This window comes from Calonectris borealis, chromosome 3 (assembly GCF_964195595.1).
Source record: "Calonectris borealis chromosome 3, bCalBor7.hap1.2, whole genome shotgun sequence".
In the NCBI taxonomy this organism is placed as follows: domain Eukaryota; kingdom Metazoa; phylum Chordata; class Aves; order Procellariiformes; family Procellariidae; genus Calonectris; species Calonectris borealis.
Window position 1 is genome coordinate 122285017 of NC_134314.1, and position 267904 is coordinate 122552920.

Sequence of the window (267904 nt, forward strand, 5' to 3'; positions counted from 1 at the left end):
TACGAACTGGAGTTGCCCACACATCCCCTTCCTGAAGATGAGGAGCCAGGACTCCAAGCATCCTTCCCCCACTCCCAACTACTAATCCGTCTAGCTGTGCCACTGCAGGCACTTTACCATGGTAAAAAAACCTAGCAGTATCTTTCTATTTTACAGCCTTAAGAGCCAAGGGAAAGGAGGGAGGGATTTTTGTCTCAGCAGCATGTCTGTGAGTCACGCTGCCTCCCAGGGCTGCTCCTTGGGTGGTACAGTTTACACACCATCCCTTGCTCAGAGGATGTGCCTAAAGTCACTATCAAGCCCTTTGTGAAGGGAACAAACAAAAATTTTTACATACGCTTGGTCATATGGTCTATGTGATGTTATCCAACATGTAATTAACAAGAGCAAATTTTCAAAAGCTCAGACTGTTTGCTTCCAAAATAATCCCAGGGGAAAGCATTTCTACTTCCACATTTCCCCATTTTGAATATCCTTTTTTTTTTTTTCCCCGCTTTGGTTTTCCAGGTCCTCTTATAATTTATACCACCTACTCAGCAAGTTTCAATGCAGTCAATACTGACTGACCACATCCATACAGCAACTCAATGCTCGTTCCAATTATTTTCAACAATATATGGATTAGATTACACACATGCTGCCAGAAAAAACGATCTACCTCAGATTTAAATCATTAAGAATGACCCTCTAGAGACAATAATCTCTCCTAAATGTGAAAACTAAAGACAAATGTCAGAATGCTGTCTGGCCCAGGAATGTTTCCTCATAACAAGGCTGGTTTGTGCAATCAATGAGGCTGACAAAATCTCCAATACGCTCTCAGGGCCTGATCCAAGGCACAGTGAAGTTTATGGTAACACTCCCATTGACTAGAGCTGTGTGGGAAACATGTTTTTCTAACCCATGAGAATTTTTGAGATTTTGAAAGCTTTCCCCCTCCCATCCTGAACAGGAAAGAAAAATTGAAATCTCAAATTTTTGCAACCTGAAAATCTACTTGCATCACTCCCATAAAAGAGACAAGATTTAAAAAAAAAAAATCAACCTGATTAAAATAATTTGTTTAAAAGTGAAGAGAAAAAACTAAGTTTTGAAATTAAAGCTCACATTTTCAAATTCAAAGCCTTTGTATAAAGAAATCGGCGTTTTCCACAAAAATGTGACATCAAAAACTTGTTGAACAATTCCAACATTCTATCCTGAACTGTAGAGCAGGCCTTTCCTGCATGAGTGAGTTCATATGGGCTATTTTGCTCTTTCAAAAAATCCATCGTATACAGGCACTCTATTCATCTTCATAACAAGCATAATTTATGTTCCAGCCACTGAAGAGGGATGGTCTCTCGTTGCACACCAAGAGGTAGAAGCCATTTGATACAAGCAGTATGAAAAAAGTAGAGTAATTCCTCACAACTAATTGCAAAATGTAAACACCATCTTTCATTTTTAAATTAATTACACTTTCTTCTGCAAGGTGATAACTGTCAAGTCATGTGTCTTAAAGTAGTATTTTTCAGCCCTGAAGGTCTTAAACCCCTGTGAGCCAAGCCCTGCACTCATATTATAGCAGAAGCCACTGGATGGAGCTGTTATAAACAGTCTCACAAGCTGTGAGAGTGAGTCATGTTTAGTCTTTAAGAAATCTGCATTGTCATTATTTTTAAGACATTTCCAATGGGAAAGCTGTTGCAAGCAGCAAGGAAGGTTTCTCTCTATTTACAATATTTACACAGAGTTCTTGCCCAGTAGGTAGCAGAGATCTGCCAGTTTTGCAGAAGCAGGGACTCTCTACAAAGGCCCTGAGATATGACTGGTGTACTTTGTGGAATAAGAGCAAGTGGCACTAAGAATACATACCTACCATCCCCATACCAGTTTCTTTTCTTTTGAGGAGAAACCACCTTGAAAGATCCTCAATATAGATTATCATTCAAAAAGGTAAGCAGAACAAAACAACCTCCATTCCATGTAGAGTGGAGAGAGGAAATGGAGGAATAGACATCTATTGACTTACTGTAGTCACAAAAGGAAACATACACAAAAGCTGGAATTTGAACTAAAAAATCCTGATAGCAAATGCTAAGGCAGTCTCCTATGCATTAAGCAGTTCCTGCCAAAATTTGAGTCATCACAATCCATAATTCTTAAGAACAGTAGTTTCCCAGACAAAACATCACTGTAGTTAATAGTAATATAGAGATGAGGAATTCGTTATTCTTTCTATATATGTGTGTGTATGTACATATAGCTAGGGAATAATACTGAAAATCCAAGAACTAATAATAAACAGGGTGACAGCACCTGTAAATAAATGGGTCCTCCATGAGAACTTCGAATTGACATTTTCCATCCATAACCAAATTCATCTGTCTCCGAGGGCCATGCAAACTGTCTCACCTACAGAACATAGAGCACACTTTTCCACATGACAGAGAGAACAGACAGCATCCAAGACCTCAGCTGAGTGTTAAAAGAGCAGCAGGCCACGTTCAGAAACACCCCGCAGCAGCGCACACACTGTGCTCGATGACACCACCATCCGCTGTGGAATGTGCCACTCCAGGAGCACTGTGCAGTAAATCCTCATGCTCCTCCTGCGCCTGTGACTTTGACAACCAGCACAGTAAGTTAAGCTTCATATTTTTCATAATAACTTCAAAATAAGCGCATGTGTCAGCTTAGCCAGCAATCTACCTAGATATCTCCACCTCATATCTCTGGCTTTCGATGAGCTGTCAGGAAATTCAGGATAGCAGTCAGTTCCCTCATTTCTAGCGAGAGCCTAAGGCCAGTTTTGCAGACACTCATTTAACCTCCCACTTTAAACCTCTTGCTGAGTGTGCCATGTTTTATATCATCAGCCACCTTTCCATAGCTATCATCTCAGCTCCCACAGCAAGCAAATTCAGCAGCTTTCCCAGCACAGGAGCCCTCTTACAATGCTTCCTGGACAAAGAAGTACTAGAGGCCCACGACTCCCCCAGCCCCTTATTCTCATGTCCTTGGACCTATTCACGCTTTCATACGCATCAGGCCAATTCACTGCCTTCTTTCCAAACCACCATCCAAATGCAAAGTCTCATCTGTTGCCTGAAAGGTTTTCAGATTACGTAGCAGATGGAAAAAATGCTTAATTTGTCTCCAGTTTGTTGTATTAATGTTACGCATTGCATGTGCTGTTAAAAAAGAAACTGGGGAGTCAAAACGTGATTACATCTTGCTCCTTCATGGGTTGTGGGTCAGGTGGGGTCCTCCAGGGCAAAGGAAAGGTTGCATCTCTCCTGAGAATAACTGAATAAAGTAAGCTTGACGTTTCTAGAGGGCAGGATGGGTCCAGCTAACATTGTGGGACAGCAGGCAAAGAGCACAAAGGGAAGCTGGCACACACCTAAGAGGAGCAGGGACTTGACTACAGCAAATACCTTAAAAAAAAAAAACACCACTTCAACATTTGTAGAAAGATGCAGAATATTCAAAGGCTCCATAGGCACTGCATGGAATTAGCTGCAACATCAACAGTCACCAGTAACTATTAGACACAAAGCAAGACCGAAGGATATAAAGCTCACTGCAAGAATGTAGTCAGAATAAATGAATTCCACTGGTCTCACTCAGAAGTTGTGAGCTTTCCACACCATGCGGTTATGCACAGAGTTTTTCCTTGCCATTTTTTAACAAAAGCACAGCCTAAGAAACTGTGACCTTTTTGGCATCTTCTGGCACATTTGTTTAAAAAATAAGTGGCATAGTTCTACCTCAAGACTAATGCATCATCCCATTACAGATGGGCTCAAAAGATTTTTTTTTTTTATATATATGAAGACTACAATAAAAGAGTGTCAAAAAGCCATCAAGAGGTCTGTTCTGCAAGGGACAGAGAGAGCAAGAGAAGTTAATATATGTACATTACTCAGCAAGTGATCTGATGTTCAAAATACTCCTGAAAGATACACTTTCATTAATTGATAATCGCTTTGGATCTCCATCCCTAGTCTTAGTTTCCATCTGTAGATTGAATGGGTTTCTAAACAAAAATGACATGGTTTTATTCCCAACCTGCATATTCACATGCATGGAAGATGATTGATTGGGAAGGCAATGGATAATAATTCTATCTGTCCACAGAATTATCTTTTAATTAAATTTGGAAATTAGATGCCCATTTCCTCTTTGGTGTTTCTGCTTTTTTTAAGCAAAGCAAGCTGAAATAACTGTATTGTTCTAATGCGGAGAGAATTTCCACATTGCTATCATAGCTTTATGAATATGTATATACATACAGCTGTTCATGCCAGAGAGAGCATGGAAAAACTTTACATCCAACTTCAAGAAAACTTTTTTCACAAAATTTTCAATTTTTGAAAGGCCCTTTTGGTTTTATTCTTTCTGTCTCCATGTTGTGACTAAGTAGAAAAGGATGAAGAGTAACAGGAATAAAAGTAAAAAAAGAAAAGAAAAAAAAAAATCAGGATGGGAACAAAGCTTGCAAACTTGAAATCAAAACTCAAAAGTTCTACTGGTAATTTTTCCAAGCATAAAAATTCCTTCTCCAAACTTCTCTAAGAAGGAAAAGCACTTTGATTTCTCTTAATTTTGAAAAGTGTTTTTTATGTCTGAATCTGCACTATTAGTAATATTATTATTGCGCTGGTTACAACAATGCTAGTCATCACCAAGGACTCCACAACTCCAAGTAAAATACACACACATGCATATATATACTAAAAAGACAGCATCTTTTTAGTATAAAAGGGCACATGATCTGTAAGCATTATATCATTTATACCTACTAACGCGTGTTCTTGTCATTTACTGATTTTGAAAACGCAAGAGAACAGGAAGATTCTACACAAAACACACCAGTTTTGTGCAAAAAATAAAAGTCAGTCACAGCATTCTTCATCCCCGAGATAAAAGGGCAACTTACTTCCTCTGCTCTTTACTCGTACATATCATTTGCACTCTAGAGGACTGAACAATGCAACGAATTTTGAAATTAGAGACACCAGTACCTCTAATGCTTTTTAAACCTAAGCTCACTTTTTTGGCAGGAATATAAGATAGCCCCATTCCTGATGATTAATGATCAAAAGACAGTTAGCTAGAGAAAGAATGTTGTTTTAAGTGCAAAGTCTAAACTTCATGGACTTACAGAATAACTTTTCCTGTCATTCTGGCAAAGAAAGGAAGTAAACCCAAGCCACTGAACTCTCTGGATTGCACAGGCCTGCAACGATGACCAGAATCTATCTCTTCAAATGTACACCACAATCATGATGAAATAACATATTCAACACTGAATTTTTTGAAAGGACACTCTCTAGGTTAAGGCCAAAACTCATGGGTATCACAGATAAACAGCATTAAGAGAAAAAAAAAAATGCTCTATTTCGTCTATAAAACTGTTCCTTCAATATCCAACAACAGTCAGGCATAGATGTATGCACTTGCTCCTTTTATGCTGTTGGGATTTTTGCCAGCATGTAGGATTAAACCATATTTCCATATCGTACCCAGATGTGCAATCAAGAGAACATCCTAGAGCACTACCTCCACAGCCTGCCCCAGGAATCAAAGCCATTCTTTATCCCACCCACCATTAACATCTCTTCATAATCCATCAACTATTGAAAAAGGACAGCCCTTATACTGAAATACTGCACAAACTTATAGTCCTGACTTATTTAATTTAATGGGTATTGTGACTACAAGACCTGCCTCTAATTTACCATATTGTAAACTAACTGCTCGGAAGCAGCATGTGTTTTCCCAGGCTTCAGCTACACTATTTGAGGCAATCCATTCCCCGTAGTAACTTCCACTGAGAAAAGGGAGGCGAAGGGATGCAGCTGTGAGGTGTCTGCCCATATCTGACCCTGGGTCAGCAGCGGGCCGTGCGGACGGCAGCAATAGCCCAGGAGGTGCTGGAATCCTTCTTGGCCTTCTGAAGGATTTTCACAGCACCGCATTTTTGCGGTGCGACTCTTCTCCCCCGCCCCTGCCAGCCCCATCCCTAGCATAGCTTGAGAACAATACACAAATGTGACTTCAATTAGGTCAATAACAAATTCATGAAGGTTCAACCCTCACCATCTGTCCAAAGGGAGCAAGGGTCTGTTTGGCTTGGGGCTTGGGCTTTCCCCCCCCCCCCCCATCCTCCTTTCTTATGAATGCTATTTGACAAAGCCATCTACATAACAGAGAGATTTAATGGGTTTTATGGCAAAAAAAACCAAAAGAGCAAATTAAGGCAGTTCCACTATTAATTCCCACCACATTGGAGCATTACATAATTTATCACTTAACATGTACATAATTTAGCATGATTCAACATTCAAACACATTAAACAAAGACAGAAAGACAATAGTGAAAGCCTATTAATAACTACTAATTCTTTCTTTACAGAGGAGTTTGTCTGAAATAGCAGTCCTACTAAATCTTCAGCTTCAAAATAACTAAACAGGAGGAATTTTATAGTCTGTTACATGACTGTCTCAATCTTTATTTCCTGTACACATACATATAGTCAGTAAATTTAGATATTAAAAGTAATTTAAATCTTGATATATCCTGTCAGATACTTACCTTGTGCTGCGAAGTGCTTTCCAGAGGAAAAGGTCATGCATAGGTCTACACAGACAACTAGTGCCTCACCCTATGGATATTTTACATGTGGTAACTTCCACAACACTACGTTTCTGAATTAACTTGGATGGTTTGTGGCCCTGGGCTTTCACCCAGAAAGTTTCATGTCTAGACCTCATTTCTATTCCATGAAGGGAAGAAGAAAAAAAAAAATAAAGTGCCATAAACCTGAACACAGCAAGAAGTCTCAGTGCACAGTTTGAGATATGAATGTACATCCAAGGTAAGTCCAAACACCGGGCACCAGGTGTGTTTTAGGATGCTTTGCAAAGCCTAGGCCATTACAGCAACTGCATCAAAAACACAGGGGCGAGAAGGGGGAGGGTGGGGAAGAAGATAGGAGGAAGAAGATCTTTCTTCTAACACACTGAAACAATTTATTGGAGCGGATTTAATCGTTTCGCTCATGTTGAAGGGAGTAAATTCATGCTAAACTTGCCACACTGAAGATAATGGAACAAGTCATGGGAAGGAAGAAGTTACTGAGTTAAAGAGCAACAAGGGAGAAAGCAGCAAAATTATTTGCTTTGTTTTAAGATACTCTGTAAGGTTATGTCATCACACTGAGATGTAGGGATGAGTAATTTATTCAGATCATGGATTTTCCACCCAGGATTTTTCTAGCTTTGCTTCAGTCGATACAAACAAACTTAACAGTTCAACATCACAATTTTCAAAAATATGGTGATTTTCTATATTAAGAAACTGCTTAACTTTTGTACTCTAAAACCTAATATTTTTCTACATGTTAGCAAAACCAAATTGTTTATTTCCCCTTCATTGCTCAACATCTGAAGCCTGAAAGGAATCTTCGCAGACTGACAAAGCTATCTAGAAAGTGGGAATATACCAGGCAGTAGAACTCTTCTACATTATCTGCCATCTGGGGAAAAGTAAATTGGCATCACCTTTGCCCCTTCATCCCCTAAAACAATGGTTGCACATAATCACAAATGGAGACAGATTAAGAAGATGAGGAAGCAGAAATCAATTCTTCCACTTACAAATAATTAAGGCACAGAAGGATTAACCCCAAGTTGTAGTTATACCACTCAATGCAAACGTAAGTGACAAAAATTAAAGATCGAAACAGAATTAGAAAAGATTGAATATATAGAAGTAATCAGCATTGGCTGAAACAAGTATAAGGGAGCTTTAGTATGGGCTTCAACTGAGTCATGACTGGGTGCAAACTGGTTTTGAAAACCTGTTTCTAGACCTGTATTTCAGCAATTTAGTAAGAGTCAGGGACATCCACTCAAAGTCTGCTCCAAAATCCATCTCCCTGACAATCCAGCACTGGTGAGTCATCCTGTTTTGGATGACTGTGGGCCTGAGCACCAGAAGAGCTGCAGCTCTGTGTTTTAATAACGTATTCATGGATTGACCATTCCTGGCATTGGTGGAAGGAAAAGAACAAAGGATGCAACCATAGCCTGTCCCTCTAGTCACAGGCAGATCACTGAAATCTTACCCAGACCTACCCAGGAAGAGGAAGATGGTACCTCAAAGTTAACTTAATCCTTCCTTTGTGGGAATGGGAAACTCACCTCAGATATCTTTCACCAATGCACTCTCGCTCTCCTTGATGACTACTGAAGATAACTTTGAACCTTTGGACAAGCCTGCAGCCATAGCAATGCAAAAAGATGTTCCTAGAAACCAAATTCAGAGTTTTACCTTTAAGCTTTTCTAATTGAATAGTTCTCCCTCTGCACTCTTCACATACTGATTATTAACCAAGGGGGGATTGGTTTGAAAGGAGAGAATTTTTTTTAATTTTTAATAACTCTGTGTACTCAAGTCAACGGAAGTTTTACCTCCAAATTAAAGAAAGCAGAACTTGGTGTTCGTACTATGTCTTTAGATATCTTAAGCTCAGAATTCAATGATATTTCATGTTCTGGCTACTGACAACCTTTATCAGACATTTCTTGTCATTCATTGCTTCTACAGTCTGCAGATATCTTTTGTAATGAATAAACCTGTTTACATAAAGTTGAAGATGCTTCAGTCCATGGCACCACTCGAGTGACAGATATTTATGACACCTAAGGAATGATCTGGTTTACTACATTTTTTTTTGTCAAATAATGAGATCCTTGTGCACAAAAAAAGCAAAAGTAATTCAACATCATATTTGTTGGAAGGCGCAAAAGTCTGAACAACACTTGGAGCACTCTTAGATAGAGCAAGGCTAAGAGGAGAGGTCAAGTCTGATGCTTGTGGACAAGGTCAACAGTATATCTTTCCAAAATATTATTTGAATATCGTATCGACGAAGTCAGCAGGGCTCAAACAGGCAGTCTGTGGGATCAACATCCAATTTCACTAAGGGAATTTTGGAAGCTTCATAAATCCTTATCCAAAATATTTAAGTCTACTGAGCTTAAAACTAATGGTATTTGGATTGCATGATACATCTTCCTTCTGATGAGGCCAGAAAGTTAAATTCTTCACCAAAACCTTTTTTACACCATTTTTAACAAAACAAGAGGGCGCACAGATATATGAAAGCATGAAACAGAGCTGCTTTCTCCTCAGATTTTCTTCAAATTATTCAGAGTTCAGCTAAGTTCATTGCAAGAAATGAGTGAGGTTTTAGTATAATTCCCCTTTTCTTCAAGGCTAATTATACCATTGCCATCCTCCACTTAACAATACCGTTTAAAACAAATAAAATTGCCTACAAATGTATGGAATTTGCTTATGTGGAAACATATTTCAAATGACACTCAAAGACTGGTTTTTAAGAGTGCCTGGCACCCAGAAGCTTCTGGCATGAAATTGAACGTAAGTTTTTCAAAGGAAGATTAGCACTCAATACTCAGTTTCTGAAAAACAAGCCATATTTGAGCCTTTCTGAAAGTCTGTCCTTGATTACGGAAACTCAGTAAGATCAGTTCTGAGAAGGGAGACTCACCACCACTCACAAAACACTTTCTGCCCTACCGTATCAGGATTTGGCAAGAACAGCCTATATTCTTCACTGTCAGTTTCAATCAGGACTAAATTGAGCCAAGACTTTCAGTTAAGGTAAATGTTGAATTTTTAATATTTAATAAAAACACCCCATTCCTATGAACCCCTTATCTAATAAAAAACAGCTCTGCCTTCAGAGTAAGAAGATAAAGAAGAGGAGTTTAAACTTTAAAGGGAATAATGCAGTAAATTATTACATTCAGGGATTATATCCTTAACTGGTGTAAACTGGCACAACTTCAACAGAGACCTGTTGATTAACATCAGTACATGATCTTGTCTAACCTGTTTAGCACTGATGTATGCATGCACTCTTGTTGTACTAGCCTCAGAATATCTAACATTTGCTTTCAGCTGTCAGCAGGTACTAGTCAAAGAAAGAGATAATTCATTTTAAGTTTTCCTTCCCCATTTTGTACAAATTCCGAAGTCTATTTTCTTTTATTGTACTTTTGTTATTTTTGCTCATGGAGGCTTTGGGACAGCAGCAGTGGAAACTGAAGCTGTCTGGTTAATCTGAGGTCAAATTTTGTGTAGGCAGCTGCAATCCAAACTTCCCCACCCTGCCCTACTGCTAACCCGAACTCTGACCTGCTGGGACCACCCCCTCACTCCTGCAACAACTCGGTCCACATTTCTGAGAGAACACAGACAGTTAGCTAAAATGCCAAAATATCTGTGTGAAAATATATACACACACTGTCAGGTCTCTGTGACTTTTTCTGTTGGACTATAACCAAGACCACCAAATGCCTTTAGCAGTCTGGAATCTACTGATGAATCAAGTCACTTAGTACACATGCTTTGTCCTTGTGAACAAGTTACATTTTGAACTGAAGCAGTGGTTTAAGGGAAAAAGAAAACACACACACAGAGCCACCACCACCCCGCAACCTCATGCATCTACAGCAAGGCTCCTAAGTCCATGTCTAAATCTGCGACAACTGTGAAAATATTGAGTCCCCCAAAATTCACATCTACCGTATTCACGGCAAACTGCTGGGTGTTCAGCACTTCTGAAGTCAAGCCACAGATTTAGGGACCTGAATATGGATTTAAAATTTGAATTTCCTAGGGTATATAAGTGATCAACCTGATTAGTCTCCCTGATACATGGATACGGTCTTCAGGAACTTTGAAAATCCCACCCTAGAAACCTACAGTAAATTCCAGCTTCTGAACATTTATGTTAAATGCATTATTCTAATTCTTCAGCTCAAGACCAAGGTCAACCTCATTGATTTCAGTGCTGTAGCACTGTACAGAGAGCATCGGCTGTGGAGACCTGACCATCTGAATGGTTAAGCCAGAGGAAGGGTGAGAGGAAGTTTTATCACCCTCATTTCACAGGTGGGAGACTGAAGCACAAGGATGGAAAGGAGGGGCAGGAAAGAAGGGAAAGATGCAAGTGATATATTCAAGGCCACCCAGGAAGACTGTTGCAGAGTGAGAAAATGAATCCACATTTCTCACTCCACTCCCTTTCCCTCCTTTCTGCATACAAGGTCTCCACTCTCAAAGCTACGTGAGAGTTTATGTGGGTCAATGCTATTGTGTATGGTGGTTACCAAAAGGAGCCCACGTCTTCACAGGTGCAGAAGGGTAGAACTCAATTTGCAGCTCTTGAATCAGTCCAGCAGAGAAAGGAACAGTGTATAAGCAAGCACATGCATCCTGCTCCCCCTGTTCAAGAAAGGAGACGGAGCTGGTAACTGAATCCTCAGTAAGGACCACAGTGAAAAAATCACAGGGAAGCATGGTAGATGAGCACTACCATCAGGGACTTTGAGCAACCTAATCTAGTTGAAGATGCCCCTGCTCACTGCAGGGGGTTCGGACTAGATGACCTTTAAATGTCCCTTCCAATCCAAACTATTTTATAATTCTACCTGATCAATGCTGACCACTGAAGAAGTAGGAGAAAAGGAGGTAGCTTAAATAAGCACTTTAAAAGGCCAGTTCTGCTGATTTTAGAGAAAGCAGAATAACATAGGCCAACATGGAGCTAAGAGCCAGAAAGTGCAGGATCTAAGTCTAACTGGGCTGATGACTCGCTGCATTACTTTTGTGCAAGTCACTCCAACCCTTCTCCTTCACTAGTTTCAAACTAAAATTCCCTTGGGGCAAGGACTGTGACCTCATCTGTCTTCATTTCGCACTGACCTGTGGACAGTCACCACACTTGAGTTTGAACCCTCTTACTACTCAGACATAAAGTTAGTAATGAAAATCTGAAAGCTTTTTAAGCCCATAATAGCTTATGTAGCTAGAGGTTCAGTTTATTGCCTAAGCATTGCTTTCAAATAGGTTAAAAAAATCAACCACAAGAACAGGCAGGATGGGAGGGGGAAGAGTCACTGAAGTACTTGGCATCCTCCATTTCTTAAATCCTTTCCAAATGAGAAAGAAGTTCTCCCCTGGTTGACAGAAAAAATAGCCCAAGCATAGGATGTCCCCAGCCACACACAGGCAGAGGCAGACACAGAAAACAGCAACAGAGGTAGGGCTCTGCTGTGGAATCACTCGCTACTGGCACAAATGGACCTGAGTGTTCGTTGTATAGGTTCCTTGTACAGGCAAGACACACCTTGTGGGTCTGCACAATGAAGCTCCAGCAATTGTGGCTTTTAGGAATTATTATTATGGGATTTTAAAACCCACAGGAAAAGAGCTGGCTTGATTGTCTCCCAGCTAACCGGAAACATGGCCCAGCGTGCGGAATCGAAGACATCCCATCAAGCTTTAGGTAACATCTATAGTGCCATTGATAGCCCAGTTGACTGACAGAGTTCCCCGTCTCTGACAAGCAAGGATGGATGGATTTCCTTTTAGATTTTTATAGGAAGTATTTGATACACACAGGCCACTAAAACCAAGGAGATTATTAGTAAGCTATAGTCTGGTTTCCAAAATATACAGAACATTATATCCACCACTAGGCTCTCATCTACATACCATAGACTGCATTTGTGAGAACCAAACATTGCGTGCATTTCAGCATATGTGTTCAGAGCAACAGTGCAATTTTTAAGCAAATCCACCAACTGTCCCCACTGATCACATCCGGGCTTGCTTTAGTGTAGTTTAGTGTGGCATGCACGCTAAGCACCTTCTCTCAAAAGTTTTGGACCACAGGCATGGGGATATATTCAGTCCCATATATTTAGCCCAGGAGAAGGGAGAGTTTGGCATCCTGTTGCCCAGACATCCCTGATTTCATTGAATACTGTAAACACAGTCATCATAAACATCTCTATTTCAAAACTTGCCGGGTAGAGTACATATATGCGGTAGGACACAATAGCACTCTTGAGGCTTTCAGTCCAAGATGTTTACGGGCTGTAATGAAAACCAAAAGTTTCTTCCATTGCCCAAATCAATACACATTCCTTTAACCCACTGGCAAATAGGGGACTGAGGAGACATTCACAGTTACCCGTCAATTTTTTTCCTGAGGGCTTAATGGGATTCTAGGAGTGCCATATTAGCCAGAATACCAATACAGCTTTTCTTTCTGCCTTTTCACCAGTGAGAAGTTTGCATAGGCTTGGGGTTAAAACAGATACACAAGCAATTCTAATGCTACCAAACAGAAACATACCTCTGCATTTTTAGGCTGAATGGGAGTTTCAGACCAGAAAAGAAACAGCAAACATTAGAACACCATCAACTTGATCTGAGATAATATAACTGCCATGACATTATACTGCTTTCTTAGGAAGGGGAGTTATTTCTCTCGGGTTGCATTAACCTTCTTAAAAAGCCCAGTCTAGAGGTGATGAAGAACAAAACTAGTAACACTCAGCTATATGAAGCACAACACCCAGCCGAAATGTGCTTGCTTAGAGACAGATGGCAAATACAGCCAATGCTCTGAGACTACAGCTGCATGCCTGAGATCTCAGATCTATGTGTGTGATCATTAAAGACTTTCAAATTATCTAATAGAGCAGTCTCCTGGAGATTTGGGTTTCCAGACTTTTGTTTTCTTTACAGAGGACCACATTAAACTTACCCAGAACAAAGTCAAAAGAAAACAGTTCTCAAGCTTTTCTATTTAAAAGCGTTCTGCACACACAAGCACTCTGAGTGGGCTTAATTTTCTCCTATGAGTGCAATCTGCTCACATTCTGTATCAGCAGGAACAGTTGGGGACAGATTACGGCAGGAAGGCTGAAGCGCTCTCACTACACCTTTCCAGTCTGGACACCTGCCAGATGTGCATTACTCTCTTCCTTCTCCATTTGCTCCAGAGGACAGCTTCAGCTTTCCTTGGTACCCAGGGACTCAGCACACAAACACCTACATGCCCGCACGTTTGGAGAGCTCCATACAGAGTCCATGACCACGTACCCAGTCCGTTGCATATACACATATTGCTAGTCAGGTAGCTATTTAGCTCAGTGCAGATACCAACATATTGTGTACAAGTGCAGAAAGTATACACTGGCAGGGCTCACACATAATAGTAACTGCACCGAGATTGAGAAAGCATTTATCTTGTGCTTGTTCAGTGGTAGAGGGGGATCTCTCTCACGCTCTTTCCTAAATATCATTTATTCCTCTCTTTTGACATCTTTTTTTTTAGATAGCTGTCCCTCTCCCAATATAGGGGCTTATTCCGGGTCCTATCAGCAATACTGCACGCTGTTCAGACTAGAGTGAGGAAGTCACCCAGTGACACACACTGCGTGCCTTCCATCGCTACTTCTCCCCAATACATGTGATCTCCTCAGTCCTAAAAGACTGGCCAGCATTCAGTTTCCAAGGCTGGAAAATACCACCATAGTTCATTATTACAATCAAGTTGGTGAGAACCTGACAATATACCAGGCTAAGACTGAACATTTGCTATTAACACTCATCAAATATCTTGGCAAGAAATTTCTCTCCAGGAAAAAGCTTTACTCTTTTGGGGTGTGAGGTATCTGTTTTGACAATGTTTAATATCAAAAAGTCCAAATTTCTTATTTCAGTAGTATCCTCCTGACTTCTTATTTCAAGATATTTTTCCAATAAATCAAAGCAAACTTTAGTTTGCCTGTTAGTTGCACTAAAAGCAAAATTACTTTATCCAAATAAAAAATTTCAGTACTTCTGAATCAATATTTTTACTGAAGCATGTTTGGCAAGAGTTAAAAAAAGTATTAATTTGGAAGGAGAATTTTTTTTTTTTTAATTTTTAGAGTTCATATTACCCATAGTATGGAAATCCCATTTCCTGTTTAGCTAAGTGTGCTTCCATTTCTTATTACTGGATACATGTCTGAGGGGTTTTTTTTGTTTCTTTGCCTTTAAGTGCATAAAATCCTCATGAAGGCTGTTGGAGGTATGTTTTTAAAATGGCTTGAGACCCTAACTCCCCCCAAAAAAACACCACCAAAAACTTGCCTTAAAACATATTCCATATAAAATACTACAAACAAATGCAAATATGGAGGGAGGTTCTCTTGTTACCTGATTTGTGACCATGATTAATTCTCTTAAGTCACAGGTATTCAGACTGTAAGCCAAATTTTCCAGGTAGAAGCAGATCTGAAAACAAACAATACAAAAAAAGTAGTTCAGTTTGATATCTGGACAACTGACTTGTCAGCCTGAAAAATCAAAGAAGAATTCTTTTTCAAAGGACAATGACATTTAGCTGTGTGAAGTCCATTATAAACCTGCCATCTTCTAGACTGACAACCAAATAAACTGAGAGATATGTATATATACATGACCACAAACTAAAAAGGTGCTGAGTCAGTGAGTACCACACAATGAAAGTCTTAAGCAAGGAGTCCCTAGGAAGAGGTGTGTTTACTTCACAGACAGAGAACGAGTAGGCTAGATTGCAAAGCAGCTTTTCTTTCTGGCTATGATTGATAAAACTCATATGCATGCAAATGGAGGGAAAACAACAACAACAGAAAAAACCTTTGCCAAGCTGCATTAACCTGTTTATTTAGAAAGCCAGTCTCTAGATTCAGAGCAACACTTCATTAGATAGCTTTGTTCTACAGAATTTCTTGGCCATGTAAACTACCGACACCCTATCATAGTGGCTTGCAAAGAAAATCACTTGTATGTAAAGTTTATGCAAACAAGAAAACCAGAACAATCCATCTCATTATTTTCTTCAACCAATTATGTCAAATACAAACAAACAAAGATATCACTTATGTGCAGAGAACGCAGACTGATGCTGGTTTCACAGAGGAGTGACCGACTCCAGTAAATTAAATGCCCAGGGCCTCAGAGGCTTCATCTGGTCCTAATTTTCAATCGGCAGTAAAATGATATGTTTTTTTCACTTTCATTGTAGCTTGTTTTCATCTAGTTTATGTTCCAAGACATCCTGTTTTTCAAGCTCTGATCTGTCACATTAAAAAAATGGACTTGAAAAAATGTACAATAGCCGACGTAGTGGCACCGCTAAGGCAGCTGAGCTCCTGCACTCTCAGCTGGCTGCAGAATCTCTCTTCCTTAAGCCAATAAAAGTTGGGAGCAGAGGGAGGTATATGAGTTACACATAATGGACTCAGCATAGGTGGAAAGCACCGAACTGCTTTAACTTCCAGAACGAGGGTGAAAGCACCACCTCCTCCTCCGATTCTCTGCAGAACCCAATTGCCTGAAGGACTGGACTCTCCTGCACTGCATTTTGGCCTCCCTGAGGTATGCCTAACATTTATGAACTGCAAAGTGTCTTTAGATCTATTCCAATACACTGCACTCTACCAACAGAGCAGGAAAGGAAGAGAGAAGAATGAAGTTGTCATCACCACCAAGCCTTCCCTCTCAACCACAGTGCATCATCCCTCACGTTCCCTAGTACCAGCAGCCTACAGGAATCAATTCACTAAAAGCTTGTGGAGATGAGTCCATAATAGCAATTAACAACATACAGTTGCAGTACCTCTAATGCCATGTACAACATAAATTACGGTAATTTGCATAAGGACTGTTAGTCCTCTCATATAACTAAGAATGACAAGCCTTAGCCCACTTCCCAGACAAAACATTAATAGACAATATCACTATATGTGCTCAGAATACAACTGTGGCACATGCTGATCTACAGCTGCAAAATGGAGCTTGATGTCAACTGCAAAACCTTCCCAAGAAGAAGGATAAATATATGGTGATTAGGCTGTGCTGAGCTCCATGCTGCTTCAGGAACATTGTCATCAGTGCCAGAGGGAGATAGAGTTACACACTCACAGCACCATGTTTGACTGCAGCAGAGAAGTATTCCAAGGATCAATTTGTTACCCATAAAATGAAACCACAGTTTTACTGGTCCCATCCAGATTAAATTAGAACATTTCTAAAAGTTAATTTTGCAGATGTTTCTAAAGTACCCTATCTCTGTACAACAGGCATGAGGACACTCATTTGGAAGATAGTATACCAACAATTCCCAAGAGATCTAAACAATCTCTCCCGAACACCTGATTAATTGAATGGTCTTCATTGGAATAGACGTACACAAACCACATGCACATATATTTCATATGAAAGATTCCACTAAATCACATAAACACAATTCTCCTTCAGCTTTCCCACCTCCCCCTTGAAATAAGAGAGTCTTAACTTCACATCCTCTGGTCTGAAAAAATAAATAATTAAGAAAGCAGCTTGCAGCCCCTCAGTCAGACAGATTTCCCAGGGTAGGATTGCTCCGCCTCAGCACTCCCATTGCAGCTTTGCCTCCCACCCTGTTTCTGACTTTAAATCCTGCTGCCAAACTATCTCTCACTGTCCCTCCATATATTCCTAGTTTTCTTTTTTCACTTGCAGGATCATATATCTGCAGCTCTCTCAAGACCCTGCAGGACCTTTCTTGGCTGGTGTAAATCAGAAGGAACTTTTCTTATCCAAGTAACAGCAATTCCAGCCTACAACAGCAGAGAATTTGGCCTCTCCCTCAGCCCCTCTATCCCCATGTTAATTTCATGAGCCCATGCCTCTTTTCCCTCTAGGAATTCAGTATCAGGACTCAGGTTTTCCTCATGCACCATAGATTTGACCCCAAACACACCGAAATTAACTGTGAAGTTTGCATCAAACTCAGTTTCCAAGAATCATGTTTTGGTTCATTTACTCTGGCTACCTTTACACTCCTCATCACCAGACTATGATGGACAAGGTAAGCTCCACAGGAAGATGCTGGCACAACTGCCCTTCCTTGTAACTATCTATTAACAGGCACAATGAGACTGAAAAGAAAATAAAAGCCATGACACCTGGCACTGAGAGTCTTTCTACTGACTCTAAAGTCATGTTTTAAGAAAGTTCTCTTTCTCATCTAAAGATATGTCCTTTCCTTTATCTATCTCTATAGGGATTTTCATGGGCACAACTTCATTTGAGGGAGCTGGGCATTTACCAAGATCCCTTTAAAATACCAATGGTTGCTACAGATTCACTTAATCCTATTTTATCTCAGCTCCCACCGCTAAGACTTTGCTGTTCATTTTAATAGTAGCTAAAGAGGCAAATCAGAAAGGCTTTTACATCCCTGGTTTTGAATACTGCATGTAGAAGAGAGGAGAAAAAAAATAATCAGAGCAATGTTACTTGAATTTTCCTAAGAATTCACAACATAAAACTGTAAGAAAGAGTTGCCTCATCTCTAACAGTGCTATGCTTTAGTCATTTAGAAATACGTGGCTTAATTATTTTTTTTTGCAAGGACTACCCTGTACATTGACAGGTACATCTACTTAAAGGTGTTAAGTTTTGTCTTTTAAAAAAGAATGGAAGAACAGCAGCTTCATTTGTACCATATTCTTCCTCTCTTGCATACAATCAGATGGGTGAAAGAGACAGGGGATGGGGAAGAATTCCACGACATAATCATTTGGCAACTTATATTATTTTCTTTCAAAGGGCATTACAATACACTTCTCTCACTTGGGGAACTTCAAGAGAAGATAATTATTCTTGTCTGCCTTGTAATATATATTAAAAATGTTCAAATGTGGCTTTCCAGGGAATTCTGCCAAATATTTTTAGGCACCAGACCCAGCTTTACTTAATTTTATATTGCCTTCTTAGTCTATTATAAAATACCCTTCCATGCAGTTTGAATTTGGTAAAAAAGCTGAAGCATACTCATTTATATTAGAAACATAAAAATGCTTCTTTCCTTGAAATAGAGATCTTTAACTCCTAATGTGACAGCCATTCAGATGTACAGTAATTAAAGTGTCTCTACAGAGCTTAACACACATCAGTGAGCTTTTACTGCCACAAAAACCAAGCAGAAACAGAGAGGTGGTTTTTTTTTTTTAGGAGACAACATACCAAGAACAGAAAGTAGCTTTAAACATTTTTGTTTTATAAGCACTTTATTAGCAGTATAACAGTAGCACCTTGAGACTCCGAAGAAGACTACAGCCCGGCTGCATAAGGCATTATAAAAGCTTCAGAGATGCAAATCCGAAACCTTTAAGTGCTGTCATCAACTACAGTAAAGTATGGGATTACACTATAGTTTTGGGTTTTGGGGGGGGGGTTTGTTTTGGGTTTTTTTGTTGTTTTTTTTTAAAAAAAAAAAAAAAGCTATTTGAGGTAACCATCATCCCTTATTACTAGCAACAAAGTTTATTACAAACGATAAGGTAAAACAAAGGCAGTGGGGAAAACCAATCTGCTCCAAACAGTTTACAGTCTAAGCAAACAAGAATGGCAAGGCTGGACACACAGACAGAGCTCATTATACAAAAGTAGAATATGTAGAGTTAGAAAAAGATAAGCTAAGTAACAGAGAAGAAGGGATAAAACAAATGTGGAGTGAATTTGAAGAGTCAATACCCACAGACAGCAAGGCAAATAAATAGTACAGAGCTGGCAGCCTCAAGACAAAGGGCAAGCGGGAAACAGAGGCACAGAGACTTGCTCTAAATCACACAGCAGAGCAACTAGCACTGAGAAGCCTGACAACCAGATCCTCACTTTAGCATCCACCCAGTGACTTCTGGTCTTTCATTTTTTAAAAATCCAAGTCTACCCTAAAATAGCCCGGTGAGAAAGGCCAGGCAACCCTCATCCTGAACTTGTAAAGAGTCAGACATGATTTACACAGCAAGATCAGGATCAGGATAAAGCCCACAGTATTCCCATCAGTATGCTTTCTGGATATTTCACTGTCTTCCCCCCACCCTTTCAAAAGCCAGCACCAGAAACTGTAGATAATTAGCACAAAAGTCCATGTGAAATGTTGTATTTGTTTAAGTGTTTATTTTGGCTTCCTAAAACAGGCTGGAATCCAGCTCTTGTGCTCAGCCCCACCTTAGTTATATTTGTCCTGTTATGCACAACAAACTTGGAGCCATATTTAAATATGAAACACTTTGAAACTATATTAATGCTATCTCTTTATCATTAATACACACATTAACTCCCTTCACAACTGACCCATAGATAGATTGGTTGACCTAGCCTGTTTCACAGAGTAGCAACACTGTTTTACTTTTCTTAGCTTTCCCTGATAATCTAAAGGAAGCCAGCCCAGACTGCATGTTGAAAACTGAAACAGCTGAGTGGACTCCTCCTACCTCCTCTCTTGTGTTCTCTCCTCTTTTATGGTGGCAGGCTAGTCTGTGCCAGACAAACTAAGATTTCTTATATTCTTCAGTCGCTTGGCTGTTCTTTCCCATAGATATTCCAACAGCAGATTAACGTCAAGGCATGCTGAGCCAAACACATGAATCTCTGAAGATTTCAGTCGAGCAGGAATGCTGCTGGATAGTCTTTTTTGCTGTTAAACCAAGAGATTGCAACGGAACCTGGTCTCGCATGTGTAAGTAAAGAGTAACTCTCACCAGTGTCAACTAACAAGGGTGTATGGGAGGTCAAAATCGGGTCCCTTAAATAGTGTCTGAAGAAACACAGTTGCATAGGGAAGTGAAGTGTTCCCTCTTTAGTGTACAGCTGCATATGCCATCCACACAATTTCAAAGCGCTGGACTTCACAGATACAAGGAAACAAACAACTGTTCCACTCCCAGCACGAACCCCAGGTACCGTGACTTTTCCCCACTATAAGCACGCCCAACAACTCAGTATGCAGCTCATGTACTCAGAGAATGGACACAGGGCACAAACGAAACACCCAAACTCACAAGCCAGTGAAAAGCCTGCAGCACCCTCATTCAGGGCCTTGCATTGACAAGGTACCACACCTAGTCAATTGATTGGGACAGGCCTGCAAGACCCATGAAGCTTTGCATCCCTTAGGGCAGGATCAGCAGCCTGTGATACAAGGGCCCAAGCAGATATCACTATTTTGGACAGCCGACCCAGGGATATCGGAGAGGAATTAGTGGTTCAGGAGAACGCTCCCACTCCCACCAGCTCCAAATTCAGCAGGACCTGCTGCCTCTTGCAGAAATAACACGTTAGCATGTTCTTACCTCTGAGAGGTGCAGCAGCTCCCACTGGGTTTCTACCCTCATGCTTATTCTCCACTAGGGGAAGGATTTCTGAGTTCCACCCCACTTAAAGCAATGATAACCCCTTGTTCAAACACCTCTGTAAGTCCTTCACAGACACAGATGAGGGAACAGAGGGGAATCTTCCCTCCTCAAGACAGCTACATAGGAATAACACAAAGGGAGGATAGCTAAAAAGAAGTGAAGATAGGCAAGTTAAATAAACACAGCACAGCAGCATACTCCACTTAACCCAGTTTCTTTCCTGGAGCACATAGGAATTAAGCACTCATTGAGCACCTGTTGCACCCTTTTGTAACAAGACCCCAACATCTCCTTTAAAATAAGCAAAAAGCCTGTTAGCATTTAAGCATTCTTATCAAGGTTATTTACCTAGAGTCATCTTGCACACTGCACTAACACAACCATGTAGCAATACTTTGACCTCACCAGCCTATACGTAGGGTCTTTGCAGATCCGCTCATGATGCCCACAGAGTCCCTCTCAGGAGAATATAGGTCCCATTAAGAAGTCAGGGACACAAGGAGTCCCTGACTCCAAAAGGTCAGGTCAAGCCCAGCATCTGTACTGCGAGCGACCCAAGCTTTGGAGAAGGTACAGAAGACCAACTCTTTGCAGTTAGAGACCAAGCTGATCTCAGCCACTGCTCCAGGTCTACCCTAGTCTGCCTCTTTGCAACTCAGCCCTCCAGCCAGCACATAACCCATAACCCTACAATTTCTAGGTATCAACTCAAGTGCAAACCACACAAGGAAAAAAAACCCAAACAACACACAAACCCACAAAATAATTAATCCCCAACAACTCCAGACACAATACATACATGCTTTCAATTTCTCTCCCCTACAGGTCAGTGAAACTACAAGATGTTTTCCATGTACACCAGCCATGGAAACTGTAGCCTCGCACAAATGCATCTTAAAACAACTTGGTTCTTCAATAAAATATCAAGCTGAAGACTACTAACCTAGAACAGGCCTCTTTTCTGCACCAGACTTGTTCCTAAAACACAGCCCAAACCTTCTCTTAGAGGAGCAGCTCTGAAGACGCTTCTCCAGGAAAGAAAAGCTAGCTTCTCTACAGGTGTGCCAATTTAAACTCTTAGCTGCTCCAGGTGTTGCCACTCTCCACTGACTGAGCCCTTCTGCCCCTCCCCAGTGGCTCCTGACAACTCTTTGTTTGCCAGTTTAAGGTTTAATTCAGCTCAGTACATCTCTTGAACATGGTGAACCAAAACTCCACGCATGGAGAAGTTCATGTGTACCCAAGTTAGGCCTGTGTGCAAATCTAGATTGCCCCTTGGATTCCATACAACTAGTAGTCCTTGTCACCTCTGCTGCTGTGGTGACAAAAACTGGTAGGTTTTTGTGCTGCCTGCAGAAAACAGGTGTCAGCACCTCCAAAAGGATCACTGTGAGATGATAGACTAAACTTTTTGATCATTACTTGAACAGACAGACTTTAGCCTTCAGCAGTATACATCTGTCTGCCATACTATTTCAGGAAAACAGAATAACCATTTGAGGGGAAATCACATGTACAATCATGACTATATAAATCTACAACCCTAAATAAGAATAAATTCTAATTTTCTTCAGGAAAAAAGGTCAGTCTACCATTGAGGTAAAGGATATAGCCCTGTCAGCTAATAGGCAACTGATGGAAGAGATAAACATTTTTTTTTCCCAGTAGGAGACACTAGAATCCATTAGTAGCTAAACATGATTGTTATTGACAGAAAGATATGAATTATTTGTATGATCAGGAAGGGGGAAAAGAACCTCCAAGCTGATACAGCTCCAAGCTGATATAGCTCGAACTATGAAATACGAGTGCTTGAGTAGGTCTGTAATCAGCCCACAAAAACTCATGAAAGAGTAAAATATATAAATTCATTTCTATGCAGTTGTGCAGGGGGTCTGCAAGATGGATCAGAGGTTGACAGTGGTTTGCTCTCCAAAATGTTTGGAATCCAGGGCTCCAAACAATACAGCTTATGCTCTTCATCTATCAGCAGCTTATGTTTCTGAAAAAAAAATCCAAAAATTTAAATGCCAAACTACAAGCTTCTCAGAAGACATTTTTAAATAGCTAAAGGAGAATTGGATACCAATGTTTTGCAGTTAAAAGTGCTGGCACTTTATAAAGAGAAGCCTTTTGTTAGAGACAGGAAGTTTAGTTTATTGCCCGGTGTATACAGTTCGCCCACCACATTATTTTGGGCTATTTTCATTCCTCACACAGTAAAGAGGAAATTCTAAGAACGTTTCATTGCTTTTCTTTGTTTGATGAACAGCAAAGGTTTGCAGTTTACCGACCACTGCATTGCTTTGCTACTTCTGACATACAATTTCACTTCACATAGATCCTCTGGAGGATAAAACATTTGTTCTTTATAAAAATGAATTGTTTCTGCCCCATTCATTTTAAGTCCATCTCTCACCCTCATCTTTCATTACTTCACAGAAATAATTCCTAAATACAAAACTTCAAAAAAACCCCAATCAGTTGACACCCTTTTTTTTTCATGAGCAAAATTTCAGGCTCAGAAACTACCACACTATGACAACTTTTTTCCCCTTTGCAGTTTCCCCAGATCTTTTTCAGTAGGACACAATCTGAAGCACAGTAGTAACATCACAGCTATGGTACAGCACTATTACTGAATAGTACAATTGCATTTCTGAAGGGCATTCATTTTCATCAGAACAGATACTGCATCTTATGTACTGACTGTTATGATTCTGTTGTCTGCACAACAGGGTTCTATGTAGTTGAAATTACAAAGCAAAGAGGTAGAATACATGCCCGTCCATTCACGCTTCTACTTTTCAACAATTCACAAGATTATCCCAAATGTTTTTATACCATTCTTGCCTGACAGAAAAAAAGGATTCCTCATAAAAGGCTCGGTTTCTAAAAAATGCTAAGCATTTAAACATTTATTAGAAACAGTTTTAGTTCCTCATTAATCTGAAGATGAAGTATTATTGATTTACAATGAGCAATTCATCCGATATCCATCAGCAGCATATAAAAACAGAGTCTGAGAATTAAAAAATGGGTGATGCCTTTTTGGCAGCAGTTTGCTATGTCCTGCCAATGGCATAACCTGTCCAACTGGATGGGAAACAGCCCTGCTCTTTCTGTGTGTTCTGCATGCTTGACTGTATATGTCCCACAGATCATACGCTAACCTACATTTATTTTTATATTACAGGATCAGCAAGTATATATTAGATCAAGGCTTTGGGGACTTTACATATTGCTTAACCTCAGTCACCCAGGCTCTTAGTCACTCCAGCGATGAGCATGGTAAAAATAGATAAATTACACTGATAGATTAACAGAGAGACATATACGCATCTGCGCACATAGACATCTATATCCCTAGGGCCTGATGGAACAACTCCAGTTGAGCACAGTGAGCTTTGGATCAGCCCCAACATTAGTATATGATACAGACTAACTGCCTCTGATCTTTGAAACCAGTTTTAAAAGGCTAATACAGGGGGTGAGCCTCCGTTCTGTGACCCTGGTTTTCCACCAGTGTAACTCTGTTGCCTTTAGTGGCATGTAAAACCAATGTAATGAAGTGGAGAATTATGCTCACATTATGTTTTTTAAGTAGCTTATTAGCCTGCATATTACACCCTTTTTAGTGAGTTGGCAGCTGTGCAAAGGACTCTAAGGACCTAATTCACTGAAGCTGATATGACTCTTCCCACTGGCTTTGGGTCAGGGCCCTAAATTATTCTGAAAATTCTGGGGAGAGGATATTATAAAGTGGTACAGTAAAGGTAAAAGGGTGTTAATGAAGGAGGTCATGGCTTTCATTAGTTTAGAGGAGCTTTCCACAAGTAAAAAAAGTTAAAAAAAAACATTTTAAAGTGTGCCAAATGTTCCTGAACATGACTTTTTCTGCCTTGTTACCACTAAAAAAAAGAACCAAACCCAACTAAATTTCAGAGTGGAAAAAAAAAGATATATTTTCCAGACTAAACAGCTTTGTTTACACCTTGTAACACACAGTAAGTGTATGGGGTGGGGGTGGAAGGCAGGGGGCAAAGAGATAAGAGAAAGAAACATGTCTGTGCCACCCCCATCGCCTTTGCTGCGTGCTTGGCCCTTGGGGTGAATTGCCTGCCAATATTGCTTGATATTAACTCTCCTCTCTCACTCCTTTCAAGGTTGCCTCCCTCTCAGGTGTGCCAGAGTCACATCTCTGAGCCTTTAGGGCTGCACCTGCTTTTCCCCTCTCTGCTGCCATTGGCCATGCATGTCTCTTCTGGCGGCCTCCTGTCACACCCAGCCATACTGCCCGCCCCAGCTTCCCACACACACGCACTTAATGAGCAGGTAGAGTAATTGCTTTCATAACGTTTTTCCCACATGACATTTCTTAGTTTGCTCAGGCAGGATTTAGGGTTATTGTGCCGGTTCCTCGAGTCCTGTGTCAGTCCCAGTTCCCTCAACACCATTACTAACAAAACGGGTGCTTTGTCCAACAAAGGACTACTGGACCCACAGCTATAAAGGCCTGGGAACTACAGAGCTACCAAAGATTGAGTACAAAATCCAGTTCCTCCTCAATCTCCTGCCACCTCTTTGTCCCTCAGCTTTTGCAGAACGGAAATTAACAACAGACATTTACCCTGCAGAAGAATTATGAGAGCAAATGCATCAAAGAAAGGGCGATGACCAATTCTCAGGTCTACACAAGCACCTGAAACACAGCTAAAATGCAAAAGAGCATAACTAACAACTTTCTGAAATTATGCCAGTCCTTGGCCAGGACTTAGAACTGAATCCTTCAAAAGAAGATAGGCCAAGTTCCATTCATCTGATATGTCATTATAAATGTGGAGGCCAAGGGGAAACTACGGATTTCAAACAGGATATATCCAGAGCCTGTAAAGCATAAAATGCTGTTGTTATCGTCCAGACTTGTTTGCAATGGACTGTGAAGATTCAATGATATTGATTTGACTCTTCCCTTTTGGCATTGGGTCAGGGCCCTGAGTTACCATGAGAAGGCTATGAAGGACTGCTGAAGTATGACAAAAGAGTAATAATGAAGGTTTTTATTATTATTGAAATGACAGTAGCTCTTGGAAACCCCAAAAGATGTCACATCCAAAAGAGGAGGCACCCACAGAGTAGGCAGATGCAAGTAGTTCTTGATCAAACTTGGAGAAGAAGAATGCAGGTGGGCTGAAGTTTATACAACACATGAGGGTGAGAAAGTTAAAAATAAACCCCAAGTCTCATGTATTACAGTGCCACATCCATTGTAATGCACTGCTTATCAGTGTGTTCACTGATATTTCTTATGGTTATGTTTCTCTGATTTTCGTTCAGCAGTACCCAAACAACAACTTTTTCTTTGACCATGGGTTTGCTGCACAAGGAGGTGACAGGCAACATTCAGAGGCATACCTTGCCTGGACATTTTATGAGCTAATAGCAGCTAATCAGCAGCGCAAGCATCTGTAATTCTCAGTAATACTTGGAATAATGTAACCTAGAGCAGCAGGCAAGCAAAAGTCCAGCTTGGACTCTGCCCCTCACTGCTCTTCATATCTGAAATTAAAGCTAGGTCAAATGACTACACTTGTTAAAATTTTCCTCCTGAAAGCTCGTTAAGTTTTCACTGAAAATCTTTTTTCTCAAACACTTTTAATTTTCCATTATTTTTTTCAATTTAATTTTTCCTAATACTTTTTTTTATGATCTTAAGTCCTGCATTAAAAAATGATATGCCAATAGACACACATTATTTTTCTTACAAAGGATTACGAGTATTAATCTACTACTCAATTATCATATCTCAGTGACTCACAATAATTGGCAAATGTTTAAAATTTGAACCTTATGATTTTGAATGGAGATGAATAGAAGGAATAACTATCCACAATTTTTTTTTTCCCCAGAATATTTATCAGATTCACCAGAGGAAAATATTTTCAAAATTACAAGATCCAGTCCAGAAATGCCAAAATATTTCACTTAGCCATACTAATGAAAAAATGAAGTAATGAAATTTCAATGTATTTTCATTTCAAAACACTACCTTTTGTTTCAAAATATCCTTAGAATAAAAAGAAAGTGCGGGGTAAAGTCATAGTGTAATCCAAAATATATATTCCATTTCATGCCAAAATATGGATGTGAGTTGGAAGGTTCACATTTTCTTGAAAGACACAGAAAGTGTCTGCTTCAGTTCCTGCTCAATCAAATTATTTTCTAATAGTTTGGTTCGGTTAGCAAAATACAAAGACGAAAAGCATCCATTCCTCCAATTCTACAAAAAACATTTCTTGTGACACATCATGACTACAAGATGTCATATCCCCAGAAAGCGACGATATGAAAGCAACAACCTTATGATTTCAAGAGCTAAAGAGGGACTTACGGAGGTTCCACCCTGTATAATGTAGCAAAGGGAAGCAAATCCACCCAAATTTTACAGAAAAGGGGTAGGCAGCTTTGCTGAGGAGAAGCTATGTGGGATTCTACCTCTTTGCACAATCCTTAACATCTTTTCTTTGCAAGACTACATCGTCACCATATGCATGGATCTTTTTCTGTGGAAATCTCCTCAGAAAGGAAACCAAATAACAGAAGTCTCATGCACAGAATCATGCATGACACGGTCTTCTCAGCTACTTAGGGACGCATTTTATTGATAGCTGTGGACCTTCTGCGGGTACAGAGAGCGAATTGCACACAATAGACATGTTCTGAAAGCACACACTTACAGGGTATTCTTTCTTATGTGGAGGTGATAAAACTAAATTACTAGTTGTTTCTATCAATAACAGTCAATGCTTGTTTTATATCAGCAATACCATGTAAATCATTGACCCATTTGTTAAATGAAAATACACTTATAGATGGAGAATTTTCTCTCTTTCTGTTATTTTATTGGACTGAAAAAAAGAAATTCCATTTAGTATCAAAATACTTAACAAAACCCTCCACATTTCTCAAAATGATGTGCTAAAAATCAGATTTTTTTTTGCATCAGAATGCAAAACCCTCAATTGTTGTATTTTAAAGTTTTCTTGAAGAATCTTCAGGAGTGCAAAACTCGTGAGGGTTTTCATTAGGAAAAGAAAAATAAAATGTCCAAGAAATATTTCTTCATAACCACTCAGGTTTGCAATTTCAGAATTCTCTGCAATAATTTTAGGTGAAATTTATCTTAATGAAGAAGTTCCTACACAAGCTTTTATACATCAACATTTGAGGCTTCCTCCTTCCAGATATATGTCACTCTTGACATGATAAAGAGCAAGCAATAACCGTGCTTAGCTGTACAGGTATTGTATGAAGCAATTGGTGAATGAAAACCTTGTACTTCTGCTTTTGTATTATTTTGAATCAAATGCTGCTATTACTCGCTCACCTAATAATAACATTGCATCAGAGGCTTAGTGAAGACAAGAGGAAGGAATTTATCATTGAAAAGGTGAGTCTGAAACTCTTCCAGTCCTCACAGAATTTTCTTGACTTAATGCTATACATACCATAACATGTCTCAACCATGCCACAGACAACTTTCCCTGTAACACAAACATCTAATCAGCGTCACCGGATTCTGTGACTTACGTCAATGTGACTACTTGTATGAATGCAGATTACTCATATGAATAAGGGATTCAGACTTCAGTCAGCACAGTGTCTGGAGACCCTGTTGATGCAAGACACAATATGGAAGTGAAGCCATTAAAAAGTCAGCAGTGGGCTACAATTAGCACACTGGTATTTAAAATATTATCGGGATGGGGGGGCGAAATCTTCTAGTTAGGGTGGGAAGGAAACACATTGTCTCTAATACAGCTGTGTTTCAAGTATGAAAACGCTGGGGTTTCTTGAAAATGACCCCTGGACTGTGCTGCTGCAACAGGGTGAAGTTTAATGCACTGCAAAATTTTAACTGGCCATGATAATTACAGAGCAGGCCCAGAGGTCAGTTAGGCTATTTTCACAAAAAAAGGATTATGCATTTCTCTAGTGGATCCAAGGCTTGGCATCAGATTATTGTTATTAAAATTATTATTAAGCTTGAACCTACAAGCCAAACCCAAGACCCATTGTATTTATTTCTGCCTGTGGGAATCCCTAGCATTTCTACAAGAGTTTTCAAACGAAATCAAAATGAAAAACTGGCTGAAAGAAACCTGTTGCAGAGCTATATACTGCATCTTTCAGTTCAGGACTGATGGAATGCTTCATTTTCATCTATTGAATCAGCCCAGATTTTTGTTTCCAGATGCATTTCCCAGTGGTACTGCATTGCTTCACAGGTATGTGATTTAGGGAGTCTAATGCTCTCTTTGCTTCTAAATAATGCACTATGCTATTCTTAGCCCTCCTGAGAACCCCTTTCCCATTAGGCAGTAAGTTCCGTAGGTAAAAGCATACTTTTTTTTGTGTTAGTGTCCTACTAACTCCATCTTCCATCCTAATAAGTAGAAAGGGATTCTGCAACAAACGCATCCTAAGACAAACAGAAAAAAGACTCTAGTTATCATAAAATTAAATCCTTAAATCCTGCTTAATCCTCATCCACAGAAATATAATCCGAAAAGAAAATGGAAATTATTTACATATTGACCAGTACTGAAGCAAAATAATATCCTCTACTATTCTGTTTTTATTTTGAATGGAGTAACCTGGAGACATGCTAGTTCTTTTGCGACAGTATCAGAAGTGTATTGGGCACTGTGTAACATAAGAATATACATTCCCCACTGCTAGTCTTATCTAGCGTCCACTTTGTTTCTGTTAGCTCATTCGTTTCTCACAGGGATCACCAAAGAAGTGGTACTTGAGCAGGATTCAGCAGCTGTGGGCTCTAGACTTGGGCACATGTTCATGTTCACCGCCAATTATATTTTAAATTGAGACCCTGAGTGACCCAGTTCAATGTTCTCAGTGGGCCTGCCAGAATATTTCTACTCTCCCACATTCATCTGAAATTCCCAAATGGCTCTCAAATTTTGAGGCACTGGCAGCAGTCGATCCCTGACTGTCCACCCTGAGGGACAGGGCAGGCAGTAGCAGTGCAAGCCCTCTGCCCTATGCAATCTTTTCTCCTCTCCACACTGAGAGACTCCAGCTCTCTCAGCCAATGTTACGCGCGTGCCAGTGGGCCAGAACGTGGGCAGTGAAGTGCCCTAGGTTATTCTCCATGAAGACCAAGGGTCTGCTCCCCCTCAGCACATTTCTAATTTTTTTGTTCTTATTAAAAATGAACAGTTCCAGGCCTGAAAGCCAAGCAGTTTACTCACTATACCATGTAATTCTAATATAATCCATAAGGGCTACAATTTGTTAATTTTGCACTTAGTCAACCTTTTTTCCTTCTTTAGATTTATGTTGCAGACATCATAAATTTTACATAACAAACAGTGACAGGACCTTTGCTTTACTTCAGATATTCTGGATAAAAGTGTATGTCTCAGCAAGGCAATTTTCTCCTAATATTAAGAACTTGAGAAACTTTTCTTTTCTTTCTGCAACATTAACCAATTACTTTAAAAATGGAACAGACTAACCAGCTTCCTGTTTGGTGGTGACTATCCTTTTCATGATCTATAGTATTTTACATCATCTATTCTTCCTGCCTGCTGAAAACTCCCTTTGCTTAGAAGACTGTGCATATGCAGGCAAGAATGGTAAGTTTTGCCCATATGGTGCTTTTTCTGTCTTAAACTAGCTGCTTGCCCATCAGGCGATTAAGGTAAACAGTACATATTTGCAGCTTTGAACAAGCATCTGGGGAGTAGTCATAACAACTGTCTAAATTACCTCAAATTGATTGGCAATCAATTAACTTGAGGGAAAATTATCTAGCATAGAGTAGCCGAGGAGGAAGAGCTGAACTCCCTAATGGCCCGAAGTGGTATAGTAGTCAACAATCCTAACCACTCAGGAAAACAATGGGAATTAGACCTGCTCAATCTGTTGAAGCCTATTCAGCACTCAACCTCTTATAGAACTGGGCCTTTAACTTTAGAATCCCTGTGATGATTTCAGATATTCTGATACAGACATTTTTTTAAAAGATGAGTCAGTTCTTCTGTTGAGAGAGTTGCTAATAACATAAAGACCACAGGTTTCTGAGTCATGCATATGCATATGCAATAATGTTCTTTACCGGAAACATAGCATTGATGTATGTGGATAAAGCTAGATACAGCTGCAGACAAATGATGGCATGTGATGGTATAAAGGCTTCATTGGCAAAGGTTTGAGAAAGCTGAATTGCTCACACTTAGAGAATTATGCAAAATGTCCTCAAGGAGTGATGATGCTACATATTTCAGAAAAATTGTTATACACTTACTTCAGACCTCTACTTTTTTCTTAACCTCTGCCTTTTAAGCCAAGTGCATACTTGACAGATAAGCAATGAATTCAAACTCTTCCCACCATAATCTCAGGGCTTGTTCCTGAACAATCACAATTCCTGAAAACTCCTCAAGCGACATCAGCAGATTGCTTATTTTTTAAAAATTAAAAGTAAATTTTGGAAATACTGGTACAATTTGATGGCCAAAATAAGAAGAGATAATTCCATGAACAGTAAGCGCTCTTTGTATGAAAAGGAATTGAAGAGCACAGAATTCTCCCTGAAGTCAGTTGATGGAAAACCTAGTGTGCTCAGTGCTACTGAAAATCTCACAAACTAATTTTCAAGACTGAAAAATCAAACACTTGCCAGAATTCTTTTTATACACTTGCAGAGGATTAAGAATAATCACAGCTGTATTGTTAAGAGGGCTCCAATTAAATGCAATCAATTTGATTAGTTTATGTCTTAACCTCACCATCATTTTACCATCAGTTTTTACGTCCTGCAGATTCTAGATGCTGATAGGTCGTCTCAGTTCCCTATTTTTTCCATTACCAAGGTTTCATTATGCACGTTAAGCATGTTTCCATTTGCCTGAGGTACACCAGGGGCAGGGAAGCATTTTTCAAAGATAACTCATTTAATATTAAATGTCAAAATATTACTCACTTCTTTAGCAAGATCATGCAGCTGCAACCTGGAGAATTAATTTGGGATGGTGTCTCTGTGGAGTTCAGGGTGTTGGTCTAAGCATACCTTTTGCTAAACAAAAAATCATTGACTTACCCAGAATTTAAAACATTGTATGGAACTAACTAAAGGGCAATAATGAACAGCTCAACATATAAAGGAAGTGTTTTTTAAGCCAGAAACACTGTGATTAATTATGGATAAAACAAGCAGGGGAACTTCTCATTACATAAAGTAATGAAATAAGTCTATTAGCATGATAACAAAAAAAGTGGAAATGACTGTAGGCTTTGTTTTGAAGATTATCACCATAGCATTTCCTTTCTGCACAAGCAATCAAGAACCCGTTGAAGAAAAGAATCATAAATACCCCCCACTTAACAGACAGAAAATTGATGTAGGAGAAAAAAAGCAGGCTGACTGTTTATACAACACTTGCTTCCTGTGTTTCATTGGAGGTAATTCCTGGTTTACATTCAGCCCTTAAATGACATGACCAAGGATCTGTGTCAACAGAGTGAACTGTCACCTGATCCTCTCCATCTCAGCTCTGAGAATTTGTAACAAAGCCTTCCTCTTCATGGGAAGACCGAAATTATACTCCGGCTTCCAAGAAGAGGTGTTTCCCACTGCCGGCACAGATAATTGTTTCAGGAGTAACTGACATTGTCCATCACTGAACTATGCATTTGTCAAAAGAACGCAATACAAGATGATAACTGATCAGTCCTCATGTGGACTTCATTGTTTATGTTGCTCTTTGGGGGATAAGGCTTGAGTGTTGTGCGGTTTATTTCTAAGTTTTTCATTATGGATTTAGCCAATTCCTTTCTTCTATACAGTATCAAACTAGGAAATAAATCTTTTGGGGTTTTTTTTTTTTTTGGACTCACACCCTTTTAGAGACCTTCTACACATAAAAGCTATTCCAGAGAAAAGGCAGAGTGTGAATTTAAAATAAAATAGCCATATTGGTGAACAAAACCATATGCAGTTACTTTGATTTTTATTAAGAATGTCCAAACAGGTTGTCAGTTGGAAACTAATTCTGCTTCCAACTTACATCCTTTCTTATCTTGAAAACTTTCATGAGTCTTTAAACCCAGACTGACCAAGCTCTCCACAATGCAGTATGTTAATACACATTTTGCAGAAGGCAAAACGCAGTCACCTTTACTGATTCGCTCCAGCTCATTCATTACAGAAGCATATGAAACTTGTTTTGCTAAAAAAGCAAATGAAGAGGAGAGAAATTGAGTTATCCCACGTTTCTTAAAAATGGCATTTGAACGTGATAACGGCCACCTTTTTGCTTATAAAACAAGACAAGGCCAAAGTACTTTTTAAAATGATATGCCAATTAATAAGCCTGAGAACCATTTTAGTCCCTCTATTTAGTTCTGTTATTTAGCAAAACATTTAAAGTCAGCTAGGCTTATTCACAGGACCTAAAGTTTCTTCCTGAAATCCAAGACTCGCAATGCTCTTCTCTTAAGTCTTCCCTTTCTGTTCCCTGCAAGTGTCTTCTACCAGATCATCTTTCTGCTTGGGTTAGAGAGCCCTTTCTTTAACCCCATGATTTCCTCTCAGGACCTATATTTTGAAAATTGCTGCCTTTGAGCCATCAGGTAATTTTTGGTGCCCCAAACCAGACTTCAACATGTTCCTTTGGGTTCCCATGTATTTTTTTCTTTGACCCTCTGCCGGCAAAGGAAAATAAACACCTCAAGAATGCTCTTGAGGTTTGCTCTACAGCTCCCCTCTAGCGTTGGCTACAAGCCAGACTTCTAGGTGGGGCCTTATAACCCCAGGATGAACTAAGATAAATCTGTAGCACTAGCAAGAAGAAGTAGGGAATGTAATACTTGCTTCCGTTCCAGAAAATGGCAAGCAAAAATAAAAATGGCTTTCTTATGGCTATATGCAAATCAAAGACCTGAAGCTATACCTAATAACTGCCTAGTACCAGTTGGTATAACTGGCACAGTCTTACATGCTAAGGTACTGAGACAGCACAGTGATGGATACAATACAAACACATTGCTTTTCCTATAAAAATTATAAGCTTTGGGGTGCACTTCATGGACATCATACGTGTCGGCACAGCCACTAGCATACAAGAAATGAGTTTCTTGCTTCTGACAGCTCTTTGTTTTGTCCTTCACTGTGATTCGGCTCTCACAAACATTGCCATTAGATGCTCCAAGCCATAAAAACTTTTTAGCAAAAATGTTCAATTTCCAGAGAATCCTTTTCCCTAGTACACAATAATGATGAAATACAGAGACTCCTCTAGTTCCTATGTAAAGACTAGGAAAGGAAAGTGAGCAGGGAAGAACTGCCCTTAACCAAGTAGAAATATTTCCACACTCTCCTTTCCTCTGTCCAAGTGGCAATGTTTTCATCTATGTCCAATCCACACAGATGCTTCTATAGGAACTATAGGGTAAAGTCCCTTAAATTGAGACATATCTTTTTAACTTTAGTAATAAAATTAATATAGTTTGGGGGCTCTCAAAGACAGGCACATAGAGACAATGTTTGGTCTGAAGGGCTGGCTACAGAGCTGTGGGTATATGATCAGCCCAGCTTTCCAGAAAAAAAGCTACATTTCCCAAAAGCAAACACAATCAAAACAGATTCTCACTCTGAACTGGTTCAGTACTTCTCTATACTGATCTTTCACACAGTTTTGCAGGTCATACAAGGAGTCGGGCAAATGCAACTCTTTGCTAGTTCCAACACTGCTAGGTGGCTGCTCATGCTGGCACTGCTCTTCTAGCTGACAAGGAATATCACCACACCCTATAAAATGCATTACACAGTACAATGATTATGCATGTTAAAGAAAGAATCATTACTGCAGGAAAAAATAAGCCTTAATTATAGGTGAGCAAATAAATTCATAATAGTGTATCTCCATTTAAACTTTCACATTTTATTTATTTCAAATTTTTAATGTATCTTTCTCATTAGGATTTTGAAATTTCTAAGTTTCTCTGACAAACACTTATTTACAGTACTTCACCTTCAACATTCACTGGCTGGGAATGACCAAAATTATAATAATTGAATTATAATAACTGAATAATTTAAGAACAGTTCAGCTGCCCCATAGGATTTGACCCAATCTGCTTGGCATCATATGCTGTCTCTTAGAGTGATCAGCATCAGATCTTCCTGAGGAATTATTAAGGTCTCAGTTGCTGCAACATGCAGTAATTTAATTCCCACACAGGACTCATTGTTGTCTTTACACTCGGGTATTGCCTTAAGCTTGGAACCTCAGTATTCCCTCTCTAATGTTGTCATGATCAATTCTAATTCTAGAGATGCTTTTTGTCCATATAAATAAGCAATCTGCATTTAAGCTGAAAACTCTAAATGTGGAATATTAAAATCAAATGCGCGTACTGGTTGGATTTCTGTTCAAATTTTTGCATTTAACATTTGCTCTTGATAAATATTTTCCATGGTAAACCCTGGGCACTAAATATTGTCATAAACCAAACATAAATGAATGGTGGATACCACTCAACTGAAACTCAGTTTTGCACATGTAGACTAGCTTTTAAAGAATTTCTTTCTTTCTTTTTTTTATGGATTGTCTAATAACACCATGTTTTTATTGTATTTATTTGGCTTTGTGATTGATAGGTTTCATTGTTTGACACTTCATGGCAAATCAGACTATGATATTTTGACAAGGTGGCTCTAAATTTAGACTTTAAACAATAGGATTTTATTCCAGCCACCATTTTATTAAATCAAGAATTAACATGACTCTTCAGCTTTCACCAATTCATTGCTGTACACACCTTCATAAAGACTTTTGTTTGATTAATGAATACGTGGTTTGGCTTGAAGTACTGTGATACTCTGATGGTGTTTTTTGACATGCCTTTATTTTTCTGTCATGTGTTACACAAGCCTCTTCCAATATAATGACTATTGCAGTCACAAATATGGATAATTTAAGATGATAAAACAATTACTGGGATAAAAGTACCAGCTTTACATTTTGTGTATCTTAATAAAACTTCAGCATTCAAAGTACAAAATTAGACTGCAAAAGCTAAACACTCCTTGAAATTCCATTATACAAATCACAGTTGCTTATTGCCCCACAAAAGCGTAGTGGAGGAGTGAGGTTTTTTTGTAAAAGATTTAAGAAAATTCTGACACTTCCAATCCTTTTAATGAAAACTCTACTTTTATGACTCATTTATGTCACTTTAAAATGTAGACATATATCAAGCTAGGTTGTGGGTGTGTGCTGATACTATGACTTACTCTCAATTGCTGGCCAGACTTATCAGTTAAAACAATTTAAAACACATGGGATTTTTTTTTCTCAACCCCAAACTAACAGGCAAAACCGAAATGGATTTAACCCCTCCAGTTTGAGAGCTGCGTGGGATTTAGCCACACAGCTCTCATTAAAGTCAACAGAAGTTCAAATTCATGGGTGTGGTATGGCACCCTTCCACGTAAGTCTCATGAAGTTGGATGCTTTGTGTGTTTGTAGGGGTACGACAGTAGGCAAAAATACCTTATCTAGTGGGAGTCACTGCCATTATGCTGATCTGAATGGAGAATCTGACCTGATACCTCCGCTAGCTACAACCCAGCAGGTAGACAGATTTGTAGGCCAATATCCAAATGGTGATTTCCCCCTAAAAGTATGGAGCAAGCAGAGCTTATACCACTTCGGAGTAATCCACTTCTTGTAGCTATTCTCAAAAACAGGCCACCTGTGACACGATGTGCCAGCTATAATTTGTGGGTGATCTTAAAGGGCACTCTCACGTTGGGCTCACTGCTGTGATCAATCTGCTGGTCACAAAGGCACAGACTGTAAGCCAAGCAGTCAATGCCACCCCTTTACAGCAGCAGCAATCGAAGATTCAGATGAACCTCCTAACTCTTAAGGTCATTAACATAATGCAAGCAACACTCATGAATTGCTGAGACCATTTAGTTTGTCAGGTTGGCTGTAACAGCTGTTATGATTATGCTCTACAAAAGATCTGCTCCTTCTTTACATTTGAATGCAACTCAAGGTGTTGGTTGTTACTCTTTAAAAGTCACGGATGGAATCCTGGGCCCATGGAAGAATATGGGAACGTTGCCATGAAAGACTTCACCCCACGTGTGGTTCTGGAGATATATACCTTCCTAAAACAAACTTTCCTAGAGGGCAAAGACATTTTGAACTTTTTAAAAGGCTTGCAGCAATGTTTCAACTTGTCCCAAGATCTATCGCCTTTTGCATATTTTCTCAGTTTTGAAGAGAGCTTGGGAAAGACTTCCAGGAACTGATATGTAAAAACAGGCTCTGACTCTTGCATTTCAGCATCTCCAGCAGCTCCTGCTGAGTTATCTGAACACAGTTCTGGGCTCTGCCTCAAATCCTCTCTGTGACCTGGGGTAAAGTTGCTTACTCTTTCTCTTCCTCAGTTTGCCAATCTTAAAACACAGCTGATAATGCTTCCTTTCTTCTGTGTCATGTCCTGTCTACAGAGACCATCAGCTTCAAGAGAGGGTCTCTGCTACAAGGCAGTATTTGTTCTGTGCCTACAACAGAGGGCTGAGATCCCACTAAAAGCTCTAGGGGTACTGGGCTCTAGGCCAAGATTCGGATAAGCTTGGCTTTTGGTTCAAACAAAGGTTCTCTCTCCTCACAGGCCATCACATTCATTTATTTTGCCCTGTGGTGAAGTTAATGCTACATCTGTGATGTCACAGTTGTTTCCATGACAACAGGTTTATGACTTCAATGTAAAGTCAAATGGAAGGAGAAGCTCAGGGACATGAAGGAAAGCTCTTATTCAAATCAGAAACATCTGACACAATAACAGAGAAGAGAAATGGCCAAGAAGGTACATTTCTTTTATTGTTATACATGTTTGTGGTTTCTTCTTAAGTTTTCAACAACGTGTACTTCTTCCATCACATGTTTAATAGCCACTCTTCCACTTACATTTCTTTAGTTAAAGCTGTTTTCTTTCTTCTTTGAAATAAAAAAAATAAATTTAATACCACTTGTTTAACTAGTTAATGAATGCCTTTGCCTTTTTTCAATTAGGTTTAATTTAATAGGAGTAAATTTGGACTTCAGTATAGTCTTCCTTCTGATGCCAAATATGAATGATACTATTTCTGAACAAACAGGGGAACTGTTAAAACTGTGGCTTTCCATACTTAGCAGAATAGGCTTTCAAAGAAGAAAATAAAAAAAAACCACATCAAAGTTTTTTGACACACGGATTTAAAAAAAAAAGATGTAAGAAGGCAAAGCTATTATGGAATAGAAATAAATATTGGGCAGGGTAATGTAAAGACTCAGAAGCTTTTCATTCCATGTTTTTTCCTTTGTTTGCTATTTGTTTTTTCCTTGAACAGCAACCTCCTCAAACACAGACGTCTCTCCATGGATTAAGGTGCCACCAAAGTACAGACTGCAAAGTGGCGCTGATATGGCTCAGTGTTTGTCCAACGTGGGAACCTTCGCAGGAGCTATCCCTTCTGTAGTCTCAATAAGGAATTCCCAGGAGCATCTAAAGGTGGAGATGATGCCTAAAGGAAGCCTGTGAAGTTTACCATCCATCCTTGTTAGCAAGTCTAAACACATAAAGTAGTCAATGCAAAGACCCTGAGAGCCACACTAAAAATTAGGATGGATAGCAATGCTTATGTTACATGTTGCAGTCTGATTCGCTGAAAGTACTTGATAATGGTTGCCAATAATAAAGCCATTAAAGTTTCAGTTGAAAAGTTTTCAGGTAGCTACTGTGCAACCAAAACTGACTAGGTTTAGCATGTTATGTCTCTACTACACTGCTTGGTTCACAGATAGTTGATTGAATTAGTTAATTAAGATAAATAGTTAATTAAGGCTGGAATTTTCAAAGAAGCCACAGGAATTAAGTAACCAAATTCAATGAGATTTGGGTACTTAACTCCCTTAGACTCCTTTGAAAAGGCCAGCTATAAATGCTCACCTCTTTAGTTGCAATTATCTGCACTCACAGGATTATGAGTGCAGCTGTTTATAAATGCAGAAGCATGGCTGCAAAAGCAGACGTGGCATGAGAACAGATCTGTCCATGCATAGCATAGTACATAAATGTATACAAGCACTGGCCATACATTTAAACTATCCTTAAAGTAAAAATACCAGTAGAGTTAGTAATATCTCTGAAGCCAGTAAGAGCTTCTTAAGTTTACCTAATTAAAATAAATTAGATATACATACTCAAATATACATGTGCACAAACTTATAATATATATATAACTATATATACATATGCATATATAAAAGTATATGCACGTATATAAAGAGCCATATGTGAACATGGGTGCAGACAGTTGTTTGGTTTTGTATGCATTTTTTCTTTGCAAAACAGTAAATTGTAATAGTATTTGCTACTGGGAAAGGGGGTGGCTAAGCTGCCGTGGTAATGTCCATGATGTTATCAAAGTGTATGAGGAAATGCCTTTCTTAACAGGTATATAATACAGGCAGTATGGAGGTAACTCTTATTTAAGCAATATAGAAGGAAGCACTGTAGCAAAAGTGTCATCTAGAACAGTAACCATCTGATGGATTAAGAAGTAAAAATAACAACCTACAAATACTATAAAAAACCAACCCTCCAATCAACAAAACCTGACACCTTGTCTTTGTACCTGACTGGAAGGCAAAAGGACAAAAACAACAGGTCTGTTTGGTAAAGGCTCTGGGTGTTAATAACAAAAATATGGCACAGCCATCCAATTCATCTTGGTGCTGGCTCCCACTAGAACCTTTGGAGTTACTCAGGGGCACTCTGACATGAGCAGTTAAACCTTGACCCTACTGAAGTGAATGACAAAATGTGGGACCTATGATTGCCTTCCCTGAACACAGCGCAGAGCTTTCATTGGCACGACTGCAGCCTCCTTTGAAGTCCACTGTCTTTACAATTACTGCAAACGATAAAGTCTGTTTTACCTAAATGAGACAAGTATTAGCTTCTTATCCAGCAAAACACTTTCAGACGTGAGTAACCTTAGACCTACAAATGCTGTTGGGACTACTCACATGCTCAGAGATATACATGGGCTTAGGCACTTTGTTATGAAGGGAATCTCAAAAAGGAGGATGTATCCCAAGGCCAAAGAAGTGGGAATGAAGAGCATCCAGCCAAATCCTGTTCATGGGCAACATTTTTTTCTATTAAAAATTGCCAGGACTTTAATTCCATGTGTTCACAGCAAGAGTACTGGCCCATAAACAAATCCAAAATATACAGAATATCAATTTCTTCTAATAAGGAAGGTCGGTGACTTTCCATTTGAGTGAGTCACTGAGTTCTCCAAACCCTTAAGGTGTAGTAGAGCAAATGAAAATGAGGTTAGCTGAGGAATGCAAACAGATATACGGCACATATAGACCTTTAGCTTCACTCCAACATTCATATGTGGCCATAAACTATAGCTTCTTAAATGTAAAATGTATGGATTTCCCTCTGCAACAAAGGCATAAAATACCTCACTCCCAAACAAGTATTTGAGCATACGAACATGATCTTTCACTTCATCTAGGACTACCCACCCAGTAAACCAAGCTGTATTCTTTCTGGGTGGCTCAGAGAATAGCATATTGCAGTGGAAACACCCATTTATTTCATTTACTGCCATTTATAATATTTTCCACTATTTGCAGATAATGAATTCATCCACTTTTTGCCAAGATTATGCAGCCTGTTTTATAGCCAAAATTATCCAGAATCCTTCTAAAAATGTGTTACCCTTCATTTTCCATGATTGCTTAGTGGTTCTCTTGGAGCAGGACCAAGATCAACCATATTAACAATGCACAGCAATAACTGAACTGTCATGCTCGTACTCTCCTAGCAGCAGGAAGAGTGCCATCGAGCTGGTCCCTGAAGTATGCACAATTCAAGAGCATAACTGTTCAGGTTAATTAAAGCCATCAGATGAGAAATGAGGAATTACTTTTGGAGTTCTTTCCTCTAAACGTTCTACAATGGTCTTCTCATAAAGGTAGATACATTTCAGATTATCTGATGTTTTCTTGGCGCCACTGACTCTCCAGTTGTCCAGAATAAATTGTATTTGTAGAATATAACACAATGAAGACCTACAATGTGTGACATGCCTGAACAGACCTAGATCCTGACCCTGTAAAGACTGACACACATCTAACATTACATACCATGAGTAGCCCTTCCAGATTCGACAGGGCCACAGACAGCAGGTAATACAGGCACTCTGCGACTCAACCCACACATAGGGCAGTGCGTAGCTGCACCAAGCCACAAGCAAGGCAAGCAGAAAACAGTGGAAAGGACAAATCCTTTGTGGGATGGTGTGTATTGGGTTACTGCTGATTTCTTAGTAGACAGCATCCCGCTCCCTTCACTGGCTCGGCTGTGCTGGCATGCTATGGAGGGTGGAGCTGCAGCACCATTCACTCCCTGCTCCGTATGAGGGAAGAGGAGAAACAGGCCGGTCACATCTGCTCTCCCCTTGTGCAGGATCTGGCAGTCTGAAAATCCCATGCAGGGGAGAAAGAGGGCTCCTTGCCATCACCAGGCTCAACAGCTGGGCCCAGCATGTAAAATGAAGCACATGCAAATCTTTGCAGGAATTCCTTAGTGTTCAGCCTGAGGGTTTGATCTTGGAGTCAAGGAAATCTAGCTCAGGACCCTAAATGCAAGAAACAATTCCTGCCCAGAGGTCCCAGTGGTCAATATTAGCAGTGATAACAGAAGTAATCACACCAATAATTATAAGCAAAGGCTAAACAAAACAGATTCACTTTCATTTTTTAAAATCTTACACAAAAAGAAAAAGAGTGCAACAAATATCCTAACAGCCAAGTCTTTGTTTCTTAACATTATCACTATTTTCTTTGGCACTACTGGGAATCTCTTAGCGGGAGCTAAGAGGAAGGAGAAATTCTGGCTCAGCAAGAGGCCCTGTAGCAGCCAAAATCTGCTCTTCACCCAAATCACCATTGATTTGCAAGACTGAAGCCGAGCAGCTGGTACTGAACAAGTTAAGCAGCCATCGTGTGTGACTTGAGAACCGGGGGAGGCAGGGGAGCCACGCAGCAGGTTGAGTTATGGCCACTGGAACAAAAACAGGTTGTCATGATATAACTGAAGATTTCTTAGCACTGACAACTGACAGCACTGCAGTAAATATTAATACTCCAAACTCCTACTTGGATTCCCATAAATACTCCAGACTTTGCCAGGAACTCCGTTCCCTGTGGCCACTCCATTATCCAGTTTTACCATACGTAGCTGGTTGGGGCTTTTATAACTTCTCCCTCCCTCTATATGCAACACCACGGCACCACCACTTTACCTCTTCCTATACAGCAGGCTCCACTGATATCACCCAATCTGGCCTGGCTTAGACTTTTCCAGCCAACCCAAAACACACAGATTTTCTCTTTTTTGGATCCCTTCCAGTAATATCTTGAGGCTCTACTACTCATCCAGTCGATCTCAATGGAGCCGGATCCCAGCTGATTAGTTTTATTCAGACGGGTTTGTTTAATCTTAATCTCTCTCTTTCTCTCGCCTTTTTTTTTTTTTTTTTTTTTTGTCAGGCTCTTTGATTCCCTTTCTGGTTCTTCTCAGGGTCTCCAAGTTTCAGGCACTTCTCTAAACACCCTCTAATGTTTTGACTTTTGATGGTTAAATTTAAACAAAACTTAAAAGCTTTTCCAACTATTTTTACTCATTCTCAGAGTCATTTGTCAATCCCATAGAGAGCCTGGATTCCCCCTATATAAATTGATCACCCTCTTCATGTGTTGCTAATGCGTAACCTCCTTTATCCCACAAAGACAAGATTCTGGCCCCTTCCTTCTGGGTAAAGCAACAAGAAGCCACTGAACCTTTCCTGCTCAAAACATAACCAGTTCTAGAGTATGTCCTGCAGACCCACCACTAAGGTCACAACCAGTCCAACTCCGGGCCTTGAAGGCAGTTAGGGTGCCCTCAGGATGCTGCAACATATTCTGGCTGTAAAGGTAATCAGTTTATTTGCCCTGGCCCAAAAAGCCCTGTGTGGTTGACACTCTAGTCTGGACAGCTGTATACCAACTCTGCCCATGTCAAAGGTCCATCTCCTTTCAAAGCCCAGCTCCAGGCTATGTGAGCTATATGCATGCTGCTCCTCTCGTCTGTCCAGTTCCCCGGGCAAAAATTCTGACTTGCACTTCTTGCACTTACTGGAATTGCAGAGAAGCATATGAGAAGGAAATGTGTGGCCTCTCAAATCCTCTAAACATTGTCCAGCTGCCACTAAAAAGGTGCCCTGAGTTGAATTCTTTTTATTATTTTATTTTTTAACAGACAACTACTCCGTGCTTTTGTACAAAGCCATAGGAATCTTGGACCAGTAGATAACCACAGCACATCTCTCCCAAGTTTCCAACCCCACAACCATTTTTCTTAATTTTGAAACTTTAAAGGAAGAATGCTGCTTTGGCTTCAGAATTTTACACAACTTGTTAGAACCACGGGAGAATGTTACAATACCAAGCCACATGAAATGGAAACATTTGAACAGACCTTTGGGCTGGATCCCCTGCTTCCACCAAGCTGCACTCATCCCATGACTGAAGAGTGTCTGGCTTGGGTAAAAGACAGTTTTTTGTGACCTCAAGTCCTGGTGGCCAGCAAGAGTGGTTTGACCTCCCTGTGCAATTAAGAACTGCCTCAAATCTACTCAGAATTGTGTCCCTGACTCAGGACCTCCCGGGGACCTTCTGACAGCTATTGATAACTGAAGCCTTACACGCTGTGCTGTACTCGGGGACCTGGAAGTTACCCCAGCTCGCTGACATGAACAGCTCTTTTCTAACACCTTTGGCAAGAGGCTCCTGAAGCTGGCTCTGCGGGTTTCACTGCCAACATAGCAGTGTGAGGAGACCAGAACAGTTCCAAGGAACCGTTTCCCCTAAGAGGAAATGAAAAGAGAGATTGAAGCCACTGGCAAGCCATACATTAGACATTTTGGTTAAAAGCAGCTAGACTGCACTTTGGAATAACTACTTTTTGCAGAATGCTTTGTTCTTCTTCTGCAAGCATTGTACCCCCATAACTCATTGCTTCAGCTATAGACAATGCTTTTAGTTTAGTCCTCCAAAATTGTACTTTTTTATCACAAATTTCCACATCACAACAGGACTTAAAATACAACAGAGGTATTTAAGTGATGTTCTGCTCCTGTAGACTAGCTGGCTCAGTCACTGCATTTCAGAGGGACACAGCCCAGTTATAAGAACAATATAGGAATGTGCATGGAGAAAAGCATGGTTAGCAGGAATCAAAAACAGAGATTCAAGGGAGATGGACTTCCATGTGACAGGTCTGTACTGGGGTCTAAATAACTCAGATACTCTTACAGTGGAGTTGCTTTTGTGAGCACAGTACTTAGCTACCTGAGGTATCCCATCCCAGGTTGATCATTCCTTAGGCTGGGCTGCTCTGCTTCCCAGAGTGGGGCTAGCTATTCCCTGGTCCCTCTTGCTTTCAGAGGACTAGACAGCCACAACCCAGTATTTGTTAGGTCAGGAGTGCATGCCATTGCGCTAGGCACTAGTAAAACACATATATCATAGTATCTGCCCCAACAATGGGAAAAACTGCACATTTCATGTAGGTAAAGTTTTAGTAGGTAATACTACTGTATTACTTCTCTTGTATACAGCGAGTGAAGCACACTGCAATTCTGTGGCCTGCCCAGGGTTACGGACCATCTTGAAGTGGGGTATTACACCCAGACCTATTAACAGCTAGCCCACTGCCTTCTGCAGAAGGTCATTCTGCCTCCTGTTCAGAACACAGTTCAATGCAAGTTGAGCTCATCCTACAACATTACTTAAAACAAAGCAAAATCCCCCAATCCTGCATTTGAAAATGCTTTACAACACAAATGCTATAAATACGGAGAGAAGCAAGAGCAGAAGCAGAATGAACTTATGAAACAAAGGCAAGGAAAGAGAGATATGATTTCAGCTGAGATGGAGAGCTGATGAAGAGATGAAGGAAAGTCTTTTCAGATAGCTGGAGCTGTAAGAAGCCTCTTGCTCTGAAGCTGGCCATACTGGATGAAGAGAGAAAAGGTTAGGAGTGATAACTGGCTTTCACTAAGGTCCTAACTGGCTTTCACTAAGGTCCTCCTCTTTGCAGCAGGTCAGAGATTCCTCCCACAGAGAGGCAGACTGCTGGTGAGCCCTCAGATGATGTTGAAAGTGAGAAAGACCCTGCCTGTAAACACAGGCTGCACAAAGAGAGCCAATGCAATCCGGCAGAATCGCTGCAGCTCTTCTGGGGATAGCCCAATAAAGTACTGACAGCCACGTAAAGGCAGTAGCAGCCCAAACCTCACCACAGGATGAATGTCTGAGCACTTAGCCATCCCAGGTGCATTTTGCAGTCTGAATCTGTGTGGCTTCTGCTTTGTGTGATCAGTACCCCACTCTGACCAGTCTAAAGTGACCTCAGAAGTGTCCCTATGGTTGCAGTCACATCTATAAATCACAGCACACATGTATTCAGTGATTTTGCAAAATCCTCCCAAAAGTTACTTTGTCTTCCTTAGCTTTGCATGCTTGGAAATGGCTGAGAAGAACCTACAGGTTCATATCTTTTGAAATGGCTTTTAAGGGCTCTTTTTTGTCAGATTCCTCACCTGCTCTGTCAGGATGTTCTTTTAATGCCTTTCGTATTTCCCATGAAAGACCATAAGCTCCCAAAGCCCCAGCATATCTGCCATCTCAGCGCTATCAGGAAAGAGCTGATGAGAATATGATTGTCAGTGATGATTACAAGTATTTTACAAACACAGGAAAGCATGTTCTGCATTAATTGCTAATCTATTTCAGCCAATTTGGCACCATGACAAATGCAACTGGTTGTATCTAACAAGCCGGGGGATCGGGAATGATTCTGTTTCAGTACAGTATGTCCATAGAGAAGAATCAACCATTAATCCCAGGTGACTAGTTTCTTTATAAATATATTAGCAACATAATGGAGGGTTTTTTAATGGGATTATAACCACACAAGCAAACCCCAAGCAGCTGCTCTGCTTGTCAAAGGGAACATGGCTGACAATAAGATTTAAGAAACTGAATGAGGAGAAAATGGCAAACCTTTGGCATGGCACACTTAAATGACCTTACTGCTTAAAAAGAATTGGATCATGTTGCACACATAAAAAGAAAATCAAATATGCTTAAAGCAATCTCTTTGGGCATGCTCATCACTACTTTCTCCCACTGATCCTCTGTTAAAAGCGGAGAAAATGGCCAAATCAAGGAGAACTCATCTTTTCATATACTAGGGATAGATTTTAAACCAAAAAGATTTCACTCATACACTGAGTAACTAAGGAGTCATTGTCAAGGATCGCAGAGCCTATATATTGTCACACAACCTTTGTGTTCCTCCCTCTGCAGAGCTGAAACAATTTTTCATTCTGAGTACAATTTAACAGTTCAATGCCGTAAATATATAAGCGTGCAAGCATGTCTTTGAGAGTGTGTGTGTGTATATGGGTTGGACTAGTTGATCTTTAAAGGTCCCTTCCAACCCAACTCATTCTATGATTCTATATATGAGTATATATAAATGTGCATACAGAAAAGGAGAGACAGCCATGAGGCAGCCACTGGGAATAACCTTGCAATGGCACAAGCAAGAGAAGAAACAATTCTCATCCAGAAATCCCTCTCGATACATTTTACAGGACCGTTAAAATCACAGGCCTAGATTCTGTCCATGGTAATACCTGGGTTCCCTTTCTTACCATTACTTTAACTGAGAGGTATGAAGACGGTATTGTAACTTACTAAAGAAATTTCTTTTTTTAAAGTTGATGGAAGTAATGAAAGACAACTATGTCTGTATAAATGGCACGTACACCTCAAAAGACAATACTTATATATTTTTTGAGTCACCACTTGTTTGTAGTTCGGTGGCTTGAAGCTGAGGCTGGGATTTGGCTCTGTGGCTTTGAAAGGAATACAGTATGGTATAATGCATGTAACTGTTATGGAATACAAGCACTGCAGTATGCAGCTGGTCTAGCAAGGACTATTTAGGCAGCTTAACCTTAACATAATGAAAATCATTTCTGGAATTCTGTTACCAGAGGCCCTTGGTTCAGGGTGGAAGAACAACTCGCAAGAGTATTTAAGCACTCATTTAACACTAAACTACACCTTACATCACTCTGAAATGCTTTTGTTAGAATCAGCTATCAGCTGAAACGAAGGACACTGACTCACCTAGCCTGACCAACCCACACTGCCTGTCTGCAATCCACTGATACTAACAAAATATCCCTAGTGATTTCAATGGCTTGGGATCAGACCCACTTGTTATTCTTGAACACCTCTTAAATTTTCAGAGTTTGACCTCAGGACTCCCTGACACCACTCCAGGTGACACTGTGCTTCCTTTCAAACACTTGCATGGAGCACTGAGCTTGATCTCCTGTTCACCAAACACTGCTGAGCCCCTCATGGTGGCACAGGAAGTGTTTGAGATACATATTTATATACACATACATGCATTAGCAGGGATACCAAGACGTGTAAAAGTTTAACTGGTCCCAGTTTTCATGGTTGTGATGGCAAGCTAACAAGCTTCAATAACTCTTTCTATCACACTCTGATGGATTCTGCATGCATCACCAAAAGTTGGCAAGTACCTAACAGTGTCCTCCAAAACAATTTCCAACTGTGTAAGTGCATCACCCTCCAGCCAAGTAATCTGAGTGTCTTCCTGCCTTTTCTGTATGACGTTAATCACTGTTATGAAAGCTCCCCATCTTAAGTCTAGTTGGTGACATGTAGTGCACACAACAGTGGATGTAATATGACACATTTACATTTTAGTAATGATAAGCACTGGCTGTGATGCACTAAAAATACTGTGACTGTGGGGAGAATTAAGAGTATCTCTAGTGCCTGGTTCAGGAGAGCAGTTAATGCTGTGATTAAATCCATGGCTAGTCAGGACAAGACAGCTTATGTTTAAAGAGAGCTAAATATGTCCGGTAGTACCATCCTGAACAACACCAACCTCCAAAGCTGGGACTGTACCAAGACTGTGGAAGGATATCCCTAAGGAGCTAAAAGCCACTACCATAACTGTCTGGTACTCAAAGGATAAGATGTGCTTTTTTGAACTGGCTTTATCATAAAATGTAGCAACCTGTGTAATTTTAAACCTATGCAATTTTTAAAAATCTGAAACAGAAGACTACACTGCACACATTTCTCCTACTAAAGAAAGAATGAAAACGTCTGCATGGGATAGCTATTAGGCACATTGAATAACACACCGCTGGCAGGGCAATTAGAGAGTAGTTATAGGTGCCTATCAGAATCCATACAAAACTGACTAACAAATGCTGGAATTAAAAATGAAAACTTGCAGGGAGACAGGGGCTTTGAGCAGCACAGTATTGCAGATCATCTTACTGAAAGCTTCAAAATATCACCGGCTTTCAGTCTGAAATGCGTCAGCAATCGTTTCATTTTTATCAAAACACAATTAGGCTGTGGTGAATGACAGCATAAATCTTAAATAGGAAAGATACAGGATGAAAGACCACCAGGGTGGAACATAACTGTAAACCTCTCCATAAAACTACATTTGAGTTCTGATCATATACACAGGAACTCCTTTAAATGATCTAGCAAGAATCTTAACTCACTGACTTCCAAAGAAAGTGTTACCAATTAAGTGGGAGAAACTTTAACAGTCAATTTTAATTACGCTAAGAGATTCACCAATCAATTCCCAGCTCAAGCTGAAGTTTTTACTAGAGACAACTGGAACCAATTTACATGCTTTTATGTTGCGTCTAGACTTTAATAAATGGTCTAAGCACAGAGCAATTCTATGCCAGTATCGAACTAGTTTTCATGTATACTGAGAAATGCACCAGCTTCTCTAAAATTCTCCAGTCTTTGTGTCTTGAAACACTCCCCTGAGAAATGATTGCGAAGGTTACCGAGTATATTACATAAGCCCCACTGTGGGGATTGCTTACAGTACGTACCACGACAGTGATGCCACAGATTGTCCTCCAGCTCATTGCTTTAGCGTGAAATGGAATAGCTTTTCTGATTACAAGACATCATTCCTACTGAGTATTAACCCGAGTCCATTAGACCAAAAAATATCTAAACATTATGGAATCACCCAGGACAGCTACAAATATTTAACTGATGGCCCAAAAAGGTAAATATAAGGCAATCTTTTGAACACCTAAAAGCCTTATCTTTCTGTTCAGTCACTCCTTCTCTGTACCTCTTATGGTCCTGATTAAGCTATGGGCTACTGTGCTAAAGGACCTGAGCATCCAGCCAGTCCAGCAGCACTGATACAGAGAAAACGAAGCACCTGGTTGCTAGATTGTTTAAACATTGCAGAGCCTGCCGCAGCACACTCAGTAGTACTCTAGTTATACGAGACTCACTACTACAGCATCACTTTGATCATTGCTGTAGGTCATGGAATCACTCTGAAACCAAAACAGTCTTGTTAAAAAATTAAGTTGAATTACCATTTAGGGAGCTCTGTTGCATTTTTTTTCTTCCCTCTCTTTCTTCTTTTTAAACATGCCTGTCGGGAGTGTGAAATTGTATGCATTTATCACTACCCTGCTGAGCAAAGCTTGTTAAATTAAGAAAGACATATTTAATTAAATGGATTGATAAACATTCCTATACTTGTATTCAGAGAGCACTGTATATAATTTTAATTTTTAAAAAAGAGGTTGCTTTGGTGATTCAGAGCCTCTTAAGATGTTTCCCACAGGATGATGTCAGACTAATAAACCTCCAGGGAGTTCTGCATGCCAGAGGTCTGACAAAGTTGGGCCTCCTTGTTCTGGAAGCAACACAAGGATTTACCTGCTACCGTATTTTAGGAAAAGGCAGCAAACAACTTTGGAAGTGCTGCACCAGCTTGGGTGCCACCAGAGATAACAGCCATGAAACCCAGAAAGGGTCGTTTTCCATTTTGCAGTAGCACGTAGCCCTTTGGTGCAGCAACGAGCAGAGGATGCTCCATCTCACACCTCCCTCCTCTCACCAGCCTGCTGTGCAAAGAGATCCAGGCTGTGGGGCCACATGCTAACCTACACAGCATGCACCTGCACACAGGGACGTGCATACTCTGTAGGCTATTGGTTTGGGCAGCACATCTTGAGGATTGTCTTTGGAGCTATTCTAAACCTGCAACATAGAGAAGGACTCTTCTGTTAAGTACAGTACAAATATACAAAAAAGAAGTCTGCTTCAGGGACAGGACAGTGTGGGCAAACAGGACAAAAGGAAGGAAGGAAAAGGAAGCAACTAATGAATGAGGTTACATGTCTAAGATCAGCTGACAGACCAGTAACAGGGCTCGGACCAGCACCTGCCAGCCCGGTTCCCTGTTCTGTTCACAGGAGTGGTTTATCCAAGGCATTACTCACAATTGCTGCCAGAATGAGCAAAGCAGATTTGTACTCAGGCAGCTGGCGTCTTGACTTGAGAAAGTATCCCTTGCTCTCAAGGATTAATTTTGCTGAATGGCAATAATAGCTTGTAAAAATCAAATAAAAACCAAATGCACCGCATGTTTCAGGATGCTGGGGTTGTATGGGGTGCTGTAAGCAATGCTTTTTGCAAAGACAGGGAATGTTATTCATCATAGTTGTCTGTGGTTGGCAATTTGGTCGTTTTTCAGGGGATTCACTCCACCATAGGATTCCTGCCAACATAAAGAAGAACTGGTCAAAGCATTGTGCTTTTCAAAGTTGAAGGATTTTTTTTCCTTCTGTCTCCTTCAGAAAACGTATCAAACTTTGGGAAGTCACAATGATCTCTGTTGCTGAAAATAAATTACTAGCAATTAAAAATCTTCTATTTCTTGCACACTTTCATTACACAGAATAATATACAATGTACAGATTCACAGCCTTTTGAGGAAGCATCATGGACCTGACCTTCTGAATAACATAGGCCAAAGCACTTCACTTAGTGGTTGCTGCCTCAAGCCCAGATCTTGTGGCTGAACTGTAGCAAGTCATTCAGAATGACATTCATCTTGATTTATGGGTACCAGTCTTCATGTGAGAATGCCACACAAAGCAGTTCCTGTCTTGAGCTTCATGCAATAAATTGCAAAGTTAAGCTGGTTCATGGGTTTGAAATGCCTGTAATCCAGAAAGATTGTCTCTCCAATTCCAGGCGGAAATAGTGTGTAGGTGGCTTATAAAACTTCCTTTCTACAGTGACCCCAAATCCAAGCAAAAGGTCAGAATCATTTGTGTTGCTTCAAAGGCTCAATTGTTACTCAGGCCAACAAGTTAGCCATGAAAAAAACTATATTCAATTCTTCAATTTATGACGTAGCTAAGATAAACATGGTGAAGGATTGTTATTGTTTACTCCAATTCTTTCTCTACTGAGAGAAACTGTAATACCATTTTTCAGTACATTAATTGCTTATGGTTCTCATGCCACAGTTTTTAAATCCTAGGTGCTAATAACTACATTTTGCTCCCAGATACATACATGGGTAAGAGCCTTTCTTTATAGAAATTCCAAAACAGGTGGATGAAATCCTGGTCCCAGTAAAGTTAAAAGGAGTTTGCCAGAGTCTGTAACCAGCAGGGCAGTCAAGCCCCTGTGGGAACAGTACCAATTCCAGTACCAATTGAGGTACCAATGCCAGCACCGACGGAGGTGAGGAAATGACTCCTCTTACTTGCCTAAGGAAGTTTTCTGTTACGTGACTGTAACTCCCTGGCAAATGCAATCTTGGAAATGTGTCTAGTTTTATGTAGGATGCATAAGACTGCATCTGAATACAGCCCAAGGACCTGGCTGTTGCTGTGTATGTGCATGTGCCTGTGTCCAGTAACACAACTATTCACACTGCTATTTGTTGTTGTTACAATGTAATACAAGATATAAAATACATATGTTACACTGCATAAAACAGACTACTACTACAATGACATTAACTGCTCATATTTTAGTGCCATCAACTGACACGGGTACCTCACAATATAAGCATTTGACTGACAAGTGCTTAATGGACAGTACTCCATAAGACTTAAAACCAAACTAGACAAGGCAGGGAAACAAATAGTGGAAGACTGAGAAAGAGGAATTGATTTACTGATGGTCACACAGCAGATAGCTGCAAAAATCAGGAACTGGACAAGACAGATCAGAGAATTAACTTAACCATCTACTATTTCCCAACAAATATTAATCATTAAATGCCAGAATGTCATTTATTAAGTTACAAGGCCCTTCAACTTCAGTCAATAGCTATTCCATTTCAACCTGGAGTGTACCTACCAAACAAACACCTATAAGCCCCATGGAAGTGTTCTTTAAAATGCAAAGCCTTGGCTGAAGCTTCATGTTTACCCTTTCAAGTCATGTAAACCTGAGAATAAATCCACCTGTCGCCCTATCTTCAATGAGGTCACTGAAAAAAACCTCCCTTCTATTTGCAAACAGCTTAGTGGCTACCAAAGAGCAGTCACCAATAAACTTATTCCAAACAAAGATTAATTCCTGATTTATCACTGAGAAGGGTTAAATCAGCATTAAGGAAAATGCCAGCCACTGAAAAGTGAGAATTTTCTGTAGTAATTTATTGCAACCTTCCATGCTGAGGTTAACTAGAATTGGGCAAAAGAAGGTTTAAAAAATTGTGAAAAGAAAAGTGAAAGGCCATAAAAATTGAGAAACTAAATAATACAGAACAACAAGATAGACAGGGAATCAGGAAAGATAACAATAACGACATGACCAAAAGAAGTGTACATTTAGGTAATAACCTGGTAATGAGAAGAAAGGAATAAAATTCAGATCTATGAAAAGCCAGCTCTGAATAAGTCATTTGAAAAGAGTGGAACACTGTCCTGTTTTTTTAATTAACAGTATATCAAACTTAAAGTAAAACAGATTTATTATCAACGATAAGACCATAATACCTTTAACAACCCATTTATTTTTCCTCAAAATGTCCTACACAATTTTCCTATGATTTTCAAATCCGTACACTCAAATAAACAGTTGCTAAGTGTTCCTTACTGTAAGTTCTGCCTGTAAACAGTCTCAGAATGGAGATGGCAACAATTTTCTAGCTGTATAGCACACTGGCTTCCCTGAAGGTACTTCTGACATGTGCCTGTGAGGGCAACCCAAGACGAGCACTATATAATGAGCCCTCTGCCATGTACACTGTCATAAATAACCAACAAGTTGGAGTGAGGCTGGTAGAAGGCCAAATCCTCCTTCTTGTGCCTCAAGAGACAGGGGAGCAGGAAGATGAGCTCTGCACCACAGCTTCGCTCTGGAGACAGGAGAGCAGCACAGGCTGACCCACAGTGCCACAGAGGCAGGTTGAGTAAGAAGGATCCTCAGCAGACGGCTGAGTTGCTGCATTATGGAGAACGGAGGATGGAGTCCAACTGGAGATGGGAGGGCACACAGCTTTCTCCAGGTGAAAATCTTCTGATTTGAGGGAGTGAAAATGTATCCAAGGAAGCGGATGTTGAAAGAAGAAAGGCTTCCTTCCCAAATTCTCATGGGAAAGGCCAACTTCTCGTTAGGTAACAGCCTGGAGGGAAACTTTTTGACCTGGCCTAGCCATAACCAGAGCTGAATATGAAGTTCTTTTCTCTCCCCACCCGAACTTGAGAAATGCCAACTTTAATAAACCATAAGGAATATAAACCAGCACAGATTTTAATGAAAAACAAAAACAACTGTTGCCCTAGTCCAACAGCCTTGAGCTAAATATTTTACTTAAGTAACTCAATAGAAATATGTTTCTTGATCTTATTATTTAAGCAGAATCAAACTAATCAAACTTTTTTAGAGTTTAAAAAAAAAAAAAAAAAGAGCAAGTGCAAACTATATAAAAAGGGAAAGGGCAATTCAAAGCATTGTGGGAGATGACCCAACACAAGAGTGTGATCCCCGTGTTGATCAAGCACCATGAGCTGAGCTCTGGGCCCTTTTGGTAAAAGCAGCTCCATGAGCAACCTTAGAGCCCTCCTGTTGTGCTGCACCACTGTAAATTGAATTATTGGGTAACTACATAATATAATGCGGTGTTTGCAAAGCCACTGAGACCTAGCTTTACTCCACTCCTGTTCACATCAGCAAGAGTTTGACAATTAAATTCAATGGAAGAAAAGGTAAACTACAGAGTCCAGGGTTTTTTCCAGCATGCTCTCCTAAATAAGACTTGCTAACCCTGTATAGACATTTATGGGATGTTGTTTGCTGGAGCAGCTACAGTGACATGCTTGTATTCTTTGCTATGAATTGACCATAATGATAAACACATCTGTCTTAGGCAAGGAATGTTATTTAAGGATTGGGGAATGATGCCTTTTGCTTGAAGCATTTGCTCAAACGGTGTGTTTTTCACTGACTTTTTCTTTCTATTTTTAATAAGACCAGGAAGGGGACAGAGGGGGAGAGAGAGAGAAGAGGAGGGAGAGGAAGAAAGAAATAGAGGACAAAAGAGAAAGCAAGAAAGTGCTGAAGACAAAAAGAAAGACAAAAGAAAAGGAAAGAAAGAAAAAAAGAAAGAAAGAAAGAAAGAAAGAAAAAGGAAAGAAGGCAAGCAAAGCAAGCAGCTGGTGCTGAAAGTGAGCAAGACTCTTTCTTTCTCATTTTCTTCTGTCTTTTAATAAATCATTGTAGCAGCTTGTGACAGGTCTCTGTTATCCATAATGCCCAAGCAAACAGCTTTTCTTTCAGCTTCTATTCAGTTGGCTGCCAGGGAAGCAGGACTGCACGCAGGAAACTTCAGTGGCTCAGCCTGCTCCCCTGTAATTCAATTAGAAAAGCAAGCATGAAGTCAATATTCATTGCGCCAGGCCAGAACTGCACAGCACAATGAAATGATAATGAGAAAGTTCACAAAGGAGACGGGCTTAATGATAAGTTTTTAAAGAGGTGCTGCAGCGGGTGACTGGCAAACACACACGGGCATATGGGTCTTTACCCTCAGGGATTTACGCTCATCCCTTACCATCTGTATCCAGGGCAGACGGCCGATTGTGAATCCAAGGGAATCTCATGATATACTGTCTTAGGTCACCCTATTCAGCTATTTTGCATCTCTGAAGGGAAAGAAGACATGTTTCTTAAACACCCAGGCCCCAAGGGAACACATACAATTTGCTAGATCACAGGCAATGCAGTTTCAAGTGGCATGGAGCTGTGACTCCCAAGCCCAGCAGGGAGGTTGGGCCTGTGGGGTACAGACCAAGGAAATCATGAGAGAGAACTGCCAACACTTTGTGGAAGTGCAGAAGAAGAAGAACTGCACCCTTGTGCTTTCAGAGCAAGGCAGCACTTGGTCCCTACAACCGTGAGAACTTAAAGCATTTGCTTTAAGTACTGGGTAAATGCTGGACCTAATTCTGCAGCTCCCTCTCGAAGAGATCTCCCACTGGAGAAGGGCTCTACATAATTTCCTTTATTCTCCTTTTAGCACTTTGCTGGTGACAAGAAAATATGTAGTTATTTATTTTGTAAACATCATTGTATTTAGTTTTAAAAATAATGAATGATTGAAGTAGTAATTAAAAAAACAGCATTGTGTGTACAAGCCCAGAGTTGCCTTGTTCTAATTTTGCTTTGGGATTCAACATTCCAGATATGACAGAATTTGTTCTTTTTAAAATTATTTCTATGGTAAAGCCCTGGGCCCCTCATAAAGAGACTTGGGCCTCATTCTTTTCGGTGCAGTACAGAAAGAACGAGTGGCTCTGGCTCTAAGCAGGCAAACATGAGAAACAGAAAGTTTTTCTTTTCTTCTTTAACAAAAGGGAAACAGGGCACACGGAGCTTATATAAGTTCCCTGAGGTCACACAGGGTGTCAGTGACAGAGTCACAAATTGAATTCAGATTCTCAGGCTCTCGGTCCCAGTTCGTGTCATATTGTAGTGCAGGGCAGTCCAAAGCTTTAACATAATTTTCAGAAATATGTTGTTATTTCCCTAAATTAATCTCTCAGACTAATGTATATTAACATTCCACATATCCCCATTGTCAGTAATGGCTGCTTAATATGCTGGTAAATAATTAATACAAGTCAACAGCTGTATATTTTCTCAAAATCAGGAGGTATTTTTCAACATTGCTCATGACAACAGCCCATTTTTTACTTCAGAGCCCCACAAAAAGGAAGTCAATTTTGCCATTCTTCCTGATTCAAAAAGCCTTCAACTGCTAATAATAGAAGTGGATGGTGAATTGCTTCATCTGCAGTAGGAAGCTCTTCATGTCCTATTGGGCCAGTTCTTCAGCTGCTATAAACCCACACAGCTTCACTGAAGGCAATTCAGCTTTGTCAATTCACACAAGCCAAGGGCAGATGTATTTGTGTTTCACTGCCTACTGAATCTCTTAAGACTGACCCAATCTCTGCATTTCAAAGGGAGAATGAAGCACTGCCCACAACTGGAGCTATACCCAGGGATGTAACAGGTAGAACAGGCTGGCTGGACGCCTCTTACAGCTGTCACTCTTCTCCAGAAATCCTCCGTGGGGAAAAGCAGAGGTAAACACCAGAAATGGCAAGCCTGTCCCAACAAGCTATGCCGATGTCCTGGACTCAATGCCCACTCCTCTGGAACATAACACAGGATAACAGCAAAGCATCTCAGAATGAGCTGCTTTCTTCTGACACTGACCAAGAGGCATTATGTGAAAAAAGGGAAGAGTTTTATCTCTAAAGATGCACATACTTGTGGCTGCTTCTGCAGTTCAGAGTTTTCAACAATTTTCTTGCCCTAACTGCAATTTGTTGGTTTTTGCCAGTATTTTGAAGGGTTACAGACCCTTGGTGGACATAAAACCCTTCTTCTCCTAGCAGAAGGAATCAGATGCTGAACTGATGTACATTCATATCTATATTGAATTATGCCAGCAAAGGGCCAGATCCCAGGATTTTTCCTTTTGGTTAATTAATCTCCAGTGCAACTCCCTAAGAGACTAGAGAAAAAGGGGTAGGATAGCCACATCTCCTGTACGTATTTGTGTTCATTCTTACTATTATATAAAAGGCCAGGTAAGATAAAAGGTTCTAGTCACTTTAGTTGCCAATACAGAACATAATTGAACTTTCTCCATCTTTTCACAGGTATATAAACCCCAATTTTCACAACTAAATGCAAATTTTAGGTAGTCTCCAAAGGTTCGACATGTAAAACGGAGTCCTTGCTGCTCAAAACAACTAGAGGTCAAATGTGCCTGTGTAACTCCTGCATGTAGCTGTCAGAAGTGATCACAATAACTTCCCCTTTCTTATTTTAGAGGCAGCACTCTCACTCTTATGTAACGAAGGCAAAATCTGTCGAGGTCAGGGATTCAGAGACACCAGCTTCATCCACTAAACAGCTTTTGCTTCTCGGTGACAGGCCCTGGGAAGTTCACAAGACACTGCAGGTATCTATCTCCCTTTAGTTATCACTTGTTCATGTCAGACCCTGCTATCCTGCTTTATGCTCTGTGCTTTGATGGGAGATGTTGTCTGCACAATATCCTCAGCTGAGAATTGGTTTTTCCTGGAGACATTAATGCATATAATTGGCGCATGCTTTTCTGGAGTATTTCTATCACCTTTCAAAGATAGAGACAATCAAATCTCTCCTCCACTCATCAAGGAAATGCTTAAAGCATCAAGTGGGGAATTCTAGGCTAGCTTATGGCTGGTACTTACTTTACATTTTCTCAAGCAGCAAGGTAACATGGGACAAGGACTGTCACAGTGTTTATTCTGAGTTCCCTGGTGAGAAAAACATTTGACACTTATCCTGCATGGTTGAAACCTTCCTCCCCTCCTGGGGAAGTCAGGCTATCTCTGCCGTTCCTTCTGCTATATACAGCTGCTGTTACTTGACTTCACGCATCCCCTCTAAACACACACCACTGAAGCCTAGGTCAGGCTCTAACAACCTTCACAAGGGTAATGTAAAATAGAGCTCTCTTCTCTAGCTGGGTCATAGTGCTCAGTAGAGATGAGCTCAAAACTCATAAGCTCACTCTGAAGAAAAGTACTAGGAAAAGACCAAAATGCTTCTCAAAGTTCTGCATCTCTCTAGTTCCTGCCATGCTGTTTTCAGTCCTGAAGTAGGCCATTTCAAAATGGAAGAATCAAGAAAAATACACTCAAAAGGGAAAAGGTGGTCCTGTAAGTAAGTGATTAGCCTGATCAGGGTTTAATTTCAAACACTGACATAAAACTGCTTTATATCAATAGGCAGATGGAGATATGGGTTCTCTTCACCATGCTATTTTAAGAATAAATGAGAGTTGGTAACACTTTTCTCCCATTCTTTGTTTTGATTGTCAGTGTTTAAAGGCAGATATTTTTTATTTGATCAGAAAGTAGCTTGCACAACAGCCCTCTCACCTTCTGAGAGATCACTGTGTTGTGATACACCTTTTATTTGTGCACTACAGAACACGCCCAGATGACAAGGAACGCAATGCACCTTTATGCTCCATGTATCCTTTCAGCAAAAATGAGTGAATTTGGAGGTGGAGACACAGATGATCTAGGTACAGGTTATAGCCAAAGACCTATAAAATTGCATGCTGAATTCAATCCAGCAGAGAAATTACAGAAACACAGAACGGAGAGTCTATTTACATTATTAATAATAAAGGTACTGCAAGCAGTGAGTCCAGAGCTATGCAATTACAAGGAGACATGCAGTGTACACAATCAGGAATCCTTATCAGATTGTTTGGTCTATCTTTTCCATTTAAAAGTGATGTTTAAACTATGTTTATAGACAAAAGAATTGATCAATGAACCTGCCATTTGGTCATGAGTAATATGGAAAAAATTAATCAGGTGATGAAAATATTGCCATTTCTCCATTTGGGGAATAAATTGAAGATATTTCAAAAAGATCTTGTCAAAACTTTGGGGACACGTGCATCAGCAAAGTCAAATGTTACATCTTTGAAAATTTCCCACAAGCAAACATCTGTAAAGATATTCGGAAATTAGATTTTCCAAAGGTAAAATAGCTGGAAAAAAACAAAACCAGAGATTTACTATTGTTTAAGCTTTTCAGCTGCTCCCTAAGAAAATAAACTTGGAGTTAAACAAAAACTTTACTGTTTTCCTACAAAATAAATAACAGTAACATTATACCCACTAAACAGGAATCAGCTGTGTAAACAGTTTACCTGCCTCTGACAGCATCAACTATAGAGCGAATTTCTGGGCAACTATATTCAAAGAAGGAATAACCCAAGTTATGGTAACCATTGTAACCCAATGCATAATAAATATGAAGTAGGAAGTAGGAGGGAAAAACACCTAAAGCTTCATCATCTTGACTAAGCATCTTCAAATTTTATGCTTGAAAAAGGTGACAATCACCACACTCTTCTCCTGCTTGTCACTTTAAGCTTGTCCAATAGTTGCCACTATAAGTCATTGATTCAAAATTTAACTGTCTTTAACCAGCTAATCTCAGTTCAGTCATTTCTGAAACTTGGGTGTCTGATTTTCCACATTCATTCCCTTCACACACAGATAGACAGGCAGACATTGTATGCAATTTGAAAGTATTTTGCAGCTCGGAAACAAATCCCTATTTTTCTGTCATGTAGTCCCCCTTTGATTAACTTCAATGAACTAAATCTGAAGAGCTTACAGGCCTCACATGGCCCAAGCAAGGGAAGAAGAGAAAAAAAAATCAATCATTTTCACAGTATCGTTCTCTGCAAACTTGAACTATAACAACTCAGTGATCAAACGATTTGCAGTTGTGAACACTAAGAAATGGGTGCCTTTGAAATATATCAGCATGGCAGAAACATCTCTCCCCCCGATCTCATCCTTCCCACCAGCTCAGCATATGTAAACTTTTAGGTACTGCATGTTCAAGTTGTTCCCACAATATATAACAGAAAAACGTATGCTGTTGCGGAACAGAGGCATGTGTAATAAATATTATGTGTGCTCAAGAGCCTAGAAATAGATTGTAGGCTGCATGTGCATTACAGACTAGTGTCAACATAGCTAGATCCATCAGGTGCATGAAGAGAAATGATCCTGATGGACACAGCTGGATTTCAGAAGCTGCTTTACAGCCTTATTTATAGCAGCAAAACTGTCCGTGTTGTAGTTCAGCTCTTGACAAAAGGCTATATAATAAAGCTTTGCTAACGGGATTGCATCTACAGTAGGAGCACATCAGCTGTAGAACACATGATATTTGCAACTGATACAAATCACCCAGTACAAATCTGGCGTGAGATCTAGGGATAGAAGTTGGATGTGGAGGGATTACATCCAGCACTTTCTAAGGCAGTGCTCTCTGAAGAATGAAAAGGGCTTGACTCTACCTTGCCCCAAATTTTGTGCTGTCATCCTCATCAAAGCAACCAAGATGAAAAACCTTCTCTATTCAATCTTAGATACTAGTACGTTTCACAGTACATTGTGAACAGCTTTGTTTAATAACCAAGTGCCTTGAAATAACAAACCTGAATCCTCTCATACAATTTCAGCTTTATCACGCCTGTAGTCACTTTTCTTTTAGAGGATTTGCAATAAGAACTGAATGCTGAATTCCTCTTTGTGCTTCTTTGGACCAGATCCTCAGCTAGAACAAACTAACTTAACACTCACAGATGTCACAAAATCTTCCCATATTTATACCAGCTGAAGATCCAGCCTTTATTTGCCAATGAGGGTGTTGCTCTACAGTAATACTGTTTCTGGTCCAAGTAATTCCTAACATTATTGTTAGGAATTTTGTGCCTACCAGGCACAAAAGGGAAAGAGTAACCACCAGGAACAAATCTTCTTTCCTGATTCTCTAGAATATGTGCACACAGCTAATATATGGTCAGCAGAAAAAATATAGGGATATGGCCATAAAAACATCCTATAATTATCTTAACCTGCTGCTTTGGGACAGACTTCGTTGTTCACTTCCCTCAGATGCTCTCCTGCCCTCTTCCTCACACCCTGAGCGCTGTCAGTTTGCTGTCAGCTTTACAGTATCAAGCGTGTGATCTCTCCGTTGGTACCCTGTTCAGTGTCATTTAAGCTGGCCAGTCTGCAAGGCCACCAAGGTCAAGGAACTATCAGGAGTAAGGTTTCTTAAGTGCAACGTGTGAGACACCATCTGACACTGTTTATAGATAGAGTTAGCCTCTTATTGGCCACAGGATAGAAGTTAAAAGCATTGCTTTGGGAGTTCAAATGTGTTAACCTCTGAAGTGATGTTTGAATTAGGGTTATAAAGGGCCTAAAGTTTTGATCAGAGGCTTGGAGAATAAAAAGGATTTGGAAAAATTTTAGAGCAGGATCAGAGTAGCTACACTGAGTGTGCCAACTGCTATATTATTGTTGATTTAATTGAGTCCATCTATCAGGTCTGTGCATTATGTGATCCAGTTCCAAAGATGTTTCCCTGCTGCAGCTGACAAAATACAGACTATACACTTCAAATGCAGTTGTCGGTCTTTAAAACAGGCAGTTACAAAACATGTTGGCTGCTCTAGCAATCAATAATGGGAAGGGCAGTGTACATTGGACTGACTCCCAAACAATTAAATACTTGCCAGTGTAAAGTAAAAAACGACGCGAGACCACGCCAAAAGCTTGTTCACTGTTTGGCAACCTACAGTATTACAAACACTGATGGTTTAATAATCAGGCAAAATTAACAAAACTGGAACAGCAAAAACATCTTCTGAGAAGTTTTCTGATAAATACACTGAAGAGGTAACAAATACATCTTCCCTTGAATTGTATCCACATGACACCTGGAATTCCTGATGCAGTTTTCCTGGAAGTTGGCTCACATAGGAGGAAGTCAGATACCTGTCATGAATTGCATACACAAACTATGAAGACACCACACCACCTTCAGCGAAAGAAGCAATGTCTCTTACCCAGAAAGGAGGCACCTAACGGCTTAAATGTTTTGGAACACTGGACCTGCACTCTACAGACTGAGAATGAACAATTCAGCCCAGCCCTGAGAACAAGGCAAGGAAAGTGCCATGTCAGGGCGCAGCAAGGGCCAGTTATTCCTTAAGGGACCAGGAGCTGAGCATGATGACACAGCCAGGGGACAGGCCAGCGAGGTGAGCAGGGCAGGTCTAGGGTGACAGCCCAGGGGGAGCCCAGAGCCCGGACCACCAGCCAGGTTCATGGAGAGCTGAGGCCAGGCCAGGACATTAGATGGCAGGTTGGGCCTGGCGCATCAGGGCCCATGGCCAGGCAGGGAAGGGCTGTGACAGAGCTGGAGAGCAGCATCCTACAGAGTCACTGGGGCAGCAAGTGATGGCCCCAGCTGGGCCAAACTGGAGCCCTGAGCCATGCGCAGGAATATGAGTGGAAGCCCCAGGAGAGGCAGGCAGGGCCAATAAGGCCTATTAGTGCCATTTTTTCCTCAAGAATGTCACTGTTTTTCAACATTAAATTACCTCTCTTCCCATGCCTTGGTTTCGCCAGAACAAAGTATTAAATATGTTGACACTTTGAGCACTGTTATTAATTTTTCCACATTTGTGATCTCTTATCAATACAGAAAAGAGACAGAAAGAGCACCAAAACTGCAGAGAAAGAATGGTAGAAAGGTCCATGCTATATGCTATTCCAATGGCTATGCTTAAAAAGTACAGACTTTTACTGCTCCACAGTCTTGCAATAAATATGTTACCTCTCTGCACCAAAATAATAAGGCTCGGGCAACCATACTTTGATTTATGGCTGGAAGGAAGGAGTCACTTAGGGGCTTAGAAACAACCTCCCCTTTGTTATTAATGCCAGCTAATGCAGTATGTTTACTTGTTATCATGTAACGTGCAGGTATGGCTGTTTCCCTCAATCTCTCCATTCTGACAAGGGCTGGGCATAGCCCTCCTCTATTCCAGGAAGAACTGAGAGGGGTCTGCAGCCAAACTGGATAGATGATGCTTCAGAGATGTTGTAGTATCAGTCAATGGTTATTGCTCATGTGGCCAGAAACAGAGACCCTAACTGGCATTACAGAATAGTCCTGAGTAGAAACAGGGACTGTGGGCCGTTTTTTTTCTGGACTTGTGCTAACAGCTACAGCCCTGTTGCAAATCTCCTTAGTCTTTCAAAGTGTGGAAAATATGGTAGATTTTGGTATTATTCCTCTGAAACATAACAGGAAATGCTACGTACTCAGCTATTCTTGCTGCTTGCTACTGTGGTGTACCCTGTCTACACTGATGTTATAGGATATAAGATCCATACTCATCTTTTCTATCTCCATCAATTAACTGGGATAATAATCTCGTCATACTTTATAATCTCTTCACTGCATAGCTGAGGAAATGACAAAGTATAGGTAGCTATTAACCTTGCGTTAAAGGTCATTTAGAATGACCTCTTACACACTCACAAACCTCTGAGCTGGACTTATCTTCAAAGACATTTCTCATTCAGAAGATGGTGCATGTGTCTGCGACAACAAGCATCACTAGAAAGCAAATATTCTGGTGCCTAAATTAACACAAAACAGGTCGGTTTCTCTACCTCTCCACCCCTCTCCCCCACGACCCTTTCTCACGTTCTCTTTTTTTCCCTTTATCTCTTTCTGTCTTCCTTTCTTGCTTTCTTAACTGTGGTACATGAAACTAACATGGGAGTGACTGAATATAGAAACACATATCTATTAGCTTTTACGCTTCTGGTAGAACATGGTACCGTGTGAATTTCTACACGGTACAGAGAAAGATGAAAACAAAGCAAAATTACCTAGCAAGTGTCAGTCTTAATACCCCAAACTATCATTTTAGAGTGCTGCAGAATATAGTTCCTTTTCTTTAAGCCTGCAATAAAATCTGTGTCAAATCTCTGTAGACCCAAATAGTCCAAGTCCAAGGCTGTGCAACCCTTGCATCTGCCACTCGGCTATCAGTAAAAGAACTGTCCCAGACAGGATGTGTAAACAAATTGTCAAAATACAGTAATCTGTAGCACCAAAGTCTCAATGTAGACAACAATGTCTGATTAATGAAGGAAAAAACTGATGTCAGCCAAATCAAGAAGTTCTAGACCTGGAGAAATCCTAGACCTGGAGGTGACACCATAGGTGTATCACAAAAAAATTCCCAGCCAACAATAAAGAAGGAAGGTAGTGACAGAGTGGTAAGTGCTGTTTAGTTCAGAAGTGTCAAGAGCTGGATTCTTAGGCATAGTCCTACAGCTGTTCAGGTGAGACGTGCTTGGAGCATGGGCTACCAAAGAAACTTTGACAATCTCACTGGAATACGAACCCAGCGTTACTTAGGCATCTTCCTTTTTTCACCTTTAATTTTTACTCTGAGGAAAAGGAAATGCTGTTAGAAAATGAATTCTGTTAGAACATATTAGTTTGTAGCAGAAGATACAAAATTTTACTCACTGCTTTATAAGGAAATGCACTGAATTGCAATGCAGTCTAACTCAAATTGCCTGCTGGCAAACAGTTCAACTGAAACCCTGGGAAAACCAGATCAACACTATGTGCCCTGTAATAGAAAACCAAAATATAATTCTAGAGGCTAATTTTGACCCCAAAAGCTTTTTTGAGCTCTCTCGTAATGCTAATAACTTTTTTCCTAAGTCAGGATCATTTTATATGGAGGTACAATCTGATCTGCAATTTGCAGTTATTCAGAGGACTTGCAATACCTCACTGACATTAAAATTGATACTTGGCTGAGTATTCCATCCTTGCAGGAATCAGCAAATATTTAGAAGAGAAACCTGAGATCCTGACCAATTTTGCAGAATTTGCAGAAATTATGTAAAAAAATCAGAAAGAAAAATTTGGTCTTGAAAATTCATAAAAATGCAAGCTTGACTTTCCATATTTTAAGAGCAGACTAAAACATAAGTTGGTTGACTTAAGGTAATATTTTAACCAGAAAGCACAAGAAAAGAAACATCCTAATTGACTGAAAATCCAGCTGTGGACTTAAAATAGAATTTTAAAAAGTCGCATTTTTCATGTTACTAAGTTCAGCACTGTCTAGGCTTTGAAGAAATGGATTGGCTCGACAGAGCTAGCTGGAGCACTCAGCATTCACACGGGAACTCTCTCCTGCTGTCAACTGGCCCAAAAGCATGGCTGTGAGACTTACCATATCCTGGCTGCTAGCTATTAAACATATCTGCTAGGGCCACCTTTGTGCTTGAAGGAGAGTTTTAGAGATGGAACTTTTTAAGCTTTTTGTGAATGCTTTGTTCTGTTTAAAAACATCTTTGCCTTTACCGGAGAGATTTTCAAAGCTGAGGAAAGAATCTGTGGGCTGGATCCGTTCCATGTTAGTAGTAATTAAACTCTCTATTCCTAAAGGCCCAGTCTAAGTCTTAATGAAATAAACAGCATAGCTCCCATTGCGTTCTAGAGAGGCAGGATCCAGTTCCATCTACTTAGGGTTCTTCATATGAATGCTTCCTAACTGTGATCAAAACAGCAGCAGATAGAAATCAAAGTAGAGCAAAGTGTTTGAAATTATTATCTCTAGCACAATGACTAATCCGTGCCACATTTTCCACTATCAGTCCCTTAACGGAAATTCCAAAAACCATATCCACTGTCTGTTATATTAGCATTCTGTACTTAAACCAACCACTTCATTCGTTGATTTCCATGTAACACCCACCTTGTAACCATATACATTAAAATCCTGCAGTGCCAAGTGTTTCAGGGATCCTGAAATGAGTCCCTGCTAGTACTAACTTTTCCATCTTCAAGGCCTTTACCCTACCCACTGAACTCTCCCCCTATTTCCTTGCTGCCTCATGACTCACCACTGAACCATGCTGTCTGCGCAATGCAACCAAGCGATCTCTAGCCGCCGAGCCCCAAAACCCTCCTCACTCAAAAGCAGTACAGTAGCAGCATTCTAAAATTCAGCTGAACTCGCGGGGCTTCTGACTTCTCTTAGAACCGATGCTGGTTGGAAAAAATGCTGATTTGGTGAAATCAAGACATTCCACAGAATCATTTTTACTTCTTTTTTTTTTATGAAGGAAAAAAATCAAGAAACATTTCAACCTGAAACCTCTTTAGTTTCCTGACAGCTCATCTATCCAGCACATTGACAGCTCATCAGGTGGAGAGGCATCCAGCATCTGCAGTTTATTACCCAGATGGAGCCAGGGGACCTCAGGCTTCCAACTGATCACTGGAAAGCTCTGTAGTAAGACATAGTATTTATCTCAATTTATAAGCTTCAGGAACAAGGTTCTTCAGAGAGTGAAAAATCAATGCAGATGAACGGAAATTAGCAAATGCCAGGGCATTTGCTGGAGCTGGGGATTTGGCCCTTGTTTTGTAATATTTGATTAAAACAGACTTCCACATCCCGAATGCTACACTGCCAAAGTTGAACATCAACTGCATCAGCAGCTATGTGGCAGGATGTGGAAAACTACTTTGTGTTAATGATTCTATGCTCTGATCAATATTCTACAGTCTCCCGATGAACAAGTTAGTGTTTCACAGAAGATAACACAGTGGAAGCAGCAAGTGTCAAATCACTAGGGCACTGCCAGATTTCATACTACTACAATCCCATACTGTAAGCATTTGAAAGGCTGCCTGAAGTGAAATAATAGTAATTGCACAAAACACATAGAATCATAGAATTATAGAATGGTTTGGGTTGGAAGGGACCTTAAAGATCATCTTCTGCCAGCCCCCCTGCCATGGGCAGGGACACCTTCCACTAGACCAGGTTGCTCAGAGCCCCATCCAACCTGGCCTTGAACACTTTCCAGGGATGGGGCATCCACAACTTCTCTGGGCAAGCTGTTCCAGTGCCTCACCACCTCATAGTGAAGAATTTCTTCCTTATATCTAATCTAAACCTACCTTCTTTCAGTTTAAAGCCATTACTCCTTGCCCTATCACTACACGCCCTTGTAAAATGTCCCTCTCCAGCTTTCTTGTAGGCCCCCTTCAGGTACTGGAAGGCTGCTAGAAGGTCTCCCTGGAGCCTTCTCTTCTCCAGGCTGAACAACCCCAACTCTCAGCTTGTCTTCATAGGAGAGATGCTCCAGCCCTTTGATCATCTTTGTGGCCCTCCTCTGGACTCTCTCCAAGAGGTCCATGTCCTTCTTACATTGGAGGCTCCAGAGCTGAACACAGTACTCCAGGTGGGGTCTCACAAGAGTGAAGTAGAGGGGGAGTAGAGAATCACCTCCCTCAACCTGCTGGCTATGCTTCTTTCGATGCAGCCCAGGTTACGGTTGGCTTTCTGGGCTTCAAGCGCACATTGCCTGGTCATTTTGAGCTTCCCATCAACCAACACCCCCAAGTCCTTCTTCTCAGGGCTGCTCTCATCCATTCTCTGCCCAGCTTGTGTTTGTGCTTGGGATTGCCCCGACCCATGTGCAGGACCTCACTGTTCGATGAAATGTAGCATTTAATCACATGGGTTCTTGCTGTTTGGAGGGTAAGAGAGGCAAAGAACTCCAATGAATACTCTTCAATAGGAAGTCAATCAGCTTATGGCTGTTTATATCACATAAGGACTTGATCATATGTCTGACTCTCATTTGGTATTTTTTAAAGAATTAATGGTGTATAAATCACATGATTAAAGCCATTGCAGGGTGTTTTATAACTGTAGGCTCTCTTTATAAACCATAAGCTTACTATGTGACCTAAACCTGGCTCTGTTTTATAATTTTTTTTATTCAGTTGCCAAGAAAATCAACTGGCCATGCTTCCCTAATTGTCTGCATATACAGCTAGAAGGTTTTCAAGGATTCCTTTTATTCATCTCTTTCTACCTGCCTTCATTAAAATTCTGTGCAGCTCTGCTGATTAGCCAGAGACACCTCCACCTTGAACAGCCTGTCCCATCTGTGATTACAAACCTGTGTTGCTCTCTCCACTGGGACTTCACCAAGGCACCCATTCACGGGGTGAAAGTGCCAAATCTGAGCCTACAGTGACCACAGTTCTATACAGACACCCTCCACTTGCTCACCAATCACACGTGATTTTTCCTATTCATGATTTTTTCCAAAGCCTGTTCTGGGTGTCTGATCAGTTAGTCTTTACCTTCTTATTTTAATAGAGTGAAGAATGTTGTAACATGAGCCATAGTCCACCAATATGAGTGTGGAAAAGATCTCTGGCACTGTCAAAACCACCTGTTAAAATGAATATATTTAACAAAACCTTATCTCTCTTGATGGCATGAAAAGCCAAGCACTTTATCCCAAAGGTTTTCTCTGCTCTCATTTTTTTTTTCCCAGATCGATTTCCAATTCTTGTATTTAAAGATGGCTTCAAATTGTTTCTGTCTGTAAAGTACCACGTAATTTATTAGACTGAAGACAGGAAGTATTCCGCTCTAGAAATCTCTTCTGCTTGTGTGCTGTTGGAAAGGGGAAAGGGTTAAATATCTGGGCAGTGGGGATTGTCCAACATAAGCCCAACAAGTCATCAAAGCCCAGTCTTTTTTTTTTCACACAGGCAATACAGGAAGAGACTGATAATTAGAAGAATAACAATGAAGTTACTCTCATAGCCTAGGAATAGAGAAGCCTATGAAGGCAATCATGAATTAAAAGTTCAGAGCCCAAGTTCTTCATTCTGAAACTAGAAGACAGTTGAGGGAGAAGGGAAATCTGCTCCCAGAACAAAAGGACAAGAGGGACAGGATGGGGGGAGCTCAGCTTGTTGCAGCCCCCCCTGAGCTGCGACGTAAGTTTGTTTTAGCCTGATAAGATTTTAGCTCTCTTTGGAAGATGCATGCATTTGACACTGTGCTTGTTCTACTTATTGTCACTACTAAACCCTTTTTACTCCTCTGCAGGGAAGGCTCAGTCACTGGATCTGTCTACTGCTTCTCCCATCTTCTCCCGTCTCTTCCCCTCCCCTCCCCTCTGACCCTCAAAGCCAAGACATGAAGTTACATTTCTCTATTTCTTCCATCAGCTATTGTGGTATGAGACTTCCACTAAGACATGGGCGCGTTCCAAAAATAACATGCGAATAAGGACTTCTGTGTTTTTAAGACCTGACCCAAAATATTTATTTATCCAGAAGTTGAAATTCTCACGAGCAATGGGTGAAATTCTGAGGAGAGGAGATCTGCAGCAGGCTTGGACATAACACTGAATCTCAGGGCAACAAGTGCGATAATATAGGCAATGAAGGATAAGCCATAAACCAAGCGTCAGCAGAAATCTATATATTATCATTTCATAACTCGCATCAGTCACTTTTATATTAGAAAGGAGTGAGAATGAAAGCATAGGTACACTTAAATAATAATAGGGATTCCTACAAATCCTGGAATGATTTACTACTGACAGTGCAGTAATGGATTGCTTATGGCAAACAGGAGATTCACAGTTTCCCAGGAGGCTTATTCCCTCACTGCAGGATACAAATAATTCCCATTGCACTTCAGAGCCTTTCCTGCCGTGAAGGACTAGGAATTTATTGGCTTCAGTGGGAGTTACGAATACCTTGCATGAGGAAAATGAAACCCTAAAGAAACAAATTAAAAATTACTCTGTCTACTTCTTAAATCTATTTCAAATATTTCTCTCTATGTCAGCTGGAAAAAAACCACACTCAGCTCAAACTTACCTATCTATAGAAACTAAAAATTCTAGCAACATCTAGAAACAAATGTATACGGTCAGTGTAGAGCAGAAGTAGCACCAAAAGCATAAGCTGAAAGATTTCTCATGGAAGAAATTCTCTGTAAAGTATTTGTCTCCTGGGCAGATTTCACCAGCTAACAGCCAAGACGCCTTTCCCCTGCAGATGCACACAGGATTCCCTCACTAACACTGTGTAGTCACCTCGCTGTAATTATGCACTTCGTTTCATTTACCAGTGAAGAGCAATTACATTAAAAAATCAACCCAAATTAATAGGTTCTACTTTTTGACATTGTGTGCTTAAATTCCCATCCTGCCCATCTGTACCACTTGTCTGATAGTATATCTGGTGCAGAAGAAGAGGTGGAAGAAACGACCTTCTTTGAGAACCATATTTGGAGAAAATTTGTTGCTTTAAAGGAGACATAAGGGCTAATATTTAATCTGGTAGACCAGCAGATGGACAATCACACAGGTGTATCACATCTCCACAACAGGAAAGAGTTCTCAAGAAACCAGTGAAATGTGCATGTTTGGCAGCTAAGTGGGTGAGCAGGGGACTGCTGTAGATTTCTTACCGCCTCCTTGCAGACATGTAGCTGGGACAACTCCTAATGACAGGAAACTCGGCCAAGAGGATCTGCTCCAGTGTAGCAACTTGCATGGAAGGAGACCCTACTGCAATCTCCACTGGAATGGCAGCACTGAAGGAATCACTCCTGGAAAGAGGAATTAATAAATTACTCTCAGACATCCTAGGATGTCAGTGAGACTGTGGGCATAGGTGAGGGAACAAACCTGAAAAGGCAGGGCTTTTCAACAAGAGGAAAATACATATAGTACTCTTTGTGTCTAAATCAGTAATTGTATATATGATACAGTATTTGGTTTCAGCTGAGCTTTTCCAAGCTAATGGAGACTCACAAAACTGAGCAAACTATGGAAATTCATCCTTGTAAATGTCACCTTTATGTAGCAGATAGGGATCATGCAACATGTTTGTTATTTTCAACTTCCCATTTAAAAATAAAAATTCTTTTGCTTTGACAAACTCTACTGCCCTTGTGACATCCCCAAAAGACATCACTGTCAGGTGTCTCAGACTGCACTAGAAATGTCAGATGATTTCTAATCATATAGCCCTCAGTAAATTGAGGGGAGGATTGTATTATGGTAAAGTGGTTCAATAATACCATAGAAAATCTTCATCCAGCTGGAAAGGAAATAGCATCTCCAAAGTATTCAGTACCATATATGCTGGCAAGACAGTTTGGGGGCATAGGAATTGCTCCATATACTTATTTTCCTTTTAAGCAGAAACTAGGCCCTGAAAAAGCTAACAGTTAGTATGTACACAAGATTATAAGCAATGTATTTGCTAGAATTGGTTTGCCTTTGCTGTTGAAGAAAGTGTGGACAGTCTGTATGACTAAGTAATACAGGTTCTGCTGGAAGGGGATGAAGTAAAGATGCAGTTTTGTAAAGGATTCAAAAGGAAGCAGGGAAAAAAGGGAGGCTTCATTCTCTATTTACTATTTTTTAAAACACCTGCCATTCAGTCAGTTCCTAAAGCTCAAAAAGAAAGTATCCTTCCAGAGTATTTTCATGGGCCCTGGCGCCAGGCAGTTGCTAATCTGGATGAGTCAAGAGCAACCACTACAGAGGAAACAACAGCAGGAAGCATGGAAATCGTCTCAGACTTCCCTTGGCTTTACTGACTTAATAGGGAGACCCCACCTACACATGTAATAGGGTCAGAGCCATAACCCGAGGCTATAGGGTATACAGATTCTTGATCATTCTGTTACAGTAAGGATGTATATTTCTAGTTAAATTCACAAACAACGCTGAATAGCTACCCAGAAGATTAACAAGACCTCCCACTTCATGGAAACAGTGACTGTTTACATAATATGTAATGACAGTAAATCATAACAAATCCTAGGAGAAAACTCCAGTGAGAGATAAAATAACATGACCTTCTGATTTTTCTTCTTTTCTCAGTTTTACAATCTATGTCTTCAGTCCCCCATTTCGGCATATGCTTAACCTCCAGCACATCAGTAGTCCCACAGGTTTCAATTACTCTAATTAGGTGCAAAAAAAAAAGTGCATGCATACAAGAATTTCTTTTTTCCCTTTGCTTATGCAGTGCCTAATGTGGTAGGACCCCTCTCCATAGCTTGAGCTCCCTACCACTGTGATATAAACAATACAATACGTTCCACTTCACAAGGTTAAACGATTAGCATTCTAAATACAGAGCTGGTATAAAGTAGCACCACTATTGATCTCCATTACTGTGCTGAGCTAGACCAGCTGAGGATCAGATCCTGCCTAAGGTGGTGAGGAGTTTGCAATATGCAAAGGAACTAAACAAACATCCTTCTGTGGGGAAAAGATTTGCAACTGGACAACTGGTTTCTGAAACTCATCTGTCAGTTGAAATTAATTACTGAAGAATGTCCTGCATGAGAAATTCTCGTTCTATCATTTGCTATATTATAATACAACATAGCTTTCGCAAGACAAACAGACTTCATTACTTTTCCCCTGGGAACTCCTCCATTCTCTTTTTGTGCATGTGCATGTGAGCAGACCCGTAATTACACAACCAGAACTCAGATTTGCTTAAAATGAACCATTCTAGTGCTTATTCCCTGACAGGACACTCCTGTGAAAAAATACCTATTCCCTGCTAAGACAACGGACTCAAGGCAAGAAAAAAAGAAAATTTGTTTCTTTTCACATCTGGCATTTACTTGCACCTGCATCAAGAAGCTAACGTGTCAGGCCTGAAAGCCAGTATGCTAGGTGCTATACCAACATGTGAAAAAAACAGTCTACTCCTGAAGCCTTCCATCAGAGGCGTGTCTGCATTATATTACAATGTGTGACTTTTAAGGGAAGGGATTGCCTGTAGCAGATGTGCAAGGCTTGGTGCAAAAGGTCTGCATGCCTGCCAGGGGCTGCAGGAATGCAAATCCTTCACATCAGTGCTAGCAGGAGGAGATGCACATCCTGAGAGCAGTGCCTGCAGCCTTCTGCCAGCCCTCATGATGTGGCCAGGGTGTCCGACACAGACAGCTTGGAAAGTACTCCTGCAGAATCTCCCCACATGGTCAGCAGTGGGAGAGGGTTCTGGCTGCCCTTTTAATATTATTAGTGATTTAATCATCCAACAAAGAAACAAAATTCAAAACAAGGACCCTCATAGGTGAATTCACTACACTTAAGCACTTGCCCAGCTCCCATTCATATGGCACCTAAAAGATCTAGTGGAAAAGAACAGACTTTAATGACCATGCGTCCTTGTGCTCTGGAGTGTGGGCTACAGCAACTAATAATAGATGAAGGTTTACATGTTTTTCTTGTGTTTCTGCTGCTGCTGCTGTGTCATTAATTCAGCTTGTGCCTGGCTACTTATGTTAAACATTCCCTTTGTGGCTTTCTCTAAATCTTAAATTTTGCATGTGACCACATGTAAATGTAAATGTGTATTTTTATGGTCCTGTAATCTCAGTGCTTTTAAATCTCAATTGCCTGAAGGCATACAGGGAGCTGAAGCAGAAAAACTTGGTCAGTTTGTGATCATTTAGAGCTAGTTTATTTGCTCTTTCTGAGTGGATTCAGTTCCTGTAGAGGTTTTTGCCTTTTGTGTAATAAGAGTAAAGATAAGATCTAGGAACCTAATTAACCCTGCAGGGCCTGTGAACAAGGCTCATTAGAAAACAGTCAAACACATTTATATTTAAATACCTTATTTATAGGAATTCATATCATATTTCTGAGCAGCAGATATACATGCCACACACTCATACCTTTAAACACGGTAAACCATTTCCTTAAATAAAGCTGAAAAATGCACCAAGTTTGAGCTCAAAGTCATCTGGATTATACTTGTAAATAGCCTATGGTTTGAAAGACTACCCAGTAATAAATGAAAGTCCTGTCTGCAGGACACTGTAACCTATAGTGTCCTTTCACCTGCACCCAAAAAAAAGTGCCCATGTTCCACAAAAGCAGTGTTATTGCAGCCCACATCCTGACCAGTAAACACCACTCTGAAGCAATTTCTCTGGGGACTTTCCCATCTGCCCAAGGCAGTGACAATAACATATATGTGATCATAGACATCTCTGAGGACTTCTGTAAAGACTTCATAAGGAGTCAGAATAAGGTTATTAAAAACCTCATTCTGATGTTACTTCCTATCTCTGTAAATATTCTGGGTCAGACAGTAGCAAAGCACGGTTCTAGTACTTGGTGCCTATGTATATATATATATGTACTTGTCATATAGCTTCCAGTTATTTGAGAACAAAAGTATCCTCAGCAATTCAGAATTCTTCGTCTTTCCTAATCTTTCATTCCTTCCACCCCCACCCCTCATCACTGAGAGACCAGAAAAGCCAAGCGAAGAGAGATCTTTGGAAATATCTGACTTACTTTTCTACACTGAAGAAAGGTATGGGAAAAGAAATGATTACTTGTGGGCACAATTGGTAGTTCAAATCCACATCCTCAAAGTGCCAGCACTTCACAGATCCTGTTGACTGAGGACTTCAGGAGCCAACAGCCTGATGCTGGTGATTAGCCCCTGCCTCATATGTTGGTGCATTACCGGGTGCAGCTCTACGTATGTACCATGTGCGTGGCGGCTTAAAAGCCAGAAGAATTAGTCTTGCTTCTCGTGACACCTTGAAGGGCAGCCTGGATTCAGAATTAGGTCTGGTCAGTACTTTACTTTGTTGTAAGTGACTGCCTGACCAGTGAGTGGGATAAATGATACCACTGGGACTGAAATGTACCTTAAAATTAATCATTTGCTTAATGGTTTTCCTGGAGAAGGATGGGTTTAAATACAAATTTAAGGGCATTTCTGCTGCAAGGCTTGTGGGAGTGAAGATCCCCTCACAGAGAGATACTAAGCAAGACAGACCTACGTTGTGTCATGGATATTTTAAAATCAAAGACATTATAAATTTAATTTATTTTAAATTCTATATCCAGACACAATTGGTACAAGCAACCAAATCTTTACACTGTAAGTTCTTCAGGAAAGGAATGAGTTTTGTTTGGGATTTATATGGCATTTAATACAACAGGAACCAGTCTAGGACTGGGGCAACTGCACTGTAATGCTATACAAATGAATATAATTGTGGTTTTTTAAAAACCCTTCCCTTAAAATTCTGCTTCAAAGGCCTGAAATTAATATTTTATTAGCCATTTTAAAAGCGTGCTGTGTGAAAAAAGACAAAACCTTGACTACTTCTATAAGTAGATCCGTGATTTATATAGTGAATCACTTCGGCAAGAGCAGGAAAATCCCAAATCAAGTTACTCTTCAACCTGCACTAATAAATCCTGTGTTGACATGAATTCTTTTTTCAGTGCTTCATTTTCAAGGAGTCATGTGGTTTTTTAATAATCAGTCTTGTTGTTTCCTCTTCATCCTATTCAACAAAGCAGCGATAACTGCAAAAGCATCTTAGGCAACACACAGCAACTTAAATGCAGCACTGAGAAATATCTCTGTGAAATCAAGTTTAATGAGATATCAAAATGTTACATCTGCAAGTCTTGGCTGCTGGACAGTACTTTGGAAAGCAAAGCCAGTTTCCCTAGTCCAGATTAGTCAACATCAGGTTCACTGGTCTAACGTTTCACAAAATATTTTCCCACATTTGTCCAACTGCAGTTTGAAGGGTGTAGCTGACAACATAAATGTACCCTTAGGTGAAAATCCCTAAACATTTCCCTCGGCGATCTTTGCCGAGGACATTTGTCTGGACATTACCAATGCAGATGTCTGTAATCAAGAGATCTCTGCGGACCTGCTAATTATTCCCTAGGCTTTTCTACTGGCAATAAAAATCCCATTTGTCGCAGCTTGTTTGCAGAACTGCTTCCATTTCCACAGTGGTGGCATTAATTAGCAAAAACCTGTGAAAATTGTTGGAGTTTATAGGTTCAAAAAAACCCACTAAGCATTGCTCCTAAATATTCCTATAAATTCAGCCATGGCAACGACTCCTGAAAGTCCAACTTTCTCAGTTGGAACAATTTTTCATGCTTGTAGCAATAAGTGGGAAATAATGGGGGTCTCAGATTCACATTAGGAAAGTTGCTTCTGTGACCTCTCCATGCAGATGGATGGTGAATTTCTCAGATAATAAATCAAAGTTTCCTGATGGTACAGTGGCATCTCTTGCTGAGGCCTGTAGAGCTGCTGGCTGCCCTCTATTCAAAGGCAGCAGGCCTCTACCCTGCAGGATGCTTTCTCTACAAATCCTCAGTCACGATCAGGAGATATTAGGGCCTCTATAAACTGCCAAGGCATTTTGGGGAACAGCCAGCATCCTGCTGGGAAATGGACACTTTTCAACTTCATTGACATCTGTCACACATACAAAGAATAGAAAGCGATCAGGAAAAAAGCCACATTATGACTTTCCCATCAGCAGGGCCAGTTAAGTCTTTGTTCTTAAAAGATATTTAAAAGGTTCATCAGAGCTACCTTGCTTAATAGTGTCTTTACTAAGAGAATCTTACCTTTGGGTTTTAATGACCATAGAATGTTTCTCTGTTTCTTGATGCTTTTTGCATTCGGCTGACTTTTCTGTAGGAATTTCAAACAAAAAAAAATAGCTGTGATGCTAGTTTTTCCATGAAGTTTTTATTAACTTTCTTCCGAATAAGTCCCTGCAAGGAAAATTACACCAATTTTTATTATCAGAAATATATTTATTAAGGGACAATCTAACTCCCAGAATAGCGATATATTCATTTTTTTGGAGTTAAAGCTTTTTCCCAAATGACCCTAAAATAAGCATGGGAAAGCAGTATTGTAAATACAGTAATGAACTTCAAGTGAATATACTTTTTTCCCTCAATATATTGCCTATATTAAACACTGTTTGGGGGATAGGGCTGTCAATTATTGTGCTTATATAACAGAAGGATAAAACTTAAGGTGATGCACTCTTGCTATTTACAATCATTTTTGAGTGTCTTAAACGCAGATGACAAAACTTCAGTAGGAATTTCCCCCCCCCCCCCCGAGTGTGATGTATATACACAACTCCTTTTTCAGTTCCTTCTTTATGCAAGTATTTTCTTCAAAAAGCAATAGAATCCAGTAGATAAAGGCACCTGGTAGGGAAACAAGAATTTTCAGCTGTAGCTCTGACACACTATGGGACCATGGGCATACTTCTGGGATTCAGTTTCTTCAAAAGCTGATGATGCATAATGTAAGTTCTTTTATATGGCATTGTGATACCTAATGGTAAAAAGAATTTTTAATTTCTTTTGCACTTATCACAGAAGTCAATATAATCTATTCATTCTGGGGTTTCTCTATTGGCTTCAGTAGAGTCAGTGTAGTTTACGTAATGGTAACTGAAAACAGGATTTGGCCAGTGGATTTCAGTCTTTTTACTAGTTCCACCCAAGTCAACTAAATTCAATAGTGAGGTGAACGAAGCAAGAAGAACTGGACCATGTTTTATACAAAGACAATGTTGAGCTTGATCCGGCAGAAGTATGGGAGACAATGTACTTACCCAAATAAAAACTGGGGGAAAAATCTCAACTTGCCTGCTCAGCTACAATATCAAAGCACTGGTACTGCATAGGCGCCTGGGGAAAGGGATTTAGCTGCTGGTGGCTGGACAAAGAGGAGCAGTGACAGGCTGGGATCATCAGTTACTGAATGCTGACCATGGTATAATATTTGCAATTTAAGATTAGATGTAAGATTAGATGAGTAAAGGAGAAGGTGAGCTTAGAAATGGGTCCTGGTGAGGGTTATAGCAGACCACTAAGCCCACAGCCAGCTGGTGCACTGGTTTCCCAAAGCAGCATGAGAGCCAAAGAGTCATACAAATGAGTCACACCTGCTTAAAGCCATCACAACAGAGCACGATGAAGGGCAACCTGGTAATGGAAAGCAGTCTGGATCCCTCCACTGGGTGACAGATTTTTAATAACCTCTCCCCCCCTTCTAGTTAGAAGACTTTTTTCTAAAGGCTGAGCCTGACTGAGCAAACTTAGCAGCAATGTCAAATTCAGCAGTCTTCAAAATTTTAATGGAAAACACTATCAAATTCTGTTGGGCAGAAAATGTGCTTTTCATGAAGAAAACCTCTTTGTTAAAAATTAACATACTGAAAGCATTAACATAGCGTTTAAAAGACTAGGCTCATTCCGAACACCTTAAAACAAAAGTAACTACAACATTCCAGAAATAGGTTTTCATTCAGTCAGGAGTTTAACAGTTAAATACCTTTAAAGGTCCAAAGTTTAATGATTCAGACCCTGGAATGACTTTTTAAAACTGCCTAATTCTGCTAAAGCATGTAATTTTTTATAGCGAATGTGCTTTTCTGAAAAAAAGCTGCAACTTCCATCTTTCTTATTATGATTCCATGGACTGCCCACAGAATGTAATTCACTGCAAACTTCAGTTCTGGGTGTATGTGATTTCATGGACTGCCCACAGAATGTAGTTCCCTGCACACTTGAGTTCTGGGTGTATGTGAACACGGCACAAGGCTGATGGAGCTCAGTTTATCACCGTCACAAGGCTGATGGAGCTCAGTTTATCACCATCAGTTCTACCTGTGCTCAGAGCTCAGGTTTGGAGCACAGGACAACTCAATGAAGTATTTAAGCATACACTTCATATTCTGGGATACAAACAGTGAAACCAAAGTCAAAGAGTCTGTTCGAATGCTTAAAACTACTCACAACCTCAAGCGTTTCGCTAGATGAGCCTAAAGTACTCCCTGTCTTGCTGGATCAAAATCTGATGTAAGGGCAAAGAGGCGTAAAATTGCAACACAGCCAAATCAAGCCAAAGGCAGCACTGAAGTAAGTCAGTGGTCTTCCCAGTTCATGCTAAAGCTAGTCCATACAAAACATTTAAAATGTGAATGCTTTAATCATGTATTGACTCTGCTTTCAAAAAGGGAAATTATTCAAAGTAATTTGAAAAGGATCTTCCTATTTTTGAACACAGTTTAAATATTGCAAAACTGAGATTTTCAAAGTGTTGTTTTGTTTTCTGTTTATTTTCTGGAAACTATTTTCAAATAAACTAAATATTTTCAAATTTTCAAATAAACTATTGTCCTTCTACTCCTTCTATCAGGCTGTAACTTTTTCTGAACGATTGCATCTTTTAAACTCTATATAGAGGGCATTTCATCACCAAGATTTAAAACAATCTAGATATTGTGGAATATAAATATTCTAGAAGTCTCCTTAACAATCTGCAAATATCTACATGTACTAAAGAAGCACATTTAATACTGACAATCAGTGCACAACTGAAGTCTTAAGGCAAACAGCACAAATTCTGAAACACAGGCATTTATGGTTTTTAATTTTATATCATCAGGTTCTCTTTCTAGCATTATAATACATCTTCAGAAATAATCTGACACTATTTTTCCCATGTGCCCTGTATATAAGAAACTGCCATCCTTCTTTTACCTATTGTCTTATTCCATGGAGGGACTTCTGGGTTCTTGTTTTGTTTAGGAAAATCCTACAGAATGCTGAACAGGCTTTACTGTCATTCAAGCACATTTAAAAGCTAAAGCTTCTCTCCCTGGATCACATAATTTCCCCCGTGTAAACATGTTTAACATTTTAAAACTCCTTTTACACATGAAAAAATCTGGCAATCTTTTCCCCAGGATTTCCTGAAGAAAACGTGAATACTTCATACTCCTGTGCTGTAAAGGGGAAAATTCATTCATCCTCTGACATTCATCCTTTGCAGTTACTGCAGAAGATAAGCTAATGACCCAAGATTTGCCAGGGGACTGCCCCATGCTGCGACTTCCAGCTTTGTAAAGGCCACACGGAAGGTTTCATTTGTCTCATTAACTTTCCCACTGTACCAACCAGAAGCTTATTATACAGTACTTTTCTCTTTCAACTTTTACAGTTCATATACCTCGGCAGGAGCCTGGACACAATGACCCAGGACGCCCCTTCCAGTCCTAGGTTCCTATGAGATGCATGAAAACAAATCACAAAGGTCCAAAGCAGTATTTCTAGAAACTTTAGATTAGATGAAGCACAACAATGGGACATATAATTCCAACAACAACTTTCAGTGTAATACGACAGACACAAACCATATTGTGTTGTATATAAACGATACAAATATTTCCATTTGATTTCCTAAGGAAATGAGGCTTATGCAGTCATGCCGTCTGTTTGTATGTTTGTTTCCCCCTAAAAACTTTCAAACCCACTGGCACATGTCAATGCAAGTTGTCAGGAGAGAAGCAAAAGACTTGCAGATAATTATGTTCCTACAGGTCTTGTCATTGCACAGAGGAAAGAGACCTAAATTAGCGCCCCCACCTGAGGAAAATCTCTTTAAAGGTGTAGGATCAATGGTTACTTGTCCAATCAGTACAAATCAGCTTATTTGTAGCCTTCGAATCAGTACATGCGTCGCTCCATAGCAGATGCAGCAGAAGCTGCCTTTTGCCCTTCTGGTCATGGGTGTTCTGGGAAGGATCTGAGTGTCTCATGAAGGTCCCTCAAAGGTGCATGGGAGACAGAGCATATGGTTCCATAGGAAACTGAGCTTCTGCTGCTCCTGGAACAGCTCCTTATATTTTTTCACAAAATGAACAGGATAGTTTCTGATTTTAATTCCTTGGCTGGCCTATTTCTGCTCTGTCCAGTTCTCCCATTGGCCTCAAATGACTAGGAATCCAGTACACCATCATACAAGAATGCTTGGTCATACTACTGGCTGCATTTTTCATTTGACATCGAGAAATTTATTACTAGGCTCAGGATTCCCTTAGACCTTTCAGGGCCTCTTCTAGAGAGGGCATGTCCCATTCTCCTAACCTTCCAGTAATTTATTAAACCATAAGAGTCCTTGCTGACATGCAAGGTTTGCTCTTTCTCACAGTAAAGTTAAATCTACCTAATTTTATTCTTTATATCCAGCCACCCTTTGCTGGAGGGTATCCTTTGGAACCAGTTCATTTTCCAACTCCCAGTTACCTTCCTTTCCTCCCCTCTCCTGCCTTCTCTTTTTATTCCCAGATCACATAGGCTAATACTGCCATATTCAGAGGTGTTCTGAGACACCTGTTAAACTCATGCTAAGTGGAAAGCAAAATGAGAAGACACTCCTTGAAGCTGGGCTGCTGACATGCATCATATGGAAAAGTTTTGTGAAAGTGGCTGACTTCAGCATCCTGTGGAGCATTCTAAATCCTGTCGCTGCACTTGAAAAAAAATTTTAAATTAATATGTCTGGATGCAAGAAAAATCACCCTGAAAAAAGAACTAACGCTCTGAAAAACATCTGACACGGTTTCCAAGCTGCTAAGAAAGTCAAATAGAGCAGGTAGTGCAGCAACTTGAGAACTGAGCAGAAGAAAAGAAAGCTTCAATCCAAACGTACCTTGAAGTACAGTACTTATGGATCCAGCAAGGCCTGTCCTCTTAAGTTAACAGCTATTAAGTACTTACACACAGGAAAGAAGGACAGATTCATTGCATGTGAGGTACACAGAATACTGATGCCAAGTTGGGGAGTCTTTTAAAAGTCAGATCAATTCAGTCAATAAATTAAAGACTGCAATGCTTTGCACACTTGGGATGGAAAGCTTCCTCCTTTTCCAAGTTATCTGACCCTTCTTTGGAGGAATTAAATTACATATAAGGATTTCTAGAGATTGTGATTTTGAAAAAGGTTTACACTTGCATTCTTTGCCGAAAGCGAGTTACTTGCTGGCGATATAGTCATATTTTTAAAGGATTCACCAGCAGACCTTATTTTTAGTAACTGTTTAACCATTCTGCCAACAGAGCATTACTCTTAAGAATTAATGAATGGATAATGTTGTTAAAATAGTGTTTTTCAGGAAGGACCAAGCAAAAATGAAACTGCAATCAGGGCATCTGAACAAACAACATACCATCCTCCAAACTCAATGTTATAACTCAGTTGGGCACTGTTGCTGAAGTCAGTCTGTTATTTGCATGGATATGAATTGTGAGAATTGGGCTTTTTTCTTTTTAATGAGTTATTGATTCTAGAAAATCACTCAAGGCAGAAAATCCATACATTAGCAGGCTGGCTTCACTCGCCAAGATGTGTTATTTTATAGCACTACTGAGAAAATTCAATGCATAAAGTCCTTTCAGCTACTCTAGACAAGACAGATCGATGTGCTGCTTAGACAGAGATGAACACTTTACAGTACTGATCAATAAGGAAATACCTGAGAGAATCCTCCCTCAGAGGGATTAAGATGTTTACACTTTTTCAGTATGACAAAGACCTGAGATACAGAATTAGGGGGTGAAGTAGATATCCTATTCATTGTACAGAGAGCTCTTATAGATTTCCAGCAGATTTCTTTGTATAAGAAATTCCAGGTCGTGAAAACTAAGAGCTTGTGAGAATGTAAAGGAATATACTTTTAAACTCAACAGGATGTTAAAGCAGATGTGTTTTTGAAGGGAAAAAAGAAGAAAATCAGCAAGGTGCCAGAAAACAGAACTCCCTTAAAATTGTTGAAGCACACAAGCTACATCTCCAGTTCAGGAAAGCATCCCTGTTCAGAAAACCTGTTTATGCCCACAATTACATGTTGTCCATAAGAAAGATGAATTTCAGTATGTGTTTAAGTGTTGTCAGAGTCTGGATTGGCAGCCTTCTATCAAATAAATGTGTTCAAATACATTTAGAGAATATTCCTAAACTTAGGAAATGCAACGGTAACAAAGCTCACAAGGACATTTGGAGAGGATTTTTTGTCTGTGCTCACTTGTTTTTTAAATAGACCCCCCCCAAAAAAAAAAGTATAAATTAAGTATAAATTAAATTCCTACTTCAACTATCCTAGGTGTTAAAGGTACTCACTTCCTTGTGACTTGTTAACTGACAAATATTTCCAAGTTAAACATTGATTTTCCTTTGCCTCCTTTCATTCCTGTCTTGAGCAATGTCTCTGATTGTGGGATTGCAAAAGGAGTACATACATATACCACCCATTTCAGGTTTCATGGACTTCGGAATCATTAGGTCTTTATACAGTAAACCTACAACAGCCAAGTCAGACTACATTCTTTGGAGAGTGCTATTTCTTTGAAACCAAAGTAGTTAAAGTTAGCAGAGGTACGATCTGGCCCACTATCTGGCAGGAAATAGTTTTGCAGAGATAACTGAGTGGAATTCTATGGCATTCAAAATACATATGGTCACATTAGATAGTCTTGAGTTTCCTTCTCATCTAAAATCCATTAATTTAGTTATGTTTCCTTGGTAAATGAAAGAGTAACTTTTGACGAGATGCAGATATATTTGCGTCTTCACTAAATTTCTGCTGTATGTCTTGAACTCAATATTGTCCCAACTTTGGACTAACTTCACTGTGATTTTACTGCTTTCTGTTTAAGAAAGTACTCACAAAAATGAATTAAATAAGCACAACATCCTATGAAAAACATTTAAAAAGTAAAATGTCAGTGGAGTAGACAAAGCCCAGAACAAAAATCTTCTGAATTTGGGTCTGCTTTGCTACTTGCTCCCAAGAGCCGAGTTACTTGCTTCATTTTTCTGCCTCATTTTTTTCTTAGAAGTATGAGAAAAGCTGCCTCCTTGCTTTTCTCTCAAGCATATTGTAAAAATTAATTGATTTTTGTGCTTGCTTGGTTTATTTAGTTTACTCAAATTTAATAAGGCCCTCATCCAGCAAAGTTCCTAAGCATATACTCCATAAACAATTGTAGAGCCTTCTGTAGGAACAGAACACCTTGAACTTGACCTTCACAACTGTGATTTTTCATCTTGCTTTCTGTGCACTCGCTGAAGCTTACCAGTGTTTGGGGGTTCTTGTTAAAATGGATTTCCCCTTCCACACATGCAATGAGACTATCTCTAAAAGCAAACCTGCCATGCAGCTTGGCTTCTCTGGACACAGTGGAGACTGCACTGAGGAATGCAGAGAAGAGAAAAGCTTGTTGGAGAGAGACGTAAGGGAGATGAATGGGGCATTATCTTTCTTCTGCAATGAAGAGAGTAATGATATAGAAGGACAGAAGAAAAGATGAGAGAGACTACTTCTTCAGGTTTAGGCAGGGGTCACCTACTCTGGTTGCTAAGGAAAAAAGCAAAAAGGAGCCCAGTGGCCATACACCATAAGGGGTAGGCATACCGCAGAGTTTAAGTCCCTATATGGCACATTTAAGGCTCATGGAAACTGTACCTTCAAGAGGCTCTGACATCTGTCAGTCAGACTCTCATTAGCAAATCAGGCACCAGTGTTAAGTGATGTTGCTATTAGGAGTGAAGAAGGCTGTTGGTTAGGCAGAGTACTGTCTCCCTTTGGAGCAGCTTCCGAGAACTGTAAAATAATAGGAATAAAGTGAACAAAGAGAATATTCTGTGTGTAAGAAAGAAGAATTTAAAAATCCCACCAAAGTCAAAGCCCTTCAGAAAGACAGAGTAGAGATAAGAGAAGCTAAGCAGTAACTTTCCTTCCTAGCCAACAGGAATATTGTCTCCTTTCAGATAATGGCTGATTCTGAAGCCATAGATGATTTATGTAGTTTAGTTAACTCAGGCAGGGGAGGCAGACTATTAAATATACAGGACTGCTACACTGAAACAATACAGGAAAAAAAGATGGAAATATTCTGTTACTAATGGATAGCTGAAAACACAAGCTGGTATGAGGGTCAAGCTGATATTATAGTGAAGGAGGAAAAAAAAAGAGAGGGAATTATTGTTAAAAGATTTAGGAATAACCTAGTTAGAACTTGCCAAGAAAAGGAAGCCGCTCTACTCAAACTGAAACTTAGGGAGCAGGGACAGTTCTGACAGATATGAGAGACTACATACAGAAAAAGAGACTTGGGGCAAAAATACCAGAGTCCGGTCCGCAGAAACAAGACATAGTTTCTGAATAAAAGAAGCCAAGACAACATCTGATATTTGGAAAAAGATACCAGAACTGCAATGGCTCACATCATTTTGGCATTTGCAAACTCTTGAAAGGAGGTACTGGAGAAAGTCCAGTAAAAAGTCAATGGCCACTGCATGACTAGCTCAGAAAAGGTTGTAGGACATTAGATAATGCTGCAGAGAATCAACGGACTGCTAAGAAAATCCATTGTTTCATTCAAGTTGGACACAAATGTGCAAGACAGTTTGATCCCAGAAAAAGCAGTATTTGTGCTACCTTGTCAATATTAGTGCTACCTTGTCAATGTTAGTGATGACCATAGGAAACAGCCAAGAAAAAAGCAAAACTCTTCTCTGTACTAAGGACACGTAAACTAAGCATTGAGGTAGATAAACTAGATAGATAGACTGTGTAGCAGTACCAAGAGAAAGTATCTGCTGTGGTAAAAACATGTTCCTAGGTCTTCTTAAGAGGGTACACTCACTGCAAGGTTATGGGACAGAAACAAATGAAGACTTTGATGTAAACTTTTAGAGGCAAGCAACTTCTCTGAGTACATAAAACTCAGAGAGCCCAAGCACATGATATTTTACACTCCTGGGAAAGTGTCCCTGGAAGCTACTAGAATATTTGAGTAAAATTATTGTTTGAGAATAAGCAGAAGAGCCAAGAGTCAGTTCCATCATCAGTTCAGATTAAGGGAAAAAACTGAGTTCTTCAGCTGTGTATTGGCACCTCCATTGTCCCCCAACAAAAAAAAACCCCGAACCTTCAAATGTGCTCACTCAAGCAGTCGAAGAGATTGGATAGAGAGATTCATTGGGAGAGTAGTGTGCGATATGAAGATAATGCTCAGTCTAACCATCCAATACTGATCTGAGAGGACAATGGCAGGGAACAGATCCAAGGGCAAATCACAGTAAAAACCAGGAAAAAATGAAGGAACAAGTTAGAGGTGCCAAACTCAAGGTGTGACTGCAAACTTAAATCTCAATTCCCTTGGGAACTTCCAAGGTGGGTACCAGCACAGCCTTGACAGCTGGGATGCTGAGGTTTCTGAAGACTTACAGCTTGCTGTAGTGGCACAGAGCATCCTGAACACTGATTGAATATTACTAATTAGTTAACAGATATTTAGACCACATAAAATGCTGTATTAAGTTAATGTTTTGTGGGAAAATATCTTTAACATAACTTATTTTGAACAAGTTGGAATTTCATATGTTACACAGTCTCATATTAAGTAAAGCTGGGACTGTCGGACACCTTGGCTCCAAGCAATTTCTGCATGGCAATTTCTGCATTCAGAGGACTGGATGCTACTCTTGCTTTTTACAGGTTTCTCGGTGATAATAGTCCTCTGCCAAAACTTGCAAGGTTGTACCTATATCAAGATCATGGTGAATGAGGTAAGGCTCTGCTCACTCTGATGTAATCTAAAATAAATGGGATGGACAAGTGATCAGATTAAAGAAGTGGGTCAGACCTGCCGCTGGCGCCGCTCCACTGACGTCAATGGAACTAAGCTGATTTACACCAGCTGAGTATCTGGCCTAGAGGTTTCAATGTATTTAGACAAAATAAATGAAAATGCACATAAAAAGCTCCCCTTGGAAGATCCCAAGTCCAAACACCTCATTCCTAAATAGAGTAAATAAATTACAAGAAAGCAGTTACTGTAGACATCACTTGTTAAAAGTCAACAATGAACAGAATAAAGGTCAGGCCACCCTAAATATTTAATTGTCCCTTACACTCCTGAGTGAGAAAGAAACTGATAATTCAGCACAAAATCACCTTAACTCTGACCCAAAACAAATATCTTGGCAGTAACCGTTCCTGGAACGAACAGGTGCTGTCCTTTGCCTCATGAAACATTAACTTCAATCCACATCAGGCAATTGAGGCTACAAAATAAAGTTTAGCTTCTGCCCAGAGCTGGGTCATACCTTTACTGCTGAAGAAAAGCAGTGTTTATGATCTATATACAGGAACGCAAACACTTTCTGAAAACAAATCTACATGCATAGATAAACTTTCAGGTGTTCCTCAGACTTAAGTTCATAGCCTCACATCCTTATCCTAACTCTAATACAATTCCTTTGGAAAATGTCTTTATAATTGCTGTTCTTCTAAATAATACTTTGAAAATATTACAATCAGACAATATGTGTGCATTGGAATACTTCATAATTTCGTTCCTGATAAGGAAATATTTAGCTGTTGATAGTGTAAAACAACCATAACAAATGGAAAATCAAGCTTATTATAACAAAATTATAAATCATACACATTTCTTTGCATCTAGGAAAAATAGGCCATATCCTCAAATTGTTGGAAATCAGCATTGCCCTGCAGAAATTACACAGCTTTGCCACTCACACCAAGCCAGTGTTTGCTTTGATGCATTTATCATACCAAAAAATAAAACATACCCTCAGTTATTTAAGGATTGTGATCTAGAGAGGCAGCATTTTAGACAAGTTTAGATATACTTATTTTCACGAATGACACCAAGCTGCATATATTCCCTACAAAAGCACTCTAATCTATGTTTCCGATTTACTTCAACCTTAGCAATTCCTGGGTGCTTCTGTTCACACTGTGTTGACTCAAAGCACAGATGTTTCTGCTGAGGCCTAGCTGGAGACTTTTATCATGTCTTAAAAGTCCATCAGAAATCATACATTCAAGAAGCAGCCAAATTGTCTTGCTGGACATACAAACTTAGTCTGGCATCTCCCAAGTTTCTGCTGCTTGTGTTTGCCACAATAAACTTAGGTGTGTTTTACATATACAAACTCCCCCCAGAATATTTGCAAAGTAAATAGATTTGTTTATGTTCATATTTATATTGTTGATTTTTTTTCCTCATAGAAAAATAACTATTTTTTTTGTTATGAGGTCTCACTGACTCCAGCTTTTTGCTGTCTTTGGGACTCAATCTACACCTGCTTTGTGCTACAGAGAGCATAAGTAAGGATGCAAACCTGGGGAGGCTGACTTGTTAGTCTAATATTTTGTCCTCTACGTGCAATTATCAAAGCCTTCTTTCCTGGTGTGTGTTTGTGCACTAGAAACCCTCCTCTCCAAACATCTACCCTGGGTAGTTGTATGCAGAATGAGTCTTGTGTTGAACTTATGCTGCCAGCATTCCTAAAATGCTACAGCTAAGCACAGAATTTGACCTATAGCACAGTGGAGGAAAAGTTCAAACACAAAATGAGATATCCATTCCACAATCTGAATTCCAATAAGCAATTTCCTTTTCCCAGTGTACCACAGATTCTCATCTGATAGGAAATCACAGATAGAAACCTTGCCAGTTTTTATTTTATTTTTTTATAACCCATAAAATATCTTCAAGCAATTGTACAGATTTCAGGCTTCCCTTTGATCGGTCTTTGCAACAATGACTCCGGGCCTTTGCCTAGGTATGATTCCTCAATCCCAACACATACAATGGAAGTGCCCTAGCCCACAGAAAGCCTTCTCATTAAAGCTCTAATCTGTTCCACTACATTCTTGCAAGACAGAATTATCCAGCTTTAAAGCATGCCTCAATAGTGAGCCGTAGTAAGACTGATAGAAACAGCTTAAGTAATTGGATTGCTATATGGTATTGAATGTCTGACAACAAAAGATATCAATCTCTATTCTACTATTGAATCTTTGTTCCAGCAATGTATTCATTTAGTAATGCACTTGGAGGCTTGCAGTCCCTGCAGGAGAAATAACAGACTGCAGACACAAAAGCAGGGCCATCTGATGAGCACAGAGAAAGCGACTGTGCCATTCCAAGAAGTTAATTACAGTGAACAAAAGCACAAGACTATGACTTGTTGACCATTACCATAATCACATTACTATAGTCTTCTTTTATTCCCAGCAGCAGAGGGTCTATTCTTTCCTTCCATTTGGCACTGTGCATCATATTTGTGTTTTGTCACCTGAAATGTATTGTAGAACAGACCTCCCTCTAAAGATAGCTGAAAACGTCACACTTCTGCTTTGGTGCTGTTTCTTTCACAATTTATTCTTTCAAGGCTGATTTACAAATACTCTAAGTCAATAAATTACTTTTTTTTAACTTTGAACAAAGACCACGGCTCCCAAGATTTTCTGCGAATAAAAATTTGTAAGAATGATTGCCTATGAAAGCTTGTGCTTATAACACATGATACTTCTATGATTTATGTATATTATTGTAACTCAGACACTATAGACTGATTCATGACGTACTGTTTACACCCACAGCACTTTTGGAGCTAAAGATATCCCACACTTGCATATAAACTAAAAGAGGAGAGTTTAGACTAGATACAAGGAAGAAATTTTTTATGATGAGGGTGGTGAAACACTGGAACAGGTTGCCCAGAGAGGTGGTAGATGCCTCACCCCTGGAAACATTCAAGGTCAGGCTGGACAGGGCTCTGAGCAATCTGATCTGGTTGAAGATGTCAGGTGTTGTACTAGATGACCTTTAATGGTCCCTTCCAACCCAACTATTCTATGATTCTATGATTCTATGATTCTATGATATTTAACAATGTTTTAAATCATTCTGGTTACTCCTGATTTACTCCACAGTAAGGTCCCTTCTAATAACCTGTGACAAATAGTTTGCTTCAGACAAAAGTAAGTTCTAAGGCATTTAAAATGGATGACTTGATGGAAATAGCACTGGGACCCAATGTTTTCATATCTATTAGACATAGTAACGTATAGGATACCTAGAATCGAGGGAGCTGGGTGGCATCTGTGTCTGAGAAAACCCTCAGCTTTTGATTCCATATGCCAGAGGACAAATTTTTTAACTGGTGTACATCAGCCTAGCACAAAGTTAATATATCTGGTTCCAATAACTCCACACATTTCATACAAAATACAACCAAAATAAAATGTAGCTAGATCTCTTCTTCTTCAAAGTAGCTTAAATGGCACAGTGAATTAATTTCTAACCACTTAGAATTACTGAAATGGTGCTGTGCCAAAAGCTGTATGAATTTATTTTTTAACACTACAATCAGCTTCAGTAGAGCAGTAAGTACTTCCCAGTTTGGAGGGCAGGGAGAAATGGGACTGTTTACAGTGGAAAAGACCAGTGCAGTGTCCATTCCTCCCAGAAAGCTCCAGAAACAAGATCCCCAAGTGCTCTCCAAGAAAAGGGAGAAATGAACAAAGAAATGGGAGAATATCAAGATCATCAACTTTCTCTGGTGTTTAACCAGTGGCCAGAAAGAAAATGGGTAAGTAGCAGGAACCTGCTTGCAATCCATCATGGATTCATAGTTTCTGTACAAAGGGCCCAGTATTTCTGCTATATAACTTAACATAAGGATTATAAATTAGCAGAACACCACCTTTTAACTGACCAGCCAGAGTATCAAGAGTGCTGTCATAGGAGCAACTGAATTGCCAAGTGCTAATTGAACAATCAAGCCTCAAAGGAAACTCTAGTCTATCCAAACCCTGCCTCACCCGTGGTTGGTCACAGAACACCTTAGCTAGTCATTACAGCCCACATCCTGCCTCCGTAGTGAACCACCTCTGTCACAGTGCAGCTCCCAAATGAAGGACAGGGAGGTTTAGTGAAGCATGATTCTCCAGACCTCAGCTGACCAGTGTAATTTCTACTTTGCTGGAACGCATCTCACCCAAACCGATCCTTTTCACACCCCAAAAAAATCCCTTGTGGACCAGCCAAACCCTGAAAAATTTCAACCGAAGCAGGACTTGCTACCGAACAAGAAACTCCCCAACAGAGCCCTGGGGAGCCCACTGGATGACCACAGGGCAGTCTGATAAATATCACCTACCATTGACTGGAATCGCTCTCTGTGGTACAGTCTGACACACCACAGCACATTTCCTGTCATACGCAACCCATATTCCAGCAACAGCCCATCAACATCAAAAAACAAAAATACCCATCTCTCTTGAAGCATTTCTCCCCTCCAGAATGGTATTGTGCTACAGAGCGCTGGCCACAGAACCCAGGGTTCAGACGTGGAAACTGAGGCACCAAATGGCAGTGTGGCTTACTGGAGAGGACTGTGGGGTCTCTGATCACTGGGCCTCTCCTCTTTCAGCTGTGAATTCAGGAATCTCCCAAAAAGTTTGAATTGTGACAGCTTCTAAATCCAGGCCTGACTTTTTAATAGCAGCATTGCTGGTTTGGAAACACTAAGCAGTATAGACACTTCCCTATGTAGAATAATGATTAAAATCAGCAGTGCTGTAGGCTCTTGAAACTTGCTGAAGATTTATTCTTTAAACAAGAGAATGATTTATTTCAACAATTATCTTCAGGCGGATTAAATTATGTGCTTTCAGGGCTCTTATTCACCACAAAATTAAGAACACTGGGTGCCAGCCATGGAAGCCCCATGATCCTTTGAGACTCGGCACTGACGGAGACTCATCCTGACCCAGGAGAAAGAGCTGTCTCTTTCCCATGGCCACAAAATGCCATCCCTGACCTTCTGCTTGGCTCCACCATTTGCACAAATCCTTTGGCTTCCCCCTACTTGACCTCCTGCAAGTTGCAATGGACATATAAGGCACATGGTTCCCCAGGACCACACTAGGCATGCTCTGGGTCGGTGTCATGACAGAAGAGTTAGGCTCTGAAAGGACTGACTGATTACAAGCCAGATGCCCCAAACAATAGCATTTCCTAAGAGTATCTGTTTTAAAATGCTCTAAAAGACCAAAGATTTTTCAAGGAAGCAGTAGCTTTCAATGAGTGGGAAGTCTCCACCAGGAACACTAAAAGCATTTTCTTTTTAAGAATAAAATTTAAGAAAGCTTTTCCTGCATCTTATAAGGGAGGACCCTAGCTTCAGCTAGCAGTCTAAGAGTATATTTATCATCACGCAAGGTTTCTTTTTGGCTTTGATGAATCAGGCTGAAAGTTGAGAGGGAGAGAAGGCGTTGGTGAATTCTTTCTGATAAATAATCTCTTCACCTCCAAGAACCTCAAATCCAAACTTAAATAAAGGGGTTCTTGCATCAAAGAAAGTTTTGGAAGAATGACTCAGGCCTTTCCCCCATTGCCAGAACCCAGATCTCCATTTCATACAGAAGAACCCTCAAATGTTGATTCTCCTTTTCCCTTCCCACTCCGTTATTTCTATTTCCCTTGATTTCAGCTTTTGCTCCCTTCATGGTTTTACTACAGCTTTGACTCAGTAAACAAAAGTCAGTTGTTCTGTGTGTACTGGACTTGTTCCTGTTCTTCTCACCACAGACCAAGACCACTTGAAATGAGCCATTCACGCTGCCTAATGCTCAGTGTCAGCAGCAAGACACTCTGAAATATGGAGAGTGCAAGCCTTCCTAAAACACCTACTCCAGAATTAAAGATACCCAAATGTACAGGAAACATTAAAATTGTAATGTGATCATCCTGTAGGAGACCACAGGCCCTGAACCAACAGATTTTCAGTACCACCATGCTATGAGTTACTATCAATTTACCTCCAGCAGCAGTATGAAAGATCATGCTCAGGCTGAAAAGTCATGCTCAGTGCTGTAGCTCTCCTGTAATTTAAATACCTTTATTTTCACTCAGCTGTAATTATTAAGTAGTAGCAGCACAGCATGCCTACCTGGCTCAGCCAAGCCATTGTTTTTTTAGCAGCAGAATTCATAATACTTCTACTTTGATAGTCTAAAACCTAAGAGCCTTGGATGAGATAAGTGTTGTAAAATCTTGTCTAGACGGTTGTTTATAATATATGGGCATTTAGTATAAATTTTATTACTTTCCTGTTACAATAGTGTCGCTACGTAAGTTCCTTGTCTGAAATACTGAATCCACAGGAAGGAAAGAAGAGAGCAGAAACAAAAGGGGTCCAGAGATGGGCAAGTGGAGTGCCTAGAAGCTTAAAGAAGTATCTGGAAAAACAGGCTGAAAACATTAGGATTATCATTGTTAAATGAAAATGAGATAAGAGCTACATAACAGATCAAACATACAGAAAGTGAGCCATGTCCTCTTCAGCCTCTCTCATAACAAAAGAAAAAAGTTCTGCCAGTGAAGTAGAAAGATAATATTTTAAAATGATTTAAGAAAATTCTTAGTATGAGTAACTGATTTGTGGAACTCTCTGCCAGAAGAACAACTGGGAAACCAAAAATGCTGCATTTCAAAATGAGTTAGTGTTATTTATGACAAGATACAACTAAATGGTTATAAAGCCCTGTGATTCTGATCCAAACTACTAACTAAAGGCTCAGGATATTTTTTTCCTTTAGGCAAATAATTAATTGCTTTCTAATTTCTTTGCCCCTTTTATTGACCAATACCGATAAATGTTACCGCACTGGATATCTTATCTGGTATGACAGTGTTCTGCTTCTCTATTGCGTTCCTTCTTACGTAACTGACTTCTCTATAATACAGTGATATCAATAGCATTTTCCTTTTTTAAAAACAGTCCCTTTCAAGCTCAGAGTTATTAGAAATCTCTCGAATGCAGGACTTTCATTGTGAAAGTGTTGCTTATAGAAAACTATTCTGATTATAGCTTTTTGTTGACAAAAAGCCAATGACTATTTTGAGTGCAAATACAATTCTTGTGCTAACATACGTAAGCGTAACAGATACTGTGAAGGAGCCACACTATAATAAAAGCAATAGCTATATTAACGGTTATGTAAAAGCAGCTGTTTCTAATGTTTAAGGATCTTCTTTACTGGCTTTTGAGCTTCTGGAAGTTTGGGGGCTATTGTTCATTTATTTTTTAAAAACCTTGAATTATAGACTACTCAGTTTTAATTGTGGTCAAAGTTATCAAATATTTAATCATGCTTTAGAAAGCTGTGTCCTGATGAAAAACGTGTAAAATAAAAACCTCACAGGTCCTTTTAGATCAGTTTTCAAGCTATGTTTATCAACGCTGGTCTGAGTCATGAGAATGAAAGACTAGCCTTGTAGTCAATCTATGGGGCACACAGCAAGGTATTTCAGCAAAAGAACCTCAGACAATTGATGTCTTCAGTTTCATGTTAAAGTATATATTTCATTCCCTGCCTGGGTTGGTTTTGTGTAAGGTCTGGGCTAAGTGCTTATTCCTAAGCAGGCTTGCTTACATGCTTTAATCCATTTTATGTCTCTATGCCATTTTTCTGTCCCAACTATTTAAACTCAGTTTTGTACACTAGGGATTGTCTCCTGATTAATATAATCGGTCTCTGATACCAGTTATCGGTACTAAGCACAACCATCACAATCATACTGGAAGCTGTCTCACAGCTTCTCACGGAATCAGCCTTTCAATTCTTCATCTCTCTACAAGGCCAAGCGATTTGTTGTCCTTAAAAAAATTCCAATTCCAATATGACTTTCCATATATCTGAGGCCAGCTAAACACAGTGGGACAGTTCAAAAACTCCTGGACTCAATGAGAGATTTTCTAGCAACTTTGAAATGCTCTGTATAAAATTACTTGGAAGTTGTGCAGCCTGCTTTAGGGCTGGTCTACTCCATGCCTTTCATCAAGGTCTCTTCAACTTTTCTCCCATCAATGAACTTCCTCCCAAAACTCTGCAAGTCCAGAATCTTCCCCTCTGGTGACCAGGATCACCCAGTTAGCCACTGGATGCAGAGTGCTGACTGAATTTCAGATCTGCTGCCCATATATCTACCAAGAACAAAGGAGGTCACAAATGTAAAATTCTTGGAAGGCGTCACCTTGGGAATAAATTTTGCAAAAATCCTCCTTGAGTAGCAAGTTTCCTTTAGCAAAGCTAGCTTGAGCTTGGGGATAATCCTCTTTCAACAAAAAAACCCAAATTTTTTGTAACCTGAATTCACAAAAATAAAGACCACATTTGAGTAGAAAAACAGAAGACACTGTATGGACATATTCTTTTTAGAACACCAGCTTTATTTTGCTGGTTCAGGTCTGACAGCTTTGCATTTCGTCACTTGATGTGGATAGGTTGAAACAACCTAAAATCGAGCCATGCACAAACTCGTGTAGAGTGACGAATCTTCCCAATCACTTGCCATCAATGACTGCAGTGCACTCACACTGCCTACAGAGCACCATAAGCACTCTTTCTAAGGGAAGCATAATGCTTATAATCGCAGCATAGTGAACTGTCAAGTCTTATTTCCCTTCTTTAATGGATTAGCAAATGGACTGATACTTTCTTTACAAGCATCTAACTTGTGAATTGATAATGTTTACTCTTGGCTATTATTTTTAAGGGAGCCTACTCTGGCCACAGTACAAACATCCCTTTTGCTGCAGGCTGCCCCTTTGTCTAACAAGCTGATACATGGAGCCTATTGACTGGTCCACTGCTTACACAGAGATGAGCTTCCCCAGATACAGAGCTCAAACTTTCACTAGTCTCCATTCAGGCTAAAAGTGGCCATGTTAAAAAAAGTTCAAAAAACTGGCAAACAGATCCAGAGTCCTAGAGAAATCAAAAATTGCTAGAGGAAATTTTCGTCTGGTGCAAACAAGCCTCTACTGGTACAGTGGGAAAGCATTGTCTTCCAGCATAGCTATCCCAGTGAGAGTCTTTAGAAGAGTAGCATTTCTACAGTAAACTGCCCTTCACACAATGAGCAAGCATCTTTTTGTGCACAGCCAAGGGGAAGATGGGAAGGTGCGACGTATATCCTATGACCTATACAGGATGGGTGCAGTGGGGCCTGCCCTTCCTGATGGCGGGCTGCTCTGGAAAGCAGAGAGAAAATGAGCTGCTCTATTTGAAAAGAAAAAAAAAAAAGAAGGAATAGAATCTTTCCAACTACCAGGAGAATGTCAATCCAGCTTGCGTCCTGGCCTCACATCTATAGAGCGCTGGGGAACCTGCTCTGCTCCAGCCTTAGGCAATATGGACCAGGCTGCTTTCAAAAGGTATGTGGCTGCAGAAGTAAGAAATGGGGGGTGAGAGCTAAGAGACACATTCAGTTCTATGTAAAGAAATGTGGCTTGTAAAGAAATGTGGCTCATAAAGAAGTGTTGCCTTCTCACTTGTTGGCCTAGATGAAATAAATTACCTTCTGCACAAAAAAAGACTTGTTTCCTACCAAAGGTGAGGTAGGTGCCACACACACAGCTTCTTCACACACAGCTGGAGAGGCACATGGAAGGAGCTAGCAGGACAAAAGAGACAGGGAGAGGTCTGCAGCACCCACAGGAGGGAACACAGCTATCCCAGAAATCCCAGCCTCTTCATGGCTGTTGGACAAAGGACCCTTCTCCCTTCTGCAAGGTGCTTCCTCTTTGCATCGAGAATTCTGTGAAACAAAACCCTGAGGAGTTCAGGAATTATATGCCCATCCCTTCATGAAGATGCCCATCCCTTCATGAAGAAAGGACTGGACAAGCCATTAAGCTAAAGAGCAACGTCACTGCAACAATTGCCAAATCCCTATCAATTCAATTTTTACAAGCGTTGATCATTGCAGCAGCGTATTTACTTAAACATAAGTAAAACAATGAGTTTAAAAATATTTAGCAATAACTTTCTCTTTATATTTTCTATTAAAAAAAGTTCTGAGGTAGATTTTTACTCTCATATATAACACATTGAACAAATGCATTCCAGTTTAACCAGCTAATACATATATACATTCAGAATCGTTCTGTTCTGAAAGTATGAAAGTTAAACTACCTAAATATTGAAAGCTTAGTTATGGAAGATGACTTGATGATGTGCATTATAGGCAAGCAGTAAAATAAACGTGTTTTGCCACAGCCTTAGGCACAGGGAGGCTCAGGGAAGCTAGCAAGAGAAGGAAAGTAAGAGATAAGATGGAGTGGTGAAAGGCAAAAGTTGGTATCAGTGAGATCTGGTGTTGAGTATGTCCCTTATATGTTACTTTGCAAATACAATGGACATGCAAAAACAGGCTGGAAAAAAATCCTCTGAGGGGAAAAATCTATAGCCTTATATGCCCCTCTCAAGTATCTTCTTTAGCAATCTTGCATTTGGTTTCAGTGTAATATGAACAGACCTATCTACTTACAAAAGCTCCCCTCTTCCCACCAGCCTTGTTTGTTATTTTATGTGTTTCTGCATCATTTGCAGAGTTTGCTTTGATCTACATTCCTCCTGGATGTGCGGTTTCCTTTTCGGCTACCAAAAGGAAAACTGTTTGGTTTGAGAATTTGCTTATTTTGAAGCTCCGCTGGCCCAAAATATCTATTTTTAATCCAAATGAGCACAGCTCAGTGCTTTCAGCTCTTCAGTGCTGGTTGCCTTCCTTTCAGGAAAAACCTCTTTGAAACAATAAGAAACCTCTTCATACTCTAATAAAATTGCCAAACTGTAATCCTAGCTGGCATGAATGAGAGCATTCTGTTTGCTACAGCTGAGTTTGAATATTTACACTCAGGTATAATTTGATCCTTGAATTGCTTTTATTTTAGCACCATCCTGAAATGGTCAATATTTTGTTCCACATCTAACACCCAACAACATATACCATGCTGCTCTAAAATACAATCAGAACAGATAATTATGAATTTCTCTCAATATTTCTCTATTACAGACTCAATCTGTCTTCCACTGATGGCAGAATTCTTGCTGCCTCCAAGGATTGGCTGGGCTTTGGTGCATTTGTAATATGACTGTAAATCCTTCTGCATACAATATGTGATGTTGAATGTAAAGTCTGAGCCATTTTAATCCTTCCTCCTTCTCTAATAAACATCACAATGCCACCACACTAGGAATAGTCCATAGACAAAACACAGTTCATAAATAACAGGTAAACAATCTTCAAATGAGAAGAGAAGACAGGATACATCCTTGGAATGACTCTTTGACTGGGAAACAGGAAATATTCTTCAAGGACCTTGCAGGAATAGTCCCTTAGGACAATTAGAGATTAGATCTTCTCTTCTATGGGGTTAGGCTACAGGAGTTAACTTGGGAAACAATTCAGATAAACAAAGCGCTAGCAAGAGGAAGGGCACTGTTAGATTCTGCTTCTATGTCTTTACTAGACATGGGCCTTCATGCCAAACTCCACATTAAGAACTTAGTTTCAAATGGTAACAGAGCATTAACTGACATCACCAGTATTGGATAGGAGCCCTATGATTCTGGAGACTAATTAACTATTGTGAGAGTATTCTTAATGAGACAGCCTAGAATTAGAGTATCCTGATCCACTGACTGGAAGTAAGGGCAAATGTGCTTAGTATCCCTCAGCAAATACACAACTCCTTCTACAAGAGCAAGTGCAGAAGCTTGGAGATTTATGCTCTTTTCACCTGCAGCCTAGTGTACTATATGCAGTCAAAGGCAGACATGCTCTCTATGAATAATTTTTGTTTTAAGAAAAAATTGATGAGGGAAATTTGTATTCAAGTGCACGTGCGCACACAGACACCGCTACATGTAGAGCTGCATAAGTGGTGGGGGAAACAGTGTTTCTACTTTGCAAGAAGAAAAACATTCCTCATAAAAACACAGCTATGCCCACTTTACCAGAGTAAATATTAAGAAAACGGTTATCAAGGATGAGTAACTGAAATGTCTAAGAATAGCTCCCCTTTTTCATACAGATAGATATGAGGAGAAAAAAAGCAAATACATGGAGCAATGTATATGCCCACACTTGTAAGCCTATATGAATTATGAAGAAGCTTTGCTGGAAGAGGAGACACATATATAGAAGATCCGAACATCTAAGCTGCTCTGTATCCAATCTAAAATTAAGAAAATGGAAGTTGTTTCCTGCTAAGTGTATCTGGATCAGGCTATTGCAGATTCTAATGTAAAACATAGTGGTTTTCTGTACGCGCTCTTTTGAAACACATTTCTCTGTATGTATATAAGACTTTAATAATAAGGATACATTAGAACATAGTGATGGCACTCTGTGTGGTTCGTTCAGTGAAGCCAGGTTCCCCATCTCAGAAAGTGAGATTAAAATATTACAGAAGAGAATTAGTACTTGAGGCACCCAAATAGTAAAGCCAGTGGATGATCCAGGGAAACACCTGGTTTCTTTTTTCTAGATTTAAATTTTCTAGAAACATATAGAAATTGTAAATCTCAGATAAATAAGCTAAAAGCAGGAAACACTACACGTCCCAGCTGGCAATGCATTACAAAAGCAGCACACCAGGGTTACCCCAAAGCAGACCCCTAAGAGCAGTGTCTGTCCTGCTGCCTGCACCGCAGTGCCTCAGCTGCGCTGCCTGCCATCTTCTGCATTGTCAGTACCACAGCTTGCATCGTTAAGACTTGAAACTGATCCACTTCAGTGATTAGGCTGATCCAAGGACACGGACAGAAGAGCAGGATTTAATGGGCAGGCGGGCAGGAAAAGTCTTTTAACACTTTAGAAAACATTGACTTGGTGGAAGGAATTGGCTAGCTCAAGGGATTAGTAATGAGATACTGAGCCCCTTAGCTCTAGGTCACCACGCTGAATCTGGTCCAGGTCAGTAGAAATCAAAAGCTGTTGCTATTCGGTGGCCTTCAGGAAGTCAGTTGGTGGTCCTACCCCAGCTACTACTGGCAAAATATCTGTACTGTCATTACCGACAACAGTTGGCAGCACTTACAGGAAAGGTTTTGGACTGGCACGGTACAGGAAAGCCTGAGCAGCCAGCAAACGCACTAGGCTGGAACTCAAGAAAAACGAGAAAAAAAAGCTCCCTGATCATCTACAGACTTCCAGTGTGACTTGGGGCACAAGATGGAGGACCCTGTTCAAGAAAACTTTGTTTCCTCACTGCTATGGACTTCACAAGGCATTTGTGGCCTAAATGTCTCTGCAGGGCACAGCAATTGCTGAATTTCAGATCCCCACCTTTAAAAAGGGAGTAGCTAGCTCACAGGGTTGCTGCTGGGAGATCCACAGTAAAGGGGTGATTAGATACAAAAGCTAAACAAGGAACCAAGATGGGTGAGCAAAATCTTTTGACCTAAAATCAGGTCCCCTAACTTCAAAGCAAGGCATTTGCTGAGTATGCACAAGGTTCCCATTTGCAAAGCTCTGTGTTTAATGTGCTTAAAAAGAACAAATTCCCCTTATAGCAAAAAGTACCCCAAAAAAACCCCACATTTCCACTGTTGCCCAGCAGAGCAGCATCAAAGAATCCAGCTGCTCCCAGCTTTTATCTCACCTAGGGTGAAATTCTAATGTCTGTGTTGTGCAGGAGGTCAAATAGATTATCATAATAGTCCTTTCTGGCCTTAAAAACTATGAAATTGGAGAGTGAATCACAAGATATCAGTCACTATTGAAAGCAGGATGGTAGGCGGCATAGCTCAGTGATAGGGTGTGATATGGCAGAGTAAATCCGACGTTCTTAGGTCGTGTGAAGCTGGGAAACTAACATTTTGCCTTCTTTGTTGCCCCTTTGGGACACTGAGAGAGATGCAGGTTATTATAATAATAAGCCCAGTCCACTCTCCATGCAGCCTAAGAATATTGCCTCTTACGGGAGTGAGTGCGTGAAGGATTGAGAAACAGTAGTTATTTTCAAACTGGATTAAGTCTTTCAAAAGCTAATAGGTTTCCAATGAGCTGTGGTGTTGCTGCTGCAGCTGCTCTAATTTGAGAATAAAAGAATGCAGGCTTTGTGCCTAGGGACCTGTTATTGATCTGAGCAAGGAGGATGGGAAGGAAGGGGGTAGAAGAGGGTTATCCTCCTTTCAGCTGGGGTGGGGGCGTTCTTTTCAAAGTCACATTATCTGCTAGTAACAACAAAGCCTAACCCCATGACATGCTGCTCTATACAGGATTGCACTTGTTGAGAACTAAAAGCATTAGAGAAAAAAACCTCCTCTGGCAACCTTGCGCAGCTAACTTCATTGAAGGCCCACGAGACTCAACAGATGGGTCTCGGGACTCCCTCATTAGGAAACGCGCCTGTCCCTTTGCATCTGGTGCCCCGCTCTGCTCTGTGCCACGCACTCATTAGCATTGCAGGCTTACAGATTCCTTAGCACGTGCTTCCAATAAATATTGGAAAGAAAGGAGGGGAGAGAAGCCACTGCTTGGAGCAGCAAGATGAGGGGTCACCCACTAGGCTGGGAAATCCTTCTACACACACACACACACTGCCCTGCAGCCCCAGAGGAGGGAGGACAATAAAAGGCAGCCAACCACAAATGTGCATTTAAAGGGACAGGTGTGGAATTGCTTCTATTCAAGTTGTGGCAGATCCTCATTCGTTCCCCTCTGCCACAGTAAATAAAAATCATCATTATATATATAAAACCCCCAACAATTCAGGGCAACACACAGATTGTGGATCTGCGAGAGTCTGTCACCCTTTTCAGACATAAAGCGGATGCACGCTGAGTAATGCCATTACCTTCAAAGAAATTAATTGGTTTTAAGGGTCCAGTTCTACAGCCAGGCTCTTTTTCTTTCAGGTCTTCACCAAGCATGTCTTACTGCCACAGTGCCACAAATTGGGGATGTCCTTCATCACACTTGGAGTGGTCCATGACTCAGGGCCGAGATCAGGAGCAGGTGAAAGGAAAATCATCTCCCATGTATTTGAAAACGTGAGACAGAACAGCTGACAGGGAGGCAGGAATGTAAAACCTTCCAGGTACTGTGGAAAGAGCAAAGAAAAACCTTTAATCAGAGAGGCAGGGTGACAGGGCAATGTATCTTGCTCATACTCCCAAGAATAAAGCCTTTGATTTGCCATCTCTCCATGATGTCCCTAGCCTATTCTTATTCCACTCCTTCTCATTCACTCGTTTCCACTATCCTGCTAGTAGTTGCAGGCACTTTGATCACAGCTAACTCCGGAGTGGGACTGGGAGAAGCTCAAGTGATTAACTGCTGAAATTGATATGGACCTTGTTCGAAATGCAGTGTTTCAACACCAAAATTCCCAAATCAGACTCTTCCGAATGCTGCTGGCTCTAAGATACAGTCCTGTCATATCTCTTACTGCATGATCAGTGACAGAAAAACCCTCAACGCACATACAGGTAACATCTGCATGCCAGTGGTACTGTTGTAACATGCAGAATGGTCAAGGGTTTTTTTTAATTCCTGTGTAAAGGATGGATACAGAGAAAGCCATTTTTAGCCCCTTTGCCTAGGATCTTCTCTTTATCTGTACCACCAAGGATGCTAGCCACCCTCTGGGGCCTGTGCTTTATCTAAAAGTATTTAGCTGATACCAAAAGGTTCCTTCTGCCAGGGAGCAGGCAGTGCCAAGGGACCAGATAAACACAGGCCATTGTGCCACTCTACCTAGTCCTAACTCCCTGGAGAAACGTTTCCCCTGTAGATTAGCAGGGTCACTCCCACCCACCCAACTTTGAGGCTCAACTCACCGGCCATTCCAGCAAGTTACTTAAGCGCATTCCTAACTTTAAGTTTTGCGTTCCTTGATTTAGGCACATTTATATTTTGGGCTGAATCTGGATTTTAGTAATCCTAACTCCTCTAAATGCTTCTTCTTCATGCCAAATGAAGCAACTCGCCTTATATCCCCCATGCAGGACTAAGTAAACTCAAGGCCCAGAATATTAAATCAGCCATGGAATAATGGCAGGCAATGGCAAGAAGTCATATACACCCAAATTTGAATTTGCTAATTGCAGCCCTCTTCTTTTTAGTCATTTCCTTAGCTAAATGACACCCCTGTATTCTTCAGTCTTGCATCCTTAGGATCATTTGTGATTGAGAACGTATTGAACACATACTATCATATGCATTTAATAATGAAGAGAAAACAATCTACATGAAAAGAAAACTTCAGACATTTTGATGCATTCATAACAAGAAAATGAAACTTGATCTAAGCACTTACTCAATAAAATTGGCTAAAAGAAGCAGAAAACTAGTAACTTAAAAGCATCCGTTGTTTATTGGAGAGAGGGCTCAGCCTACGTTTCAGTGCAGCCTTTTCTATGACTGACAAGAATAGCTGAGGTTACTGCTTATCAAATGAAAGTGTCATCTTGTCCATGACAGACGTGCCAGCACTGCTCAGTGTCATAGTCTTTGCACCTACTGGAAGCTACTCTAGCTTGATAAGCTGTACCCCTACTCAGACCTAAAACTGTAGTCTCAGCTCTCCCCCGTTTTTAGAAAGCAGGGATTTGAGATCAAATCACTGGTGCACAGGAATCCCACCACTGGGAAGATAACTGAAGGACAAAGCAATTGGGTTCACAGGTTAACGTGGAGGCATCCGATTCTTGAAGGGTTAGCAGAGAAACAACCAGAAAGCAGGTTTTATATGCATATTGATAAAGAAAACTGAAGGAGAAACAGTACTATTCTCTGTAATGGAGCAAGGTCTCAATTTTCAGCTGTGACAGAAAGCAATAATGTTATGGATTCAGTTAATTATAGCTGGATAAAACTTAAAAGCTCTACAATAGACTTCTTTTTTGGCTCTACAACTTTTAACTCATTCAGAGACTTTACTGGTTCTCCCTAAAGTCATTTCTGAGTACCCCACAGTCTTTATTTTTTATTGTTTCCAGTGTATCCCCTGAATTAGATTTAGTGTCTCATTTTAATTCCAGGGAGCTAAGGTACAGAAAAACTGACGTGGGAATTTCAAAGTCACAAAACACACACGCACAATATACACATCGGGGCTTTGAAATTTTAATTCTCTTAAGCAACACGCTCCAGGGAAAGAGGAAAGTAAGTGCTTGTAGCAGCAAACTGGATTTGGGTCTCTGGTCACTAGAGCATCTTCTTCGCCAAAATCTTTTGTCACATTTGGAAAGCTTGCCTAGACATACAGCTTTAAGAAATTGCCTGACTCTGAAGAACCGAAACTTTTATGGAAGTAGGCATGCACTGCTCAGTGTTTGGTAAACTGTGCTCCTTTCTCCTCTGCCACTTGCTCAACTTTCTCATCGGAGGTATTTTTCTCTCCTGATCCATTTGTGAAATAGTCTAACATGGGGTGTGGCCTCCCCACAAAACGCTTTCTAATTAGTTTCTAAACATTAAATGATTATGGAAGTGCAATTCCCATTCCACTCAGGTGATGAAAAGCTTTACAGGAGTTCAGTCTCACTTTGTAATTAGAGAAATTAGCTTTCTAAGTTTAGATCACTCAACTGTGCAAATGGGTTCATCTGCTGGAATGTGTTGCTCTGAAATGTGTGTCAGCCAAGCAGCACGGCACAGTCCCTATCTCTGCCTCCGCGACACTCACCCAAGTGGGGAGGTCAGTTCCAGCACAGCAAGAGGAAAATAAAGTGTTATGGGTGTATTATAGGAAAGGCCTTATCTAAAAGCTCACTCATCCGTGATTGACTGTAGTGATATGTTCTTCTCCGTGCAATAGGGAAGCTTAACTCCTAGATAAAGGATTATCCAAGTGGTTGAAATTTTCACTCTCACTCAGTTTGCCCAGAATTATATCTAAAACTGCAGCAAATGAATTTCAGAGGGTGGCTAATTTAGAGAAGCAAAACTACTTTTATAAAAATCTACAGGGAAACAAAGGGCTCCTCTAGCCTCTTCATTTGCTGTGAAATGAGGCCATCAAGCTTTATCAATTCTCTATGACTACAGATTCCACATTTCAACCGATCCTTTTCCGGTAGCCCTTTCTACCGGTTTATTGAAGGCTGATGTAGGATGAGGCCCCCACGATTATGAAACCGTCTTGATCTGCATGACAGTAGTAAACAGAAGTTTAGTCACTGACTTGAAAATGAGATGGATCGGGTCCCTGAACGAAGAATTTTTCCAGGGGCGCCATTCCAAGCTTACCTTCAGGTATCACAAATCTAAGGAAATCCTGTGGGATTGTTCACAGCCATGATTCAATGAGTCACTGAGCTTTAAAAGGAAATTACAACTTTCCTAACACAAAGAATTGGCTTCACGACACCTGACCCTCATAAGTCAGACGCGCTCTCTAAAGGCTGTGATCCTCGTCCCACCAAAGTCCTGGGCATTCTCCCAGTGGCTTCAACAAAGATCTAACTCTATATTAGGGAACTGATTCAGGCCTGAAGCAAAGTACTGTCTGTAACACTGGACCTTGGCACATTAGATGTTTATAACGGCTTCTAATGTGGATGTAATCTAATTATGTCAGAATAGGAAGATTAGCAGGAAGTAACTTTACGCAGTGTAAAAAGCTGAGTGCCAGACATTGAAAAGTTCTTCACTGGCCTCAAAGACAGACATATCAGCTCTGCACCTCATGAGACAGGGACATTGCAGCAGGAATTTTACATGCACCAGTCTCGGACTACTCAAAGCAACTACAATTCAGGCCCCCTGTACAGACGCAGCAATTTGTACATTGCTGTATATGCAGTGAAATGGACATCTTAAAAACATCCCCAAGCTGCATAATGCACCATGCTCAATTGGTTTTCAGTGCTGCTGTGCGGTGGTTAAAGTTCTGGCCTTGAGAGCTCAGTGAAGAAAAGCAGGAGATAGGACTTTAAGGGTGAAATTCTGGCCTTAATAAGTTAAGGGCATTTTGCTACTGACTTCCGTGAGGTCAAAATTTCTTTCAGGGCTGCGAGGGAGAGGGTTTGCAATGCGCTTCTGCACATGACTCGGACTCTGCCTTGGTTTACCTATCAGTAATACTTTGCGTCTCAAGACATTGGGAGGCTTAATCCATTAGTGCTTGCAAAGCATTTTAAGTTGTTGGACAAGTAATTCTGTTTAAAGGCAGCTACACTGCTGAGTCACAAGCAGTGTGGGAACCAGGACTCTGAATTTCCTAAGCACTGGAGTCAAACAGGTGGAGTAACCTTTTGCAGAAAGGCCAACTCCAGACCTGCCCTAAAGGTACGGAGCGTACCAGCAGGCATCAGGGTATTTAAAGGCCCAGAGGAGCACATGTGTGGCACTTGTGAATGAGTAACATTTAAATAGGCTGCGGAAGCTAACCAACACCCACTGAAAAAAAGAAGAGAGGCACTGGTTCTCATATCACCAAACTGCAGCCGCTTTGTGGATAAAACACAATGAAGGTTTACCAGCCTAAGAAAAGTTAATGACTCCAAGTAAGGAACAACCGATACTGTTAGGACTTCTGGGTTGAACGAGGCTGGAAGGAGTATTCGGCAACTGTGTACCTCACAGGAGTGCCAAAATTGCTGGTATGTAATCGAAGTTTTGAACTCACAAATGGGAAGCAATCTGCAGGAGTCTGATGAAAGTATGAGCATGGTTCTAGTGTTAGGAGCACAAGTACTGTCAGCTTCACAGCCTTAGACACTCTGTAACAGGATGGACCTTACCACAGCCAAGAACAAGCATGCAGTTTGATTTTGCCATAGGAAATGAAAACAAAGGAGATAAAATTAGGTCAGAAATCTTGTTTTCCTCTATATCACTGACTCTGGTGTATAAAATAGACATTCACACATCTACTGTGTTAGATCAGGGTGGAATAGGAGATAGGAACATAAGAATAGCCGTTCTGGGTCAGACCAAATGTCATGTAGGCCAGGTTCCTGTCTCCAGCGCCTCAGGAAGAAAGGGACAGTGATGCAGTGACAGTTCCCAGCACGCTTGCCCAACTTCCAGATCAGCGGCTCAGAGACTTCCCAAACCAGACAGAAAGTTAGTGATTTTTTTTTTTTTCATTCAATGCCCTTTGATTCATGGCTTTTTCTCTGGGAGCTTGTCTGAACACTTTTTGCTACTGTGCAAACTGTTGGGCTTCTCAGTGTCCTGTGGCAAGGAGTCCCACAGGTAACCACCTGGCTACGTGCCTCCGGACCCTGCCCCTGAAAGGATGTGTCTGACAAACCCCAGCACTCACTTGGAAGTTGGGCAGCCGGGACGTGCGTCTCCAGCACCGGGAGCAGGTGAGCCTGACGGAGCCTCTGCACCCAGGCAGCGCTGTCTTCCCTGGACTAATCAGCCTGGAGCTGTAGCTGAGGGATGCACCCCACTTCCAGCTCTTTCCCTCTGGAACCACGGGAGATCCTTCGCGGTGCGGCCTCGCGTTAAGAAGGGGACAACTTGGTGACTACCTCCTCCGCTTCCCCTCAGGAGAGCCGCTGGCCAGAGCAGCGGCCACTACCTCAAAGACCGGGCCGCCCGTCCTTCCTTTCACCTCAGAGAGCGAAAACCCGCTCCTGGGGAGCGCCGTCACCTCAGCAGCCCCGCCGCCCCCTCAACGGTCCCTCAACGGTCCCTCAACGGTCGCGCCACGAGCGCGCGCGCGCCCCCCGCCCCGTAACGGCTGCGCTGCCTCAGGTAACGCGAGGCGGGAAGGCGGGCGGCTGCCGCCGGCCGAGGGCAGGGGAAGTTTTCACTGCAAAAGCGACCCCAAAGGCTTCATTTTTCCTTCAACCAGCCCCGAGGAGGCGAGGAGGAAAGGGCTGCGACTCCCGCTCCGCTCCCGGGCAGGGAGGAGCCGCACGTCCCCTCAGCGAGCGGCGGGCGGGAAAAGCCCTCTCCTCCGCGCGGCGCTGCCTCAGCCGCGGGCGCCGCCGAGGGAACGCGCCCGCCCGCCGTTCCCAGGCCGCCTCAGCGAGGCCGCAGCAGGGTGCTGCTCCAGGTAGCCCGGGAGGCACCTGCGGAGCGGGACTTCCCGGGGGAGGCGGGGCGGCGCAGAAGGTTGCGACCCTCGGGGCGGCCTGGGGCCGGGGCCCGCCACCTCCCTCAGGAGGAGCAGCCGCCGCCCGCGGTTCGCTCCCGCCCGCGGCCAGCTAGCCCTCCTCTCTGCGCCCTCCTCTCTGCACCCTCTTCTCCGCCTCCTCCTCCTCTCCTCCCAGTACCTGCCTTCCCCTACTCCTACCATTTCTCTCCTTCCCCCCTTCTCCTCCTTCCCCCGCCTCCTTCCTCCCTCATGCATATGGATGGACGCATGCGCGGGCGGGCGGCCTCCCCGCCTGCTGCCGTGGGCTAGATGAAGCCGAGCGGCGGCGGGGCTCCCAGACGGGCGGCCGGCTCCCGGGCGGTGTGTGTGCTGCATGTGCGTGTGTGTGCGCGTGTGTGTGTGTGTGCGCGTGTGTGTCTCGGGGGGGCGGGGGGCTCGCCGCGCCTCCACCGCGCGGTGGCCGGCGACCTGAAAGAAATAAAAGGATCGGGATAATAATCGCAATAATAAAAAAAAAAAAAAGAGAGAAAAGAAAAGGGAAAGAAAAGAGGGAGGCGAGAGAATAAGGAGAATAAAAGGAGGCTGGGCTGCTTTGCATTGAAGACCGGGGCGCTATTGAAAGCGCTTGAAAAGCGGCGTTGTTCGGCGCGGGTGCGCGCCGCGGCCGGCGCGGTATATTAGAGCGGGGCGGCGGCGGCGGCGGGCAGCAGCGGCGGCGCCTCCTCCTCCCCTCCTGGCCCTCCCCGTCCCGTCCCGGAGCGAGCGGCGGCGGCGGCCTGCAGGCGGGCGGGCGGGCAGCGCGGCGGCGGCGGCGGCGGCGGCATGCGTGCGCCCCGGCGGGCAGCCGCGGCGGCGTGCTCCCTCGTCCTCCTCCTGGTCCTGCTGGGGCTGCGGGCAAAGGTACGTACCTGGGCACCGCGCGTCCTCGCGGGCTGCAGCCCTTCGCGGGAGGGGAGGGAGGGAGGGAGAGGGGAAACTTCAGGGAGCTGGAATTGGTCTCTCGAGTCCGCCGCGCAGAGCGGATTGCAGTAATTTTGCCGCTTTTCTGCGAAACGCGGCTCCCGCAGTGATTGCGGTAGATGGCTTTTAAAAAACCCAAACCTTTAGTGGTGCACAAGGCGCTTTTGCAAAGCTCCTCCAGCGAGAATGGTGTTGCTGCTAACTTTTCTGCGGAGATGGCAAACGCAGAAGTCCTCCTTGCAGCAAGACTTAATTCTCCGGGAATAAAAAATGCAATTATATAAACCGCTGCTTTTTTTTTTTTTGAAATTACTTTTTTTTTCCTTTTTTCTTTTTTTTCTTTTTTTTTTTTTTTTTTTAAACCAGGGCTAATTGCAGTACTCTTGGGGTGACTAATGAGCAAGGTCTGAATCTCAGCTGGGCAGCCTTGAGCGGGGAGGCTATTTTCCTCGTCTAAGTTGCACCTCGGAGAAGGCAGATGGATTGCTTTTCCAGGGTGCTTTAGCTATATCATTTTGTTGGGTTTGCCCTTGCCTGTGCGGTCTTGGTTTGGTCTAGTTTTATTTCCTAACGATGTAGAAGCCTTCCTCACGCACACAGTGTTTTTTGGAGTTGGCACTTAACGTTCTTTTTTAGCATTAATGGCACTGTTTGGTTGGGGTGATTTATGAGCCTTTCTCATGGATGTCTGATAGAGAAAAGCTTGGAGGGGTTGCTTTTCTTTTTTCTTTTAATATTATGCTTGTGCTTCTTGAAAGCACACTTAAAATTACTTTCTCCTGTCTGCAGAGTTGTTGTAGATTGCATTTGGGAAAAAAGTGAGGTAACTGTCTGTTTCTTGTTTCTTGTTTTTTTTTTTTTTGTTTTCTCCTCCGGTTCTTTCTTGGGATTAACAGGTGACTTTAGCGTCAGGACAGTTTGAGTTGGAGATCTTATCCATGCAAAATGTGAATGGTGAACTGCAAAATGGAAATTGCTGTGATGGCACCCGAAACCCAGGAGATAGAAAATGCACCAGAGACGAGTGTGATACCTATTTTAAAGTTTGCCTGAAGGAGTATCAATCGCGGGTCACTGCTGGCGGTCCTTGCAGCTTTGGATCCAAATCCACTCCCGTCATCGGAGGAAATACCTTCAATTTAAAGTACAGCCGGAATAATGAGAAGAACCGGATTGTTATCCCTTTCAGCTTCGCCTGGCCGGTGAGTGCGTGGCCTGCTCTGGCTCTGCCTCTGTTGGACAGTCCTGTTTGAGATGGCCATAGTGAGCTGAGCTTTAACTTGTCGCACAGGGGGAGAAGGACCAGGATTGGGGAGGGAGCAGGCATCTTGGCAAGAGCGTCGGCAATCCGCAGCACAGAAATGAGTAAAATGTGGTGGTGTTTTTGTTTTTGTTCCCTGGGGCTCACAATGCACAGCCTGTTAAATTTGAAAGTCAGATGTGCAGTGAGGGGGATCTAAATGGGTCAGGGAAGCAAACCCAGTATCTCTGCACTTTACAGCATGAATAAGTCTCTTGAGACTTAGAAGGTCAGAAGTTCATTTTTTTTCTTTTTTTTTTTCTTTTTTTTTTTTTTTTCTCCCCAACTAGTGAAGTCTTGGGTTTAAGCCAAAAGAGCAGTGGGTTAGGGGCTGTAGAGGGATCCCGTGTGAAAAGTGTGTGTCATAGCTGGCCTCCTTCCCTGGAGCGTGTTTGGGAAGGCTTCCTGCTTCTCCCAAGGGGAAGTCTCACTGCACTGCTTGGTGTTGATGGGAGCTGCTGTTGCTGCTCTCGGTGAACTAGTTGCCAGCTTCCCTGGGAAGCTTGCTATGTTTTGAGGTACTTGTGGACTCTAAAAGCTAAAATCTGACAAAAACCTGGCCTTAGCTTTTGGTCCATTTCACCCACTCTTCCCCACAGCACACCTTTTCCTGGCTGCTTGCCTCTGCGGTCCATAGATTCTGGCTTCCCTCTAGTTGTGCGCAAAACTCGATGGCTCAAGGAGGTGGGGCTTTCCCAGCGTTACCCACTCTAGCAAATACTGGTCAGCCTTGTAGAGCAGTGAGATGGAGGATGGGTGACACCTTCATTAGCTAAAGCATGCTTTGTTGTTGTCATGTCAAGAACACTCGCTTAGACTTCAGTGCTGCTTGTTTCTTCTGGGGTACTCAAGAGGGTTGAAGCTTTGATATGGGCAGCTCTGCAGAGGAGTCCTCTACTTGCTGCACAGAAACTGAGGACCATCTTTCCAAAACAGCCATCACCCAGGACAGACCCACAGATGCAGGCTCCAGGGCCATAGGATTTCTGGACATAGAAGACTGCCATGGCCTTGGATGGCAGGTGGTACTTTGTTTTGTGCCCAGCAGCGCGGCAGGCAGGCAAGCAAAAACTGAGGGTGACTGATCTGGGGGGCTCTTATGCACACACAACAGTCTGTCTTTCGAGGTGGCTCTCTGGGATGCTATGGTATGAAAGCTGAAAACTCCCGAATTTATGCTCCTAAAACTTGTATTTAGAGATCACCTAGGAAACAAAACTGTTTTTCCCCCCTCCCCTTCCCAAAGGCGCTGAGCAGACAATTTCCCACCGACTGCCTTGGGATATGTTGATGCTCAGCAGTTTTGAAAATCCAGTCAACCTAACCTAGATGCCTAAGGTCATTTTTGTGAGAGGAGGAGGACTCTTACGTGCACGCAGGGGAGGGGTGAGTCTTGTTTCCTATCCTCTGTCACTATCACTGCTGGCGAGGTGGAAGCATGCGTAGACTTTCCGCTCCCTCCAAAGCTTGGCCCTTCCTAGTCAGATAAGGACTGGTTGCTGGGAGGGCCTGGACTTTTTTGGGGGAAAGCCCGCCCCAAAAGCATTCCTTCTTCTGTGGTAGTGTAGACACCCACTTTGTAGTCGTACGGCCAAGTGCTGCAGGCGGCCATGTGTTCTTGAAATGTCCTGTGCTGCCTCCTACCTGCCTCCTCTGTCAGTTGTGACTTCTGGAGTATTGAGGGCTGGAGAGGCACAAGGGTGAAATCAAGTCTGCATTTTTAAGGAGATAGTATTACAAAGTACAATAGCAGAGTAAACAAAAGTATTTTCTGTTGGAAGTACAAGTCCTTCCTTTCTTTCTTACTCTTTTCTTTCTTTTTCTTTCTAACATGAAATGAGATAAAACTGTTATCAAATATGCCATCAAAGGGATAAAGGGCTCTGTAAAACTCTGAGGTATTTGAAGCTCTGCCAATGGCTGCAGCGCTTGTGTTGCAGATTTTGACTTTTTTCAGAAAAGTCAGGTTCATCAAGGATTTTTTTTTTAACTAGCCCCTTACCCTGCTCCCAGTAATTTGAGTGCCTTGAATCTGAACATACATAAAAATGATGTGAAAACTGAACATGTTCCTTTTAACAACCCCTCTCTTCATAGAGTTGGGAAGGGAAATCTGTGTGTAGAGGGTGGGTTTGCGGGGGTGGGGACCCTGGGAGAAGTTTCTTAAGCTTGCCTATATCTTAGTAAAAGAAATGCTTCTATTGTCCTGCTGAATCTAATTGAGTACCGGAATCCTAGAGCAGCAGCAGCAAAGCTCCACTGCAGCCTTAGAAATGTGTAAAACTCGACAACTTCAGACACTCTGGTTCCTAAGACTGGAATTTTTGGAATAAACTCTTGCGTATTCCCATACAGAAATGCACTTTTTGAGATTGTGGTGATAGTCTGTTTGCAATTATCAAGGCTGCCTCCCAGCTTTAACTTCATAGGACACAGCTTTTATGCTAGCCATTGTGACTTTCAAATGGCATTTGAACAAAAGAATATCTAATGTGGCAAAGCTCTTATTTGTACTAAAATTGTGTACACAAATCATTTTAGGCATTTTGAAAGTTCTACAGATAAAGTAGTAAACTTAATTAGTCAATTCAAATCTGATGTCGAAATTTCAGAACTTAAAAAAAAATCTCTTTAGATGGGTGAATACTGTTGGCTTTTGTAAAAGCTTGAGACTAGCATTCCATTTACCAATATGGCTAATCATGAGAGTTGTCTTTGAATACATCCACCTGAAAATTACAGTAAAGGTAATAGGAGCTAGACTGAAATGTTAATCATATTGCACTTGAAAATTCATACTCATCTCTGAATATGTATTGTTTGTGTTCTACTGTCTGAGGGAGGCTTTTCTTGGATGTTCCAGCTTGAGTCAGTAACATTAAGAAGTCGTGTTGCCTTGATTACTTTTAAAACAAAATTTAAAAAAAAAAGTATCTTCCCATGTCAAGCTGCCCCCTTATGCCATATGTGAAAAATAGTTATATTCCATTAGAGGTGTTTATCCATCATGCAAGAGAGGAAGAAAAGAGAATGGGGTGCTTTAAATGTATTGTTAGATTTGACTTGTAGTCGTAATGTAGATTTGAAGTGTCAGAGTCTTATTAATAACTTATGCGGTTTGCTCTTGTCAGTTTTGATATGCACCCCTGTGAGTAATGGGTGTGGAGATGGTGGGCTGTAAATTAATTTAAGTGATGGGAGGTTTGAGTAAGTTGCTAGGAAACAGGGCAGCAGACCAGCATAAAGGAACTAGAGTGCATCAGAAAGCTGCCCCTGCAGTAGCTAGCAATTCTTCAGTAAATTGAAACAATAATAATAATAATGATGATGATTAAAAAAAAATACACGTAGTCTTGCTTCTTGTATTCATTTTGAGATGAGTGACTTTCTTGACAGGCAAACTTGGCTTATGAAGCCATATAGAAAAGTATGGAACAAAAGAATTTCCATGTCCCACTTGTCAAAGTCTGTCTCAACAAGTTTTGTTTCATGGTAGACACATGCTCTTCACGGACATAAATCAAATCTCTTGCCTTTCTTAAAGAATCCAGAGTGTGATGTGTGGTATACCTTAAGGGAGCTGTGCATGAATTAACTAAGCAAAGCTTAGCACTAAAGTTTGCTTTTATGTAAAGAAAGATCTTTTGGGGGTTTGGCGAGACTGTGAGTAAGAAGGAGGTCAAACTTGGCAATTCCTTTGGTATGCATAGCTCCAATTTCAAACGGCTTGTTTATCCTGAAATTATGATCCTTGTAATTATTTAATATTGGGGCCAATTGCACCAACACACCAGGAAACTACTGAGGTGGAAAAAAACCCTCCAGCATCTAAATGAATTTAGCATAAAATACAATTAAAGAGAGTTTTGAACATCTTATATCAACCTTACTCTAAAAAATAGAATAGTCAGCCTTTCCTTTTTTTAATGACAAATCTTACTGCTACTGGTTCCTGAAGACATAAAATACGTTTTCTGGGTAGGTATTGTTTTTTCTGGCTAGAATGAGATAATGAAAGAGCTTTAGTGTTTTTTAAGCTTCGTGAACTTTTTCCCCTGGTCTTGACACAGAGAGGCTTCCAAAACACTGATCTGCAGCTGGTATTAAAGTAACAGTCTTTTGAATCCAAGAGAAAAAAATCACTTCATTCAAGTGCCTTTTTTTTTTTTAAAAAAAAATCAAAACAAAACAGTAGGTCACAGTCATAAAACTAAAGCTTGTTTTTTGATTTTGTTTTCCCTCCCTCTAGTTAACTTTTTGAAAACTTGTAGAAGCAAATGATAGATATTGTTCAAGCCTTTTTTAAAGAATGTGTGATAAGTCATCTTGGAGCATGGGCTGATGAGAAGAAATTTTTATAACAACAAAATGCGTATTAATCAAATCCACACTGTGTCATTTATTGTTGACTAATAATTTAAGAACAAATCTTCAGCACTCAAAGTGGAATGTTTTGCCTAGGATTACTATCCAAAACGGAGCTGAGAGTATTAAGTGACATCTGAAGCATAATTAGCATCCACAAGGCTGTTTTTTCCCAGGACTGCAGAGAAGTGATGCATCTGTTTGGAGGTTTTGGGCTTCTTACATGTTCTTAAGAGTTATTTATGTTCCAGTCAGTTCAGAACTTCATCTTCCTGGTAAATCCATTTGACTATATTACCATAATATGTCTAAAAATAAATCCTCATCCTGCCTGCTCCCAGAATTTTTGTTCTTGTTATATTAAAGGCCTGCTCCAGTTTAACTTCAGTGGCAGCTGGATTGGGCCTGGCGTTGAAGCTTATTCCTAAACTTTCTCAGACTACATACATCTAGCACTGTCAGCTTGTTTATGCAGCTGGAAGTCTGCATGTCTGAAAATGAATTGCATAAAATTGATGCTTTATGCTTAAAATTCTAGTTAACTCAAGGAAACTTAGGGCTTCATTGCGGACTGAAGGATGGAATAGAAGTAAACTAGTTCTGAAGCTAGAAAAGTTGGGCCTTAGCTAATTAAGTGAGAAGATATGCCATACAAGAGGCTTGCACTCTCATACATGGCACTTATTCCAACTTCAGTTCTTAAGTCTGATGCCCTGTGGTACATGCGAAAACCCTAAACTACAGTTCTTAAAAGTATTTCTTTGTGGATAATACTAACGACAGATTGATTTTGAGAATTCAAACTAAACTTGACTTTGCATTTCTGCTGGTGAATAGAAGTTTTATATGTTAATTGACACAGTTTAGCTGGTAACCCATATGCCTTAACATGGGGAAAGATGTCAAAACTAGAAGGTGTTGCGTTCATTTCTTGTTGGTCTGTGGAGCTCATAGTTCTGTGGTCACTATTCTGCAGCATAAATTACACTCATTATTCTTGTAGTATTCAGAAGAAACTGTAAAATGTGGATAGAAGTGGTTAAAGTGGTTTGTAAATAGTCAAACATCCAGAGTCCTTTACCAGCTCAACCCAGTTCTTATGCACTTAGGTAAATAAGTAGAAAGGCTTCTTGTTCAGGCTTGCTCTATGTGAACCTGACTGTTTTGCTTGGCTGGCTACTAGGTATTCTCTCTATTAACCTTGCCACCCTTTTGTAACTGGTGCATTTAATTATCAGTGGGATGCTTTAAACAGGTAGGGGGACTGATAAGAGCAGGTAATCTGCTTGTTGGGGAAGGTTGAAAGCAACCATTGACATCTTGGCCTACCTGCTAGTCTTTGACAAGTGGGGCTCTGTGAGAAAATAACTCTGTAACGAGATAAGGTGCTAATTAAAATGCTGTTGTCATACGATTCACTCTGGTGGCTGAGATCACTTAAAATCCTTAGGTTAAAAAGAAAGAAAAAAGAAAAAAAGAGATGCTATACTTTTTTCTTTTCTTTTTTTTAAAGGAGGGGAGGAGTGAGGACCCCAAGTCTCCCCGCTCTATCCCAGTACATTGTTCAGTTAATGCATGCTAGTTTTCTGATTGGAATACATTGTTGTCCGGCCACCCAGACAGAGGCATTGACTGCTAATATTAACCAAGAACAATAGTGTGGCCATACTGACTGCAGTGAGGATTACAGAACATAATGGGGCCTATCCAAAAATAATGCTAATACAGGACAAGCAACAGGAAGCAGCAGTAGACTCAGCATTGCTCGGCTCCCAGACAAACCATGGACTTACTTCACACAATGGCAACTTCAGCACATTATGTATTCACAGGATACTCATTATTCCAGCAGGCTTGCCAGATCAGAGATCAGCCTGGTTTGCTGGACGCTTGAGCGTATGCATAGTTGGGATAGTGGTACTTCTGTGTCCTTCATCGTTTGGCAGGAGGGTGGCAGCTGTATCGCAGAGGTCTTGACTTCAGTTACTGGCTTGGCTTGTGCCAAGGCAGAATGGGGGGGAAAGTCTCTCCTGGAAGCTGCTAATATAGTTAAATTTGTTTTCATGTCTTCTCCTTTATGTGGCAATGAAGTGTTTACCGGCACTAACAGCTGTGAAGGAACTACTCAAAATGAAGACTAAAGGAACAGCGTGCTCTGTTTTCATGTGGGCATATTCTGATGAGGCTCTTGGCTGGGCTGCCTGCTTGAGGTTCAACCTAGCTCTTGGCCATGGACTCTGAGGCATGAGATCGTTACAGCTTAGACTTTGTTTATATACGCAGGGTTGAGAGAGTAACAGCTTTACAGGGTGTTGCCTTATTCTTATGTAGGCTGGCCCAAAGAAGAGCTTCCTGATGGTGTTGCATTCGACACAGGGTTAAGAGGGTTAGGTTGTTTCCCTCCTTTTCCCAAATACATCCATATCTCCTCTGGATGAGGAACCAGTTGTCTTCAGCTCCTTTGAAGGAATATTCTGTTGTCAAAGTTGACTGGCTGACCATGGCATGACGTTGTGACGCATCTGTATAGCATCATCGTGACTTGTCATGTGGAAAGGGGTACCCAAGTGAGAGTCCTGCTGACGTTTAGAGGAAGTGGTTTTGTGACTAGCCTTAACTCTGCTCAGAGATGCCCTCCTCCCTGGCCCTTGCGCGCTTTGAAATAGTGCCTCAGTTTCCCTCTTCCCTATCTCACCCTCTTCCAGCTGAAGGGAGGAGGGATTGCCAGAGCTCTTGGCAATTTGCTGTGGCCTGCTGTGACAGCGTGCCAGTCTCCTAGCCTTCTACCCCAGGATGCAGGCAGGGTGCGAGCACCATTCTCAAACTGGTCTTCGCAGCTGTGCGTGGCTGGCAGAGTGCGAGGAGAACATTGCTGGGCTTAACCTGCTCTCCTTGTTTGGCAGAGGAGGAGCAGGCACAGCATTCAGAATGCAAACTTCCCACTGCATTTGTCTAGTCATGGTTTCACATGCTCAGCAAAGCTCTTGCATGGTTTAACCACAAGGATAGGAGGGAAAGAAGTTTGACTAGTTGCAACCTCCTTCAAAAAGGAGGCAGTCCTTTCACTAATGAGCCTGATGTTTTAATCTTGCTCTGTCCCACTGACTCACAGAATGCCTTTAGAAGCCAAAGTACAAAAACATCTCTTTTGGGTGGATGTCTGGATGAAGGGAGGGAAGAAGGTAATCAAGCTAAGAGCTTTAAACACCTTCTGCTTACCTGGAGCTGCTAGTATTTTATTTAAATAATCAGAAAAGAGGTTGCATTGCCCTTTCAGACCCTTAAAACGGACAGTTTCTGACGGATTTCAGGGTCTTCAAAGTCTTTCTTGAGTTGTATTATCAATGGATCAAGACTAAATCGTGGTGTCTTGTCATTGAGGAAAATAGCCCTTGCACATTGGTGCTTTCTTTGTTTATTGGAGTGTGAACTTAACTGTTTCCATGCTCTGATAGCAAAACTCCTGTGAGTTAAGCTTAAGTTTGACCATGCTGCCTTTCAGTCTTCTGGGCTGATCAGACTGTGGATGTTCTGCAAAGTGTGCCGGCTTGCTGTTCCTTTCAAGCTGCCTTTCCTCTCAAGCCAGAATCCCTGCCTTCTGGTCAAGCTCAGGTTTACAGTGGCTAATTGGGTGTGACTCTGGAAAGTTCACTGCTGCCTTGTTGCCTAGGACATTGCTTTGATGGAATAAGGTGCATGATGGTGGAATTCTTGTGTCTGGATATATATATTTATTCAAAGATGGGCAGAGGTCACCTATGGGCATGGGAAAACTTAAACCTCCACGCTGTAAGTAGTCATTCCTGAGATATCTGAGTTGTTGATCTATAGAGTGGGGATGATATGCACTTTTAAAAAATCTCAACAGTGCAGTCTTTGCACAGAACTGCTTTTTTTTGGGGGGGAAAGGGCGGGAATTGGCTAGAGGTATGCAATAGTTGGATTGTTGAGGGGGGCTTGCTACTGTTGTTGTGGGGCTGTGGGTGTCTGTGTGTCTTTTGTTTAGAAGTGTCCCATCTTGAACGCTAAGTCTTGTCCTTTCATTGCCCCGTGCTGAGAGGGACAGAGCCAAGAGATTAAACTGCCATTCTTTGTATCATCCCTTTTCAGGACAGGGATTCTTCATTTAAAATATTCAGATGAGGTGAGAGGGGGCACATAGAAACAAGGGAATTGCTAGGGTAGGTCTATTCCCCCCGTATTTTGTTTCCATCCAGTTAAGAAGAAGCGTCTCCTCTCTTTAAACAAACTCCTGTGTGTGGTGTTGGAAAGTGGTCACGCAAGTATCTAGCAACAGTAGCACTTAAAGCTAGGATTCAGCCTTTCCTTTCCTTAAGGGCTAGGTGTGTTGGTAAACAGTCCTGAGAACCAACCGGGAACTGTTGCTATGAGTTTAGACAAAATATCTTCCAAAACAATTATGCAAGGCCGAAAGGAAAACATCCTTAACTTTATTGGAAGTAGTGCTAGTTGCCATAATTCGTTCTCTATATCATAATATTTTTTTTCAAGCTTGCAGTAACATGTTGTGCTTGTGCTTCTCAATGTTGGTAATTAAACCAGTGAGGAAGCACCCAAGATAGTGCAATCTGTATCTGTAATATGGCTTGGGAGTTCTATTCTGGTTTTGTTTGGTTTGGTGGGTTTTTTTTGTTTTGTTTTTTTTTTTTTTTAACCTCTGTCTTGTGTAAGGACTTCTTAAATCTGCTTTAAACAGTGTTAAATGATCATGTTGTGTTTTACTTTATTTTCAGGGTTTCTTTCAAGTTGACGGACTTTGTCTAGAATAGTAACAAATAACATGTAACTTTCATGAAATATTAACCAAAAATGGTTTGGGCCAATGGAACCTCTGCATAGAAGTTTGGGTGCATGTCTCGGCTTGCCCAGCTTTGCTTACTTTTGGAAGCATTTTCCCACAGTTATCAGTGAACGAAATGGAATCCTAGTCTGCTTTGAATATGAAACATATTTAGGCTATATTCCAAGCCGGTGTCCATCACAAACTAGGTTTTCATTCAGAGGCTGCATGCTGTGTCCAGTCGTGAGAAAGCAATCTGCTTCAACTCTTTTTTTTTTTTTTTTTTTTTCCTGCTGCTTTTTTTTTCCCTCTCCTCTTAAGGAATTTGAGGTCTGCCTTACACTTGCACCTTGTAGCAGTATACTCTCAGAACTGTATTTTGGTTTCTATTAAAGAAAAGGTGTTAAGCGCTGCAGACCACAAATGAGCAGATTGTGACTGAGCTCAGATACAATTAAGAAGAAATAAACCTTACGATACACAGCTTCTATGGCAAAGCATCAAAACCCTTCATGGAGAGTTTTTATTTGTTCTATTATTGTTCTACTTACCAGAAAGATGTTACATTTATTATCTCATAGTTATTACTATACTTTTTACTTTTAATATTTTTTTCTTATTTTTCCTCAGCTTTTTTTTTGGGGGGGGAGGGGCGGGGTGTTTTGTTTTGCCTTTGAATCATTCTGTGAGTTTGGATGTGGCTGGCTAAATGGCAATTTTGAAAGATACAGCCTGGATAATAATATCTCGGAGTAGAGCTGGGGGAGGAGAAGATGTTTTAATGGCTCTTGTTCTCAAGTTAGGATTGAAGATAAAGGTGGCTTAGATGTAATAGCTGGCATCTTTCCAACCCATGGAGTTACTTCAGTTAGTTTATGCTTATGATTATTATTACTGGAGTGCTAGAGAGCTCATTGGCAGATTAGTGCGTCTGTAAATGTGACACAGGGTGGATAGTCCGTCTTCCCTTTCCCTGCTCTTCCAAATAGTCTGGTCTTAGCCTTTGTTTTACAATGCTTCTCTCTCACCCCACCCCCTTCCCATATCCATCAGTTCTTCCCTCAGTTACCTGATACTTGTGGGAGCTGCGATGGCCCTCATGCAGACAAAGCTTTCAAAGGGGGTGCTGAAAAGCAAAGTCCCTAGAGATTGCGCTGTCAAGGCAGAGCACAGTAATCTTAGCAACACTTCTTGCTTTCAGGATGGTTGGGGGAAGGGACACCAAGCCTACTTTTCTGTAACGAAAATTCTTTTGAAGCAGTTTTTGAGGGTGGGGATTTGGTTTTGGTTTTTTGGTTTTTTGATGCTGCTATGCTAGCCTGGTGTTTTCTGTCTTCCATGTGTAATTCTTCCCCATATGCTTTATTGTGGCTACAGCATAGTGTCAAAGGCTGTACTTCCTGGTTAAGTACATAAGATGCATTAAGGATGACAAAGATGAGCTATCCAAGGTGAAAGGTCTTCTAAGTCAGACTGGATAAGGTAGCTTATGGGGTTTCAAGAAGATCATGTTTGTCTCAAGTATAATCTATTACCTATTTACGTTTTCAAGTATTCCATTTTAGGGCAGAGACCAGGAGTTTTCTTTTTAATTAAAATTGTGTATTTTTTTTTCTTACAGTCATGTGTGGCTTTGAAACTAACTCTTATTTCTCTTTTGCAGAGATCCTACACATTGCTTGTTGAGGCATGGGATTACAATGATAACTCTACTAGTAAGTATTCATTCCTCTGGTTTACTTAGTTGACACACCTTGATTTCCTGTCTATTGAAAGGCCTTTGGTAGTCTAACCAGCCCACTGAGCAGGGCATGAGGAGAGGGAAAAGCTCTCCCCCAGACGATTCCGAGCAACTGCTCCTGGCTCTGCAGCACTCCGTCTCCCTCATATTGCCTTTAGAGCGTGAGTAGCTTGCTCACCTAGGCACCAACAGTTTGATGCCTAAAAATAGATGCTGTTAATTCCCTCTTTCTCCTTAGGAGGATAAAAGCCAAGCGGTTTCTTCAGGTTTTTTTGTTTGGATTTTTTTTTTTTTTAGGAGTGATATTGAGAAGCCTGAATCTTGTTGACTTGGGACCTCTCTATAAACTATGTAAAACTGAACATGCTGCTTTAAAAAAAAAAAAAATCTCTGTAAGACTTGGTACAGATACCCATCTAATGACTGTAGATGAGAAACAGGAGTGACTACCAGCTCTTCCTTGGGAGTTGGATGTCTAGGGATTTATATTCAGGGGCTGAAAAATATTTACCAGACACCACCTGGTAGAGCTGGCTGGAAATCAAGGGTGGGAATCTTTTGCCTGGAATGTCTTTGGTTGGGTTCAGAAACTTTCTGCTAAGCTTTTCCTGTTGGCTAGAGGAAGCTGTATAGAGTCTCTTGGCATATGAGCTGTTCCACGTATTGCCTACTGTTACTGAAGTAGGTGGGCAAAATTAGCTCTATTTTCAATCTAAGGCTTTAACAGTGTGTGGTAAAAGCCACAGGAGAAAGTATGAATCTGAACTCATAAACCTTTTGTTGACACAACAAGACTTTTCCTTTAACAAGGAAGCAACAGCGCTGTGGCCCATCTTACACAAATCTTGTAACAGCTTCTTGTAGTCCGCTTTGGAATGCCAGGTGACAGCCGCACGGTAATGAAATGGACTTCATGCTTCATGAAAGAAAGGCCTTGTAGAAATGCGCAAGGTGCTGTGGTTTTATGTTTTAATTGGTGAAGAGTACACTGCTTGGGAATGGCCTTTGAGTCTGGGAACCTTTCTGCACAGATCGGCTCTTTAATTTTTTTTTTTTAAATATACATGGGATGTCCTACTAGTTCTTAGTTCCAGAAAAGAAGTTGTCCATTGCAGATGATTCATGTGACCTGTCAGTGATAACCACGGTTTGCTTTACAACGGGCCACATTCAATGCTGTTGCAGGACCTGTGATTTCAGGCCCTACCCCAACACAGTCATGGAGCGGTGGCTGGGAGACTTCTAGGTTCTTGACTATGGAGTGTTTTATGGAGGAGCAGAAAACAGATTGCTGCAGCAGCAGAGTTGTGTTAAAAATGGAATATGCCTGAATTCAAAACGAAGGTCTTGTTTACAGTAGGATCTGAGAGTTTTTTCAGACTGGGTCTCTGCCACTTTTACTATTATTAGAGCTCATCTTTTTTAATGAAACAACTGCATTTCCAAAGCTACACAATGAACCCTTTCTTTGCTTTCATGTTCTGGAAGTACAATTGTCTTCAGACAAAATTGCCTCATTTCTCAGCAGTGCATTTGACCAAGTGCAGACATGTTCTTACATATGTTCCTGATTTGCATTCCTGCTCTAGCTTTGCTGTCACATATCCATCTGTAGGTCACTTCAGTCACTGTACTGCACACAGCTTTTCCTTTGTACTGCATCGCTTTACTTACAGTCAGCTTTCCCATAGCTGAAGAATAAGTCTTGAAGAACTAGTTAAGGAAATCATTAGAACTAAAAGAATTGTCATCATATAAAGTGATGAGTATTTTTTTGATGTCCAGGATTTTCTTGTACCCTAATTACCACTGAATTGTAAAGACTCTATGAGAGCTCTCTCAAAAAAAAAAAAAAAAAAAAAAGTGGGTTTAGTAGGCTTTGTAACTTTTCAATAGCTCTAGCATCTTCTGATCAATGCAGTTGTTAGGAGATCCTAGAGTGGATGCTTCCTTCCCCCCTGTACATTCCACTCCTCCTACGTTCCCTTTACCACATACTTTCTCTTGTCTCACTTCCAAGAGTGGCTTGCAGTTAAATTCTGGCCCTGTTGAAGTTGATGAGAATCGTGCTTTGTTGGAGCCAAGAGTCAACTTTAAATGGTTTTCTTACTCTGGTTCTTGTCTAGATGCCATCTTGCTACTGTCGCTTCATACATAAAGCTAATGGGGCTGACGTTGCATCTCAAACTATGTCAAAGAGCTATTGTAAATTACTGGTATCAGTTGCATATGAATTCCAGTCGGGCATAAGAGACTTTAGCACAATGTAAACCAAGCCATAGCTGGAAGTTGTCTGAAACAAAGATTTTCAAAAATAACTGTGGTGTCCTTGGCCACCCAAACTGCTTAGAGGAGTTTGGGCTTTTTTTGTTGTTGTTTGCTTCCTGATTGGAGCACTGAAAAGCAAAGGTGGGCAGTCAAAATAGCTAATTTCCCTGTGCCTAAAACCTTTGATACAGTTGCTCACTGAACAAAAAGACAGATTAATAGCTTTGAAGTGTAGCCACAGAAAGTGAATGAGACCAAAAAACTCTGACGGTGAAGTGGAAGAGTGAAGAGGAAGCAGAGTGGAAGCTAAAGATGGACAGAAAGCCTCTCTCTTCATCAGTTTCTAATTGGTTCATGTTTCCTCTAACCTTTCTATCAAAGCCTGGGATTCTGAGTCAGATGATGTCAGGGGAGTTAGGAAGATAGCTTTCTCTCAAGCCTGGCTGACTGCTTCTTTTTATTTACTTAACATAGATGTGGGTTGGGGGCTTAGTGCCAATGAATAATAAAAACTGCTTGGGGATTGCTTACTACAAAACTTAAAACACTGTTGGTGCGGGCTAAGAATGGAAGAGTTGTTGCAATGCCTTCCCTGAAGTCTGGGTTAGCACACTTGTGTAAGTGCGTACTGACAGGTGGGAATAGGGAAGGGTGGAGAAATTTTTGTACAAGAAGGAACACGCCAATACTTCATTGTGAAAACTGGGTGATGGCTAATGGAAAGGGATCTTAAGTCTGTGAGACCTTACTTGAATTTAAATGTATGGTGGTAGCTTTATAATGTGTATCAAATGAAAGGCATTTTAGCCATGATCCAAAGTGAAATCGCAGCTGGTTTTCATCTGGGACCTTAAAAAAATGAAGTCCAGTGGACTAATAAGGATGTTTCCATTTGAGTTCAGCCTGTGGTTAAGGGCTCAAAAGAGCCGGTGGCTGGAGTGAGATGTCATAGACGTACAGCAAGGACATGCTTCCTAATGAGCTGGCAGATAGGGGAAGAATGATAGAGCAGAGGCAAGAGGAAAGATCTCTTTTCCAAGGCAATTGTTTTTCTGGTGCCAAGGACTGAAATAGCTGTCAGTGGTATGTTCCCAACGGGGAACAGGAAAAGGCTGGAAAAGCAAGAGAGTGTGTGTGTGTGTGTGTGTGTGTGTGTGTGTGTGGAGGCGGGGGGGCGGTTTGCAAAACTAAATTGAGTGTCATTCCCCTTTTCTTCTGCCACTTACAGGAGAAAAGGATAGAGTTGTTTTACACACAAGAAACAGGATGTCTTTATGCACAGACTCGGTATTTGGGGAAATGCATTTGCTTTCCAACTGTGCTGTAGATCGGGGTGTAATCTTGGCAAGTGCAGCAAAGCCATCTCCAGCACGCATGAGTGGAACTATAATCGCTTGACTAGCCCCATTCAAGGCGAATAGATATGCATCTGCTTAAGTACCTCTTAGAATTAGTCAGTAATCTTGTTGATGAGATCTAAGAGCCTTACACCTGCACAGTACAGGACATGATATTGCTCTGGATATACCAGTATGGAAAAGTCCTTAGGCATCTACATTACTTCTGAATGGGATTCAAATTAATAAAGGCCTGCATGCATTTGAAAGTCTTACACATAGATGTGGGGTTGGGGGCTTAGTGCCAATGAATAATAAAAACTGATTTAAATGGAAAATATTATAGAACCAGAAATACCAGAAGGTGCATAAGAAGTTGTTGCCCTTAATTTCACACTGTAAACACTTAATGAATGCTGTAGTCTCAAGCCAAAAATACCCCCAAAAATAGGTAAATGCTTACAATGTCTGTGTATTGACACTCTTCTGTGGTTGTGCAGCAAGTGCTTTGACTTAACTTTATTCAAACTTGCAGACAAGCAGGCAGGATCTAGTGGTGAATTGATAATGGATATCTGAGGCTTGAGAAGCCTGCTTGGAAGTTCTTTTTGAAAGCTACAAATCAAAGGTCCTTAGCAATACATTTAAAATTATTTTAGATGGAAAAACTGCCCATGTGTCATCGTAAGCTTTATGTAGCAACTTCATTAGTCTTCAACTCTACTTTATGTAAAATCCCCAAACTTTCTTTTGTAATTGTTGGAAGAACAAGCTGAACATAAGTACATTTTAATTCCTAACACTCAAATGTGCCAGTACTTCACACGCTGCTTTCTAACACATCATTGGCAAACTGCCCTTCTACCTAAAATTCTTCTGTCGCTGGATTATGCTCCTATACACAGAACAGTGTAGCCTGGTACTTATTTTTGTTTTTGTACTATGTCTGCAAGGATATTTTGGCTGTTTTATGATAAACTTTCACTCGGCAGTCAAGTGCTTGCTAGCAGCAGGTCGTAAGGCAGTGTCAGATCATTTAAGTCACGAGACCTGGACTACAAAGTGAAATACCACAGATATATACAATGTTCCAAGCTAATGTGAAATATTATTATTTCAAGCCATAATTTAGACAGTTGTAGGGCTCTAAAGCCAGAAGACTTTTGCTGGAACTAAATGTCAAGTACAAAGTCTAAACTTTGAAATGCTGTGTAGAGAGAAGGGGGATCTATAGCACACATATGCAGTAATTTGAGTTCTCTGCGTCAGGCTCTGGTAGTCTTGAATTTTTAGCGTCAGCTAACATCTGAAGAGAGAACTTCCACGGTATTTCTCAGCCAAAACCTGGTGAGATCACTGATGTCGTCTGAATGCCAGAGTTGCTAGTTTTCAGTTTAGTGTTTACACCAGTGTCCCAGAAGGCTGCAAACCTTTTGTGGTGCTTATGTTCAGTTTGTAGACATTGCTTTATTAGGCTATTGTAGTATGATGTTTTCATAAATATTCCAGTTAAAAACAAAACGGGAGAAGCCTGAAAAACCACATTATGTACCAATCTATTGGAGCTAGAAGTAAAAGCAGCTGAATTTTCTTTAATCACTAACTGTATGATTCTTATTGGATGTCCGTACAGTGCAAAAGAGATAAGTGATTGGCAGTAACCTAACAGTCCCTTTTGATTTCAAGCTTTGTTCAGTTCGATAATGCTGCATGTGTGTTTCAGTTAATGGTTTGTAGCTCCAGGGCAGCCTTATCTTACCCTCTAAAACAGAAAATTAATAAAACCAACTGGCTGCCTCAGAGAGTCTTGCCTGCAAAGCTAGAGAGCTGTGATGTGGGAGGTAATGATACCTAAAGTGATACCTAAATGAAGCTTTAACTCTGACATCTCTTCTGACTTCTAGATCCCGATCGCATTATTGAGAAGGCATCCCACTCTGGCATGATCAATCCAAGCCGTCAGTGGCAAACTTTGAAACATAATGCAGGAGTTGCCCACTTTGAGTATCAAATCCGTGTGACTTGTGCAGAACATTACTACGGCTTTGGCTGCAACAAGTTTTGTCGACCAAGAGATGACTTCTTCACTCACCATACCTGTGACCAGAACGGCAACAAAACCTGCTTGGAAGGCTGGATGGGACCAGAATGCAACAAAGGTTTGTGACGAATGCTCCACCCCCAAATGAGCAGCAGGCTTGGATAGGATTTGAGCGCTTTGTATCCAGGTTGCAATTCAGTGGTCAGTTTGTGCAGACAACAGGGCTAAGGACTGATGGGACAGCGACTAACTCTTTACGCAGAGAACTAGGGGCAGGAGAGGACTAGTTTCTGCCTTGTTTTAAAATCTTGGAGAGGTCTGACGAGTACTGGGCACTTAGCAGATGTGTTCTTTCTCTGATTATCCACATCTTTGCCCTTGGGAAGAAACCCAGCCCATTGACTTCAATGGGAGTTCTGTTGCTGACTTCAAAAAGGATTTCCCCTTTGGTGCAGAACTTCAAGACAAGCAGGAAGGAGAGACTTGTTTTAGAGCTGACCTGGCAAGTGTAAAGCTTTGGTGTTTGAAAAGTCCCAGGCTGTTTGTTCTACCTGAGATGATGTTTAACATGTTTATTAGGGAATGGTAACTTCCTAGGTAATTTCAGAAGGAGAAAGCAGGACTCTGAATAGGAACAGACTATCAGCAATGTCTTGCTGACTGAGTTTACCTGCCATTTGAATCGACACTCATCTTAATACCCTGTCTGTTCAGAGATATGGCTCAAAAGTAAATCCAGAGTAGTTAAAAGTTGCTTTGAATTAGATGTAAAGCCAGGGAGAGTGGGCCAGTTCACCTGCAAAAGACAGAAAGGAAACCTGTAGACTCAAGGTGACTTGGGCTCTCCAAGGCGAGACGGTTTCTCTTGCATAGAAACAACTTTTTGAACAGCATTAGGTACGATTCCTCTGCAAAGCTACTGATAGATTTCCTATCACAGGGAGCCACCTACCTTGGTTTTCCTTCCAGTAGACTTGACATGAGAGACTTGTTAAAACCTTGGATTTAGTAGGATTACAATGCTGGTTAGAGATTAAAACATTCCCACGAGTGTGAAGATGCAGGAAGCGGGCAGCATGCTGATACTCTTCTTTTTTGTTTTAACAGCTATTTGTCGTCAGGGATGTAGCCCCAAGCATGGTTCTTGCACAATTCCAGGAGAGTGCAGGTAAATGCTCCCTCTCCCTCCTTGTTTCCCCCCCCCCCCCCAAATAATTAAACAAGTGATGCTAAACACAATAGGATTGGGGAGGGAGGGTGTTTTTGGAGTCATGTTTTTGACGAAGGCACATTATTCATGCTGACTTGCCCAGAATAAGGGGGGAGCAGGCTTTTAATGCACTGATAATTTTAAGAAGCTTTTGGTTTGTGAAATGGTGGCACTGGGGGAGAGGGGGGTATGGGATAAATCGTGTGAATGCTGCCTAATGAGCACTAACTAATTGTTTCTGCATAAATAGTGCGAATGTTTTGTGGGTATGTTTTTTTTTTTCAACAGCCTGATTAATAGGCTTTTTCAACTACAAGCTTGAAGTACAGCGTGGCTTTTCTCTCCTCTTCTCCCTTTCACTGTTTCCCCCTTCCTCCCTCCCACCCCCTGGTTTCTTCCATCAGTAGGCAAAAGTCAAGCATTCTTTAGAATGGGATTAGTTAAATCTCTCGGTTCCTTTACCATTGTGAGCCGGCTCCAAGTGCTGAGAGGTTAATGGCTGGGATGAAGTCTTGTCAGTAGGCTCCGATGAATGCAGAATTTTGCTCCCGTGCTTTGAAGTCCGTTCTGTCCTGGCAAGGAGATAATGAAAAGCAGAGTTTATCCATAACCCAACAATTAAATATTTGGAATGCCTCAAAATATACAGCATATATTTGTAGCGCAGGGAAGTCTCCTCCCTTACTAATAGAGGGTTAATGAATATTAAATGTGGACATTCTTTATCAACAGGCTGGTGGTAAGTTGCTTCGTGTAACCCTTTATCATATCTGTTTACATGCGATAGGGAACTGAGGGCTTCTGAGGTTACAAAATGTTGGTATTGATCCTGTGTAGGAAGGGTTAAAACTGAAGCTTGGGTATTCACAAATAAAACTTAGAAGGCTGAAGGAACAGAAAATAATTTTTCTGCCTCACAAACATATTGGTGGATTGCTTATTGTTGGAAACTTTTGCATGAAGTGGACTGCTTTTCTTTCTAGATTAGCTGTAGTTTGAACAAGAACTAAATCTGGGGTGTCTGACAGACTATATTATATAAGAAGTCAGCCTAAATAGTCACAGTGGTTCATTCTTTCTCTCTGTCCCTGTAATCTATGCTTCAAAAACAAAACAAAACAACTCATCAAGGAACATTCTGAAAGTAAAGTAGGAAGTAACTTCTCATCCTCCAGAAGAGACATGGCAAAGTGAAAGTCAAGCTGCAGGATGGACTGTCGTAGGTTGTTCAGTGATTTTAACGTTTAGCAGCACTGATATAAGCTGGTTAACCCCTAGAACACCAAATCTAAATCTTTTTTTAATTAAAAAAAGAAAAAAGCCTAGCAAGTAGTAGGAAGTATCGGGGGGCCAGATGGCGAGAGGAGTGTATCAGTCAAGGCTACCAGTGATTTGTGCTTCTGTCATCAGAATAAACATGCCTTGTAAGGGTTGCTGTCTCCTAGTCAGAACAACAGGCTTTGTTTCCAGATTTTTTTCTTTCTTTTCTCTTTCTAAGTCTCTTACCTCCCACTCACTGCCCAGACATGCACTAGTGCTCTTATTTACTTAAGGTGCAACTTTCCCACACTTGATTTGCATAGTCTTGAAACAATGCTGTCCTTCTGGTGCTTTCAGATAACTTCTGCTTGCCAAGTTAGACCAATATCTTTAAAGTGAACACAGAAACAAGATTCTATTTTCTTTTAAGTTTTGATGAGTCATATAGCCTGTATGTTATAAATGCAACAGAGTTTAAAAATAACATCCCAGCAGAAACTGCTCTGCATTCTGGTACAATAGACAACTTGCAAACATTCTTAAAATATCCTTTTCCCTTTTAGTGCAAGTCACTTTCTTTAATGCAGGCCAGCCAACAGAACCATATTTACTCATGAATCCCTATTCAAGGAAAGTTAACTTTAAATTTCTCATGAGAAACTGCTGCATATATATTATTAAACAAGAATTATTACCATGAATCCTTTCCTGGAATTGATATGTAACTTTTTTTTTTTAAATGCCCATAGCCGTATCCAATTTTGTTACACTTTGAAGCTGATGTTTGAAGAAAGTCGTATCTTTGGCTCTAACGCTCATGGCTTTTTTTCTGTGTGTTATTTTAATTACTTGTTTCTCTTTACACTTGCCTTAAAGAAAACAAAAAAATCCCACCCCTTAGATTTGGCAGAAAGGAGTGAAATTCTCAATTTGGATACCTGTTTTTGCAGGTGAGGTCCCTTGGTTTTGCTTGTGTGCAAGCTCACAGGCAAGTTGCTTTGAGTGCAATACCAATTAAAAGGGCATGTTCCTAAATTTTGATCTTTCTACATTCTTAGTATATTCCCTATACAGAAGGATTTTCCGAGAGCTACTTGGCAGAGGTTGTTTTGCCTGATCTCGTTTTCTTTCATGTTCTTTGCACACAAAGACACATAAGTTGGGCTAGCTTTTTTTTTTAAACGCACAAACTAATAAGAATTTCCCATTGACTTTGAATAGGCTGCTATTGAAATAGGTATTAAAAAAAAAAGTTAATTAGGATGCAGTTTGTCACCTGAGATTTTTAGAAGGGAAGTCGGACTTACCACTAGCTGTGTGTGATTACCCAATGGATAGATCCTTCTAGCTTTTTTCCCATGAGAAGAAATTGCCAGTAGAAGAATGGTGGGGGGTTTTACAAATAGAAAGCTTAGCTGAATTCTGTACAGATGAGATTTGTTTTCATAATTTAGTGACAGCTTAGTGCATAATTGCTGCTGATCAATTACTCTTAGGACCTGTTAATGAAATACAGTACCTCAACAAAGCCTTGTTTTTCATTTTCAACTTGTTTTCCTTGTTTCTATCTGTAGATCAACTTTAATTTGAAGAATCCTTGGTCTGCCTTGCTAGTGAGAACTAAATGAAAGCCAAAATGAGCTTTCCCTTAAGGGGGCTTTACTTTAAAAGAACATCTTCCTTTTAAGTGAAGAATTCAGGTAGCTCATTAATAGTGGCAATAAATAATTTAAATAATAATAAATTCTTCTCCAGACATGAAATTAAAGTTTCTCAGAATTGGATGTGTTTTAGTTATTCCCTGAAAAGAGGTTAGCATAAATCAAACTGTGAGATACACTGACAACTGATCTTCTTTGAACACATGTAAAATCCTGATGTGTGCTGTTTTCTTTAATCTCTTACTGTGGCCCAATCCAAGCTTTCTGTGTATGTCTTTTAGTTCAGAATAAGGTTAGCTTCCGACAGAGCAGAGAACTCCTAATGCTTTGCTACTATCTTGCCGAGGGCTCAGAGTTGGTGTTTATGGTTTTGTTTGTCTTCCTGCAAACGCAGCGTGGCTGAAATGCCTGGAACCTCGTATTCATGAGGATCTCTGGATAACTGTTGTTTCCACTGACTTTTTCTCCCCCCCTCAATTTATAAAGCACCCTGTCAAAGTCCAGAGATTGATTTGTAGTGCACACCCACCCTCTCTGCCACATTTGTATGAGGCTCCAAAAGAGTATTATTGTGCTGAATGGCCTCATGCTGGTTCTCTCAGAACAGTTATTCTTTTGTCAGGAGGTTGGCTACAGAGACCTTGGCAAAACCACTAAAATGTTTGTTTACAAGAAACCATCAAACAAACCTTGAATAGCTTCTCCCCTCCCCTCGTACTGCCCTTCTCCCCCACCACCCCAGTCTTTCTCCAAGCTTTGGAGTTCTACGCTCACATCTACACAGAGCAATTCGAACGGGTTCTTGGTTTGTTTCCCTGTTCTGATTTTTTTTTTCTTTTTTTTTTTTTTAAACGAAGGTGTCAGTATGGATGGCAAGGCCAGTACTGTGATAAGTGCATTCCACACCCAGGATGTGTCCATGGCACTTGCATTGAACCATGGCAATGCCTCTGTGAAACCAACTGGGGTGGTCAGCTCTGTGACAAAGGTATGCTAATCTTACGGATAGCCAAGTGTAACGCTTGAATTTTAACACTGGCAGACTTAGCAAGGAGAGAGCACACGCGAGACTGAGTGAGCGAGCCTCCTGAAACACGGTGGGAGTTTTCTGTCCATCAGCTACTTAGCGTTGTATCCTCTGCTGTTCTGGCGTTGTTAGCATAGGTGCTTAACTTTTCCCCGTCCTGTCTTACTCTTGTGTGCAGATGTATTCTGTAAAGGCTCTAGAATAATGGAACAAAGCATGCATGTGGTGATGTTTCTATTCTTTTTCAACCATGGCTTTAATGCTCCTCACCTCTTGCAGATCTGAACTACTGTGGAACCCACCCACCCTGTTTGAACGGTGGTACCTGCAGCAACACTGGCCCTGATAAATACCAATGTTCCTGCCCTGAGGGCTACTCAGGACAGAACTGTGAAATTGGTAAGTGTTTGATGCAGCCGCTGAGCTGCCACTTGGCAGTTAGTTCTTGCCAGCTTTTAGTGGCTGGTTTTGGATATCTTTTATGAGGTTGGGGAAAAGTCAATTTCTAATATTAATTATGATGTCAAGGTTGGCTACAAAGATCCAGACTTGCTTGTTCATGCTTCATCATGAACAGTTGGTATCTCTGAACATCAGCCTTCTGCTCACCGGAGAGATCACTACAAGTTACCTTGTCTGGCTCTGACTCAAACAGGTGCAAGTCAGTGTGTTGATGAGTTCAGCAGAGAAGATGACTTCCTGCTGGCTAGTAGCTTTTTGATTCACAGTTCTCACAGGAGTGCAATACATCAGGAGTCATGATGGGGTGTCCAGAGTAGAAGCGTGGGGAGGGAGCAGGGGTGATATTGCTATAGTCTCTACAGTGATGTACTTCTTTCCCGGTGCAGCGGAGCACGCCTGCCTCTCTGATCCTTGTCACAATGGAGGAAGCTGCTTAGAGACGTCTACAGGATTTGAATGTGTGTGCGCGCCTGGCTGGGCTGGACCAACTTGCACTGATAGTAAGTCCTTTCAAAATTGAATTAAAAATGTGCTCGTTTGCTGTTTTAGATCAGTCTTTCTAATCCCTGATAGACTTACAGGGCAGCCTACTTAACCTTTCCCAGCTTTAGCGTTGGTTCTTGGCAGCCATTTATACCACTGTGCACTCTCTTCTCCTTTGCTTGTACCAAGGTTTTTGTTAAATGCCAGGGGAAGGAATGGCCAATGGCTTCCTGAAAGAAGCAGAACACTGAATTTCTGTAGCATGCTGGCAAGTTGTTTAAAATACTGTTCGGAGAGACTTGCTGGATAAAAATCTGACTTCCATTTGCCAAAAGGCCACAGGTGTAAACTTCTTCCCCTGTGCTTTGAACCCCCTTTCACACTACTATTATTTTTAAAGGAGGCTTTTGCTGAAATCAGAGTAGGTCTAGAAATTCCAAGTAGAAGTCCTGTTGTCTTTCTGTTCCTTGGGGCAAATCCTAGTAGCAGCAACCATTTATCAAATTTGTCAGTTACTGACATTGCCTGTTTGGTAACAGAGCTAAGCCTCTCCTTACTCCGCATTACAGATATTGATGATTGTTCTCCAAATCCCTGTGGCCATGGAGGAACTTGCCAAGATCTAGTTGATGGATTTAAGTGTATTTGCCCACCTCAGTGGACTGGCAAAACATGCCAGCTAGGTGAGAACTGCTTTTCTCTTCATCCAGTATTGCTCTGGAGTGGGAGGGGGAGATAAATGCAAAAGGGATCATAGTTCAGCAGGCAAGGGCAGTCGTGCCCTTTGCATTAGGCACGTTTACGGTTCCGAAGCCTATGGACATATTCTGGCACGTTGAGACTATTAAATGTCAGTGTTTGCAGGACTGGAGTCTAGGACAGTCTCAAAGTGTAGAGTGGCTTCCTTCTGTCGTTGTTTTGCTGCTGCATGCTAGCGGTTGAAGGAAATAGTTAACTAAGCCGAAGAGACATACTTTAAACCGTAAATGAACTGAAGTGGGGAGGGTGCATGTGTATGCCTTCCAGTCGCGCCCCCACATGTATTTCTTCCTTTAGCCTGTGAGAAAGTTGTTGTATCTCTTCAGCCATGTCAACTCCTCCAGACCAAGGAGTTCACAGCTGGGTTCCAAAATGTGGATGACCTCACGAAGAATGAGCTGTCTGCATTCTTTACACAGCACACTAATCCCAATGACCAGGCTGCAGCACTCCTCCTTCAAAATGCTTGGTTGAGATGTAGGGGGGGGGGGGGGGGGAAGTTGCTCTTAATGAGTGGCTGGGTAATTATCAAATAATTAGCGTAGCCTGTATGTTCTAATTGCAGAGAAATTGAAAGAGACTTCAGAGACTGATGTATGATTGACTTTTGTTCGTTCAAGTCACGCTAATCCATGCTGTATATTACAAGTTCCTCTTAGATCTGAATAAACTGCTGATGATTGCTGTGAAAACCGGCTATAGGCTTTTTTTTCCCCTTCTCCTCCCTGACCTACAAGCCCTGCATTTGGCCATTCACATTGTTTTTTTCAGATGCGAATGAATGTGAGGGCAAACCCTGTGTCAATGCCAACTCCTGCAGGAACCTGATTGGCAGCTACTATTGTGACTGCATTACTGGCTGGTCTGGCCACAACTGTGATATAAGTAAGTGTCTTTTCTTTTTTTTTTTTTGTGTATGTCTGTGTGTGTGTGTGTGCACACGCACACGCCATTGAGTTCTAAACCCAGATTTAAACATCGGGCAGAGTCCCAGCAGTTGATGTTTTTAGAAAGGGAGTAGTTGGTGTGGAATGAAAATACAGTATTTTATCAAACTCATTAGTCCATAACATAGCTATATTCTGATAAAGTGACTAAAACAATGATGTGAAGTTTCGTTGCCTCTAGTAGAAGAATCGCGAAAAGTTCCCACCCATTATAATAACCTTATCTCAAGGAAGGCATGCAGGAAACTTGACAAAAGGTTTATCTAGCTGCAGTTTTAGAGAGACTTGAACTCTGTATCTAGTGTAAATATATTTTTGCCTTCTAACCACGCTAATTTTATTACAGATATTAACGACTGTCGTGGACAATGTCAGAATGGAGGATCCTGTCGGGTGAGCCATTCTTGTTTTATTTTGGTTTCCTTGAGACTTGCAACAGTAACTAAAACATTTGAGTCTAAACACAAATAGTGTGGAAAATAGCAATTAGCTGGTACAAATTGTCATTTCTTTGAGTTGGGGGGAGGGCCTATGTCATGCTACAGCATGTCGGGGTATGTGTGTAGAACAGCAAGGGCAAAAAATATAACTGCAATAAATGACTCATTTTCACTGCCAGCGTGACCAGTGAATGGGCTGGTGGTTGTGCAAACTACCTACCGTAAATGTGGATTAAGGTATCCTGCCTGGAAATTAAGAATGTAAGCCTGTACTGGTGTGTTTGTATGTTTATTTATTTCCCCCCCCCTAAATAGTCTTGCTTTGTTTGGACATAGTAAAAGGATATTTTTTTTTGACTGTGTCTTCTTTTTTTGGGGGGGTTTTTTTTTTTGGTTGGTTGGTTGGGGTTTTTTTGTTTGTTTAGGTTTTTGGGGGAGGTTGTTTTTTTTTTTTTTTTTAATAAGAATCTATCAAGAGGGAGGAAAAAACCCTTAACTCTAAACTTTCTTGTTCCTTCCCAGGACTTGGTTAATGGTTATCGGTGTATCTGTTCACCTGGCTATGCAGGAGATCACTGTGAGAAAGACATCAATGAATGTGCAAGTAACCCTTGCATGAATGGGGGTCATTGCCAGGATGAAATCAATGGATTCCAATGTCTGTGTCCCGCTGGTTTCTCAGGAAACCTCTGTCAGGTAAGAAGCATGGGTGAAAGGCAGGCCCTCAGCCAGTGGTGTTTCTACCGGCGCTCGGGATCTGTACACTGAATGCCTCGCATCCAGTGAACCATAGTATAAAGTTGTACTTGATATTGCTGTCAGTCTGCCAAGAAACTGCTTGATTAATGTATATTGAGGGGAAAAAAGAAACCAACAAAAAACTCTGACGGGCTGCTGAGGATTCTTTTTGTTAAACAGACTGCAAGTGTTTGCGTGTCAGGTTTTGTTGCACGCTAACAACTTTCAGTGGCTGTTTAATATCAAGAGTGCTGTCTGCTGAAATAGTTGCAAGTCTAACTAAACTCTGTGCATTATGAACAATTCATTGAGGCAGCAGATAAAAAGGTCAGATTCCACAACGTCTGCCTGTCGTAGTGAGGGAAAGCTATGATAAAACTTCTGTTTCACTCAGCCTTCCCCACTCCCCCCCCCTTTTTTTTTTTTCCCCTCCTTATTTCCCTTTCCTCTCTCTGCACTACTTACAGCTGGACATAGATTATTGTGAGCCAAATCCTTGCCAGAACGGTGCCCAGTGCTTCAATCTTGCTATGGACTATTTCTGTAACTGCCCTGAAGATTACGAAGGGAAGAACTGCTCCCACCTGAAAGATCACTGCCGCACAACTCCTTGTGAAGGTTTGTGTTACCTTGCAGGTGAATGGGAACGACTGACAGTAGTTTCTGTCCCTCTTCCGGCTGAAGCCATCATGCAGCTCCAAGGGTGTCGTCAGTGAAGTAGCCTTTGTATAAGGAGGCTGAATTTTGCCCTGTGTCTTATGCCTCTATTTGTGTGAGAAGATGAGTACTATTTGTAAATATCAGCTATTTGAAAGACAGTGTTAATGTCAACGTGGACAGAAAACACATGTAGCAAATAGCCTGCTTTGCTGAATTTATTCCCGGCCATGGACGTGGTCCAGCAATCTTCAGATAAGATGCTGTGGTTATTTTATGTACAAACACTTGGTATAGTCCTTTTATTTTAAAGCAGCAAGCATATTTGGCACTGTTAGGTTTACGGTTGGACTTGATGATCTTAAAGATCTTTTCCAACCTAAACGATTCTATGATATGTATGTCTTTTAAACATCCATCACTGGAAATTAAAATGTTGCTCTTAGCTTAAGAAATCAGATAGAATGGGTAATCCTCATGCAGGTCTCTGCTTTTTCTACAGTAATAGACAGCTGTACCGTGGCAGTAGCTTCTAACAGCACACCGGAAGGGGTTCGTTACATTTCTTCAAATGTCTGTGGTCCTCACGGAAAATGCAAGAGCCAAGCAGGTGGAAAATTCACCTGTGAATGCAACAAAGGATTCACTGGCACCTACTGTCACGAGAGTAAGAGCTAAAAAGATAACACGTTTTACTGTCCCCTACTCTTTCTGGAAAAAGTCTCCATCCTTTCTTCCCAGACTGCTTTAAGGTTTCTTTCTTGTAACATAGTGAACCTTGGAACTGCTTTAAGTTTTCATATCCCGCTTGGGCGAGGCAGATTGGAATTTGCTAGGCCTTGGGGAAAGTTCACAGTAATGAACCTTCTGGCCTTGAATTGTATGTTTTTAAAAACCTTATGTATACAAGGTCTGAGGTAGTTAATAGTGGGGTTTTACAGGGATCTTAAGGACTCCTGATTTTTTTTTGTTTTTAATAGTAATTGTTGAGTGACAGGCTCATCACTTTGTGCACTGTTTTTCAGCTATGTCTCATCTTGCTTATAACCCTTCCTCTCAAAGGGGCTTAGAAATGGAAGTAGCACCAAATAGTCTGCAATAAGATGATGACTGCTAGTAGCTGTACTTCCAGTTTGATTTTTCAACTTCTTTTTCTTTCCCCTTCCCCTCTCTTCCAAACTGTTGCAGATATTAATGACTGCGAGAGCAACCCCTGTAAAAATGGTGGCACTTGTATCGATGGCATCAACTCCTACAAATGTATTTGTAGTGATGGATGGGAAGGAACATATTGTGAAACAAGTAAGTTAACCATTCTTCAGCACGCAGAAAGATCTCTCGGAAAAACATCAGGAAGGAATGGCTGGTGCTGTCTTTAAGACGATAGTGACTAATGCCAATTCAACATAAAGTCTGCTTCAAAGGCCGCAGGAGGACAAGGGGTCCTCTTTTTTCCGCTGAGTCCCAGCCTTTTGTATTGGAACTAAGGCCCAAGTTACGAAGCTGGAATGGGAGTAGAACCTGGCTCTCCTACAGTTCAATTTTCTGCTCTACCCTTTGGATAACTTTCTGTAAGAAACCCTTAGCATTAGTACACACCATTTTAGGAATGGCATATCTGCATATCACACTTGTGTTTTGTCAGTCTCAGGAAAAGAAGAGTAAGCACTTTGGCTCCCATCCTCTGATAGGATAGTTTATGTAATAGGCTGTTTCACTTCTTGTTTACTGAAACAAGAAGACAAACAAAATGAAAACAAACTGGAGGAATGTGGTGGAATATTCTTCATCTCTGTGACAGCGCTTAAAGCTTTAAAATACTGTCTTAAGCGTTTAATCCATGATTGAAACACAGGCCAAAACTAGGGATGGGACATGCACCTTTCAAGCATTAAGTGTTTGTCAATTCTGTAAACATTGCTTAGCTTGTTTTCTCTCCTTAACATATCTAGATATTAACGACTGCAGTAAAAACCCTTGCCACAATGGAGGAACTTGCCGAGACTTGGTCAATGACTTCTTCTGTGAATGTAAAAACGGGTGGAAAGGAAAAACTTGCCACTCCCGTAAGTTCAGCGTTTCCAAAACATAACAGGCGTGCTCTGTTAGGCTGCCTAAACTTCTTGCATTGCGTTAAGAAAGCACTGGTATTAAGGATAGTTTGGGTTCTTCACAGGGGACAGCCAGTGCGATGAGGCAACATGCAACAATGGAGGAACGTGTTATGACGAGGGGGACACTTTCAAGTGCATGTGTCCTGCAGGATGGGAAGGAGCCACTTGTAATATTGGTAAATACCCTGCATAATCACCAGGAAGCAGATGCAGCACTGAATCTGTGACCTCAGTTTTTCCTCTTGGCTCAGTTTTGACGGCTTTCTAACAACTTAGCGGCAAATCTTGTTTCTGTTACAGCGAGGAACAGCAGCTGCCTGCCAAACCCCTGTCATAACGGTGGTACCTGTGTAGTCAGCGGGGATTCTTTTACTTGCGTCTGCAAGGAGGGCTGGGAAGGACCCACGTGTACTCAGAGTAAGTCGTCTCTGCTTGAACTTTTCCAGAGTGTTGCATGATGAGAACATTAGCTCATCCTGTCGCCCTTGGAGTCAAGATTGAAACCAGAAGGGAAAGCTTGTTTGATGTAGGCTTTAGCATCACCTGAATCTTTGTTTTTAATGACTTTATGTGATAGAGCCTTGACCTGGGCATGAGAAAGTTGCAAATGAGCTAAGTGGAGACAGATGTTGTCTTGTTTTCTCCGCATTCTTTTTCTACGAGCAGATCTGTCTGCTTCCACGTGTTTTTTTTTTCCCTGTTAGATTCTTTACAACGATCTCTTCCTGTGTACATGTGTTCCACAATGTACTTAACAAATTTTGTGGTAGAAGCCTGGAATCAATTTAGTAGAGAATTTCAGCGTATTTTTGTTAAAGTTGAGCTAAGTGTAAGTTGGGCATTAGGGGAAGTTTGATCATTCTTTACTGACAGTAGAGTTGTGTTAGCCAAAGTCTGCATATTTAATGTTGTCTGTCTTTGCTTTGCAGACACAAATGACTGCAGTCCTCATCCTTGGTAAGTTTAATATGTTTATCTTTCATCCTTTGCTTTTTTGGTTGCTTTAGAATTCTAGATTCTTTTTATCTGTAGCAGTTTTTTAATGCGTATAATGACTTTTCTTTATAGTTATAATAGCGGCACTTGTGTGGATGGAGACAACTGGTACCGCTGTGAATGTGCTCCAGGCTTCGCAGGTCCTGACTGCAGGATCAGTAAGTGTTTCAGTGGCACTCTACCTTGATTTTTGTCTCGCTTGAATCTTGTTGCGAGACAATCATCTTAATTGAGTTAAGCAGTAGATCAGATTAACGATAGATGTCCTGTGTCTTCTGTATCCGTACCCAGATCTGTAGCAGATGTGGGGAGGGCAGGAATTGCGCTGAAAACTGAAAGAAATCTTGAAGTCCATTCAGCTAAAGCTGAAACCTCTTGGTTCAGCTGAGTGGGCAAAATGCCCTTCAGGACAGTCTTCCCAGTTAGAACGTGTTTGTGTGGCAGAGGTTTCTGCCTGAGATGAAAGCATGCCAGCCAAAAACCTTGTCAATTAATAATCCACCTACAAGCCCCGAGGTGATGTATGCACTTCCCTGTAATTTAATAATAATTACAGGTAGGAGGACACTAACACTTTTTTTTTTTTTTTTAATAACAGCCATGGAAATAGAAGTTTCATAGTAGCAATACAACTGGAAAGGGGTTTAACATTGTCATCGGTTGAAGAATCTAGTAGGGGGACAACACTGGAGTGTGTCAAAGGAGAGGAAGTGTGTTTGTGTGAGAAGGAATGTGTCCTTGCCCTTGAAAAGCTTAAGTAGCCATAGGGGTCAGGTTTTGATCTTTGTTAGTGCCACACAGCAGAAACTTCAAAGAACTTGCTCTGAGACTATACCGGTGCTGCTAATAAGAATCCATCTCCGAGCAGACACTAGAAAATGAACATAAAGCATCTGGCAAATTTCTGATATGTGTTTTCTGACAAAATAAAAGGATACTATCGAGAAACTCTCTTATTTCCTCTCCTTCCCATCCTAGATATCAACGAATGCCAGTCTTCACCCTGTGCCTTTGGAGCTACGTGTGTAGACGAAATTAACGGGTACCGTTGCATTTGTCCACCGGGTCGTAGTGGTCCAGGATGCCAAGAAGGTATTCCAGATGTCATAGCTGGTCATAGTACTTGTAGCAAGATCTGTATAATTGCATGTTAACAGGTTTGTGGTTGTATGGGGTTTTTGGGGGGGTGTTATTTGTTGTTGTTTTAAAACAAGTGTCTGTCTGTATTGAAGAAGCAAACTTACCACTAAGTTTAGATGAACTTAGGGAAGGGGGTTTTTTCCACTTTTTTTTTCCTATTTTAAGTTTATAATTCTGTCCAATCTCTCTTCAGTTACAGGAAGGCCTTGCATTACCAGTGTTCGAGTAATGCCAGATGGGGCTAAGTGGGATGACGACTGTAATACCTGTCAATGTTTGAATGGAAAAGTCACCTGTTCTAAGGTACAGCTGTGCTGTCGTTTGGGTGACACTTTTGGGTCTCCTGTCCTGTAACCAGTGGTTACTTATCGGTTTTTATTCTCTTCCAGGTTTGGTGTGGTCCTCGACCTTGTGTCATACATGCCAAAGGTCATAACGAATGCCCAGCTGGACATGCCTGTGTTCCTGTTAAAGAAGACCACTGTTTCACTCACCCCTGTGCTGCAGTGGGTGAATGTTGGCCTTCGAATCAACAGCCTGTGAAGACCAAATGCAATTCTGATTCTTACTACCAAGACAACTGTGCCAACATCACCTTTACCTTTAATAAAGAAATGATGGCACCAGTAAGTAGCAGAACATAGCTCACGGCAAGCTGCGGCACACACGTGCTTGCTTCCCAGAGCATGAAACAATTTTTTTGACTGGTAAAAGTACAGTAAAAGCCGACGCCCCCTTATTATCAAAGAAAACAGAAGGTATAGAAGGATTAATACAGACTTCTTCTCTAACTGCTTTTGTGTCCAGAGAAGAACAAAAGCTGATTTGGAGGGAATTCCACCTCCTCTTCCCTTGAGAACTCTTTTATTTCAGGGCAAAAAAAAAAAATTCTTATATCTGTGTGTTCGTGTGCATATATATTTAAAAAGGAAAAAAAACCAACACCTTTTTTGTATCCTCCAGGGACTTACCACAGAGCACATTTGCAGTGAATTGAGGAATCTGAATATTCTGAAGAATGTTTCTGTTGAATATTCCATCTATATTACCTGTGAGCCTTCACACTTGGCAAATAATGAAATACATGTTGCTATTGTAAGTATTCCTGCAGTATTTTTAAATGTCTTAGTAGTTAATTGCTTGGATGTGTGTGCAACATGTGGATTTCATAGAAATCTTAATTCCTGGCTTTGTCAGCACTTCTCGTGGTTTAGTTTCCATCCCAGTTCCCTTTAAGAACAGGGAAGAAATCCTGGTTACATGAGCGTACCTGAAAGCGACCATCTGGTAGCAACTGTAACAGGGCAGTAAAACATTTTTCTGTCATACTGTCTCGAGCACCGCTTTTGGGGTTGTTTGGGTTTTTTTGTCGTCTTTTTAAAGAGGGGGACAGAAATTCTGCATTATTAGTTTCTGCCCATAGCTGGGCTTTTTGCTTGTTTCTGTTTTGTTTTTTAAGTATTATAAAAGTACCGAGAGCCTTAACTGATTGTGAAAGTTTATAAATAGCAGATTACCCACGCATCTGATCTGGCATTTGGCATTAATTGCGTGACTTCTCTTGCAGTCTGCAGAAGATATAGGGGAAGATGAAAACCCAATCAAAGACATCACAGATAAGATTATTGACCTTGTCAGTAAGCGCGATGGTAACAACACACTAATTGCTGCAGTCGCGGAAGTCAGAGTACAACGGCGACCGGTTAAAAACAAAACAGGTAAGCTTTTCCTTGTCTCCAAAAACACGTACGCTTGCCGTGACTAGAAAAGCCTTTCAAAGCGGGTGAAGCTTTTCTCACTTGAGATTTGTAGAAAGTCTGAGAACCTCTGCCTCTTGGCCCTTTTGACTAGGAACAATAAGGAGGCTTTGCACCAGGATCTTATTACTTTTTTTTAAAAAAAAAAAAGTTCTGAAAAATGCTCTAAAATAGTGGCCTAACCTGTTAAAAGGGCTGCTACGCTTCAGCCCTCTTCATGGAGAAATAAGAAAAAAGAAAGCTGGAGAGGTCACGCTCCCGCGTATTTACCTGGCGATGCCACTGTCCAAATGCGATGAATTAAAGCCAGAAGTGTCCGTGAGCCGTCCACACAGCGCCAGGCGCACGCTGGCATCCTGCTGACGGCCAGCAGCGGGGGGAGAAGTGACTGCAGTGGGTACGGAGCCGGTTGCCCTCAGGCCAGGAGATGTTCCCTCTGAGCTGGGAGCCGCGGCAGGGCAGTGTAATGAAGCCTCCGTTACTGTTGCCTGTGGTGACTTGGCTCTGTGCATAAGAGGAAGACGTTCGAGTCCTAAACTCGCTTTAAACGCCCTGTATTCTGAACGAGCCAGGATTATGTTACTGACTGGACCCCAGTGAAAAAATGAGGTTTAAGAACTGAGATTTGCTTTCTTTGTAGAAAGCCTTGACTGGAACACTTGGTTTGCAGCAGGGTTAACTGGTCTCGTATCTCTTCCAGATTTCTTGGTGCCATTACTGAGCTCGGTCCTAACAGTGGCCTGGATCTGTTGCCTGGTAACTGTTTTTTATTGGTGCATTCGAAAGCGCAGAAAGCAGAGCAGCCATACTCACACGGCGTCTGATGACAACACTACCAACAACGTAAGGGAGCAGCTGAATCAGATAAAAAACCCCATTGAGAAACATGGCGCAAATACTGTCCCCATTAAAGACTACGAAAACAAAAACTCTAAAATCGCCAAAATAAGGACGCACAATTCAGAGGTGGAGGAAGACGACATGGACAAACACCAGCAGAAGGCCCGATTTGCCAAGCAGCCAGCATACACTTTGGTAGACAGAGATGAAAAGCCCCCCAACAGCACACCTACAAAACACCCGAACTGGACAAATAAACAAGACAACAGAGACTTGGAAAGTGCACAAAGCCTAAATAGAATGGAGTACATTGTATAGCAGACAGCGGGGTGCTGCCATGCAGGGCCTTTAAGTATCATTATAAAGGCACTCGAGAGCTTGTAGTTCTTAAACTGTTGTGTAATATTTGAGTCTAAGGCTATTATTTACTTAGAATCCCTGTGTTAATTTAAGTTTTGACAAGCTGGCTTACACTGGCAATGATAGTTGCTGTGGTTGGCTGGAATACCAAGTGCTGCATTTCACATCTATGCAAAACTAGTCAAAAGTGCCCTCGTGTAAATTCAGCTGTAGCTGATACATCATGGAAATGTTTCATAAGGTATTACATAGCCTTATTACTCTTCCGGAGTGTTAATTTTTTTTTTTTTCCTGCCAGATGTCCCGATTTATACAGTTTCTTTAGAATAATACATTTTATTTATATTTATTGAATTTGAGTTTTTTGTATATTGGTTTTATGGTGACGTACAACTAGTTCTGTATTTGAAAGTGCCTTTGCAGCTCGGAACCACAGCAACTATCAAAAATAAGTTTATTATTTATTTTTTTATTGTATTTTTGTTGGGGGCGGGTGGGGGGAACTTGTCAGCAGTTGCTGGTAAATGAAGAATTTAAAGAGGAAAATGTGTCAAAAATAGAAGTTTGTATAGATATGTAAATAATTCTTTTTTTATTAATCACTGTGTATATTTGATTTATTAACTTAATAATCAAGAGCCTTAAAATATCATTCCTTTTTATTTATATGTATGTGTTTAGAGTTGAAGGTTTTTGATAGCATTGTAAGCTTGTGGCTTCTCTATTTTGAATTTATTTTCTTGTTACATGTTGCCTATATGCCAAAACTAAGGTGTTCTAAAATAGTTTATTTTTAATAGGATAGGCTTTCATGCCTTGATGCTGGTTTTTGTACAATGTCAAACGTTTGAAACACCTTCCATAGTATCACTTTAAGACTATTTGTAAGTACTGACTGAGGCAGTTTAGATAATTAGACTAGAAAATTTTTTTTGCTGCTTTAGACTTGAAAAACGAGTGACAGGCAGATAATCTGCTAAGAAGCAGTTTAAGGGAACAAAACTGAGCTATTACTTTATGTAGATGAAATGTGAGTGGTTGCATGTAATTAAAATATCAAATTAGTGTGTGAAGTTGGAAACACAGCAATCTTATTTTGTAAATCCTGATTATTTTTTTTTCTCACCATGAATATGTAATACTGAACCACTTGTAGATTTGACTTTTTTTGTAATCTACTGCATTTAGGGAGTATTCTAATAAGCTAGTTGTTGAATACTTGAACAGTAGAATGTCCAGTAAGATCACTGTGTAGGTTTGCCGTAGATTACACTGCCCGCCTTAAGAAGTGAGGAAATCAAAGTGCTATTACGACGTTTAAGATCAAAAGGCTTATAAACATAGCAATCTCGGTGGTTAACCATTGAGATCATGAAGATACCTTGTATTGTGATATTAGTGTTATATGAAAATGCATCTTTGATGTGTTGTTCCTGGCAATAAATCTTGAAAAGTAATATTTATTAAATTTTTTGTATGAAAACATAAAAGAGCGTGGAGATTATTGAGCGTGGAGGCACTCCCGACTAGTTAGCTGTTCAAAAACAGGGGCAGGTGCCGGTTTACGTTTCCAGGACCTGCCACTGATTTCGGCGGAGTCAGTTTTTTGTTAGGTGAGTACACGTTCCCCTCTGGCTCTGAATCAAATGGAAGGGGTTTGGAAGCAGCGTGTCCCTTGTTCCCAGTGTCTTTCGGCTAACGTACCTCCCTGTACTGCTGAGAGGATGACGATGTGACTGGCATTGTGCAACGAGTTTACTCCGCGTGAGCCAATGAGCTACCGCCAGATAGTAACCATATCTAAGGAGCTAGGCAAGATACAAACTGCTGACCTGGACGGGAAAGGATCCATAGATTATACTGATTTCTAATGGGCAAAACGTGCTTTGTAAAGCATAAAATAAACTCTTAAAATATTCAACACAACGGCTTTTAATGTGTAACTAATGCAGCCCCTCCCACCTACAAGGGGCTGTTAGCTCTCTGACAGTCTTATTTTAGCACACTTTCCTGGTGAAGCTGCAAACTTGTTTTGGTAAGGTGTGAGTACAGAGCTGAAGGAACAATTAACAGTGTGTAACTAACTGAAAAATAATATAAAATAGGGTCAGGCCGCTTCTTGCACTTCAGCTTAAACCAACCCGCTGCAAGGTTAGGCCGCCTCATCCATGTTTTGTTTGCAGTAAATACAGATACTTTATATAAAGATTGCTGTGGTATGAATACAATGAACACTTAAAAAAATCTGATGGCAAGACATACTCTGTTCTGTACCTTCTTTACAGCTATCTAAAAAAAAATTGATAAAATCTATTTAGTGTTACTTTTTATTTCAAACTCGCTGTAAAAGGAGATTTCTAACTTGTCGCTACGCTACGGTGACAGGGGGACTGCTCTTACTCTTCACAGTCACATGCCACATAATTTACGTACCGGAGAATCATCAGTTTACTGCCTCCTGAATGGGAAGCCAACAAGATTAGCTTCATCTGACCACTCCAATAATTCCTCGTCAAACAAATCCCAGGAGTATTTATTTCCCTTTGTTCCCTGACTTCTACAATCTGCAATAAAGCAAACACGTCATGTCTAAAGAAGCCACTTAAAGATAATAGAATCTTCCACCTGCCCAGAAGCACAAAGGGAGGCTATTAACTGAATGCTTTTCCGTACTTTCAATGTGGAATTAACCATCTTCCTCAAGTCTACTGCTCACGTAGGTCTCAAATTCAATGATGCAGAAACCAGCTACTGCTTTCTAAATGACTGAAACATTTCTACCTGAATTTGTAGGAATAAATCTGAGCCTGCCTTCCATTAAGCAAAAAAAAAAAAAAAAATAGGGCTTTTGCTAGTCCTGGGAACATGTATTTGACAGGCTACTTTGAAACCTACTGAGGCAAAATCTAATTGCAGACTTAATCATTTAACACAGTGACAAAGCTGTTTCGATCTTTGAAGACTCATTGTAGAGCAAAACCTGGGTTCCTCAAGCTTCAAAACTTGTCAAAGCCTCGAGCGCAGTATTCGTTTCTTTCTTTCCAGCCTTTGCTGTGCTGCAAAGTACTGGATTGACCATGCGGAGGTTCTGCTACTGCAGAGCTTCTCCATACGCAACTTATTTTTCCCATATAACTCATTTCATCACTACCTCATAGTGGTATAAAATTAGAGCTGCCCAAGTTGTACAGGGGGAACGAAGAGAATTCTGTGAAATTGCCATAATGGTATTTTTAAATTACATCCTCGTATCTCAGTGGTAGCTTCAAAATTTACACAGGTGAATTTAAAACAAAACCACCACCAAGCTGGGGGCTCCAATATGGAGTGGTTTTCGTTGTCATGAAAATAAATAGAAACGTGAAGTTTAAGGCTTTCCCATTAGAATACCAAGGCACATTTATTTTTGTGGAAATTATACTTTGCTAGTACATAGTTTACTACTCTGGGAAGATACAGCCTGTTTAGTCAGGAAAAGTTTCCCGCTGCTAGTGTGTGTTTGTTCTATGGATCCTTCCTCATCGAAGAACTGAAAAATGTGTGCTTCCTGAGTTGCCATTTAAACGTAAAAGCTTTAAAAAAATATATAAATTACTCCCCCTAGCACCCTCAGCTTTGCTGTGCCTACAGCTGATTGAACCTGTCGAATCTGGGTTTGGTTCAACTCGAGCTGAACATAGCCACATCAAAGCCGCTGCACCTCCGCATGGAAAGGGCCCATCTTGCGCAGAGGTAACGAGCGAAAAGGCGCTGATCGTGCATGTTACATCAGCCTTAACGCCAATATATTCATGTCATGGGGGAAAGACAGCCTTGGGAACAGCTATTGCTGCATCGCTAATAGGAGCAAGTGACAGCCAGCTAGCGCTTCTACATCTGAAGCCTAGCAAGTGAGTAACGTAAACCAGTTTGGGGCCTAAACATGAGACTAGCACCTTCAAGCAACTTCACAGATGAAGCTGTTCTCCTTTCCACAGAAACACCACTTGTTCTTACACCAGCTGACACACCCGCACAGCAAGGGTTAATATTACTAATCAGCCCTCTGCCATTTGCAGAGTCCCTCTGGAACTGGTCACAAGGCAGAGGCTTAATGTTTTTATTAGTGTATGCAAAGATGAGAAGTTCTGACAAGGGAAGTACCAAATTCAGCCTTTTCCTCCCCAGAAGATGGAAGTGATTGCGTAAGCTCCCCCGCCCCTTCTAAACGGAGCAAGAATATTTAAGTATATTTAAGAATTTTTCAACTTCCTCCTTTTCGGTATTGACACCAGTGGCCATGATGATTACTGTTTACCAGTGCACACAGAGTTCGCTTTTAAAGGTTAGCTATCATTTCCAAAAGAGGGAAAAAACAGTAAAACAGCTGTGCAATGATTAATTCCAATTTCTGGGGGTGAGGAGGAGGAAAGGGGTGAAGGTCCTGTATGGTCTGTTGGCCAGCGGGTGGAGGTTCAGCAGATGGCTTACCTAGCACTGGAGCAGCAGCGGAGCGATGTGGTATCAGACAGGGCGTCAGACCGGAGCTCCAGCCCAGATCTTCCAGTGAGCGCCTTCTCTGTGATGTGCAAATTGTTTCAACCAGTTTCTCTACAGGGTGGAGAAATAAATCTCTATTCTTTTCATTCTAGCACTATGAGTTATTATTATTATTATTAAAAAGGGGCATGCCCATCTCTAGAATTATAGCTCAAGACACTTTTCTTTAAAGATCTGATGCATAAATCAAAAAGACAATTATTCTGGCAGCAAATAAAGCAGTTAAGGAGCTAGATTACCAATTCCTCCTATTGAGGTACTATGTCTCGCTTACACTAAAGGATCTAACTTTGACAGAATGGGAGCGAATCAGCGCAATTCTCATCCAAAAAAGGTGCACTGTCAGCTCTCACAGGAACCAATTCCCAGCTCTGGAATAACTGAAATGGATAGTAAAGGAGGTACGTCGGTGGAGCTTAATTCCCTGGACAATTTCCAGGTTACAGCTGAAATGCCCTGTGACACTACGTCATTTTCACAACTCTTTTACCATTCCTCAGCATAAGCCGACACCAACCAACCAACCAACCAACCAACAAGTCCCCGTCTAAAAATGTCACCTCATTGCCACTGTGGAAGGGACAAGGTCACGCGCTACCAGGTTCCATTTTAATTATCTAGGGGAAAAAAAAAAGGTGAACAAGGTGGGAGAACTGTGTTCAAAAATACTTGAACGAGTTGATGAAAGAATTTGCAGTATGAGTTCCTTAACCAGCTTGCTTTACCTTGAAGAAATTGCTTACCCTCAGTGCTGCCCCAACTGTCAAAATAAGCATATTCATATCCCTCCCAGGTTCAGCTGCAGAATGCTTTGATATCCCTTTGATGAAAGGCTCCGTGTGCTGCTATTCCCCCATCCCACATCTTGTTCACATAGGTTTTTGGATGCTAGTTAATGCTTATTAGAGAAGAAAAAAGCAGAAAGCAAAGAAGTGAGGAGTGCCTTTTATTAAAGCTAATTTCTGAGGCCAACCCACATTTCCCACTGCTGCCTAAAAGACTCTTGATACTATTAACTCTGTTTGCTCAAGCCTGCATTACAGTGTTTTAATACAGTATGAACCTTTTTATCGGATACTGATATAGGCAAGGAGATAACTACCCATAACGCGCAACCTGGGGTAGTCTAACTACATTTTACATCTTTCTTATTCCAATTGCAAACAAAAAAATATTTCCTCCATTTTTTCCTTAAAAAGAATCCATTTTTCAGTCAAAAGCCAATGAGATGATGATATCAAAATGCCAATTAAAACTCAGCCAACGTGACCCATATGCAGAGCAGCGAGAGGGAAGGAAGTTCACGCTGGCAAAATAAGCGCCTTCAGAAAGCTACTTGACACCTCACTTGGTCAAAGCTTTCTGTAGCAAGGAAAGTTTTGGTTCTTAAAATTTTCCTTTTTTGTTAGAAACAGGTGCTCTTCAGATTATTCAAGTCAAGCGTAACACAGAAACGCGGCTATGCAATGGTAATAACACGCTAACATATGCTCTAGACCCTGGTATGCAGAACTACAACCTGACAGATAATATCAGAACCAGCACAAAGCTTATTACTCAAAATAACTCTTGCGATAGTTAAAACCTCCCTACCGATCAACACTGGGCAAGGGAGATTTTACATCAGCCCGCTTCCTCTTTATAAATAAGTATGTACAAGGCTTGTCTAGCTTTTGATGTGTGTTTAAACACAAAAGTTCTCTAAACAAATATTTTTAACTACTTTGATGTAAAGAATAACGGAAACGATAGGTCTGCACACATTAGAAAGTGTTTGGCTAGGAAAGGACTGTTTCACTATCAGCAAACAACACAGACCAAATTAACCAGATGATTCATTAAAAAAAAATAAAACCAAAGCTGGCTGGTTTGGAATAGACAGTTATTTCTCTTTAAGACAAGCATGTATTTTTCAATGTGAGCTCTGCATTGTGGGCTTTAGCCAGTCTCAGACCTACACATATTTCAGAGGAGTTCAAAGAAGCTCCGAAAATGAAAAAACCCAACATAACAAACAAACCCAAAGGAAAAAAAATGAACCAAAGAAATTGTTTTTGTGCTTCAATGCCAGTTTCAGAACAGAACAGAGCCTTAAATATTTATTACTTCTAACAGAAAGGTATGCTAATGCTGCTTAGAAGCAAATTGTTAATAGAAAGCCACAGGCAAGACTTGCAAACTGCTAATTTTACTCTAGCTTAGTTTCCAGCTTCTTTTTTTTCCCCCTAAACCCGATTTAGGAAATCAGGTTTGTGGTTCAAGAGCATGTCGGACCACACCTCTGCCAGTCATCTGGGTGCAGGTGGATTGTTGATAAAGAAAAACACAAAGACTGAGAAGACAACCTTGGGCTTAAAGTACAGAGACATATGGTAACAATACAGCCTGGATGTCAGACCATCACGTAAAGCACCCATAAGGTTTGCAAAAGGGAAACTTTTATAACCGTCCTGCTGCACAGACAAAAGAAAGAACAGTTTTGAGCAGTGACACCATCTAAAATACAGAAATGACCATGTAACAACAGCATTGTAAGTAACGTAAAACAGCATTGTAAGTAACGTAACAAAATATCCTAAAGGAAAAATCAAGTGTTCTCAGCTACACAGACAATGATTTAATCTACCCAAGCCCCCTATAAATGTATGACATTCATTTGTAAGGGTGCACACAGGTATGTTATTCAGTTAAGATTAAAACTAAATTGTAATTATAAGGTTGGACTGTATATAACAACAGTATGCGACGATACAAACTATATGTGGTTGCCCTCTGGTTTCTAATACTTGAGTTAAATGGATTTAGAGAGGAGAAAGGCAAGAAGGGAAGCTTCAGAATCCAAAACTGTTAGCAGGGATAGTTTGGGGCGTACTTGCTCAAGACCATCCACAGTTTTCACAGATACAATCAGCGTGTTTGCCAGTTTGCAAAAGCAAGCATAAAGTCTTTTTCCTAACTGGAATGAAATTAAAAGAAGTAACTGAAGTGATTTTGTAAACCCAATGTGTCTGTTACTTGCATAATCATCTAAACCTCTCCTTTAGGTATCTGTTCCAACCAAGAACATCTTGGGAAATTCACAAAGGTCCAAGCAAAAGCAAAGTAGAAGTAATGGAAAGTTAAAACGGCACTCTAGAATATGTGCTTGTACCACTTTTTATCAGTTTATTCACTGTAAGCACTTAAAGAAGCCATCCAGAAAATGGCTTACGCTTAAACTTTAATATAAACTATTAAATGATTCTATCTTACTTTTACTTTTCTGATAAATACTTAATTAAACATCCTTATACCTCTGTAAGTCCATCAAAAGGTGCTTTTTACTCCCCTCCTGAGCCCATACAAAAGACAACAGTAAACATACCTCAGGCTATTCTTCCTCCAAACCCAGGTTCATTTGCAGCCTCGGTTTTGCTTGTTACTAGGAAAGACCCTTTTGCAGAGCCTGGAGATCGGTAAGCATTAGCAACCTTATTGCAAAGCACTGTGAGAAACATCACGCAAACAGGCTGAAAGAAAAAAAAGAAAATGTCTTCTAGCAGGCATGCAGAATCTTTTTGATTTATTGCAAAAGCAGAAGTTTATAGCAGAAAGATGCCGTTCAGCTGACGGTGTCTTGCTGTCAACTGCCGAGTTGCTAACTCTCATAAGGACCTGTATTACACTACCAACTCTAACGCTTATGGATGTGAGTCTTCTTATTAACCTAAATGAGGATATCCACAGTCATAAATATATGTCAGTAAGATTTTTCAAAATTGCTTCACACAAAATGTCTGTGGTCACACTGATTTTGAGAGAATGACGAAAGAAAATTGCTCATAATTTTATTTTAAACATTTTAAAAAGATAAGCATACAAGTTACAAAAGCAGTATTAAAAAGCACTGTGCAATTAAAAATTACCTCTATCTTAAAATAAGAAATAACTTGGGTATCGCTAACACATGAAAAACAGTCCTTGCACACAGTCAAGGCCTGATTTTAAAACATGAATGCATGAAGATGTGTATGCATGTTTACATATGAACTTCTCCCAAGAGCAATGTTTGCACATCCAGGTGACTGCATATATAAAACCAATCTTCATTCTTCGAAAGACTGAATGCATGATCACTTGTATCCACAATTTGCATTAGAAATACATGTTCATATCAAAACTGCACAAGAACAAACTAGAGTTATTTTGAAACCCCACTGAAAAAGTGAGCCTTAAATTATCAGCAACATTAAATCCTGGTTAAAGATTTATTTGAAATAACCTCAATTCGCCTTACTGTTGCAAAGATCATCTGAATAAACCATGAGCTTCCTAACACAGAGAGAGAAAGGATTAATTTTTACTAAAATAAATTAAGTGTTCAGAAACAAGCAAAACACTGAAAAACTGCAGCTGCTAACAGATCACGAAAGTGGTTTTAACTTCTGCTGTCATCAGCTGATACGATATTTTAATAGTACTAAAACATACATAGATCTAAAATTTTGCTTAGTAAATACTATTTTATAAGAGATTTTTCTTTCTATAAATACTACACTGGTTTGTACAATATTTATGTCTAATTCCTAAAGACTTAACAGCAGTTAACAACAGTTCATTACCATTCCAAATGACTAAAATACTTAATTAACTAAATTTCTTTAAAAGTTTTATCTAATTTTGACTTTGTATTTTTATGATTTTTCATTATTTTGAATCGCTTCCTACTTTTTGCATATGCTTTCCGAACACAAATTTGGCTGTCCACCCATGCCATCAAGGTAATATTTCAGACTTTATGACTTCTTAAGCCTTCGCAGTTTTAACTTCCTGAGACCACTTTCAACTTCTTTTTTTCTTTTTTGGGTAAGCTTCTCTGAAGACACAAGCTGCAGTTCTAAACAAGATGATGGTATCACAGGCAATTCTTCAGTAGTTGTGCTTGGCTCATTTTTGTTTGTCTGCGCTATATTGTTCCTCACAGAAAGAGGCCAGGAGAGGTTTTTTCCCAAAGTTAGTGGCTCCTCATCAGACGCAGCCTTTGTCAAGTCTTGTTTAGAAAACAACCTGGAATTAAGTGGGGTGGTCCTCTCCTCCAGAAATGGACCTGAACAATCATCATCACACTTACTCATTTCTGTATTGCTAGGAATTAAAGGAGCCCCTTCAGAGGATAGGTTTTTTAAATGCTCTAACTTTTCTTCTGAACCACAGCTCTTTTGTTGAGCCTGTGTTTTGGTCACTTTTTGACTTTGTTTTGGTCCTAGCAGTGCTGACTCAGAGCTACAAGGAAGGTTCTCGCTTAGAAGACTTGCCTTCAACCACTCCACAGAGTGAGGTTTTTGCTGGCTGCTAACATCATCTGGCTGTCTCCGATTAACATAATTTTCCAGCTCTAAAACAGGAAGCTCCAAGTTGCTCTCAGCTGTATTTATGCAGTCCGTTAGCAGTCCTGTACTCCTACATTTCACTTCAGATTGAGGACTCAGAGAAGTTTGACAGTCGTTCTTTCTGTTCCCTGTCTGCGAGTCCGCTGAGCCAAGATACACTTTCTTGGAGTCCTTGCTGATTTGCGGTTTGCTTGTGCTACTTTTCCTTGTTTTTGTCCTTTTCACACTGCAATAAAAAGGAATTTTGTTTTTAAATTTAAAAAGAATCTTCACTGCCTCAATCTGTCCTTCTTACAAACTCTGAAACACCACTAGGGCAACCTAGACTGAATGTAGAAAAAAACCCTGTATATCGTCTTGACAAGCAGTAATGTTTGTCTAGTATGGATAATATCAAGTGTTATCCATCTGATTTTCCAGTGCACTAGGGGAACCCTATTTATTAATGACTAAGCCATGAAGGAGTTCACATTCTATTCCAAGAGGCAGAACTGGATTCATTACAGATGTTAAAGGTCAACACGGCATAAGTATATTGAATTCCCTCCCAAACTGGCTAGATAAAATAGTATTTCATAAGTGCCTAAATGATTTCAAACCATTCCCATATATTCACATGCATAATGTATATCTAAAGAATAGAGGGGGACAGGCAGGGAGAGGCAGCATGTCCGTCTCTGTGTGAGAGTTTCTAATCTCTATTTCAGAATGTTCCTCTGGAATTTTTCCCAGGACATTTCAAAGCATTACTTTAAGTTAACCACTACTCATCTAGTATCAAGCCCGTTCATCTGGGAAGGACTTAGGTAATGCAAGTAGATTATATTCTAAAAGGAATTGTACAGGAAAATGGGATCACAAGGGGCCTGATGGAGTGTCAGTACATTAACACTCCTCAGCAGCATCTACAAATCTAGGTTTCACATAGGCTGGAAGACGAACTTTATGCACAAGTACTGAAGCTGCCTATGTAAGATTTCGCGTCTAAAGATGTTACTATAGATCGTCCCATGCTGAGACTGTTTGCTGCTGCTCTGCTGATGCCGAGCAGTTCCCAGGTCAGTGTATCTAACTCTTCAGAAAGTGGGCTCTTCCAAAATAGGTAGAGCTGGCATACCTCCAAATCTAATCTCGTTTCTAAAAACAACACAACATGGGTAAAAAGAAAAGTTGCCAGGGTTCACAGCAAATTTCACAGTTGATTTGGGGCTACTGGCAGCTTGTGCAAGAAAGAATGGCATCCTGGTACAGCAGAGGACCAGTAAAATGCTCAGCTGACCAACTAACCCTCCCCATCCACTACACCAGGGACACTCTTTATTGCGACCAAAGATCCAGACTAGTATCGTGGTACACTGCAGACTCTCCAAATGAACAAAAAAATATATTTGCAAAGTGTTTTTCACCAGATTCAAACATCACATATTTATTTTGGCTCAGAGCTCCATTCAAGGAAAAAAAACACGCTGTTTTGATTCTGCCTAGCGCTATGTGAGCTATCTATGTGGGTTGTAATAGCTTTTTTCACTCCGTACAAAACAACATCGATCATTTTATGTGCTTATCCACACTACAGTAGTCATCTCTTAGTAATTTAAAAGAATCTTTTGTAAAGGAGTTTATATTATTTGAAATTTTATTACATAGGCTAGACTCTATTTACCCAAATTTTACCAGTTTATAAATTTGACACCTTGGAAAGAATAGTGACATACATTTCTTTCAGGATGTCTTGCTTTATTTGTTCATTCAAACTAGTCTTAAGCTTCTTGTTCTCAGCAGATTCAGTAAAATATTCAGACGTCCCATTGGAAAGTTCTTCTTTCTGCTCCAAAAGAAGAAACAGGTTTAAAACATGACACATCAAGCTATGATTATTCAACATAAAACTCCACTTCTAATACTGACTTACAGATGTTCTTTATTATTTTGATCTGAGCAGTCTAAGAGAAGCAGAATTATTTTTAATCTTTTAATATTTGGGAGTTTAGTCAGTTCCCTCCCCTTTCAGACTCCCAACGAACATATTTCATATGCTAAAATATACCGCAAACAAACAAGACTGTAATGTAAAGGATGTAGCTTTCCAAACCGTCTGAGGAAACTGTTGGCAAATATTTGACATCTTTGTGGCTCAAACTGTGACAAATGCCAGGAATCTCTCTTGCAGACAGGAGCATGTTTGTCAGTTTTTTTTCTGAAGAGACTGACTGGCGCAGTGGTCTATACACTTATTCTCAGAAGAATTCCCATAATTTTCCATACTTACAAAAAAATATACAATGTTATTGGCTCATTTAAGAAGGCAAGGGTTAAAACTTTTAATACTAACATTCAAATGCTCACAGCTTGGAGTGGTTGGCTACTACGGGACAACAGGGGAATTCTTTCTGGTCTCAGCTAACAGCAGCACCATGGTTTTATATAATGCGAGATTGGGGCGAGAGGGAGGGAAGGAAAATGCTCTTTTTCTTCAAGCTGTGAGCATTTCCTTTCACAATGAAACAATCTCAATGAGAGAAGGGCCATTTGCTGACTTCACTCTTAACTACCACATACTTCAAAAAAGTCCTATCTCTGAGGCTATGGAGGGGAGAGGAAAAATGTGGCAAAGTCAAGAAGAGAAGAGGCTTTGTGCATCTCCTTTTCTTTGATCGCATTTTTCTTCAGCAGCCTGCACGATGCAACTTCTGATTGGGCTCATCAAATGTAGGGAGCGCTTATTTATACCATTTCTTGCTCCGCACTGTGAAGCTAGCACACTGGAGCCAGGCGGTATGAAAGAACCGAAGAAAGTAGAGAAAGACTGCGGAGGCGCAAAGCCAAAGCATGTACACGACCGCTGCCTGGAACACCCCTTAGGAACCTGTCACTTACAGGGGATTAAGTCCTGCCCATTTTTATTTTTATTTCTATTTTAAAGGAGAGGGGGTAAAACCTCACCGCTCATTCCAGAAGAATAAGCCAGTGAAACCAACTTCCTGTTTTGTAAGCAGAAAGAGTGCAGTCAGGCAAAGAAATAAAGCCATTTCGACAGTTTCAAAAACTACAGCTGTTTTCAGCCTGCCTTTCAGATGCAAATTATGTAAACATGTTTGTGTGTGTTGATAGATGCAAGAAGTTCTGTCCACTAATGGTGCAACACGTGTGTTCACAGCAGGCAGAAAACACATGGGACATATAAGCAATGTGATTTCAACCGCAGAAATCAAGCCTAACTAGTTTAATCTGAAGGATTAATTGCTGCTTCTATTCTGTTAGAGGTACGGACTCCCCTAATTTGACTAAATACGTTTTCATATTTTGTAAACTATTAAAGAAGGGAATATTATTAAGATACTCAAGAGCTTTGCTAATTTTAAGAGAAGACACAGACTCTTAACTGTAAAATCTGGAGAAGCTCTTCTGATTTCCAGTAACATTCACAGAACTCAGACTGAAGGATCTTGCACAATCATTCTGCATCAAAGCAGCTGGAGAGCACTCTTACTTAGCCAGAGAACAGAAGCACAAGCAGAAGCATTTGAATTTTCCTTATTCTGCTTTATGGTAAGGCTACTTCTATTAAATCTTCTTCAGTCCTCAGCTGAGGACATCAACACGGCACACTGGGACAGGACCACCAGCCTGCTAAGGCAGTTCTTGTAGATGTGGTAAACAATGGGTGGAAAGTAGCACTTTGTACAAAATCCAGAGGAGGACTGGGGACAGTTCCTGTCCACACGTACTCACTACTGCAGATAAGCAATAAACCTCAGTTTTAACTTGCATCCAATTATGAACAGTGCATGATCGTTGCCTGGAGTGTACCGTCATGCCAGGGTGTGAAGAGCAGACCCTGGAGAGAGGCAAAGATGATGAAGCCATGTCACTTGTGAGTTGAGTCAGACCAGAGTTAATGGTCCAGAGCTGAAGGGCTAACACGTTCCCTCACTACGCCATCGTCAACCTTTTATTTTGTTTTTAAATAACTTATCACATAAAGTAGTGACAGAAAAGGGTTAAGGCGTTAAAAAAATTAAAAATCAAAATGATTTATATGTGAAACACTTCTGAACATGCCCTCTAAGTACAGTAGATTTTCCCCTTGGAACCACACCCTGTAAGTGCTGTATTTTGAGAGCTGAACAATTAACATAAGGCATATGAGTCAGTCTTTGAAAGACTCTGTGGGAACCAGAGAGCCTTTTGCTATTAGGAGTGATGTAAACTCCCTAAGGCTGGAATAAGTCCACAATAGAAGGCAAAGAGTCATAAATAACAACAATGGGCACTCCATATACTACTAAGACACTCAGCCATTATTGGTGATACTTCCTTTATTTTCTTTATTAGACTTAATAATTTTAGTTAATTAAAAAAAAAATAAAAAACACTGTCTGTTTTGGGAATACTATTTATTTCCTATGGGAACTTCAGGACTTGTTAAAGAAAGAAAAAAAGCTAATCTGCTCTCATCCTGTCTAGTAATCCCAAATTCCTTTTAGGCAGTGAAATAATTAAAGAAAAATATTCCAGGCATAAAAAGGAGGACAGCAGAAGCAGACATCATATAAACAATGACACCATGACAGGGAAAAACGTCAAAGCACCGCCAGACTTGTGACTTGACTCTGAAAGAGCTGCAGGGAGTGGGATTGCTGCTAACAAATTAAAACCACATTTCTTGGCAAATTGTTAAAGACAGACATATTTACATTTGTATAGAGACTGGGTGGGCACAAAAGATTAAAATGCTTCTTTAGCCCTTGAACTGCCAAGTTCTATTAGAAATATGTGCTCTTAAAATCCCAGGGTAAGCTCACTCCTTTTTGTCACTAAAATTCGGCAAAGAAGGGCCTGCAGAAATGAAGCTTACAAAGCCTTACTACCCTACCTGCTCATAATACTGGCCTCTCAAAACCTGATTTTAAGATCCTTAGTACTTATCCAAAGAGATGTCTGGGGAAAAAACTCTATTAAGACCTACAGAGAAACATGATTGTTAGGCACACAATATACTTGCTTTAAGGCTTATCAAATTGAAAATTCATTCTTTTACTATCTTAGTCAACTTACTAACTCACTCAAAATGAAAAAGAAACCCTCAAAAATGTGAAAGTGGTGACTGCCATCTGCAGCTCTCTCCAGGACAGCTGAATTCAGCAATACAGCATTAAACACCTGCAAAAGAACTACTCATGGATGTGCACTTGTGAAGAATCCTTACAACTCATTGTCCTGAAGAAGAGTGAAAGGTTTGGCCTTTTCAGCCTGACAATAATACTCACACAAATATTGATTTTTTTTTTTTTTCAGTTTAGGGTGTGGGATGCTCAGCTGAAAGAAAAATTTCCAAAGTGAACAATGCTGCCCCCCTTCCTGCCTCTTGTTTGGTTTCATACTTTCTAGCCGTCTCTTACTATGTTCAGGATAACAGTTGCACGTGCTTACGTTCCAATAAAGTAACACTAAGGGATAATTAAATTTCGTGTCTGGTTAACAAAAAAACCCCCACAATTAAAAACACACATTCTTTCTGAATTGCATTTATCAATGTGGCTCAACTTGCTCATCAAAAATACTTAATAGAAAATATCAATGGATCCAATAAATCAAATTTAGTATCAGAGTGGCATACGGGAGGGGATTCTGAATATAATAATGTAGACGAAGCAATGAAATAAAAGTATCCCAGGCGCGCATAAATGAATAAAATTAAAATTAGTAAAATGAATCAGAAACACTTATTTAGGGGCGCTTATGTGAGTTTGCAATTGCATGACTTCTCTTAATGTCACTCTAAGCAGTATCATGAGCTCAACCATCGAAGATAACCTTTAGGTCTCAGAACTGTTCTAATAGATGACTGACAGATCAGAGAGGTCAGACAGGACTCCTTCCAATCTGATAAAAAGAAAAGGGCTCCTAAAGCAAGTGAGAAGGCTCATCAGTGAAGGATGAATCAGATACCTATAATCTAACTGATAGAAAATCAACAGAGGCAGGACTTTGGGTCTAGTCTTCTGCCCTCTCCCATCCCACATGAAGAAAAAGCTTCCCACAATTTCATGATGCAAATTTTTCAGCGTTTCCAATGTAGCGATGCATCTGTCCTAGCAATTCTACTTATGAACTCCTACCACATCATAAAACATTCATAGAAGTTTTCCAAGTACAGAAATGGATATTATTCTCAACCTGAAATACAGTTCCTTGATTGGACTTGCAGAATATTGCTCTACATTTTATAATGGACTGTCCTGCTCTATATGTCAGTAAGTTCCAGTAAAAAACATTAAGGATCATTCCATGTTACACATGGGAGTACTGATTTTTCATTTGAAACAGGTATTTTTAAGGAATGCTAGTGGTCTTATAAAATACATTCTTTTCAAGATTGAAATCGGAGAAACAACCAGAGAAAACTGCATCTCTCCAGTGAGGAGCAGAACTGTATAACCGACCCGCGGCCTTGCACAGAAAGCAAAACCTAACTCCTCGATCAGTACAGTCTTCGTTATCTACTACCAAAATTCATTTTTATTTGACACCATGGATCTTAACTAATAAGTTTTTGCTTGTCAAGAGTCCCTATGGTCTGTACCATTTAGTCCAAGAGTTGGCCCAATCTGTTACAAGCCCTTGTGATACACACATTCCACGTTCTCAAAATACAAGGTGTGAACCCAGGTTTCTCATTCAATACATAAGTCCTGGCAATTCCAAACACTCCAAAGGTTGCCAAAGCATCATCAGATTAGCTCAAAGCATGTGACTTCTATGAGGAAAATGCCTTCTTGCTTTTAAAGTCTTTTGTTTGGATTTTAATCATATTTTACATATAGCAGGAATCCCAGACTATTCTGAATGTAGGAAATTCAGACTTCTCTAAATTTGCATTTGAATGCTTGCTAGATAATAGAAAATAGAAAAATTCCTAATAAGCTCTAAGTGGCATAAGACAAACAAAATGTGATACTTCATAAAAAACCTAAAGTTGCAGGGCAGCCTTTTTAAAAATTGATACACATCTGTAACACAGATAGCAAGTACATACATAACACTTTCTAAAGCCACAGACAGTGCTCCTGAAACAAACGATTTATTTACATACTGAGAAGCACGTGATACATGCTGGTGTATTTGCTTGAAGGCAAAAAGCGTTAAAATTAATGTTAAGTAATTGAGCTATTAATCATTCTGATTTTATATACTGATGCTACAAGACTCAGATTCTATCTTCAGAGAAAATGTCCACTGATAAGAAAAGGAGGAAAAGACAATAGCTTTTCAACCAAAATAACTTCCCTCAATGACACTGAAGAAAAATGCAAAGTATATTAATGCTGATTTTTTTTTTTTTTAAAGAAAACCAATGTCTTAAAAGAATGCATCTTTAGCTAGCCTTTCCCATCAATTTTAAGTTCCTGCCTCCAGTAGTTATGAAAGAGGACATGCATTCAGGATATACACGTTTTATACTTCAAAGACTTTTTTATAAAACAAGATGACAGCAATTTTATGTGGAGCTCAACCCCCTTCTCCAACTTACAAACCATGAGGGAAGGAATCTACTACTCAATTGTCACCTGAGTATCTGAAAAAGCGAGGCACTCCTGTAATCCTGTACTACAGCTTTTAACAGTCTGACATGAGGATCCTCTATCTGCCTACCAAATCTAAATGGGTATCAGAGTCAACCAGCATAGATGTCTGTCAGTAATACTGAACTAAACTTTGTATTTATCCTTCCAGGTATAGCATGGGTTATATGACATAACAGAATACTACTTAAGAGTACACGCTGTATACAGCAACATGATTCATATACTTAAAACTTCAATTCTTACAGAAAAATATCTGGAAAAGAATACATCAATTTTAGCAAACAATTGTTCTCTTTATACAATTACAATAATGTTTAACAACTGTAGGAGATCTTGGAAAGAATAACTAATACTCTTGATTTTGCTGGTTATACAGAAGCAAAATATGTAAAATAGGCAGAACTGCACAGCCCAGGAAATAATTACCGTACAACAATTTAGTCAATGTTTTAGCTTGGTTTCCAAAACAACCACCACCACCCCCACCGCCAAAGCCCCCAAGATTTCTGAGCTCACACTGGAGATCTGTCACTCCAAATAATTTCAAATCATTACAATTGTTCAAAAATCCTCCCATGAACTTTACCATCATATATTTCAGCTTACTGTTCAGTCAAGTTATGAAATTCCTATTAGTCGTAACAGATTTCTGCTGAAGGCTGAGGAACAGATTGCTCTTTAAAACAATTAAAAAAAAAAAAAAATCCATCGAATAGTCTTTGCCCAACAGGAATACAGAGAGTTATTATCAAAAACTGAAGTAATTTAAACCTTTTTAAGTCCTGGAGTCATCAAAATTTCATAGATGCACAGCAGCTAAATAAAACCTTTAGCTCACTGTAGCTTTAAACATTATCACTGCCAGCTTTCCACCCTGCACCTTTGCTGGAGATGCCCGTCCTCTCAAAGTCTGCAGAGAGGAAAGAACATCATTCAGTGCAAAGTCCAGAATCTTAGCTCAAATCCGCATTAACCACCAGCATAAGCTGTGACAGCAAGAGACTGAGAGGGGAGAGGAAAATGAGGGAGGTGAAAGGATGATGACAGATGATAATATCTTAAATAACCACAAGGCTTTGACAAATGAGGTCTTGTGAACACTGCTAAGTAGTTACATTTAAATCAACTGGAGCACTCGTATAAGAAGCAACTACCAAAATCAGTAAAAGATTACTCAATTTGTCCTCACTTTTTGAAGATTGCTTCATATGGAAATCATTTTATGTGCTTAATCATTTATATTGCAGTTACAGGACCTTCTGTGTTTCTGCTATCTTTCATGTGGATTTTGCACAATGAGAGGAACATAATCTTTTATTGAAGATGTATTCAACTTACTTATTAGCTTTAAGACAATTTAAGTTATTACTTTTTATTTCATTCCATATATACTCTAATATTCTGTCAGCTTTTCAGATAAATAATGCTATGGAACAAAGATTTTCAAATCAGTTCCTTGTAGCAATACCTTGGCCTTTTTCCAGAGATCGTACAGTTAATTCACTCAGCGGTATGCGTGAACACTGTAATTGCTCTTTTCAGTAAAAATACTGTGCATTTATCAACAGATGATTTTCATTTACAGTCCTAATGCCCCTCTACCCATCTCTGTGAGGTTTCTCTGAAATTCTCTACAGCCTTCTCCAGTTTTGACTAATTGAAATAATTGTGTCAGATTTCATTTCATCATTTGTCCACTTCTCTGGATCATTAATATAACAAACAGCAGACAGCTATTAGATTTTTGCCGTGCAGAAAATAAATCAGTCAGTTTGTAAGCTATAAGAAGAAACTAAGACAAGTTCAGACAAATCTCACTGAGGCAATTCACAGCATTAGCGCTCTCAGGTATCCTCCCTCCCCTTTTGCAGGAGGTTGCTACCCCCACTGCAGGGTTGGCAGAAGGCAGCTCACACACACGCCCCAGCTGCTCCCACCTGCAATTCAATGCACTAGCTTAAAAACCAGGGAAGTTTGGTTTGCATGAATCCACAAGACTGTGATATGCAGCAAGATGAGATGCAGGCACACAGCCCTTTTGGCAAACTCTGCTATAGGAGTGGTAATCTCCAAGGAGAAAAGGCAGACAGCTGGGAGAAAAGGGAATATTGTAAAACTGCCGTAGGTTTCTTCTTTATGACAAAGTCAAAGACGTTAGTATCATTACTTTGTGATGTAGTTTCTCAGAGAGAGCAGTCTTATGATTCAAGCTAATTTAAAGCCTAACATTGAAAGGGAAGTCTCACCCTTAACCCAACACATGGTCCTGCCAAGTCTCTGTATCAACACTAGCGTTTATGCAGCCACGCAGTGAGAGTCTGACCGAAGTGACCCAGCTGAAAGCTAACCATTGCAAACAACAAAAAAGCCCAGAACAAAAAAAACCCCTTGTTTTCAGAGGGATCAATGAATTAACCCAGCTCCTCACACATGCCAGTACTGACAGACACTGAGGACAAGAATACATGGGTAAGAGAAGAGAAGGCAGGAGGGACTGCATGTTTCAGTATGATCAGTCTTGCATCGGCTTGAGCAGAATATGAAGGATGAGAAGAAAAGAAGTGACAGAAGCTTGAAGTGTCAAAAGTGAAAACTCACCAAAGAGAAAAGCAATTCTTTACCTGTTCCACTATGTGGTATTTGGATAGTTTCCCCTCTCTTCCTTTTTGAAAAACATAGTGAACCCTGTTCATACAGTTACCAAACTACAGCTTAATATTAAGTTGCTTTCCTTTAGCTATGTTTCCTATAATGACTGAAAAGAATTAAGCATATTATCTGAAACACATGAAAACTAGATGGGATGAAATTTTAAAAAGGATAATGAAATGGAAGACCATCAACAAGTATTACAACAAATGTAACATTAATGTGTGTTTTGGATGTTACTTCCAAACCGGGGTAACTCTCAGCTACTACCTAAAGGGGCAGTCCTGCTCTCTTCATCCAAATCCTGGCTGCGTGCTCCTGCAGCATGTTTTGTGCCACAGTTGGCAACTGTGTGGGTACAGGATGAGTTGGTTCAAGTGAACCGACATGATGGAAAACTAATCCTCCAATAAAAAACAGAGAAACTTCACAAATAAATCGTTTTCTGCTGGATCAAGTCAATGAACTAATTCATTCTCAACTGAGGAATCAGTTGGGTCCATTGTAACCAGAAAGGAAAGGAGTATGTAGCTGGAACTAGAGAGGATGTGGACTGACCTTTTCAGTAGTAGCCCACCATTACAGCAGCTCAACTGTGATATTTTATATATATACATATACAGACACACAGTTCCATGCCAAGATTAGCACTTACACAGTGTGAATTGTGCAATTGTATTTCACAGCGTTTCCTTTTTCCCCTACCCAATCTGATATCACTTAACAATAAAATAATCTTTAAAGTATTTAAGATAACTAAATTCCACATGAAGTCTTCTACTAATCTTTACAAATTGCTGCTATCTGAAAAAAGTTTTCATTCTACCTTCCAATAGACACACTATTCCAGCAGCATATACTCTAATGTTGTCTCCTGTTAATTACAGCTAAGTGTACATGTTTTCATGAAAGAATCAGAAGCCTCTTCCCAGCATAATCAAAATCCAAGCAAATAATGGTTTTATGCTCATATGAGTTTTAAGAAGGAGAATTCTCTAATGTACCTGAAGTACGTTACAATGACACAATTTATAAAATCAGACATGTATGAAGATGATGAAATAGTTTGCTCTTATTTCTCTGCTGGGGATTTAAAAAGCACTGGGCATATATTTAGCACTTTTCTTCTCCTTGTATACCTATGCGGGTTTTTTTGTTTCATTGTTTTTTTAAGAGTAATATTCTGTTTGGAAAAGAATCTTTGTTTTAGTGTAGTATTCTCTGTAACTTAACAAGACTCAGTGGAAACCCTGACACCTTTTTAATCAAGACAGGATCTCCTACTCCCCACTTTCTGATTTCACATGAACGGTAATTTCAAATTTCCACTTTAATATCATCGTTAGCTTAACCTCCTTTATGCTTTCCCTACAACTGCTTCCTCTCATAGATCCTAGTATAAAGCCGACGTGGTTATCAATGAATACTCCATTGTTAGCACATTTTCAAATGCTCACAAGCCTCCAATAAGCCTTCCACCCATTTCCATTTCCACTGTTTCTTCAGATAACCCATTTCCAATTTTCCATTTTAGCTCTCTACATAATAATCATCAAGAAAATGTCGTCACTGACAAAGGTGACTAATCTCTCCAGAGCTCTTATATATTTCCCTGTGTTTCCTCTTTTGCCATGTTCCCAAAACTCTCTTCTTTTTCAAGATAAAACTATTCAAGATTACAAACAGAGTTTGGCAAAACAGGAAACAATGGTTTTATGCTTAAACTTAGCATTAATCAGACAGGCTATTCTTCCATATTTTCCCTGAGACTTCCAATCTGCTTATGTATTTTCAATAACTTGTTGTATTGTTTCTTTAATAGAGATTTCCCTTCTTCCAAAATGATTATTACTGCCTGCAGCCTGATTTTTAGATATGACCACAGAAACACCCGTTTCTAAATAGATTCTAGAAAATAGAAAAGTACATATCAATAGATTTTCTTCTATTTTATTTCAGCTCTACTCCTTAGAAGTGCTTTCAACTCTTTTATTAGTTTATGCTTAAAGCTAATTCGACAGAGACTGCCTAATCCACCTTTTCCCTGGTCTTACAAGATGCGTCACAGAAGGCTTCAAATTGCTTCTCTCGGCAACTGATGCTAAGGTTTGTGCTTGTGAATATCTCAAAAGCAATCTAATTATGATCTTTCCTAAGATGTAGGACATAAGAATTTCATTTCATATCTGGCTACATCCCTTGAAACTCTTGGTTTAAGCACAGTCTATTTTAGAGATACAGAGAATAGCCTAAAAGGCAGTGAAAAGGCAAAAGAATAAAGTGCTGAAGACATGTTAAGAAAGAACTGCAGTGAGTGAAAGAAGTGTGTATCAGGCTGACATAAAACTGGTTCCAAGTAATGGGAAAGCAGGGCATTGAGCCTGCCCTGTCTTGACAGAGCTCAGGAATGAAAGCTTGACCCAAACCATAAACCAGCATAAAAGCAGTTTAAAAAAAAAAAAAAAAAGATTGTTAAGTCGATTAAGTCAATTGCAGTGACATTCAGCAACACTGAAAAGTGATAAAGTCTCCCTTAACATATAGTCAACTACTTTTATAAAACACAGATAGGCCCTCAAAACCAAGGGTGTGAGCTGATTAAAAGTTTAAAAGAACTTGCATGCAACATTATGAAATTATTCAAACCCAAACAACATACAGAGGAAAACAAAACATATGCCCCATTTTTAGCCCATGACAGAATACACTGGAGTATATCAACGGAAAGGTCTTCTGGGTGGTCTTTTGTAGTCTAGTTTAGAGTTCAAGCATACTCACTGCTAAATTGCATAGAGAAAAGTACACACACAAAGTGCAGATCCTTAGCCTTTACTTCTGAAGTGCCAAAAACTCGAAATTACCTCTCAGTGGCAATCAAACACTCCCCCAGTTTGGCAAAGTACTGAACTGGAGTGTATGACAAATTCAGTACTAACGTGCTGTAGAAATTCTGGATCAACAAAACAGTCTGGAGTGGACCCTTTAAGTTAGAGTGGTAAGAATTAAAAAGATACTCCAAAACATTTGCTGAGGGTCTGTTCACATCTTGTTAGTTCTTCAAATCAGGGAAGATGGCTTAGCGGTAACTTTATCTTACTCTCTCCTGCAACATACTACACTGACTGTTCCAGCCAGTTCTATGCACACATGTTGCATCTGTAAGTAAAGCAAACTCCCAAGACTTTGTTATTGACTAGGTTACGATCCCACTAAGAGATTTTTTTTTTTTTAAACATAAAAGTGTTTAAACTCCCTTTATTAAACAACAAGGAGTTTCCACAGATCAAGATCAAATTTTGAAATAGTCAAGCTAAAGTCCATAACATTACATTTTTCATTTGCCTTCTGCTTACTAGAAAGAATCATGTGAAAGAAACTGAAGAAAACTTCTCATCTTTTATTTTAGGGAAAGATTAAAAATACCAAATGGGGGAATTGGATAGCTCATAAGAGATACTTACGCAAGAAAAAAAGAGATCATTATTTCTCAGTCAAAATGCAGAGATAGGATTTTCTACTTAAAGCACCTAAGTAGTTTTCAAGACAATACCGAGAAAGTAATAATTTTCAAAATAGCAAAGTACTTCTAAAGCAGTTAGATTTTTTCCTGAGAGAGAGAAAAACATTTGCTTGATCCTTTGAAATTTAAGGAAACCTACCAATCTAGAAATCAAGATAATACAATCTGCATTTAGTATAATAAATAAAAACAGCCTGCTTGATATTAAAAAAATACTAAGTTGAATGAATAGAAAAAAAACTTCTTTTTCAAGGGTCAAATATCCTTTAATACATCTAAGATAAACTACTAAAATATACATAGACCTCAGCGTGTAATTCTGACTCTTACTGTGAGCACAGAAGAGATTGCCTGCCATATAGCAGGCCACCTGGGTCAATGTGAGCACTCCTGAAACAATCAGCAGTTAACTGCAGCATAAAATTCATAAGCCTTTGACCCTGATAAAGCCTTCAGGATGAAATATTTAAGTAGAATTGTTTATGGTATTTAACTACACACCAGTGCCTTTTTCTCCATGAATGCTTGGGGATTTTTTTTTCCCAGCAGGGCTAGCACTGATCCATTTGAGTTGTTTTGCAGAACAAGTGCTAAGAAAACATACAAGAAACCCATGGACATTAAAAACTGCCCATTATAATTTTGGAAAGTAAAATGTTACAAGGACAAAATATAAAGCCAAAAAAGATCCTTAAATCAAGGTGCTAAAATCATACCTAGCTTTCTAAATACATGGTCATTTTGTCTGAGTCTTATATGGCTCAAAAAGTGCTGAGCTTCAAGAAATTCCCATTTTTGTCTGCTTCCGACTCACTTCAGGATGTCCTTTTGAATACTTTGGCCCAATTGTTAATGTGACTTTATGGTTCCAAGATGACAGTCACAAATATGTGGATAACTACATCTATATATAAACATTCATCTTACCACTATAAAATAAAACAGAAAATTTATAGAATGGTTTTGTACATACCAATACACCATTTTCACATGTCCAAGCACTTGGATTAGATTCAAGTTTACTGACACAAACTATAAATCTGTCTGGAAACACACGTAGCTCTATACAAAAATAATTGAAAAGAAGATTACAAAAATTATAACCATATTCAAAACCACACATAATGACAATATATATTTTGTTAGCAAACAAAATAATTTATTTTTTAAATTGCACACTAACTCACTTCATGCACTCCACTAGTTTCTCACTTACTCTCTTCAACATCCCGTCCCTCCTTTTGTTTTGGTTTTTTAAACCATTCAAAAAAAAATCAATAAGTCAGAGTAAGTTTAGTTCCCAAGAGGATAGTCATGGCTGCAAATTAGTCCACCTGACACCCCTGGACAAATATACCAGACAGAACCAACAGACAAACCACTTAACGATGATTTCTTTTGTGCTATTCTGGTGATGAGTCTTTTCATCACAAAAGCTGTTTTTTTTCTGTAATACAGCACAACATATTCAATCAGGACTTGGCATAAAAACTCAGCATAAGGCTAAGTGTTTCAAACTCTGACTACAGTGATTTTTGAAGTCATTAAACAAATTGGTTAACTACTGCCGAATTATGTATTTTACTCAAGATCACACGGTTTGTTATGAACACAACAAAGTTTCTATTTACAGAGGATTAAAAATTGAAGGGTTCTCAGATTAGAATAGACCAGACAAAGCTTTATTCAGTACCTAGCAATGCTATGAAAAGAGCACAGCTGGATATTTTGTTATTTTACATATCAGATTATTTCCAGATTACTATCTTCATATTTTCAGCTCAGATTTTTTGCTGTTGGTTTTTGTTCTGGTTTGGTTTTATAAAAAGAGAGTTAGTAATTTTTAAAGTTTGTTATACTTCAAAAGCAAGGGGTAACACCCTATTTTCTGGGACAAGACAGAGCCAAGGCATGTAGAAAAAACATGAGGTTGACCTCATAGATTTTTTTGGTAGAGTATCTCCTCACAACGAATTGAGTATAGGCATGATGTGCATAATTTGCCAGTGACGATCAGGTCATCCATATGGGTTACTGCCTCTCTACAAGGTACTGCTTCTTCACCCACAGCGTATCTCCATTAGTATCCAACAAACCCCTCTGAGTGCATACCAGCAGTGACTTTTCTAGAGTCATTACAATGAAAGATGGGGATGCTGAAACAGATTACCTTGCATTTGCCATTGCTTGAAAAAGCATGACCTCAGATGCATCTGTATTGGCACAATAGCTTGTTAAACTACTGTAACTTGATAATGAGTATGAGCCTTTCATAATCCTTTCAGAAATATCAACTCTGTTAGCAAAACTAAGGAAGTTTTGTCCAAGGAAGTATTCATGCTGTGCCTTATGTCCAGGGTATTCTTTCTCTGCTTGTATCCTCGAGACCTGAAAAGCCACGCGCAAAGGCCTAGTACAATGGCTTTCAAACCGCGAGCAGCCTACGGACATCTTCCAAATGGCCTACAAAAGAAAAGCTGGACAACTGTTGCAAGGACTGAATTTGTTATGTGGGGTTCCAATAAATAACCTCTTAGGTAAGTTTACTTTAGATATTGAGTGAGCATCACTGATTAAAGTATGCAAGATTCTTCTTCTATTAGGCTCAACATCTGGTTTTTGTTTGTGAAGTACTAGGTGTATCTTACAGAAAGGAAACATTGGTGCCAAGTTATTTATTTTTTTTAGGATATGTGCTTATTTTGTTATTTATTGGGAGTGAAACCCAGCAAAATTAAGTTCCTTTCTTGTTAGGAACTTCATGTGGAAGCAAAGTTTTGACTGCAGCATCAGAGCCTCTCTTTTTGGCAGCACTAGTAGCAAGTTCATTCCAGTTACACATTTTTATTGTTACATTTTATCACTATCTCTCTTGCTGGCTAAAGTGAAAGTATCTTTAAATATTCGTTGATGCTTAAAAAGAGTTCAAATTTAAAACACAGAAACCAATGTTGAGATACCAATGCAGACACTCTGCTATTCTATTCTAACTATTCTTCCAGGAGGCTGGAAGAACAAGTTTGATGAAATATTTAAAATCAACACTCCAATCGCTTCAACCAATATGGACTTAGAAAACAACTAGTTGGCATTTGAAGAGAGATTTAAACATTTATGAATATAATTAATTCCTATAAAAATAAGAAATTCTTTTAAAATATTCATTCAAGTATTCTATATTTTTAAGGGCACCTAATTGATTTATTTTGCTTTTTTTAAAATATGAAAAGCTCAACACAAAGGGCAGCGATCGTTATAGCTCCTTTTTATTGCTGTTGGCGGGACAGGATTGATATCACTTCCTTTCAGAGCATCCTGGCTTGAGAAAACATGAAAAAAAGACCTGGTCCAATGACATCACCTATGTAAAGATTTTATAGCACTGAGGTGAATGAAAGCCTTTTCTTGCATACACTTGTACCATACCGTTGATGTCACAAGACACTCGAGCAATAATGAAGTGATTCATACTGCAACCTCTGCTTGATTCACCCTGCAGAGACTCAGTAAAAATGCTGAGTCTCATCATACTTACAGAATTTGGTGTGGCTTAGCTGATTACCCTGGGGCAAGGCATACACAAATTTAAAATTAAGTTTAAAAAAAATCCATCATATGTTAAGAAACACTTCTCTTTTTTTTAGGAAACATCCTCTAGGAAAAAAAAAAAAAACAAAACCGAGCTCTGAAATAAATTTTGATTAAGTAGACCAAAATCTGACAAAGTATTAGTTTATGTTCCCTTTTTTCCCTCCCAGAAACGCAAAATTCTAAGTAACACTATAAGAAACTGATTTCTTACCACGGTAATGTTTCCCTACAGCACAGCGGAGATTAACCCATCTCTTCATAAAGTAGGCAGTAATGTGAAAACTGTTGGCTGCAACATAAAACAAAGTGTAAGGGTATAATAAGTGTAAGGGTATCTCGAGCATTCTGGTCTCAAAGTGTTGCACATCTGCGAAGATAGGATTGAGAGAAAGCAGCAGCAGCAGCTCAAGAATACACAAGAAAATGTAACTTTAAGGGAATATTTTTAAAAAGAAACTGCTCAAACTGAAGTCTTAAGAAATTAGTATCTGAAATGGGGGAAAAATCTAAACAAATTACTAACCACGAAGTTCTGGTATCCAACCACAGAAATAAATTTAAATCAATTAATTGATCAGAGATGTCATCCGCTCAATAGCCTAGTGTCACAGTCACTAGTCCAATAGGCAGTCCTATTCACTACGATGTTTTCATACATATTCTACAAGAACACTACAGATGACCATTTACCTAACTGCCTTCTACAGAAAGGTGACATACTCAAAGCTGACAGAAGAAAAGCTGGCTATAAAAAAAACCCACAAACAAACATGAAAGGTCTTAATTATCTACAATTCCATTGAATTAAGTGAGAAATGCATACATTTAAACTCCTCAGTATCTACAAGTAGACAGTATCTAGAGCTAGCCTGGCTGACCCCGCAGATACCTGTAACACACACAGAGGCTTCTTCAGTTTCTATTCCTGAGAACGATAGAAATCCTTGTGCACCAGGAGCATAAGAAAAGGACAGAAAGGATTATATTACTGCGAAGAGACTATTAGACTACAGCTAAGGAAATCAGCTTTTACTTTTGTTCTACTTAAATTCCCAAATGACCCTGAGTAAATCAGTTAGGACTTGATTCATAAAGGTATTTAGCAACCTAACTCCCACTGAAATTGAAAGAAGTTAGGATCTGTGACTCCTCCTCCATAGTCTCTCTGTACACCTCACTAAAATGAATGTGCAAAAGAGGGTTAGTGGTATTTCCCATAAGTCTGATGGGTTTTGCAAGACTTAAATTATTGCTGCTTCCAAGACAGTCAGATACCCTAGGTGCAATTACCACAGAAAAGTTAGAAAATTAAGTGCTACTGCTGTTCTTCTAATCTAACCATTTAAAAAGAAGGAAAGCTTGCTTGTTCCAGTCTCCATCTCTACTGAGCAAGTGCCAAGGCATGCCTTATTTCTAAGTATAAGCCCCAAAATGCATGTCCTCTCCTGCACAGTCTACAACTCTCCTACTTGTACAAGATCTCCTGGAGCTCACCATCAAGTGCTGTTCAGCATCACCTCTCATTAAGAACTATAGTTATTGATCACAATCAATCCCTTTGAAATTTATCAGCCATCTTTTTTCCTTCCCCTCAGGAAGATACCTAAAATTTGACTTCCCTTTAGAGATCAAGTCAAGATGTGACAAGTTGAACCATCCCTTAAAAATGATGAGTGCTAGAGAAAAATTTGGATGTAATCCACCAGCTTTATTAACTGTATATTTACGAGCACAATTAAAGAAAATTACTTTTAGCTATTTCCAGTTTGGCATCCACAATTCTTTAACGTTGTTAGTAGGGTTAGCCAAATGAAAGAATTTGCCCTGTATATAAATAAGTTACTAGTGTGATAATAGAATCTTCCACTGTGACCTCCGTAATGCTGCAAAAGTACCATTCCTAAAAGTACAACTTTGCAAACAAATCTTCAAACAGAGAGTAAATATTAAAAGAGTCTTTCCACCTCCATTTGTCTGGGATATTCCACATGTATTTTTCTTGAGAGTGTGAATGAAATGAAAAAGGGTGAATCTTTTGCTTTTCACAGGGAAAAGCACGATACTTCATTCCTGAAATTCTTTTATGAATCAGTGACATGTATATCTGTTTATTTTTCTTGCTATCCTAGTATTCTCTGAGAGGTTAAGTGTTTCATCATATTTGATTGACTAATGGCCTGAACAAAGTTTCAAATTCCTCTTAAAGGCCCTTGATTCAGCTAGCTACTGTTCTCTGGAAGAGAACACCTACCTCAATCTAAAAATAAATAATTACGTAAGAGATCAAGACACCTCTACACTATTTTTGCAGTGTCAGCTCAAGTCAAAGTCTTATAAAGCTTTCACAGGGAGTTGCACCTGAGCTAATAAGCTCAGCCCAGAGGGACTAACACTAGAAAATAATTTCAGTTTCTGTCACTATTTACTACTTGACTTGGCTGAAAAAGCCTGAACAGATGATTTGCTGTTACTTATTGCTAACTGTGGAAAAATTTTAAGATGCATTACATTCAAGATACCTATATTTTGCAAGTATCACATAGCTACGCTCATCAAATGTTTTGAAACCCTCTTGTATATGACATCTGATCTAATCCGTAGTCAGCTGGAGTTCGCAAAACTTCCCTACTTTTTAAGTTGCCAGAGTTACCACGGAACTATAAAAACTGTGATATCCTCTTTCTGCTTCCTTCAAGAGAAATATATTATCCAATTAACAATTCTGCTTCATGAAATAAGAAACTAAAAAATATGCCCCACAAGAAAACCTTCTTATCCGACAACCTCATGCGACTTGCAGCTTTTTAAACTTTCTACACAGTTACTCAGCATGAGTCTAAGTCTGTTCTCAATTCCAGACTTGTCCACCATCAACACTGTTTATATACTAGCATATACTAATGTTGGCTTTGGGCAAGCTGTGGATTGCTCCAGGGAAGACAGCCAGTGTATACTCAGCAAGGACCAAACGCTGCTGTTCATGATATCTGGAAGGAGGGACCAACTGACATGTACCAAATGACCCATCACTAACTCCTTTTAAGCACACCATAGAAGTTTTAACCTCTAGCTACATATAGTGCTTTGCAGCTGGTAACGTAGAGAGAAAGTTCGCAGATCTTAGGCTCAGCAAACCCAGCTGGCCCAATCTTCAATTTCCTCTTCATCATGCAACATAGACAAAGCTCCATTTGTAGATTACCAACACAGAAGCAGAAATAAAATTGTTGTTAGTGATTTGGAGTTTTGTTTTTCTTACTTCAAAACTGTGCACCTAAATCATCAGATCCAGGTTCCAAAGACAAACGAGAAAAAAATGACAAACCGAAACAAACAAAAAACCCCAAACCCAAAATGTGACTGAATAAAAGTGGTTCTAGAAAAGCCACAGTTCAGTTTCAGCTGAAATACGCACCAGTGAGTGCTGCCTTTTAAGGGAACGGTAATTTGCCCTGCTTGTTATATTTCATAGTCCCACGACACTGAGAGGAAGTATCAGACACTGACTCTTTACTGTAAGACTATCCAGCAACACTTGTTTTCCAAAGGAGTCACAGCCAAGCTGACTTGTGCTTCCAGAAGGCTGCCAAGAAGAGGCTGTGGTACAGCGTGGAGCAGTGGGAAGCCCTCTCCCACGGCTATTACGGACCATTCATCTGGGAGCCTGGGAAAATGCCTCTGAGCTGCTGAGTTATCTGGAGCAGCCTGGCAGGTGTTCGCTTCCCAGCGCAATCTGGCACCTGCGTGGCTTTGTAACTAAATTCAGTCAAGTCTTCTCCAAAGCCACAGTACAAGCCTAAGAAGGCCAACTGCCCCCCAAACATTTCCATATCTGACAGGCACCTATTTCTCATTGCACAGTATTTTTATAGTGTCTTTAAAAGAATACCTATTTTTCCTCCCAGCCTAGACATTTCACATTTCTGACAGGTTGTTCTGGATTAGGACTGCCTTTACATTTGGAAAGTAACAACAAAGTAAATCATTGCAACACACAGATATTAAAAAAAATAAGAGGATGAATTTCTTACATTACAATGTGAAAGTAAATACACAGGTGCATTAGACTTTCTGAAGCACTATATTGTACATTAAAAAAAAAAAAATCTACATTTTGCTTATGCTAGATTAATTATTCCACACAGATTAAGCTATACTAGTAATACTGTTTACAGTATATAGAGCTTTTCATCTTCAAAGTGCTCTACAGACATATTATTACACTGCTTTTTAGCAGTCCTATTTCTCCACTTAAAATTATTCACCACCAAGTCCAAATTCCTGATTGTTTGTAAACAAAACAAAAAAGGAACATTTCATTCTGCACCTGTTAATCGTGCAGCTTTCCTTCCCCCCAAAAATGTTCATGTTCATAGCATGTGCTCCAGAGTATTTCTCCAGCCATTTCTAATTTAGAAGAGATTCAAAACCAACTGTTGGCATGTAAGTTTAAGTCCAAGTCTAGGATAGACCAGGGACAGCAGACGCAAGACAGCAGATACAAAAAGCTATCGAGACTTCCTGAGCCTTTTCTGCTGTTCAGAATGGGTACAGAATTTCTGTATCATCTCAGACACACACACACAAACAAAAACATATCAACTTCATAGTTAATGACAACAGCATCTTCACCTAGTGCAAATTTTTATACACCAAATAGTGGGTTTCAGAACAACTTAAACAGCTCAGGATGGCATCCATTCTTTCCATCCATTCTGCCTTTAGTTCAAAGAATTTTTAAATTATTTTTTTTAAATTTTCATTATTTCAAGTGATAGTCACAAGCAAGTACACAGGAAAATGTGTACCGATCAATGTAAAATAAAGCCCATAAACTTTTAAAAAAACGTTTAATACCTAAGAAAAAACATTCAGGCCATTAAATTTATAAACATAAAATATGGACTTAAAAAAAAAAGAAAAAAAAAAAAACACAACACAAAACAAGAGTTGGGTGCTGTATTGAGTGAGGGAGTGAGTACTGCTGCAGGGTCTGATCTTGCAAACTCTTATACCTGCAAATGAATTCAGTGATGTAATTTGCCTCTGTCTTTTTCCAGGGTGCCTTACAGTCAGCTTAAACCAAGTACAGACAAAAGCAGATTACTGATTTTTTTCTTCTTACTCTTTCACAATTTTATTAGTATTAGTGCTATTCTTCTATCTGCTAATCTTCTGAACACAGGTCAGTTGCCAACACAAATAGGTGAGAGATCTGTCCCGTCAAGGATGTGGGGACAAGATTTAGTTCCTATCAGGGAACAGGGTCCCTGACTGGAAGACAGACATTAACCTTTAAATGAATCTGATCAAGACAGGATGACATATGCCTAGCAGAATCCTCTCTGCTATAAGAACATTGGTATCTGGATATGGCACACTGTCTAAAGCCTTCAGAATACGAGCCATTAACAGTGAAACTGGACTGAGCCATTTTATGAAATCCAAGAGCAGTGTTGTAGGGCTCTCCTCTAGCAGGAGAGGTTCACTCCGAAACTGGATCCAGGATAAGTCTTTTCTTAGCCTGCTTGTCATGGGTATTCTGGAGGAAAGAACCGAGAAGAAAAGCATGTATGAGACCATCTGGCCACCAGATGAGAAATGCACCTGATGGAGGTCCTGAGAACATACCAGCTCTGAAGGAAAAAGACCATCTTCCCTTCACTAATACTTGAGATGGAGAGGCAAGCTGATCCAGTCCTGGAAAACAGCTCTTAAGATACAGTCTCGCAATACCCATTCATAATGTATAAGCAGTAATAGCTAGCACCACCTGCTAATGCATTCAAGCAGATAAACGTAGAGCAATATATTTGACGGTCAGTGTACCATTACCAGAGACAACTGTTTTCTAACAGGAGACAAGATTTGATTTCACCCTTTTGTTGATCTCTGACTCAATGACCATATTATTAATTGCATGTGATGGGCTTTAACACATGAACTGAAAGCTATTTATGAATCCTCACTGTTTTGAACATATAAATGGTATTCCAGAGGAAGCCACGTGCCTGAACTTTTTTAACCGCTGGAACGATCCCGACAACTCAGAGAAAGGCTGAGAAAGGCATCCGTCGCTACCAGCCAAAAGGCAGAGAGAAGTGGAAAACAAACCCCATGGTAAATGCTGTCTGACAAGTCAGCAGCAGAGGAGAATCTAAAGTCTCTTCAAAGTGGCTGTATTGCCATGAAGAAGCAGCGTAGTTAAAAACTGTCTGATGCCACATTTGCACATCGAGCTGAGCATTCTTACTTACATCACTGAATTCCTCACAGTGATAAAAGTAAGGCAGATTCTAGCTAAAACGAAACACAGACACTGTGATGCTGACAAGTTTGACTTCAGGGCACTAGGGAATGCATACAGTTGCCTTTAAAGCACATGCCTCTCTCAAAAAATACATCCTTTCAACCTAACTGCCTCTGTGTTTTTTTCCTTGAGGATATCCATGAGCTTCATGAAATTTTTTGATGTCAAGAAATAATTGAAAGGGAGGATTTTGTATTTTAAATGTCAGGAATCTCTATAAAGCAAAATCTCTTCTAGCACAAAACTCAACCAAAATGTGGAAATGAGCCTTTCAGAATTTAAGAGACATGACTGGTTCCCCTTATTGTTTATTAGAACAACATAATCATGGGTGCCAATACTACAATGCTGAAAGACTTTCAAATAAAGTCAGTCAAACCCTTCATGCATCTCCAGGCTCTATTTTTTTCTCTGGCAATAGGAAATAACTTCTGCAAAACTTCTTCCCCGAGAGGAAAGGGTTTTAACCCTACAGCTCCCACAGCTGACAAGACTTTCATCTTCTACCAGTAACAAGGTCTCTAGGCAAGGGTCACTAAAAATGTCAGGAATATATTGCATTATATGGCTACAAAACCTATGGGTTTGGTGAAAAAAGCCCAACAGTTTTCCACTGGAGACATGACAGGAGAGAATGAGAGGGAAAGAAAAGCTAGCAGCAGGTATCTTCAGCAGAACTTTAAAAAGATGGCATGAACATGAAAAGGAAGTTTCTTCAAAGCTGATCCTGATATATGGCAGCAATAAATGTTCTTGTCTTTCTTTTTTGAGGATTCCTGTTAGGATAGCCCAGTGGAGCTAAGAGGTAGATGTTAATGATCATGACTCCTCTTTTCTTCTACTCTACCATCTAGAGGACACTTCAAAAGAAAGTGAGTTCTAAGAGACACGTGTGGACTTGAACCAGCACGTGTTTCACACTGTTGTCTGAATAAAGCAAGTTGTGCCAGAGGTTCACGGGTTTTTGTCTTTTCACACAACAGACTCTTGTTAGGTTTATAACAACTCAGAATATAAGGAAGTTCTGGAGCACAGCAAATAGGTAGAAAGTCACCACAATGGAGTCTTCTGTATTTTCTCTTTTTAAATGCTGGCAAACAGACCGTAATTAAGCCAGCTGCTCAAAGGCTCTATTTCCAAATAAGTTTCAATCTCTTTCTGCTCTCACAAGCTCTGATGCAAAGAGGATACCACAAAAAAGACCAAGAACAACCCATGATTGTGATCATCTGATCAGTGCCACTCAGCTCTAGCAGTGAAGCAGGTGCTGGTTATGGTGCAAAGAGCTGGAGACTGACTGCAAAATGGTTTGTAACTGCTCATTTTAGCTTACTCAAGGATGCAACGTTATAAGGGACCACCTGAATTACACAACTCAGTATTTTGCAGTTTCTGGCATCAGTGTAACAGATGCTAAGTACAAAAAAAAGTACACAGAACATCTCATTTCTCAATATTAAGTACCAAATTTAAGGTCTTTTATACAAAAGACCAAAAACCATGAGCCTGTCTTATGCCATGGGAAGACAACAGAAAAGAACAGATAGGCACTGCCCATATCCTATGACCCACATGCGCACATACACACAAAAAAGAAATCTAAGTATCTTAATTAAAAGAATAAGAGAAAGCTACTCTGTAAACAAATACAAGGCTGTCACCTTCTATCCTCTCTAAAGCAAGTTTTGTCATTTAAACAATTTTGTTTTCTATGGATTTGTATAGTGAATACTTCACAGGTAGAATGTTTCTGTCTGAATAAATGTTATTTGCTCTGCATTAGAATATCTCTTATCTGTTTGAAGTTGATGGAATACATAAAGTTCTGTTACTATGCCCACAACACATATTCAAGATTGCGCAGGACTGTTTTTCCTCCTCTTTTCAAGTAAAAGTCTTTATTATTTGCTGTATTATTCCATTCTTATTTACTTCTATACATTTTTAATAAATTAAGGCCTGAGCCCTGCAAAGCTTTGTAGTTTTGTTTCTGGTCTGCCACTTGTGCCTTTGTAGTCAATAGAAATACTCAGTGTGTAATAAACACAACACATCTAATACCTCCAATGGCAAATCAAATGCACATAACTGCTCTCACTGAACTACTTACACAAAGAAAGTATGCATAACTTCTTTCAGGAATTGGCCATCTATCTCTATCTGGATAGATTTCTGTAAAGCCTTTTAAAAATTTTCCAAATATAAATAAACCCACAAAAATGTTTGCAATTTAAAAAGCTGTATTTTCTCTCTACCTTTGTCATATGATAATGAAACTTAAGAACAAAAGAACACAAAGGAGAGTATTATTGTGTAATATGGTAACATGGAACGTTTAAAAGAAATTCCTGTTCATATTTAACCATGAAGTTACACACACAATTACTTCCAGTTACAATGAAAATAGAAAGGACATCAATGTTCAACACATATCTATGACGATTTTTTTTCTTAAAACGTAATGTCACCTTTTGTTTTTCTTGGACTGCTGGTCACAGTTTGGGGACTTTTATAGTGAGACTTTCAGGGAATACAAGGGTTAAAGATGTGTAAAACAGATTTTCTCACAGTTTAGAGAGAGCAAAACAACACATTTAGGAAACCAGACAGCTAAAAGGTCAAAGCGTTACACTTCCAGGTCAAACTTCTGGTTGCAATTAAGCAAATTCCTCTAAACATTTCTAGGGAAATCATATTGCTTTTAGATTTCATTTCAAATCCCTATTCTTTCTTGCTCACATTGTAACCAAAACAATATTGCTCTCTTTAGAAACATTTAATAAAGAGTACTTACTTTTCCTTTTCTTTTTTTTAAGGAACCTGACATTTCTTCTCAAAATAAAAATAAAATCCTCTTTTTTTTCCATCTCATTTAATATACAGTTGAGCTAATTAAAAAAAAGTCAAAAGAAGCTATCAGACCTAGTTAATTTAAAAAAATAGATACAGTCTTTCTTTTCCCCTTAGAAATCATATTTCCCTTTTCATCCACTTTCATTACCTGTATTTTCATAGTAGGGTTTGGTTTGGGTTTTCTGGGTTTTTTTTACTAAATCAAGCTATTTTCCGCCTCCTATGCAGTTACACAAAAAACCCTCAAACCTAAGATGCTGACAAGAGTCCTGATGTAAACGCTGATGTGCCTGCTAAAACATACCAACAATCTCATGACTCCTATTACTGCCCAGCAAGAGTACTTAGGTCTAAAAAAATAGATTCTCTGCCCCTGTAACACCTAGAGATTTTCAGAGTTTTTTTTAGAAGTCCCAAACACAGAGTCACCACTGCTGCACACAGACAGAGCATTATCTGTACACGGACAACAAGCACAACAGGAATGCAGCATATGTGGTTTTTCGTAAAGCACAAGAGGTAGACCTGGTATGCATCTAAACAACGCAGCCCACTATGTATGTTAGCAATTGATATGTGCAATCATATGTACCCAAGCTGAAAAAATGAAATCCTAAAGGAGTATTCACACTACACTAAACATTTAGCCAAACACAAAAGATATGACCAGATTCAGACATTATTAGCAAACGCTTTACTTCAGCAGAATGCACATATTGTGTTAAACTGCCCTCACCAGAAGAGGATGACTCCTGTACTTTATCTGTAGCATATTCCAGGCAGTACAGTCTTCGAGCTATCCCACACACATATTTGTAAAGGTCAGACACCTAAGAAAAGTCAGGTCTATCATACTGACCAAATAATTTCTTCTCTGGTATTTTAGACATTTCAATGCAACAAATTTGAGCATCCATTAAATGCAGACCACAGAATCTATAAAATACTTCTAACAGAAATCCTATTTGCCATGTTCACAAAGGATGGGAGAAGATAATTTAAAGTCAAACTTATTCTTCAGAAAATTTCAACTGAAACAGTGAGCATTCAAAAAAAACCCCAAACCTACCTGTTACCTATTCCAACTGTGCCTAGTGCTTAAACAGGTCCAAAGAAGCTGTACACTGATATCCTATCCTCTGTATTCCTGCTTCCAAGTGACTACAGAAGCTTTAAAAAACTATACAGAGCACACAAGAAAGAGTACCTTCAGGAGGAACAGATGTTGTAAAAAAGAACCAGGCAGTCAAACACAAAATGGTAAGTGCTTAGATTTTCAAAATCACTCTGCGTGGATTGCAAAAATGCTGAATTCCCAGTTGGGACAAACAGATGCTAAGGGCTCTTTTCAAAAGGTAACTGTATGTTCCCTGGCCTAGATGAGAGTCACTTTGATATTCTCAAGTGAATATCAAAGCAGAAATTAAAGGTGGGGTTCATCTTGCCTAACTTGCAACATCTGTATCAAACTAGTATCCTAAACTTCATTTTTAATTGATAGAGATTAATTGCCTATTAACTTCCAGCCAGCTTTTATAAACTGAAAGAGGAGACACAATTCCACTTTGTAAATACACATGATTAATGGATACTGACTTTTTGCCTAACTATATAATGAAAACTCCAAAGATAAACTTTAAATTTGCATAAATATATGTGTCTGCATAAACTGAAGTGCCAACAGCAAAATTACCATGCAGATCTACTTGGATGCTATAGAAAGACCTTTATAGTTTATATAGGCATGCAAGATAGTAGCTGTCAACATTTCTGCATGCAAACACACTTATTTTTTTTACACACACTTAAGAGTAATTTTCATAATATTTTTTTCTTTTCATAAAATGAAAAAAATTGTGGAAACAAGAGACAAACAAAAGATGGAAACAAGATGGAAGCAAGAGAAAGAAATAGAATGAATTAAGGCAGATATTAATTAAAGGTTAGAGGTCAAGGCTGTTTTCAAAGCCAACCCCAAACTCTTTCTTTTCACAAAAATACACCAAATTAAGCAACTCTCCTGTTGTTTTAAATAAATGGTATTGCTTTTCAATACAATACTAACTATATAAAACACTTTATTAAGGGTATCTTTAAAATAAATACACTATTTCATTTCCTATCCAAGACCATAAATAACTTCACATAGGAGCTGCAACTAGGGAAGAAGTAAAATAAGGAGAACACATTCAACCCACCTGGTGCTGCAGCTGCAAATGTCCCATGTAAGACAGGGATAGCAATTGCTAAAGTCTCTGCAAATATCAGTGCAGTAACAGGAAGAGAAAGATAGATCCTTCAATCTACAAAGTGCAGAACTTTCTCTGACAATCTTTGAAACACACCGACTCTCTCTGACATATTAATGAGTTTTCAGTTTACAGTGCAGCCTTCTTTCAGAAAAGTATGATGATAAGAAAGGCCATACTGGGTAAGATCAAAGGTCAATATACCTAAACACCTTGCATGTAAAAGTCGCTATAAACGACTGCAAGGGAAGACTAAATACAAGAGCAAAGTGCATGTGGTTATTTCCCCAACACTCTCCCAGACTCCAAGCTCTCTCAGCTCAGGTCTTTATTGAACCAAAGGAGATTTCTGTGAATTCTGTCCCCTCCCTGGATTACTCTCTCCGATGTTCTTGTCCAGTTCTGTGGACTCAGCGTAAGCTTTTATCATACCCATTATCCTTTGGCAAAGAGTTCCACAGTTCTGCTAACTACCTTGGTGCTTCCAATACCTTCATCTGATGCCCTCTTGTTCTCAAGTTGGAACAGAAGAGAAGAAATGATTTTGTAGATCTCTGTTACGTTCTCCCTAATTCATTATTTTCCAGGCCGAAGACTGGAACACTTAACTGTTCCCTGTATTTTTATATATCTATATATCTATATATTTCCTTGTATTGCATTTCCTCACCTTGGATCATCTTTGCTGCCCTTCTTGCAGTTTTTCCCAATTCTATTGTATTATAATCTAAGATCAGAAAAAAAAAATCACTAAAAAGAAAACACCCAAACAGTGCATAGGTATGGGGTTTTTTGCTCTTGTCCAATATCCTCTACCCTGAGAAAAGAACAAAAAAAAAATTCAGATATATAACCTTGATCTTCAAGAAGAAAAATGTTTTGGTGAAAAAAGATGCCTTTACTCCCCATTAGCTGGCTGTAAAAAAATGGAAAAAAGCAATCTAAAGCAAATACAGGAAATATTAAGTACAAGATACTAATCAAAACATTTTTCATAAGTTATTGCATAACTTACTGCATACTTAAGGGAGCTATGAGGCTCTCTGGTCACAGACAGATGAATGTAAGTTTAAAGTTCACAAAGATCTGCAGGACTTGGCCACAAATCATAAATGAGTCCATTGTAAAGAAGCTGCAATATAATTCTTTTGAGAGACAGAAATTATAATGTGCAACTGCAAACATCAAAGTTCCTTTAAAAGACTTCTGTCCTCCTCAGTGCCCTGTGGTAACTTTTCTGCTATAGCTTACTTTCACTCCAGTTGTGCCCATCAAATTTTTGTGGAGTTGCTCTTTAAGCAAGATAGGTGAAATTATTCTAGTTAAAACCAAACAAAACACAGCAGAGGAGTAAGAGTTAACAGGTGGGAGGGTGGGAATAAATCAGTTTTGCTGCTACAGGATTGTAACGTGGAACATACCCTACCAACATCTTACACATTTCATGTTCTACAGTAATAGGGAACACTCCTAAAGCAAACGAGGACAGTCTGAAAAGGATGTTTTCCTTAAAAACATCATAATGTTCAAATTTAAATGCAAGGCCAAAACAGTTCGGAATATTTACTATCATGATTTATTGTATTTTTTTGTGTGCTTACAGAAACCAAACAAATAGTTTCATAAGCAACAGAACAGAAATATATTTTCTTATGAAATTGCATCTTACGCATTTTTTTATATTAAATAAGACGTGAACTTTGACTCCAGATCTTCGTAAGGCTGAACTATTCATAATAGCGCTTGCACCTCTCCCAGTTTCTCATTTTAGTAAGCTTATCAAAAGTTCATGTCTGAAAATTTCATGTCTGAGACTTCTACCTGTTCATAAAATTCAATCACGTTTGCAAAAAGCAACTGGGGGAAAAGATGGATGGACAAACAGATACACACAGAGAAAACATGATAACAATAAGCCCCATTTCCTTAGAAAACTAGATTAAAAATATAAAAAAAAAATATACACAATCCTAGAGAAAGCAGATAAAAATCAAGCTGGGAGCTCACTGTGCCATGTGACAGCATGCTCTCTAATTATTTTCACTGTAGAAGAGACTGTACAATAAAAAGATCTGAAATCAGAGCAAAAACGTTCCACCTTCAAGCCAAGAAAAACAACTAGGGAAGGAATGAGAAAAGATCTGAAAATTACTTGTAGGATAAACATAGTTAACTTGTCCCCCTCCCTGAAGAGGGGGAAGAAGGTCAGTTTACATGATACCTTCTTCCTTCCTTCCATTTCTAACATGGACATTTCTACCAGCCATATTTTCTTTCCGCATCCTCCTTTTTGTTTCCTCTGTGCCCATGTAAACTTTGCCTTCTTCCTTAATTTTCCACAGTCCTCCCTTTGTCATTCTTCTGTACTGAGTATCTCCACTCGGTCCTCTTTATAGCCTCTTGTTACTTAATTCTCATTGCTCTTAATCAAAAACAGCCACCTTTTGTGGAACATGAAAAAACAGGCTCTGCTTTTAGCTTGTTTGAGTCTACAGTAGGTGAGCATCATGACACACTAAAATGCTTGCCATCATCACTAAAAACAAGTATGTGATACTGAGTAGCGCAAGCGGTGCAAAGTGAAAATGTATGGTGCATATATATAAAAAACATAAGTTCTAACTTTAAAGATTATACATTTGTAAAGTGAAGTAGTGGCTTTTTTTTTTAATGAATGAGAGAAATTAATTAATACATGGATTTTGTTATTGGATGGCTTACATTCATTGAACTTCAAATAATGCAAGTGAACCACACCTGATTGATGCCTGTCTTGCATGATTTTAGCCATGAAAATTGGATGCAGGCAAAATTAAATCTTTGAAAACGTACCCTATTTTAATTTTCTCTTAACAATTAAAACAATCCAAAATCAAACCAAAATCAAATACATTTGGACATTAATTAAACACAGGAAACGGAGAGTTTATACCAAAGCCTATGTCCAAAGACTAAATTGAAGCTTACTTTGGCAAATTGTTCATACCGGTCATTTGGGAGGGGTGGGGAAATTGTTCAGACAGAAGGAAGAATAGGAAGAACTTGCTTGTCTTGGCTACTTTCTCTCATTTTTCCATTCTTTCTTTCTTTCTTTCTTCTCCTGTGTGTAACACCCACAGATTTCCTAATGAGATGGTATGCGACCCACCACACACTGCTGTGTGGGTGTAACTTAAATGAAAAAGAAATGTAAATTAACAAGTAACATGCATGGATATTTATATTATGTGCCACAAAACTGAAAGGTAGTATTAAATAATATTAATATTAAATATAATATAACATTACTACTAAAAAGAAATTGTGATAGGTGAAAATTTTCTCTTCAAAATAGTTATGGTAGCCAGTTTAACAACAGTCGTCTCTGCTCAACAGATCTAGACAGTGGGATGAGATCTGCGCATCAAAGTAAGGTAGCTTGGCTTCTATTTCTGCAGAAAATCCTAATACAACATGTTTTGATATTAGAGGTAGTCTAAAAATCTTATTAATACTGGTCTAATAATTCTGATTCTAATAAATTTTGAATACATCCTGCAATGTGGAGAGCAAACTAATTAAAATTGACCTGAAAAGATGCGAGTTCAAATAAGGGTGGAATGCTGACCTGGGATACTTGTAGTAGTAAATAACCAGCTAATAAGCTTCTTAATGTTCCTTCTATAGATACACTCTTCCTTACAATAGCGGGGGGTTTACAGCAGTGAAACTCTAGACACAGACTTGCATAACTTTGAGCAAAAGAAACCACATTCAGTTTGAAGAGCTCAAAAACTTTTAATAACCTCCAAATGCAACAATAGCTGCAAGCTTAAACATTTTACCAGCAGCACCTACAGTATGCGTATGTAGTTAGCCACGTACCAAGCTTGCACGTTTCTTTGTATACTACAAAACACTGTAAGCCAAACACTGGCTACCTATCTTGCATTTCATCTGTTTGTGAAAAAACACAAAAACATATCTTTGTACTCTACAAACAGAACCTGTGATCCTAGAGAGGAAGGCAAAACACAAGAGGTTTTGGAGCCACATTTGAGTGATGATAACTGCTAAAGACTATTAGACTTGTGGCTCACCTAAAAGGGTCAGTCCCTTAGAGGTAGGTCCCAGTTGCTCCAGTGAACACCCACCTATTCTATTATTTCCTTCTCAGGTAAGAACAGACTTGAATGTAACTTGAATAAACTTGATTCTTGGACTTGAACAAAGCACTCCTTTCTTACAAATTACAGCCCTAAGCAAAGCAGGCTGAGAGAAGAGGAAAGAGAGAGATTTGAAAATTAAGTTAAACATGAATGTTCATTATCACAGACTGTTTTCTTCCTTTATTTGTTTAGTGTTAATTAATGACAGTGAGATTAACTGCAGAAAACTGATGGAACAGTAATTCTGCCTCATCCAAAGTAAATATTCTTTAATCTAAAACTGTCACAGATATTACTGATGACCTCCTCAAATGCATATCCTTAAGTTTTTCATTTTCAGGAAATACGGGGAAGAGTCAAGCAGAAGATCAGTTCACAACCCTGGGACAGCATACCAGTATTTTTACTGAAAAGTTCATGATATAAAAGAAAATATAAGAGACTAAAATCTCACAAACACCCTCAAATTAGTGTTGCATCTGTCTACATATATAAAAAACAATTATTATGTCTGGCAGTTTTATCTTACAAAATCATTGTTTTTGAAAACCTACTTTTTCCTGAGGCAGGAAACTTTAAAAAATAAGTAATACAAAATATCACTCGGTAAAAGAAAACACAGAAAAACCTCAACAAATCTCAGAAATTCTGATTCCACCCTCTGTAATGTCCGTCTGCTTTCAGTGTAAGAAAATTCTATTTGTTCACTCAACACCAGAAAAGCACAGGGATCTGAAAGTTCATGTGTTTTATAAACATTAGTAATATTTTAAAGGGATGAAATGTAGTTACAACTTGCAAGGAAAAAAAGGGTTTGAAAATCCTTTAGTGTCCTGAAGCACTTTTTACTTATGCAGTATTGTGTTCTTGTGGGTGGAAAAAACCCTCCTTGTCATGCCATAACAATCTGGCTCCCATATATGCCTAAAATTTTGCAATACTAAGCCAACCATACAGTACTTAACCTGTGTTTTCTTTATTAAAAACACTCATTAATATTGATAATAGTATTTAAAGCTGCAACCATCAACTAGAGTTCTATAGGAATATACCTTTTCAATAACTGAAAACGTTTTGAGAAGCAAAGAATTTGTTCAGAATTAAAATTGTTAATATAATATACATTGAATTAAAAAATTTGTATCAGTAAACTGATTGTATCTTGTAAGTATGCAATTATATTAATTGTGGAATTCATATTTCAGTAGAGATCTATTTCAATATATTTAAGGAAATGTGAGAAACCATAGCCAACACAGGGCTTTGCTATTGCAGTCCTTCTTTTCTGTGACAAGTTTATAACATGCTCCAGGCTGGTAATAAAAAACAGTCATTATTTCCTAAGAACTATTTAAAAATAAATCGCTTGTGTGACATAACACCAACAGATAAGCCTATCAACCATAAAACCCACCATGATGACCAGAACAGCTAGCGAAATAACATTAAACAAAAACCGGCAAGCCATTTAGCCCCAAAGCTGATCTAACATTAAAGCACAAGCTATAGTGCTTTAATATACTATTATCTTTAGTTTAAAACATGCATGTACTGAAATTGCACCTATTAGTCTCACCATCCTCACACACACACAAAAAAAATAATACTAATTAAAAAAAAAAGTTCCACTTGGATAAATGTTCTTACTACTGTTCTCTTCTGCACAATAATAACTCCCAAGGTCATCGACACTACTGCCAAACCTGCAGTAACACCAGTGAAATGACAAATGCCATTTATTACATCATAGCAACTTTTTAAGACAGAACAGATTGTCAGAAGAGGGAAAAGTAAAGACATTATTTCTAAACTAAAAACTTCTAAACTAAATGTTCAAGTGGAAAGAAGACTTAACAAACCAGCAAGATCTCCATCAATTTTGGAGGACCCAGGATTATACCATTTATTCTTTTTAATTCTAATGGTAGGCTCTCATACTAATAGTACAAGCGTTATGTTCATTTTTCAGTAACATGGAAAATTAAAACCCATTTAATTTTTTCAATAACATAGCTGAAGTAATTTCAGACCAAAACACCAGCTATTTCAGGCTTACTGGCTTTCCCAATGGCAAATTTCTCATGGAAAAAATAAAGAACAGCAGTTTCCACCATACTTTATCTTCCTTTATTTCACAAAAAGTTAAATAATTTATTTTACCCGTAAGAAACAAAGGACCAGATGGTGAATGTTCCATTGATTTCCATTGACCACGTTGTTTAGGCGCTTCCAAGTAGTGTTTGACCCTTGAAGCAACAACTTCTTCTAGCAGCATGCAGACCTCCTGAAAGAATAACCATTGGCCTATTTAGATCTACATTTACATACATGCCCACAGACACACAGCAGAAATCAATACAAAATCACACTCTCTCACATAAAAAGGAAAAACATTATCTGCAGTTAAGTACTGAGATATTAGATAGAGGTGAGAAGCACATAATTCAGGAAACATATGGGAACAAGGAGGGGGAATCAAGCAATTTTGCTACAAAACAAGAGAGGAAGTACATTATGAAATTCTCACTTGGCAGATGAAATACGTTATATTACAATACTAATAATTTTTGAACAACAAAACAGCAAATTAGTTTCATTTGTATGCAAAGTAGGAAAAAATACATGTTAAAAATGTATCATAACATTAGGTATTTAAGCAAAATACTAGTAAAAATCCTGCCAGGAATTGTCAAAACACTATTTCTCTGCAAGAATCTGTATAAACCACAACATATATTTTGCTTCAATTCAGTGTAATTTGGGGGGGGAAGATTCAGAGCTAATTAGGTCACAGCAACCTAATTTCTCTAGTTCATTTTGATTTTTCTGCTCCTAAACATAACCGTTCATATCTTTCATACTTCCTTCGGCAAAGCACAATAAAACCCACATGCAACTCAAGAAGAACAAACCCTTCAGCCAGAATAACCATAGGAAAAACCTTGGAGTAAAAGCAAAAAAATTAATCTTTTGAATACCAGAGTAAGTTTTCAGATTAATACATACACACATATTTGAGACTTTTCCCTCAGTATTCTCATTTTCCATTGTGCATAACTATGTGCTCACAGAAATGATACTTTGTGGCACACAAAAATATCATTTTACCTTTTTACAGTGTTTGGACAATAGACAAAATTATATTAGTACTATCTGAACTAAAATATCTTGGCTTGAACTTTACTTTTGATTAATGTAGAAAGTATGCAGAGCAACAAATTTTAAGCGTATTGCTCTAAATGAAAGCAATGCACATTTAGAGCATTGGTCAACCCTATATTGGTCAACCACAAACACTATTTTCTCCTTACAGTAAGAAATACATTTTCCTTTCTGCTTGAAGAGTACAATTATAAAAATTCTATATTTACTTATTCTTCTGTTTAACTCATTAAAGTGATCTCATTACACATTCCTTCACAGGACTATGCATTCAGGTTAGAATGAAAAGGTCTAGAAAGCAGCGGAAACATAGCATGCATTTGGTTCCTTCTGCAACAATAAAGATTAGCATCCACTTCCTTAATTTACATGAAAAATATTTCACTTGTTGTGCTTATGGAAATATTATTTAAATGGTTCTCCACAAAGAACTATACAGACCTCTATTTAAGAAAGCATAAACAAGAGTAGGCTTCAAGAGAATCGTCTCTACGTACTTTCCACCGCTAAAAAGAACTTGTAATTGAGACCTTTTATATGCATATGGAGAGATCATAGCAATGACATGAATAGAAATCAGTTTCATAAATGTTTCTCAAAGTACAAAGATAAAACTTTGACTATGTTATTCCAGGGGAAAATAGATAGGACAGAAAGGGCATGGAAATTTGAAGGGCAGAGAGAAAAGCTCCCAAATGCCGCAATTTGCCTCTCACAGCAATCCCAAGATGACTGTATATACAACACATGTGACAGCAGTGTGCAAACTGTGGTCTTTACAATGCCCCGCTAGACAATGTGCACTGTATTTTCTTACACCAGCCTCACGCTTATGGGCACTCATTTGGTTCCCAGCCTGCTCTACGCGACCCATGCTGCAGCAGGAGCTGGCAGCTGACAGGCCAGCACTGCTCCCTCCTTCTGCCTGGGACCGCAGGCAGGCAGGCTCCATTTGCTACAAACAGCAGCCGCTGACTTTCCTGCAGGGTAAGCAGGGGATCAGCAGAAATCATGTCTGTGTTACAAGGGGTCTGAGAGGCATCTGCTCTTCCCACAGACAAGCAAAGAGGGCTGTACCACCATTAGTATTTTCCAGAATTTGGAAGCAACAAAAATGTAGAAAACTGCTTGCGATGAATATGTAAAAGCTCTAATGAAAAAATATGCAGGCATAATTTGCCTATAATACTTTACTGACCTTTTTCTTCCCACTTTAACAAAGATTCTGCATAGAACTTTCAGGAAGCAAATTTTAAAGCTATTGGAATCACACTTCTCGGTTGTTGAAAATATGCAGCCTTTGTACTTCTCTCAAAATGTGCGGTCACAGAAATGTAATGAATGCTGCCCTGTCATGCCTCTTTATTAAATCAATCATGATCTAATTTCCTGAAATTCATATCTTTTGTTTTGGCAGTCTTACAAAATGTATTTTGAAAACACTTAAAAGTCAGATAACCGGGATAGTAAAACTGATTATAAATAGAAAGGGTAATGAGAATTCATTTAGTCAGAAAAAAAGAAGTCTAAAAGATTTCCCCTATTTTCTTCTTCCTCTGCTTAATAAAGCACAAATTGGATGAACCACATGCTGTTAAATATTCTGCTTTCACTCCCTCAGGATATTAATTTATTGTTTCTTTTAATTTTATTTAAACGTATTACTTTGAGACGTACGGGGATGGTCTGCAGTGACAAGTTAATTATGCCATTATTAGGAAAGCTATCTGCTGAAAATTACCGTAACGGAGACTTGCGGGAAAGTCCACAGGCATTTGAAACATGTCCTGCATTCGTTTTCAATAGGGAACTTCTCAAGTTCCCACACAAACTGAAATAGGCGAAAACTCCCGCCAGTAACTCATCACAGGATTGCAGAAAAAATCACACAGAATCTGATGAAAGTTACATTCATAATTTTGCTAGTCACTGATGCACTGATTTTCCAGAATTTCATCTGTTGTCAGGCTATACAAATGACACATTTAAAAATAAAGATGGGGAGTTTCTTTTCATAAACCATTGTTTATCATGTATACTCATTATGTTTCTTGCATTGTCTAAATGCAACATCATTCACACTTGTTGTTACAAGAAAAAACAATTAATAGAAAAATATTTCACCAACAAGCTCTGCAAAAATAATACTTGTCACATTCTGGTTTATATCACTCGGGATAATTTACAAACATTCATGAGAAATATGTTTTTAAAATTAAAACTTAGGTCAGAAGAATCAAAACAGCATACACGCATGTATGCACACACACACAGTTCAAAAATTAAAAGGCAAATTGAAAGTGGTCATTAGTGACCCAAAAAGCACATATCGTTGACTTAGGGGTCCCACAGCAACTGTTGACAGGTAGGTATAACTAACAATATTCTCATAACACTGAAAAATTCTGAACAGTTCAAGGCAATCCAACTTTTTCCCTGCAGCCACATGCTTTTGAAGTAGAATTGATATTTGTTGTACCTCTTTCTCATGATCTGAAAACCAGCTGGTGTCTTTACTGGAGCCTTGAGGCAAAATATGAACATCCACCAAAACAGCAAAGTTCCCACACTGAAAAAAAAAAAAAAAAAAAAAACCAAAGAAGAAAAATGTTCAACTGTAGCTGCTAGGAAGCACATGTCGAGCAGACAAGGAGGTAAACAATCAGGTAAGCATATGCATCTGATTCAGAGATACAGCAGGTAGAACATAAAACTGTGGAAGATTATGAAGTATGGAATTACAAATTTACCATTGTTTGTGGGCTTAATGAGAAACAAGAGCACCAGACCTATTTTGAATAGCTCGCTGAAAAGTTTAAACAATAACAACAAGCACAACAAGCACATGGAATTTTCTTCTGCTATCTATGTGCCACTTTTAAATCTGTTCAAGCAAATTTTAATGTGAAAAATTAGCTATTCCTACACCAAACTCCCATCATTCTATTTTCTGAGAATTTAGTACCATATTAGTTATCTAGTTTGCATTTTCAATTTATTAAGTCCTTAAAGCTCAGCCTCTTTGGAAGTCTTTTCCTCTCTCCGAACTACCTAATGCAAAGAACAGCAAGTTTGAATAACTTATGGTAACTACGTAATATTCACTGACATCTGTCATTTAGCCAATACTATACTTTGAATGGCAAAATGATAATAAGGCTAACCTATTAATAAACACTACAAATAGTTGTTAGGATGACACAGGCTACATCCCATGACACATCAACTATTTCTGAAATTCCTTGATAGGCTTTAATTGAGGACAGTGTGACATACGAGGTTTAATTATTTTCTTTCATCAGGACATCAGTCATTACAATGACCTTCTAATATAAGGAAAAGTGAACGGCACAAACACATCTCCTGAGTTCCGCTGTGCACTAACTCACTCCTAGCAAGAGAATACTGCCTCTTTTCATGCACAGAGGTATGGTGCATTACAAACTAACGCTTTCCCTTTCTTCTACTGTAACACAGCACCAAATCTCACTCAGACATCCTTTACCTAAACAACTTGCAAGGTTGTTTCATCATTCTGTTTTGGCTGCTTGTATCGCACTTATGACGCAATAAACTCACTCTTTGAGAAGACTGGACATGTGCAGTCATGGCAATTGCACATCTGAAATGTCTGATGGAATAGAAACAACATCCTGATTCCAGACAAATCTCAAATGTGTATGTACAATCCAGCGTTAGATTGATCTCGTTTCAAGTGGACGTTGCAGCACACACTTCCTGTCCTAACTCTTTCACTCCATGTTTGCTCTTCACTGCCAAACATCTGCAAACCCCATGCCAGAATTCCAACTGCTAACAGAATTAGTTCTGGAAAAAGTATGATGTGTATTTTTACACTATAGTTGTACATCACCCACAGTCTAAGAGGTACATCTATATCTTAGGCTTATGGTATAGCAGAAGTACAGCCTTTGAGAGCACTCCTACCTGTACAATTAGTACAGACAAAGAACAACAAGATTTAGCATCAATTTTATTAATTACGACAGCGTATTCGGTAAATTAGAAATCTCTAGGTTTACAAAACACTTAGATCTGTAAATTTTCCATGAACGGAAGTATTTAAATAATGATTTAAATATAATTAAGATATAATTCATGACCAATACTGCATTGTAACTAGAATGCAAAAGTTTGGCAAATGAGACAGGCATTGTGAAATCATTTTGAGAAACTTCTAAATTACTTATAGCTATCAGTCACTGAAAGAGCAGAATGCTTTGATCTATTTTATCAAAAGGCTTCTCTTTCCTCCAGAGAACCAAGAATTACCAGATGGCTGCAACAGCAAACCTCTCCAAGCTTCAAATTGATGACAAAATATCTCTCAAAAATCTCTGGTGAATCATTAGTCAGCTCCAGCAAACTTTTGAGTTGACTACTGAACTTCAAAGTTAGCAGACACTGCATATTATAAAGAGAAAGCCAGTAAATTATTCATGGTTCAGCACTTACAGCAATGAACAAGTATTTGATACATCAAGAAAATTCAAATTATCAAATGCTACACGTTAACTTGCATCATTTTCTATTGACTACAGAAACTTTATATATAGATACAGATGCAAAGTATAGACCTGTTTTTCAAGGAGAGATAATGTTTGCAATTACTTTCTTTTGAATGGCAATATTTGTCTCATTTGGCAATCTTGAAACAAATGGAAAAAAGAAAATAACGAACCATATTTGAAACTATATAATGGAACAGATCAAAATTATCTTTAAAATATTACAAACAGACCAAACATTTGTAGTACTTCAAAGAAAAACAAATATATACGAATAATGAGTAAATCCTTGCAATAGACAAGCTTTCCCAATGGAAGATTTCTATCCCTCTGAGTTTTGGAGCACTCTTCTTGTAGACAGCATGCCTGGAACTATTTCAACATCCAAAAGCCAACAGTTTTGCCACTCAATTAGAATAGCTTTGGGACAGGACACAAGGAAGCATAACTGTCAAAGACAAAGAGGAATATGGGGAGTAAGAGAATATAAGCACAGATCTTTCTGGGTCTCGTTACCTCCTATTTTTCCTAAGTCCTGAACATGATATAAGCAACAGCTCCAATGCAGGCTCCTTTGCACTCTGAAATTATACAATACATTGAATACCCTACACCTGTATTTATACTTTATATGCCTTCACATGGTACAGCTTTACATATTATATTTACACTAAGCAGCTCAATACAGCTTTGGCTGCTCCAGCAGCAAAGGAAGAGTGCTCTGTACAACTAAATTCCAATACAAATAATTGTGGGGAACAGAGGGAAGTGAAAGAAAATGTATACTGCTTATATTAACAGATTTGATGATCTTATAAAAGTTTCTAAATAATTTTTATTTTTATTCTGAAGACATACAATTCCATGAAAATACTAGCTTTTATTTTAGAGGAAATGAAGCGTTTCTAGTCATTGTGGCTGCAAAAAGCAACTCATGACTCCTAAGTACTGTAACTGAAAGGCAAACAAAAAGAACAGAAATTTTTAATTTTATGTTTTCAACACCAATCCCAAAATTTGCACTGGAAATTATTTTTAGAGGTGCGATTGTCAAAACTGAAACCCGAACGCCTGGTTTGATGGGAAACACTTTTGTCAAAAATCAATAGAAAAACATTTCACTGAAAAATTAAAGACAAACAGATGCGCCAATTTGATATCTTCCATAATTCTAGAATTCAAAAATTTTTCATTTTTACAAGCTGTTTTTTAATGTTAACGTACTTACTGTAACAGTCTAATAACATTCACTGTGTTATTAAACAAAGGGCTTTAAATGGTCTCAGAATGTTGTTAGTGTATTGTTGTACAGTAATGACATCTGATTCAGAACATATTTTCAGGAATCAAACTGTTTATACAAATACATCAAACACTTCATAGATTCTGCAAAAGGAAAAGATAACCAGACATGTAACGTAAACAGAATGAATACCAACGCAAAGCGGAAAGTCAGTCAAGGAAAGTCATCTGCTCATAACCTGTTAAAACCTTGGCCCAGGATAAGCACATATTAGATGATGGATTACTATCTCAAATCTCCCAATGAGTAGATAAACCCGAACAAATACTTTTTATTGCTATACTAATTTTGACAATCAGGGGGCTCCTACATGGGTACTCTCATTTCTTTAAACTGCATCACTTCAAATAGCATAAAAACAGTCATTATAAACAAAAATACTTGGGATGCTGGGGATAAGCATGGTGAGTTTGTATTCAGTTACATCATTCCAAATGTGCTGTATCATTACACCAGACAGGACTGGCGAGCCAGCCTCCCAAGACACATATTAGCATTTCCCATTTCTGTGATTGTTCTACGGATGCGGGCAGTAGGGTCAGAATTAATTGAAGCTTAGTTGAAAAGGAAACATATGATAGTTTGGCTAGCTTTTGGGGGCAGGCGGGAAGGAGGCGAGCTGCAACTGTCATGCACACTTTCACTTTCCAGAAGGATAGCTGCAAACATAGGTGACACCATCAGCGTAATAATAGTAGTTAACTTGAAGTTTGCTGTCTCTGCTTCAGATGAGAATGGTCTTTGTAGTACCAAAAGCTTGGAAAGTTTGTTATATTAATTGGTCTACAGAAAGACAATACCTTTGCCTTATAAGCCTTGCTTTGCTTATAATCAATTTTAATTAAAGATGATTTTGAAACATGTTTCCCAGTTCCACTGGGAGTGAAGCATGTCCTACACTGTAAAACTTTAGTTCTCCAGGCTAAGCATACAGGGACTGTTTCTTCCTTATGTTACCTCTTCCATGAAAGGTGTGATATTTAGTTGCAGTGATAATGTTACTTCACTCTCAGGTGATGTCAATAGTTAAAAAAAAAAAAAAAGACTAGATCCTGATGACCACTCAAAAATGTCATGATGCTGAAAAGGGCTTCCAAAGATGTGATGGTTAGGAGGTATCATCAGTCTCCAGGAGGCAAAAGCATGGCTAAGAGATTTTGTGGAGAAGAAAAAAAAAGAAAAACAAAAGGTGTATGTGAAATATCTTCTCTTGTAATAAAAAGGAAAAATTTTAATATATTCCATCCTTTCCAAGTTCTTTCTAAAAATCAATAACTGTTCGAAGTTCAATTATGCAAGTTCAAACATCTACACCATTAAGTACAATTACATATTGTCATTGGCCCATACACTATGCCAACTATATTATGACAATATATAAATATTCGCTTTTTCCAGGCTTCTTAGAAGCAGAAGTTTGTTCTCCTCCTTTATCTTTCTGCCCCCAAAGAAAATGGTATGTCTTCCTTTTGTTTATACATTTAGCACCAATGATTTTCAATATTTTGACTTTTTCTCTTCTACAGCAATAGCAACAGGCAAAAATCATTTAAGCAAGTGAGCGTACAGCAGAGGAGATATATTTGTCATTATACAAAATTAATTTACCTTTCATTTACAAGTGTGTCTAGGAGCACTATTATTTGAGGTAACATACAGGGTTTCCCAAACTGCAGGACACACTGTTCAAGTAGTCAAACACCTCAACCTGCACAAACACATGGCTCAGGATAGCTATTTATGCCATCACCACTGCTGATGGCTATATAGGAGCAAAGGAGGTTTGGTCACACCCAGTATCATATGGTTCTCATTCTTTTAAGAAGTAGATAAAGTTACAATTTGATATGTGCATAGCTTTTCCATATATTTTTCCAGAATCTCCAGCATTTGTTTTGGGCGTTTTTTTCATCCTAGGGAAAAAAAGGGGGAGGAGGGAAAAAAGGATAGTGTTTTTGCACAGAAATAGTGCCTCTCTAGTTACTGTTCAAAGCAAGGTGGATTTTCAACTTCGAATTTCAGAAGAGTGTTTAGAAAACAACAGGTCACCAGTGATTGGTTTTACTGCCATGAGATTAATCAGAAGGTCACCTGACAAGAGGAACTGGTGATTATAAAAGGATTTCTCACCAGCTGATTCAGAAAGAGCGCAGAACAGACTAGAGAGAAGGCTCCAGAAGAAGCCACAAGCGGGAACCCTCAAGGAATTTATGATCCAAGTCCATTCTTCAGAACGGTCAAGAATTAAGAAGCAAAAGGAGGGGAGAGGGGGAATTCCACTTTCAACCTTTTGTCTTTTCTGCATAAGAACTGCTTGGTTCTGGAAATTTTGAAAATCTTGTAGTTTGTTATAAATATTGCATGGCTCCGAGGAGATGAGTTGTAACCCCAAACCATCCTCAATGCTGAGCCATTCACTATATTATTGGGGAATTCACAGCTGCTTGTACTAGATGCAAAATGTGACTAAAGGATCTTGAATGACAAAAATGGGAAAAGATGGAAGATGTGCACAACTGGAAGAGTAACTAGAAATTCATACCCACAGACTGAGCTCTGCTATGTTTCAGAAAACTTTACAGCATCTGGGCTGTATATTGCAGTTTCATGAGTGTCCAGCTAACAACCAGGCTGCCCTTCAGAAATCTCAAATAGGATTCTATTTTATTTGCTAGAATTGTAAAAAAGTTTTGACAAATAGCTGGTTTTGTTAAAGAAGGATTATAGCCATCATCTGACATCACCTAGATCTTTTTAATCCCCTGCTTTCAAAAATCTATGGGATCACTCTGTAACAGTGAAAAGGGAGCAGCAGATCAACAGTAATGGTGTAGGGCGTTCTAACTTCAAGATCTATCCTCAAAGATAGCTGCACTAAATTATACACAGATTCAGCAGGAATCAGTCAACCTAAAATGCATTCAGACTTTCCAGAAGCAGGGAGGAAATTCCCCCTTTTATAAGCTGAATACAAGTTATATCTAAGTAATCTTTCGTAAGTGGTTGGCTTGCTTTTTTAGGAATATAGTTTATGTCTGAGAAATTCCTGAAGGGAGGAGTGGTCAATTTTCTGGTGTTTTAGTCAAATGAAAGAAGTAGTATCTGAAAATTCAACCAATGAGCTATAGGAATTAAGATCACATTCAGGGGTTCCCATGGCAAGCAAAGAGGCGCAAGCAGAGAACAAGCCTTTAGAACAAACTTTTGTGAAAAGTGGTCTGAGAACACAGTAAGAAACTAGGATGCAACATCAGGGCAACATGTTAGACTCTTAGATGATGCAGATAAACAGGATATTAACTGTAAGAAATAATGGGAAAAAGGAGAACAAGAAATACGTGTGGATGACTCAACCCCTAGGAAAATGTAATGAAATCTAAGTAGTTTCAAATCTGATGGAGCTGTATGTGATACTGGAGAGTTTCAAATTAAGGACTAATACGCTGTTGTTAAAGCACATAATTGTGAGACAACCACGCAAATCAACAGATTAAAATAATTTAATCAAGACGACAACTTCAAGAACACCCCAAGTATCTGCCGTGGTAAAGGATGTGCATGTTTTTAGCAATACAAGAATGCTTCAGTGCAAACAGAGCCCTTCAGTTCATCACCCACAGTCAGGCTAAGCAGTAATTACTTAATCTAAACATCTGAACTGGTCTAGGAGAACTGCTCTATCAGGTACAATGTTGAAAAAGAGGCCTAAATTGCATGCGAGAATTAAGCTTAATTTAGGTTGTCAATCTATGCTGGTCTGGTTCCAATTCCGTAGGAGGTTTTGTAGCCTACATATTGAAAGGAGCCATGTAGCTGGAGCTCAAACAATTGCAAAAAGCAAGTTTTTCCTCAGGGCAAAGTCTCCAAGTAACAGTGCAATCTCAACATTGTTTTGAAAGGATATACACCATGTCCCTGCCTGTGTCAGAACTGATCCAGAAAAACAGAAATAGCAGCACAGTATTTGTTCAAGATAATAGAAAGATAATTTGAGATTCTAACAAGCTGCTTTCACCCTTTTGTCGTAAAATATTATTATAAAAACTATGGTATCTTTAAAATCATGGCTAGCAAGCCATGAAGAAATACTAATTTCTGCAGCAACCTGCATTTATGACACTTTGGGTTGGGGAGGGTGAGAGGCCATATTAACTGGATAGCTAAACATATTCACAATCTATTTAAATGCAGTTAATTCTTAGTAATAAATTTTAAGGACATTTCTTGGGGCTTGGACACACCAATAGAGTGCCACAGGATAACACGTTATCGTGGATCACCTCATCTGTCGTAAGTGGGTACAGATAAAGATTAGAACTACCTTACCTAGCTCTCACCCTAAGCTATCAACAACAAAAGTTTGGTATTATGAAAGTGATTCATGATGAGAAGAACGGCCTTGTCACTGCTGTACTAAACTGGAATTGGAGACATCCTCTGTGGTTCTAGAAAGTCAGTGCTGGGATTTAGTTTCTTACCCAGGTGGAAAGACAAAGGAACGAGTACGCACCCTGTACAAAAAGCTCTGCACGTCTGAATCATTCATTTTGTAATTGTCAGATACTACAGTAATAGGTATCATCATATTGAGAACTGGTAACCCTAACAATGATCGCTACTTCCTTTGATTTCTGCACTGTAGATCAGAGAAGTACCTAGTTCACTATCAGCTTCTTCAATACTTCCTCATAGTAACTAAATTGAATTTCAAATTTAGCTATTCTAACTATCACAGGTCTAGCAATTGGTTAAAACCACTACAACGATTAGAGATTCATAATACATAAAAGGGCTTGCCTATTAAAGTCCTGCTAAGAAACAGCAAGGATGACTAAAGGTTGCAGTAAACCTAAAAATGAACAGTGCAATTTTCTGAAGAAATTACAGCCAGTAATAAAAAGACTTAAGGGCCTTTTTCAGACCTTTAACTTATTAAATAATTTTCAGATTTTCACATATATGCTCTACATGCTATATTTTAATATTCATGAGCCAAACTTTAAAGTAGTAGAAAAGATTACCAAGTATGTATTGGCAAGCTGCTGATGTATTTGTTAAGCATACGAAAAGAAGAACTATACACGATGGCTAAGGAGCTTTGTAACGTACCATTTTATGTGTTGATTTTATGTGTTTCTGCATATGCTAGTCATGACTAGAAAATTAAGTGCAATAAAAATGAAGTGAAAAGACACCACCCTCAGTATCTTTTGATGTAAACTGTGTCAGAGGAAATTATTCCAGCCATTGCATAGCACGGAAAACACGATTTACAAAATTCTCGTTAGGTGAAGAAGAGATAAACCACAATCTTTGTTCGGTAAGGTAATGTGCACATTACTAAGATGAAGGGGGCAGCAGTTCTCAAGCATATGATGCATCCAGTAATATATTTCTTAAGTTTATTGTACAACAGCTGCAGGGATGGGCCGACTTCCCTCTCACAAAAACAGAACAGGGAAGTGAGGGCAGGTCCCACGCAGGAAATTGTTCCATGTTCCCCAACTTTGCAATTATTTCACAAAGCCTCTGATTCCTTTTTATACTAAGAGACAAGGTCTCACCTGCCCTAAAATTTACTTCCTTCCCTCCCTCTCATGAAGATGTTACCTACCGCAGCATGCAGCTACTGAAGTGGGAAGTAGGAGGCAACAGAAAACCAAACCAAACATCTGCAGTCCATGTTTCAATATAAAATATTTGCAGATGTTAAATCTTTATGCCAAAATAATTTAACAGATTAAAGATACATTGATTACACATGCTCAGATTTTAAGACAAATACATAAAGCAAAAGTATTTTTTATTTGCAAAAAAGGAACTAGCAAGCCAAATTTCTTCATATTGTTAAATTTGCTTAAGTGGTTGAAATGTTACATTTTCCAAATGCGTAAAAGAAGTACTTTTTAACTCTGCATTTTAACTAATTTGTTTTTGAAACAAAGCTAAGCCAGGAAAGTTTCAGAACTGCATGAAAGCTTTTTCAGAAATAACGTAAGAAAAAAGTGATTCACTTCTGAAAAAGGCATATTACAAAAGTGACACCCTTTGGACAAAATCCTTCTATTAAGTGGGAGCATATTTAGTCAACATAAAGCAGAGGAAAGCTCAACAAAATAATCAATGCTTTATCTACAAAGCTACAAGGGAAGAAACAGATGAGCCTTTCAAGTGAACAAGTCTAAACCTTACTGCTGAAAAAGCAGAATCAAATGGATGGAGACTACATCGTATTTCAAAATGGAAACAGATCAGCAAAAACCTCAAGGAATTACCAGCTGGAAATTTTTTTTTTTTTTAAATGTCCGAGGGAAAAAATTGTTTTCATCTGACATTGAACAGAGTATATAATAAATAGACTTTGTGCATAAATAAAAAGAAAAATGGACACAAAAAGAATAGGAGCAACACCTGACTTACAAAAATATGTAAAATATTAACACAGTTGAACACTGAAGAGTTAGTGACAAGCAAGAATGAGTTGTGAAATGTACCACTGATTCCTGGTGAAGGTGTTTGTCACCAGAAAGGCTGCTTAGACTAAAACTTAACCTGCTAAGGAAGCTATTTCCCCATTTGTCTGCCCTTGCCCATTCTGGCTCTATCTTACTTCTTTCAGAGGTTACCGCTTCCAGAACTGAACAGGTACAACTGTCCCCTACCTAAACCAGTTTTGATACAACATCTATTTTAAACTGCATACTAAAAACTACTGAGTTTGACAGAAATAAATAGGGAGTGACTATTCATATCTCTCTCCTAGCAAACTTGAGAAGTGGTAACCTCTGGTAGGAGAATAGGGCAATGAAAAGCAGGTGGTGGATGACTAGATCTTAACTTAAATCAGATGCAGCTGAAAAAGTACACCTGACTCTGTTCTAACATCAGGCCTTCAGGAGGCTCCCAGTAATGCATCACCTACCGATAAGGAAGGCAGGTGTGTACAGTATTAGATCATACATATGTTAATCAGTATTTACATGCACCTAGCAGGCACACAAAAATTTTTAACAAAAACAAAAAAAAGAGTGAATCCTTCTACAAACACTCCTCTTTTTAAAACTCAGTTTCTCAGGTTGGTGGAGTTAAGCGCCTACCATTTTTCTTCTAAAGATTTGTAAAAATGAGTTAATCAACTCAAGTCTCTTCCACTGGGGGAAAAGGAAATCCAAACTAAGGGCAATTGTTTTTAACATGAAAACAAACATTGAATGGCCACAGAAAGAAACAAACTGTGTATACTTTACGCAAGTATAGTTTAATCTGTAACTGGTTTTGTCAGTTTCTATAATTTTTTTTTCACACTAAGCACACTGATAGGTATTATATTCACATGTGGTCAATCAAGTAATGAAAACCCAAGAGAAAACACTTGTTTTTAATACAATGTACAGACGGTAGGGTAACACATTGCTCATTTTCACCTATTATGAAGTATAATAAAAACAACATGCTCCCAAGATTTCAGAGAAGTCCTATTTTAAAGCTGGAGGTGGGGGGAAATGGCAAGGAGGACTGATTTATTCTCAAAAAATATTTATCTATTTTACTGAGATCAAAAAAGCTGTTGCCTCAAAGAAGAAAGGATGTAATTTTAGTAATGTTAAAAAGCACTATCAGTACGTACGATTTCAACTGATATTTGGGAATGCATTTAAAAAAATGTTGAAGCTTTAAATTTCAAAGCCCATTTTTCCAGATTTCCCGTGGATTATATTACTAATTGGGAATATGTGGGAAATATTTCCCACAATTATGTTTATAGAAGTTCCAGTAATAATTAGCAGCAATCCTAACACACATGGAAAACATTAAAATCACTGAAAATGATAAATAGTGTTGATTTTATGTAACAAAACGTACACTTTAAATAATAAGAAGTTATATTGGGTCAATCCAAAGGTCCACAATGACCCATATGCTCTGACAGCAACTAGTAGTAAATGTCTACAGGAAAAGGTTAAAAAAGATAAGCAAAAAATGATACTTTCCTCAGTAGATGTATTATACATTCGGCAACATGAGATTCCGGGGCTTTATATCCCACAGGCTGTATCTGTATTTAGAAGTCATCAGTGATTGTTTTCTCCCAGACTTTGTAAAGCTGGTTTATAAAACTGTGTGAATTTTTACATCCACAATATCCTGTGGCAAGCCGTCCCACAAACCGATCACATGTGCATGAGGAATCGTATCTTCTAGTTTATTTCAAATTATCATGTTGGTTTAATTAAATACCCTTGGTTGTTAAATTAGAACAAACAGTCATTTCTTATTTATCTCTTCCCTAATAGACCACTATTATTCCCCACCCACCCACCTCCAGCTTTCTTCTCTTCCAGGCTGAAGAGTGTTAAATTGTTCCGTACACTGAGGAAGTTCCACACCTCTCACTAATTCTCTTAGTTCCACTAAGGAGAACTATAAGCATATGTAGTGTTTAAAAAGATATGCCCTCAATTTGTGCCATGGTTTAGTGATGGTATTACTTACATTTTCTTCATTCCGCTTCTACTAATTCCTCAAATTGACTTTGCTTTTTAAAACGCTGCTGTGAATTGAGCTGATGCTTTCAGAAAATATTAAAAACTTTCAGAAGTCATTCCTGTGTGGTGGTCCTGTGTTCAGGACCCATCATTTGCATCCGTAAGTTTGAAGCTGTTCTCCCTCACCTATTCATCTGCCATTTAATTGTACAGTTACTCAATACTCTGAGAATTTTTGCAATACTTCATTGTAAGCCTTTGTTATTCAGCTCCCTTCTCAGGTCATTTAAAAGTACAAACAGTGTCTACCCCAGAGTTTCCCTGTTCAACTCCAGTATTGCCTCGATCCACCTTTATCCTTTAGCCAGGTAATCTATGTAAGGACCTTCCTTCTCAGCTCACTCAAAGAGACTTCGGTGAGGCACCTTGTCAATCACTTTTGGAGAATCTAAATGGGTTATAGCAACCCGATTTCCCTGTTCCTTACACTCACCAGTTCCTGTAAAGAAGCCATAAGGCTGTGATGCATGACTTCTCTTTACAATGGGTGTTTTGACTTTTTCCCAATGTACTACACAAATCTGTATATCCATTCATTCTGCCTTAATGGAGTTTGTGCTAATTTGCCTGCTACAGATGTTAGACATTGATCTGACAACTTTCTAGTCCTATCATGGGAGGCACTCTCAAATACATGGACCTAGGGCAGTTTAAAAAGAACACGATCTGCCAAAGTTTATTATTCAAACACAAGCTAAAATCTGGCTTTCTGTGTACTTATTCCAGTGCAGAGTACAAATTAACTAAAATCTTAGTAAATAGCAAAACTCTACAAATGCATCTTAGTACCCTCTCCTGTTGTGTGCAAATACAAAGAGAGAATCATGCTCAAGTTAGTGCTTTCTCCCTCAGGAGATTAATTCTGCTTCACTCATCTCCCAGATTCCCCTCATACTAAACCAACCTGCTGAAAAAAACCCACCACCTTCTGTACACAAGATGACAGTGTTGTGTAAAACAGTCCCTTAAATTTTTTTATTTTTATCATTTTCTAGCCAAAAATATATATATTTCTAACTTAGCAGATTCTTTTTCTCCTTGCTCTATCAGTAAGCCTATCACAAAAAATTGCCATAGGTCTCCTAATGCATCATGACATTTTTCATGAATTTTAAGTTCATCATTCAAGACTTTCTCCATGCCTGCCAAGGTCACAATTCCTCCTTATCGCATCTTCTAAATGGGTGAGTGCTATAGTAAAACTGACAGAAGAAAGCAGTTCAGTAAAGTAAGGTATGCCATCTAATAACGAGTGTCTAAGGTGTCACCTAGCTGAATTAAATCTTGCTTAATTGCAATGTTTATATCTATCCAGCAATATGTTAAAATAGAAAACTAAAACTTAATTACTTAACAAGTCTGCAGTACACCTAATTTTCCATAACCTGTATCTACCTGCTTAGCTCTGTAAGGGGGAGAGAAATACAGTTTACACGCAACAAACAGCCCTACCTGCTGCATTGCAATTTAATGCCCATAATCGATAAAAACAAGACAACCATCATTGTCTACTGCTTCCTATCTCTCACAAGGAGTATGTAATTTTCATCAGTTCCAGTTTTTCTCCTCTGAAATATGAAATTTTGAGACTGATACAGCATTTGGCATTAATAAAAACAGTGCATTTTTCTTTAAAAAAAGTCAACAATCAGTTGTTAGAGCTGTAAAAACTAGGCCCAGTTTACACTACATGCCAACAAAAACAACTGTTTCTTAACTTGCTAGTCCTTTTAATTTATTACCATAGCAAGGAGATATAACTCAAATTTGTAATCAACAAAAAAATAATTATTGGTGCATCAGCGTAAGAGAAGACTTTTCCCCCTGCTTGCTGAAGTACAGTTCTGGTCTATATCACTCTCAGTTCCCAAGCCTCTTTCCACCTCTCCTTATCTCAGTCTTCATTTTCCCACTGTCAAAGCCTGTTTTTCCAGGAAGGAAAGTTATGGTAAAGATGAGGAATATTGTTCAGCACCTCTTTGCCCTTTGGCACTGCTATCAAACACTGGGATTTTATCTGCCACATTAGCAGAGATCTTACAAAAAACACATTCCTTTTTGTATAATGTACATGGTGGTCACTCAAACAATAACCAGTAACAGATGTCTGAAGTGAGGAGAATGGACTATTTAAATAGAACTTTATAAATTCTGATGATACTTGCCCAGATTTGAAACCTTGACACTTAATTTATAACTATCAGTATGGCCATATACTTTCCTTTGTGTGTTTATTTCTAGTTCCAACCTCCGTAAGTATACTTTGTCCATCATGCTTTAAGTTTCACTATGACCTTGCAGATAATCTTACCCTCAACTTGCATTCATTTAATAGTGTAAAGATAGTGGAAAAAAATGAGAAACCCTTTGCAAAGAATCCAGTACCCAAATAAGGAACTCTGACAGGGGCTATGAACTTAAATGCTTACATAAAATTACTGGTCACATTCAGTACCCTGCAATGACCATCTGGGAAAGTTTTTCTTTCAAAGGAAACACGAGAGTATGAAAGAAATGTAACCTGCCAGCATCCTTCCATTGAAGTTTTAATGTTACAAGATTTGTATTTAGGTCTGCTTTCCAGGGATTTTTAAAAAGCACTCTCACTCAATATGCATGGGAAATTAAATAACTGCTTTAAATATCCTTACAGTTTGGTATTACAAGAAAGTGTTGGGAGGTTTTAGAAGAAAAATCTCCATGAATCTATATATGTAAACCATATCTGCCAATAGCACTTTTACTCATATAAAAACAGTAGAACTAAAGATCAATTTGGCATAATACTGAAGCAGTTTTTTAACATTACAGTCTTTATAATGCTGCATTATGGTTAATTACCTTGTTTTCACAATCCCTTTTAACAAATAAAGATTCCTATATGTATTTCTGGTTACAGCTGCTTAAGAAAAAAAGTCATTTTTTAAAAGTGTCATTAAAAAAATCCATCTTAGCTACAAAAACAAAGGATACCAACAATAGCAGTAGCAATGGAAAAGAATAGATTTTAAAAGACAAGTTTGAATTCTGCCATTGTAACATCTCTGCATACATGCAGAAAAGGTTTACAGACACACACTTAGAGACAATTTGTTGTACTTGAGGACAAAACGTATCCTTCAGGATCTTTAAACTTGCCGACATGTAAAAACAAGCAGATCCAGTAGAAGTTTCACATTCCTGGTTAAATTTTTAAAACAGTTGAATAAGATGGATAATAATCCCAGAAAACATGCAACTCTAACATTTTAAAGCTTTGCAATCAGCTTCAATAGCATAAATTCACTTCCATTTTGCTTAAGACATTCAGCCATGAATTTCAGGGCCATTTTTAGGAAATACACTTCCCATTTCTTCTAAAGGCAGTGCAACAGTAGTATCCTGTGTAAAGGTTTTATCCTCTGTGGGCAGTAGATAAACAGCTCTATGAAGCATTCTTCCAAAAGACAGATCATATTACAGGTCAGAAAGTTTATTTTCTTCCTGTTACAAGATTCACCTGTAGCCATGTTATTGGAAACTCACAAAGTTCAAAAAGACAGGTTGACAAGATGGAAAGGCCTCTTTGTATTCAGCAATAACATTTCCAATAGAACTTAAGCAATGCCTACCAGTAGTTAGAAATTTTATATTAAAATACATGATGACAGATGCTACTAATATAAAGTGATTTCATTGGTGTAAAAAAAGCTACAGCTGTCATACAATTGTAAGCGTGAAAATCATAGGAGCAAAACCAAAGGGTGAACTCTCACATGCTGCAAAAATCACCTACCAAAGACAATGGCTGATAAGACTATGCCCACTAAGGATCTTCAACAATATCTGCAAAGCTAGACTGCTATGGCTGAGTTTTCACTTCCTACACGTCTGCATCTTTTTAAAGAGACAACACAGGAAAGAGTACACTTTATAAATTAAGTAAAAAAACCTAATTTTTTTCCATGGATTTCAACAGAAAAAAATCCCTACATCATAGATTGAGAGGGAATTACCCCTTGGAAAGCAACAGCTCATTTTTAATTAAAAAAATTGATAGTATGCTAGCTAGCCTCACAACTGTCTTTGTTAAAAGGAATGAAGAAACAGAGATGACAGCACATGACAGATTACAGATCCTGGATGTCAGGAACGCAGAGTATCACAGAGACAGGAACAAGTGAACGCGCTGTCCATTTTATCTGATTCACATTAGTAAGAGGAAAAAAAAAAAAAAAGAACTTTGTTTTAACATGTCCGAGAATGTTGTTAAGCTTCATTATACTTACGTATAGCCATGGATTTATATCTTTATATTATTTTTTGCTTGAACTTAATAACAAAGATCCACTCAGAGCTTTTTAAAAAGACAGAAAGACAAGCATTTGTATATATCCAACACAGCAAAAATACATGTTATTAATCAACTAAGACCTACTATGTTGCTAAGGGACACAGTTAAATGAAAAAGAAATATTTCCTTACTTGTCTGACACTAAGAATGAATTTATGTGATCTCCTGTAAAGTAACTAACATCAAAGAGAACACTAGAGACCAGGGTGTGTAAACATTTAAATTCATTAATATTAATGATTATCACATGATAAAAGTGCTAGATGCTCCAAATCTTGCTGGCTTTAAAGTTTTTCAATATGGCCTTCAACCTTCCTTCATTAGGCTGAAGATTACTCTGAAATAGTTACATTAAAAATTAATAGATAAAAAGTCATCCTGAGCTTAACAAAAGTTACATCTTCTTGAAATTATACAATAGGTCATGAATAGCTGAATAAGCATGACTAGCAAAAAAAAAGTTATTAATTGATAGTATTCAGTGAAAAGTCTTTCACAGACCAACATTTTATATTTGACGCTTCAGAAAAACAATGAGAAATAACAACCTACAAAAAACCTGCAATTTTATCAACCAAGCGTTTTTGAAACATTCAGGCAAATATACAAGTGTTTAAAAGCCATGAAGAGAAATATACACTTTTTGGATAAAATGTTAGATCTTTTATATAATTGTAGATGACAAAAACATAATAAAACCAAAATTAAAAAATCTATTCATACAGATTTTCTACTTTAAAAGAGGTTTGTTTTTTAAAGAAGCAGTGTCTTTCTATACTACTGAGGATGTGGAGATTATCCAAATTTGTTTTATCCTCCATTAACTGATTAAAAGTAGGAACAGCTAGGAGATAAAATGTTCAAGAACAAGTCTGACCTTTCTAACAAAGTCTTGAAAAATGAAGTCTTGGAATAGCTTACCTATATTCCAGTTAAGTACACCTTTAAAGACTTGCTCCTGTAAGAATACCACACTGAAGTGAATTTTATTTTTTTCCAGCCTTATACAGATACTGTTCATCTCTTCGTGAGAAAAATGGACCCAGTGAAGCAGCGATATACTGAAAACACAATCACAATATACTACAGAAAGATTTCAAAAAAGGCCAAGGACATCACACATGCTCCTAGATGACTGTAGGTAGATTTGTTAAGTTAAACAGTTTCTGAATACGACCTTGGTAAGGGCAGGCGGAAAACTGATTAAGTAAAATCTACCATATGGTGACATGTTGACTCCCACAGGGAAATTAGCAGGATTGGAAGCACCACAGAAGTCTCCGCCAATTGAACCAATACAATTAACCTACAGTAAACCATCATCCTTTCTTTGGATTAGCAGTGGAGAAGGATAAAACATTTTGCGACTTTGTTTCACTTCAAGGGCCTTAGGTTCTCCTTCCAGAGTGCAAAGGAGAGCACAGACTATAAAGTAGACAATTGTGCCCATCATCCCCCAAAAATGACACTTTCCAACATCTGGATATTCCTAATCTCTTCCCTATTTCAAGCTGACAAAACCTGTCTTTCAACCAATTAATCTTGCCACTCAAGATTCTCCATCAGTTTGAATATCGTTTACTACTCCTAATTGTCATCTCATTATCGAGCCATTACCAATTCCTGGTTTATTCCCGCTGCTCCATACTTTGGAAGAAGAAAGGGCAAGCAGGAGACTATTGCCCTGTTCCTAATCTTCTCTCCATTCAACCTTTTAGTTCAGCTTTCAGTTTGACACTACCTGCACACCCCTGCTCCAGTGTTGATGTCCATCATTAATTTTCTCCTCGCTCCTGCTCCACTGCTCTCATAACAGTCAGTCTCTCTTCCTCGCCCAAACTACTGAATCCTTGTAGCCCATTCTCATGCCAGCCACCCTCAGTCTCTGCCCCATAAGTAATAAGGATCTTCAGCAGTTTTTGGTTTGTATGACTTTTGTTGTTGTTGGGGTTGTTTTGTTTTAAGTCATCCCACCCTTTCTCTTCTTTCCTTTCAAATTAGACAGACTCCATCTTCACCCTTCTAATCTCCAGTCCAGTAGGGGCCACTAAGATCACAGGAGATTCTCTCAGTAGAGGGTTTTCTTAACTAAAAATTGAATCTACTGAATAAATGTAAACTGATTTTCCCAGATGTGTTTAACTTGGTGGGGAGATTTCCAAACCAATGGCAAAGGACTCATCACAAAACTCAACTTACAATTACTGTCACTTCTTAAAGCCTGTGATTTGTTACCATTCAAAATACTACAATACATAGCTGCTAAGTCCAAAATTTACCATTCCCAGGGTAAAAACAAGTAAAAAATTAACTTCTTTTTTAATATATGTATTAATATATACATTAATATAGGGGCAAAAAAAAACCCAAAATGGTTACAAACAGTTTTAAGGAAGCTCCTTTACTATGCCATAACATGCAGCTAGAAGATGATCTACTGGTTCTGGAAAAAATATTCTGTTCAATTAGTGTACTAAACAAATTCTTTGCACAAAATTCACAATTTAAGTTAAATGTTTAAAATCGTGGAAAACAAAACTGGTATCAAGAATTTAGTTTTAACTAACAGATAAAGATCATTTGCTGCCTCACTTTGTAATTTATATTTATCATTTTTCCATCAAAGGAAATGAAGCTGGACCAGGCAGCTGAACAGGAATGATGAAACACATTGATTGTTGTTGTTCCTATGCTGTTGGGAGAATGGTATGTTTGGTTTTTACTGGGCAAAATATTCATTCAAATTTTAGCACTTACAAAACATCTGGTCTGAGTGGTATTCAGTAATGGTAACAGAATTTAAGCCGCAAAGAGCATTTGTCTTAAAAATGAAAAGATAGTGACCTACAAACTGAAAGCTTTACTAACGTCCTATAGTAAGAGTGACACATTTATTAAATACTTTATAATAGTGACTTTAACAATACAGGTTTGCCTTTAAGAGTTTCATAGAATAGCTTATTCTATCAGCTCACTACTCCTAAAACTGAATTTCCTTCCCAATAACTTAGCTCATCCATATTACAATTCCCTCTGTATTTTGAGATTTTTAAAGTGGCAGTCTTATGGATCGGTGTGCATTTTATACTATGCTGTTATTTTTATCTCTTAAATAAAATACTCCTAGGAAAACAAATACTTTAGATTTGTACAAACTTTTAAGAAAAGCTCAGGTGAAAAATTTTAACATAGTGCCCCTGAGATCACAGAATTAATTAATGGCAACCTTCTCAGGAGCAGTGGCAAGTTTTAGTTAGTGATTATACAGCCTACTTCTAAGTAAACAAAAAAATCCTTACCAAAATTCTGGAGATATGTCTAGTAAGTTTTGGGGTTTGTTTGCGTTTTTTTGTTACCTGTAAAACCTCAAAGATACACTGAAACTAAATTCATAAATATATTAATAAAGACTTTGAGAACAGAGATAAAAGACACTATATAAAAACACATATTTATTATTTGACTAGATATATGTCCATAAAAATGCTTCTATGCCATCTTACTCTTACTAAGTCCATACTATAAACAAATGAAGAACAGTCTATCAGAACTTGTAGTCTTCACAATTCTTTGTGATGAAGATGATATGGCACTTAGATAATATTGCACATGACCACTGCACTTACAGTTCCTAATGGTATTCAGAATGCTGAAAACATGCATTAATTACAAAAAAAAAAAAAAAAACACAAAATAAAAATCCTAGCTATGTTGAAGTCATGCCAGGTCTCACGATAACCGAGGCCTGAAAGAGATGTACGTTCCTGTCTCTGAAGCTAAATTCATGTCAAACAGTAGTTACAGAAACTTATTTAACATATTGTACCCGTGCCTACTAACATCAAACAGGTATAAGAACAATATTTATGAAATTTATTGCTCCAATGTCCCTTTAAAGAGCCCAAAGCCAGCTGTGGAAAAAAAAAATCCTTTGTTTTACTAAAATCAGAGTGATGATGCAAAATAATTCTTTGATCTATTATCTATTTGAAAGTACCAAGCTAAATGCAGACAGTAATTGCTGACAAATCCCAGTAGTAAACAAACCAGTTTCACATTTTACATATTATCAAGAGGCTACAGAATTAATGGTTACAGCCAAAGAAATGTTGACACAGTTGCAGATTGAGCCTTAACATGCTGATCATGTTAAAATACTGCACAAGAAATATTTTTCCACTTTGTAAAAAGCCAGACTGTTTACATGCGTAAGTGGCTAGAGACCTTGTTGTCTGTGTGTGGTCTTAACATTTCAGTATCATAACCATGAATATAAAGAGAAGCAGCATGAAATAACCTATTATACTTACAATGAATGCCAGACTGCCAATATTAAAAGTGACAAGATTTAAGTTTCTTAAAATGAGCATTACAGCATACATATACCTACATCTTTACCCCCTTTTATAAAAGTAATTAATAAATAAATAGAAACAAAGCTTTTCTAAAAGCAAACAGAAGACTCACATTTCACAAAAGTTAATTTTTCTTCCCTTTACATCGTTTAGAAAGGAAAAGAATTTGGGAAAAAAAAAATCAAGACATTAAAAATAACGATCATCATCATCATTAAAAACCAAGACATTCTGAAACTATGGTAACTTCACTCGTATTCTCTTAGCACGTAAGAGGTGTTAAATTATTCTAATTTTTATTACAGCTGTAACTACTATACCACAGCTGTAGTACATGAATGTCTCAAATCTCTAATTTGCTGATTTACAGCAAATTTTTGCTGCAAAAAACGTACAGCAAATTCTTGCTGTAAATTGCTGTTGCTAATTTACTTAGAAATCACTGGAAAGTCTTCTGCAACTATCATTAACTTAGTTTTCTATTTGGGGGGGGGGGGGAAGAGCCCTACTGCTCTTATCGTTTACTGAGGAGAGCACTGTGAAACCATTAGGGAAAAGAAGATGCAAGCTATCTGCAACACAGGGAGATCAATTAGTAGCTTTACCATTCACACACTTAGATATAAGCATATCAAACTGTTCCATCATCCCATTCTATGCCTAGCAATAAAACATACAATTTTAAAAGGCAAGCATGCCTAAATCAAAAATATTTTCTTCAATCACTCAGTACAAGAATTCTCAATATTTTTCACACTAATTGAGATTTCCTGTCTACTCTGCTCTTTGCCCCTCTGCTCTGGTGAGACCCCACCTGGAGCACTGCGCCCAGCTCTGGAGCCCTCAGCACAAGACAGACGTGGACCTGTTGGAGTGGGTCCAGAGATGGGGCCATGAAAATGATCAGGGGGATGGAACGCCTCTCCTATGAAGAAAGGCTGAGAGAGAGAGCTGGGGTTATTCAGCCTGGAGAAGAGAAGGCTCCAGGGAGACCTTATTGCAGTCTTTCAGTACTTTAAAGGGGGCTTATGAGAAAAATGGGGACAACTTTTTAGCAGGGCCTGTTGCGACAGAACAAGGTGGAATGGTTTTAAACTAAAAGAGGGTAGATTTAGACTAGATATAAGGAAGAAATTTTTTACAATGAGGGTGGTGAAACACTAGCACAGGTTGCCCAGAGAGGTGGTAGATGCCCCATCCCTGGAAACATTCGAGGTCAGGCTGGACGGGGCTCTGAACAACCTGATCTAGTTGAAGATGTCCCTGCCCACAGCAGGGGGGTTGGACTAGATGACCTTTAAAGGTCCCTTCCAACCCAAAGTGTTCTATGATTCTACTCTATGATTCCTCCCACAGCCAGCGATAAAAAGCAGAGGCCATCATCTTTCCTGCATCTATCTGTGAGTCCTACTACCTATGGCTGAAATTTCTAAGATCTCATTGAAAAAAAGACAGCCTGAAAGTACGAGGTTGTTATCAAGAATGTGAGTGTAAAAAGGTCAGAGACAGATTTCTGGCTCTATTTCCCTTTTTTTTTTTTCCCCCTAATGTTCATTTGCATACATGGGAAGGTGAAGGGGGAAGAAAAAATTTCCTTTTAAGTTTTCCATATATATACCCTGTCGATATTTTTAATGTGTGCATGGAAAGCAAGGTTCTTCAAAATAGTTTTTTCTCTAAAATTACAGGATTAAAGTTAGAAGAGAAAAATTCAGAGATATAATGGATGAACAGAATTAACACTGTGGGACCATTCTAATTCCATTTCGGACACACATGCTTCATGAGGTTGTGTTTCTATTCTATAAGCATTTAAGAAAAATAAACATGTCACCAAAAATCTCTAAAAGTATACTTCCCAAATTAGAGAAATGATCAAGAAGTCATTAGAAAAGAAATATGTATAAAGGGTAATTCACTATAAAAACAAACAGTAAATGACCCTTGAAAAGGGTTCTTCTGAGCTTCCTCAAAGGATGCAGTATGGCTCTGTAACTAGGCAGAGCTGAAACGAACTAACACCGGTTTCCATTTTTCTGTCTTTGAAGAGGGGGACTAGTTAGCTAAACTATACCGGGCAGGAAGAAACCAAGCAGCATTACTCAGTTCCCATGTCTATAGCTGCCAGTCAGGCTGAAAGTTGGACGAAGCCTAGAGCGCAGGCCTTCCCACCACTGAGGAGCCCGCCCTTCCGCAGAAGGGCCGCGGGGCGGGGCAGCCACGCAGCTGGGAGAGCTGCTGTCCGAGCCGGGCCTGGTGCTGAAGCCTCCCCTGTCCACCCGGTAGCGGCCGGCCCAGGTGGAGGTCACCATCCATCGTACCTGCAGCCCAAAAGCTGCTTCCACCATCACTAACATGACCACCACCTTACTTCTAGTGCCTGCAGCTTTTATACCATTGGCCAGCTAGACCAAACTTCATCTTCCATCAAAGGAGGAATACAAGAATTGTATCCCACCACGACTGGACTCTTTAACAGAGAGTTTAATTCAATTTTTTTTTTTTTGGCTAAATAAAGCTTTATGCTATGCATTTCTTCAGTGTGGAATTATTCGTAAAACATGCAGCTTTTGCTCTAGTGGAGACACGTTAATGGATTGGTTGAAAACAGCTGCAAACAACAAAGAAAGGCCTGAGAGTTTATTTTGTATAATGCCAGATTGCAGAAGCTTCCGATGGAAGTCACGGAGGGAAACTCCAGAATACACAAGCGTTCAGTGACAGATTTTCTTTCCATTTAGGTAGCAGCATAATCATCACAATCCCATTACCTGCTCATGTGCAAGCTGTTCCTTAGAATATTAATGGTATGTTATTGCATTTTCATGCTCATAATGTGCAGTTTATCTGCAATTTTAAAAGTTAAACATACACCCCTGCTATTCAACAACGGTTATACTTATCCCAATGTTGCTCCCCCGTAGGACACTGACCTTCCACAGCCTTGCTCCACAACCCTACCACTTTTCATTTTACTTTCTTTCTCTAGTTCTATCTGATTTGTAAGTATCTATAAGGTGCTGCCATAAACATGAAAGTAAAAGCAAGGGAGATCTTCGCTGCTGAGAATGAGCTCTCACAGAACAGAAATTTCAGTCTTTTCGCTTTGTGGAAAAGCCTGGAATCCTCACCTTAAATACATGGGAACCTCCATTACGCAGCCCACAACAAAACTACCATTAAAAAAAAAAATTGCTGTTTTTCACCACACTAATAAGATAATAGATAGCATCGCATTTAAACTACATTATATTTTAATAAATTTGGACAAATGTCTTACTACTTTAACATTTAAACATGTAGCATACTGACTTTTTGAAGAGATCAAAACTATTACTGAAAAGACAAGGGAACTAATCTAAACATCTTGAGGATCACTGAACTAATTGACAGATGGTCAAATTAGAGAAATGAGCATGCTACTTGCTGATCAAGGTCTAACCACTAAATCTGTGTGGCAATCCAAAGTAGTAGTATTTCAAAATCAAGTACTAATATGATGATAGTCATCTACAGCACAGATTTTGACTAAAGAAGATGCTCATGGTGAATAAGCTTACCCTCTTAAATACCATTATGTTGCCTATTCTGAAACTACCATTTGCATCAATTTAAAGTCACTAGTATCTATGTAGATAAAGTCTGGTGTTAAGGGCACAACCACTTCTTACAGGAAATAGAAATACTCAGGAGGAGGATACAAGCTGAAGTTATTTCAGGAACACCTGTACTCTCTGAAGAGTAAGCACAGCTCTGTATTACTATTCAGGCATCATTTCAAAAAGCTCCATATAACAGAGCCCACAGCTAATGAGAGTTAATGGTGATACTGAAGTTCTCCACTTTTTGCTTCTTAATAAAAAAAGCTGAAGTGTTTGACAATCTATTATTCCTGATATCTCCGTGTAATGGAGGAATACCAAATTGGCAGATCAATAGAATGTGAAGCGAGGCTCTGCTTACACGTGGTTTTCCAAGGCACATGATGAGTAATGCTGCTGGTATTCCAGAAGTATTTTCTCCTTCTAAACTAGTTTTGAATTTGTAGTCCACTGTGAAGATCAAACTTTCTATTAAGTTTTAACAGTCTCTGATCATCAGTGGTACCCATAACATTTTGTTACAGATCCAATGGCCTGCCCAACTTAGAAATCTGGTAATTGTATTTTGCCACCTTCATTTTCTCTGCTTGGAGTAGAAATGCTGTCTCATAATGGTATGTGAATAACAGTTACCTCACCCTGTCACAACGCTGGCTACCAACAACAGAGCTTTCAGTGATTTTCTAGATGTACAGTTTGAAATACTATAAGATTTCTTGATGCTTGCAAAAGATACTCTAACAAAAAGGTAGGCGCTTACGATACCTGAGTATCCTTTCACTGCTGAACTTACAACATTTCTTATTGTATTCTTCATAATTGGATTTTTCCCTCCCAAAATTTGTATCATAGTTCAAATAGGAATTACAAAACTAGATTAAATCCCAACAGTTCCTACATGCATAATAAAGTACACCTCTATAAAACAACAACGACGACTTATGAACCATCTCTAATAGCCCTACAGAAAATGGCTTCAAATTAGTGGAGAGTTTTCTGAACGATGTAGAATATGCTGGGCATCTGTAATTAAATCTCTCTTCAGTTCATAATCAGCAAGTACCGCTACTTGTATCCTCTAAATATTCTGCAAATAAAAGCACAATTTCTGCCAATTATCAGGGTGAAGAAGGGATATAGGCAAAGAAACATTTTCCTTAACGTTTTTTTGAAGTCTTTTAAGGTCATCTCTAAACACCACCCTCCATTTTCACCAAAAAATAAAAGCAAAATAAAATACTCAATTCAATTTTCTGAAAAATGTATAAATTGACATATAAAAATTTAAAACTGACAAATTCTAACAATTTTGTGAAGAAATCTATAAACCAATGTTGCTCTTTTATTCCAAATCCTCCTGTAAGGTTTCTCTCCAGGGATGCCCACACCAGCCAATGATGATTTAATCACCAGTCACTGCTATTCAGTCTATTTCACATTATACTACAAACACTCAGTACTCAGCACTTGTTTGAGGCGAAAATATGTTTTTGTTTGATTGCTTTTTTAAATTGTGGGCTTCATTTTCAACTTCTGATGTGTCAGACTTACTCCTATCATCTAAATTGCTTGCAAATTCGCTGGGACGTGGATTGCGACTACATGACAGTTTAAAATGCAGCAAAATAAGAACCAGAGACTTACAGACAATACTACAAAGGGAATAACTCTTTAATAACTTGTTTTCCACTACTAAAGATTATCTTATTATGGCAAGTCAACGCACTATGGTAGTGCTACTTATATTACTCTCCTTCCTATTTTTATACTATAGGAATGTCAAAATAAAGAAGGGAAAGTTATACACTGCATGACCCTACCAACTGTCAAATCCTAGGATCTTGGCATTGAACAGATCCTCTTTAATGGCCCAAGACTTAGCTCTTTCCCCACTTTTTAGTTCAGCAAATATTTTATGTTCAGAGCTTTACACTTCTCCTCTATCAGCCTTTATCTGTATGATACAAAGCAGGATAAACCACAACCATGTATATTTGGTTAATTATGAGTGCTATTAAATCACTGGTATATTCAATGAACAAAGACGACCCTCTGAGTTTAAAATAGGAGAATATTGGCTTGAACTTGAAAGGCTGTATTTCACTGTATCTTATATAAACTAGTGTTTCACCAGCTGAGCGGTGTCAGATATGCCAGGCACCTTACTACTTCCTGGAAACTAAGCAGGGCCAGGCAAAGTGAACCTTGCACATGGGACAGAGCTTAGTTTAGTTATTGCACAGGTTTTTAGAGCAAAATGAGGATAGAGTCACCAACAATATGAAAATGCTGAGAAAATGTTCTGTGGCTGTGTCACATTTTGTTGCATGGAAAACAGTGATATTGTGTCATTCTTCTTTACCTCTGTTCTTTTCCTCACTCTCCCTCAAGACTAACAACTAACTACTCTTCAATGTGCATTTGATGCAACATCTTTATAGCGATTCTCCACTTGAATGCTATTTAATATGTACATGGCAAGTGACATAGAAAGAGGAATAAAATCTTTGTTTTGCTGAAGCTTGTAAATTCAGATTTTCATGCAAGAGGATCTGTCTGTAAAATACACAGAGAGCAGAAATAGCAAAGAAGCCTCAGTGAAAGAAGTTACAAGACAAGAAAGTACAAAACCAAGAAGGATGACACTTGGTCTTAAGGCTTCATAAATGGACCACACTTCCCTAGCAAAGTGTACAGAGCCAACAGGAAAAGATCATCCTGAAGCACTCAAATCACTGAAGTTAACATTTTGGTTCAAAACCATCTGCACATGATCTAGACCACAAACTCTTCCTTTCCCACTTTCCCAAGTGAAAATCTCTCAGCTACAAATACTGTTTTGTAGCAAGAAGGCAGAGTTGTCTTTTGTGTAGGCCTCATTAAAAATACTGCATTCTATGAAGCAGGGAAATGAAAAATAGGTTAGGTTAATATGCAAAGGTACAGACACCATGGCTTGGCAAGACCTATCTTTGTTTACCATTTCTTTGTATGACTAAATGAACCTATACAGCTAATCTGATTTTTATTCATTCTATAAAGGTGTTTATTCTCTCTGCTCATTTGACCAAGCAATATCACACGAAGACTGATTCTGTTAAAAATCAGAAGGATAGAACAATACATAACAGCAGAAGGGCTACAATACGGACAAACTCTACAGAACTTGCCTTCTGTAGTAAGAGTTCTTTTTTGCCAATTAAGGTACCACTTCACTCCATACTGTAGCTTGTTTTTCAAATGTTTCGGACATTATACCAAATTTCTTTATTAAATCTGCAACTTTTTGTTTCTTCGTTACCACACTGCTTGTGGTAATGAAAATGGTGGAGAGGAATTCAGGGGGAAAAAAACCCAACAACACACAAACAAGCCATGACTTTCCCATATGTAATTTGTTGACACAGTTTGTATGACTGATATTATAGCATCTAAGAAATTTATCTTGTTTCTACCTTTTTTTTCTTATTATCTGAAGTTAATATTCAATTCTGATCAGACCATTCTTTTTCAAACTAGATGTGTCCCAGTTTTTAGCACAGAATAAATACATAATGTTCACCATCTAAGTTTCAAATAAGTCAGCTGGAAAATAAATGGAAAAAACAAACAGAAATGGAGATATAACTAAAAAAATTGTAGGAGTCTGCATGTTAAATTTTAAAGCGTGAATTTTACTTACAACATCTGTTTAAAAAGAAAGAGAAAATATTATTTTTATATTGGTCCCATACACACACCAACATTATCCACTCTAGCAAAAGTTTCAATCATACACATTTGAAATCACTTAATATTCCGATTTTCTTAAGCATGGTGTCTCATAGCATTTCAAGTTAGAGATATTTCCAGTCAAAAGAGGGAAACTAGTCTAAGACAAAAATCTCCAGTCGAACTCCTGATCATTTAAGGGTGAATGAACCATCCCACACTACCCTACATTCAATTATTTGTTGAGAACCTTTTTCTGCTTTATAACATAGAATCATACACACCCAAAGTCTAATGTAATGTTTTTTCACAGTTCTATTCTCACTTTATCCATCTTTTCACAGTCCCTGGGTAATCACAAGTCAGCAACACAGGGGTTTTCATTTTACTCTTTCCATATTGGAATTAAAACTGATTTATATTTTATTATTTGGCTGTATCATTTTTCAGTATTTTATTATTTGGCTGTATTGCTTTTCAATATTTTTCCAACCTAACTTCTTTAGACATTGACATTATAGACAAACAGTCTGCATTTAAAAAAGACAGATAAACTAAACTGAGGAAGGCTGTTTATGAAATAAATTAGTATGTCCGTAGTTAAGCTACAGTGTGCTACCAATATACTCCTACAGGCTCTGATCCAAAGCCCATTGACTTCAGTGAGGTTTGGGTCAGATCCACTATGAAAAGAACTTAATTCAGTAGTGGTAAATGAAATATAAAATGTGTAATTTGATTAGAAAACACTCCAAGTAACACTGCGAATAATGTTGGTGACTTCTTCACAGCTCATACAGATTTTAGTTCCTTAAACTATTATTAAAAAAGTCTGGAATTTATAGGTTTTGCCAACCACATTGTCACAGCTTAATTGAGCAGCTGTCAACTGTTAGAAAATAACTGCATCATCATCCCTTTAAGAAGAACTAGTGTAGGAAGTGAAACACTTACACGGGATCTAAAGTTTCTGGAGTCATGGTAATGAATCTGTTTTCATCAGGTGACCATGAGTCATCATTTTATCAGCAGTTTATAAGGTTTTCACAATAGTTGAGCGTCATCAGTGCTCATGCTTAGCAATGACTGCAGCAGAATACTGAAATAGGGTGCCATGTCCTGTGGTACCATTACTTAAGGAAAAGTTTGGCTATTGAGTCAAGAAAAATACTGCAAAGTCATGGCTGAAGAAGTGCTGCAGTGAACACAAAATGTTCAGAAACGAAGCTTTTATTTGAGAACTGAAACCAAGCAATAATTTTGCTTTTAAAAATAGGCTCCTTTTAAGGAAGTTGTGAACCACATGGATGAAACATAAGGAAAGAATAAAAATGTGTCGTCAGTCTCTCTTCTCCCTTTTACTCCATAGTCCAGTCAGAACACACGCATATATCAAATACTCAGATAACTTCCACATATGAGAATCCATCTACATTGTCCAAGGTGGGGAGAGGCCACACAAAACAATACAAAAATTTTTATATTAAATTTTCATAATATTAACATCAAGAGCAAAAACTGCATCACTGCATCATTAAACTATTTGTACATGACATTACTAGGTACTGTATGAAACATGGATCTCTTTACCTCCCAGCCTACTAACCTCCATCTGAACTCACTGCAAAGAATTGAAGAATTTCACCTACAGTGCAAGCTGAAGCCTCTCCCAGGACCTAAAGACATTCAGTGACCCCATGCAGCATCTCTACTAAGCCCTGATGTTTTGCTGGACTCAGCGAGATTGAAGTCTGCTTCTAAGTTTCCCATCCCTTCTTCCTTCACTGCTGGACTCAGGGGTCAAGCAGGCAGTACCGCCAAGATCTTCAAAAAGCAGAACAGTGGAGGTGTCAAATATGGTAGTGCTGGTCAGAAATAACGCACATGGCCATTATCATGGAGATTACACCTTTGAATTAATTACGTCTGAGAAAAAAATTAGTATCACTTGGTATGGTGTATATTTAGAATCCCATACCACTGCCACAGTAGTAGAGTGTTCACAATTAGCAAAAGCCTCATTTTCTGCCACAACTGGAACTTTTGAAACTAATCAGATGAAGTTATTTGAACTACCAAAAAAAAGTAATGCAAGTTGAACCATTCTTTTATTCCTTATTTGAAGTGATCCCCATGAAAGCAGTGTTTCCACTATTGATGTTTATCCCTCTGGCTTCCTACTCCTTTCTCCTTCTGCTAACACTTTAATCTCTCAGCTCTTCATCCACTCATCATTTCCCTAGGCTTGAAAATTAATCCTCTGAGGTCAGTGAGGAAACTTCCATTGACTCCAGGAGGTTTAGAATTAGACCGTACACTTAATTTTCCTCCCCCCTCTACTGCCCAACTTCCTCTTTTCTTTCTTCTGGAACTTATTTACTCATCACTTTAGTCATTCCATATCTGGTCGCATGAAATTGGGAATTAAATGCAGAGTTAAGAAAGAGAACGAAATAGATGTCCCTCCATCCATTATTATTGTTTTCTCCTTCCCATTAAAAATCGTATTTTTCCGCCAGGTCGCTTGTTATCTTCTTAACATATTTAAGCCCTTTTCAACAATATCATATTTTATCCATTCGTATAGAAATGAACATCACAGCTGAGTGAAGTGTATGATGCTACTTGTTAATAAAAATTCCAACTACCTATATTTATAGTTGTTGTGAGCAATGTTGCTTTAGAACACCATCCCTAGAAAACCACCATTAAATCGTTAAGATAGCTATTTCTTAATTTTTAAAGACCCAAAAAGCAAGTATAAGAACATCCAGTACACATAAAATTCAACAACCTTTAATCAGTTTGGAGAACTTTTACAAATTCTATCTGATTGTAGAAAACTTAATCTTAGCATATTTCTAATGAAACGTTCGTAAGTACTCCAACTACAGGAATTTCACATACAAATGTCTTAGTTTTGCAATGCGAAAAAAGAAATGGGCAACAGAAAATAGCATATTTATTAGTTTTTTTTAACTAAGCATTCCAAAAAACCCTAGCGCTCAAACTAGAAATCAGTATGCTAAACAGTTCAAAACTATGTATGTAAAAAAAGCATCTGTAATATCAGTCTAGTAACTGAGCAGTCACAACATACAAAAAAATTATTTTAAACACAAACAGTATTCTTCATTCTCATTCTCCACTTGAGAGCACTGCATTCATCTATCTATGGACTTAATATAGCAGTAAAATGCATTTACTATCCTCCATTACTTATTATATGGAATCAGAGAAAAAATAAAAAATTAGATAAGAATACCTACTCATCTCCCTAGCTTTTTTCTCTCCAACTTGCAAGAAGAAGCAAACACACCACTTTGTCACAGAGCAAAATATTTACAGAAATATTGATTAGCTAATTCAATGGACACACTTTGCAGAAATGTGAACTTTAATCTGTCTTGCCCACTTAGACATCACCTAACAATCATCCAAACAGACATATCTGATACAGAAATCTCTGTCGACATACTATCACTGTATTACATTTCAACTGGTAGCTAAAAAAAAAAGAAAGCACTGGAAAGGCCAGAGATCTGGTGAAGCTTTAGCATTAGAAATCTATTAACATATTTAAACACGCATGGAAATACCAAAAAAGGCCCCTTCAAAATAAACTGCTCTTTTTCTTATTCCAGACCAAAGACAATAATACCTTCTACAGGTCTGTGAGCAGACCGTAAAATGACCCGTACAGCGCTGTAAGTACATATAAGCATATTGTCTGTCAGCAAGGTATCTTTCCATTTCCTTCCACCTACGGCCCCTGTTAGGGCCTATAATCAACATTCTTTCTATACACACTTTCTTTCATGGAGCATTTCTAAGATATGCAAACACAGATGTTAAGATGCCTTTGGTTATAAATCAGTATCTTACTGATTACATTAAGATACATCAACATAAAAAAAGTAAAGGATACACACACAAGCAAAATGAATGGGAAAATTGACCACATTACAGTCATACTTTCATTTTTCTGTCCAATCATATCCAGTACTTCCATCTTTGTTCCCAATATAAAACAGAAAAATATGCTCACTGCTTCAAAGGAACTTGCAATTGAAAGCAAGCAAAAAGTTTGAAGTTGGGAGGACCAAAACGTTTCATATACACTTCCAGCATGCAGTAATTTAAACTGATAAAAAGGAACAGTGCTGAAAAATCGATTGCAGAGTGTGCTGGATGAGCAGAGGGAACACTGAAACTATAATTATCTTAATCTAAGATATGTGCTAGCAAAGGCCTACAAATCTGAGACAGAACAGAGCTCTTAATTTCTCAAAGTAGGAAATGGCAAAGTAAAAAAAGCTTCCCTTTGAGTTGAGCTATTGAAATGTAGTAACAACTTAAAGTCTTCAGTGTTTGGCAAACGAACGAATTGCAGAAAACAGTAAATGAAATTTTTCTATTACAGCCATAAAAATTACTATATTTAGTTTTGCAGTTTGGCATGAATAAAGTCAATTTACACAATTCTGGAAGAGCAATTCTTTCTAGTTTGTCCAAAGTTTTCAACAAGGCCCTAGTGATATTATTTTTCAAATCCATATAGAGTTTATGATTTTGCTTTAAGCCTCACCAATTAAAGTTAAGATTTATTTCTCAGAACAGCAGTAAAATATTTTAGCAACATACAGAGAAAGCTTAATTAAATTCATATGTCTTATTTTCCAGATTTGGGGGTATTTTACCATGCAGCACTTTATGAAGTATCAATATTTCCTAAAATTGAAAATTGCTGATCAAATTAACTTGCATAAAATATTATCTATTGCACATCACAACATTATGGCATCCAGCCACTTGGCAAGCGAAAAAAAGTGTGTTTAGGACCTAACTGTAGTTTTTGTATTAAGGTTTAAAGCTATTTTACTGCATCAATTATTTTATTTCAATCGCTCTTAATTGCCCATAAAACCAAGCTTAGGATCGCCTTTCAAAAATAGGCCAACTACTCCCTCTACTGAAAATAACTGACCATTACATTGGCGGTACAGAGATTCTCATATAAAATACGTGCTGTTAAGAAGCAAAGCCATTAAACATATTATAGGTGTTTTCCTCTTAATTACGTTCCAGTCAGCTAAGACTTGAAAGACTGATAAGCTGTACTGTTCACTCCCTTACCAAAAAGATTAACATACACATGCTTACAAAATCTAAAAACTTAAATGTAGAGAATGTAGAAGACGAGGCGTGCATTTCATTTTCAGACTTGGTAAAATACCCCCATCAATTTCAAACATGAGGAACCTAAAAGTAAGAACATAGTATTTTCTATACTCCCCCTGCAGAGAGGAGTGAGAGTATTTTCTGCCTTTTAATGCAGAATCTTCTGCAGAGGGATCTTCCTTGAAAAATCTATGTGAAAGTTGAACAGTCTTTAAAAAGAGGGTATTCACATTAAATACAAATCCAGTTAATGTAAAGAAGCAAAAATTCACACCCAAAAACCCGGATCTAACAAGTAAAATGTTACGCGTCTGTGCACAAAGTGAATTCCAATCAGCTTTTCACACATTTACATTATATATTTGATACATTTTAGTCAAGGCAAAGTTAATTTTCAGCATTCCATGCAAAAACTTATCCTCACTTCTCAAATACCATCAGAAAGAAAATAAAGTTGTATCTCATTGGCACTCTCAGAAGTTGTATCTGTGATATTGCTTACCCACAAACACAAGCTCAATGAGAACCTATCCATTTGCTCAGGTAGTTGGTGACGTTAAACCATATTAGTAGGTGATGTCAGTGATTGCCAGGGTGCATGCTGAATACCAGTAAAGTGTCTATGCTGAATCAGCAAGCTGTAATAATACCGGTCAGTAATCAAATATCTTAAGGCTTTTTATCTAGTGAAGTTATTTCAACTCACACCACCTGTTTTCTTGGGCACTTACATTTATATTATATTGATAATATCAAGAGTTCTCAGCTGAGAAAAACAATGCATTCAGCCTCAGCTCCTGTTGTTACCCACATCAATGGCACATAGAGTATCAGCTAAAATGTGCTCAAAATCAAAGATATTTATCCTAACTCCTACACCCATTCAGAAGCAGTGAACAGTATAGACATGACACTGTCAATTTAAGGTTTACAATCATGTAAACAGTAAAAAAATTAAAGCAAACATCCTACTAAATGACAGCAGTTTTCCTTGGAAAAGAACACATAGCACACAAAAATTAAGTGTTTGGTCTGCTTGTTGAACAGGTTGGTTACCCACAAAACCAAGCTTCAACAGCTTCCACAGGCTGATCAGTCAAGGAAGATTTTTGTAGCTGCCCTCCAAAAACCCCAAGCTAATCCACAGAGGAAAAAGCCTCTTCTGTTAAGAAAATTCCTGGAAAAACATCACTTTGAAATGTATGCGTTACCTAAATTACCCCAGACATATAGGAACACAGAAACAGGAGAGAAGGTCCAAAAGAGAAGGTTTCACAATTTTTAATGAACAATTAGTTTTATTTATTGATAAGCTGATATAGTTACAGTAGAAGAATTATGAAGTGCTATGTCCATTACAGAATGTTTTGAAAAGCATTACTCTTCAGATATATAACCAAAAGTCAGAGACTGTTTGCAAAATAAACTGCAATGGCATTTTACTGGATGCAAGACAACTAATCTCTGAAAATGGGAAAAGGGGAAAAAAAAAAGACGCAAATAAAGAGTCAAGTGTGATAAAGAGTTTAAAAACATTGCTACGCCTTAAACCAGGAACTCTTAGATTACCTGGGAAGTACACAAATAATATTGCAAGATTACAGTAAGAGAAGAATCAATCCTAAATTTTATTTGACGTAGCAAATACTGTTTTATGAGAATTCATGCAGTTTCTAATTCTAACTACACAACTAATTGCTTTTAGTTACACAATTTGAATCTTCTGCTAACCTCAGACACACTCTGCCATGATAAGGAGCAATTCAAGAAGTTTGCTTCCAAAGAGAGAGAAAAGCTGGTACAAAATATGCTACTATGACCAGAAGCCTGAAGGATGCACCTCTTCATCATTTTAAAATCAACGTACACACATTCTAAGCAGTATTACAGATTTTTTTTTTTTTAAATGAAAGTTATGACATTCTACTTACCTTAATGACAAATTTGTTGGATGCCATGATAGGTCAGTGTAAGCTGGTCCTATAAAAATATCAATTAAAAGTGATCAGCACTATAGGAAAAACTCAGGTCTCTACACCTGAGAAGAATTTTTTAAAATCTATTACTCATTTTTTTCATTACTGCTGTTCTTCAAACCCTATTCTCTGCTTTAAGAAAATCAAGGAAAACTCTTATTAGGAGAATTACTTAGCTACCTGCGTTGGTTTCTTTTAGTGAACCTCATAACTGTTCAAGCACTTAGCATCCAACACATGAAATACAAAATTAGAACTATTTTTCAGACCAGCACCAAGACAGAGACAAACCCACCTAACTTATCCTCAAGAAGCCTTTCAGAGAGCAGCAAACTAAACCTGGAATATTCCTTTGCTACTGTCTCAACCACCGGTCCCTATGTATACAGCCCCTGGCCTAGTTTCTCTTTCAAAACATAGCTTCACATAAAATCCCTTTGCATAGCTTAAAGAAAGAAAGAATGAAGAAGAAAAGAGGTAAGAAAACACACAAAATTTAAAAAAGGTATTGTTTTCACGGAAAAACAATCTCAATATGTGAAATAATACCTGCTCTAGCCAAGAGAGTCCTCAAACCTCTCTACGTAAAGTTCATCCCTTCCTATCTTGTGGATACTCCATTTCTACTTAGCTAGGGAGCCCACAACTGCCTGCATACAACAATGGCCCTAGAGAAATGATATCTTCCATCATGCTCTCTTAACAGGGGCTCAAGCAACACTAAGCAAATTTCAAAATTTGCTTTCAGACCAAGCAGCAGTAAGCAAACTTCAGAATTGAGACACCCATTCACTACCTGCAATTCTGGTAATCACTAGTATCAGAGTTTAAACCAGTTCAAGAACAAAGCACAGTCACTTTTTTTTTTTTTTAAAAAAGAAACTACAGCTTCTGGTGCACCTAGTATGCATATATATACATGTTATATATCTTTAAAATTTTAGACTACTACACATATAAAGCAATGTGACCTGAGCATTATTGTGGTTGCACAAAAGTAAAGTGAACTTTAGACATCCTCTTCTCTTGTTTATCCCAAACAGGATTTAAATTGCTTAATGTGGGATATTGAGTGAGGTACACTTAGCTGCACCGACCCTGACCCTGCCTCAGACCATTCCAAGTAACTCAGGAAGCATTAATTCATGCTCAAAGTTAAACACACCCTCCCTTGGGTGCAAGAAGAAACCTTCAATTGATTGCTAAGATTTTTTCCCCCTCCTTAGAAGAACAAATGGTCAAATGACCAGAAGCTTCAAGTTGGCTTGCAAGCCAAACCACAAGTCTAGTCACCTTCTACACTGATTTCAGTTTTTAACTGCTTTTTTTTTTTCCCCAAACTGACAACAATTGTGGTCACAGCACTGAAACTACTGGGGAAGTTCATCACTCTCCACATAAATGGGAACTAAACATTCACTTGTCAAAAGGTAGAAGATTAGGTTAAATTCATGAAAATCTTTCCAGTTAACCCCACAATGTTGGGATTCAGAAGAGACATGGAATGGGCCCTATGGTACCAAATCAATATCTACACAAACTCAGGAATAAAAAAATTACGATACATTTTATTTTCACACAGGATAGGAACAGAGGTAACAGACAAGGAAGATACTTGGACTGGGCAGAAAACCAGGTGAACAAGGGTCTCAGTATACTGGCAGAAGATAGAGTACCCAAACAATACAGTTCAAGCTTCAAAATCAAGAAAGAAAACAAGTGTCAGTAGCCTGCAATAGAAGAACTACAACAGAACTTACCCTGAGAATAGAGCTGCCTTTTACATTCTAAAGTTTCCTAAAGGATTAGTCTCTTAATAAGACAGACAAATCTGGTCAATTTTGTAAGAGATAATAGTAAGAATGCAGGAAGACATGCCCATTTCTCACTGCATACTTCAAGTCATTGTAAAGCACTGCGATAGAGCTGTCAAAATTTCAGGATACAAGTCAGGTTGGTGATATGTGTCTCTGTCAGGCACTACACTTACACATTTCAAAATGCAGTCGTTATCCTTATTTAACTTCAAAAAAAGTGCAAAACAAGATAAAGACCTACTTTACAACTACATAGCATAGCACAGATAATTTTGATCTTAAGATTCAACACTAATCATTTTGAACTAAATAAACACTTCTATGCAGTGCTTCCATTCCAAATATCCAAACGCTGAGACCCGAGATTTCAAAACAACTATGAGAAAATGTGAAAGTAACAAGGGTACAATTCCGTATATTGGCTCAAGGAAAACTGCCAATTACTTCAACGATTTTTTTCTATATATAACAAATCAATATCCAAGCAGTAAGAAACAAAAACAGTAAAAGAATCATAAACAGTGAGAAGTAAAATGGTTGTTACTGTAACCAGGTTAAAATGAGTTTGAACGGAGAACCATTCTGCAAGTAACTACTGAAGATAAACTTTAATATAGTTAATAAAATGTTTCAACTATGTTCAAAGTTAGAGCTTTTATCAGCTATCAGAGTAATAGTAAACAGAAAGTTACATAGAGCAAATTGCATTTTCAAATAACAGTCATGCTGACAGAAGCTGGAATACCATGCCTTGTGCCACATGACTGTCATTCTTCCTTGCACAAAACAGCCCTAGAAACTTTTCTATCTCATCGGAGTAAATTCTGTCAACTTTACCGATCGCAATTTTAAGAGACACAGTGTAAGGAACAGTGCTCTGGACCACTTGGAACATCATATTTCGATTTAGTCAGGTAGTAAGGTGCTACTCTATAGAAGTAAACATAGTAGAACAATTATAAGAAGAATCTTAGTAGCAGATAAAACTCAGAAATTCTTGAAACAGCAGCTGCTAGAAGTAGGTCAGAAGAGATGCTAAAGGGAAATGGCAGCTACCAAGTGAAAACCAACTGCACTTCTCAGTTCCTTGTAACGGTGCACAACATTGTATTCTTGGTGTTCAAGAACTCCAAGGAAGGACTACCCACCCCACCATGCAAAGCCAAAAAGCTAATAATAAGATATATCGCAGCTCTTTCAAAAGTCCACAAAACCTGGGCACATACGACTGATCAGATTCTTTATGAAAAAAAAAAAAAAGTCTCACAGCAGCATTTCAGGATTGGGTTTTTAATTTTAATGAAAGGCTAGTATCTAGAGCTTTACTAATGATCTCTACCTCCTCACAACCAAAAAAAAAAATCAAAAATAGGAGAAACAGTAGGCAAGAAACAGCAAAAAGTAGGAGAGTGTTAAATGCTATAGTCTCTTCTCCAAGTAGCTAGAATCATAGGAAAGTTAGGAAGTCTGTAACTACAAACACAATTTGCTGTGGAGCGCACCATCAACTAAGGGCTCCTACAACAAAGATAATATTGAACAAACCTAACATTTACACGGAATTACCTGTATCCTGGGATATGGTAGAACACAAGGTACTTTGCCTCATGCTTCCAGAAACATAGTTCACCTAGATTGTACGCCATTTATGAGCTGCATACGGCATACTATTCACAATGGTGCTGCAGGCTTGTGAACTGAAGAACATTTGGACTCCTAATGTTTTATCATTAATCCTTACAGTAGCAATAATATGAAGAAGAGTTGCAACAAAACATGCCAGAGCATCATTTCTTTTCCAAATGCTTATGTCCTGCTTGATAACAAAGAAAGCACAGGGATTAATCAGCTGAACTTTTTCTAGCATCACCAACCTCTTTTTCGTAACAATTTGCCATCCAGAATACTACTGTTGCAACAAGTCTGCTACTACTGATGCAAGAAAGACTGCTGGCAGGCAGAAATCCTCTCCAAATCCAATTTACAAAATAATAGAAGAAAAAAAAAAAGATAAAAAAGATGCACAAGAAAAGTTACCTTTGGTTCAATTTGCTCTTCATGGGAATAAGCTGACTTTGGGAGTTTGCCGACTACCCCATTCTTTTCACTGACCGTATAGGTAAGACAAAGGAAATACAGCAGATAGAATAAATGTAAGCAAATCCTTAGAAAACAAAAAATAGACCTGATGTGTGAACGATCAGGAAAGTCACTGAACTATCACAGATGAAAAGATAACCAATACTAAGACATCAGAAAAAGAGGAAAAACACCCATCAATTGTACAAGAAGAAAAGCCAGTGAGTCCCAAAATACTTTGCCATTTTTCTGTGTTGAAAGAAACCCACAAGAGACACAGACCTATTACAATTGCTACTATTTGGTAACAAGAACCTGCTTCATGGAGTATCTGTTGCAAACTAATATGAACCTCTAAAGGAAAGTGTACATAAAGAAATGTGAAGATAAGCAAATAAGGCAGAAAAAGTCCTCTCAGCAACTATATATATTTATATATTTTAAAAAAAAAAAAAAATTTGGATATGGTATTTGTAGTATTTCAACATCTAAATTTTTGATAGACAGCCTGTACAAGAAAACATGATCTAGAATTAAAAACATAGGTTCTCTGTAGCTAGAGTGAGACACTCAAAAAATATTCAAACATTCAAAAATAACGTGGCAGAATATCTTTCCTTCCTAAATTTGACATTAACTGGAATGGTAAACGCTCAGGAGAAGCCAGGAAACATGGCCTCCCAGAGAGCGAGATAAAGTGCTTTCTGCCAGCTGATGAACAGCATCTTACCTTAGCAAAGAAGTAGCTTCCTTCTACTTCAGGAACGAGGAACTGAAAACTCCTGCCGCACTTGAAGATACAGCAGCTTCTAACACAACTGCTGCAAACTATTCACACTCTGCCCATCTTTGGGTGCCTTTGCCATGTGTGGGGAGAGGTGGGCACCTGCAAAAGGCAGAAACAAAAACACAAATGCTAATTAAGGAACTCTGTAGAATAAGTTAATATTAATTATTTTTGTATTTCAAAATTAACTATCACAACACAAAAGAGAATTTTTCTGAACTTTCCAGTCCTCAGGTATAGAAGTCAAATGCTGTCCAGCCCGGACCCAACACTCTTTTAGTTAGTTTCTGAGAGCTGATCCTAAGCTTGGGATGAGCAGTGTAATACTCAGCTACTCACATATTTAGAAAAATATTCTGTAATATTTTAGAATATTTAGGAAAAAAGTTCTGAAAAGACATACCAGAATCTTCACATTTTGCAGTTTCAGGCCCACTGTTCCCAATTTCTTGACTTAACCTTTGGAAACTACTCTTCCAACAAGTTAGCATATTTTTAGCTCATTGTTTTCTACGCTCCTTCATTCATGAACTGCCAATTCACCTTTAAAATTCTACAACTCACTTTCAAAAATGTTATCCTTTCACCACACAACTGTGTAGAACTGGAGGAATAAGAGGCTCTGAGGAACATGGAACATCAGCGTGCTTATTACAGACAGGTGCTGGCTATTATCTTCTTGCATTTGCTGAATGCCCTTTTTTTTTTTAAGTTTTGTGGAACAGCTGAACACAATTACATTAAGTTGTTCCACAAAACTTAAAAAAAAATTTGTTATACTCTTTTCTGTATGAAGATTAGGCATTAAAAATTGTCTTGGGTACAGTTCTAAACTCTGCAACTATACACAAAATTAAAAATAAACCCATACATTAACACATTAATATAATAAAAGATATTCTTGACAGCGACTGCAGGAGTACGGCGAGAGAGAAAAAGAGTGACTACAGAAAAGGTGCAAAATAGAATAAGAGCTAAGAAACATCTTTAGAAGAGGTCAGGCAACGACGTTTTCTTTAACTTATTTTGGTCAGGGCAACACTGTCCGCCTGCACGAAGACTCAGACAGGTGGGCGCAGAAGCAACGCGGAGTGAGTACAACAGGAGTTAAGGAAGAAAAATCAGAGAGAGTGAGTATTTTTAAGCCTAGCCGGTGCTTTAGAGGCTCGCACCTCGCCGGGCCGGGAGGGGGTGCTGACGCGAGGGGCGGCGCAGGAGGGAACCAGCCGAGAGGGCGCCTGAGGGAGGCGCGGCGGGAGCCAGCCGGCACCGCCGCAGCAGCAGCTCCCCCAGGACATCACCTCACACATTTATCTAGGGAGGAAAGCGAGACTGAAGACCGAAGCGTGGCCGCTCTCCCCAAGAGGCTCTCGGCTGAGGGTCCCAGCCGGGCGGCGGCAGTGCTACCGCCGTAGTTGTGCCGTACCTCCTCCCTGCTCCATGCCTGCCTCCAACGGTTCTAACGGCTCCTCTGCCCCCAAGTAAGATGGCTGCCGAGCACGAGCTTCTTCTCCCCTATCCAAAATGGCCGCCGGCTGTAGCCGCCGCCCGCCCTACGCTGCCCTGCCCTGCCCTGCCCTGCCCGAACGCAAAATGGCCGCCGGGGCAGCCGCACGGGGGTGGCTGAGGCGTACCCGGGCCTCGCGAGAGAGCGAGGGCACCTCGTGGCCACGTGACGCAGGGCTTGGCCAATGGCGGGCGAGAGGGGAAACGACCCCGCGCTAGCCTCAGTCCGTACGGGGGGGGAGGCGGGGCGCGAGCCACACTTCCGGGCTGCTCGAGGCCGCTTCCTGCCGTTGGAGGTTTAAACGCGCAGGGGAGGGCGTGGGGCTCTTGGGGCCCGTCCCGCCGAGGCGCCGGCGGTCGGGTCCTTCCCTCGCCTCCCTGTGGCGAGGGCCGAGGTGAGCGCCGCGGAGGCAGCTGGGCAGCGCCTACCCCCCTCCGCAGCCTCTTGCTGCGTGAGGAGAAAGGGGAGAGAAACCTCAGGTGCGCCGTCCCGCTCCTTCACCCCCGTCCCTCCCGCCGTGCCGGTCCTCCTCAGCCGCCTCTGGCCCGAGGAGAGTCGCTTCCCCCTCAGGCGTCCGCGCCGCAAGGTCGCTGGGGTAGAGGGGGGTCGGCTGGGGGCGTGTCGCGGCGTGACCGAAGGCGGAGGGGCCCTGCTGCAGGCCCGCCCGCCAGAGAGCGGGCTGCGCGGGCTGGGCCGTCGCCGCCCGCTTCAGCGTCTCCTCAGCAGCTTGCAGCCGCGGAGCGGCTGCCTCGCGCATACCGGCCGGCTGTGTGATTTTTTAGTCAGCTTTGCTTTGTGTGCTAAGCGGTGTGAAGCTGTGAAATGTCCACAGCATGATGGAGGGGTTTTAGTAGGACACGTTACTCCTGTCAGGTGGATGAAGTGGGGCAAGCGTAGGAACATTTACTCTCCAAGTTGTACCTTTGTAGCTGTTTAAATCACGAAGTTATTTTGGTATAAAACCTGAGTATACATACCTTTTTTTCCTCTAGTTGGTAAATTCTTAATGAAATCCCATGGAAAGTAGAGGCTTACGCATTCTTTTTAGACAAGGATGTATTTATTATGTTTGTACTAATACTTTGTCGTTTCTGACGATCAAGGGCAAAGAGGGCTAAGGTAGCTAGGCATAGCTGCTACTCCCAATGTAAAGTGATGTCAGAAGCATTGCAGCTTGTTTGGCCTGCAAGTTAAAAGCTCCATATTCTCCTAGGAGCTTGGTTAGTCATTGAATTTTATTAACTATGGGGAAAAAATGGTGTATTTTGAAACTGCTTTGTTTTAGACTTCAAATATTTACCATCTGAAGCAGTAACATTTGTAATTAGATAAACATAACAAACTACCAAAGCTTTAAGATTTAGCATGCCAGAGCTTGAAGCGAATGCAGCAATTAACATTTCAAGATGTCTGATTTCAGGTTATTTTTATAGCCCTTTGTTTTTTTTTGAAGTTCACAAGGTAAGACTTTCTTGTGTCATTTTATGTTTTAATCACCTGCTGCACCGTAATTAAAGATATTAACATTCAGGTTCATCTGTTCTGTGCTATTATTATAGAGTAAAAAAAAAAGGGATTTCTAGAGTATATTTAAAATAATAAATTATCTTTGCCTAGGTAGATGCCAGTTTGCAATGGGTCTGAAAACCATCTGGAAGGACTACAAAGTTCTGATTGTTATGGGAACTAGCCTTGGGCTGGTGCACTGGGGGTGGTTTTACATCAAGTCCAGTCCTATTTTCCAAGTGAAGACAGAGGACTTTGTTCCAGAACCCGGGATTGTGGCATACGTGATGCGAAGCGATCGCAAAAATAAAGAAAAATAGCGTTAGTGCTATGTATTATGGGTAAGTTGCCTAATTAGTTGTGTCTGTATCTTTGAGGCAGGAGATGAGTCAATTAAATGAGAATTTTCTAATAGATGCAGCCTTGCTGATCTAACTGTAGTTTTCCAGAGTTCTATTCTTTTTTGCAACTGAGTTAATCTGGTAGTGATACAAAAAATGCATCATACATCTCAAAAACTACTATTAAATCCCATATGATAGGATCAATTAAGTGATGGTATTATAGGTCTTAAAGATATTTAAAAACAAACTCCAGTATCTTCAAGGCAATAGTCAAACTCATGTGACTGGGTCTGCAGAAGTGTCCTTTCAGGTTCAAAACTGCCCAGGAATAATTGTGACTTTATGTAGTAACATATTCTGTGTTGTTAGTAGGGATGGTGATTACAGTAGAAAAGAAACTCAAGTATGAAAGAAGTCTAAATACTGTACATTTACATAGAAATGTAAATAAATATCCCTTTAAGTTTTGAGGTGTTTAAGAACTGAAAAAAATGTGTATTTGGGGCATCTTGAAGTAAGAGACGTTTCCTTCAGAGGCAGAGATTTCTTAAAGTTGCTTGAACATTAACAGCTTTTGTTTCCAAAGTGGTTGCCTGGGAAGCAATACTGAGTAGTTCAGTTCTTTTGTTCTCTAGTAAAAACAGTTTAACATCACTACAGTTTTGACACATTTACACAGCTAAGTACAGTTTATAGTAGCCTGTTACTTACTGACCTATAAGTAAAACAGTATATAAACTGGTGGTCAGAACTGAAGTTATTAACAAACATGTATAATTTGTGTATTATATGCTTGTAGTATATATAATAGTAATATGTTTTCTCAATTAAAAAGCATTATAGTTTGGTATTTGTCCTTATGTCAGTGTTTTGTGAAAGATAAAATAGCAGTTCAAGCTATGCAATATTGTCATAAGATTATCCTAATACCTTTATGTTTTTTATTGTAGGTATAATTAGCTTTGAAGCTTTTCGTTTGTGAGTGTTGGCAGAAGAAGAGATGAGGAAAACTAGCTGGAGTAGAAAGAACTTTCTGCTTGTGGCAGGACTGTCACTTATAGGTGTCCATTTTGGAAGCATGCTCGTAAACTTTGTTGCAAAAAAATCTGTTCGATCGCATTCAGAAGCTAAAAAGGAAGATCATCGTGAATGAAATAGCTTACTGCTGTCATATATCAATTTCACAATAGGATTTAATCCTCATTTTAAGAGATAGATGATGAGCAGTCACAGAAATGTTGTTACTGTAGTGTATGTCCTGTTTCACATTTAAAATAATAATCCTTGGCTGCAAAGAATTAAAATGTACTACTTTAAATTTTAGAAGTGCTATACATTTAGAAGTGCCAAGTAAAAATGAAATATGTTTTTGTTGGCCAGAATTAAAATCTTTGAAAATGTCTCGTCTTGAAGCTAAAAAGCCTCCGTTATTTGTTAGTGAACCTTTAACTAAAGATACAGTTAGTCAGTCACTGTCTCTGCTAAGTGGAATATTAAAATCTTGCTATGGTCCTGCTGGTAGACTCAAACAGCTCCACAATGGTGTGGGAGGCTATGTTTGTACAACTTCACAATCTTCAGCCATACTCAGTCGTCTTTCTGTCAGTCATCCTGTATTAAGTGTTTTGACGGCCTCTGTACAGAACCATATATCCCGCTTCAGTGACTGTGGCTTATTTACTGCCATTCTTTGCTGTAGTTTGGTTGAAAACTTTAAAAGTCTAAATGTTGCATCTTGCACTGTCATTAAAATAAGCAAGCATCTTCTGAGTTTATGTATGGACTACCTCAAATCTGAGGCCTGTGGTTGCCGAGTGTCTGTGGATTTTAGCAGTCTTGAGGCTCTTCTTTGTTTGGTACGTAGTGTATTAACAAGCAAACCTGCTTGCATGCTTAATAAGCCAGAAGTTGATCATCTCACCACGCTGATTTTAAAGGCTTTTATGTTTACTGTTCCATGTCATGTTGAGACTAATGCTGTTTTAGGAAAGTGTATCATAGTACCTGTGAAAGGTAGAAGAGTTGTGGATTCTACAGTTCTTCCTGGACTACTGATAGAAACACCAGACACTCAATTGGCAAAACCACTTGCTGTGAAAAGAACTTGTTCAAACATGATCAAGATAGCACTTTTCTGTGTGTCCATGTCAGGAGACCTCTCCAACCCTGAAGAAGGAACTATAACGGTCCCTTATGGAATTTCTCTAGAAATGTCAGAGCTGAATCAGTTGCTTAATGTAGGAAAGCAGCTGGTTAATGATGAGGTTGGCCTTGTAGTGTGCCAGAAAGTTATCCATCCATCCTTGAAACAGTATCTGAAAGAGAACCATGTCATCACTGTGGACAGAGCTGGGCTATCTCTGATGGAACCCCTGAGTCGGATGACAGGTAATAAGCGAGTTTTGTGTACTAAACAATTGTCCTTAACGTTCATCTTGTAAAGAAAACCTGTCTAGGCTGGTGTCATTGCAAAGTAAGGATTCTCTTACTTCTGTCTGTATCCTACCTTAGCAGCTGAGCAAGAGTTGTTCTTTTCTAGCCTGAAAACCATTTTTTAAGGTGAGATTGGTCTTTTGCAGGCTCTAGTGATGACATACTGCACATGTGATTACTGATTGCTGCATGAGGAATATCCAGTTACAGTGACCGTTTGCAAATGTAGATTATTTTCAAACTCTTAATGAGAGTAAAACAATTACTTTTTTATCTTAAACTATCACGAAGTCTTGCCCTTTGATAACATGTTGGTTTCTCTTTGTGATTTTCTGTGTAGATTGAAATGTTAGGAATTGAAGAATATATATAATTTAAAAAGCCAAGAGGAAAAAAGTTCCTGCTTTATGAAATGCAACAGATAGCTCTTGTGATGACAGGAATACATACTGTTCTCTGCTTTTCTTAATTGGACAGGTTCAAAGCCTATAGCTTCCATACATTCCTTGTCTCCCAGCTGTTATGGCAGTTTGAAAGATATGCGCATTGAGAAGTTTGCTTCAAAACATTTTGTGCATCTAATTCCTAATGACACAGTTGTCTGCAGCTTGATACTCTGTAACAGAAATGAAACAGCATGGGATGAATTGAAGGTAGGCAAATTTTCTTGAAATCTTTCTTGAAAAGTCATGGTTTTAATGGAAAAATAAAAAAGTAGTGAGGAAATATAGACATGGTGAGTTTAGAAAAGTGATTTTTCAGTACATAAATGGAGTTTAGTTAGAGTTTAGATATACAGTTTCAAGAAAGCAATTCAGAAACGCCCTTGTTTTCAGAATTTCAAAAGCCTTGAAGTGCTCATGTTCATTTAATGCCTCTGTTTTAATATGGGAGTTGTTTAGAGACAGAAACATTTTTCACCTGTTCTTGAGGCCAGTGCTGGATGAACATTTTCATTCTCACTACTTGATCCATGAAAGCATAGAGAAAAATTGCCCAGCAAAAGGCCAGCAGCAATACCTGCAATGGTAGTCAAGCATAGTTTTGCATTCAATAGTTGGTCTAGAAATGTCATCGATACTGATTGACTTTTTATAGATAACCCTGTTCTGCAAAAAGAAGGAATAAAATACAGCTTTTTTTTATTTCTGCTTTTCCATACCGAGTGTGGACAAATAAAGACAACTTCTCATTAAATGAACATGGTTTTGGAAATCACTCAGCAGCTTTATATCCATACGTAATTCAAGTTTATGAAGTCTGTACGAGAAATTTTATTCCAGTGTTTTTTTCAATGGGGGCAAATCCTATTAATCATGGTATGTCTAATGACAAATTCATATGGCTTTCAGCGCGCCTGTGAAACTGCAGAACATGTGTTACAGTTAACGATCAAGGAACCTTTGGCACTGTTAGGAGGTGGCTGTACAGAAACTCACCTGGCTTCGTACATAAGGCACAAGGTATGTAAAACAAGGTTTTTTAAAGCTGCTTGATATACTTAAGAATTTATGTAGAATCCCTGCTACAGTTAAAACACGTGTCTTTAGATTAATGTTGCGTTTTTGCTGTCTAACTGCTAATATAAAACAAAGGAGTCTATTTGAAGCACTTGGTGCTAATTACATCTTTCAGACTTGTTTGTACTGTATTTGTTCTTGTTAATCTTTCTTTAGGTATTTATTATAGTAAGTGCTTATTTTTTAGTGTTAAAATAAAAATGTGTAGAATTTTTATATTGAAGGATAATCGTGCAGAGCTCAGTTTTGACTTGTCTAGAAATCTTTCCTATTGTGGAATAATCATTACATGAACAATTTTTTTAGTTAAGACTGAACCATCTGTTTAAAAAAAAAAAAGCAACAGTATGATATCTGTTTGATTAAAATTACTTCTGTAAAAGTGTTATAATTTTCTGTTTTCCCGGTTTTGTTTTTTTTTTTAGAGTTGTAGTCTGTCCACCAGCAGTTTTAAAGATATAGATTGTTCTCGGACACAATACCAACTGGTTGCTGATGGGTTTTGCCGTTCCCTGGAGTCTGTAGCTTGCTCTCTGAATCATGATGATGGAGAAATTCTTACAGACATGGTTTATGGACACTGTTGGTTTGTTCCATCAGGTTTTCCTTCTGTCTCTAATTGGTCAGATTTAGTTTCAAAATGCGGCTGTGGGATTAATGGTAACACTGAGAATCTCAACTGGAGGCTTTTGCAAGGCCAGTTTGGCTCACCTATTATACAGGGCTGCCCTAAAGACCCCTCCGTAAAGGTTGCTGACTTTCTGACATTGGACTGTTTTGCTGCAAAGTGTAGTGGCCTACAAGTAGCTCTGGAGACAGCCAATCTCATTTTGGATCTCTCATACATAATTGAAGATCAAAATTAGCTCTGATCTTATGTGAATTGTGTTGCACAGCAAGATACTTAGTGGAAAGCAGAGTAATATATAACATGTTAAAATACTTCAAATAGTTACAATATGGACAACAGACAGAAATTTAAAATCAAACAGTTGGCCATTAAGTACTCTTCTGATTGTTAATTTACTTGCCCTCAAGCATTTTCAAGTGTTTAACGTTTTGTAAGGAACTGTTAAATGATTAGCCAAATATACAATGAATCAGAGTAACATATGACTTACAAGTATTGAAATTAGTGTATTCAAAAGAGTGAATGACACTTCAAAAATTGAGTTTCTCATGTCCTTCTGGGAGATTTGTGTTCTCCTTCAGTAAATAAGTGCTGAATTTAAGGAGTCCTGTATGATATTCCCTCTGCATTAAGCAGATGGATGTTTCTGTTAGCTCTCTGGCATCTTCAAAGCAATGGGAAAAATGGATTCATTTGCTGAGAAAACATGTTACAGATTAGAATTTATGTAGTCTCAGCAAAAGCTTAACACATTCAAACAGGCTTTTGCATTGCAGCACAACTTTATTACTGGTATTTTTAATTTTGTAGGTAAAAAAGAAGGCTTTCATTAGCAAATATCTTGAGCCACTTGTTTTCAAATTTTGTTCTGAAGATCTTGTCACCATATACTGTACACAGTTTCTGTTTCTAAGTGGCGGGAAGATTTTAATTCATGTATGTAATTTATTTAGCAAGTTATTAAAACTCAACCTGGAGATCTTAAGGTAGCAGACAGGTAATAAAAAATTTGAAAAGAAATGGCAGACTGCGTGGAAAAAACTTTTGTAAAGTGGACCTTGATTGTCTTCTGTGGAATACAGGACAGTTTGTAAATAATTTTGTTTCTATCATTTAAGCAAAGCTGCAAGAAAGAATGTCCCACTTACCATTCAATTAACTCTTTGACTGTGCATAGCTTCTTTTCTTTTAATGAAGTAAGGCTTTAAGCTGCTCAGGCTTGTTTTGATCTTTAAATAAGGCTGTAGACTGAATGATCGAAACTTTTTCTCATTTTCAGCTTGCATGCAACATCAAAAGGGGTGTTACAATTTCTTGCTTAAACTCATTTTCTTTGCCCCTTTTCTTCTCCCTCTTTGTTTTCAGTCACAAGGGACGAATTGTTCATGACATGCTTTTCCAGAAAACATCTGAGTTAGTTATAGACTAGTCTGCTTATTTGTTTCCTGGTCTCTTAAGTTTTTAATATATTTACTGAGTATAAGCAGTAGAATTGTGTTGTACAACTCAGTTTTGAAATATGTAATTAAAAACAGATCTTTCCAGACCTTTTGTACAAAGGCCTTTTCATTTTAAGAGCATAAATAATAATTTTCTCTCTGGAAAAAATGAAAAGTTATTTAAAGTTCTTTATCTTTTTATGACCTGAAATGATTGCTTCAGTGTTATAAGGCATCCTTTGGGAATTTGTGGAATAATGTTACAAGGGTTGAGATGGAGGCTGTTCAAAGTGTTTGCTAAAAAGGCTGCTTTCATATCTTGATCTTCCCATATACCATGAACCATATGAAAACATCAGAAATAATGAAGCCAAATGATGGTGTGTATCTTAAGGCACAGAAGAATCTTGGTAATACTTCATCTAATTATGAGTCTCTAACTCAGAGTGTTGAACAAGAGTATTTTACTTCCTATAATAGCAGCTTATTATGCAGTGCAAAAATCTTGAGTTTAGTGATTACAGCTGTGAAGTGAAAATTAAAACAATATTTAAGTAGAAGTAGTGTTCTTTTGTCTTGGTATCTGAAGGTCGGTCCACAGCTCCTATAAAACTGTTGTTAGCTCTGATTCTATCCTGTCCCCCCTTTAAGAAAATCACACGTTAGAAAATTGTGAAAAAATAAATTTAATTTTTGGTGAGTAGGTAAAAATTCATTTATATCTGAACCAAAGATTGTTTCATATATAGATAGTTTTAATAACAATGAATTTTTGTCTCCTAGTGTCACTGAAAAGCAGCTGACACTGCTGCTTATGAGCAGTTCAGGTTCAGTTCTCAGTGTGCTACCGTTTTCCTGACCCTTTAGTGGTTAGTGTTACCCTATATTTAATTGGTAACAGAGGAGAAATACAACTTTGGATACTGTTTAAAATGCAAGTAAATAGAATTTTGACTCTCAATCCAAAAGCAACATAAAATAACTTTGCTGAATTCCCATGTTTCCTGATAAAACTTAGGTGCAAAAATGGTGGGTTTTCCCCCCCGTGTGTTTTGAAATTGACAAAATGAAATATCCCCAGTTGTAAGTCCTCTGAGAAGCTGCTATGGTTTTATTCTGCTCCCCTTGGAATTTAAAGTTGGTTCAGTGGGAAAAATTAGCATTACACAAGTATTATTAAGACATAAGTGTTTTCTGATTGTGACCTCAGTCATGTCTGTTGACTTCCACAGATTGCTCAGAGCCTATTAGTTTAAATTTTAATAATTCTATTGGTAATGCACAAGAAGAAAGAACATTCATCTCCAGCCTTCTCAGCTGCATTAGTGCTCCAGGCCTAGTAGGAGCAAAAAGAAGTGCTGATATTATAATCACTTAGGTTAGCATATTTCAGTAAGATGCCAGTTTAATATAGTTGCTCCTCACTTCAGTATTTCAGTTCCCATTTGCTATTTAAATAAAGACAACCTGAACATGCTGATTAATTTAGGGATCTTTTAGTATTCCTATTATTGCGTCCTATTTCAAGTAGGCATACCATTAAACATGACTATTTTGGCATTGGCAAAGAATGCAGAACACGTGCTTTTCACTGATTCTGCTACTGATTTGTGAATTTGTAGTCACTCTGAGCCATATCTGAAGTCTTTTTCTGTCTATTTTCCTATCTATAAAATGGGAACAAAGATAACTCTTAAGGCATAGAGATTTGTGGGTGAAGAGTTCTAAGTAAGATCCAGATGCAAAGTGAAGAACTACTTGCTGCACAGTAACAAAGAAATAGATAATTCAAAACAAACTCAAATCCTTGCTAAAATATTATGGTCACATTTCATTAAGGGAACTTTGGCCAAGATTTATGTAGACTCCTTAAACTAGCCTGCTAGGTAAAACTCCCCTGTTCTCCCTGCATATTGAACCTGGATGTGTTTCCTTTTTCTCTGAAATTTCAGCAACAGTATATTACTGATGCTAATGGTAACCTAATTTATTGCCTTACATCTTCAGTACACACACCCAGAGAAATGTGACCTTAAAGCCCTGTGCAGGAATGGTTGAACTTCAAGACGAGCATTGTCAGACACCTCAGCAATCCTTACTGTATCATGTATGTCTTCAGAGTCTCTGCTCTCATGTGTTTCAGACCAGATGTTCACACGATGCTAATCCTTGAAGGCAGGGTAGAAACAGATTTGTGAGTTTGGGAAACCTAACCTTACTGTATTGGTAGTGTAACACTGAAATTTCCCCCCCGCAGAAGTGTTCGGGCATTTTTAGGCTAACCAGCTGTTGTAGTGTTAGATCTGTCCTGGTAAGGGAAGAGAGTATTTATTGTTGTCAAAGCTTGTAAGAAAAATACCGCCTGGAATATCACAAGCACAGTAGAGCATGTACAAAACAATTCATCTTACCCAAAAAATGAACTTTTGAATTTTACTTGGGCCCTTATTTTGCTGTGCTGAGTAGCAAGATGTAGTATTTGTCACATTTTCAGCAGTGCCACGTGAACTGAGTCATGTAAGTACTACACTCTTCAATCTCAGAAAAATCAATATCCATGAGTCAGTCAATGCTATAGGAAGAACTTTAACTGGATTTGCATTTACTGCTGTTCTGAAGATGCAGAAACAGTCTGTTTTTATTGCAAAGAGACTGCCTCCAGCATGCTTATCATCTGTGCAGACAGGCTTTTTGAGAAGTCAGTTGCTAGTCACATTACAATGTTTATTTCAAGAATTTTAGTAGCTTTTATCCAGTAATGTAAATACGAGTTATTTCTACCTGCTTGTCAGCAGAGACAAACTGCACAGTACTAATTACTTTTTGGCCAGTAACACTGTGATCTTAAATTCTCAGTTAAGAAATACCTTTACTTTTTGTCTATATACATTGCACTGTATAAATTAGTCGTGCACATTATAAGCTCAAAAGTATATATAGATTTATTCTTTATGCTGGAAGCAGAAATGTAATCACAGCATATGAGCCACAGGCAGAGCCACCATGTCATTAGTCCAGACACCAATAAAATTAATTGCAGAATAGGTTCCAGGATTGGGCTGGGCACTTGGTATCTTCAACTGTGCTGACTTCCATTATTCTTGACCTAGATTTACATCAAACATATATAAATATCTTGTAGACACACCTCCTGCAGAATTTTATTTTCATACCTTTCTGCAGACATCTTTATAAACTCGAACTTTCAAATCTGCTTGCACATGAAAACCTTTTATTCAAGCTTTCATCATGTGCCTTGAAGGCTGTGTACAGTCTGGCTTCTGCAAACTAATTACTGGTGTCTGTTATTTTCTGTCCTGACAACATCAGCTTTCTTCAGGTACACGTTAAGTACACATTAAATACTAGCTGCTTATTATTACACTACTATTGCATGTCTGCTAAGCATTTGTGTGGCAGCATACCACAACATCAACAGCTATTCCTTATCAATAACTTTTTATAAACCATTAAGGCTTTTTACAAGCAGAGAAGCTGAATCACCTATCTTTAATCTTTAAAAGCCATCCTTAGTATCTTCTCCCTTAAAGCTTATGATATTGTTAGTCTGATCTGTTACACCTGGTGTGTATTGGGTAAAAAAAAATAAAAATGGGAGGTTGAGGGGAAAATGAGTTCCCTAGTCTGTGGTGATGACTTGGAAAGACCCCGAGTCATGGCTTGTGTGTGGGGCTACGCAGGATCCTCTGCTGATGGATGGCGTACTCAAGGGTGACAAGCAGGCGATTTTCAGGGAATTGTAGGGACTGTGGTAATTCCAGTTCTTGAGACGCTTTGGTACATTTGATTGGATTACAAGTGCACTTTTGCAGGTGAATCTCTGTGGCTTGTCCATGGCCAACTGCCAGGTTCCTACCCAGCTGCTTGCTCCCCACCTCAACAGGACAGAGGGAGAAAACAGGCTGAAAAACCTCCTGGGTCGAGATAAACCTCCTCCCCCTGTGTTTCTCACACTTCTCCCCCTTGTTCCTTGCTGCCGAGTGGCGTTTTGCCCTTTCTTAAATCTGTTTATGCAGAGGTGGTGCCGGCATGGCTGAGGGGCTGCCCTGTGGTGCAGCTGCTGGAACCGGCTGGAACCAGCCGGAACTGGCCTCCCCCCACAGAGGCTGCACAGCCCCTCCTGCTGACGCCTCTGAAGTACCTCGCAGGGTGCCATTTTGTGAGCCCTCTCTTAATCGTTGTTGAAGGATGTGAAAAGAACTGCTGATTTTAAAGAAACTTGGAGGGAGGGAAAGAGCCAAGGAAGAGCACTAGAGATGTTAGCAAAGCTTAATCCTGGAGGAGGTGCTGGGAAAAAGAGATTTTGCTTGTGTGGTGAATGCTTCAGGAGGGGACGTGCCACTCCTGGAGATCAACCAGCCAAAAGGGCTGACCTCAAAAAAAACTGGAAGCAGAGGCAAAGAAAAACCCAACTTCTCTTGGATGTGGATGGTGTAAAGGTTGCTGATGGCTGTTATCTAGGGCAGGTGTGACAAGATGCCATGGTCCCCTAAGAGGCAGATCACTGGGACCTACCTGTGGAGAAACAAGGCTTTGAAGGTGTGCTTAAGGACTGAGGAGCTTCCTGAAATGGGCGCCTTCTGGGAAGGCTGAGATGGCTTCCCAGTATCTTTGAGAAGGGGAAGGGCCCAAGAGCTGCTTCGTGTGGGGCTCCCTGGCTGGAGTTCAAACGGGAAGACCACCTACCCGCACCCATAAAAGCCTCCTTAAGCGTGGTCTAAGGATACGAGCGCGTATGTGATGTAGACAGAGGATCGACCCACAGGCCTTCTGTCATCGCGTGAGCGTTGCGATCCATGAGGTGACTGCAAAAAGTGAGTTTTTCTATATTTACTTTGCACTGGCACGGTGCCTACTAAACAGGGGTGTGTGTGGTATGGCCGTCTGTCTATGCCAGCCTTTTTTCTCTTTTTTGCTTTCCATTGCTTCATTTTTAAGCAAGCAAGCAAGCATTTCTTCTGTAACTAACAAAGGTAGGACAAATTCTTCATTTGGTTTTACATGCCTTAACCCTGGCCTCCTGTTCTAATTCTTTGCTGGGGTCAGCCAACAGAGGTGATAAAAGGAGAATTAGATTTTTAATTTGTACCTGAGTTTTGAGTATTTAAAATCATGATCCTAGAAAGCGTCTCCTGAAACCATCTATCCCTGTATTGCTTAAGTGTCATGTCATTCTGTGATCAGCATTGCACTGCCTTTCCATGCTTTGTTTTTGGCCCAGATACCTTCACTGAATCAGGTCTTGAACTGTCCTGTTGTGATGCTTTATTTGTAAACATGAATTTGTCCATAAATTATGCTTTTTCAGGATTATACACAGGCACTGAAGTGTTTGGTCTGGCCACTCAAATGTGTTAATGTTCCCCAGCTGGGAATGTTTCTAATTGAAAGTTGCTCTCAGCTGAAACATGATTAATCAGGCAGTAGCTAAGACAGCTGAAGATGTCCCTGCTGTCTCTTACCTTTAAATTAAACTGGTTTATATGTGTTGGTAATCAGAAGAATATAATATAAAATGCTAAGAAAGTGGAATACTTGAACCCTGCATTGAATAATCCAGTCTTTTTTTTATTGGTATGGTGCGGGCCTTTCCAAATAAAGTATTCATCTCCAAAGCAAAGCAGCAGAGAAATTAGTTTAGATTTTTAATAGTGAAAATTGTTGTGTAAAATGTGCCTTTGAGTTCAGAAATATTATAGTGTCAAATAAGAAAAGCTGTATGCACTTGATGTCTTTGTGAATGAAAATCTCCTCAAGGACTTCTTTATATCAGTATTCAACAGAATAGCAGCATTCTGAGAGGAGCATAAGGGAGTGCACATGCATCCTGTTTTTAGGTGTAAAGAAGATCCATTGCATCTGTTTAATCAAAATGGCTGCTAAATGAAAAATCTTGTTCCTAAAACTGCATGCGAAACAGCAGATGTCACTCCAGTCTTTCTCTATGTGGGAAGAGAAGAATTTGCTCCTGTACAAGAATAATTCCTGCGTGACATTATTGCTTATGTTTAATGTAGTGCATGTTAAGGAATAGATAAAGTACATCACAGAATTTCTGAGATTACCTGTGGATTGTTTTTTTACGTACTAGAGAAACACTCTTGTTTCTAGACTGTCTCCATTTGGATCTGTGTATGTTGGCATGGGGTGGAACCAATTTATGAAGAGATGTGGGCAATGAGTAGCAACACATATCTTTCTCTAATGCATGGCTTATGTTTTAGACAGTTTTTTATTATTTTTATTTATCTTAGTATTTATTAACTGAGAAAAATACATAGTTGCAGGGCTGAATTGTTCTAAGCAATTGCTTTAAGAGTGCATTATGGTTCTTAAGTTCAGGATTAAATTAATATTTTAAGCAAACTACAGCAAACAGTTTTGAACAAGCAGTTCATTTCAGTGTCCACAGTTTGGTCACAACAATTGTTAAATTTATAATAATTTTTTATGTATATGAGCCCAGAATGAGTGTCTTAAATTTCTTGAAGTAGTGCTGACTTAAGTACGCACATCTTGTATGACTTTATATGTAGTGTGTGCTGCAAAATACAGGCCAAAAATCTCATGGCAAGGTGGCAAAAATAGTTTCCTGCATCACAAAGAGAATCATAAACATCCACAAACTCCATAGTAGATGCTGTGAGTACTCAGTGTAATCTTGAGAATGTGTTTTTCACATGTGGGTGGTTTTAGGTGGTTTTGTTTGGTTTTGCATACTGGTAGGGATCTAAAGCTTACCTTGCTATTGGCTCTAAAGAAACTAGAGTAGAAAGCAAGATATTTCTTTCTCATAGGTTACTTCTAGTTGCTTAAAACTCTTACTTATGGGCATAAAGTCACCCAGGACTACATCTTTCTGAATCTAGTGTCTGTAGGGGAAGGAAGATTGAGTTGTTCTTACATTGGGGAAGAAAAGAAAAAGGCTTTACAATATCAAAATGTACTTTACAGGAAAAGAACTGTGGTGTTTTTTTTTTTAATTAAAATAACAGTATAGCTCACATCATTCTGTTTTAAGAAAATTAGACTTAATGAGCCTGTGTTGTTACAGAAGACAGAAGCTTAGGAATTGTAGGTATCTTTGGCACTGCACAAAAGTGTAAATTTTTTGTTTACCTGTAAGTTCAATCCTCAATTATTAGTTTCTCTCCTGAGACTTGGATCTTAGTAATATTAAAAGTTCTGCTATTTTAAAAGCTTTGCAAGCACATACAGCCTCTGCTCCAGTAAGTACACAATCTGAATTTTGTTACTAGGTCTTGGTATTTTAAATAACTCATTTTTCCCTTTTACCTTTAAACCCTAATTTTTTGAATCTTGTGATATTTTGAGAGGGACAGGAAGGGAAGAACTCAGTTGTCTCTTCCCTTTTTTGTTTCCTCTTTTAAATCCACAACACCATTAAGTGATTGAAAAGACCTGAACTTACCATTTTTAAAAAGTAGTTTTAAGAAAATTACTTTGGGGCATTAGACATGATTTGGGGTGGGGGGGTGGGGGGTGGGGGGAGGCAGGGGGGAATTCCTTGGGTGGTTCTTGACAGTTCCTTAAAGTGCCTGTGAGCAGTATCTGAAAATTTTGGGGACATAATTGTTGACTATGAAATGCCTGGTCTCCAAGAGAGGCGTCTATGTGAACTGAACAAAAAAAACCAAGGCTTAACATTTCATCGAGCTTTGCTGGGAATAGTTCCACCTCTGAGATAAAGCAGAGTTTACATTTTGCTGACAGAAACTTTGCCTGAAGCTTGGCACAGTGAAAGATGTTGCAGATAGTTACCTTTTTAACAGTTAATATTAACCTCTCTTGAATATGCCTACCAGCCTTAGAAGGACTACTTGTATTATTGGGAAATAGGAGTTTATTTGCCACAATGCTTTGGTCATACATAGCAGTTGTTGCAATGTTTCAAAATAAAGGTGCAAATCTGCTTTGGAAATCATATACCTCTTTCTTCTGCTGTGAGGCCTTGTGGCAAGGCTGCCTGGCTTACTATGAGTTTTGCCTTCAATTCATCACCGGCTTGCCGTTGCTAGAATTGCAAGTCTTTCTTACTTATCTGTATTTATATTTATAGCTCCAGATAGAGAATATTTGCCAGCCTAAATGATGACTAGGCATAGTAACTGGCAAGCCCAGCAGTAATTGTAAGGCACAAAATCAATTCCATAGCTGTAATAAATACAATTTTAAAAACAGCCAAGAAATGCAGAGGAGCGAGTGGATTTGGAGCCACAGGCCAAAAGATTATTTCTGGGCGGGACGGGGGAGAAAACACTCAATTTTATCATAATTGTGTAGAAAGGCTCCCTGAATAGAGAATTAGAGTGATATTTCCAGGTAATAAAAACAGAATAGTTTGCGTGGCAAGTACGCTATGGTCTTTACTGTGCGTTTAGTGGAAAGAATACCTGAACAAAAAATCAGTGCATTGCATATATGAACTTTATTTGGTAAAGATGGGCAAACTATGTGTAATATGCTTGTCACTTGCGTTCAGTAATGTTTAATCAAGAATTGGTCTAAATTCCTACACAGACATACTCTTTATAGCTGTCACAGTTAGGAAAAAAGGATTGGTCCCAGCCGGGGATCTGGCTATCAGTAGAAGTTCAGCTGAACATGATGTTTATCTTTGTGGTGGACAAGTCACTTAGATATGAACTTTTTGCCATAAGGAAACATCCAGAAGGGGAAATGCTGCTATGTTCCCAGAGCTCGCACAAACACTTACTGGTTTCTTTTGGCCTTAAACAATGTGCCAGGAGGATGTTGTTCTAGTGCTGTGCACTCAGCTTAGCTTGCAAGAGCTGGAGTTGATGAGATTCTGGTCTTTTCAAAAACTAGCGTGTTTATTTTTATTTTGATTGTCTGACGTGTTAAGCTTTTTTTTTGCTTCCTTTTTTTAATGGGGGGATTACAGTCACTTGTATGGTAAGAAAAACTGTAAAATCTGATTTTATTCCAATTTTTAAAAAGGGAAATACTCAAAATTTGGGCCAGATCTTAGGAATGTCAAGGAGACACTTATCTCGTCTTTGTCCTAGGAGCGTGGAAAAGTGTCATTTCCCCACCACCATGTTGAGAATTTGGTCTGTTCCTTAACACTGTTTGAGTACAGAAGGCACAAAACAAGGGAGAGACTAAAAAGATGGTCCCTGTCCTCAAAAGATATGACTGATGATGAGACAAAGTAAGTACGCTCTCAGATGAGATACAATTATCTTTATTCTCTACAGTGGCCTTTAAGTGCTGAGGGAAGAACAGCAAGAGCTCTCCTGAACTGCTTCTAGCAATCAGCAATTTAAGGACTTTCTGGGTCAGGCTGCATCTGGATTGTCAGTTTTAACAGGCATTGTTAGGACTATTTCTCAGTTATGCCTCTAAATGTGTGTTAGGTATGTCCATATTTGGAGCAACTATTTAAAAATCTGGCTCAAAAGAAAATAAGGGGACAGAGCAAGCAAGTGCTCAGTTGAGATTTCAGATCTGCAAAGGAGTATGTCCAGGGCTGAGCCTTGCTTGGGCTGATTCTGCCTAACACCAGTACCTAAAAGCCACGGTGAAAATACTGAAATGGCAGGATGAGATACAAAAGTGTTTGTATGGACTGTCTCTGAGGTCCTGGGTCATGCTTTAATGAGAGATTTTCAGGCTCTGCTTTGGTTTTAAGAATCATGAGATCATGGAGGTCACTCTTATCCGCTTCGGGGACAGAGCAGGAGGGCTGAGCTTAAGATCCAAACAGTTTTATTGTGTGACAGCAGGGAAAGAAATCTGAAAGATGTGTGTGTCCTATTGTTGAATTTTCTAGGTGTCCCTGTTCTTCTGCCCACCCATAGTGAATGCCATCTCTTCTATAGCTCACAGAATCAGATGATAACAGTCATAATACAAAAGATTTAAGAATACAAAAGATTTACAGGTGAAGTTGCCTAGGAACTTACTTCATAGTAAATGTACTCCGGACTGGTTGGCTATTCTGTAATAGCAAGTATTTAAGATGGTTTAGGTTCCTAATGTCTAAATGGTCACATTGCTCTGAGTAAACCAATGCACTCCATTGTTGTAAGCATGCAAAACATAGCTTCAAAAAGACATGTGCAAAGCACAGTGGAGGCTGGACAAACCACCCATGATGGAGTACTGTCCTCTGCGGCAGGAGCAGCCTAGAATTATTCATAATGTAAGTGCTAGTAGTAAGAGACCACAAGGTGAATTTAACAGATCTTTTAACGTACATTGGGGACTTAACTTTGGACTTGTTTCCTGTTGTGATAATAAATACAGTAAAATAATCCCTATTTTTTTTTTTTTAAATGGGGATGAAGGAAGTTAGGATACACCCACTTGGGTGTAGTTGATATTCTACTGATCAGGGCATTCACCTGAGAATCTAGTTAAAATCCTTGTGCTGGGTGGCAGCATCCCACAGCCCATGGGAGTGTCCTAACCACCAGGCTGTCTTCTGAGAGGAAAAAAACCCATGTGTATTAACCGTTTTTATTTTAAAAAGCAAACAAAAAAAATTGTTCTTCAGTCAGAACTGTCTGCATATAAAATAAAGGGCAGAGTCAGGCTCACTTTGTTAGATAATCCTTACAACAGGGCAAGTGTAGAGAGATGCGGCTTCCAGATAAATTAGAAGAGGAGGCCTAATTTAAGATGTTGTAGGTCACACATTAGGTGAGAAGAGGTGGTATTTCGTCTTTTGTCTCATGAGTCCTAAACTCATGTCTTGTCTACAGAGGGCCTGAGATTTTCTGCTTTACATCCACATCTTTATAAGTTAAACAGTAAGTGTTTGTTTGATCTGGACATTGCGGCTTTTGCAGCTTTAGACATATCAGTTCTTATGTACCTGTGTGTGAAGTTAATACTGAAATTCGTGTTGCATTAAAGGTTGAAATCTTTGAGATGCCCTTGATATCAAGGATGAGAAGCTCTGTTCTTCTAGAAGTAGCTTTCTGGGAAATTGTTGGACTAGGGAAACAAGCATATGAGAAAGGAAATCTGTGCCTTTTGCTGAATTTTTGTCTGGAGTAACTATGCAAATCAAAGAAAAGATCTGCTTCTCTGCTTTTGCTGCTTTTCTTCCCTCTGCTATTTGTATACTTTAACACTTTTCTCAGCTGCAGATGGGCAATAAGCGAAGAACAGAAAAAGTGGCAGGTATCCAATCCTTCCAAACCCAATCCCATTTTAGCAAAAAAAAAAAAAAAAAAAAAAAAATTGGTTGCTATGATAAGACTAAGTCATCAATTACTCTGGCTTGCTGCAACGCTGTCATGGGACTGCAGTCAGCCTGCTGTGGTAAGGCAGACACCTTACTCCTAATCCTTTGGTTTAATTTGCACAAAATGCTTGTAAAATTTGGAATGGTGATAAAGTTGGGTTGCAAATGTACATTTTACATTTCTCTTGGTATTGGATATATCTATTTCCTGAGCAGCTCATACCTTAGCAGTATATGTCCCCCACCCCCAATACACCAGTGAAACACTGCAGTGTTGCTTATGTTGGTTCACAAAACTGGCAAGACTCATGGCAAATCTTTTAAAGAACAAGCTGTTGAACTTGGATTCTCAAAATGTTTTGGTTCTGGCTGATGGGTAGGAATAGCAAGACCAAAGAGATCAAATGCCCCAGTGATCTGGCCTGTCCCTGTGCTTTCATTGCTGAACTGCAGCAGTTTTAACACACTGCCTTTTCAGTGTGTTAAATCACAAATTTCACACAAATCAATGATGACTGACACTAAAACAATGCTGTGCTATAAATCGAGGATTTGAACAGCTAATTCGTAGATGTTTCAGTCCATTGTATAGTAGATGTGGATCAACCAGTTGGGTTGCTAACCTTGGCCACTGTGCCATGTCTGCTCATTGAACAGATATCTTTAGGCTATTGCCCATGCCAGCAGTCAGTCTATCTTTTCTCTTTCTCGTTATCCCCTTTGGAATAAACAACGGTTTGGGTTTCTGGGTTCTCTGGTGTTTTGGGGGGTTTTTTGCTTGGGTTTTGGGGGTTTTTTTTTGTTTGGTTGGTTTTGGCGGGGGGCGGGGGTTGTTTGGTTTTTTTGTGTGTGTGTGTGATATGGATTAAGTTAGAGAAGAATAGCCAGCACCTAGAAGTGACATTGGGGGCATGACATGATGGACAAGAATTGTTCTTGGAAAAGGGAGCCAAAGCAGATAGCAATAGGGGAACGTGTAAAGTCAGTTTTAAGCTAACAGTAATGGTGCTCTGTAACGATTTGTGTTCAGCCATTAGCTATCTATGTGGTATACAGTGCTCTAAGGAAGAGCTAGCCTGGGTAAACAAAGGCACTAAAGCTGGAGGTTTTTTCCACATTGAAAGCTGTTTATTTGGATCTATATTTATAACAGTTTTCTTTAATAAATACCTCTGTTTAGGAGGTACTGTTATGCCATATTGTTGTGGTTTAACAAATCTAGTCTCAAACAAGTCCTGATGGCTGAAAAGCATTTTATGAAACGTCTAATCTTTTTTTTTGCCTTTTCAGAGGGTGAAAGCAGGCAGCCAAACACCACACAGCTGCTCGCTCACGCCTCCACCCCAGTGGGATGGGGCGAGAATCAAAAAAAAAAAAAAGAGTAAAACTTGTGGATTGAGGTAAAGACAGTTTAATAGAACAGAAAAGGGAGGGAAAATAATAATGGTGATAGAATATACAAAATGAGTGATGCACAATGCAATCGCTCACCACTCGCCGACCGATGCCCAGCTAGTCCCTGAGTAGCGCTTGCCCCTCCCCAGCCAACCCCCCAGCTTATATACTGAGCATGATGTCATATGGTATGGAATACCCTGTTGGCCAGTTGGGTCAGCTGTCCTGGTTATGCTCCCTCCCAGCTTCTTGTGCACCTGGCAGAGCATGGGAAGCTGAAAAGTCCTTGACTACCGTAAGCACGACTTAGCAACAACTAAAACATCCATGTGCTGTCAACATTCTTCTCATACTAAATCCAAAACGCAGCACTATACCAGCTACTAGGAAGAAAATTAACTCTATCCCAGCCAAAACCAGGACACATATGTTTCAACAAATCTAGTATCAAACAAGTTCTGATGGCTGAAAAGCATTTTATGAAACGTCTAGTCTTTTTTTTTTTGCCTTTTCAGTGGGTAAAAGCAATATATGAAGTCATGCATAGTGTATCCGGGTGCTACTGTTCTTCCGAGATCTATCTAAAAAAACATTCTTCTTCTGTGGCTTTAATAGCAGAAAAGCTAGAGATCCAGGTTCATTTGAATTTTCCACTTTACCGGTGTGTCCAGGATGAATGCAAATAGCTCTTTCCATAATGACTGAGTGGGGTATGAATTCCATCTTTCTTTTTTTTTTAAATAAGGTCAAGTTAGTGTATTGCTTTGGGGCACCAGGCACTATTTCTTTTGGTCTGTACAGTAAGTTTTATATTTAAAATGAGTATCTAATGGGTCCAACTTCTTTTTTAAATGCAATATATAAAGCAACTTCCACCAAACACATCAGTTTCCCCTTCTTATCTGGCCATGATTGGGCCTCAGACAAAATTTTAAACTTGCTTTCCTTACACAAGCACATGCATCCTGGACTATGTCTGAAAATGTTCTGATCTAATTATTTTGTTTTCTAATATGTTTACTAGTTTCACCTATTGGTCTGTCCTAATTTTGGTGGGGAGTGGAGAGTAGGGGGAATGACTTTCTTTTCCATGAGATTGGTGGGAGTGATCTCCAGCAGCAAAAAGCCAGGGATGTGATTTGTGTACTTGGAGAAATTGAGAAACCTTTTTTTTCCCCATGCTTTCCTGTTGGTACTTATTTGAGTGGCACAGCCAGGAGTGTCATGGCATTGAGAAGACTAAGTTACATGGATATTCAATGCTTCTGCCGTGTGAAAAATAATCATACAGTCTTGGAGCACCGTGTAATGTGCAGCAAGCAGTATCTCACTACATGGTATTGTCATGGCTTAAGCAAATCCTCTCCGTGTAATCCATCATTTGTTCTCTGTTTTAAAATGGATCTTTCCATACTAGAAAAAGTCTGGGGTCACTTCAGTAGGTACTTGTTACTGTGGTTCAATGCTTAAATTTGCATATTTATTACGAAGGAAGTAGCTGGTTGTGATCTGTAAGTCCTGTTAAGACAGCTCATGTTGAGTCATCTTGACCTCATGTATTTCACAGGTAAAGTGACTGTGACTTTTTAGTCACCTGCCATAGCCAAAGGGACCTGATCTCCAAAAGGCACCAAGCATTATCTTTTTAAAATAAATGGCAGCGTTCAGATTTTTGCCCTGGTCACTTGCGAACTGTTCTACAGCAAAAATCCCTAGTCATTTCTGAAAATTGTCATCCTGTGGTAGGTTGTGGTTTTCTAACTGCTTCACACCTACTCACAACTCCCTGTTGCTGTGACCCAACAGCAGGAGTGTTTCTGCACTTCTGTGGCTGGCTTAGAGCTACGCTAGTCATTGTATTTTTGACAATTCACATCTAGACAGTTCTCTTGGTTCTGATATCTATTTTGATTACTTGATGTGAGCTCTGAGCACTGCACAGGCTAGTGCTTGTCCTGAGCTTGCTGTGAACAGGGAGGTGTTGGCTGTTAAGTGTTTAGTGGGCTTCCTCTGTACTCCCAGCCTCTTTGCTTGCTGACAGGCTGTTCCTGCTGCTTTTTATCAGTTCTCTTACAGCTAGCTGAGCCAGACAACAGATAATTTCCTCCAAAAAAATAAGCACTCTTACTCTCCAATTCCTTGCATGTTTTCACTGTATGCATGTCTCCTTTGCCAGTGGTCCCAGGGTGTCTTATCACTGTAGCTGATCCAGTGCTTGGATGTCTTCTGTATCTGTATTGTGTCAGCAGAATTTCTTTACAAAAAAAAGGAGAGAGCTGTCTTTACATTTTTTCTGGATATCTCAGTCCACTAGCTTGGTTAATTGAATGTGGGAATCTTAAGGGCAGAATTGATAGAGGTAAACTATTCAACCAGCTTTCAGAATTCAACTCTATAGTGTATAATCCGCTTGCTAAAAGAAAGCGTTCTTGGGAATAAAATGTATTTTTGTTACTGAAGAGTTCTTGTAATGAAAACATGGGAGATTTGCACAAAGAAGAAAAGAAAAAGTGAAACAAAATACCAAAGCTCTTTTGTTGTTGTTGTTTTAGTAGCACAGAGCAAATAAATGTTTAACATGAAAGGGAATATGGATAAGATTAAAGTAATCATTAACTAAACTAGTTTCACTGCAGGAACTTGATTGAATCCATTTGAGACTATTGCTTTGTGATCTCTTCCCTTTTTAGAGTGTGTTTTAGCTTAAAACACAATGAAACATTACTTGATGACCCAAGGATATGATGAAAATGGGATTACTGCAGGGTTTTTGAGGAAAAGAACTGGTGCTCTGTAATTTGAGTGTTTAGACACTTGAAACGGGCTCATTCAATTAAAGGTTACTCAACAAGGGTGAATATTAAGTGACTGCCTTAAGTTATTATATAGCAATTACAAGGATTTAAAAAAAAAAAAGATATTTCATAGGTATATTTGCCGTTAATGGAAAATCTTGGTATAATTCTATCTAGAAGTCAACCAAGGAACTTGTGTGGAACAGAATTGTACAGGAATAGAAGGAATAGTTGGAGATCACAGGACACAGAATTGTCTTAGTTTTGCCATTCACAGGACTCCTTAGTATGCTTGGTCCAGTAGTTGGTCAAGAGATTTCTAGACTTAGCCAGCCAAAGCAAGAATGGTTTTGTTCGTTGGAGACAGTTTACCAAAATAATTTGTGCCACAGTCTATGTCACTAGCTTTCTTTGTGTTCTTCCATCTCAAAAGAGCAAATAAAAGGAGTAAGCACTCTCTTATAAACACAAAGGGGATTCTTTGTTCTGGCTGCTGTGCACAGAGACCCCAAAATTTCTTGGCTTATATCTCCAGGAACACAAAAATTCATAGGCAATCACAGAATAAATTACCAGGATTTCTGGCCCATTGATTTGTTGTAGAAATGGCTGTTAAGTATTCTTCAGTCTTTATTTCTTACAGCTGGTTTCCTATGTTGCTTCTGCTTTCTATCCAGATTAAACTAAGCTTTTCAAGTAAAATTTTAAAAAATACTCCTCTTTGTCAGTGACCCTGTGAATTTAAACACATATTTCTAAATGCTACAGTTTCTTCTCTGAAGTGACTAAGGTGTTTTGTCTGTATTTTGGGACTTCGGTAGTTCCTATCTTGAATCCAAAGTCAGTGTCCTCTTTTTCTTCCTTGCATTATTCTGACTTTGTGAAAGACACTCAGCAGCATAGAAGGCCTGAAAAAATTGTTAGAGCTCTCTGAAGATCAGATTCACTTTATCCCAGTAGAGGATTGACTATTATTAGTCCAAGCCCTGTTGTACTGATCTTTATGTGCCTTGATCTTTTTATGGAACTGCTTCAAGTGATGTTCAGTCTATTTGGATTCTCAGATGCCTATCGTGCATGTATATTGTTGCTCCCAGGAAGGTTGTCTCTTAACCGTCGTAGTGGCAAATGCAGTAGAAAGTTGCTGGAACAGTCTGATGGAAAGGGAAATATGCAGGCGGTTTTCCTTTTATACACAGCAACATTTGAGGCAGTAAGCTACTTTTCACAGCTACCACTGTAGAGTGTGGACCACCAGAAGGCCTCCGAACATAAGACTGCCCTGAGAGTTAGGATAGAGGATGAACACTGAGTGTCTGAGATCTGTATCAGGAAACTGGGAAACTTGTGAGTTTGGATGAGATATTTTACCAATCTTTAAGAAAGTTCCCTTTTGGAATTAAAAAAAAAAAAAAAAAAAATCACAATTGCTGTACTCTGAGGTAAAAAAAAAAAAAAAGCCTGGTTGCTTAAATGATAGGAACTAATAGTAAAGATCCAAAGAAGCAGTGAGTGAATTAATTCAGATTCTTTTCAGTTAGGAGGGTTCTCTCTGTTTCAGTTGGACTGCTTTAGCCTTGTTTCACGTTGTCCTGTCAGTTTTCGTAACATCGGCCAAATGCGTTCCTGGGAAGTCATCCACTGCAATGGCCTTCCTTAGGTTTTAATATGCTTTCATATATGTGCATGTGTATGCATGTATATAAATGTTTTTTGCTTGGAGCTCTAGTCAGGAGAAGTGGCCATCATGAAGCATTAATCTCAAGTCGAGTCCAAACCATCTCTACAGAAGTACAGTGGAAAATCAAATAAGTACTCTTTTGTTAAGCTGCCCAAAAATGTAACATTATTTTTGACATATTTGGATCATAAATAAGGCCTAGCTCTTCCTTTATATATGTGCTTGTGCAGCTAATAGAATTATAGTGAGGATATTGTATGTGCAACAGAGGGCAAATGCAGGCATCATACAGCAAGAAACCTGACCCAAATCCCTAGTTTGGGGATAATCTGTAACCTTAATTTCTGCTAAGATACTCTTACATTCATGCCCACTTACTGATCTGGAGTGTCCTCTGGGGTTTTAGAGTGTGCATAAACAGCCACAAGCAGTTCCACCCTTTGGCAGCAGGAATTTTACTGTATATCTGCTTAATTCCTTGTAAATCATGGTGCAAGCGTCCACTCTTCTTGACTAGGAAGACTGGAGTACTTCTCTATTGCAGTGTTAAATAATCAGATAAGATTTAATTTAGCAGATACACAAAATTTAATTCTTGAGATTTCTGTCTTGAAGCAGTGGAAATAGGCATACCTGCGTTCACTGCAAAAACTTTTGTGAGGTTGGCTTCTTCTGCAGTTACAAACACTTGGAGTCCAGTTTTCAGTTTTTGGGGGAAAAAAAAAAAATCCATGTGTACTGATTGCAGTACAGAGAAGCTTGAAAATATGAATCTGACAGTTTCCAAGCAGGTGAAAAACTAACTGTAAAAACAATCTTTTGGTCTACCTTATTATTAAGGGGGAGGGGGGGCATTGGAGGGGTTTTAAAGGTTTTATATTACTAATACTGGTTTTAAAAATGTGCGTTAGCTTAGTATATGTGCTAGAGGACTCCAGTGGGGAGTCATGATGAGTCAGACTGCCCCATACAGATATTTTTGTCCCAGGGATGCATAGGAAGCACATTTGCTTTCCCCACGGATGTGCATAGTGAGACGTACTTTCCCATAGCACAGTCGGTCATTTCTATTAGCTCTGTAGCTGCTGTGTGGTTTTTTAAATTTTTTTTTTTTTCCCACCCCTCGTGCTTTCTGTCTTTGCCATGTCCATCCCAGCTTGAGGAATTGGACAAGCCACCTTTCTTCTTTCCGGTGGGCAGTGAGTGCAATTCTTCCTGGAAGCATGAGCAGTAGGAAGCCTAAGGAACAGCCTGTTCTCTTCCGCTATAGTGTTATGTAAATAATGGGCTCCTGAGACCTCTGCCATCTCTGCAGTGAGAGGACCAGCTGACTGACGTGCAGCCAAAGCAATAACTGGGAAGTACAGGGATAGAAGAGGACGCTGCCGTTTTGGAGGGGATGGCGAATGCCATTGTTACCCTGATGCTGTCAGACAAGATCTCTTTTTTTGTAACGGCCTCATCAAATAATAGGCACATGCTAATTTATTTGGCAGCTAACAAAGTAGATTGTCTCATAGTCTTTCACTTTTTCTTCTGGACATGTGGAGATTAAAAATGTAAGAATGAAGAAGGAAAACAGCCAGATCTCAATAGCTGTCCACTGTCAATCCTTACTGCTTTTCCACGTCATCTGTGTGGCAAGGGTAGAAAGCAAAAACACAGGACAGGTACTGAAATCTGCACTGGTTGGTTTGTTGTGGTTTTTTTTTTTTTCTTTTGAGGGAGAAGTTGCTAGTTGTTGAAGGCATAAATGGGTCATGTAGCTGCTGCATCTTAAAAATAAAATCGTTGGCAGGCTTCCCTGCCTGCAATGTAATGTGCTGAATTTCAATGAAAATCACCCAAATGTACAGAGCTCATAGGCAGCTCGGAACACTGCAATATAAAATGCTGCGGCATACATTTCTAGGCAACTTCCGTGCCATTTGATTTGCTTGTTCATAAATCTTTTCTCAATCAAAGTACTATTGAGTAGCATTAATAATACTCTGTTTCCTCTTCCATACCCGTACAGGGGATGACTGTTACTTTGAAAATATAAAATACATTCTTCTGAAAACAGTCAATTTAAAAGGCAAAAAACAAATCCAAAACCTATGGTTTTGATGGAGTGGAAAAAATAGAAGTTTATTGTAACAATTTATTTTAACAGACAGATATGAAGACTTTGTCCTGCTCGGACTGTTGAGCATTCTCTTTTCCCTTCGATTTCTTTTTTGGGGAGTGATTTGCATGTGTCAAAATGATCACAGTTGTGAGACAGCAATATAGGGTTATTGGATTACTGCTGTTTAACCAGCCTCCTGGCTAGTTAACAACTGTCATGTTGATGCTGGCATTGCTCCCCATGCTAGTTAGCCATTAGTTCGTTTCTTCCACGTTGTGGTCCTATCATAGCACTGTGCCAGGTAATATGTATAAACATATTGCAAAGTATGTGCGATCAAGTCTAAATCATCAGCTGGGATAGGATGGAATCTCTAGAGCCTCTCTTGGATTCTCCACTGATACCTGCCATTAGCATGAAGTGCAGACTGAACAAAGCAAGCACCAAGTCTTTTTATTTCCGTATTCTTCCCACCAGTCTCAGATTTTTGGCTGTTCTTCATCTGATCTTATCTAAACGACCAGCATTAGTAGTAAATTATATAACGCAAAGGAATAGAAGAATGATGTGTGCATATGGCTGGCAGTGGAGTCACAGTCTGCATCTCTTGTCTAGTGGCTGGATGTAAGTGCTGGGAGAGCAGGAAGAGGTTTGATTCTGGTGTGATCAGTAAGTGAATTTCCTAGTGGAGAGTGTGCATCCTTTTCACAGGAAGGAATCTCTCTCCAGAAGGGCTAGAACCATTTTAGTACATTCCCCTAAAGCCCTGCCACTTACGTCTGGCAAACACACAGCAAGTTCTCACTTTTCCTGCTGCTGGATAGTGCAGCAGGATTGCAGAAGATGAAGATGGGTGTCTATCTTCTCTCCTTTGACAACACAACATGCATGAGTGATACTAATGTATTTTCAGTTCTATGTCTCAGCCGAAACCCAGAAAGCAGCAGACCTAACGTATAAGCTGTAGGGAAACTGGTGGCTGTGGTTTGGCAAGATCCTTTATGAGGTTGCTCAGGAACGGAAATCTTGGTAGTGGTCAGCAACTGGGGAGCTCCCTGTGACTGAACTGTCCAGCAAAACTGTCAGTAGAAGGGAAGGGCTCTTCTCTGAATGAATACTTAAATCATATTATTTTACCTTCACTGACTGTACAGAGTATCTAGCTGCCTTTGCCATTTTATCTAGTCACCGTAGACAAATTATTCCTCATGTATTTTTACATCAGTTAGCACTTGCTCGTGTGAAGTTTGCCTATGGTAAGAAATGTCTGGTATCGCTGGACTGTGGAGTCATATTCTCCAAATATTAATGTTTCCATGTGTAATATCTAAAGGGGATGTTGACTACACTTCAATCTAAGTTAATCTCATTTATGTTTGTTTTGAAAACATTAGCTGCCCTGCCTTTCGTTCTTCCTGGTGGTTAATTTTCCCATATTTATTCTTGCTGGCTGATGAATGTCTCTGTTCTAGTTGTTTAATTGGCAGTTGGGTTAATTTAAGTTGATAGAAGACCTAACTCTGAAGGGAAACATGTTATCAAAATGCATAGACTAATCTTATTAGGTGAAAGCATTTTTGTTTAAATGGAAAATGATTAGACTATCTTCAGTATCTCTTCAAGGGTGGCTATAGCTGATTGCTGTTCCTGGAGGCTCATATGGTGTTTCCTGAGTCACGTAACTGTGAACAGAGAGGCAAAGGAAAATGGTTTCCCCTAATTGTAAGTGGTGAACTCTGTCTTAGTTCCCATGCTGAAATCACTGTATTGTGTTGTTTTCAAATATCATTGGAATAAGCAATATGATACAGTACATGGTGGGAAGTATATGAAATCCCCCCTTTTTTTTTTTATCTTCCCCCTAACTGAATCTACTCGGTTTTATTCCTGGCTGTGCCTGCAGCTGAAGTAATGTGGTAGTACATCTGCTTTACACCCACAGGACCATTTTACATAATTCATTATGTGCAACCACAATGTCAGCTGCTAATCCGGACTAATCCAGCACTTCCCTGAAGAGCTGCATTAACAAATCTTGCTTCAGCATTTTCAGCTCAGCCCTTAACGGCTAGCGGTCCACTGGATGGCATGTTGCGCACAGTGCTCGGAGGAGGTCAAGCCAGGGTGTGCAGAGCCACCAGTCTCTGTTCATCCCTGATGACCGCAGCCCTCCAAGGCAAGGCTGCAGCAGAAAGCCATGGGGTGCACTGCTGGACTTGCTCCTCAGCCCTCTGTCTGCAGAGACTACAGGGACACGAGTAGACGTGGTGCCTGGGAGAACCAGCACTGAAAGCAAGAGCTGATGTGCCGAGACAGGCAGAGCCCCTAGTCTGCATCAGTGACTTCTAAAACAAATCCTGAAGAGCACATCTCTGGGGGAGTGCAGACTGTGGTGCGCAGTGTGTCCTTGCATTGCTGCATGGCCAAATCCGATGCTTATCCAGAGACCCTATTTATTTCCCTGAGGGTGCGCAGGGGGGTCACAGTAATTTCTGCAAATTGAAAAAGTAGAGTTGGGGTGTGTGTGAAGGTTGAGTGGATTTTTGTTTGCTTTTTGTTGTTTTTTTTTTTTATATCTGTGCTGTCAGGAGATGCCTCCTGGCATTTGGGGAAAGGGAACAATCCTAAACGGCGGTGAACACCTGAACATATGCTCTTCAAGTGAAGCCAGCAAGAGCTAAGAGCTCAGGCTGTACTCCCACGGAAATTGTTGAATTTCAGGCTGCTGCTTCAGAGGCCCTTCTTTCACTATTATGGGTCTTAGCATCTCGTTCTTGAAAATGACAGACTTAAAGCTGTTTTCTTTTTTAATTTACTCTTAAGTCTTTATTTCTGACTGATTTTTTTTCTTTTCTACCTATGCATTTATATGGCCCTACTTTCCTGGTATAGGCTCTGTACATCTTGGCCCTGCCTGAAAAGAAAATTGAGGTGCTTATTTTTAATTTCTTTTTTTTTTCTTTTTTTTTTTTTTTTCGGAAATACAGGTGTTTAGGTCTGATTTTTGTCCTGAGACTGCTCTGATGGAGATGATGACACAATCTTATGTCTCCTCAGTCAAGAGAGCCTGGCATAAAGCCGTGCCACGGATATGGATGTGCAGGAGCAATCACTACCCTACACTGTCTGCTGTCAGGAGCAACTCCAGGTCAATTTGATTTCCATTTTTGAAGAGCATTTGGCCCAGAGCCATAGGGATCTCCCAGAGGTGTCCCCTGTCCAGGCACCTACGTCCCTTGGAGCAAAACTAGATTCAGTATCCCTAAGTGTTTTCTTAGTGTTGCTGTTAGCTATCCTTACGTCCATATGGTTGTGATATGCTGTAGCACATGGGGGTCAACATCAGAAACCCATTGACAGCCAGAGAGTACGTGCTCTGTTTAACACTTAGTAACGCTCGTACAGCCACGCTGATTTTAGTGGGGCTGCTTGAGACTTGGGGGGAGAAATGTTCTCTCCTCCTCTGAAGTATCTGCTTCAAAAACAGCAACAACAAACAACCCAAACCACAAGCCGTGGAAGCATGACTTCATCTTCTTGGTTTTCTCCACGCTGTGCTGGGCAGAAGAGCGGCTAAGGCATTTGCAGATGCAAAAATACACTTCTAGGACTTCTCCCTGCGGGAAACCATTGCTTCACAGAGGAATGATTTAAACAGCTGTAGTTTGTCTTGACAGCATATTTTCTTTACTCTGAGCTGCAAAATAACCTTTTTGCCAAAGTTACTCTCAGCTGTGAAAATCAGATGCTGCAGTATATGCCTTTGCAGGTGTTGGGTCCTTTTTGAAACAGACAGAGATGGTTGAAAAATGGAGGGACACTTTGGAAAAAAAATATTCTTTTCCTGCCAAAAATCCAAAAATTTGAATATAAAAGAAAAAAAAGTGTAGTTCATCTAGAAACCAAGATAAAATTTACAGGGAACCCCCTCCACCCCCCCAACAGTATTTGATCTAGAAATGCTCCTGTTTTGTTCCATGGAAGTTGCTCTCCAGGTGGTCTGTGCACTTTCTGGTTTTGGGGGTTTGTTGAAGTTTTGTTTTTTTGTTTGGTTTTTGGTTGTTTTTTTTTTATTCCTCACATCACCACCACTCTCCTACTTCCCCCACCCCCTCCATCCCCTCCGTGGGGATAATCTTCCTTGTCCCACAGTACTTCCTATTACTTATGATTGCACCAACACTGCATTATATCCCCTGTCAGCACTGAAATTCAGCTCAGACAGAAGAACAAGACCCAGGGGTGGTACTTTCAAGTCTTGAAATCACTAGACTTTGTTTTAGGCTTGCCTAAACAAAGTGTTGGGTTTTGTTTTTTTTTTTAGTAGAACAATGAAAGCTAACTAAGAAACACTTCTTATATAAAAAAAAAAATTGCTCAAAAGACTTATTTAATATGGCTTGTCATTCAGGTAAGTAGAAAGAGATGTTATAGAAAGTACCACCCATGGTGGGGGAAAATATCTGCAAGGATATTCTGTAAGAGATGGGCCAAAACCAAAGACTATACCAGACTCAAGAAGTTTGGGGTTTTTGTGTTGTCTCTTAAGTGTTCAATTCAGACTGAATTTCTGCCAGCCACTCCTCAGTGAAAGAATGGACAGGGTTTGTTTAGAGAGCTGTCCCTTCCTCACCTTGCTTTCTGCCTTTTTTTTTTTCCCCCTTGCCTCAGTTATTAACATTTTCTGTGTTTGTGTGACTCACTGGCAGCAAGTCAGTGTCCTTGTGTGTCATGCAGCCATTTACTTGTACATTTCCATCATATTTAATTCTCATCACTTCCATGATATGTTGATTTTGGGTGTTTTGTGAATCACTAACTTCATAAAAAGCTGATTGTATCACAGTGTTGTACTATACATAAAGCGGATTCTTAATCCTAGAGAGTTTTCACAGGATGGTGACAGTTGTTCAGAGTATTTTTGTTTGAGGAGATGTGTATGTTATAGAGCTGGTGTGGACCTGCACCTTCTTTGTTTTTCAGATTAATTTTACTGTTACTTGTGTCACTTCATTGACTGAAGTCACGTGTCCTAGTTGGTTTCCCTTCAGGTAAAACAGGATTGAGGAATCCAATTTCAGACTTAACTAGCTAGTTTGCCATGCTGGCTCAGGATTGAATACTTGACTAGCAGTCACTGTCAGAAGACTCAGGAAATAAAGGAGAACAAATGTTCTGCTTAGCACTCTGTCACGATGTCATAAAAACCATAACATCTCTAGTCCTGTCATCCTCATCTTACACTTCCGCTACATTCAAAGGATTTTCTGTATTTCAAAGGATATGCAGAAATGATTTTGAAATTATGTTAAAGTGTTTCCTACCCCTCATGGTATTCAGAGCTTTAGGAGTTTGTCTTAGGCAAGATCTATCGAACTGAGCATTTCCAGGCAGTACTATACAGGGACCGGCACGAGGTAAAATACACCTTAAAGATTTCTGTGGTGTCTGCAACCCCGCTCATCATTTCTCTTGTTTTCCTTAGTATTTTGTTGGACTGGAACTCTAAATGACTGATAACATGCTTAGTTGTTTTGGACAGTTAAATAAGGGGTGAAAATCAAAGCTGGTACATAGCAATGATATTTTTTATGTATGTCACTCCTTTAATAATGAGCTCAATTCTCAGCAGCCATTCTCACTTTTAAAACTCTGCAGAAACATGCTGTATGTGTTGAACCATGAATAGTAGATGGATTTTGATTAGCCTAGGATGACTTGCATCATTGCAGAGTCTCTAGATAGCCATGAAAAAAGAACTGCGTTCACTCTGACTTTTGCGCTGTCAACACATTTGCCAGCCAGACTCAACTAAGATGAACCTTTATTGGTAGAGATGACTGAAAGAAGGTAGCCCTGTGCCAGTTCAGTTTCTCCCTCCGACGTATGCATATTGGCTGCATACAGTTCCTTTTCTACACCTTTGCATGTCTTGTCTGCTTAGGCTGTAAGCTTGTTGGGGCAGCGACGGGCTGTGCGTGCCTGTACAAAGGGATCTGACCTCAGTAGGAGCCTTGAGGTGCTGCTGTGACACCAGCGTTGTTGGTGCAGAGGATTTGATGGGCAGGGAGAACATCTGGCTGGCACCTAATGCGTAACAAGTCAAACCCTTTCCTGCAATAAACTGCTACTAACTTAAGTTGAACTAAGGTTTTTTAGTTTAAACAGAAATATTTTAAAGGGAATTATAAGCAAATATTTTTAATAAGTTACCAAGATACTTTGGTAGAGTTTTCTCCCTTCCCCAAATTGCTTTTCTTGGTTTGATTTTTACTATCAAACATAATCAGAACTATTCCTGAGTAATTTTGTAATACAGTAATATGCAGTCTATAGGTTTCCAACTTAGTATCAACTGAGCCCTTGATCTTACTCAAGTTTTTGCTCACTCAAGTAACTGTCCATGTTTACAGTGGTCTCTACTATAAAGTCCTTCGTGTCTGTTCACTTTCTGTGTCTTTAAATGAGGTCACTGCAGAGCAGAACACTATTGCAGGGCTGTGGCTTCAGTTCCCACCGTGTCCTCGCATCCACCGCAGCAGCTCTGCTTCGCAGCGTGTGTTTTATCGTGTCCATTTTCAGTTTTGATTTCTTGTCCTCTGCACCCTCCTCTGGCCTCAGCCCTTTCCTTTCCTCCAGCTGTCTGACTTACCAGTGCCTCTGGTGTGCGTTTAGGGGTTTAAAACCTAATTATACTTTAGTTTGAGGGCAAATAGACTTTCTCTCTTTTTCACCTCAAGGCCCAGCAAGAGTCAGTGAATATGGGTTGACTTCGGAGGGTAAGGCTGTAAGGATTGCCTGAAAGAAGCAGCAGTTCATTAAATTTTATGTTTCTGGTTAGCTTCCCCTCACATTCTAATTTAATCCAAGGAACAGAAATGTGCAGTGGATACTGAAAATATGTTTTAAGATAAGGGTTTAAGGTTGAATGTCAGAATTATAGCTGCTGTTTCTTCAAAATTAACTTTTCAGCATGTGTTTTCATGGAGTTATAAACTGATTCTAGAGCCTAGAAAAGACTTAGGCTTTTAGGGGGCCTGCAGAACATCAAAAGTAGTTAATAAAATACTGTCATCAGCTGGATTTATTATTGTTGATACAGTAAAGTCTGGGAGTACTGTACAGTAAAGTCAAAATAGGTAAGGTTTCTTAAAGATGATACCGAAGAATACCCTTAGTGCAGTGGGATTTATGCATATTCATGCTTTGGAGGTCTAATCAACCTCTCACGAATGTGGAAAAGAACCATTTTGTTCCTTTTAATGAACTTTCGATCAGAATTTAGATGGAAAACCTACTGTGCTGTAAAGTGGAACTTACAGCTGCCCATATTTAAGTTAACACTTAGCAAATTAACTTAGGACTGCCTATAGCGAAGTTTACTAAACCATTTCTAATATAATATTTAATTTTAACTTTCTTATGCTAACTTGAGCTGTTCTAGATTTTGGATTAAATAACCCAGCACTGGATAGTTATCCTAGGTGGGGTGAAATCTATTTCCTCTACCTGCTTTTTAAAAGCACAAGTTGTAAAAGCTTCAGTTAAAAACAAACAAACAAACAAAAAACCCCCAAACCCTCAAAATCTTCATAGTTTTAATGAATGAAATTTGGGGAAGAAGGGAAGGAGCGTTGTTTTGCCTGTGTTAGAAAAGATTCTCCATCTGTCTTGTGGAGAAGCACTACTATCCACTGGTGCTGTGGACAAGAGACACAAAACCTAGCAGGCTGGAGGGCCTCTCAGTTACTGCCTTCCTGTGAAATACCTACCCAGTGTTTGCCTGTCTGTCCTCAGCTGTCCAAACATCTTTGCATCAACCTAAGGAGTCTTTTTAAATCCTTTTGGATAGACTATTCAAAAAATCCCCCTGGAAACATGCGTGCTGCCTTCGGGGACTGTCAGGGCTGAGCAAGACTTTCCTGCAGGTGTCCCTCCGGGTGACACTGGCACGGTGCTCAGCTGTGGAGTGGAAAGCAGGAGGCTGTTTGTTTCTTTGGTGCTTCTCCTGCCGAAGTCGTGGAGGAGAGAGCCTGACTGAAAGCCCAGGGGTGAAAAACATGCAGGTGGAGGGGTGTGAAGCAA

At 39.4% G+C, this 267904-nt stretch overlaps 5 protein-coding genes and 1 long non-coding RNA gene across 7 annotated transcripts; 4 read left to right on the forward strand and 2 right to left on the reverse strand.

Moving 5' to 3' along the window:
* Window positions 1–106175: 106175 nt before the first annotated feature.
* On the forward strand, window positions 106176–144490 carry JAG1 (jagged canonical Notch ligand 1). Its single transcript, XM_075147723.1, has 26 exons — window positions 106176–108236; window positions 109193–109498; window positions 120426–120477; window positions 126013–126267; window positions 127257–127317; window positions 131138–131268; window positions 131587–131706; window positions 132123–132269; window positions 132822–132935; window positions 133783–133896; window positions 134305–134351; window positions 134921–135094; window positions 135604–135754; window positions 136296–136460; window positions 136982–137095; window positions 137746–137859; window positions 137970–138083; window positions 138208–138324; window positions 138837–138864; window positions 138976–139061; window positions 139882–139995; window positions 140237–140346; window positions 140433–140669; window positions 141007–141138; window positions 141611–141761; window positions 142501–144490. Exons 1-26 carry the CDS (start codon window positions 108159–108161, stop codon window positions 142956–142958), a joined length of 3690 nt encoding a protein of 1229 aa, XP_075003824.1. The 5' UTR covers window positions 106176–108158; the 3' UTR covers window positions 142959–144490.
* Window positions 139957–147616, reverse strand: LOC142081131 (uncharacterized). The gene is made up of 3 exons (XR_012673251.1): window positions 147471–147616; window positions 142071–142304; window positions 139957–140508 (listed from the first exon to the last, which is right to left on the reverse strand). It is a non-coding gene; the product is annotated as an uncharacterized LOC142081131 (long non-coding RNA).
* A 3720-nt stretch (window positions 147617–151336) lies between these two features.
* Window positions 151337–232933, reverse strand: SLX4IP (SLX4 interacting protein). Of its 2 annotated transcripts, XM_075147719.1 has the most exons (9): window positions 232371–232933; window positions 231142–231297; window positions 226471–226519; window positions 191459–191548; window positions 187978–188101; window positions 170469–170546; window positions 167640–167728; window positions 154624–154733; window positions 151338–153134 (listed from the first exon to the last, which is right to left on the reverse strand). In XM_075147719.1, the coding sequence occupies exons 3-9, from the start codon at window positions 226495–226497 to the stop codon at window positions 152315–152317; spliced, it is 1338 nt and encodes a 445-aa protein (XP_075003820.1). In that variant the 5' UTR covers window positions 226498–226519; window positions 231142–231297; window positions 232371–232933; the 3' UTR covers window positions 151338–152314. The 2 variants fall into 2 exon arrangements, with proteins under 2 accessions (XP_075003819.1, XP_075003820.1); XM_075147718.1 differs by lacking the exons at window positions 226471–226519; window positions 231142–231297; window positions 232371–232933 and adding an exon at window positions 192559–192804 and having other exon boundaries at window positions 151337–153134.
* Window positions 232934–234339: 1406 nt separating this feature from the next.
* Window positions 234340–235957, forward strand: LOC142081128 (uncharacterized). Its single transcript, XM_075147720.1, has 2 exons — window positions 234340–234552; window positions 235506–235957. The coding sequence occupies exon 1, from the start codon at window positions 234340–234342 to the stop codon at window positions 234529–234531; it is 192 nt and encodes a 63-aa protein (XP_075003821.1). The 3' UTR covers window positions 234532–234552; window positions 235506–235957.
* On the forward strand, window positions 235556–235957 carry LOC142081129 (uncharacterized). Its single transcript, XM_075147722.1, has one exon. It carries the CDS (start codon window positions 235556–235558, stop codon window positions 235706–235708), a length of 153 nt encoding a protein of 50 aa, XP_075003823.1. The 3' UTR covers window positions 235709–235957.
* On the forward strand, window positions 235809–240683 carry MKKS (MKKS centrosomal shuttling protein). Its single transcript, XM_075147717.1, has 4 exons — window positions 235809–236943; window positions 237466–237641; window positions 238341–238451; window positions 238934–240683. The coding sequence occupies exons 1-4, from the start codon at window positions 235809–235811 to the stop codon at window positions 239372–239374; spliced, it is 1863 nt and encodes a 620-aa protein (XP_075003818.1). The 3' UTR covers window positions 239375–240683.
* The last annotated feature ends 27221 nt before the right edge of the window (window positions 240684–267904 follow it).

What these genes read in the sequence shown, in the direction of transcription:
- JAG1 (XM_075147723.1), top strand. Translation starts at nt 108,159, where the DNA reads ATGCGTGCGCCCCGGCGGGCAGCCGCGGCGGCGTGCTCCCTCGTCCTC. An exon ending in CCGCACAACTCCTTGTGAAG is followed by an intron (nt 135,755 to 136,295) that starts GTTTGTGTTACC and finishes CTTTTTCTACAG; the next exon opens with TAATAGACAGCTGTACCGTG. An exon ending in ACCGGTTAAAAACAAAACAG is followed by an intron (nt 141,762 to 142,500) that starts GTAAGCTTTTCC and finishes TATCTCTTCCAG; the next exon opens with ATTTCTTGGTGCCATTACTG.
- LOC142081128 (XM_075147720.1), top strand. Translation starts at nt 234,340, where the DNA reads ATGGGTCTGAAAACCATCTGGAAGGACTACAAAGTTCTGATTGTTATG.
- SLX4IP (XM_075147718.1), bottom strand. Translation starts at nt 192,588, where the DNA reads ATGACTGCACATGTCCAGTCTTCTCAAAGA. An exon ending in CATGTGAAAATGGTGTATTG is followed by an intron (nt 154,734 to 167,639) that starts GTATGTACAAAA and finishes CTTTTGGAGCAG; the next exon opens with AAAGAAGAACTTTCCAATGG. An exon ending in CAAGACATCCTGAAAGAAAT is followed by an intron (nt 153,135 to 154,623) that starts GTATGTCACTAT and finishes TTTTTATTGCAG; the next exon opens with TGTGAAAAGGACAAAAACAA.
- LOC142081129 (XM_075147722.1), top strand. Translation starts at nt 235,556, where the DNA reads ATGAGGAAAACTAGCTGGAGTAGAAAGAACTTTCTGCTTGTGGCAGGA.
- MKKS (XM_075147717.1), top strand. Translation starts at nt 235,809, where the DNA reads ATGTCCTGTTTCACATTTAAAATAATAATCCTTGGCTGCAAAGAATTA. An exon ending in CAGCATGGGATGAATTGAAG is followed by an intron (nt 237,642 to 238,340) that starts GTAGGCAAATTT and finishes TATGGCTTTCAG; the next exon opens with CGCGCCTGTGAAACTGCAGA. An exon ending in CTTCGTACATAAGGCACAAG is followed by an intron (nt 238,452 to 238,933) that starts GTATGTAAAACA and finishes TTTTTTTTTTAG; the next exon opens with AGTTGTAGTCTGTCCACCAG.